Consider the following 288,358-nt stretch of genomic DNA (forward strand, 5'->3'; position numbering starts at 1 on the left):
GACAGCACAAGCATCAGCACTTAACTCTTCTAATAATATGCAGGTGTGTAGGCCTTTTTTCTGTATTTAAATGGAATCAGGATCTTAAAGACATTTCAGTCCACAAATGGAAGAAGAGCGAGAGATAGAGAGAGTGGAAAATGGAAAGGAGAGAGGAAGATGGAAAGGAGGGAGGAAGATGGAAAGGAGAGAGGAAGATGGAAAGTAGGGAGGAAGATGGAAAGGAGAGAGGAAGATGGAAAGGAGAGAGGAAGATGGAAAGGAGAGAGGAATATGGAAAGGAGAGAGGAAGATGGAAAGAAGAGAGGAAGACAGAAAGAAGAGAGGAAGATGGAAAGAAGAGAGGAAGACATAAAGAAGAGAGGAAGTATGAAAGGAGGGAGGAAGATGGAAAGGAGAGAGGAAGATGGAAAGGAGAGAGAAAGATGGAAAGAAGAGAGGAAGACGGAAAGAAGAGAGGAAGATGGAAAGGAGAGAGGAAGATGGAAAGGAGGGAGGAAGATGGAAAGGAGAGAGGAAGATGGAAAGGAGGGAGGAAGATGGAAAGGAGAGAGGAATATGGAAAGGAGGGAGGAAGATGGAAAGAAGAGAGGAAGATGGAAAGGAGGGAGGAAGATGGAAAGGAGAGAGGAAGATGGAAAGGAGAGAGGAAGATGGAAAGAAGAGAGGAAGACAGAAAGAAGAGAGGAAGATGGAAAGGAGAGAGGAAGATGGAAAGGAGGGAGGAAGATGGAAAGGAGAGAGGAAGATGGAAAGGAGGGAGGAAGATGGAAAGGAGAGAGGAATATGGAAAGGAGGGAGGAAGATGGAAAGAAGAGAGGAAGACAGAAAGAAGAGAGGAAGATGGAAAGGAGGGAGGAAGATGGAAAGGAGAGAGGAAGATGGAAAGGAGAGAGGAAGATGGAAAGAAGAGAGGAAGACGGAAAGAAGAGAGGAAGATTGAAAGAAGAGAGGAAGATGGAAAGAAGAGAGGAAGACAGAAAGAAGAGAGGAAGATGGAAAGAAGAGAGGAAGATGGAAAGGAGAGAGGAAGATGGAAAGAAGAGAGGAAGATGGAAAGGAGAGAGGAAGATGGAAAGAAGACAGGAAGATGGAAAGGAGAGAGGAAGATGGACAGGAGAGAGGAATTTGGGAGCACAACCCAACCGTATCCCAATGTGCTGTACACTTCTAATGAATGAGCCATTCGTTTATCAGTCTCCAGCTGGTGATGCCTCTTTTGAATAATTTCTCTGCTGTTTCCTCTTCTCCTCTATCAGTTCTTCCCGCTCTTATCCTCTAACCACCCTCCTCCCATCCCTCACTCAGTTTTACATTTGCTTTATTTCATCATGTTCTGGTTGTAGTGTGTTGTTCTCAGTCTGTACTGTGGTATTCAGTCTGTACTGTGTGTGTAAAGCCACTAGCATGTCTGATCTTTATCCCTGGCCTGGGTCAGTGCAGTGAGTTTATGTGATCTATGGTCATGAATGTAGTCCTACAACAATACTTATAATATACTTCAAAGATATCTGAACTGTTTACACTGCACGTACAACAACTCTGTGACAATGCCAGTAAAGATTTGTTTAAGCAACAGCAATACCTGTTCACGAATGGTTTCGTGAAAAACTATTCCATGGGCCTAAAGGACACTGTAATTGTGATCATTAACTTGGTTGGTTGATCCTTATACACTACATTGTACTATACCACAAATCAAATAAAGTAAGTTCTCTCATTGATGCAGGACAACAGAGGTTGCACAAATACAGGCATTTCCTCCTGACTCATCCAAAAACAGATCTAGCACCAGACTCCTCTCCCTTTGTTAGCGTGATTGATTTGGACCCCTGAAATGTGCCTGTCACATTGATCGATCTGCCCACCTGATTGGGAGTTTATCCCCGCGCCCGCTGCCACCGTGATGAATGGCGGGTAACGGGCGCTGACAGAGCTGCAGTTATGGCCTCTTTAATTTACCCTGCGCACCGCGCTGACAGAGACTCATAACAAGGTGGCACGTCACTGTAACGGTCACGTTCAGTCACCCCATGTCGGAGGGCTGGGGGGTGAGGCAGGATGGAGAAAGAGGATGTTTCCTCTCCTCCCTATGTTATTGAGAGTCTGGGTGTTATCGCTGTCCTTCTGGGCCTAGTGGGGGAGTGTTACGGCGTCTCCTAGGTTCGGTTTGCTCCTAGCAGAACTCGGCTAGGCGAAGTGAACGTCTGTGCCTTGCATACTCACTTAAAATACCTTTGCTTGAATGTTACTGTTTGTCCCTCGAGACACCGTAGCCATGTCCTCATGAATCTGTAAATATAATTCATTTTTTTGTACTTTAACTCCTTTTTCTCCCCAATTGGCAGTTACAGTCTTGTCCCATCGCTGCAACTCCCCTACAGCTTCGGGAGAGGTGAAGGTCCTCTGAAACATGACCCTGACAAGCCGCACTGCGTCTTGACACACTGCCTGCCCATCGCTAGAGCGCGAAGGGACAAGGAAATCGCAGCCGGCCAAACCCTCCCCTAACGACCAATTGTATGGGTCTCCCGGTCGGTGGTGACACAGCCTGGGATGAAACCCGGATCTATAGCGACGCCTTGAGCACTGCGATGCAGTGCCTTAGACCACTGCGATGCAGTGCCTTAGACCACTGCGATGCAGTGCCTTAGACCACTGCGATGCAGTGCCTTAGACCACTGCGCCACTCGGGAGGCCCTACCTGAAACTCATTTTGACATTTTTTTTTCTTCTAGGAGGTCTTAGCAATTTTACATCTAAGATATTTGGTGCAGTATTTCTCAAGCGGAAAGAATGTGTATGAAAACGAGTTGTCTCTCCTGTTCCTCTACTCGCTCTGTCTCAGGGAAGACATGTCTTTGTGCCCGGGTGTGTGTGAGTTAGAGCTGAATAAATAGGGGTGTCTGGTAATTCTCTGGGAATGTTTGTGTGTGTTGGTGTATGTGGATTATATGCGAGTAGGAATGAATCCTTATATGTGCTGGTATGTGTAGGGGTGTGTGTGTGAGAGTGTATTTACGTGTGTGTGCATCGTGTGTGTGTTGTATGCACACTGCAGTATGTGTGACTTTGTGATAGTCTGCATGTCCATGTATGGAGGTGTCATCTTCTAAGGTGTTATTGTCTAGAGTTTTTTGATCACACGAAGGGCATCGTTCCAGCTGCAGAGTCTCCATACCAGCTGCCCCCACCTCTACGCCCCCTCCGCTCAGTCCGCACCCTGTACACCGCCTCTCTCTGTCATCTCAGCCTATCAATCAAAAATGTATTAAGTCCAGAGTCGGGGCCGATCAAAGGCAGAATTCCTAGGAGGAGGGCAGATAAGGCCTATCTCATTAATAAGTGCTTTACCATCGGAGAGGCCCGCACAGCTCACCACACCCTGCCTGCCTCCCTTTGATATCTAATTATTGGAGTGTCATACCATACACAAAAACACACATGGACGGCTGCATGTCGTTGGCACGGGGGTACACTAACACATCACTGTGACATGCAGAACATCCAAATGTGCAGAGACTGGCACATACAAACAAATGAAAATGGAGGTTCTGGTAAAAGGAAGCATTACACCCCTCCTAAATACGCTGTAGACTGGGGGGAAACGATATTGGAACAGTTTGGATGTTGTGCTGTCAATTGCATCCTACCAAGCTTTAGAATCAAAGTGCTTACAGGCTGGACTGCAGAGCAGATGTCACTATTGTAAGGCAACTTGTGTTGATATACTGTAGATACTACTGGGCATACAGTGTACAAGACATTAGAACATTAATGTGAGATATTGAGAGGAGGAACAACAGGAGGAGTTTAACAGTTAAGAGGGTTTAGCGAGTCGCTAGCACGCTCTTAGAAAAAAAGGTTCCAAAAGGGTTTCTTCGGCTGTCCCCATAGGAGAACCCTTCTTGGTTCCAGGTAGAACTCGTTTGGGTTCCATGTACAGTAGAACCCTCTGTGGAAAGGGTTCTGTATGGCACCCAAAAGGGTTCTACCTGGAACAAAAAGGGTTCTACCTGGAACAAAAAGGGTTCTACCTGGAACGAAAAAGGGTTCTTCAAAGAGTTCTCCTATGGGGACAGCTGAAGAACCCTTATTGGTTCTAGAAAGCACCATTTTATGTCCTAAGAGTGTAGAAAGTGATGGACAGAAGACAGAGAATAAATTAATTAGGGGGACCGACCTGGAGAGAGGAGAAATTTAAGAAAAGGGGAAATAGGAGGGAGAGAAAGAGTGATGAATTATTTTTCCTTCTCTGCTCGGTTTTCTGTAATAGTATCTCAGCCAGAAAAGGATGAAAAGGCCATCAACCTTTTTCTCTCTCCCTCTTTCTCTCTCTCCCTCACACTCACTGCGATTTCCATTAATCCCCCCTCCAGAGTCCATCAATTTGACTTTATTGTGAGTGAACCAACATACAGCAATCCCACCGGTACACACTGTAATAACACATTAATGTACTTGATTGATATTCAGGAGGAACACACTAACCTTCTCCACAGAGCTGAAATAACATATTCACATGATGGTTCAACCTCTATTCCTTAATCGTTAAAAGCAGAGCCTTAAGACAAACACAAGCCAAGCAGGATTTAGAAGAACAAAACAGACTAAATAACACAATCCCACACAAAGACACCAAAGCCTGCTTCCCCAACTCATGTCCTCTTTAAAAGAGGCCTTCATCTCTCTGAGCTCCTGTCAGGAAGAGACTTCCTGTAAACGGAGGAAAGGGGGAGCGTCAAAGACTCGGGTCACCATGTTTACAAAGACCACTTTTAATCCAATCTCTGCTTTTAATTCTCTTTTCATGTGCTTAAATGAAATGTAATAAAAACAAATTAATTCATCCTTAAATATTGTTCTACATTTTAATGCGAAGGGATTGGTTAAAAGAAAGAACACATATGCAAATCAATTATTTCAAGTAACTTTAGAACAGAGAATTACTTTCTGTGGACTTTACGAAACATGTATTTTATTTCATTACAGTTTTTTATGCAAATCCACCAAACAAAACAAAAACATTATAACAAGCATCCAAGCTCAATACTGCAATGTGGCTCCAAAACCAATTACAAACACTCTACCTATCCCAAGAAGACACAGGGGCCCGAAATGATTGACACCCTTGATAAAGATGAGCAATAATATAATTGATTTTGTTTAACAAGTAATTTTTTTTTTTTTCACAAAAGGTAGGGGTTAAAATGATTGACACCACCCCTAAAGATTCTTAGAAATGAAGTAGTCAAAGATTTAGTACTTGGTCAGAAGGTCAAAGACATTCTAACCTACCCTGTTATTGGTAATAGTGAGAGGTTAGCATGTCTTGGGGGTATGACCTTTGGCCCTGTGTAACTTTCTCACTCATCATTATTCACAATTAATTCATGATTATTGTAGTCATTGCATGCTAGGAATATAATTTTGACCCCCTACCTTTTTAGAGAAAAAGAAACATTACAAAATCTCTTTATCGGAGCAATTGTATTTGCATAAAATAATAATTTCCCATTTTTTGGGCGCATACAATATAGCTCAATATTTGAATGATTTATTCTATACAATCATTATTGCTCATCTTAATCAAGGGAGTCAATAATTGTGGACCCCACTGTAGCGTGCTTCTGAACTTGTTAGTGAATTGAGACATTGCAGGCTACTTGTATGATGTACTGTACATCCTGCAATGAGTGACTGACTTTAACAAATAACAATAGCATCTGCTGACAAATCTCCATGCACTTCAAACTCAGAAAATGGACACAGATACCCTCTCTCTCTCTCTCTCTCTCTCTCTCTCTCTCTCTCTCTCTCTCTCTCTCTCTCTCTCTCTCTCTCTCTCTCTCTCTCTCTCTCACCTGTAGCTTGTTAGGGTGCCTGAGGGTTTGAATAACTGGCCGGTGCCAGGCTGCTCAGCCACAGGGGCTGTGGGAGACGAAGCAGAGGTCAGTGACGGAGGTGGGGGCAGGGGAAGGAGGGCGATGGAAGGATGGAAGGATGGAGGGATGGCAAGACAGAGGGATAGAAATCATTGGGCACAGTGGGTCAACCAGACCTCCACCTGACCTTGATCATGCCATCAGCATTTTCTCCACGAAAAAAAACAAAGAGCAAAATAATTAAAGAATGACAGAACTAACAGACATAACACCAAAATAAAAGGAATAGGCTAGATAGCATGGATAACAAACTAATTGCATATAAATCAAATGACTTCCTCGATAGCATCAAATACAAAGTTATATTTTTGAGCCTCTGTGATGTAAAACAAAACAAGATATCACTTAGATAAACTGAAATCTCATACAGTGGCTTCAGAAAGTGTTCACACCCATTGACATTTTCCACATTTTGTTGTGTTACAGCCTGAATTTAAAATGATGAATTTAAAAAATGTATAGCTGAAATGTCTTGAGTCAATAAGTGTTCAACCTTTTTGTTATGGAAAGCCTCAATAGGAGGAAACATTTGCTTAACAAGTCACATAATAAGCTGCATGGATTCTGTGTGCAATAATAGCGTTTAACAATGGCGTACCTAATCTCTGTACCCCACACATACAATTATCTGTAAGGAGCCTCAATCGAGCAGTGAATTCAAAACACAGACTTGCAAAGAAGGGCACCTATTGGTAGATGGGTAAAAAAATTAAAAGCACACATTGAATATCCCTTTGAGCATGGGGAAGTTATTAATTGGGTCGGCAGGGTAGCCTAGTGGTTAGAGAGTTGGACTAGTAACCGGAAGGTTGCAAGTTCAAACCCCGAGCTGACAAGGTACAAATCTGTTGTTCTGCCCCTGAACAGGCAGTTAACCCACTGTTCCTAGGCCGTCATTGAAAATAAGAATTTGTTATTAACTGCCTTGCCTAGTTAAATAAAGGTCAAATAAAAAATAAAATGACATTTGAATGGCGTATCAATACACTCAGTCACTACAAAGATACAGCCGTTCTTCTTAATTCAGTTGCTGGAGAGGAAGGAAAACGCTCAAGGATTGCACTATGAGGCCAATGGTGAATTTAATTCAAACTGAGTTGAATGGCTGTGAAAGAACAACACTGAGGATGGATCAACAACATAGTTACTCCACAATACTAACCTAAACGACAGAATGAAAAGAACGAAGCCTGTACAGAATAAAACTATTCCTAAACATGCATCCTCTTTGCAACAAGGCACTATAGTAAAACTGCAAAAACTATGTGGCAAAGAAATTAACTTTATGTCCTGATTACAAAGCGTCAAACAAATCACTGAGTACCATTTCATATTTTTAACCATAGTTGTGGCTGCATCATGTTATGGGTATGCTTGTCATCGGCAAGGACTAAGGAGTTTTTTTTAAATAAAAAGAAACATAATAGAGCTAAGCACAGTCAAAATCCTAAAGGAAAACCTGGTTCAGTTCGCTTTCCAAGATACACTGGGAGACAAATTCACCTTTCAGCAGGACAATAACCTAAAACACATGGCCAAATATACATAGTATACAAAACATTGACATAGACTAACCAGATAAAATCCAGGTGAAGGCTATTATCCCTTATTGATGTCACTTGTTAAATCCACTTCAATCAGTGTAGATGAAGGGCAGGAGACCGATTACAGAAGGATTTTTAAGCCTTGAGACAATTGAGACATGGATTGTGTATGTGTGCCATTTAGAGGGTGAATGGGCAAGACAAAATATTTAAGTGCCTTCGAATGGGGTATGGTAGCAGGTGCAGACGCACCGGTTTGAGTGTCAAGAACTGCAACGCTGCTTGGTTTTTCACACTCAGCAGTTTCCTGTGTTAATCAAGAATGCTCCACCACCAAAAAGACATCCAGCCAACTTTACACAACTGTGGGAAGCATTAGAGTCAACATGGGCCAGCATCAGAGGAGGCTGGTGGGAGGAGGTATAGGAGGATGGGCTCATTGGAATGGCTGGAATGGAATAAATGGAATGGTATCAAACACATGGAAACCACACGCATGACTCCATTCCATTTATTCCATTCTAGCCATTACAATGAGCCCGTCCTCCTATAGCTCCTCCCACCGGCCTCCACTGGCCAGCATCCCTGTGGAACGCTTTTGTCACCTTGAAGAGTCCATGCCCCGACGAATTGAGGCTGTTCAGAGGGCAAAAGGGGTGGGTGCAACTCAACATTAGAGTTAATATTAATGTTTTGAACACAGCGTAGATTTGCCATTTCCTCAGATCTTATGGGACAGTGCATCTGTATCACAGACCACAGAAATATGTACAGTTAAAAAAGGCTTCTGAAGTTTGTAATTTCCACTTTAAAATGTCAACCCCTATAAAAAAAAATGTCCTCTGGCTGGAGGGGGGCAACTCAATAGTAGGAAGGTGTTCCTAGTGTGTGGTATACTCAGTTGCTCACCAAGACGACGTTGAATGTTCCTGAGTGGCCTAGTTACAGTTTTGACTTAAATCGGCTTGAAAATCTCTGGCAAGACTTGAAAGTGCCTGGGTAGCAACGATCAACAACCAACTTGATAGAGCTTGAAGAATTTTATAAAGATTCATGTGTAAAGATTGTACACTCCAGGTATGCAAAGCTCTTAGAGACTTACCCAGAAAGACTCACAGGTGTGTAACTGCTGCCAAAGAAGATTCGAACATGTATTGACTTAGGGGTGTGAAAACATATGTAAATGACATATTTCTGTATTTAATTTTCAATACATTTGCAAAAATGTCTAAAAACAAGTTTTCACTAATGGGGTATTGTGTGTAGATGGGTGAGAGAGAAAAAATATTTTATCCATTTTGAACTCAGGCTGTAACACAAAATGTGAAATAAGTCAAATTGTATGAACACTTTCTGAGCCATGAGCCATGTTCACTGTCTAGTTGTGAGACCTTGCGCTTGTTTAAGCCAGTGTAGCTGTTGAGACCAAGCAGATGAAAGGGAAGTCCCCCCACTGGGATGAGCTCCTTATGGGGCTGAGAGGGCTGGAGGCTGCCTCTCTGGGTGGTTCTTCCTGGACCAAGGGTCTGGTTGTGATTTTATGTTGTGGACTGTAAGCCATGGCAGTCTCCTCTTTTTTTCCCAGGATGCCTTGGGTAATGTGGCCAGGGTGAGGAAGGGGTCATGGGGGCTCCAGTCGGCAGAATGTCCTGAGGGTGAATCCTGCTGCGGGATGGGGGTGGAGGGTGGAGGGGATCCCTCAAGACCTTAACCCCTCCCAAATCAAAACAAACAAACACAGCAGTCCTCTGATGTATTTGAGCCAGGCAAAACTCTATTCACGACACTCATCATCAGGGACACTAAAACATCCCAACCAAAAAGGGTCCAGACCATTTGATCTTACAGTATTTTATTGTCATATACAGTGGGGCAAAAAAGTATTTAGTCAGCCACCAATTGTGCAAGTTCTCCCACTTAAAAAGATGAGAGAGGCCTGTAATTTTCATCATAGGTACACTTCAACTATGACAGACAAAATGAGAAACAAAAATCCAGAAAATCACATTTTAGGATTTTTAATGAATTTATTTGGAAATTATGGTGGAAAATAAGTATTTGGTCACCTACAAACAAGCAAGATTTCTGGCTCTCACGGACGTGTAACTTATTCTTTAAGAGGCTCCTCTGTCCTCCACTTGTTACATGTATTAATGGCACAGTATAAAAGACACCTGTCCACAACCTCAAACAGTCACACTTCAAACTCCACTATGGCCAAGACCAAAGAGCTGTCAAAGGACACCAGAAACAAAATTGTAGACCTGCACCAGGCTGGGAAGACTGCATCTGCAATAGGTAAGCAGCTTGGTTTGAAGAAATCAACTGTGGGAGCAATTATTAGGAAATGGAAGACATACAAGACCACTGATAATCTCTAGGACTCCATGCAAGATCTCACCCCGTGGGGTCAAAATGATCACAAGAACGGTGAGCAAAAATCACAGAACCGCACGGGGGGACCTAGTGAATGACCTGCAGAGAGCTGGGACCAAAGTAACAAAGCCTACCATCAGTAACACACTACGCCGCCAGGGACTCAAATCCTGTAGTGCCAGACGTGTCCCCCTGCTTAAGCCAGTACATGTCCAGGCCCGTCTGAAGTTTGCTAGAGAGCATTTGGATGATCCAGAAGAAGATTGGGAGAATGTCATATGGTCAGATGAAATCAGAATATAACTTTTTGGTAAAGAATGCTGAGTTGCATCCAAAGAACACCATACCTACTGTGAAGCATGGGGGTGGAAACATCATGCTTTGGGGCTGTTCTACAACAAAATAGTAAAAACAATGAAATACCCTGTAATTAGTGGGTGTGTCCAAACTTTTGACTGGTATATATATATATATATATATGTATATATATATCTATATATGTACAGTGCCTTGCGAAAGTATTCGGCCCCCTTGAACTTTGCGACGTTTTGCCACATTTCAGGCTTCAAACATAAAGATATAAAACTGTATTTGTTTGTGAAGATTCAACAACAAGTGGGACACAATCATGAAGTGGAACGACATTTATTGGATATTTAAAACTTTTTTAACAAATCAAAAACTGAAAAATTGGGCGTGCAAAATTATTCAGCCCCTTTACTTTCACTGCAGCAAACTCTCTCCAGAAGTTCAGTGAGGATCTCTGAATGATCCAATGTTGACCTAAATGACTAATGATGATAAATACAATCCACCTGTGTGTAATCAAGTCTCCGTATCCACCTGCACTGTGATAGTCTCAGAGGTCCGTTAAAAGCGCAGAGAGCATCATGAAGAACAAGGAACACAGCAGGCAGGTCCGAGATACTGTTGTGAAGAAGTTTAAAGCCGGATTTGGATACAAAAAGATTTCCCAAGCTTTAAACATCCCAAGGAGCACTGTGCAAGCGATAATATTGAAATGGAAGGAGTATCAGACCACTGCAAATCTACCAAGACCTGGCCGTCCCTCTAAACTTTCAGCTCATACAAGGAGAAGACTGATCAGAGATGCAGCCAAGAGGCCCATGATCACTCTGGATGAACTGCAGAGATCTACAGCTGAGGTGGGAGACTCTGTCCATAGGACAACAATCAGTCGTATATTGCACAAATCTGGCCTTTATGGAAGAGTGGCAAGAAGAAAGACATTTCTTAAAAATATCCATAAAAAGTGTTGTTTAACGTTTGCCACAAGCCACCTGGGAGACACACCAAACATGTGGAAGAAGGTGCTCTGGTCAGATGAAACCAAAATTGAACTTTTTGGCAACAATGCAAAAATTTATGTTCGGCGTAAAAGCAACACAGCTCATCAACCCGAACACACCATCCCCACTGTCAAACATGGTGGTGGCAGCATCATGGTTTGGGCCTGCTTTTCTTCAGCAGGGACAGGGAAGATGGTTAAAATTGATGGGAAGATGGATGGAGCCAAATACAGGACCATTCTGGAAGAAAACCTGATGGAGTCTGCAAAAGACCTGAGACTGGGACGGAGATTTGTCTTCCAACAACACAATGATCCAAAACATAAAGCAAAATTAACAATGGAATGGTTAAAAAATAAACATATCCAGGTGTTAGAATGGCCAGGTCAAAGTCCAGACCTGAATCCAATCGAGAATCTGTGGACATAAGAACTGAAAACTGCTGTTCACAAATGCTCTCCATCCAACCTCACTGAGCTCGAGCTGTTTTGCAAGGAGGAATGGGAATAAATTTCAGTCTCTCGATGTGCAAAACTGATAGGGACATACCCCAAGTGACTTACAGCTGTAATCGCAGCAAAAGGTGGCGCTACAAAGTATTAACTTAAGGGGACAGAATAATTTTGCACCAAACTTTTCGCACCAAAGTACGTTCATCTCTAGGAGACAGAACGCGTCTCCTTCCTGAGCAGTATGACGGCTGTGTGGTCCCATGGTGTTTATACTTGCGTACTATTGTTTGTTCAGATGACTGTGGTACCTTCAGGCATTTGGAAATTGCCCACAAGGATGAACCAGAATTGTGGGGGTTTACAATTTCTTTCTGAGGTCTTGGCTGATTTCTTTATATTTTCCCATGATGTCAAGCAAAGAGGCACTGAGTTTGAAGGTAGGCCTTAAAATACATCCACAGGTACACCTCCAATTGACTCAAATTATGTCAATTAGCCTATCAGAAGCTTCAAAAGCCGTGACATCATTTTCTGGAATTTACCAAGCTGTTTAAAGGCACAGTCGAACTTAGTGTATGTACACTTCTGACCCACTGGAATTGTGATACAGTGAATTCTAAGTGAAATATTCTGTCTGTAAACAATTGTTGGAAAAATGACTTGTGTCATGCACAAAGTAGATGCCCTATCCGACTTCCAAAAACTATAGTTAGTTAACAAGAAATTTGTGGAGTGGTTGAAAAACGAGTTTTAATGACTCCAACCTAAGTGTATGTAAACTTCCGACTTCAACTGTATATATGACTGAGATAAACAAATAAATAGCCAATGTGGCATGAACAGATACCTTCATAAGTCAGAAGAAGTGACCTGTTCTCTGCTGATAACTCCAGTGGGTACATAGGGGCTAGAGAATCAGTGAGCTGCTTCTAACACCACACACTCAAGTAGTCCGTCTGTCTGCCTACCCCCAACATCATGTATTTACCCACGTTGTCCGTCAACCTGCACTATCTTTTACATTCAATCTATTTTTTCATTTTGTTTGCTTGTTTTCTGCCTTATCACTCCATCTGGAATTCAACTCCCTGATTCTGATAAACATGAGGCCCCACTCTGTCTCTATTTCTCTCTCTCTCTCTCTCTCTCTCTCTCTCTCTCTCTCTCTCTCTCTCTCTCTCTCTCTCTCTCTCTGTCTCTGTCTCTGTCTCTCTCTCTCTCTCTCTCTCTCTCTCTCTCTCTGTCTCTGTCTCTCTCTCTCTCTCTCTCTCTCTCTCTCTCTCTCTCTCTCTCTCTCTCTCTCTCTCTCTCTCTCTCTCTCTCTCTCTCTCTCTCTCTCTCTCTCTCTCTCTCTCTCTCTCTCTCTCTCTCTCTCTCTCTCTCTCTCTCTCTCTCTCTCTCTCTCTCTCTCTCTCTCTCTCTCTCTCTCTCTCTCTCTCTCTCTCTCTCTCAATTCAATTCAAGGGCTTTATTGGCATGGAAAACATGTGTTAACGTTGCCAAAGCAAGTGAGGTAGATAATATATAAAGTGAATATATAAAGTGAAATAAACAATAAAAATGAACAGTAAACATTACACATACAGAAGTTTCAAAACAATAAAGACATTACAAATGTAATATTATATATATATACAGTGTTTTAACAATGTACAAATGGTTAAAGGACACAAGATAAAATAAATAAGCATAAATATGGGTCTGTCTCTCTCTCTCTCTCTCTCTCTCTCTGTATGTATTTGTCTCTCTTTCTCTCTCTGTCTGTTCGTCTCTCTCTCTCTCTGTCTATTTGTCTCTCTCTCACTCTGTCTCTCTCCATGTCTGTCTCTCTCCATGTCAGTCTCTCTCCATGTCTGTCTGTCTGTCTGTCTGTCTGTCTGTCTGTCTGTCTGTCTGTCTGTCTGTCTGTCTGTCTGTCTGTCTGTCTGTCTGTCTGTCTGTCTGTCTGTCTGTCTGTCTGTCTGTCTGTCTGTCTGTCTGTCTGTCTGTCTAAGGACACAAGATAAAATAAATAAGCATAAATATGGGTCTGTCTCTCTCTCTGTCTATTTCTCTCTCTCTCTCTCTCTCTCTCTTTCTCTCTCTGTCTGTTCGTCTCTCTCTCTCTCTCTCTCTGTATGTATATGTATTTCTCTCTCTCTCTCTCTCTCTCTCTCTCTCTCTCTCTCCACCCAACTGGGCACAGATGTCATTTCATGTCATCTAGTTTTGATTTACTTTTGGTTGAGCTGTCAACTAACGTGAATTCAATCCATGTCATTGGATTTATGTTAAAAGTTGAGTAAAAAAAAAAAAAAAAAAATTCCCTGACATGGATGACTTTTTGTAAATCCAATCAGTTTTCCACAATGATTCAAAGTCATTACTTTGCACATATATTATTTTTAAATGACGTGGAAACAACGTTGATTCAACCAGTTTCTTCCCCAATGGGTCCTGTCATTACCTTCCCTTTTTTATTTTGATTTATTTCACCTTTATTTAACCAGGTAGGCTAGTTGAGAACAAGTTCTCATTTACAACTGTGACCTGGCCAAGATAAAGCAAAGCAGTGCGACACAAACAACAACACAGAGTTACACATGGAATAAACAAACATACAGTCAATAACACAATCGAAAAAAAGAAAGTCTATATACAGTGTGTGCAAATGGCGTAAAGAGGTAAGGCAATAAATAGGCCATGGTAGCAAGTAATTACAATTTAGCAGATTAACACTGGAGTGATAGATGTGCAGATGATGATGAGCAGAGGATGATGTGCAAGTAGTGAAACTGGTGTGCAAAAGAGCAGAAAAGTAAATAAAAACAAAATGGGGATGAGATAGGTCGATTGCGAGGGCAATATACAGATGGACTATGTACAGCTGCAACGATCGGTTAGCTGCTCAGAAAGCTTATGGTTAAATGTAGTGAGGGAAATGTACGTAGCCAGATGAGATGGAATTGTGATTTAACACAGGCGTGATAGTGAGGACACAAGACTTTCGTCATGAGGGGAAAAAAATAACAAATAAGATAACAGAGAGGTGGAAATATGTACAGCATGTTATCAGAGATGCTAATTGTTTCCACATGAGGATAAGTTAGACTTGAGAATATCCTCCCTGATCCCTTGGCTTGTTCCCTGGCCTGTTCATGACTCCAGAGTTAAGCCTCTCTCTGAGGTCAATAGCAGGTTCAACTTTTCACCTCCTCAGCCTGAACGGAGACACTAAATACCCAGCCCTCTCCACCACATAACATACATACGCTAGTCTACACAGCTAAACATACAGTACAATACCACACTAGTCTACACAGCATCACATACAGTACAATACCACACTAGTCCACACAGCATCACATATAGTACATTACAATACCACACTGGTCTAAACAGCATCACATATAGTACATTACAATACCACACTAGTCTACACAGCATCACATACAGTACATTCCAATACCACACTAGTCTACACAGCATCACATATAGTACATTCCAATACCACACTAGTTTACACAGCATCACATACAGTACAATACCACACTAGTCTACACAGCATCACATACAGTACAATACCACACTAGTCCACACAGCATCACATATAGTACATTCCAACACCACACTAGTCTACACAGCATCACATACAGTACATTCCAATACCACACTAGTCTACACAGCATCACATATAGTACATTACAATACCACACGAGTCTACACAGCATCACATACAGTACATTACAATACCACACTATTCTACACAGCACCACATACATTACAATACCACACTAGTCCACACAGCATCACATATAGTACATTACAATACCACACTAGTCTACACAGCATCACATACAGTACAATACCACACTAGTCTACACAGCATCACATACAGTACAATACCACACTAGTCCACACAGCATCACATATAGTACATTACAATACCACACTGGTCTAAACAGCATCACATATAGTACATTACAATACCACACTAGTCTACACAGCATCACATACAGTACATTCCAATACCACACTAGTCTACACAGCATCACATATAGTACATTCCAATACCACACTAGTCTACACAGCATCACATACAGTACAATACCACACTAGTCCACACAGCATCACATATAGTACATTCCAACACCACACTAGTCTACACAGCATCACATACAGTACATTCCAATACCACACTAGTCTACACAGCATCACATATAGTACATTACAATACCACACGAGTCTACACAGCATCACATACAGTACATTACAATACCACACTAGTCTACACAGCATCACCAACAGTACATTACAATACCACACTAGTCCACACAGCATCACATATAGTACATTACAATACCACACTATTCTACACAGCACCACATACATTACAATACCACACTAGTCCACACAGCATCACATATAGTACATTACAATACCACACTAGTCTACACAGCATCACATACAGTACATTACAATACCACACGAGTCTACACAGCATCACCAACAGTACATTACAATACCACACTAGTCTACACAGCACCACATACAGTACAGTACAATACCACACTATTCTACACAGCACCACATACATTACAATACCACACTAGTCCACACAGCATCACATATAGTACATTCCAACACCACACTAGTCTACACAGCATCACATACAGTACATTCCAATAGCACACTAGTCTACACAGCATCACATATAGTACATTACAATACCACACGAGTCTACACAGCATCACATACAGTACATTACAATACCACACTAGTCTACACAGCATCACCAACAGTACATTACAATACCACACTATTCTACACAGCACCACATACATTACAATACCACACTAGTCCACACAGCATCACATATAGTACATTACAATACCACACTAGTCTACACAGCATCACATATAGTACATTCCAATACCACACTAGTCTACACAGCATCACATACAGTACATTACAATACCACACTAGTCTACACAGCATCACATATAGTACATTACAATACCACACTAGTCTACACAGCATCACATACAGTACAATACCACACTAGTCCACACAGCATCACATACAGTACATTCCAATACCACACTAGTCTACACAGCATCACATATAGTACATTACAATACCACACGAGTCTACACAGCATCACATACAGTACATTACAATACCACACTAGTCTACACAGCATCACCAACAGTACATTACAATACCACACTAGTCCACACAGCATCACATATAGTACATTACAATACCACACTATTCTACACAGCACCACATACATTACAATACCACACTAGTCCACACAGCATCACATATAGTACATTACAATACCACACTAGTCTACACAGCATCACATACAGTACATTACAATACCACACGAGTCTACACAGCATCACCAACAGTACATTACAATACCACACTAGTCTACACAGCACCACATACAGTACAGTACAATACCACACTATTCTACACAGCACCACATACATTACAATACCACACTAGTCCACACAGCATCACATATAGTACATTCCAACACCACACTAGTCTACACAGCATCACATACAGTACATTCCAATACCACACTAGTCTACACAGCATCACATACAGTACATTACAATACCACACTAGTCTACACAGCATCACCAACAGTACATTACAATACCACACTATTCTACACAGCACCACATACATTACAATACCACACTAGTCCACACAGCATCACATATAGTACATTACAATACCACACTAGTCTACACAGCATCACATATAGTACATTCCAATACCACACTAGTCTACACAGCATCACATACAGTACATTACAATACCACACTAGTCTACACAGCATCACATATAGTACATTACAATACCACACTAGTCTACACAGCATCACATACAGTACAATACCACACTAGTCCACACAGCATCACATACAGTACATTACAATACCACACTAGTCTACACAGCACCACATACAGTACATTACAGTACCACACTAGTCTAAAGAGCACCACATACAGTACAATACCACACTAGTCTACACAGCATCACATACAGTACATTACAATACCACACTAGTCTAAAGAGCACCACATACAGTACATTACAATACCACACTAGTCTAAAGAGCACCACATACAGTACATTACAATACCACACTAGTCTAAAGAGCACCACATACAGTACATTACAATACCACACTAGTCTAAAGAGCACCACATACAGTACAATACCACACTAGTCTACACAGCATCACATACAGTACATTACAATACCACACTAGTCTACACAGCATCACATACAGTACATTACAATACCACACTAGTCTAAAGAGCACCACATACAGTACAATACCACACTAGTCTACACAGCATCACATACAGTACATTACAATACCACACTAGTCTAAAGAGCACCACAATGCACTGCGCAGCTCTTCGATATGCTTTTCTGGTTAAATCATTACTGTCTCCCCTGACACCAAACAACACTGATCTACTCTGGATCATCTAACACTTGACAACACCAAACTACACTGCAATGTCACAATGCTTCAGCCCCATTGTGCTGGGGTCTGTGTGGAGACCAACTGAGGAGGCTGGAGTTTTTGTCTCCTGTAGGGTGATAAGCATTGGGCACCAGGCCCTTGTGGGGGTGTTGTCAGCACCGGTCAGGTGTGTCCAAACACTGCCAACGTCAGACAGACAGGCGGGAAGGCGACAGCAGCCATACGCGTGTCATGGCACACTACACACCAAGGGCCTGCATACCGCAGTTCCCACATGCGTATGCACAAAGAGTGCTCAGTCCCGGCATCACGCACCAGCGGCAACAGCAATGTGAAAAATTCTAACGAGGACAAAGGTCCCCATGGGGGAGGGAGGTGGGAGATGAGTCCTGAGAGGTGAGGAAGGGGGTGAGGCAGAGCCGGGAGGCGGGTGGGAGATGAGTCCTGAGAGGTGAGGGAGGGGGTGAGGCAGAGTCGGGAGGTGGGTGGGAGATGAGTCCTGAGAGGTGAGGAAGGGGACGAGGCAGAGCCGGGAGGCGGGTGGGAGATGAGTCCTGAGAGGTGAGGAAGGGGGTGAGGCAGAGCCGGGAGGCGGGTGGGAGATGAGTCCTAAGAGGTGAGGAAGGGGGTGTCCCAATCAGACTGCTTCAATGAGACAGTCAGGGCTCTAAGTTAATATTTTTTGTCCCAATCAGACTGCTTCAATGAGACAGTCAGGGCTCTAAGTTAATATTTTTTGTCCCAATCAGACTGCTTCAATGAGACAGTCAGGGCTCTAAGTTAATATGTTTTGTCCCAATCAGACTGCTTGAATGAGACAGTCAGGGCTCTAAGTTAATATTTTTTGTCCCAATCAGACTGCTTGAATGAGACAGTCAGGGCTCTAAGTTAATATTTTTTGTCACAATCAGACTGCTTCAATGAGACAGTCAGGGCTCTAAGTTAATATGTTTTGTCCCAATCAGACTGCTTCAATGAGACAGTCAGGGCTCTAAGTTAATATTTTTTGTCACAATCAGACTGCTTCAATGAGACAGTCAGGGCTCTAAGTTAATATGTTTTGTCACAATCAGACTGCTTCAATGAGACAGTCAGGGCTCTAAGTTAATATGTTTTGTCCCAATCAGACTGCTTCAATGAGACAGTCAGGGCTCTAAGTTAATATGTTTTGTTGGTAGCACAACATAAAATCTAGGAGCACCGAAATATATATATTTTTATTTGATTGAGATATAAACCAGTGTTTTCCAACTCCTCTGGTCCAGACAGTAACACCCTCCAACGTTGATTTGTCATAGAGTCTGATTCAGCACTGATGTTTACAAATCAAGAGTATTATTTTAAGTATTGGAAAGTGAAATGTGTTTTTAAAGTGGGTTTGTTGTGTCCAGTGGTTGATTTTAGTAGTCCAAAATCCAAGTTGCCAATCATTGGCAGTGAGAGGCATTACAGTAATGGGATTACGACAGAGGTAGATAGTGGACTCTTCTTTGTATCAGCCATTATAGTGTCTGTGACAGCACAGACAGGGCAATTGAGGCTCCATTTTATTCTTCATGATTGGCTGATCTTTGCTGATGACCCGGTTGGACATGACTCCAACTGGGTCACCAGGAGAGATCAGCCAATAAAGTTGGAAGTCCCACCCAGTTGATTACATTAAAATGGTGGAAGCCCTCAATGGCGCCATCAATGCTATAGCCTTTTGGCCACTAGAGGCCTCTATCATTCTCTATGGATAATGACTGATGACCTGACAGCCCTTGATTAGAAACTACACTACAGTATTGTCACAGGTCTCTGCTGCTCTCCTGTGGTTAAAAAGGACACCTACACTCTGGCTATGGGCTGAGCTATCATAGCTTCAAGCCTTTAAAATGTATTTCAGGACTTAATTATCAAGACTCAAGAATGGAGTTGCTCCACTGGTCTTTGACAGACAGAAAGACAGACATCTAGGACAAGGGACAGAGAAAGAGAGAGACATTCAGACAAATCACACCAAGACATGCGTGAAAGTTGAGGTTGAGCACATACACTGAGTATACCAAACATTAGGAACACCTTCCTAATATCGAGTTGCAACCCCACCCTTTTGCACTCAGAATAGCCTCAATTCGTCGGGGCATGAACTCTACAAAGTGTCGAAAGCATTCCATAGGAATGCTGGCCCATGTTGACTCCAATGCGTGCAACAGTTGTGTCAAGTTGGTTGGATTTCCTTTTGGTGGTGGACCATTCTTGATACACATAGGAAACTGTTGAGCGTGAAAAACCAAGCAGCGTTGCAGTTCTTGACACAAACCAGTGCACCTGGAACCTACTACCATACTCTGTTCAAAGGCATTTCAATCTTTTGTCTTTCCCATTCACCCTCTGAATGGCACGCATACACTATCCATGGCTCAATTGTCTTCAGGCTTAAAATGCAATAAGGGATCATAGCCTTCACCTGGTCAGCCTATGTCATGGAAAGAGCATGTGTTCTTAATGTTTGTACACTCAGTGTATATCAAGTTTGGATTTGTCCCTCGGAGTACAGTGGGCTGGAGGCCTTCCAAACAATCCCCAACACCTCCCACATCTGGTGTTAATTAATGTCCCTCCTCCAAGTGCATGCATACCCCCTAAGACCCCCTTAAGAAAATCCCTCTCAACTCCTGAACTTCCGACATGACTTTGGTCAGCGCTCCTGCCCAGGACCCATTAGGAAACACACCCCAGCCATGTAATCAAAGCCGGGAGACAAAGCACACTGTTACAGTAAAGTTAGTGCACAGATTAACTGCACACACACACACACACACACACACACACAACATTTTACACTCCAAAAAGTGTGTTTCATCATTAAAAATCCTATTTTCCCTAACCCTAAACCTAGCCCTAACTCTTAACCTAACCCTAACCCCAACCCCCAAAAACCCTAACCCCAAAACATTAGGCTTAAAATGTCATTTGAACAAATTCAGGACCTGAACAATTTTCTTTCTTTCTGACTTTTCCAAAAAGTTCTAGTCTTCCTACAATTTCAGGACATTAGGAAAGGAAAACAAGTGCACACACACACACACACACACACACACACACACACACACACACACACACACACACACACACACACACACACACACACACACACACACACACACACACACACACACACACACACACACACACACACCCACCCTCCACGGGGCCTGTCACTATTCTTGTATCCCACTGAATCAAAGGTGTGGTTTCTAAATGACTGTAGAGGACCTACTGTATTAAAACAGAAACACTCTGTCTGGTTTATTAGCTCAGTCACTCTTCAAGCCTTTTAACAGAGACGCCTTGTGATGCTGTTGGGAAGTGACCTCATATCCGGATGAAGTAACTGGCATGAGCGCCTATGCCTAGTTAAACTGGGCAGAGCAAGAAACACACACATACCAAGGCTGAGGTCAGGTCTGACCAACGCCCCTACGTCAAGCACACAGGGGCGTTGATTTTTAATCACTCTGTATATCTTTCTCTCTCCGTGGCCATTCAACATGGGAAAAAATACACGCAAGTTAGGTGGAAGTGGGTCCATTTATTTCAACAGGTTTTGCTCATCACTATCTATATCAATATCTCTAAATGTCCCCTTTCTTGCCACTTATCTTTTAATTAAATGGACTCCAGTCAGATTTTATCTAACGTTACCCACAATTATTCTCATGTCATGATGGTATATCTTTAGCACATAGGGGGTGTTGAATCCATGTGAAATATGTGACTAATGTACTGTACAGTTTGAGGAGGTTGACTGCTAGTGTACCAGACTCAGACAGTCTTGAAGAGTCCAGACATGATGTAGTCTGTGTGGTTTCCATCGATGAGGCCGTTGCCGTTGCTATGGATGAACCAGCAGGGGATATTCTCTCCATTCTTCACATCCCAGCGGAAGTCCCTCTGCCAGCCCCTGTGGAAACACAGCAGGGAGGAGAGACAATGATGAGAAAAGTGTGTGTATGTACTGCATGTGTGTGTGTGTGTGTAGACATCTACCTAGTCACTGTAAGCTCCTGTCCCTTCACTAGCATGGTGGCATCTGGTTTCTCTGGCACCTCTCCTGGACGCATGTCTTTCACCTCAAACTGCACGCCATGGTAAAACTGACCTGTATGGGGACAATACAGTACATTTTAATTGATCAACCAAACAGACAATTGTCCAATATAATGCAGAGGCCGTAGATGCTGGGGGAGAGGAGGTGGCGGTCCTAAGAGGAGGTGGCTGTCCTACCTAGAAGGCCAGGGACTCTGGGGGAGAGGAGGTGGCGGTCCTAAGAGGAGGTGGCTGTCCTACCTAGAAGGCCAGGGACTCTGGGGGAGAGGAGGTGGCTGTCCTACCTAGAAGGCCAGGGACTCTGGGGGAGAAGAGGTGGCTGTCCTACCTAGAAGGCCAGGGACTCTGGGGGAGAGGAGGTGGCGGTCCTAAGAGCAGGTGGCTGTCCTACCTAGAAGGCCAGGGACTCTGGGGGAGAGGAGGTGGCGGTCCTAAGAGGAGGTGGCTGTCCTACCTAGAAGGCCAGGGACTCAGGGGGAGAGGAGGTGGCGGTCCTAAGAGCAGGTGGCTGTCCTACCTAGAAGGCCGTGGACGCTGGGGGATAAGAGGTGGCTGTCCAGGGTATAGAATCCCAGATAGTCCTGGTGGTAGGGGTGCTGCTTCCACACCTTGTGTAGGATGACCACAAACCGGACCGAGTCCCTGAGGGTGACAGTCAAGCTGCGGTCTTTGGTCACCTGCAGGTCCATACTGTAGGAGGGAGAGAGGCAGAGAGAGGTGGTTTAACCACGATCACAGATTAAACGTTGGATGCCCCTTCAACCTTATGTGGTAGAGGGGTTGCATTACAGATAGAAACTCTGGTCACTAATAACTTATAGGAGTTATATGGAAGCCAGAACGCCAAAATCAGAATGGGTAAGGGTGCTTACTTGGCTCCCTTGAGAGAGGCGGTGTCTGACCAGAAGAGCTTGGCCTGCTTGCCATCCTGGGACACAGTGATGTCATGAGTGGTCACCTCCAGTCTCACCCCCAGCCCCTGGTGAACGATGCCAAAGCGACCAAAGTAGGTGTTCACTTTGCCATCAGGGGCCACTTTCTTATCCCCAATGGTCTGGCCGTTGACCAAAATACCTGCAAGGCAGCATGGGATTGAGGCAAGCTGTTGATATAGATTTCATATGTGTTATTTATTTGATAAAACAAGTGTCATGTTTTGATTTCATGCCTTCAAAAGACGCATTACTGTCAACGGTTGGTCAAATAATGTCTACTTTCTCCATATTCACCTGCCAGTTGGTCTCTCACTAGGTTGAAGATGGTACCAGGCCTGTCGTCTATGTTGAAGCACAGTGCATCCTCCTGCTCTGGCAACTCAATCATGAAATGAGGGTCTCCATCCACTGCAGAGCCATCAACAGATGGATCCAGTTTTTACATTTGATTTGGTTGAGGCTAAGCCCATCCAAACTTTGGATCACTATATTATTGTCTGTGCGTGACAGCATGGTGGGCATTGAAAATACTAAATATAAATATAACATTTCTGTAGTCATTTTTGGGACAGTTTCACTACATAGAAAATCCTGAAGTAACCCATGTCTGACAAGAGTGTCACTCTGAAAGAAGAAGAAGGGGGACTCACCAAAGTTTGTAGGTGAGATCCTGCTGTGTGTCCAGGCGTTGCTCATCAGCTGGGGTACAAAATGACCTGAAAATCACGCCAAGATGTCAGATGGCAAATAAAGTTTTCCACATTTAAAGTGATGCATCTGATGGTGTCAGCTTTCCATGTCATTAATCCAGGTGACCCACTATAATGACATAGAAAGCCATTCCGTTGAAGGATCCAGTCATGTCCATTCATGTCAGGTGCTTACCAAATCTCTGGGCTTTCTGCCTTTCATCTGTCAAACAGTAGCAGGAGAAAAACAGTCAGACACACACATTTGACAATCGATGCAAGGATTTCCATAACCACTGAGATAAACATGTCAGATAAGACACGCCAGATGTACTGGTTGTCTCCTCCTGCCCCTGCCCCTGCCCCTCTCCCAACCCACTGGGTCACATACCCTCGGTCAGCTTGTCGGCGATGAGGGGACCCTCTGGCTCCTCGTCAGTCTCAGGTTTGGTGACCACCATGGAGGTAAGGGGGGTGACGAAGCTGTACTGCAGAGACATCTCCAGAGCCTGGGCAGTGGCATTTCCCTTCTCCTCCGCAGTACCAGTCTCTCTGACAATAGAAACATAGAACGAATGGTGTTATTGCATTAGGTTAGGATTAGAGGTTAGGTTCGGTTTAACTTGGGCTAGGTTTGGTTTAACTTACACCGCAGGGAAGAAAAGAATGGAATATTTACGAACTGAGTTCCTTTAATATACCCAGCTCCATTCATTAGATCCCAAAGCTAAGCTCTCATCCACCAGTGAGTTTTAGGCATTTGGATAATGCTAAGACACAATTCAGTTCATTCACCAGACATCAGTAATAGCAGTTAGCTGATCACACTGACCTCTTGCTTAACAGTTCTTGGATGGTGAGGTAAGCCCAAAGACGCTCAGTGTAGTCCCCAAATATGTACTCCTGCTCAGGGTACAGTATGTCCCACTCCTGGGCACTGGCCTGGCCTTTGACAATAAAGTCCTCCTCAAACTAAAAAGAGAGTGAGGGAGTGAGAGAAGAGAAAGAGGTATTAGACACAGAGAAGGAGTGAGAGAGAAGCATTAGTTGGGTTGAGCATTGTCCAATACTTGAGTCGCAATGCCCCTCAGGTGCAAAGAAAATATCATCTTTCTAAGCTTAGTATCCGGGTGGTGTGTTGTGTTGTGCCTGTCTGTTCCTCACCCCATGTGCAAACACCTCCACCAGGAAGTTATCCAGGCTATAGTCAGTGAGCCGGCCAGCTACCACGATCTCTGAGCCGTTGAACAGCTGCTTGTAGTGACTGGTAGTCAGAGAGTTCACCAGGTTGTCTGGGTAACGCAGGTCCACCTCGGAGAGGAGGGGGCTGGCTACTTCCTCATAGAAACCCTGGGACACAAATGCACACATCACCAAGTCATTTGTCTATTGCAATAATGCCGAAACGTAGGATCGATATAAGACCTCGACCTACATAGTTTCGTCTGTCCTGTGACACTCCTCATAAGTGATATGGTCAAACCAGAAAGACACAGAAAAGTGACTATTGTAAGATTTGGGAGAGAGCCCTGGTCCACACCTGAAGCTGGACTGTGGCATCAGAGCCCTCATAGATCCTTCGGGCCAGTCCCTTGTTCTGTCTAGACATCACATCCAGAAAGGAGTAGTCCACATCATCCCCAAAGCCCAGACAGAACAGAGTCATGTTCCCACCCATAGCAAGAAGGACATTCTCCTGAATCTGTGGTACAGAAGACTCTCCTGTACACAAACACACATGGCATGTACCATGACCTTACTGGCTGGATATAATATAGAGCAATAAATCAGATGGCTACTTCAACGTTAAAATGGCAGTCCCAACCAAATAAGTAAGATCAGAAGGGAAGGCAACCTGTACGCACCGGAGTTGGGCATTCCATCTGTCATTAAGATAACCATAGACACACTCCTCTCCGGGACCTTCTTGTCTCGTGTGCCTTTCATTATCATGTCCACAGCTTTCATCACAGCATCATTTATATTAGTGGCTAAAAGGAGAACACCAAAAATCAATCCAGGTGTAATCAAAAATAAATATTTGATAGACATAATTTTGTAACATAAATGCACCTCACTCAGTTTTATCATACTGCTTGCCCAAGTGTTGTACTGCCATAGTTTTACTACTAAAGTCCTAATGACAGAAACATAATTAATGATCTATCTCTGTATGTCACCCTGTTCCCATTAAACACATAATGACTCACTTCCCAAATCAGTTATTCCCTGGATAAATTGTTGGGCTTCAGACACATTTTCCTTGGTGGCCTTGGTAAGAGATTCCTTCCATGTTGAGATGCTAGAGTCAAATAGGACAATGCCGAAGTAGTCGTCCTCAGCCAGGTCATTCAGGATGGCCAGCATAGCTTCCTTTGTCTACGAGGGATCAAAGGCTCTCAGGTCAATCTGAACATGAACTACAAGTACAGCACTGCAACCAAGTGATATGTTTCCTGCATCCTTCTCTCTTTCATCTTCTCTGATCTTTCTTTCTTTCATTCTCTCAGACACACGGTTTCTCTCTTACCTGCTTCATTTTGATACCGTGCATTGACCCACTCCTATCGATCACAAACACCACATTTTTTGGAACTCGGGGTAAGTCCGAAGGCGCAAAGAAGTGCACAAAGTACCCATTCACTATCTAAAAAACACATACAATGAATATCATTATGACATGAACACCCTGAATTGATGGAATTGACCCCAATACTGATTCTATATTATATTCAACACAGCTGACTTGGATGTCACCGATGGTCTCAGCTCGGTTCACGTCATATTTGATGAAGAAATCCCCGTCAATCAGGGTGCCTTCACAACCCAGGCACTTCCTCTGCTGGTCCAGTGTTGGGCAGAATGAGATGTGTGCCTGAGTGAGTGAGGGCAATACAGTTAAACACAAAACAACACAGACAAATAGTATTCATCTCTTTCGGAGGATATGTTCCACATGCAGTTGTTTCATAGAACAGAACCGCATCATATACCTTTTTGTCGCTGACTGTTTTCTCCACCAGGGGGAGAAGCTCGTTTGAGATGAAGGTTCCATAGGCCTCCAGGAAGGCAATGCCCTGGGGTTCATAGATATCTGCCACAATCTGTCAAAGAGACATGAACAGGACTGATGAGACACAGGACTGATGATGACAAGGTGTTTTGGGGTATAGGGTGTAAACATCTACAGACCTCAAAGTGCTGAACCAGCTGCTTGGGTTTGACCCGGGTCATGATCTCGTATTGGCCCAGTTTACGCTTAAGCAACTCCTCGTGGGTCAAAATGAAGGTGACGTTACTATTGGCCGCGATGTTCACAGACACAGTGAACTTCTCCATCTTCCTCCCTGATGCCCTAGAGTACACAAACACGGGCCCAGTAGGGCAATCACATTTGAAACAAAACACACAAACACAGGCCCAGTAGGAGGGCAATCACATTTGAAACAAAACACACAAACACAGGCCCAGTAGGAGGGCAATCACATTTGAAACAAAACACACAAACACAGGCCCAGTAGGAGGGCAATCACATTTGAAACAAAACACACAAACACAGGCCCAGTAGGAGGGCAATCACATTTGAAACAAAACACACAAACACAGGCTGTGATGAAAGAGAATAGGAGTGCTTGGTGTAATGGAAACACATTTGTTCCTCATTGCCCTGGTCCACTCACTTGACCAGTCCTGCAGTCTGCCCTGTGGAAACAGCTTTCTGATACTGCTTCTTGGCTTTCTCCTTCTCCTTCACCTCGCCCGTGTACGTCTGACCCTCTATCTCCCTGAGATACACAAACACAGTCATTCAAACAAACACACAGAAACACATATATCTGCATACGTATATCTGCACTCACACGCACATATACACACATACAAACACACATCACACACAGCGCAGAGTAACAGTCCTATGGATTGGTGTGTTATCATTTCTAGACATAACGTGGCATCTACACATGCCATGGGTGCTGACTGACATGCTGAAGTTGGTGATGAAGGCGGTTTTGGGCAGATCCACCTCGAAGAACACTTCCTGAGAGGAGTTGGCCTTGTTCAGAGCACTGGAGGTTATGACCGTGTGAGCAAAACGAGAAGCGACCTTACAGTCCACCTTTACACTGTACACCTCCACCTGAGAGAGTAAGAGAGAAAGTAAGAGAGAGAGGGGAAGAGAGAGAGAGGATGACAGACAGGGAGAGAGTGAAAGAAAGAAGAAAAAACAGAAACAGAAGGCTTTTGAAATGTTTGCTTGACTGTCTAATCTGCCTATAAAACGTTCAAACTTTCTCAAAATGTATTTTCCTGTTACAGCTGAATAGTGTGAAGTAAAGCTGCATTGACTACAAGATTACTGCCAAAACAAATGATTACCGCTGTACTCTTGTGAAAAACATTAACTCAGTGTTTCCAGTAGAAAGACGAGATGAGTCAATCTGGGTGAGCAAAGGCATGTATTTCTAGTGTTGAATATAGTGGTGGCGATGCATGATCATCACAAATAGAATGTAAATATAGTGATTTCCTTACCTCCGCATTATCTGTACTTCTTTTCTGTAAAAAAAATAAATAATAACATTTAGACACAGTATTATAAAAAATATGTTTCTTACAGAGCACACTGTACGACTTAGACATGTTTTACTTTTCAAGTGGCTGAAACTTCTAGGTGCCAATGATACCGTTGTATTTACAGAAATAGAGAGTAGTTTAACCGTGGCAAAGAGCGAAGGATTTCCTCAAATATTTACTCAACCACGTTCTCAAAGATCTGTTTTTGGGAAAATACAAATAACAATGTATTCATAAGATATCACCAGATGCACCACTGGGTGGTCAAGAGTAGAAGTCTGACGGATTCTGCAACAGATTCCTGTTTTGGATTTGTGTCAGTACGGTTTATGTCGATGCTGAGCTACCGTGATACCTTAAGTAGCCGTGTAGCACCATCAGAGCCCTGGGATACAAAGCACAAGGGAGAAGTTTGAATTTAGGGTCAGAATGTCAAACTAATTTAACACCTCATAGTCTAATTCATTGTAAAGCATATACATATTGGCATGAATAGAAATGGATTAATGTACACAGACGCATGCAGACACCCACATACAGGAAAGCAGACCAGATATGAATCAAAGTAGAGATGTGTTGACAGAAAAGTAGAAACGGTACAGATACACATCAAGTAAATAGAGTAACAGTAGAGTATAGCAGGAGGGGAGAGATGTAGTAACAGTAGAGTACAGCAGGAGGGGAGAGATGTAGTAACAGTAGAGTACAGCAGGAGGGGAGAGATGTAGTAACAGTAGAGTACAGCAGGAGTGGAGAGATGTAGTAACAGTAGAGTACAGCAGGAGGGGAGAGATGTAGTAACAGTAGAGTACAGCAGGAGGGGAGAGATGTAGTAACAGTAGAGTACAGCAGGAGGGGAGAGATGTAGTAACAGTAGAGTACAGCAGGAGGGGAGAGATGTAGTAACAGTAGAGTACAGCAGGAGGGGAGAGATGTAGTAACAGTAGAGTACAGCAGGAGGGGAGATATGTAACAGTAGAGTACAGCAGGAGGGGAGAGATATGTAACAGTAGATTATAGAAGGAGGGGAGAGATGTAGTAACAGTAGAGTACAGCAGGAGGGGAGAGATGTAGTAACAGTAGAGTACAGCAGGAGGGGAGAGATGTAGTAACAGTAGAGTACAGCAGGAGGGGAGAGATGTAGTAACAGTAGAGTACAGCAGGAGGGGAGATATGTAACAGTAGAGTACAGCAGGAGGGGAGAGATATGTAACAGTAGATTATAGAAGGAGGGGAGAGATATGTAGTAACAGTAGAGTACAGCAGGAGGGGAGATATGTAACAGTAGAGTACAGCAGGAGGGGAGAGATATGTAACAGTAGATTATAGAAGGAGGGGAGATATGTAGTAACAGTAGAGTACAGCAGGAGGGGAGATATGTAACAGTAGAGTACAGCAGGAGGGGAGAGATATGTAACAGTAGATTATAGAAGGAGGGGAGATATGTAGTAACAGTAGAGTACAGCAGGAGGGGAGATATGTAACAGTAGAGTACAGCAGGAGGGGAGAGATATGTAACAGTAGAGTACAGCAGGAGGGGAGAGATATGTAACAGTAGAGTACAGCAGGAGGGGAGAGATATGTAACAGTAGAGTATAGCAGGAGGGGAGAGATATGTAACAGTAGAGTACAGCAGGAGGGGAGAGATATGTAACAGTAGAGTATAGCAGGAGGGGAGAGATATGTAACAGTAGAGTACAGCAGGAGGGGAGAGATATGTAACAGTAGAGTACAGCAGGAGGGGAGAGATATGTAACAGTAGAGTATAGCAGGAGGGGAGATATGTAACAGTAGAGTACAGCAGGAGGGGAGAGATGTAGTAACAGTAGAGTACAGCAGGAGGGGAGAGATGTAGTAACAGTAGAGTACAGCAGGAGGGGAGAGATATGTAACAGTATAGTACAGCAGGAGGGGAGAGATATGTAACAGTAGAGTACAGCAGGAGGGGAGAGATATGTAACAGTAGAGTATAGCAGGAGGGGAGAGATATGTAACAGTAGAGTACAGCAGGAGGGGAGAGATATGTAACAGTAGAGTATAGCAGGAGGGGAGATATGTAACAGTAGAGTACAGCAGGAGGGGAGAGATGTAGTAACAGTAGAGTACAGCAGGAGGGGAGAGATGTAGTAACAGTAGAGTACAGCAGGAGGGGAGAGATATGTAACAGTAGAGTACAGCAGGAGGGGAGATATGTAACAGTAGAGTACAGCAGGAGGGGAGAGATGTAGTAACAGTAGAGTACAGCAGGAGGGGAGAGATGTAGTAACAGTAGAGTACAGCAGGAGGGGAGAGATGTAGTAACAGTAGATTATAGCAGGAGGGGAGAGATGTAGTAACAGTAGAGTACAGCAGGAGGGGAGAGATGTAGTAACAGTAGATTATAGCAGGAGGGGAGAGATGTAGTAACAGTAGAGTATAGCAGGAGGGGAAAGATGTAGTAACAGTAGATTATAGCAGGAGGGGAGAGATGTAGTAACAGTAGAGTATAGCAGGAGGGGAGAGATGTAGTAACAGTAGAGTATAGCAGGAGGGGAGAGATGTAGTAACAGTAGATTATAGCAGGAGGGGAGAGATGTAGTAACAGTAGAGTATAGCAGGAGGGGAGAGATGTAGTAACAGTAGAGTATAGCAGGAGGGGAGAGATGTAGTAACAGTAGATTATAGCAGGAGGGGAGAGATGTAGTAACAGTAGATTATAGCAGGAGGGGAGAGATGTAGTAACAGTAGATTATAGCAGGAGGGGAGAGATGTAGTAACAGTAGAGTATAGCAGGAGGGGAGATATGTAGTAACAGTAGATTATAGCAGGAGGGGAGAGATGTAGTAACAGTAGAGTATAGCAGGAGGGGAGATATGTAACAGTAGAGTATAACAGGAGGGGAGAGATGTTGTAACAGTAGAGTATAGCAGGAGGGGAGAGATGTAGTAACAGTAGAGTATAGCAGGAGGGGAGATATGTAACAGTAGAGTATAGCAGGAGGGGAGAGATGTAGTAACAGTAGATTATAGCAGGAGGGGAGAGATGTAGTAACAGTAGATTATAGCAGGAGGGGAGATATGTAACAGTATAGTATAGCAGGAGGGGAGATATGTAACAGTAGAGTATAGCAGGAGGGGTGAGATGTAGTAACAGTAGAGTATAGCAGGAGGGGAGAGATGTAGTAACAGTAGAGTATAGCAGGAGGGGAGAGATGTAGTAACAGGACAGTATAGCAGGAGGGGAGAGATGTAGTAACAGGACAGTATAGCAGGAGGGGTGAGATGTAGTAACAGTAGATTATATCAGGAGGGGAGAGATGTAGTAACAGGACAGTATAGCAGGAGGGGAGAGATGTAGTAACAGTAGAGTATAGCAGGAGGGGAGAGATGTAGTAACAGGACAGTATAGCAGGAGGGGAGAGATGTAGTAACAGTAGGAGGGGAGAGATGTAGTAACAGGACAGTATAGCAGGATAGCAGGAGGGGAGGGGAGATGTAGTAACAGGACAGTATAGCAGGAGGGGAGAGATGTAGTAACAGGACAGTATAGCAGGAGGGAGAGATGTAGTAACAGGACAGTATAGCAGGAGGGGAGAGATGTAGTAACAGTAGAGTATAGCAGGAGGGGAGAGATGTAGTAACAGGACAGTATAGCAGGAGGGGAGAGATGTAGTAACAGGACAGTATAGCAGGAGGGGAGAGATGTAGTAACAGGACAGTATAGCAGGAGGGGAGAGATGTAGTAACAGGACAGTATAGCAGGAGGGGAGAGATGTAGTAACAGGACAGTATAGCAGGAGGGGAGAGATGTAGTAACAGGACAGTATAGCAGGAGGGGAGAGATGTAGTAACAGGACAGTATAGCAGGAGGGGAGAGATGTAGTAACAGGACAGTATAGCAGGAGGGGAGAGATGTAGTAACAGGACAGTATAGCAGGAGGGGAGAGATGTAGTAACAGGACAGTATAGCAGGAGGGGAGAGATGTAGTAACAGTAGATTATAGAAGGAGGGGAGAGATGTAGTAACAGTAGATTATAGCAGAAGGGGAGAGATGTATTAACAGTAGATTATAGCAGGAGGGGTGATATGTAGTAACAGTAGAGTATAGCAGGAGGGGAGATATGTAGTAACAGTAGAGTATAGCAGGAGGGGAGAGATGTAGTAACAGTAGATTATATCAGGAGGGGTGAGATGTAGTAACAGTAGAGTATAGCAGGAGGGGAGATATGTAGTAACAGTAGAGTATACAGTGCCTTGTGAAAGTATTCGGCCCCCTTGAACTTTGCGACCTTTTGCCACATTTCAGGCTTCAAACATAAAGATATAAAACTGTATTTTTTTGTGAAGAATCAACAACAAGTGGGACACAATCATGAAGTGGATATTGTATTGGATATTTCAAACTTTTTTAACATATCAAAAACTGAAAAATTGGGCGTGCAAAATTATTCAGCCCCTTTACTTTCAGTGCAGCAAACTCTCTCCAGAAGTTCAGTGAGCTTCTCTGAATTTGAGCCATATAGCTACAGCAGGAAAATAATCCCGCAGCAACAGGAAATGTGAATTATTATGTGGATTGTAATTCACAGATATTTTTTGTAGGAGTTGATCAATATTTCTTAAGGGAAAATCAAGTCTGACATTTCAAAGTGGAAATTGTAAACTTCCGAAGCCTTTTAAAACCTCACAAACAATACAAGTTTAACATGTCCTGAAGTGCAGTAAGTCCTCCTGCAACAGGGGGATCAAATTGAGAACCTGCATCTTTATAGTAACAATGGAGAGTCACCTGTGGTGTGGAATCATCCCGTGAGATAACCAGAGCTCCATGCGACAGAGCCGGGAGAAAGACACATCCCAATAGCAGCAGCACAGTCCACACTCCAGACATGACCAAACTGCAGCTGAACACCGACTTCACTGCTTAGAAAACTCAACCCTTTCCTACTGCCCAGCTCAAAGCAAAAGTGTCAGAGTGCGTGCGTTTGTCTGCTTTTATACTGGCGCAATGACCAGAAGACCTGACCTCAGTGTGGCAGGAGGCCCGGGGTGTGTAGGTCTGTGTTCTTGTATGCCTCTAGGGATTTGTCAGCATGTTTACATATATTTGTTTGTCTGTCCACATAGCCTACTCTCTCTACCTACTGTAGTAAAAAAAACACAAAAAAAAACATTTGAGGTTGCTTTTTATTCTGATTGCGTGGAATCTGGTAAGCACAAAAAGTAAATAAGTTAGTTTTTGTAGGAGCTGTTATTCAACAAGTATGGACTTAATTCTATCGGTCAATATAACACCAGGCTACTACAACCACTGCTTGTCCAATTTTTGTTAGTTCTGTTGCCAAACCAAGTTTCTGAGAAGGCTCTATCCTAACTGGTCAGTGGAATGGCCTTTGACCAGAGTAGTTTTTGCCTCTCCACTCTGTGCATATTCCTTTGCATGCCAATGGGCTATTCCCAGAATACATTGCAATTCAGCAAAACTAAAATCAATACACACCGAAGTCCTGTATTCACCACCCATTCCTGTCCTTCTCTTTGGCTCACACATTGCTCCCACTGGTACAGTATTGTATGTGTGTTCCTGTTCTCACTCATTACCAGAGAAGTCTGTACATACATGTACAGCAGGTATATGTTCCCTCACCGAGTGTTGATTGCAAAATGCTAAGAAAATTTGTCATTTTGCTGACTCATGGAGGGTAGAGCTGGAGATACATATATTTGGACCACCATATCAAGGAGGGCTCTGTGTGCCCAATACTGAAGCCTCATTCAGACCAGAGGGGTATACCAATAATCTTGCTAGATGTACTCAAGCTTTTCGGAATTGAGCTAGTTTCAGTTAGTTACACAATCCAGATCAGGCTTCATCCATGTTACGAAGGTAGATATTGATCGTGCACCCGCCACACTTGTAACTGTGTGTGCATGTCGCACATGGCTAATCGAATGCCAAACTCTTCATTGAGACAATGCTGAAACATACATTCCTGGCCGAGTCAGTGCCCCGTTTTTTATTGATGCTGAAATCAAAATGAAAGAATAACATGCAAATTCATCAGGCTTTGATGTGAAATGGCCTATTAGAAGTGCTGTCTTTCTTCACAAATTGTTAATTTGGTGTGCTTATCAATGCACAAGTCCCTTTTCTCACCCCACTACTCAGTGGCATGTATTCATGGGTGCCAAGAGAAACCAGTGTTCCGCAAAAAAACATAAAATAATGTATATTTTGTCTCTCAGTGTTTCATCATTTTCCTTCAATTCGAAAGCATCCGAGTGATCTAAACAGCACCCATCTGTCTCTCTACGTGTAGGCCATCTATCTGATGATGTCTGGTCTAAACGAGTGTGACGACCCTCCCACTCTGCCGAATTCTTTCTCTTTGCTCTTGTTTTCCTTATAAGGATGTCAGTGGGCGGAGCCAGGAGGGTCATCAGCAAAATGGGACATACCTGGGCCTTGTGTTTTGGGATAAATACACATTTTTCCTATTCATTGAGGAGACTCTCTCCCTGTAGAGTTTGATTTTGGTTTGTTTTCTTGGGCATCTATACACGCAACCACTCACTTACACACACCATTGTTAATTGTATATACAGTTGAAGTTGGAAGTTTACATACACTTAGGTTGGAGTCATTAAAACTAATTTTTCAACCACTCCACAAATTTCTTGTTAACAAACTATAGTTTTGGCAAGTCGGTTAGGACATCTACTTTGTGCATGACAAGTAATTTTTTCCAACAATTGTTTCACAAAGATTAATTCACTGTATCACAACTCCAGTCGGTCAGAAGTTTACGTACACTAAATTGACTGTGCCTTTAAACAGCTTGGAAAATCCCAAATAATATCATGGCTTTAGAAGCTTCCGATAGGCTAATTGACATCAATTGGAGGTGTACCTGTGGATGTATTTCAAGGCCTACCTTCAAACTCAGTGCCTCTTTACTCGACATCATGGGAAAATCAAAAGAAATCAGCCAAGACCTCCACAAGTCTGGTTCCTCATTGGGAGCAATTTCCAAATGCCAGAAGGTACCACGTTCATCTGTACAAACAATAGTACGCAGGTATAAACAACATAGGACCACGCAGCTGTCATACTGCTCAGGAAGAAGATGCGTTCTGTCTCCTAGAGATGAATGTACTTTGGTACGAAAAGTGCAGATCAATCTTGTGAAGATGTTGGAGGAAACAGGTACAAAAGTATATATCGACATAACCTGAAAGTCCACTCAGAAAGGAAGAAGCCACTGCTCCAAAGCCACCATAAAAAAGCCAGACTACGGTTTGCAACTGTATATGGGGACAAAGATTGTAGTTTTTGGAGAAATGTCCTCTGGTCTGATGAAACAAAAATATGGCCACAATGACCATCGTTATGTTTGGAGGAAAAAGGGGGAGGTTTGTGAGCTGAAGAACACCATCCCAACCGTGAAGCACAGGGGTGGCAGCATCATGTTATGGGGGTGCTTTGCTGCAGGATGGACTGGTGCACTTCATAAAATAGATGGCATCATGAGACAGGAAAATTATCTGGATATATTGAAGCAACATCTCAAGACATCAGTCAGGAAGTTAAAGCTTGTTCGCAAATGGGTCTTCCAAATGGACAATGACCCCAAGCATACTTCCAAAGTTGTGGCAAAATGGCTTAAGGACAACAAAGTCAAGGTATATTTTCTTTGACTTGCGGCAACTCTTGGTGGTTCTAAATCAATAGTTGTTTAAAGGCAAACATTAACTTGACTGACCACTCTGTAGGTCATGTCTGTTACTGTACATGCAATATGCTTTGTGGACTTCACAGGACAGAGGTTGCTATTCGGTTTTGTGATAAAACAAAGGTGTGGTTTTATTCTGCCACCGTTTTCTTGTCTCTGCCTTTAGGCCTTTTTATCACGGTCGCAAAGCATACGAATTAACAGGTTATAGAGCAAACAATGCAATTATCACAACACAATTGTAATATGGCTATCGATACAATTGTATTAAGTCATACAAAAGTTTCAAATGCATCCTGTAATATTGCATTTCAATACTATAATTTTTTAAAACTCACATTTGATTAATAAAATACTTAAAATGCCACAAAATATGTTTCAGGAGAATGAAGGGATGATGGCGCACTCTTTGCGGCAATTGCTGGAGGGAACCTAATTTGATTGGTCCTTAACTTACAGCTCAAACATGTCATGATAAATGAAGTTAGCCCCGAGTTAGACTGCTCTGGGGAAGGTTAGCTCTGAAGGATTCGTTCCCATATACATTTAGCAGGTTGGCATGTCATGAAACTTGTGCTGGAGGCAGCTCTGCAGAGTGGTCACTAGCTGGCACAGTCAGTCATAAATCCTGATTTTAAACCTCATATATACACACACACACACACACACACACACACACACACACACACACACACACACACAGAGCTAACCTTCACGCCTAACCATACATTTTTATGATAGACAATTTTGACTTTGCAGCTGGCCCATCTAGCAGAAATAATTTAGTTCTGCCTCCAGTGTAAGATTCATTACAATAAACATCAACCTGTAGAAATTTGCCTGGCTAAAAGGTGAGCCACTTTCATGTCACCGGATCGGTTATACCGAGTTGAACTTCGAGCTGACCAAAGTTCGCTCACTATCTCCTATGTCTAGATTCAAGCCAGATCCGGCCCGTATGTTTGACACCCCTACTATTACATGACTTTGTCCACGTGTTTAGATCTTGTTTAGAGCTTGTAGATCTTGTAGTAACAACATTGTAATGTAGTAATGGTGACACTGCAATCTTTTTTAACACTCCAAACAATAGGATACAGAATCAATAAGTAGGGAAGTCATTAATTTGTTTATAAAAACATAAGACAAATATTTCAGCATTTACAATTTGAGCAACTTCATAGTAAGGTCAACCCGAACATGAAAAACTAGCTTATTTCCTAATTAAACTTTCATATTTAGAGAAAATATTTACCATATTTTCGCTACACCCCCAATAACATCTGCAAAATATGTGACCAATAAAATTCTATTTGAATGTGTGTATTTTGAAGTAAAGACTACATTTGGCCTTTATATTTGCCAAATTTAATGTTACTACAAAGTAGGCTACAAAGTAGGCTACAAAGTCTCAAAATAAGTATTTTCAACCATATATTTCATAGCTTTTGGTAATGGCTCACAGAACTTGTTTTGGTACTAACATCTGTCCCTCTGTTTCTGACCAAGCCGGAAGGTTAATGAAACACATTTTTGTCCTTTGATTACTAGTATAGAATTCTACAGTCTAGTGAAGATAGAATGCTGATTTGGACAGGAAGTGTCACAACTAATATTTTTGAGGAAAGGTTGTTATTGTGGACATGTTTTGAGTATGATTTTCCACAAACTTTCTGTGCAAAGCCAACTTCATCAAGGGCTTATGTGATGTATAATTGGTTTCCTTCCTCTCTGTAGGTACTTGGTCACATTCGTTACGCTTAGAACGTTACAGACACGTCATAACATGATCAATGGCATGATCATAACATGATCAGTCAGCATTGCTGCGTAAGGCAATCATGATAGCACTTTCATTTTTACCTGATAAGTCAACTCTGTGACATTTTGTTTTTCATTGTGTGTGCAAATATCACATCCATGATGCTGGAATTTCCCTTCATTCTCAATCAATCATAAAAAGTCATCATACAGTATGAACAAACCCTACTATGAACAACCTGCTCAAAATGAGATGGGCCTATTTCCGTGCTGAAAATGGAAAAACAGGTATCAAACCATTCAATAACAGCAAGGTTTGGCTTCTTCATTGCCGTTTGTCCATTGATGCGTCTGTCCCGTCTCTCCTCTAGACTCTAGCGCAGTGATGATAGCCAACACTCCACACTGGACGGCTCTACTTGCCAAAGATGCTGGCTCCTGGGGCTTTAGGCTTCTCCAGTACAGTCTCTCCTCCAGACTTCACCCCACTGAACACTGAGGGAGCCACCTTTCCCATACGCTCTGTGGATGGACAGAGACAAGGCTGTGAGCGAAGATAGTGCTTGGAACGCCACACTACCACAGAAACATGACGCAACATACACACACACTGACAAATCTATATACTGAAATGTGTCTATAATCTTTAGAAGAAGTGCTGTAGTTGTTGTATTTTATCCTCCTTTCTAGTTATCTTGCCACCAACTATGTATACCCTTGGTCTTACAGACTGACTATACAAGATTCAGTCTCTATAGAAGGAGTGGAAACTTTGTCCCTACTTCAATCCGAGCTGGGCTCGGGCCAAATACATGCCAGAGTTCAGAGATAACATTCTAAAAAGTATATCCGAGCTCACGTCTCACTTGACTGTGTAACTTTACTCCCCCTGATATGTTCCCTACACTAGTGTCTACAACTAGTGAAAGTGATTCATTACTTATATTGGACACACAAATAGAAATAAATGTTATGCAAGCGACCGTACTATAGGTACTGAGTCTGTAGAGCCAGAATGGAAACTTACAATAATGCCAGTGTGTAAAACGCTGTTCCCGATGACACACTGTGGAGTGGTAAAGCTCCTACTCACCACACTCTACCATGACCTCATAGGTCTTACTCTTGGGCTCGCCCTTTAGCCCCAGTTTGCTGCGGGCTCCTTTCAAGTCCTCCTCCTTCATCACAGGACGCTTCTTCTTCTTCACCTCAACGGGCTATGGAGGGCAGGAGAGAGAATGGAGGTTAAAGACAGGACAAAATCTCACACCTTTCCCTGATCCTACAACACTCCCTCTGATTTGTCTCAATCTTTCTATTCTAAAAGTAAACATTGTGGGATCCTTAACATAGAAAATAATATGGAAATGTGGCTATCATCAAAAACGGTGACAAACAATTGATACAGTAGGTCGGTACAGTAGGATACAGGGAAGTTGGCTTACCTGAGACATGGTGTGTGGGTTGTGTCTTAATCCCAGAGTTCTGGTCAGTGGAGCTGTGTGCGCGCGTTGGTGTGTATGGACTGATCCTCTGTCCAGTCCATTATATTTATACCCTGAGATCCTCAGGGGGCTATTCTCTCTTATTGACCCTGGGAGTGAGTCAGTGGACCCCCACCCTCTTTCTATTCCTCTCTCGCTCTATGACCATTATCAGGGTGTATTATTAGGCCTGACGTGAGTGATTGTGCAGCTGGAACGGGTCTTCCTTCGTTTAGGATGTGGTTTCAACGAACAGCTGAGGGAACGAGACAACAAATAGCCCTTTCCCCATAACATTCTGCTGGGAGTGATTCCAAGGAACAGAAATAACTATGGGAAGCCACGCTAGTCCCTAGTAGTCAGGATTCAGGACTCTCACCACTGTGGCCTGGGTTTGATTCCCAGTCAGGGAATGTCCTTTTGGGCCTCATTGAATGCACTTCAGCTCAACTGGCAGAACACATTAGATAGATTCAACATGACATAAAGTAACAGGCCTACACCCAAACTGCACAAAAAAAATTATAATAATAATAACAACAAGGGCACTGCGTTCATCCACCTCTGGCCTGCTCGCCTCCCTACCACTGAGGAAGTACAGTTCCCGCTCAGCCCAGTCAAAACTGTTCGCTGCTCTGGCCCCCCAATGGTGGAACAAACTCACTCACGACGCCAGGACAGCGGAGTCAATCACCACCTTCCGGAGACACCTGAAACCCCACCTCTTTAAGGAATACCGAGGATAGGATAAGTAATCCTTCTCACCCCCCTAAAAGATTTAGATTCACTATTGTAAAGTGGCTGTTCTACTGGATGTCATAAGGTGAATGCACCAATTTGTAAGTCGCTCTGGATAAGAGCGTCTGCTAAATGACTTAGATGTAATGTAAATGTTTGTCGTCAGTCACATACACCAGACTGGTGCAGTAAAATGTGTTTTACAGGGTCAGTCATAGTATGGCACCCCTGGAGCAAATTAGGGTTAAGTGCCTTGCTCAAAAGCACATTGGCATATTTTTCACTCATTGTCAGCTCAACTATTCAAACCAGCGACCTTCCGGTTACTCTCTAACTGCTAGTCTACAGGCAGAGTTCTTCTTCCATCACATTAAACCTGAAAGGTGTAGAGATTTTGCAGACAACACTTGGTCATACAATTTCGACTTGACTCTGAGAGGGGGCAAGACCATACATATCACAGGGAGACTAGTGAGTCAACCTTTCTGTTTGGGAGAAAAGCCAACGCTTGCCTGTCAACATACGCCTGTGTGCAGTCAAATGGCAAGCGAGTCAGGACAGAATGCAAAAAGTGTTTGAGAGCCAGGCTTGTGTGTCAATAATAGTTTGAGTAATTTTAAATGCTAGAAAAGTCTGTGTGTAGTGAGGGGTCTATTTGTGGGTACTGAGACATTACTCTCGGAGTAAGTCTACTCTATGGGAAGAAATAGGTCCTCACTCAGTGGTGTACGTCTCACTGCACCTGTTACAGTTTACCGAGGGCCCACTCTGTCATTGTGAAAATGTGTACCCAGTTGGCAGTCTAGAGTATTATGAAGACCTATGATCTCAGAGACTCCTTCCCCTGTCTTATAACTCTCATTGTTCACCCCCTCCATTCCAAGAGACTTATTACTACAAATCATTCTATGCTCTGGCAGCTCCCTGGTGGTCTAGTGGTTAGGATTCGGCGCTCTCACCGCCGCGGCCCGGGTTCGATTCCCGGTCAGGGAACACATGTTTTTTAAACCCTACAGAAAGCGCTCTCTGTTCAGAGACAAAATCTGTTATTTCAGTGTTTTACAAACTTTATTGTAAAATCATTTTTAATGGTAATGTAAGTCGATCATTTGCCAGTCATTTTAGTTTTTACAATAAAATCCCTCTGTTGAACGGAGGACAACCTGCACCGCCGTTTACCAAACCCCAGTCAGTTATTCCTTTGCATCAGCCAACACTCAAACAGTTCATCATCACCACATTTACTGTATCGCCACTCCTTACTTACAGAAGCATTAAGACAGACACTCGGTGTTGTGTTCCTGGTCACCTAAAGCGAGACCGATTCAACACCTAGACCTGAGGAAGGGGGGGGCGACAAAGTCAAGAGCAGAAAAATGCGAGTCCAATAAAAGACCATGAATGTTATTGTCAAATCACCACCATAAGAGTTAAAAATGTCCAGTATTTCTGTGTTCATATTTCAGAATAACATATGGATATTTTAGATATTCATAATAGTGAATAAATGCATGCTGAGGGCAAATAGAGCCACTCTACAAGTTATTACTAACCCAAACACACTGGGGAACAATGGGCTGAGGAAAGAGCGAAGGATTTATAAAATAATTATAAATTATACTATTTTAAAATTATGTTCTGATTTAATCATCAGTTTTTGTTGGATGGAAAGGGTTAACAGTTTACAGGGCTACAGCAGGTGTTATCAAAAAGGATGTTGCTAATTTGTTAGCTTCTCCCATTTCAAGAATAACTTTTCAACAAGAAATTTCAAATGATCATCATCTGGTGAGTGGAACTTTTCTATTGCAGCGTGCTTGCTGTTAGCCATCAATCAATCAAATTTATTTATAACGCCATTTTTACATCAGCAGATGTCAAAGTGCTGTACAGACACTCAGGCTAAAACCCCAAAACGCAATGCAGATGTAGAAAGAAGCACGGAAATAACTTATTTGTGTGGAACACTGTTGCATTCAAAGTGGAACTGACCGCATTTTTCCAACATGAAATCTGTTCATATACACCCCCAGGAAGAATGACACTTTAAAAAATTATTCTGACAAGTGACAAATTAGATATGGTCATTTTCATGGTTTCCTAAATTCTTAGACTGTTTTGGAATGAAGTATTCTAAGGGATTTGTGAAAATAGAGAGTGGGAAAGCGGCCGAGCGTTTGGACAATCAATAGACACCGCTGTACAAAAAAAAACGAATAAAAACATTGGTCTTGTCCAGGACTGGAGTCGACACAGAACGGACCGCTATAGCTAATCAGAGCTATAGTAGACCTTCATACAAACAAGTCATTTGAAACACGTGCCTGCAATCATTCACTTTGAACTGGACTGTGTGTTTACAGGCAGTTGCAACAGTGCGACTTTAAATCATTATTACGCATTCGCCCCAAAAAAACACACAAAAAAAACACACCTGACTGGATTTCAGCAAAGATGTCAACACCAACCTAATCTCGGGAGTTGATAGGATTGAAGTCATAAACAACTCTATGCTTGAAGCACAGCGACGAGCTGCTGGCAAAATGCACGAAAGTGCTGTTTGAATGAATGCTTACACGCCTGCTGGTGCCTACCACCACTCAGTCAGAGTGCTCTATCAAATCATAGATTTAATTATAACATAATAAACACACAGAAATACGAGTCTTAGGTCATTAATATGGCACAAAAAATATAAATGGAAATCAAATTTATCAACCCATAGAGGTCTGGATTTGGAGTCACACTCCAAATTAAAGTGGAAAACCACACTACAGGCTGATCCAACTTTCATGTAATGTCCTTAAAACAAGTCAAAATGAGGCTCAGTAGTGTGTGTGGCCTCCATGTGCCTGCGTTTGACCTCCCTACAACGCATGGCCATGCTCCTGATGAGGTGGCTAGTCTCCTGAGGAATCTCCTCCCAGACCTCCCAGACCTGGACTAAAGCATCTGCCAACTCCTGGATGGAGCGAGACATTACATTTACATTTAAGTCATTTAGCAGACGCTCTTATCCAGAGCGACTTACAAATTGGTGCATTCACCTTAGGCAGTCCCAGATGTGCTCAATTGGATTCAGGTCTGGGGAACGGGCGGGCCAGTCCATAGCATCAATGCCTTCCTCTTGCAGGAATTGCTGACACACTCCAGCCACATGAGGTCTAGCATTGTCTTGCATTAGGAGGAACCCAGGGCCAACCGCACCAGTATATGGTCTCACAGGGGGTCTGAGGATCTCATCGCGGTACCTAATGGCAGTCAGGCTACCTCTGGCGAGCACAAGGAGGGCTGTGCAACCCACCAAAGAAATGCCACCCCACTTTCATCTGTGAAGAGCACAGGGTGCCAGTAGCGAATTTGCCAATCTTGGTGTTCTCTGGCAAATGAAAAACGTCCTGCACGGTCTTGGGCTGTAAGCACAACCCCCACCTGTGGACGTCGGGACCTCATGGAATCTGTTTCTGACCGTTTGAGCAGACACATGCACATTTGTGGACTGCTGGAGGTCATTTTGCAGGGCTCTGGCGGTAGCGGTCCTGCTGCTGGGTTGTTGCCCTCCTACGGCCTCCTCCACATCTCCTGATGTACTGGCCTGTCTCCTGGTAGCGCCTCCATGCTCTGGACACTACGCTGACAGACACAGCAAACAGTCTTACCACAGCTCGCATTGATGTGCCATCCTGGATCAGCTGCACTACCTGAGCCACTTGTGTGGGTTGTAGACTCTGTCTCATGCTACCACTAGAGTGAAAGCACCGCCAGCCTTCAAAGTGACTAAAACATCAGCCAGGAAGCATTGGAACTGAGAAGTGGTCCTCACCTGCAGAACCACTCCTTTATTGGGGGTGTCTTGCTAATTTCCTATAATTTCCACCTGTTGTCTATTCCATTTGCACAACAGTATGTGAAATTTATTGTCAGTGTTGCTTCCTAAGTGGACAGTTTGATTTCACAGAAGTGTGATTGACTTGGAGTTACATTGTATCATGTTGTTTAAGTGTTCCCTTTATTTTTTTGAGCAGTGTATTTCACAGGGTTTGCGATTGTGTAGGTGGCTTAGTGCATAATTTCTCTATTGTACTACATAATTGATAAGTCTTATACCTCCACAACACTGATACGCATCAGTAGGGATTAAGTTGTTGAGTATAAGCAATGCCCACTGAAAAGAAAGTGGGATATGGCTTATACCTGCGTATACCCTCCACTACACCACCGGCCCTTTGTGTTTTACAAATAGTGCACTCTCCTACATGAGTGCGCTGGTATTACGCTTGTTGTCCTTTCAGAATCACAAACATGTTACACACTGAACGCCTGCCTATAGGTTCGCCACTGCTCAAACGTCTATAATAGATAAAGGCTGTTAAGAAAAAAAGTATTCAGACCCCGTGACTATTTTCATATTAAGCAAAAACAGATTTAGACATTTCGCAAATTTATTTAAAATAAATATATATATAATTTACATAAGTATTCAGACCCATAACTCAGTACTTTGTTGAAGCACCTGTGGCAGCGATTACAGCCTCGAGTCTTCTTGGGTATGGTGCCAGGTTTCCTCCAGATGTGACGCTTGGTATTCATGCCAAAGAGTTCAATCTTGGTTTCAGATCAGAGAATTTTGTTTCACGTGTCAGAGTCATTTAGGTGCATTTTAGCAAACACCAAGCAGGCTGTCATGAGCCTTTTACTGAGGAATGGCTTCCTTCTGGCCACTACCAAAAAGGCCTGATTGGTGGAGTGCTGCAGAGATAGTTGTCCTTCTGGAAGGTTCTCCCACATCCACAGAGGGATGTCAGAGTGACCGTCGGGTTCTTGGTCACCTCCCTGACCAAGGCCCTTCTCCCCTGATTGCTGTTTGGCCAGGCAGCCAACTCTAGGAAGAGACTTGGTGGTTCCAAACTTCTTCCATTTAATAATGATTGAGGTCACAGTGTTCTTGGGGACCTTCAATGCGGCAGACATGTTTTGGTACCCTTCCCCAGATTTGTGCCACGACACCATCCTGTCTCGGAACTCTACGGACAATTCCTTGAACCTCATGGCTTGGTTTTGCTCTCACATGCACTATCAACTGTGGGACCTTATATAGACAGGTGTGTGCCTTTCTAAATCATGTCCAATCAATTTAATTTAACACAGGTGGACTCGAATCAAGTCATAGTAACATCTCAAGGATGATCAATGGAAACAGGATGCACCGGAGCTAAATTTAGAATATCATAGCAAAGGGTCTGAATACTTACCTGAATAAGTTATTTCAGTTTTTAGTCAGTATAAATTTGCAAAAATGTCTAAAATTGTTTTTTCTGATTTGTCATTATGGGGTAGTGTGTGTAGATTGAGGATTTAAAATAAGGCTATAGCGTAACAAAATGTGGAAAAAGTCAAGGGGTCTGAATACACTGTATATTTAGCCTGGCGAAGTGGTTTTATGTACTGACTGAATGGAAGTTGATAATTATGTTTTACTTTTACTCTGCTGGTATCGGGAAGAAATTACGAGTCGTCACTATTCTAGACCGAGTCAAGACAGAGTACAAATGTATCTGACACCAAGACACTCAATATGTGGTCTCGAGACCAGTCTCGAGTACTACAACACTGCACACACAAACATACAAACATACCCGCACTGCTCTCCACTGTACTGTAGGTTGTACACCGGCCCAAATGTCACTCCCAGTCTAGAGGTCTGTGCTTCTGTCAAGTTCTCAACATCTGAGCCAAACCAACTGAATGCTACTGCAAGTCTGAAGATCTGAGGCACAAGATGAACATCCACAAACACGGTAAATTCACACAGGCACATTGTCGAAAACAAGGAATGAACAAAACAAATACAAAAATACAAAACAAACAAAGAACATCCTTAGACCAGTGATGGGGGCAAGAGCAGAGAGTTTGAACATTGGTTGTGAGGACACACCCGTAGGTCCCATATCTACTCCGTCTCTGAATTAAGAACACATGGTATAGGTTCAGTCTCATGGTTTTAGTCCAAAATAACTTACTGTAAAAAGACTAGGAATAAAGAGGTAACAGAAGAGAACAGAAGAGATCCTAGCTAAGTCATATACACACACAGGGAGAGAAGGGGCCCGATCCAGGCCTGCAGACCTAAAAGCCTGGCTGTACCGTCAGTGGGATAGGGGTCTCAGTCCCTTAGGTTAAGGTTGGGTGGTGCATGGTTGAGACACACACAGCCAAGCTGCACTGTCCTGACCCGTCCTCCCTCAGCAGTCATGATATAGGCTTAGGAGTTAGAAATGTGAGTGTTATTATAAAACACTGCATGTTTACAGAGCAAAGCCTCCATAGGAGCATCATCCTAAACTTCCCGCACATGCATGAATGAGAAGTTCACACAGACAGACACACACCTCCACCAACTCTTATAACAGGCCATTGCAGTCAGCCTAGCTGAGGAAGAGACATACATTTTATATACGGAATCTAAATGAGGAATACAATCACTTTTAGATTCGGAAGATAAGTATCAAATGTATTAAAATGTTAAAATGACAGAGGTTTGCAAGGAAGGCAAGGGAAATACCGAGTGCAATCCCAGGTGCCTGTTCTCTCCCTCTACATCCAACAGGGGTCATCTGTTAAACCACAGAACAAGTAACAACCATTCACAGCTTAACCTGACGCAGTTAATATTATCCGTGGCCTCTTTAAGAGTCCGCGTGGAACCACAGTGAAGGGGTGCTAGCAATTATACTGCGTCACCCACTCAACCAGTCCCAAAATACACCAGTGTTAACGGTTTTCCACAATCATAACAATTCCTTTCTTCAATGAGTGTCACCACCATAAGTGATAGATCTATGGTGGAATCTCAGAAATGGTTAGCTGCAGCAAAATACTTTCCCGAGTGTTTCTATTCCCAGTGTAGAGGCTGCAGGAGTCCCATGCATATGTGTAGTAAAGGCAGTCCAATAGTCCCCATGATCTGCAGTTCTCCATGATCCCACCTCCCTACAGAGGCGCCCTACTCACAAAGAGACCAATGCTAGCCTGCTGTTAAGAGGAATCTAGACGATATGTTCCCAGGAGGCTCCAGTCCGGGCAGCAGGGCCTGGAGAGGGAGAGAGTTGGGACGTGAAGTGAGGCGAGTGGACACACGAGTGGGTTAGACCAAGTCAGCCTGGGTAGGCCCAGGTTAAACAGGGATCCCCATACGGTGCTTCTTTTTCTTGACCGTTTTGAGGCCGGTGAGCCGGCGCACATCCTCCTCCTCCGAGTCGTCCATCTCATCGTCAGCCGAGAACAGGATCTGAGAGAGAGAAAGAGAGAGATTGGAAATGAGACCAAAGGAAGTCACACTGCCTGGATGGCTGATATTCAAAGAACACTGCGATATGGGTCAAATGAGTTGAATCCCAGAGTTTAAAATGCTCACAGCAGCCAGCAAATCTCCCATGTCAGAAGAAACGCATCATTCTTCATCCATCTGTCTCAGAGGGGTGGAAAGATGGGGGTAGAGGCTGATTGCTTAGGGTAAAAAAAAAAGTGCTCACCCTGCTGGCAGCCTGGTAAATTACACCTTTTGGAGAGGTGCCTCCCTTTTGTCACGCATTCCATCTGACATAAATTCAGGCTCCACACAGAGCTCCCTGGTGGTCTAGTGGTTAGGATTCGGCGCTCTCACCGCCGCGGCCCGGGTTCGATTCCCGGTCAGGGAACACACGTTTTATTCTTTCCAAGAAGGCCCGACAACCGTAGCCCAGTCACCACAATCATTTTTTATTTACACTAGAGTACCTCTCCTTTTACCCATTCATTCAGATCTTAAAATACACATGCATACAGTGCATTGAGAATGCATTCAGACCTCTTGACTTTTTCCACTTTGTTACATTACAGCCTTAATCTAAAATGTATTCAAATTGGTTTTTGTCCCTCGTCAAACTACAAACAATACCCCAAAATGAAAGTGAAAACGGGTTTAGAAATTGTTGCAAATGTCTTAAAAATAAATACCTTATTTAGGTAAGTATCCAGCCCCTTTGCTATGAGACTCAAAATTGAGCTCAGGTGCATCCTGTTTCCATTGATCATCCTTGATGTTTCTACAACTTGATTGGAGTCTACCTGTGGTAAATTCAATAGATCGAACATGATTTGGAAAGGCACACATCTGCCTATATAAGGGCATTGTGTGGATTGATGAGGGAAACATCTATTTAATCCATTGTAGAATAAGGCTGTACAACAAAATATGGATAAAGTCAAGGGGTCTGAATACATTCTGAATGCACAGGTAAAATGAGAAGTACTCAAGTGTGTAAATAAAAAGTTGTGCTGACTTGTGTTGACGGGCATTCTTTCCAAAAAGCTTGTTCCCTGACCGGGAATCGAACCCGGGCCGCGGCGGTGAGAGCGCCGAATCCTAACCACTTGACCACCAGGGAGGTGTGAAAGTGGAAGGAACAAATGTCAGCATCTGGGTGTAGTAGAGGGTTGCCATCGGGGTTGTTTACAGCATTACCAATATGTCAGCATCTGGGTGTAGTATAGAGGGTTGCTATCGGGGTTGTTTACAGCATTACCAATATGTCAGCATCTGGGTGTAGTATAGAGGGTTGCTATCGGGGTTGTTTACAGCATAACCAATATGTCAGCATCTGGGTGTAGTATAGAGGGTTGCTATCGGGGTTGTTTACAGCATTACCAATATGTCAGCATCTGGGTGTAGTATAGAGGGTTGCTATCGGGGTTGTTTACAGCATTACCAATATGTCAGCATCTGGGTGTAGTATAGAGGGTTGCTATCGGGGTTGTTTACAGCATTACCAATATGTCAGCATCTGGGTGTAGTATAGAGGGTTGCTATCGGGGTTGTTTACAGCATTACCAATATGTCAGCATCTGGGTGTAGTATAGAGGGTTGCTATCGGGGTTGTTTACAGCATAACCAATATGTCAGCATCTGGGTGTAGTATAGAGGGTTGCTAACAGCATAAATATGTCAGCATCTGGGTGTAGTATAGAGGGTTGCTATCGGTGTTTACAGCATTACCAATATGTCAGCATCTGGGTGTAGTATAGAGGGTTGCTATCGGGGTTGTTTACAGCATTACCAATATGTCAGCATCTGGGTGTAGTATAGAGGGTTGCTATCGGGGTTGTTTACAGCATTACCAATATGTCAGCATCTGGGTGTAGTATAGAGGGTTGCTATCTGGGTTGTTTACAGCATTACCAATATGTCAGCATCTGGGTGTAGTATAGAGGGTTGCTATCGGGGTTGTTTACAGCATTACCAATATGTCAGCATCTGGGTGTAGTATAGAGGGTTGCTATCGGGGTTGTTTACAGCATTACCAATATGTCAGCATCTGGGTGTAGTATAGAGGGTTGCTATCGGGGTTGTTTACAGCATTACCAATATGTCAGCATCTGGGTGTAGTATAGAGGGTTGCTTTACAGCATAACAAATATGTCAGCATCTGGGTGTAGTATAGAGGGTTGCTAACAGCATAAATATGTCAGCATCTGGGTGTAGTAGAGGGTTGCCATCGGGGTTGTTTACAGCATTACCAATATGTCAGCATCTGGGTGTAGTATAGAGGGTTGCTATCGGGGTTGTTTACAGCATTACCAATATGTCAGCATCTGGGTGTAGTATAGAGGGTTGCTATCGGGGTTGTTTACAGCATTACCAATATGTCAGCATCTGGGTGTAGTATAGAGGGTTGCTATCGGGGTTGTTTACAGCATTACCAATATGTCAGCATCTGGGTGTAGTATAGAGGGTTGCTATCGGGGTTGTTTACAGCATTACCAATATGTCAGCATCTGTAACTTCAACAACTAGGTCCAAATCATCACTATAAAACAAGCCTGCTATTTCCCACCACCTATAAGATCACTGTTCTTAATCTCTATGTAGACACTGTTCATTTTCTTTTTAGCTTGAGGCAGATTACTAAAGCTATATATGCTCTGTGTACAGGAGGTTAATTTAATAGTGGGTTTGGGCCACACTGGTGGATTGCAGATGGTTCTTCTGATTGGAGGAAATGTGCAATGTTGTGGCAGTCTGCTACACTACATCCAGACGTCTATGAGAAACTACTCCCATCACACATGCCACGGCCAGTCGTGTGTAGTGCCACAAAGTCTATGTGAGAGTAATTCCATAGGACATGCATTCCTAATATTAGATACAGCTCCCTGGTGGTCTAGAAGTAAGGATTCGATGCCCTCACCGCTATATATACACATTCAAGTTATTTAGCAGATGCTATTATCCAGAGCGACTTTAGTCACCCAACAATGTCAATAGAGCTATTAGAGCTGGGTGATATCGACAAAAAGTAATAATATAAATTGACCCATTTTTCTTGATAACAATAAATACAACTAATATACACATACATACATAGTACCAGTCAAAAGTTTGAAAACACCTACTCATTCCAGGGTTATTTATTTATTTGTACTATTTTCTACATTGTAGAATAACAACTATGAAATAACACATGGAATTATGTAGTAACCAAGATGTGTTAAACAAATCAAATCAAATATTTAGCCAACCTTTGCATTCTCTTAACCAGCTTCAAGAGGTAGTCAACTAGAATACATTTAAAATTAACAGGTGTCCCGTGTTAAAATTTGTGCAATTCCTTTCCTTCTTTTGAGCCAATCAGTTGTATTGTGACAAGATAGGGGTGATATACACAAGATAGCCCCATTTGGTAAAAGACCAAGTCCATATTATGGCAAGAACAGCTCAAATAAGCAAAGAGAAACAACAGTCCATAATTATTTTAAGACATGAGTCAGTCAATGCAGATAATTTCACTAACTTTTCAAGTTTATTCAAGTGAAGTCACAAAAATCATGATGAAAACTGGCTCTCATGAGGATCGCCACAGGAAAGAAAGACCCAGAGTTACCTCTGCTTCAGAGGATACATTCATTAGAGTTAACTGCACCTCAGATTGCAGCCCAAATAAATGCTTCAGAGTTTCAGTAACAGATAACTCAACATCAACTGTTCAGAGGAGACTGTGTGAATCAGGCCTTCATGGTTGAATTGCTGAAAAGAAACCACTACTATAGGACACCAATAAGAAGAGACTTCCTTAGGTCAAGAAACACGAGCAATGGACGTTAGACCGGTAGAAATCTGTCCTTTGGTCTGATGAGTCCATATTTGAGATTTTTTTGCTTCCAACCGCCGTGTCTTTGTGAGATGCAGAGTAAGTGAACGGATGATCTCCACATGTGTGGTTCCCACCATGAAGCATGGAGGAGGAAGTGTGATGGTGCTATGCTGATGACACTGTCTGATTTATTTAGAATTCAGGGCACACTTAACCAGCATGGCTCCCACAGCATTAAGCAGCCATACGCCATCCCATCTGGTATGCGCTTAGTGGGACTATCATTTTTTCCCCCCAAACAGGACAACGAGGGCTATTGGACCAAGAATTAAAGTGATGGAATGCTGCATCAGATGACCTGTCCTCCACAATCATCCGACCTCAACCCAATTTAGATGGTTAGGGATGAGTTGGACCGCATAGTGAAGGAAAAGCAGCCAACAAGCGCTCAGCATGTGGGAACTCCTTCAAGACCGTTGGAAAAGCATTCCAGGTGAAGTTGGTTGAGAGAATGCCAAGAGTGTGCAAAGCTGTCATCAAGGCAAAGGGTGGCTACTTTGAAGAATCTCAAATATATTTTGATTTCTTAAACACTTTTTTTGGTTACTACATGATTCCATGTGTTATTTCATAGTTCATGTCTAATGTAGAAAATAGTCAAAATAAAGAAAGACCCTTGAATGAGTAGGTGTGTCCAAACTTGACTAGTACTGTATAATTTTTTTATACCTAAAGGGGTCCTCAAATTTGAAATCAAATAGCTAAATGATCCATGGTATTACTATCCAAAAACAATTCCATATGTTAGTTTAGTGGAACCCAGACTGAATAGTTAAACACAGATACCTGGACCAACTTTTTTTGACTGATCACATGCTGCGGTTTACTAATTGGTCACTTTATTCCTAGTTATATGTACATATATCCCTCAATTACCTCGGCAGTGGAACCCCTTGTAAATAAGAATTTGTTCTTAACTGACCTATTTAAATAAATAAACACAATTAGTAACAATTTATACAATGACAGCCTACCAAAAAGGCAAAAGGCCTCCTGAGGGGGCTGGGATAAAATAATAATAATTAAATAACAATATAGGACAAACACACATCACGACAAGAGACAACACTACATAAAGAGAGACCTAGGACAACGTGTATTATTATGCGTTTGACTATTTTATCATTTCTAAATGTTGTTTCTCTCTGTATCGTTGGGAAAGGCCTGTAAGTAAGAATTCAATGTTAATACACACCTTTTGCAACTTTGAAATTGGCTGCTAGTGGGAATTTACACATAACTGTCAATAACATTTGATTGGCTTGGAAGAAAAAAAACTTATGGATATAACAACCAGATGAATTGGTTAAAAACAGCAGAATTTGTTTAAGAAAAATATCTACATCCAAAGATAAGTGGGCTTAATAGGTCCACTTACCCTAACAGTAAGTGTTTAAAAAATAAATAAAAAATCCCCCCATAATTACATTTAAAATTGTTCCTCAACAGTCGTATGCTTGTGCTTATCAGGATGCATCTCTCCCTTTAATCTGTGTGGAAAGGGGGAGAGGGAGTGTGAGCTGGAACCCAAAAACAGGGACAGGGTAGATATTTTCATTGCAGGAAGCATGCAAATGAATATTAAATGCTAAACAAATAATTGTTTTGGAACCAAAAAAATATGCAGGATAGTTGTGTAGCCTAATCACCTAATATTACAGACGGAAGCAAATTTGCCTCAATAAGAGGGAAAGTTGGTGTCGGTAATCCTTGCCTAGTTAAATAAAGGTTAAATAAAAATTCTCTAAGTGCTATGGCTGAGTCATGAGTTACCCTCTTGTTACTGGAGAAACCAATCACCTAGGTTTCACAATAAACTCAACCTTTGATACCAAAGCAAGAACTCTGGACTCTAAAAAAAACTCCTAACGGATGAACAGTTTGTTTTTACAGTTTCTGATTCATAAGAATTCCCCCTGCTTGAGGCAGACTGTTAAATGACTTAATGTATGAATGTTTGTGAGTGTGGTGGTTGTCTCTGGTCTGTGGAGGAGATTACAGGCCTGTAAAGTGACTGACCATGGGCACCAGGTGGAATGATTTACAGCCCAGAGAGAGGCTCCTGCTGGTGCTGGGCAGAGTTTTGTCTACACAGCCAGTGGAGTTCAGGGAGGATGTCGCTTAGCACAGTGGCTACATCAGCCTGAGGCAATGGAGGAGAGCGAGAGGCCACACAGGGTTTGCAAGGTTTGCAAGGAGAGGGATTTTGGGGGTAAGGAGGAGAGGTGGACGAGGCTCAGAATCAAATCAAGGACTCAAATCAAGGAGCTCTTTCCAAAACCAGCTTGTGTGTGTAATGTATGTATGATTGTGTTTTTACCGTTTTTTTGTCCATGACTTTATAAATGGCCCTGTGTTAGTGGTGGGGTCCAGGTCTTACCTCAGACTCCGAGTCGTCGTGGGAGAGTGCCCGTCTGTAGCGCACCTTACGGTTGCCCCGCACATCCTCCCCCACCTCCCGCTCCTCCAGCTTGGCTTTTGTCCTCCCCTTCTTCATCAGGAAGTTATCTACCACCCAAAACATCAGGGCCTGAGGACAACATATGGTACACAGCCCATTGAGCAAGTACAACACCAGACACACATGACTGAGACAGTTTGATCACACAAACCACAAGCCTAACTGGCTAAAATCTGTCAACAAACATAACATCAAATACACATAGTTGTCGCAAACAACAACCTATGAAGTAATACCATTCCATATGATACCATGTTCTTCATAGAGCCCTGCCTCACGGAGGGCACTGCACACTTAACTTACATTAACGAAGAATGGGACGATGAGCATGACGATGGCCAGCTCCAACTGAGGATTGTTTATGGGGTTCAGGAGAGCCAGCTGTGATACACAGACACACGAATGAGCACAACAAACAAGACAGGAAATACAAACATTAACACAACTAAGTTAAAACAGACAGAGTTTACTTTACTGTTAGAATTCATACACTTCCCACAGGGATAATATAACTGAACTGATACGAAATGGTCTGAACTGAAATGGTCATAGGTCAGGACCCTACCCAATATGCCCCCCCTACTCACCTTCTTCCACTGGGGGATGAGTAGGACCAGGATGATGAGGACCTTCTCAAACATCATGATGAGGATGTAGAGAGCACACTGGCCCGCCCATGCAGTGCACTGCACAGGCTCTCCTACACACACACACACACACACACACACACACACACACACACACACACACACACACACACACACACACACACACACACACACACACACACTTACTATACTTGTGAGGACTTTTTTGGGAACAACAATTGAATCCCACTCCAAATACTGTTTTCCCTAACCCCTAACTCTAAACCTAAACCCAATTCTAACCCAAACCCCAAAGCCTAAAATAGTATTTTACAAGTGAGGACCGGCAAAAAATGTCCCAACTTCTCTGAATATTTGTTGAGTGGTTACATTTCTCCAGGCCCATCTCAGCCTTTTACCAAAACAGAAGCAGGGTGACTGGTTTGTAATTGTTTCAACTGCATATTGTGTCTTTAAATCAAAGAACCAGGGAAAGTTCATTGTAGCAAACATAAACTCTGCTTCAGTTGAACAAGTTAACAGTGGTCCACTGTTTGATCTGGATGACATTGCAGCACTGCAGTGCACGAGGTAGCCTCTGCCCTCTTCTGGACATCATGTGTACTACAGGGTGAAAGGATCTCATCCACACCAACAAACACACACTCTCCTGACCCTCACCGTATTCTCCGAAGCGTAGAGCATCCCACTGCCTCCACTCTACAATGGCACTGACAGTCCTCACCCCGGCATAGATAAGCAGCATGCCCAGAGACGCATCCAGGAGGAAGTTTATAAGGTAACTGAGGAAGAGAGAGGAGACATTATACACTTCAAGGTTGAGGTATTTTTATTTCATTTTTTTATTTCACCTTTATTTAACCAGATAGGCCAGTTGTCATTTACAACTGAGACCTGGCCAAGATAAAGCAAAGCAGTGCGACAAAAACAACAGTTACACATGGGATAAACAAACGTAGTCAATAACACAATAGAAAATCTGTATACAGTGTGTGCAAATGAAGTAAGGAGGTATGACAAATAGGCCATAGTGGCGAAGTAATTACAATTTAGAAATTTACACTGGAATGATAGATGTGCAGATGAGGATGTGCAAGTAGAAATACTGGTGTGCAAAAGAGTAGAAAAAAATAAAAATAAATATGGGGATGAGGTAGGTAGTTGGACGGGCTATTTACAGATGGGCTGTGTACAGCTGCAGCAATCCGTAAGCTGCTCTGACAGCCGATGCTTGAAGTTAGTGAGGGAGATAAGTCTCCAACTTCAGTGATTTTTGCAATTCGTTGGCAGCAGAGAACAACTGAAAGGAAAGGCAGCCAAAGCAGCTGTTGGCTTTGGGGATGACCAGTGAAATATACCTGCTGGAGCGCGTGCTCTGTTTGGGTATTGCTATGGTGACCAGTGAGCTGAGATAAGGCGGAGCTTTACCTAGCAAAGACTTTTCGATGACCTGGAGCCAGTGGGTTTGGCAACGAATATGTAGCAAGGACCAGCCAACGAGAGCATTCATGTCGCAACGGTGGGTAGTATATGGGGCTTTGGTGACAAAACGGATGGCACTGTGATAGACTGCATCCAATTTTCTGAGTAGAGTGTTGGAGGCTATTTTGTAAATGACATCGCCGAAGTCGAGGATCGGCAGGATAGTACGTTTTACGAGGGTATATTTGGCAGCATGAGTGAAGGAGGCTTTGTTGCGAAATAGGAAGCCAATTATATATTTAACTTTGAATTGGTGATGCTTAATGTGAGTCGAAGGAGAGTTTACAGTCTAACCAGATGCCTAGGTATTTATAGTTGTCCACATATTCTAAGTCAGAACCGTTCAGAGTAGTGATGCTAGGCGGGCGGGTAGCGATCGGTTGAAGAGCATGCATTTGGTTTTACTAGCGTTTAAGAGCAGTTGGAGGCCACGGAAAGTGTTGTATGGCATTGAAGCTTGTTTGGAGGTTCGTTAACACAGTGTCCAAAGAAGGGCCAGATGTATACAGAATGGTGTCATCTGTGTAGAGGTAGATCAAAGAATCACCTGCAGCACGAGCGACATCATTGATTTATACAGAGAAAAGAGTCGGCCCGAGGATTGGACCATGTGGCACCCCCATAGAGACTGCCAGAGGTCCGGACAACAGGCCCTCCGATTTGACACACTGAACTCTAAGAAGTAGTTAGTAAACCAGGCGAGGCAGTCATTAGAGAAACCAAAGCTGTTGAGTCCGCCGATAAGAATACGGTGATTGACAGAGTCGAAAGCCTTGGCCAGGTCGATGAAAACGGCTGCACAGTACTGTTTTTTTAATCAATGGTAGTTATGATATAGTTTAGGACCTTGAGAGTGGTTGAGGTTCACCCGTGACCAGCTCGAAAACCGGATTGCATAGTGGAGAAGGTACGGTGGGATTCGAGATGGTCGATGATCTGTTTGTTCACTTGGCTTTCAAAGACTTTAGAAAGGCTGGGCAGGATGGATATAGGTCTGTAACAGTTTGGATCTAGTGTCTCCCCCTTTGAAGAGTGGGATGACCGCAGCCGCTTTCCAATCTTTAAGACTCTCAGACGATACGAAAAAGAGGTTGAACAGACTAGTAATAGGGGTTGCGACAACGGCGGTGGAAAATTTTAGGAAGAGAGGGTCCAGATTGTCTAGCCCAGCTGATTTGTAGGGATCCAGATTCTGCAGCTCTTTCCGGACATCAGCTGTCTGGATTTGGGTGAAGGAGAAGGGGGGGGGGGGCTAGGTGGAAAGTGTGGCCAGCCGTAGTGAAATGCTTGTTGAAATTCTTGATTATCGTGGATTTATCAGTGGTGACAGTGTTTACTAGCCTCAGTGCAGTGGGCAGCTGCTCTTATTCTCCATTTACTTTATTACAGTATCCCAAAGATTTTTGGAGTTACTGCTGCAGGATGCAAATTTCTGTTTGAGAAAGCTAGCCTTTGCTTTCCTAACTGCCTGTGTATATTGGTTCCTGACTTCCCTGAAAAGTTGCATATCGCGGGAACTGTTCAAAGCTAGTGCAGTGCGCCAGATGATGTTTTTGTGCTGGTCAAGGGCAGTCAAGTGTGGAGTGAACCAAGGTCTATATCTGTTCTTAGTTCTACATTTTATGAAAGGGGCATGCTTATTTCAGATGGGGAGGAAGGTACTTTTGAAGAAGAGGTAGACAACGTTATAAAGAGACTTATCCTACATACAGTCATACGCACAGTCATACGCACAGTTAGACAAACACAATGACTGACGGACACATACAAATATACAGACACTCACAGTGAACAGGGGTCCTCCTCTGTGAGGTCAGACAGGTAGACATTGGCAAAGTGAATAAACAGCATCCCAATGGCTTGTTTGGAGGTGTCCAGGAACCTGAAAGTTGGCCAGGACAGGAGGATATTTTAAAAACTCTTAAAGCATTCAAGTTGTTTCAAAAGCTGAACATAACATTACAACATGCACCAGTCTTGTGTTTATCTTAGTTGCAATTCAGTATTCACATTGTAACTAGGTCATAAGCAATATTGAAGAGGATTAGCTTGAATACAATGGTTGGGAGTGGGTGTGAGATGGCTCCTGTCTTACCAGATCCTCCAGGGCCTTCTCTCATGCTTGGGCTCCCTGAAGCGCTTTACTGTGGACAGGAGACAGACAGAGAGTCACATATAGGACTGCTGCTCTCTTTCTCACACGGACACAAACGACGGCGGTGGGATGAATCAGTACCTCTGTCCTAATTATGTCAAGGAGCAGATTCAATCAGCCTATTCATGTAAATTCATTTAGGACCGCTCAAGTCTGAACTTAAATAGGCTTTACATTTTCATCATCAAGTTTAGTATGATGGTCAAAATATCAGCATGAAATGTAAGGGGCCTTTTTCTATGAGTATTGGCCAGTGTGATGGGAAATGCAGTTCAGTGTTCCCTTTTAACTAGGATACACCTGGCACCATAGCCTAACTAGTAGACTTAAGACTGAACCAAACAATGTTCATTAGGCTACATTCTCTTAACAAGTCAGCTATTGAGATGCCATGTTTACACAAGCTCAGACTATAGAGGAAGGGTGAATGGTAAGAGGAAGTGGCACACTACTGTACTAAAATTGTAGTCAAGCTGATGTTACTGTGCCTATCATTATCAGCCAAATCTCACTTGGCCTGTGAGCAGAGGAAAAACTTGGTTTGTTTCTTATGACCTTAAAGAAATATGCCTTTAGCACTGTAATCAAGAGGACCGGCTAGTGCTATGAGTATGTTACACCAGGCATGGTCATATTACATATCACACTGTCCTGACCACGTGACTGGTATATCAGTGACTTGAATCTTTCAGCATGATCACCTGGGTTACCAACCTGGCTATGCAAAAATGGGGATGAGATACTGTAGGTTGGGAGAATGTGTTCAAAGATTTTCCCCTACAGACAATAGCCTACATGAAAGAAACTGCCCCGACTGCTACTCTGGGGTTCAGGGCCCTATGTGTACGAGAGGCACAAGCCACTGGGTTATTTTAAAGTCTAGGCCTACACTTTAATTAATCCCTGTGTGAGCGTGTGTATTCTCCCAATGTGACGTAATGGCTGACAAATAAAGCTCTGGCTGTTCCCAACAATAGTAATCTTGTTTCCATGCCCCCCCTTTCTCCTAACATCATTACACATGATTGATTGCTGGGTGAGAAGTGGTTCAATGCTTTATGACTCAACTGGTCATTAATCTACTGGACATACGCTAATCCTCAATTTGTGTTTCAGCCATGGTACCACTAGACAACAGTCTCCTAGTGTGTGTTAAGTACTTTACTGTGTGCGTGCATGCCTGTGTGTAAAGTATGTGTCTATGTCACCTGTCAAAAGGGGAGCTTGTTTTCCTAGTGTGATGCCCAAACTAATGTTTACAGTGGCATTTTCATATGGTTGTGCTGTAACTTTAGGCTCCTTCATACTACTCTGTTATGTGTTGTGTATGCAACTACTGACACACCCTGCATGTAAGCTGTGGGCTGGGCTGTGACTGATGCAGACTCAGGCCCAGCCAATTCCTGCTTAGAAACCTGCATCAGGCATCATCGCTGCTCTGAGAGCTGAACATTCCTCACCTCTTGCTGATGTGACTGAAGTTCCTCTTTACCAGGGAAACACGGACACTGAATCAAAGGGGAGGACAAACTACATGACCGAAAAGGCACACTAAGGGGATGGGCCAACATAGATGTCTGTTGTGTCCAAAGTAACTCCGTCCAATCCAGTCTTTTGAGACACAGTGAATGCTATGACTGCCAGTGATTCTTGCCAATTCAAAACAGACAGACAATTCAAAACAAGTAGCCTAATTTTTTATTTTACCTTTATTTTACTAGGCAAGTCAGTTAAGAACAAATTCTTATTTTCAAAGACGGCCTAGGAACAGTGGGTTAACTGCCTGTTCAGGGGCAGAACGACAGATGTGTACCTTGTCAGCTCAGGGATTCGAACTTGCAACCTCTCAGTTACTAGTCCAACGCTCTAACCACTAGGCTACCCTAAGGCTAGCCTAAGCAGGTTATCCAATTTCAACAATAAGCCTATACTGAACAAACAAGTCAAATGTCCAGCCTGGGTGTGCTTCTGGCTGGCTGTACTCACACATCAGCGTACTGAAGGCCACCATCGCTAGCAGGCCTTGCAGGAAGATGCCGAAAGAGTCCATCAAGGCACCGTTCTCGCAGCCACGGGTGTCCGCATCTGGCGTGGGACTGGCGGACACTGACGTATTGGAAGAGGACATAGCGGCCGGAGCAGCCACGTCCCCGACTTGAGAAAGGAGACTCACCCCGCTAACCGCCATGGTTGACCAGATAAAAAATGGGTTGTTGGGGCGATGGCATATAGGTAGATAGCCAAGCAATAACGTCAATTTAAATGTCTCATCCACATAGAATGGGTGTCTTCGTCATCCAGCTAGCAATCGATTAGCTAGTTATGCAGACAATCTCGGGAAAACTGAGAACGATAACTAGACACTAGTAATGGAACATTCTCCCTTTTAACCGCGGATCCATATCTTTTCGTTTCCTACGTAGCCAGTGTCAGCAAACAAATGCCATTGTTGATAATATTATTCCAGAAAAGCCATAAAAGGATGAGATACATACCATGCGTCAGCATCTTCTTTTGACAAATCAAAACCCATCTTGGGTCCCTACCTAACGTGAACTAATTAGCTTAGCTAGATACACAGGCAAGCATGGACAAGGATACTTCACGCATATACCACACTTGCATGCAGCTACTCAATGTTTTACTAACGGAAACATTAACAACAAAGTTGCATTTAACATCAGTCGGGTAAAAGATGAGTCATCCCAAGGTATGTTCTTCATGTCATTTTAGCTTGCAAATTAAGCTAGCTGATTTAGGCTATTTCTGTACCACTTAACGTTAGCTAGCTATGCTATCAAGCGCCTTGAGTAAATACAAATGTGTTGCGCTAATATCGCGTCAGGTACAAACCACCAGTTATCATTTTAGCTAGCCTAACGCTACCAGCGTGAAGAAGGTAGTTGCTAACGTCGGTAATTTAGCTAGGCTAGCTAAATTAGCTACATAGTCTGGTCCAGTCCAAGTAACGTTATTTGCAATTGATCCCTCCTGCATGTATGAAATGCATTATATTGATATTCTCACGACTCCAGATTTCATTTGAAAAAGCTGTTTAGCATAAAAATCTATGAATAGTGACCAGAGTATCCAGTCCATACGTTGCAGCTAGCTAATTTACCACTTGAATTTCAAGCTACATCCCTTCGGAGTCTGTTCAGACTGCCCACTCATGTTGACAAGACGTGAAGGTTCACGTGCTCGACGTGACACAAATAACGGCATCATGGGAAGTGTAGGAAAGATCGTGAATCTCATGGGGAAGAGATTCAGGCTTTTATTCCATATTCACTTAAATATCATATTCCACAAACATATACAGTCAAATTAATCAATTGTATCTCCTGTGAAATATATTTGATCTCATTGGCAGAGCCGGGTAAACGAGAGAAACTAAAAACACAGCAAAGAGTTAGTTGGCTAACGAAAATAAAATACCACACAATACCCAGTAATCTACCGAGGGTTGTAGGAAAAAGGTAAAACTATAAAATGTATCTGATTTCTGCTCCAAAAACACCTCAATCCTAAATGCTTTTACCACAGGCCCTAATGTCTTCAATATGATTCAAATCATTTTCAGAGTAAACAAAAAGGCTGTTTTGAATGAAGGCCTTCACAAATACTTTCAAAGCAAATATGTTTTGTAGAAAATCAAGCTATAACCATTAATCACCCTGTTGTACTAGAATAACTTTTAAATATGTACACTATACACAAATACACCCTGTTAGATACACTTTGCATACCACAATATAGTACAGTGGTTTATTTGTCTTTTGTGCTTAGAACCTTGCATTGTCCATGCTTGCATGTTGCTCAAATGAAACCAGGAGTCATTTTGAGACTGTGGGTGACAAACCTGAATATGAATATCCATGTGAGATGTCTTTGCCTAGAATAAAGCGGGGTAAACCCCTCTCTGACCATACAGTAGATATTGCAAAGAAACAATGCAAGTCTTGAATCATCTGATATCCATGCCTGACTGCTGCTGCTGTTGTGCTGGGCCTGGGTGCAGAGTGCAAAGGATGTCCAGTGGTAGATCAGTTATGGAATCATTTCAGGTTACTGACTATGTAAAGTTTCTCTTATTTTAGAACCCTCAGCTACGTAGCAAATTGCTGGTAGAATGCCAGTTTGACCCTTTCGATATGGTGACACAGCTTTATGGCTGGTCCCAGTTTCAGGTCCATACACTCCTGCACCGTGGGCAGGTTGAGAAGGAGCAGAGCCTGTCCATCAATCTCCTGAAAACACAAGCACGGTCATGGGGTAAGACAACAATATTCATGGATGTAGGCCACAGTGTACACACAGTTATACAGTAAAGATACTTATCGTGTGTTTGTGTGTCTGTGTGTGTAATTATTACCTGATCCAGGAAAATACGAGCCAGAGGAGCACAGTCGGTGGTCCTGATGAAACGCACCACATCAGTCACACTCCACTCTAGGGGACTGGTGTCCAAACACAGCTTCTGGGGAGCCTCACTTCTTGAGCGCTGCAAAACAACATGCAAGACACAAAGATGCAGTTAATTATGTTTTTTTAACATGAAAAGGGACAATAAAGTCTGGACAATACAACGTACTGTATATACAGTGCCTTGCAAAAGTGTTCACCCCCCTTGGTGTTTTTCCTATTTTGTTGCATTAAAACATGTAATTTAAATGTTTTTTCTATTTGGATTTCACAAAATAGTGAAAAAATAACAGAAAAGTGGTGCGTGCATATGTATTCACCCCCTTTACTATGAAGCCCCTAAATAAGATCTGGTGCAACCAATTACCTTCAGAAGTCACATAATTAGTTAATAAAGTCCACCTGTGTGCAATCTAAGTGTCACATGATCCGAGTATATATATATATATATACACCTGTTCTGAAAAGCCTCAGAGTCTGCAACCCCACTAAGCAAGTGGCACCACCAAGCAAGTGGCACCATGAAGACCAAGGAGCTCTCCAAACAGGTCAGGGACAAAGTTGTGGAGAAGTACAGATCAGGTTTTTTTTTTTTTTTTAATATCAGAAACTTTGAACATCCCACGGAGCACCATTAAATCCATTACTAACAAGACCAGGCAAGGAGGGCATTAATCAGAGAGGCAAATAAAATACCAAAAATAACCCAGAAGGAGCTGCAAAGCTCCACAGCGGAGATTGGAGCATCTGTCCATAGGACCACTTTAAGCTGTACACTCCACAGAGCTGGGCTTTACGGAAGAGTGGCCAGAAAAAAATCCATTGCTTAAAGAAAAGAATAAGCAAACATGTTTGGTGTTTGCCAAAAGGCTTGTGGGAGACGCCCGAAACATATGGAAAGTACTCTGGCCAGATGAGACTAAAATGGTGCTTTGTGGCCATCAAGGAAAACACTGTCTGGCGCAAACCCAACACCTCATCACCCCGAGAGAACACCATCCCCACAGTGATGGTCATGGCAGCATCATGCTGTGGGGATCTTTTTCCATCGGCAGGGACTGGGAAACTGGTCAGAATTGAAGGAATTATGGATGGTGCTAAATACAGGGAAATCCTTGAGGGAAACCTGTTTCAGTCTTCCAGAGATTTGAGACTGGGATGGAGGTTCACCTTCCAGCAGGACAATGACCCTAAGCATACTGCTAAAGCAACACTCAAGTGGTTTAAGGGGAAACATTTAAATATCTTGGAATGGCCTAGTCAAAGCTCAGACCTCAATCCAAATGAGAATCTGTGGTTTGACTTAAAGATTGCTGTACACCAGTGGAATTCATCCAACTTGGAGCTGGTGTAGTTTTGCCTTAAATAATGGGCAAAAATCCCAGTGGCTAGATGTGCCAAACTTATAGAGACATACCCCAAGAGACTTGCAGCTGTAATTGCTGCAAAAGGTGGCTCTAGAAAGTATTGACTTTGGGGGGGGGTGAAGTTTTTTTTTTAAATTTCTTGTTCGTTTCACAATTATTATTTTTTTCATCTTCAAAGTGGTAGGCATGTTGTGTAAATCAAATGATACAAACCCCCCAAAAAGTCATTTTAATTCCAGGTAGTAAGGAAATAAAATAGGAAAAATGCCTAGGGGGGTGAATACTTTAGCAAGCCACTGTATTAACAGTGAACAAACAAAGTCAAGGCACAGTAGTTTACCTTTGGTGAAGGTGGGTGGTTCTCATCATCAGAGTAGGATGGGGAGTGAGGTTTCCTGCGCTTTCGAGTTGGCCTGGGCGTTGCAGGAGGAGAAGGGGACGGGGTGGGTGGCTGTGACTTCCCAATGGAATATTCTGAATCGTCCTGATCATCCTGGAGTTCAGAGCCAGTATCGTCACTCAGAGAGTCCTCATCATCCAGATCCTCCTCCTCTCCACTCCCCTGGGTTAGAGAAAGGGATGGTTCAGTTTAAAGATGTCTGGATATATAGAGGTGTGTGTGTGTGTGTGTTACCTGTGGTGAACCGGCAGGTGTGTTGTCCAGTGAGGCTGAGGAGCGTCTCTTCTTATGGACGAAGAGTTGCTTCCTCCTCTTCCTCCTCCTACCTCTCCTCTTCACCCCCCCTTCCAGGTTAGAGTGCCCTCCTGGTGGGCGGCCCACTCGCCTACTCTTCTTCTTACCATAGTAATAAGCTGTAGAAAAAAATCAATATTACAATCTTTGTCCTCCTGAGCATTATGAATCCAATACTTTACAATCAATATTGTTTATTCATCTAAGTACACATAAAAACAGACACTGGTTCCCTTAGATCCCCCCCCTGCATATCAGCTTGATCTCAATAACACCAGCTATTTTAATGCCTGTTTTCACAGATATGCATTAGATCTAGAGTGATTGATTAGGGCAGGGGCTCACCAGAGTACGGCACGTCAAATGTTCTACTGCTTGAGCTCATGTCCCTCTTATAGAATATTAACTCAAAAGTATTGTGGAGTGCCTGCATCTAAATATAAACAGTAAAAGCACCCAAAATGAGTACCGGCACCTATTACAGTTCAAGTCAAACACCGGTGACACGTACTGTATTTGGTCTTGGTGAGCACAGAACAGTTCTCTGAGCAGCGCTCCAGAACCATGCGAGGTCCAAACAGGTTTGGGCAACACTCCAGCTTCATGCAGGTCTTTCGACAAAACTCAGCCACGCAGTCTGTTGTACGCACTATCTCCACCGTAGCCCGGTAACTCTTTCCCTTGTACCTGCCGGACAAAAATAGATCCTCAGGTTTGCAACGCTAGGACTGCTTAGCCAGGTCCAGTACACACTTTAATAAAATCAACTCAAGCACAAATAGGAGCAGAAAAGTTACAAACGGAATGATGTTAATGACAGAGAATGCGTTCCTCACTTGGCTTTGAGCGTCTCTCCATGGCCGTGCCAGCGGTTCTCCTGGTCCAGCTGCAGCTCCCTGAGCACCCGGCTGGGCTTATAGGCAGAGTTGATCAGCAGAGTCAACACCTGGACACGTCACAGGGAGACGGAGAGAGACGTGAACGGATTAGCATAGATACTATTCAAAGTGGGAAGTGATCTTCAGGGATAGTACAATTCTGCTCTATTACTAACCGGTTTCGAGAAGAATTGAGTAGTTTACTTTTGAGTATATTGTAATATAGTTATAATATTGTGTAGTATGGTTTTCCGATCCCACTTGGGTGCTCCTCACCTCTTTGAGCACCAGGACACAGTTGCCAGGGCCGATACACTGGGGCAGCTCAGCGATGCGACCCTTGTTCAGGTAGGGGCCAGAAAAGCAGCGGTGGTTGAAGTAGATCTTAGGACAGCAGTACTTCCCGTTCCCCTGTCCTGTACAAAAAAACATCACACACACAATGTAATAGCTGTGCCTCACCTCAGAAACAATCCTAATGTATTTGTCTGGGATGTCTAGATGAGAAAGAGAACACTCACCAGTCTCTGATTGGCTGGTCATCTGCTGCTTGAGTGCATCAGGTGTTGCGGATTTGGGTGGAGCTCGGCTTTAGGGACAAAGATACAGGTTAGTGGTCAAAGTGCACGGGACTGGAATATTAACCAATCAAAAGTGGACAAACAGCCAATGATAAGAGTCCGTCCTTTCCCATAGGCCTACTTACTGTTTCTCAGGCTGCACCACAGCAATCCTCCTCTGCTTCTCAACTGTAAGACAATGTATAATCAACATGAAAACTACTGTAACTATACACAGTACTGTCAAATATTGTGACTGCAATATTAACAATTCCATGCATATTGTGGCATGGCACCCCTTCAGAAGAGAGAGAGGAACACAGAGGGATCCTATTTTGGGACGCCCACCTTCGGGCTTGATGGGGTACAGCAAAGGGTAACCGTTGGTCTCACACCAGCTGACAGGAAAGATGTCCAACGAGTCCACATGAGCTATAAGCTCTGGCATAGCCTGTTTCAGCCCTGGACACACAGGGACACAAATGATTTAATCACACAACTTATTAATGATCTAATATCAATACCATCATTGTGAACAAGCTCACACTTAAATGGTCTTAAACTAAGCTTTAAAAACGCAGGGCCCAGATATGAGGTGTAGCTACGGGTTCTCACCTTCCAGGCCAAGCCAGATATGTTGCCCTTTAACCTTGATTACTGATGCCACATGAATGTGCTCAGGTGAGAGTGGGTTGACCGCTTCCAGTTTCATGGCCTCTTTAAAGCTGTGATCAGACTGTTCCTGAGACAGACAGAGAGACTTCAGGAGAGAGAGATTATTCATTGCCCCTGTTCATCCATGCTATACACTCATGTTATAACATGCATTGTTCTATGAGGCCGTTTGTCAGACAGCGCATGACTCACTGTGGGGAAACAGTGTTGTGGTGCTGCCTCGGCCTCACTCTGTTTCAGGTAGTCTGCCCAGTCAAAGTCCTGCCCCTGGTACCCTACACAACCGGAGAGAGAGAACACAATACAATTAGCTTAACGTTTAAAAAAGAAAGTTGAGCACAGTTTTAAAAGTAGTTCTGTAAATGTTACTAGTGTTTCCCCACCTGGAGGGGGGCTGAGCGGGAGACCGTTCTTCAGGCTCCACTGGGCGGGAAAGATCCCAGGACTGTCCCTGTGACACAGGAAGGACTTCCCACTGCCTTCTGACACCAAATCATCACCACAGAGATTGTCTATCTTTACCAGGAAGTACTGGTCACTGAACACCTGAAGAGAAGAGGTAGGTTATGATATCATACTCATGTTGGCTCTATGCAGTGGTTACCCTACCCTTCCTCCATGACCATATCACACCCAAAGCTAGCCTCAAACACAACCATACTGTATCTCACTGACTACCCACTTCCGCATGGAGTGGATAGACTCCCAGAGTTTATATGGGTACTATGTCAGGATTCATCTTTACTCTCCTAGCCCTGAGGTGAACACTGATCTGAGCGGACTGAATAGGCAGCAACGATATGGTGGAAACTGTTGGGTGGAGTACCTTCATCACTGTACTGCCATCATCCAACCCAGTCATTCATTTTGGCCTGGGAAGGACGCATTCAGACAAATCCAGGAGCCTGAGGTGAGAGGGGGACAGTAAAGAGGTTGTTACCTTGGTAACGGTGGCAGGACTGATGCAGAATGGGGATGCAGGGTCAACGGCCTCCAGTTTCATCCCCTCAGTGAAGCAGTGGGCAGCGATGACAGGCCGGTCCTGATGCACGCACACACCACACAGTGATGGCTTATTATATTAATATTGCACAGAGCCTTGTAATGTTAGTAAATAATGCTTGGTAGTGCCATCACCTTATAGAACTCCTCAGAGAGGGCTTCATCATGAGGCTGATCAATCATCCTCTGTCTGACCTCCTCCCACTTCTCTTCTGTGTGCAGGGCGACCAGGGCTGAAACAAGCACACACACACACAAATTATCACGTTAAACAGTAAAAACCGCAACCTCCGATTTATTCATAAATTATGTTTGCATCTTAGCCCTTTGATGCATAAGATCACATATTTGTGATCATTGTTGAGTGGTCCCTGCAGCTTACCATCGCAAATAGCAAGTAGCAACAGAACGCAGGATGCAACCAACATGTCTAAACAGCAACCTAACTGCTAGACTTGTTTGCAATGTACCACATCTCTGGTGAGCACAAGGGAGAAATGTAATATTGTTTAGAAAAGACATGCATGTCAGCTAAGCTAACAGCAGGTAAATTCTTTATGATGGCAGCCATGTTTGTTTATGCTTGACAAGTGAAAACTCCCTAATCCCAGAATGACACTCACTATAAGACACAAATAAACTAAGTCAAAGTCAAAGATGGCTGCGTCCATTGTCTAAAAAACAATAACTTTGTTTGGCCACTTTTCAGCATATTACAAATCTTCGATGTACTTGTTACAGCGTTTACAAGAACCGGAGTACATGACTTGACAAGTCATTTACAGTGTTTGACAAATCACATAGCAAATCAAATGTTATCAACTCACAGATCACCACCACCAAATAAAAGCCTCCTGCCTAGCCATAGTGTGAAAGCTAAACAGGGTTGCCAGATTTAGTTAAAACCATTTTAGGATGTGTAATGGGAATTTTAATGTTTGTGCTTTTCTTATAACTCATTTGTGTGTTCTATTCATGTGCTGTTCGATAAGCCAATTTCTGTGTTCATGCAAGTGGCTGACTGTACAAATCCTCATTTATCAGTAGCTGCAATTTGGCAGTACGCCCAGATGTTGTTTTGAGAACGAACTAAAGATATCTCAGTTAAGGTCTCAGTTTAGAGAGAAGCCTTGTGAGGTATGGGTCTGTCACATGTTATGAAACAGTATTGGTTGGTCACATGAATGAAACAAAATGGTAATGATTAATTCATTATGCTAAATCTTGTAAATATAACTTGTCTGTGTATAGTCATATATAAAAGACAACTGCTGGGTCTGCAGAGCTCCTGATTGACATGTGTACTATGGTGCATTGAGTTGGTTGGAACCCCTCCAGCACGCTGACAAATAAACAATGATTCATTTATGATTGACTTCGAGTGCACCTGCATAAGAATTTCGACAACAGATGGTTTGTGTGTGTGTGGGGGGGGGTTAATTTAATTTGTGGGAGATTATGATGCAGGATTTATCAATATTCGGGGGGCAAAAACAGGAGACGATTATACGCTAAATTAAAAAGGTAAAACCCTGGAGGGGGGTCTGAGCTAGCAACCTGGAGTTAGTTACAATCGAAGTCAGTTGAGTGAACCATCCCTCTACCTTGTTTTGTTATAACATCTTTGGTCAGATAATTACGTGACAACCAGAAAGCTTTATATGATGTCAACAAACATGGCGCCACACATAGCTGGCATTCACTCATCATAATCTGTACAACTTTCCAAAAAGTATTTTACACGCCATACACTACATGACCAAAAGTAAGCGGACATCTGCTCATTAAACATCTCATTCCAAAATCATGGGCATTAATATGGAATTGGTCCCCCCTTTGCAGCCTCTACTCTTCTGGGAAGGCTTTCCACTAGATGTTGGAACATTGCTGCGGGGACTTGCTTCCATTCAGCCACAAGAGCATTAGTGAGGTCGAACACAGATGTTGGGCAATTAGGCTTGGCTCGCAGTCGGCGTTCCAATTCATCCCAAAGGTGTTCGATGGGGTTGAGGTCAGGGCCCTGTGCAGCCAGTCAAGTTCTTCCACACCTATCATCTCAATAAACCATTTCTGTATGGACCTCGCATTGCCATTCTGAAACAAGAAATGGCCTTCCTCAAACTGTTGCCACAAAGTTGGAAGCACAGAATCGTCTAGAATGTCATTGTATGCTGTAGCGTTAAGACTTCCCTTCACTGGAACTAAGGTGCCTAGCCCAAACCACGAAAAATTGCCCCAGACCATTATTCCTCCTCCATTATTCCTCCTCCACATTTTACAGTTGGCACTATGCATTAAGGGCAGGTAGCGTTCTCGGCATCTGCCAAACCCAGATTCATCCGTCGGACTGACAGATGGTGAAGTGAGATTCATCACTCCAGAGAATGCGTTTCCACTGCTCCAGACGCCAATGGCTACGAGCTTAACACCACTCCAGCCAACACTTGGCATTACGCAAGGTGAGCTTAGGCTTGGCCACGGAAACCCATTTAATGAAGCTCCCGACGAACGACAGACTATTTTTTCGCACTACGCGCTTCAGCACTCGGTGGTCCCGTTCTCTGTTGTTGTTGCTCCTAGACGTTTCCACTTCACAATAACAGGACTTACAGTTGACCGGGGCAACAATTTGACAAATTGATTTGTTAGAAAGGTGGCATCTTATGACGGTGCCATGTTGAATGTCAATGAGCTCTTTAGGAAGGTCATTCTACTGCCAATGTTTGTGTACGGAGATTGCATGGCTATATGCTCGATTTGGGACATCTGTCAGCAACGGGTGTGTTTGCAATAGCCAAATACACTTACTTGAAGGGGTGTCCATATGATTTTATAAATATAGTGTATGTGTCCATTATAATCTATGCAAGAATCGGAATGCATGATTTGTCAAAAGTACTTGAAAATGTGAATAAAACAGTAAATATATTATGCTCCATACATACAGTTGAAGTCGAAGTTTGCATACACTTAGGATGGAGTCATTAAAACTCGTTTATCCACCACTCCACAAAATTCTTGTGAACAAACTATAGTTTTGGCAAGTCGGTTAGGACATCTACTTTGTGCATGACACAAGTACTTTTTCCGACAATTGTTAACAGACAGATTTACTTAACTTATAATTCACTGTATCACAATTATAGTGGATTGGAAGTTTATATACACTAAGTTGACTGTGCCTTTAAACAGCTTGGAAATTTCCAGAAAATTATGTCATGGCTTTAGAAGCTTCTGATAGGCTAATTGACATCATTTGAATCAAAAAGAAATCAGCCAAGGCCTCAGAAAAAGAATTGGAGACCTCCACAAGTCTGGTTCATCCTTGGGACCAATTTCCAAATGCCTGAAGGAACCACGTTCATCTGTACAAACAATAATATGCAAGTATAAACAACATGGGACCACGTAGCCATCATACCGCTCAGGAAGGAGACACGTTCTGTCTCCAAGAGATACTTTGCAAAAAGTGCAAATCAATCCCAGAACAACAGCAAAGGACCTTGTGTAGATACTGGAGGAAACAGGTACAAAAGTATCTATATCAACAGTAAAACGATTCCTATATCGACATGACCTGAAAGGCCGCTCAGCAAGGAAGAAGCCACTTCTCAAAAACCGCTATAAAGCCAGACTACGGTTTGCAACTGCACATGGGGACAAAGATCGTACTTTTTGGAGAAATGTCCTCTGGTCTGATGAAACAAAAATATGGCCATAATGACCATCGTTATGTTTGGAGCAAAAAGGGGGAGGTTTGTGAGCTGAAGAACACCATCCCAACCGTGAAGCACAGGGGTGGCAGCATCATGTTGTGGGGGTGCTTTGCTGAAGGAGGGACTGGTGCACTTCACAAAATAGATGGCATCATGAGGTAGGAAAATTCTGTGGATATATTGAAGCAACATCTCAAGATATCAGTCAGGAAGTTAAAGCTTGGTCGCAAATGGTTCTTCCAAACAGCCAAAGACCCCAAGCATACTTCCAAAGTTGTGGCAAAATGGCTTAAGGACAACAAAGTCAATGTATTGGAGTGGCCATCACAAAGTCCTGACCTCAATCCTATTGAAAAGTTGTGGGCAGAACTGAAAAAGCATGTACGAGCAAGGAGGCCTACAAACCTGACTCAGTTACACCAGCTCTGTCAGGAGGAATGGGCCAAAATTCACCCAACTTATAGTGGTTTGTGGAAGGCTACCCAAAACATTTGACCCAAGTTAAACAATTTAAAGGCAATGCTACCAAATACTAATTGAGTATGTAATCTTCTGACCCACTGGGAATGTGATGAAATAAAGCACTCTCTCTCTACTATTATTCTGACATTTCACATTCTTAAAATAAAGTGGTGATCCTTACTGACCTAAGAAAGGGAATTTTTATTAGGATTAAATGTCAGGAATTGTGAAAAACTTAGTTTAAATGCATTTGGCTAAGGTGTACAGTCGTGGCCAAAAGTTTTGAGAATGACACAAATATTAATTTTCACAAAGTTTGCTGCTTCAGTGTCTTTAGATATTTTGTCAGACGTTACTATGGAATACTGAAGTATAATTACAAGAATTTCATAAGTGTCAAAGGCTTTTATTGACAATTACATGAAGTTGATGCAAAGAGTCAATATTTGCAATGTTGACCCTTCTTTTTCAAGACCTCTGCAATTCACCCTGGCATCCTGCCTGATTGGCAGTCCATTCTTGCAGAGTCAATGCTTGGAGTTTGTCAGAATTTGTGGGTTATTGTTTGTCCACCTGCCTCTTGAGGATTGACCACAAGTTCTCAATGGGATTAAGGTCTGGGGAGTTCAGTGGCCATGGACCCAAAATATTGAAGTTTTGTTCCCCGAGCCACTTAGTTATCACTTTTGCCTTATGGCAAGGTGCTCCATCATGCTGGAAAAGGCATTGTTCATCACCAAACTGTTCCTGGATGGTTGGGAGAAGTTGCTCTCGGAGGATGTGTTGGTACCATTCTTTATTCATGGCTGTGTTGTTAGGCAAAATTGTGAGTGAGCCCATTCCCTTGGCTGAGAAGCAATCCCACACATGAATGGTCTCAGGATGCTTTACTGTTGGCACGACACAGGACTGATGGTAGCGCTCACTTCGTCTTCTCCGGACAAGCTTTTTTCCGGATGCCCCAAACAATCGGAAAGGGGATTCATCAGAGAAAATGACTTTACCCCAGTCCTCAGCAATCCAATCCCTGTACCTTTTGCAGAATATCAGTCTGTCCCTGATGTTTTTCCTGGAGAGAAGTGGCTTCTTTGCTGCCCTTCTTGACACCAGGCCATCCTCCAAAAAGGTTTTCGCCTCACTCACTCACACCTGCCTGCTGCCATTCCTGAGCAAGCTCTGTACTGGTGGTGCCCCGATCCAGCAGCTGAATCAACTTTAGGAGACGGTCCTGGCGCTTGCTGGACTTTCTTGGGCGCCCTGAAGCCTTCTTCACAACAATTGAACCACTCTCCTTGAAGTTCTTGATGATCCGATAAATGGTTGATTTAGATGCAATCTTACTGGCAGCAATATCCTTGCCTGTGAAGCCCTTTTTTGTGCAAAGCAATGATGACGGCACATGTGTTATTGTTTGTCCACCTGCCTCTGGTTACCTCATGGTAACCATGGTTGACAGAGGAATAACAATGATTCCAAGCACCACCCTCCTTTGAAGATTCTAGTCTCTTATTCAAACTCAATCAGCATGACAGAGTGATCTCCAGCCTGGTCCTCGTCAACACTCATACCTGTGTTAACGAGAGAATCACTGACATGATGTCAGCTGGTCCATTTGTGGCAGGGCTGAAATGCAGTAGAAATGTTTTTTGGGATTCAGTTCATTTGCATGGCAAAGAGGGACTTTCAATTAATTTCAATTCATGTGATCACTCTTCATAACATTCTGGAGTACATGCAAATTGCAATCATACAAACTGAGGCAGCAGACTTTGTGAAAATGTATATTTGTGTCATTTCCAAAACTTTGTCACGACTATGTAAACTTCCAACTGTATGTACGGTGTGCTACAGTAGAAATGACATCACAATAAAGAAACTATAATGATAACGTAATAAGGCACTTACTTTGATAGGAACGCACACGTCCAAAGTTTTTATTAGTAAGGAAAACTAATATTAAGGCGATGTGGGCGCCAGCTGGATAACATGCCAGGGGAAAAAAAGTTTGTGCTCTGACTAGAGATATGCAAATGTCTTCATATTTGATCTGGGGAGACACTTGGGAAGTGTTTGGGATCTCCTCGAAGAGAGAAGTTTGTCCAGCTCAATAAAGCCTCAAATATAAAATTGTCCACAACAGTGAAATGGGCTACTTCTTATGTGAATTAACAAGGAGGCGGAACACACCTCAATTGAAACTGTTGATAGAAAATAAAACTTGTTTGAAAATAACTTGAAATTGACAAGTTAAAACATAGCCTATAGATAAATAGCAGGCAGTGTGCCTTGGTTTGAGGACAGTGTGGGTTCACTGTCCTGTTGTGTAACAATCCCATTTTGGAACAGTGAGTGCATTCTGACTTCACACATATAAAAGAAACGCTGGGGCGACCGTTAGAGATTTGTGGAACACACGTGAAAAGGTTCAAACTGAATTTCCCCAAGGTCTTTTTGAAAAGAGGATCAGCTTACCTAAAGGAGGCCTGAGGGTGCAGCCATGCTCCTTGGCCCAGCCAGGTGGGTGGAGGCGGGGGTGCAGGTAGTAGAGCCAGAGGGTGGAGTGTGTTTCAGGGAGCCCCTCTGTGCCTGCTAGGCGTAGTCTCAGCCTGCCACCCACATTCTCCTCCACCTCAGCGCCCCACGCCACCCCAGGGTCAAAACTGTCCTGCAGCTCCACACTGCAGCCTGGAGACATCAGGTCCACTGGGTCCTTACGACGCTGAGGCAACACACACACACACACACACACACACACACACACACACACACACACACACACACACACACACACACACACACACACACACACACACACACACACACACACACACACACACACACAGTTCAAAACCCTTGCCTATCTGTCATACATTCCCAGTTGTTCCAGTTTATAACTGAGCACCCCCTTACCCCTTCCAGCAGGTTGGCAGGTGCACTGCACTTCTCAGCCAGGGCTTTCTCCAGGATGCCCTCCCAGTCTGGCTGCTTCTCTCTCACACCTGAGGAGGGCGATGGAGAGGCACGATTACAGAATATGGAAAGAAACCTCAGAAATGTTTTTAGAAAACATCATTTTAGATTTTACTGTAATAACCCTTGTAAAACAACACCCGTCCAACTGAGTTTCATCCCCAGCCCTAGTTCTCTTACCCTCGGAGGGTCTCATGGGCTTGCCCTGCTGCCGGCTCCAGCCCAGGGGGTGGAGGTCCGCCGTCATGATGTCACACCAGAAGTCAGCACGGCGGTCATCGTGGTAACCCTCGTAGCGCAGGAGGAGCAGCTGGCCACAGGTGGTGATGATGGTGGCCACCCAGTAGGGTTGGTCAGGCTCTGAACGCACACACACCTCCAGCTTCATACCTGGAGTCAGCCCTGTCTGCAAGCCCTGGTCCACCTGGGGGATGTTTAAATATCTTGCAAGGTGGATTTGGGATCAAGAGTGTGTGAGTATTGTGTGGTTATGAGAGGATTGTGAGCAGTCTCAGTACTTACGTGTTTGAAGGCATGGTGGGGCACAGACAAGGTCCCGTTTTCCTCCAGATATTCATCCCAGTTAAAGTCAGACACGTGCTGACTTGAGTCCTCATCTGCAACACACACATACACCAGTTCAGTTCATTTTGTTACGTTAGAAAGCCCTCGTCACCAGTAACAAAGCTGGAGGTCCATGTAATTACTCACCAGACTCCAATGACTCGTGACTCATGTTAGCTCCTCCCACAGGCCAAGTCTAGAAGCTCTGGGGAAGAAAGGAGAGCTGGATTATTATTTGTGTTTGACAGCCAAAATCAGGAGAGCAAGTAAGAATATTAGGTGGTTGGTAAAAGTGGTACAGCTGGTGAAAGAGAGGTAATTTGTCCAGTGATTACATTTATTTTTGTGAAAGTTGATGTGGATTGCCAAACAAAAGCATAAACAAAGTTTAGTTAGTGTGTGTGAGAGAAGTGAAACTGAGAACATTTAGGTAAGGGTTTTGAAAATACAAATGAGCCTTCTAGCTAAGTTTCTAAAAGCATGAGTGAGGCCTCTTAAAGACACGATAACTTTGAACCAAAGTTGAGCTGTAGGCTTATAGCCAGTCTGTGACAACAAAGCATATTAAAGAATTGAACACAAAAGAGAAATGGCATTTATATACCGGGCATGAGCGAGCATTGGAAATGACAATAGCTGAGAGGTTTGTGTATAGGATGTAGAAGATAGCTGCTCGTTCACTGCTGCTCCATTCAGCAGGGCTGTCAGGCCCGTCTTTGTCAAGTCTGATGTCTCTATTAAAGTAGAGACAGCCATCAGACAGGATCCTTCTGACCACCGCACGGACACCGCGACCCAGGATCAGCCCATCCTTTCACCCACGACCCTGCCGCCCTCAGAGTACACACACAGAGCTATCCAACCAAGCCCGACTGAATTTTCGGACACACACAGGCAGTGTAAAGGGCCTCATTGTGCTGGAGGTCATACTGACGTCTCACACTAGGGAGGATAAAAAGAGCAGCAGAGCCATTTAGCCATTTGCAAACAGCCAAGCCTCACTGTTGAGGTGTATTCTAATATACCCGATGATCACAAAAAAAAGAATTCTAACAGTTGTTGATAAAGATGGAAAATGTCAGCAAGTTTATTGTAATATGATATAGACAAGTTAGAATGGAGCTGAGAAGGGAAGGATGAGGGGGTTGATAAAATATTATTTTATTATGCTGATATTTCTGGGAATTCACAGCTAATTCAGTTAAACAAACTCTCAGTTCATCACCAAAGTGAACGGGATGACTAACAACTTCCCCTATGGTTTGAAAGAGGCCTGCCCAGTATCCACACACACCACCAGGCTCGCTGTCAGTCTGACTCTCTCCACCAATAGATAGACCCAGCAGAAATACACTGACTCGCCCTGAAAGAGAAACTAGAATGCATACACAAAAACAAACATATTTTTAACATGCAGCTGACTGAATCAAGTCCTCTTAGTCACTGGGTGATCACTGGGCAGGAAATGCAAGCAAAATAAATGCATTGATTGAACACACAAGGGTTTGAGAAATGTACTTTAAATGAAAGTGAAGTCTTGATGACAAGGGTTTATGTCAAGAATAAAGTTAGACTTGGGAGTATTTTCATCAAGTGTAACACAATTACAATAATAGTAGCCTATTTGTTTACGAATCCTTTCTGTCAGCAATTTGCCTTCACATAGGCTACTTTTTCTTTGAGAGATTGTATTATTTCAGGGTTGCATGTTGCCAATGTCAAGTAGGGGCCTAATGTTAGTGGGGTGTTCGTGAGCCCCTTGCACGTCAGAGGGCAGTGTTGTTGTCCCACTGTTGTTGTTGTCACAGTGTTGTTACAGTGTTGTCGCAGTGTTGAAACTGTTCTTTGAACTGGATTTTTCGTGTAAATGGCCATAGGAGAGCCTGACCATAAATAGCTCCAACTTAATTAACCAATGGCAGAAGTAAATATAAACGTTTTGCCCAAAAAAAACCACTTCGCATTGCTATTTCATTGGCAAGTGGAATAAACAATGTTGCAGTTTATTAATGCCGCAGGTCATTTGAAAAAATGTTGCCGCGATCACTCAAGTTGCATAACTGGGAAGTTGGACCTGGAAAGAAATGGGCAGTTTAGTGCTTAGAGTAGCCTACGTGGAAATATCAATGTGTATAGCATAATTTAGGCCTGATCTGTTAGGCATATTCAATCAACTCCAATTTAATTTAAAACAAAATAAAAAATAAAAATGGCAAGGCTATTTGTAAAATAAAATACATCCGCAGACGTCCATCAAGCTTGTGCAACCGTTATTATATAGGAGCGATATCCAACGAAATAAATGGATTAAGTACATTAACAACATTTGTGGGAATTCCGATAGAAGGTTGCTTACCGCAATATGGATATTAATTTGAACGCACGAGCGCCGATGATCCAACTTTCACACTGGAACCGTGCACTAAAAGAGAATAACACCGAATGCAATAAAGAACATGTATTTCATAGCCTCTCTAGTGTTTATGCCATATAGGTCAGTTCAGAAGCCAACGGCACCGCAGTAGAATGCGGCTGATTCGGCACATGCTAAAAACGCCTGTGACCAAGTCAAGTTACTGAAACGTCATGGCTTGAGCGATAGGCTGTACTAAGCAATACGGGCGCTTGCACTCGACCGAGCCAGAGTCATCTTTTTCAGAGACGGGAAAAAAGACGCAGACAGCACCAAATTACATTATATCATATTAAGATCTTAATAAACAAAATATTGTATGTGAGTATTTGGTCACAAAATCTGATTCTTACCAGTAAATAGTTTTTCAAGTCGGTTTTAGATGCCGTCTCTTTCCGCCTAGTCGTTCACGACCTCATTCCAATATGGCACAAACTGCCACTGCGCATGTTCTGCCGCCTATATCTACGTTCTAAACCAGAGTAGTTGATATTGTCGGCGTTGAGAATAAAAATATGACTTCCACCTTCAAACACAATAAAAATCTAATATCCAAAAACCAGAATTAACAGATGCAAAGAAACAGAAAACAATGTTTTGTTTAACCTTGTTTAATAATGTTAATAATGTTAATCTTCTTTAACGTTGATTGAGAAAGAACCTTTTGCCTACGTTTGGCAAATTCCCTTATGGATTCAACACTTTGTTAATCGTTGAACTAGAATATGGATTGCATTGGCCTATATAATCGAGCCACTTTCGTTGAATGGCATTTCTTTCTCCACAAAACTGTCAAGGTGATATCGACTTTTGACTGAAACCGCATAAAATAACTCGATGTTGCTTAATTTTGCTCCATTGTTCGTCACATTAATTATCCCCCCCGCCCCCAGCTTTTTTTTTGGGGGGGCTGGGCCGTGATAAGGTGTTTATGAAATGTTTGGGTGTTGAGTTTTTTAGAAATATGCTTTCATGGCGAACCCAATGTGTTCTAGATTTGAAAATCGTTATAAAGAGACCCGTTTGTTTAAAGCAGGTTCCCACCAGGCTGTTGACTCTATAGGCTAAAGCTTAATCCCCACAAAGACCAATCCATTTGGTAACAAAAAAATGTCTGAGCTGTCCCACAGTCGTTGAGAATGGAAATGGCATAACTACAATTCAATAAATGTAGCATAACAATAATCCATTCGCTAGAATGAACATGTACGAATGGCTTGAACATTGAAACAACAGTTTATTAGCCTATTTCTTTCCAATTTTACAAACTCGATTTGATCTTTCTTAAATATTTTTTGCCAAAAAGAAGTAGCCGCAGATATGATAACCATCAATAAATCAAAGGGGAAATAGGTCTAGTGCCATTTTGAGACATGACAGGGGCCTATGTGGTTTTATTTTGGAGGGGGGAAAAGGATGTGGATTTATATTTCTAATATAAACCTCAAATGCCAATGGTGTCCGAGTTGCTAGGGATAGAATAATATGCAGCCATAACATGAGATAATCTTAATTTATACATGCTTTTATGAGCCTTCTTAAAGCTTGGCAGATGTCCCAATGATGCAACTTTTCAACCATTGTTGGTTAGTGCAGTGAGTTTATGTGATGCCAGGCAGAGAGGGAGGGAGCGGACTCAGAGGACAGTTGCCGTGCGCACTGCAGGAATGTCGTCGGCCTCCGAGGCTCAGACAATGAGATTCATAGTAATTGTAGAACCTGACCGCTAGATGGCAGGGTAGTCAACCTATTGTAACCTACAGTCAAATGCAGGGGCGTTACAACGATTTGATGACATTGGGGGCTTAGCCCAAAGCCAGAGGAGGAAACCTAGCAGGGGATTCTGGGGGTCTCCGCTGGAAGAAAAAAATAGAATTTTAACAGCTAAATGCATCAATATAGTGGACTTTGAAATTAACATTAAGAAGAAGAATCAACATGTAAATTCTATTCAAAAGCCAAAACAATATAAATACCATACAAGACATTCAGGTCACTTGCACCTTCCCACCTACCACAGCAGTGGTGTCAGTTCAGCCAAACCTAGGGTATGGCAAAGTGGCGTGGGGGGGGTGGTGGTGGATTTTTTTTGGAAGTTGAAGCTCATTTACTGCCTTTATTCACAATTTAAAATGCAAAAAAAATGTTATTTGGAGAACAGCAAAAATAAACAAAATGTATCATCACTGAAATATTAGGTTTAAAGGTCTGTGGAACAGCATATACCATGTCCACCACTAATCAACCTCATAAACTGACTAATTTACTTGTGGAACGGCACATATACAGTTCAACGTGAAATAGATGCATAAAACACGCTATCAAGTCAGAACAAGGCCGACTTCAAATGTCAATGTCCATGAGTTTCAAGTTTGAGGAAGCTATTTTTCTACCATAAAATTGCACCTTCATAATAATGGATTGCATGCATCTATCATCAAATTTGCAGACTAATGTAAGATAGGCTACTTTTCCTAATGTGATGAATAGATTGCATAGTCATAATTTAGGCTAATAATACAACTCAAATCACTGTAAGCTAAACAGACAGTTCTGAACACTGCATGCCTGAGTGCATAGTGACAGGGTAGGCCTAATCAGAGACATTTTTTCTGTTTTTGCACAGGGAAAATGTTACCTTTTATAAACATAGTTCATGCAATTCTATTACACTTTATATGACTGGAGACATAACCAACATCATTTTTAATATGACACAAATTAGTAGCCTACTCCGCTGAAGAAATTGCAGCCTACTCCTTCTAATCTAGCCCTACGAAAAGGGGAGACAAAAATTGTACAATATGATGACAATCTGGCCCGGAAGAGGAAATGATTGTCCCCCAAAATACGTTGAACTTTAAATGCCCGGATGTCATACTTATTTCGGCTTTGACAAAAGCTGATCTATTAGATGGGGACGCGCTACTGAAATCAACTAATAGCTGTGAAACAACACAATCGCGCATGACACATTCTCAGTATGCAAAAATAGAATGTATCATAGTATCTGAGTTTTCTCAAATCGAATATGGTTTAAATGCCAGGATGTTATACTAATTTTGGTTCTTCATTTAGTCGAATTCGATGCACACTTTTCCACAATGCATTGGAAGAGCTGGGCTGCGAGTGATAGGCCCTAGTTCTCTTCAAGTAGCTAAACAACAGCTAGGCCACTTCATTGGGAAGATTCCGAATAGAGAAGCTACGGCAGTGTTGTTCAAATGGAGGCTAAGTCGTTTTTGTTCTCCTAATACTTATCACGAGTATAGGCTACATCTTTGAGAAGAAAATTATTTTGATTTGTTTTACCCAAAGTGGATTTCTGTTTCCTCATTGAAAAGTGTTTATTGTTCTCTTGGACTTCATCAGAGCTTTTAAACTAAATTCTAAACTATCCTTTACGTTTCTGAATGTCTCGGCACCAGGAACTCGGGATGTGGCTGCGTTATTGATGTCACGTTAATCAGGCCTTTTAATTTGAAAATATGGATTGTTTAGTATTTAATTAATCGATTAAACCTTAGCAGTCATTCTCATCTCATTCCCAATCATCAGTGCATTAGTTTATTATGTTGCTGTCCAGCGGTTCTGAATTTGTGATTTGTGACTGTCCATATTTTTCTGTACAATAGCCTTTTGATTTGGTGTGTACTAGGCAATTTGATTTAATTTGTTACTGTACTTTGGTTATACTAATAAATATGTTGAAATGTAACCAAATGATCTGTTTCTCTCTTCAGTCCTTTTTAAATAAAATAGATGGGATTTATGGGCTATGGTACAGGTCGAGTGATAGTCTGCCTATAACCAGCCTGCGAAGACCTATAACTCCATTCCTATTCTATTCAGAGTTTTGATAAATTAATCAAATTGGAAAATAACATGTAAAGTGTAGGTCCCATGTTTCATGCGCCGAAATAAAAGATCCCAGACATTTTCCATACGCACAAAAAGCTTTTCTCTCTCTCAAATTTTGTGTACAAATTTGTTTATATCCAGGTTAGTGGGATTTTCTCCTTTGCCAAGATAATCCATCCACCTGACTGGTCTGGAATATCAAGAAACTGATTAAACGGCATGATCATTACACAAGTGCACCTTGTGCTGGGACAATAAATTGCCACTCTAAAATGTGCAGTTTTGTGACACAACACAATGCCATAGATTAATCTGCCGCCATCACGTTTCAGCGTGATAATGCATGGACCCATGTCGCAAAGATCTGTATACAATTCCTGGAGGTTGAAAATTGCCCCGTTCTTCCAAGGCCTCCATATTCACCAAACATGTCTCCCATTGAGAATGTTTGGGATGCTCTGGATCGATAGTGTGTTCCAATATTCAGCAACTTCGCACAGCCATTGAAGAGGAGTGGGACAACATTCCACAGGCCACAATCAAAAGCCTGATCAACTCTATGCAAAGGAGATGTGTTGTGCTGCATGAGGTACAGTGCCTTGCAAAACTATTCATCCTTGTTGGTGTTTGTCCTATTTCGTTGCATTACAACCTGTAATTTAAATTGATTTTTATTTGGATTTCATGTAATGGACACACACAAAATAGTCCAAATTGGTGAATTGAAACGAAAAAAATAACACAAAACAGAAAATTGGTGCATGCATATGTATTCACCCCTTTGCTATGAATCCCCAAAATATCTGGTGCAACCAATTACCTTCAGAAGTCACATAATTAGTTAAATAAAGTCCACCTGTGTGCAATCTAAGTGTCACATGATCTGTCACATCTCAGTATATTTACACCTGTTCTGAAAGACCCCAGAGTCTGCAACACCACTAAGCAAGCGGCACCATGAAGACCAAGGAGCTCTCCAAACAGGTCAGGGACAAAGTTGTGGAGAAGTACAGATCAGGGTTGGGTTAAAAAAAACATATCAGAAACTTTGAACATCCCACGGAGCACCATTAAATCCATTATTAAAAAACTGAAAGAATATGGCACCACAACAAACCTGCCAAGAGAAGGCCGCCCACCAAAACTCATGGACCAGGCAAGGAGGGCAATAATCAAAGGCAATAAAGAGACCAAAGGAAGGAGCTGCAAAGCTTCACAGCAGAGATTGGAGTGTCTGTCCATAGGACCACTTGAAGCAGTACACTCCACAGAGCTGGGCTTTACGGAAGAGTGGCCAGAAAAAAGCCATTGCTTAAAGAAAAATATAAGAAAACACATTTGGATGGCGGTAAATACAGGGAAATCCTTGAGGGAAACCTGTTTCAGTCTTCCAGAGATTTGAGACTGGGATGGAGGTTCACCTTCCAGCAGGACAATGACCCTAAGCATACTGCTAAAGCAACACTTGAGTGCTTTAAGGGGAAACATTTAAATGTATTGGAATGGCCTAGTCAAAGCCCATACCTCACTCCTATTGAGAATCTGTGGTATGACTTAAATATTTCTGTACACCAGCAGAAAACACATCCAACTTAAAGGAGCTGGAGCAGTTTTGCCTTGAAGAATAGGCAAAAATCCCAGTGGCTAGATGTGCCAAGCTTATAGAGACATACCCCAAGAGACTTGCAGCTGTAATTGCTGCAAAAGGTGGCTCTACAAAGTATTGACTTTGGGGGGTGAATAGTTATGCACGCTGTTTTTATGTGTTATTTCTTGTTTGTTTCACAATTTTTTTTATTTTGCATCTTCAAAGTGGTAGGCATGTTGTTTAAATCAAATGACACAACCCCCCCCAAAAAGAAATATATTTTAATTCCAGGTAGTAAGGCAACAAAACAGCGAAAATGCTTTTGCAAGCCACTGTACTTCTCCGTAAACAAATGAACAACAGACTTTCAGCATGCTTATAGAGAAGGGCACTCGACACAAATGACTGATGATTGGTTGAAAGAAATTGATAAGATTGTGTGCAGCCTTTGATATTATTGACCATAACCTGTTGAGAAAATGTACAGTACCAGTCAAAGGTTTGGACGCACCTACTTATGAGGGTTTTTCTTTATTTGGACTATTTCCTACATTGTAGAATAATTGTGAAGTATTATTCATATAGTGAATAGTGAAGACATCGAAACTATGAAATAACACATGGAATCATGTAGTAAACCATATAGTAAACCATATGATAACCAGATATCGTTACCCCATTGATTTTTCCTAAAAGATAGTGGAAGAACAAGCATGAGTCTCTTGAAGAAAGTAAAAGTCTGCCTTAAACCGTTTGCAATACAAGAAAATAGCCTTACGTTTGAGTAAATTACCCCTGACATTAATTGAACAAAGACATACAGACAAACTTCAACCAACAACCTTGTTATGCTATTATGGGCTTTTTCTAAGGATACATAACTCAAAAGGATTTCCATCCCATTATTAACCTCTCCAACAAAAACAAACAAATACTGGTCATAAAGTTACCAAAGTATTCTTACTCCCACAAGGGGGAGACATTGTGTAGACTTTACAATAAGCAGTTATTCACCTAGAGTTAGTGTTTAGTTTACCAGTTCTCAGGTCAGCCTTTTCTCCTTCAAGTGTTTGTGTACATTTTTTTCTATAATTGAAGGCTGCTTTTCACCTGGCACTTAGGCAGCTTTTTGGCCTGACAGTTCTGTCAGAGTTAGATTCTGTCGCTCTCTCAAATGTTCTGATTTGGCCGCATTTCTTTCCCATAGATGATCCCTCTTGCACCGACAAAAAAAATCAGTTTAACGTGCCTTTCGAGCTGCAGCCACCATCATCCACAGTTTCTCTCTTGTCACTTTGTCTGCTGAGGTCAGATCCTCTGTGAACCTCAATTTTTGCTTGATGAGGAATTCACAATTCTTCGCTCGCCTCCAGAGAAGATCCTGTGTAGATCTGTTGGTGAACCGGATGATGGTTGTCCTCGGACTCGTCTTGATCATTGACTCTTCCCAAACAATGAACGATGTCTACACTTTCCTGAAGTTTGGCTTTTGATTCAGGAATGACAGCTCCACAGATGTCAACAACTCTGCATTTGATGTCCTCACCCAACTGCTCTGATATCTCTCTGCCTCATTCACATTTTGCTCGAGATCAGCCACATTCTTAACATTTTCATGTCACTTTTGAGGGTTTTTTCACTTCTTGAAAGATAAAGTCAGATTTTTTCATGGCCTCAATTTTCATCGTATTCTCCCTCACCATGTCCTCCAAGCCATTTGCCTTTTCATCTATCTTTGCTGTCAAAAGCATTACAATATTGTTTTGCATCTCAAGAAGTGACATACCCTCTTGGCCTCATCTTTTTCCCCTGTGGCTTGACTGGAGTGCCGGGGTCGTAAGGTAACGAACGGCCTGAGCTGTGGACTGGAGGGGCGCGAGTTGTGAGCATTGGTGTCCGTGCTCACTACATTTTCATCACCCATTGCAGTATTTCCCCCCACAGTTACATTCTGAAGAGGAGTACCAAAATCATACCATCTTTTGTGGTTAATTGTCCATCTGACGATCTCTCCATTTATTTTATTTTGGTTCTGGAAGTGTCCATGTACGTTCGACAAATTAGATTTTGAGCTATCTATCTAGTGTTGTCGTAAACTAAACCATATTCATACGGCGTTTGACCGTAGAAATGACCAAATAGTCATATTTGGGTAAGGAAATCCAATAATTCCTTTAGCTACTAAAACAACTTATCTGCATTGACCTCCATCTAGCTCGTAAGTTGTATTTGGTCTGTAATGTTTTTTTGTTTGTTATGTCAGACCCCTGTAAGACTAGCCATTGGTATCAGCTAATGGTGATCCTAATAAATCGAATTAAATCAAGCCCAGCGATGGTCAAAAGATCATCTTGCTGTGAATGTGTCTCTTGAGGAGCGAAGTTGTGACAACACATTTATGAGTGTCACATTTTGCAAATATAGAGGCAATCAAAACGTAATGGAAAACACATCACCATAAATAAAAATGTGTTTATTTATAATCAGATGTAAAATATGAAGACAGTAAAAAAGTACATACAATATTTATAAAGTGTCTGTTTAGGGCAATCAACATTTTCATTTCATATCCAGCATATTATTATTTTATTGTTACAATACCAGGGGCCTCATGCACCCATTATTTTTAGAGGGGTGATATAGTACATGAAGATGGATGGTGGGAATTCTGAGAATTCTGACAAGTTGGAGAGTTTAGCATTTTTCAAACACCTGAAACTGCTTTTTCCTGCAATCTAGAGCAATAATTGTTATGCCTAATTCTATGTAAATATATTATATTTTTCTGCACCCCTAACCGGTTTAATTGTAATTTTAATTAATGATGCACATTGATTCTTTAAGAAATTTTATATTTTAAGAGTTTAGTACAAACTGCCACACTGGTATATATAGTCTCATAACCCAAGAATTAAAGCTATTTTTGTATTTTCTAAAGTCTAGCAACCTTGCCAGCAGACATGCCAGCTAAGATAGTTAGACAAGCTACTCTAACTTGACTGATAGCCTGAAATGGCTGGGAATCTATTTATGAGTCTGGGAGATTAGGAAACTATTCATAATAAAACACGCTTCACTGTCCCAATAATTACAAAGGGCACTGTAGCTGGCTAGCTAAAGTCAACTTCATAAAATTGCTGGTTGGCTAGTATTACAGAGAAACAACCAAACATGTGTTTTATTTACTTATCAAGAATGAATCAATTGGCTACATAGCGTGATCAAAATTAGTTTCAGACATAGCTCCTGTGAGACCTGCCGATAACCGGCAGTAAAAATCAACTGTGATTCACTCCATTACTCTCCTCCTCCACTGACGATACTCTCTGCACGCATATCTTTGGTCCGCGATGCACCTCGGAAGGAGCCACTTACTGGACCAGAATCTGTGGCCCCTCCGAAACATATAGCTGACAGATCTTTTTTTATAAATAATTATGAAAATATGTGGGCTCTTTAGGTTTCTTCCTAGGTTCCTGCCTTTCTATGGAGTTTTTCCTAGCCCCTGTGCTTCTACATCTGCATTGCTTGCTGTTTGGAGTTTTAGGCTGGGTTTCTGTATAGCTCTTCGTGACATCGGCTGATGTAAAAAAGGGCTTTATAAATACATTTGAATGATTGGCTTAAAAATGATATTTAGTAAATATTGTAACGTGAGGAGGCACGTGCCCTTGTGCCTCCGATGGGCATGATGCCTCTGACAATACTTTCAAGTAACACAAGACCCAATTATCCATCCTTTTTCCAATGGAATACCCCCCAACACACCCATATCCTTCAAAACGACACACCGTGTAGTACCATTAAACTTATTCCCTTCAGAAAGATGTTCCACTCTGTTTCACACTTACTCAGGTCTTAATCAGAGTAGCTGCAGTTGGTTCAGGAAAGTGGGGAAGTTGCAGTACTGGTTGCAAACCCTTAGTTTTATACCGTGTGGATGGGCAGCTAGATCCACACGGTGAGAGGGGAATGAGACTATCCATGCCACCATACATCTGTGCATTCTCTACTGGTCCTGTTTCTTGGGTATTATACAACAAGATTTTGTATGCAGCACCCTTTCATTTTGTACCTGAAAAAGTACAAACTTTTTCTTCATTATAGACCATTCAAAACTGGCACCAGCATGTGACTCCAAATCAGAGTAGCTGCTACAGCTAGGGGGAAATACTAGACATTCATGCTGTCACTCACAAAGACACATTCATTTATGCATTTACGCACAGCAAGTGCTGACACGCACAGACACACAAAGTATTATGTGAATGTTCAGGACAGGAAAGAGTGACAGACAGTAGGTAGGGCACACAGGGGTGTTATAATAGAGCCACATTTGATCCCCGACTTCCCAGCATGCAAAATATTAAACAACAATCTGAGTTATGGGGTGGTGCAAATGTTGTTGGGGGATAAAGTACAGTATATGGACTGATTCATATTGATTCAATATTTGATCACAAGGAAAAGAAAGACACCACTATTGATTGGACCCACCACAGTGATAAATGCTATACTGGTCTCTCCTTCCTTCCTTCCTTCCTTCCTTCCTTCCTTCCTTCCTTCCTTCCTTCCTTCCTTCCTTCCTTCCTATGTTTATAATGGATAGATGGAGGAATCATGTTGTGCCTTCAATTGACCATAATGCATTCCATCTTGGGGTTGATGAAAGAGAAGCCTGCAAAGGCCGCCTGGTCCATAGAGTCAATCAGGTTCTTGTCCGCGTGGGAGAGGCGGGGCTTCTCACGCAGGAACTCCCGGTCAAAGTTGCTGCAGTCATTGGGTGCTTTCTGTGCTCGGCAGAGAAGGGGTGTCAGTTCAACAAGTGACCAATAGAAACATTCACACCACAACTCCAAACAAGTCATTCACAATGGTGTAAACCAATCAAAAGCATCAGTGTGTGAGTTTCACTATCCACATCAAAGCCAGAGAACCAGATCGTACCACTTTAGGTTTGAAGGGGGGTTCCAGCTCTCTCTTCTCCAGGGCAGGCCAATTGAGGGTCTTGAAGAAGGAGTGTCCTTGGATGTTCCCCACCACCCCTAGTCTGTTACTAGGGTCTCGTTCAAACAGCTGGGGATCGAGCACAGAGACGCACAAGAGCTTAGAAACAGGCATCCCATCTGAGATGTAAGGTGTGTATGTGTGCAGAGCTTGAGCTTGTGAGTGTGTAGATGGGAGGGGTCGAGAGGGTTATACTGTAATCGCAACATTGTTTGCATATTTATGGAAAAATAACTTTTTTTCCCCCAGGGGCAACGTTGTGACATTCCAATGCCTGTCTTTCTCTGTATGTCTGGGTGTGACTAAACTCAGCAAAAAAAGAAACATCCTCTCACTGTCAACTGGGTTATTTTCAGCAAACTTAACATGCGTAAATATTTGTATGAACATAACAAGATTCAACAGCTGAGACAAATTGAACAAGTTCCACAGACATGTGACTAACAGAAATGGAATAATGTGTTCCTGAACAAAGGGGGGTCAAAATCAAAGTAACAGTCAGTATCTGGTGTGGCCACCAGCTGCATTAAGTACTGCAGTGCATCTCCTCCTCATGGACTGCATCAGATTTGCCAGTTCTTGCTGTGAGAAGTTACACCTGCAAGTTTCCGGACATTTCTGGGGGGAATGGTCCTAGCCCTCACCCTCCGATCTAAAAGGTTGCAGACGTGCTCAATGGGATTGCTGGCCATTGCAGAACACTGACATTCTTGTCTTGCAGGAAATCACGCACAGAACGAGCAGTGTGGCTGATGGCATTGTCGTGCTGGAGGGTCATGTCAGGATGAGCCTGCAAGAAGGGTACCACATGAGGGAGGAGGATGTTTTCCCTGTAACGCACAGCATTGAGATTGCCTGCAATGACAACAAGCTCAGTCCGATGATGCTGTGACACACCACCCCAGACCATGACGGATCCTCCACCTCCAAAATTGATCCCGAGTACAGGCCTGGGTGTAATGCTCATTCCTTCGACGATAAACTCAAATCCGATCATCAACGCTGGTGAGACAAAACCGCGACACGTCAGTGAAGAGCACATTTTGCCAGTCCTGTCTGGTCCAGCGACGGTGGGTTTGTGCCCATAGGCGACATTGTTGCCGGTGATGTCTGGTGAGGACCTGCCTTACAACAGGCCTACAAGCCCACAGTCCAGCCTCTCTCAGCCTATTGCGGACAGTCTGAGCACTGATGGAGGGATTGTGCATTGCTGGTGTAACTCGGGCAGTTGTTGTTGCCATCCTGTACCTGTCCCGCAGGTGTGATGTTTGGATGTACCGATCATGTGCAGCTGTTGTTACACGTGGCCTGCCAATGCGAGGACGATCAGCTGTCCGCTCCGTCTCCCTCTAGCGCTGTCTTACGCGTCTCACAGTACGGACATTGCAATTAATTGCCCTGGCCACATCTGCAGTCCTCATGCCTCCTTGCAGCATGCCTAAGGCACATTCACGCAGATGAGCAGAGACCCTGGGTATCTTTCTTTTGGTGTTTTTCAGAGTCAGTAGAAAGGCCTCTTTAGTGTTCAAAGTTTTCATAACTGTGACCTTAATTGCCTACCATATGTAAGCTGTTAGTGTCTTAACTTCTTATGGCTGGGGGCAGTATTGAGTAGCTTGGATGAATAAGGTGCCCAGAGGTGCCCAGAGTAAACTGCCTGCTACTCAGTCCCAGTTGCTAATATATGCATACTATTATTAGTATTTGATAGAAAACATTCTGAAGTTTCTAAAACTTTTTGAATGATGTCTGTGAGTATAACAGAACTCATATGGCAGGTAAAAACCTGAGAAAAAAATCCAACCAGGAAGTGGGAAATCTGAGGTTGGTCGTTTTTCAACTCATTCCCTATTGAAGATACAGTGGGATATTGGTCATGTTGCACTTACTAAGGCTTCCACTAGATGTCCACAGTCTTCAGAACCTTGTTTGATGCTTCTACTGTAAAGGAGGGGCTCATAAGGGCTCTTTGAGTCAGTGAGTCAGTGGTCTGGCAGAGTGCCACAAGCTCGTTCACGTGAGAGTTAGCTTGAGTTCCATTGCATATCTGAAGACAAAGGAGTTCTCCGGTTGAAACATTATTGAAGATTTATGTTAAAAACATCCCAAAAATGTATTCTATACATTGTTTGACATGTTTCTACGGACTGTAACGGAACTTTTTGACATTTCGTCTGCTCCTAGTGAACGTGCTTCGTGAGTTTGGATTTGTTTACAAAACGCACTAACAAAAGTAGCTCTATGGACATAAATGATGGACATTATCGAACAAAACAAACATTTTTTGTGGAACTGGGATTCCTGGGAGTGCATTCTGATGAAGATCATCAAAGGTAAGTGAATATTTATAATGTTATTTCTGATGACTGCACAATATGGTGGATATCTTTTTGGCTTGTTTGGTGACTGAACGCCGTACTCAGATTGCATGGTTTGCTTTTTCCGTAAAGCTTTTTTGAAATCTGACACAGCAGTTGCATTAAGAAGAAGTGTATCTAAAGTTCAATGCATAGCACTTGTATTTTCATCAACATTTATTATGAGTATTTCTGTAAATTGATGTGGCTCTCTGCAAAATCACCGGATGTTTTTGGAACTACTGAACATAAAGCGCCAATGTATTCTGAGATTTTTTTATATAAATATGAACTTTATCAAACAAAACATACATGTATTGTGTAACATGAAGTCCTATGAGTGTCATCTGATGAAGATCATCAAAGGTTAGTGATTCATTTGATCTCTATTTCTGATTTTTGTGACTCCTCTCTTTGGCTGGAAAAATGGCTGTGTTTTTCTGTGACTTGGCTCTGACCTAACATAATCGTTTGTGGTGCTTTCGCCGTAAAGCCGATTTGAAATTGGACACTGTGGTGGGATTAACAAGAAGTGTATCTTTAAAATGGTGTGAAATACTTCTATGTTTGAGGAATTTTAATTATGGGATTTCTGTTGTTTTGAATTTGGCGCCCTGCACTTTCACTGGCTGTTGTCATATCGATTCCGTTAGCGGGATCTCAGCCCTAAGAAGTTTTAACGACCATTCCACAGGTGCATGTTCATTAATTGTTTATGGTTCATTGAACAAGCATGGGAAACAATGTTTAAACCCTTTACAATGAAGATCTGTGAAGTTAATTGGATTTTTACAAATTATCTTTGAAAGTCAGGGTCCTGAAAAAGGGACGTTTCTTTTTTTTCTGAGTTTACGTTTGAATGTCTGTGTGTGCATGGTTAGTGTGGATGAAAGTTAGGGGAGAATGCAAGATTACATTGTTTACTAGTGGAGCCCCATCTGCCACCAACTGTCACAGACATACAACATTGTGAAAAGGAGGTCGGGGGTCAGTGAGAGAAGAGAATGAGCAGTAGCTTCACCCTCTCCAGCAGGTCCTTGGCCTCCTTGGTGAGCCAGCCAGGGTAGTGAGGCACGTCCATCCTGATGGACTCAAAGAGCTCTTCCTCGTCATCACCCTGGAATGGCGACTGGCCAATCAGCATCTCATACACCAGCACGCCAAACGACCACCAGTCCACGGAGAAGGTGTACTTCTGTCCCAGCAGGATCTGAGGATGGACAGACAGAGAGACACATGTTAAGAGTCAACTATGTTAGGAGTCAACTACAGTCAGGATCAAAACACAGGCTAACAAATGCAGGACAGAGAGTAAATTGCTTTCAACCGAATCCTACAAAACCCTATCCCGCATAGACACAGACAGTCACACAAACCTCTGGTGCGATGTAGTCTGGTGTCCCACAGAAAGTGGTGGCCCGATTCTCTCCAAACATGTTCTCCTTGCACATCCCAAAGTCAGCAATCTTAATGTGGCCATCCCTGTCCAGCATCACATTGTCCAGCTTCAGGTCCCTGTAGCAGGGAAGGGTTAAGGCAGGGGGGAGAGGGGTTCAATCCGCTCCCTGATTAAAGGGAATTAAGTTCATATATTAAGCATTAATACAGGGGTGAATCATGTGCACGACAAGATCAGGCCATCGCAGTTCATGGAGCTCACCTGTAAATAATTCCTTTGGAATGGAGGAACTGCAGTCCAATTACAATTTCTGCTGAGTAGAACCTGGGGGAGAACAATGGTAGAGGCCCAACTACTTCTGAGTGCATCATCATTATGAAAGGCCTACAGTCTGTCCTTAACCTGTTATCAAACCCTCTTGGATGAGTTTTAAAGTAACATAACTACTTAGTGGCTGGTGGATGGTGAGATAGTCTACATAACACTGCAGTCTGTCACTCACGTGGCTCTGTAGAGATCAAAGCGACCCTTATCTTGTATGTGGAACATCAGATCCCCTCCATTCAGGTACTCCATCACGAAAAACAGGTGTTCCTGGAAAAACACACACACGCACATAATCCTATCATTTACACAGATAAGTATAGTGACACAAATCAGTCTGAGGGAAAATAGTTCTCATAATAAAAGATGAAGCTTTGGAGAGGGGTCTCACCCTGGTCTGGAAGGTGGAGTAGAGGTGTGCGAGGAAGGGGTTGTCCCAGGCCAGGGCCAGGACTCTCTTCTCCACCATGGTACACTCCACATCATCATCCATCAGAACCACATCTTTCTTCAGGGCCTTCACAGCAAAGTACTGCCCTCGCCCCTTCAGCTCAGCCAGCAGGACCTGGAGCGCCAGACGGGAGAGATGATACTGTTAGGCTGCATACTCCCAGAGAGAAAACACATGTTGGACAACTATCAGACCAGAGCAGGCCACTGGGTTGCTATTGTCACTCTGACAACAGATAATAACATATAGTAACTAAACACCTAAAGTAGGTTAGTTTGCAGCAGTTGAAGAGTGCCTTGGAACCTTTTAGACAAAGCAGTATTAGCATGTGACACTGGTGGGAAGGCAATTGAGTGTGTATGCATGGGTGTCAGTGATGTGAGGGTAAATGTACCAGAGTGGTTGGCCTGGGGCCTACATTACCTTGCCAAAGCTGCCCTTGCCCAGCACCTTTTGGAACACAAAGTCATCGATGGTGAGGTGGATCGTGGGGGTGATGTTGGTGGGGGCAGGGACCTTACCACCCTCCCACAGCTTCTCATTGGATTCTGTTGAACACACACACACACACAAAAAGAGGGGCATAATTTCAATAGATACATTTACACATGTAAAGACACAACAACAACAAAATATGGATAAGAAAAACCAAAAGGTGTAGTTTACTTAAGCAATAAGGCTTGGGGGGGTTGTACATGGCCAATATACCACGACTAAGGGTTGTAATCACAAACCCCTAGGAGTCTTATTGCTATTATAAACTTGTTAAGAACGTAATTAAAACAGTAAAAATACATGTTTTGTCATATACCATATACGGCATGAGGAGTGGGTGTGGTATATGGCCAAAATACCACAGCTAAGGGCTGTTCTTATGCACGACACGGAGTGCCTGGATACAGCCCTTAACCGTGGTATATTGGTCATATACCACAAACCCCTGAGGTTCCTTATTGCTATCATAAACTGGTTACCAATGTAATTAGAGCAATAAAAATACATGTTGTCATACCCATTGTATATGGTCTGATATACCACGGCTGTCAGCCAATCAGCATTCATGACCCGAACCACCCAGTTTATAATGCAGAATACCTTGCTCTCAGCTGCAACAGTGACAGCTACTCACCACTAGGGTCCGCTCCTGGGCTTTTGTTGAAGTCCTGGTAGATTCCAATGTCCGTTGACTCGGATTTGTTGGATTCAGACCTACTTATGGATTTCTGAGGGGGTAAAAATGCCATTACAATAGGTTTATGAATGTGCATTAATGATTCTAAAAAACACATTCACATGTGTGAATGTGGGTATGACCAAGTGCATATCCCTGCCTTTCACACCTGGCTAACTTGGTTGAGGGCCTCAGACAGGAGTTTCTGGTTGATTCCACAGAGATTGCCCACTTTCTTCTGACACTTGTGATGGATGTTCATGGAACAATCTGGCAGGAGAAAGGAGAGAAGAGTAAGACACTGGTTGTGAAAGACGGAGAGAGAAAGTGATAGAGGGCCAGAGCTAACAGATTGCGTGTATTGAAGATAGATGGAAAGAGACAGAGGGAATGAGAGAGAAGGGGCATCACACCCACCTTCACACTTGATGCCCTGCTTGACCATTCCCCACAGCATACTGCCACAGTGGTCACAGAAGGTAGGGCTCATGTAGTTGTGGCTCTTGAAGCGATGCGGCATGTCGATCTTAAAGCGCTCCTTCTGGAACTGTGGACACAGAGCTACCGTCATCAAAGAGCCAGTCCATAGTACCAATGAGCACTGCCCAAAAACCTGGGAGTATGTGGGGCCTCACAGCCCTTCTGAAGCTCCTCATGGTTCCCCAAAGGGAGCAGGGGGCACACACCTACACCCTTAACTGGTGGACTGACTCCACCCTCACAGAACTGACTGGCCTATAAATCCACCTACACACCCAGGGGAGCTCCCATACAGGCTGCAGACAGGGGACTCTGCCCTCCAAGAGAAGGCAGATCTATCCTAGCTGCCTCAGGTGCTGAAGAGCTGATCCTACTGCTGCAGATACTATCAGCCTTACGATCTCCCTGGCTGTATACTTCATAAGCAACACTAGTTAAGTGCTCCACTACTGGTAACAATGGTCTTATACTGAAACCACTGGCACTATACTGGCTACTTTGGTCCTTTGCTAGCTAAATTACAACTGGAACGGAGCACCACTGTTCAGTTTTAAACACGAGCCCATTGATTTGCCTGGTCTCTGACGGCCGTTGGCCTCCCTGAATGGGACTCGTCTTGCCGTTAAAAGGATGCAGAGAAGCGTGACACAGTTCCCTCACAGCTGCATGACCGCGATGCAATCAGAGGAATTGTTGTGGGAAAATGACGATCCAAGTAAACATATTGATCAAGGGAAATGCTCCGTTGAAAACCGATCTTCTAACACCAACTACTATTTGCAATGTATTATGACGGGTGGTCATAATGCTTACCACAGTGTCTCTACTGTTCTCTGCTGTTCCGGTGCATCTCCCAATGATTTTGTCGATGCATTTCTTGTGGATAGCCGCGTTGCATTCTGAGGACAGAGATAAAGCCACATTAGGGCAAGCTCACAGTTGAGACATTCACCTATTGATATGAGAAATGTGTATATTTTTGGGAGTGAATGATTGCACAGCGAACGTTTAGGATGCCTCCAAGCTACAAAACAATGTCCATATAGTGGAAAAATCTAAACAGCAAGTGGTCAGAGAGACACTCACGTCGGCACTTGTAGCCTTGCTTGTTGAGTCCCCTGTTTGAAAAAAAAAACAGGGTGTAAGAGTCATACAATACATTTCTAATCTTTGTGCACTTTTCCCAGAAGGTGAGAAAACCTCATGAAAAGTATTGATGGTGACAATAAACAACGGTAGCTTAACAGAATGAAAGAGAGGAGAGACATTCATTCATCTTTTGCACAAACACCGTCCGCACACACTTCGAAGGCCAAAAGGGACATTGGTCATTCCTCAACCTGTCGCCATTAGGAACCAATAACAGTTTTCTTCTCTGGTCGGAAGGGGACAGCCCTGCCCTGGGGATTGTGCTGAGCTGCTGACCTTGTTGGAACACCCTGTGGGTTTTCCCAAGACAGTGTCTTACAGAGCTCACATTACAGGTCGCGCGATAGCCAGTCTTATTGTTATTATTGGCCTGGCTCCTCCAGTCAGGGAACAATTAGGGCTGCTAATGGGTCTACTTAGAGAACCCATAGGGGCTGGTTTTGGGGTAATCAGTCAACTCTCTCTGTACGCTGGTTTACTGCTAGGCCAAGGCATAATACCATTTGCCGTGTAAAACAAACAACTACACAAGTAAACCAGGTTGAAAGCCCACTCTTTGATGCAGTAATGACGTGTGAGAAAGTCATGCTCTTTTTCCATGGTCAGTATGGATGGTATTATACACCATCTTGCCTATGCTGCTCGGTCATCGCTTATCAACACATTTATATGTGCATATTCTTATTCCATCGCTTTACTTCGATTTGTGCGTATTAGGTAGTTGTTGTGGAATTGTTAGATTACTTGTTAGATATTACTGCACTGTCAGAACTAGAAGCATAAGCATTTCGCTACACTCGCATTAACATCTGCTAACCATGTATGTGCCCAATACACTTTGATTTGGTCATGGTGGTGTTAGGATAGGTATTCTCCGTCTCTCACCAGACAAACTCCCTGCAGACAGAGCAGAAGGTGGGCTGTCCGAAGAAGGTGGCGGTGAATTCATGGTTCTTGACGAAGTGCACCTTGGGCTGTTTAATGGCTCTCCTTCGGTTCAGTGTCTTCGGCTCGTCCTCCACTTCGCGCATCTTCACTGTCGATTTAAACGCTGCTGGGGACACATGAAAATGATCAAGCTAATGATTCTATGTTCTCAGTCATACCATTGTGTCTGTGGGTGATATTGAGACATTTTATTACAGTAGATATTATTACTGTCAAACGGCAGCCAAGCATCGATCACCATGTCACCTTCGATATTTATTGCAAAGGAGCATCAAAGCCTTGCACTCACCACCCTGTAAAGTTCTTCATAACTTATTTCATCTGTAGCCTAATAAACTGTATGGTTTCCCGAGTCATAGTGGGAAGACCAAGTTTACTCCAATATGATGCTTTTTAGTTCAATATTTGCACATAAAAATGGGTTTCCAATCACCATTTCTCGCATAATAGATTTTACAGAGACAAAAAGATCCCACCATGTCGAACGAATAAATTGTCTGTTGGCATTTCCATCAGCCTGGTCGTGACTTTTTTCATGTGTCAGGTAAATCATCATGAAATGGTGGAAAACTAGTGATGGAAACGTTGTTACAAATGGCACCTTGGTAAAAAAATTAAATAAATGGAATTGCAAAAATTCATGCACCTTGTATCTACATTGTTATATTCTAAACCTGCATAAGTTGAGTCTTAGAGTTAGAGATTATCTATTTGCTATAGAAATACCATTTACAAAACATGAACCATCAAATTGGGATAGATTAAGGAAAAGAGATCTACAGACTGAGGTCACACTAGTTTGACTTTCAGAGTAAACCGTGACGACCTTCTGGGAAATGTGGATGCAGCTGGAGGAAGCCAAGGGGGCTGGGTCAAAGGTCATGAAAAGAAAATGAGAGGGGCGTGAGAGAGGTAAACAAAGAAAATAAAAACTGATATGAGGACTGTGAGAAGACACAAAAGAGAGTGAGGGAGGACACAGACAGACGGGAAGATGAATAGATCGAGAAGAAGAAAAAAAGATCTCATTCCATTGACTGGTGTGTATGTTTAGAGAGGAGTTGCTCCTGCCTGCCAGCTCTGGATACAGGCTGGTGACAGAGTCAGGCAAAGGGGGCTACTCAGACACACAGGCCTAAATATACCACAGTCTGGGCTGCATTTCAGGAAACCTGCAGAGAGAGGGGGGTATGATGGATGCTTCTCCTGCATAGCCTAGCCCGGGCCAAGCTAGAGCAGTTTCAGCCTGAATGGGACACTCCCACATACAGTCCCTCCCTAGGCCTGGGTCATATGCCAGCTGTAGATACACACACTCCCCCTTTCAGGGCCTGCAGGGCTTCTGGGCTAGGCTGAGCTCAATGTGACGAGCTGGCATGGCAGACTTGTGCAGCAGCATATTTCTCTAAATCAAATCAAATATATTTCTCACATGCGCCGAATACAACGAGTGCAGACTTTACCATGAAATGCTTACTTACGAGCCCTTTTCCAACAATGCAGTTGCAATGTAATAACATTAACAAATAGACAGAAATAAAATATGAACATAATAAAATAACAATAACGAGGCTATATGTAAGGAGTACCTATAGAGTCAGTGTACTAGAGTTTGAGGGAGTTGGGTGAGTGATTGAGGTAGGGGGTGAAAAGCAGATTAAGTGTTCATCAGTTTATTGGCTTTGGGGTAGAAGCTGTTCAGGAGCCTTTTGGTCCCAGACTTGGCGCCCAAGTACCACTTGCCGTGCGGTCGCAGAGAGAACAGACTAAGTTGGGTGGCTGGAGTCTTTGACAATTTGTAGGGCCTTCTTCTGACACCACCTGGTATAGAAATCCTGGATGGCAGAGAGCCCCAGTGATGTACCGAGGTATACGCACTACACTCTGTAGAGCCTTGCGGTGATGCAGCCAGTCAAGCCTATCGCTGTTGCCTACCATCACCACCTGGGGGCATCCCGTCAGAAAGTCCAATATCCAATTGCAGAGGGAGGTGTTTAATCCCAGGATCCTTATCTTAGTGATGCGCTTGGAGGGCACTATGGTGTTGAATGCTGAGCTGTAGTCAATGAACCACATTCTAAGTGTTGCTTTTGTCCAGGTTGGTAAAAGGCGGTGTGGAGTGCAATAGTGGATCTGTTGGGGCGGTATGTGATTTGGAGTGGGTCCAGGGTAAGCATTTTCTTGTTTGCTTATGGCCTTATTCAGCTCGTTGAGTGCAGTTTTCGTGCCAGCATCGGTTTGTGGTGGTAAATAGACAACTATAAAAAAAAATAAAACTCTCTTGGTAAATAGTGTGGTCTACAGCTTATCTATAGCGCCTCCGAGTGACGGGGATTTGGGCCCGTTCTGGGATGAGCATTATGTCCTTTCCCTCTGATTTGTTGAAATAGAAGTCCTTATCCAAATCGAGGTTATTGATCCCTGTTATTGATCAATGCATCGCAGTGCGAGAGGCGTCACTACAGACGGTGATTGGGAGTCCCATAGGGCGGCGCACTGTTGGCCCAGTGTTGTCCGGGTTAGGGGAGGGTTTGGCCGGGTGGGGGTTTACTTGGCTTACTGCGCTCTAGCGACTCCCTGTGGCGAGCCGGGCACCTGCAGGCTGACCATGGTCGTCAGTTGAAAGACTATTTCCTCCCACACATTGGTGCGGCTGGCTTCTGCGTTAAGCGGATGGGTGTTAAGAAGCGCAGCTTGGTGGGTCATGTTTCGGAAGACACATAACTCGACCTTCACCACCCGAGCCAGTTGGGGAGTTGCAGCAATGAGACAAGATCGAAATTTTGGGAGATAAAAATATAAAAATCGAAATAATTATAATAATAAAAATGTTTAACTATTGTTCAGGAGCCTGTAAAACGGCGGCCATCCCCTCCAGCACAATTATCCATATACCACTAGAGGCCACTGTTTACTGTCTAACCAGTGTTTATGAGTGCTAGAGAGTACAGAGAGAGACAGAGAGATATACAGTAAGTGTCAGATTGAGAGCATGTATGTTTGGGCTACTACCTGTTGTGTCTGTGTCCTGCGTAAAGAACTGGATGGCCATTTGAACCTTCCCAGAAGGCTGCAGGTCTACCCAGAATTCAGCACAGCCATTGCCCTTCTTACAGCGCTCGGCCAGCACGGACACGCCCACCGTGGCCTCGGCCAATGGCTCCTCTGTGGTCTTCATCAGAATCACCTGCAGGACACGGCCCTCGTAGATGTGGGCGTCGAAACAGGACTTCCAGGCTGGGTACATAGTGGGTTTCCTCTGGACCAGGGTCTTCCCTCGCTCTGGAGAGTGAGAGGAGAGAGGGAGGGAGATGAGTTACACTACTACATACAGATTACACATGTGCTTGCCATAAAGTGTGGTTGTGTACATGTGAAAGGCAGGGAGAGAGAGAAAAAGGTGTGAGTGAGAGGTGTGTGTATGTACAGTTTGGTAGTACTCTATGGGTAGTGCTACTGACCAGTGCTGAGGGACTCCTTCATCTTAATGGCACAGAAGGGATTGTTAGTCGAGGGGGGCAGGACTCCCACATCAAACGCATTAAAGGCGATGCGCAGGAAGGGCTCCATGGTGACCACTCAGTCAGCAGCCTCCTGTAAAACATACGCAGTCAGGGTTACAATTATGAAAGACATAAGGCTGCACAGCACAAACAAACACTCATACTCAACACATATTCTAAAAACACAAAGTAAAAACACAAAAGGCACAGCTGTGGGCCACCAAAGAGACAGGAAATACAGAGGAAGTGGAAGCTACCCACTGTCACGTACCATGCTAAAATAACACCCTACATTGCGACATCAGAGGGGAGAGAGACCATTGTGAAAGTCTCAGGAGAAGAAGAAATTCCTCTCCTGTCCCAGGGACTATGTGAGAGAGTTGGAGAGAGAGAGCAATATAAGACAGCGGGAGAAGAAGAGAGAATCAGACAGAAAATCATTGGGATCAGAAACACACGCCACATTAAGTCACAGAGAGGGAGAGTGCTCTAAATTTGGTCCGCCGGCTTTTCCTTTCCCTCCGCCAATAGTTTTTTGTTGGCCGACTTAGACACGCCTTTGAGATGTAGTCATAGGGGTCCTTCCCTGGGTCATGAGGCCAACCAAATCCCTACACCTCCCTACACCTTATCGAAACCCAGAAAGGATGAGGTCGGTTTTGACGATATAGTGACTAAAACCTCTACCAAAGCGGAGACCAGGAGCTTAGAGGAAAGAGGAGACAAGGCTGTGAGACAGCTGACTGGATACACAGCACAGCAACACAAAAGATTGTGGCCAGCATGCCGCTTGTGGACTCCACAATCTTACAGACCACAAAAGGCCTGACAATGTTTTCCATACAGCTTCAAAGCTAAACAAACCACATTTTTTTCATGAAGGCTGCACTCACTGTCAAAGGATCCATGACGTTGGCTGGATAAATGTGAACTGGCAAGTCCAGTAAGACTGCTCACTCATCAGCTTACTGCTACCAACAATTTGAAAAGGTGACAGCAGTTTCCCGGATTAGGACACCTTTTGTTCCTACATGTCATTTCGGGGAATCAATGTCTTTCATAACCCAATGGGTCTAATTAGGGCTGGGAATTGTCAGGGACCTCACGATATAATACTATCACGATAGGTGCCGATACAATATGTATTGCAATTTGCACGATTGTCTATATATTGAGATTTCAATGTTCCAAATAAATTGCTCGATAAAAATAAAGAGAGTTGCACACTATATACAGTACGAGTCAATGGTTAGGACACACCTACTCAGTCAAGGGTTTTTCTTTATTTGTACTATTTTCTACATTGTAGAATAATATTGAAGACATCAAAACTACGATAACACATATGGAATCATGTAGTAACCAAAAAAAAAGTGTTAAACAAATCAAAATATATTTGATTTTAGATTCTTCAAAGTAGCCAGCCACCCTTTGCCTTGATAACAGCTTTGGACACTCTTGGCATTCTCGCAACCAGCTTCACCTGGAATGCTTTTTCCAAAAGACTGTGTAAAATCAGGCCTTCATGGTCAAATTGTTGCAAAGAAACCACTACTAAAAAAGGACACCGATAAGAAGAGGAGACTTGCTAGGGCCAAGAAACACGAGCAATGGACATTAGACCGGTGGAAATTTGAGATTTTTGGTTCCAAACGCTGTGTCTTTGTGAGACACAGAGTAGGTGAACGGATGATTGCCGCATGTGTGTTTCCCACCGTGAAGCATGGAGGAAGAGGAGGTGTGATGGTGCTTTGTGATTTTATTTAGAATTCTAGAATTCACACTTAACCGGAATGGCTACCACAGCATTCTGCAGCGATACGCCATCCCATCTGGGTTTGTGCTTAATGGGACTATCATTTGTTTTTCAAAAGGACAATGACCCAACATACCTCCATGCTGTGTAAGTGCTATTTGACCAAGAAGGAGAGTGATGGAGTGCTGTATCAGATGACCAGGTCTCCACAATCACCTGACCTCAACCCAATTGAGATGTTTGGGATGAGTTGGACCGCAGAGTGAAGGAAAAGCAGCCAACAAGTGCTCAGCACATGTGAGAACTCCTTCAAGGCTGTTGGAAAATCATTCCTCATGAAGCTGGTTGAAAGAATGCCAAAGAATGCAAAGCTGTCATGAAGGGAAAGGGTGGCTACTTTGAAGAATCTAAAATATTGGATTTGTTTAACACTTTTTTTGGTTACTACATGTTCTCATATGTGTTATTTCATAGTCGATGTCTTCACTATTATTCTACAATGTAGAAAATAGTCAAAATAAAGAAAAACCCTTGACTGAGTAGGTGTGCCCAAACTTTTGACTGGTACTCCATATATGAGTATGCAACAATTTTCTTTTATAGCTTACAGTTTATTCACTGTTAGTTAGCACCTCTAAACTAAATATTTTTTTCTCTGTGTGTGCACCAGCTCCTGCTTTACATTACCCAAATATATTGCTCATCCTGTCTGCTGCAGAGGGACAAGAGAGAGCCATGAGAAAACTGCTGAAAGTGTAGATCCCCCACCCCAATTAAAAAAAGATAAGAGGGTGCAGACAACTAGCGCAAAAATAATATTGCGAGATCGTCAAAACTATACGATATATCGTCAAAAATAATATGCAGCTGTATCCATTTCCCCCTCATCACTAAGGCTAATGGTAAGTGAGTGAATGGTGAACTACCTTCTTACATAAGGCTTCTTTAGAACAAAACATTTGAACAACAGAGCTACAGTTCGTCACAGAGCTAACGTTAGCATGCCAAAGAGGGAGGCGGCATTAGCCTACATCATAATTCCCCAAGCAGCCATGAAATCCTACAGAATTCCTTCAAGAATTTCCACACAGCCGTTTTCTTGTGAGCTTTGTGTTGTAGCTACTCCAATTTCCTCTTTTCAGTGTTTGTGGCAATACTCATGTGGATTAACAAACAGTGATTTCAGTGAAGTACTACCCCGTAACCCAACTAATGTGACATCTCGTGACTCCAGCCACTCAGAAGTCCTGTGGCTGTTCTTATCAAAGCGTTGTGTGTTGGTACAGTGTGGTATTAGCTAAGAATATGATAAGGTCTTATCCTTTAACTTCTCTGCAACATAACATACAGTATGTACTGCCAATGTAGTGGTACAAGTGTCCTTGTGTGTAAAAAGAGAAATCAGTCAGACACTGATTTGTGTTCGTGCTCATTTTTACATGATTGTATGTCAGTCATTATCTGGGTTAGTCATGTAGACTGGAACACCTTGTGGCATTGAGGAGCATTCAGCTCACAGTTACTGGTATTGTACATGTCTGAAGTCAGAACAGGTTCTGGTTTCATTAGGTTAACTAATGGTACTGCTCTCACTCACTCCCTCTCCGGGACTTAAAGTGAACTGTGAATCTGATCCCATTGAGGGATAGTAGTTAGTAGGGTTGGGTGATATCCTGATTTTCATACCGTTTCTGTACCATACCAGGGTATACAGTATTACCAAATGTGCACCCAAAACATGATAGGCAACAGGGATCTTGATCCAGGAGGGGATTGAATGCATCGGCTGTAACCAAGAAGCTTGACATCTAACCACTTAGCTAGCAAGTTAGCAAACCAAATGCCAAGCTGGAGCCCTGAGCTGGATAGAAGTTATTTGACACAGCTTAGATTTCTTATAGTTATAAGCAGTGACGCAGCACGTATTGAAAATCATACCATCGGTATTTTGAAATACCCCGGTATACAGTATATCACCCGAGCCTAATGGCCTGAGGTCAAGAGGGCTGAAACAGCTGTGAGTGAAACTCTCCCACTGTCTTTCTCCGCCCACGCGCTACCCATGTAGATAAACACAAAAGATATGGTTGCATGGGAAATTGGGAATCCCTGCTTCCGGAAGTAGACTTTGGAGTCGACTTGGAAATAAGCCCAAAAGCAACTAAAGACTGGATGCCAGCTGTCTGAAACAGCTACAGTACATTACATAACATTGATATAGACATAGTAAATACATTTGCGCTCTCTTGTAGACTGTCAGCCATATGCACACAACGTTGTAAAAGAGATCTGTTGTCTCCCCAGAGAGACTGGAAAAAGTGTGCACAAGCAGCCGGGGAGGGAGTGTGCAAAAATAACAGGAGAGGGGAAAGAGAGACGGAGGGAAACAGCGGAAGTGGGCAGCATACTGAAAGGCAGGGTACTGGACAGGAGTGAAAAATCAAACATTAGCGACATATACAGTCTTCAGACCTCTCGAGAGTGGAGTCAGAGAGACGTCCACTTGAAGAGGCTGTGGGTAGAATAGGTTTCTCTGTGTGAGTGTTTTCTTTAGGAAATATGACTTGGAGCCAGAGGGCCTCAACTGTGCTATTTAGATTAGGCACTCAAGTAACTATTTAGCTGTTGTGCTGAAATTAAAGGGCCAGAGTAACCATAAATATAAAACTAAAATATCACATTTAGGCACAGTATGTGTTAATATACACTGAGTGTACAAAACATTAAGAACACCTGCTCTTTCCATGACATACTAACTAGGTGAACCCAGGTTAATGTGATGATCCCTTATTGATGTCACTTAAATCGACTTCAAATCAGTATAGATTTAGAGACAGGTTAAGGAAGGATTTTTAATCATTGAGACAATTCAGATATGGATTGTGTATGTGTGCTATTCAGCGGGTGAATGGGCAAGACAAAAGATGTAAGTGCATTTAAACGGGGTATGGTAGTAGGTGCCAGGTGCACCGGTTTGACTGTATCAAGAACTGCAACGCTGCTGGGTTTTTCACACCTCAACAGTTTCCTGTGTGTATCAAGAATGGTCTACCACCCATAGGACACCAAGCCAACTTGACTCAACCGTGGGAAGTATTGGAGTCAACATTGGCCAGCATCCCTGAGGAAAGCTTGACACCTTTTAGAGTCCATGCCCCGACAAATTGAGCCTGTTCTTAGGGAAAAAAGGGAGGTGCAACTCAATATTAGGAAGGTGTACTCAATGTATATATCTTGAGGGAAGGAATATTCAGTGGAACAACACAGACCAGTGTACATTTGTAGAAAGGTTGGCATTGAAGAGAGATGTCATTAGAGAGGGAGGCAGTGGCCTCAGCACTAAGCACAGGGCTCTGCCCAAGCAGGACTGTCAGGTTTAGACTGGGAGCTTCTGTTTGGCTCAATCATCATTACTTTCAGCTGATCTGCTATCTACAGTATGGGACAGGGGCAATGGCAATGACTGTGCGTTTCCATCATGTCATCATGCAGTGTTTCAGTAGCTGTTGACTCCTGGCTGCTACCTACATACATGGATGAGTAAAGTAATCTTTGCCTGCTCATAGTTGGTTAAAGTCACATGATGCACAACAGATGTTATCAATGTCACCGGCTGATGTCCACTGAAACACTTATCGTCCATCTTTTAGACTACAAAAGCACAGATACATGTACCTGCAACTTTTACATGTTGATGTTAGGAGGGTGGCTGGAGATAATGAATTTGATGTTGAAAAATTGTGAAAATTCCCTTTAAAGCTGGAATCCTTCATGGTGAAACTGCCACGTCCATTTGCGATATTACATTAACAAAAAAAGTTACTGAAAACAAAGAAAACCCAATAACAATTACAATGTCTGTGGGGCGCCGTTTCCCTCTACTGTGGATGCCATATTTGGGGCGGCAGGTAGCCTAGTGGTTAGAGTGTTGGACTAGTGACTGAAAGGTTGCAAGATCAAATTTCCGAGCTGACAAGGTAAAAATCTGTCGTTCTGCCCCTGTTCCTAGGCCGCATTTGAAAATAAGAATTTGTTATTTACTGACTTGCCTAGTTAAATAATGAGTGGAGGAGGTTGAGGCTGATAAGGAGTTCCAGGAGAATACAGATGACTAGGTTTATAAAGGTGAACAACTGAGGGAATTTCCATATGTAAAATGTTTCAACCATTTTCCATCCTAAAAATTAGGACTAAGCTTAGATTTCTGGTCACACAAATGGAAACGAGGTTTTAGGAAACATCTAGCAGAAAAAGTAGTTTAAAATTATTAGAAATACATTAAAGCACAATAATGTTGAAGAACCCTGCCAACTATCAACATTTATATTTAGATTAGCAGAAATGATTTGCCTTCTGTAAATTGAAGAAATATTACCTAGTGTCTTGTCTTTCTGTTGCCAAAACAGCACATATCTTTAAGATATTTTCAAATACTGTCCTTCATGAGGAGGGAGGATAATGAGAGTTCACAGTGACTAAAATGTATCATTCTGTTACCAAAGCTGTCAACAAGGCAAAGGGCGACTACTTTGAAGAATCTCAAATATATTTTGATTTGTTTTAACACTTTTTTACTTATTACTACATGATTCCAATGTGTTATTTCATAGTGTTGACAATGTAGAAAATAGTCCAAATAAAGAAAAACCCTTGAATGAGTAGGTGTGTCCAAGCTTTTGACTGGTACTGTAGTTTTTAGCCTGAGCACTGCTGCGTGAGGGAGAGGCTGGCACTATATTGCTGCATCTGTGGAGGTTATACGGGGCAAGCAGACAACTCTGCTACAGCTAAGAGTAGCTTGAGGCCACATGCTGCACTTTCTCCCCAACCCCATTCCGTTAAAAGAACAGCTTGTTGTAGACTACTCCTTCTCATTTCGCTAAATGTTATATTGCATTAGTGAACTCTCACTCCACTTGCTACATACACATTGAGCCTCTCTTTGCCACTTTGACTGGCCAAGCAAAACAAGCTACACGTGTGAAGGATACATGTCTTTTTATGGGGGCACAACACACATCATAAAAAAGACATTGAAAAGTTGTACATTTTCTTAAATGTATTATTTGAAATGTCATGGTAAATCCTTGTATGTACCAATGTCACAAGGATATTTTCATTTCATTTAGAAATATAATTTTAAGGGTTAAAAATCAGGTCAAAATAGGCCTATATATATATATTAGACTATATATTTTTAGCTCGCAAAAATTAATACTAACAAAACTATTTGAATACTAACGTTCATTCAAAAATGTGAATAACAGTGCACATCCCTATGACAAACCAAAGTTGGGTTACCTGCTACTGTCCTCCCCTCCACTGGCATACTGTCATGTTCAGCTCCTAACTGTTTTCTTATCATAACTGTCATCTGGTGGTCAAAGCAAGACTGAAAACAGTCTGGACAACCCCACCCTCTCTCCTTCCACTCTCTCCATTTACTGTAAACAGCCCTCTCACCCACTGAGCACCAACCTTCCACTCTCTCCACTTACTGTAAACAGCCCTCTCACCCACTGAGCACCAACCTTCCACTCTCTCCACTTACTGTAAACAGCCCTCTCACCCACTGAGCACCAACCTTCCACTCTCTCCATTTACCTAAACAGCCCCCTCACCACTGAGCACCAACCTTCCACTCTCTCCACTTACTGTAAACAGCCCTCTCACCCACTGAGCACCAACCTTCCACTCTCTCCACTTACTGTAAACAGCCCTCTCACCCACTGAGCACCAACCTTCCACTCTCTCCATTTACTGTAAACAGCCCCCTCACCCACTGAGCACCAACCTTCCACTCTCTCCATTTACTCTAAACAGCCCTCTCACCCACTGAGCACCAACCTTCCACTCTCTCCACTTACTGTAAACAGCCCTCTCACCCACTGAGCACCAACCTTCCACTCTCTCCACTTACTGTAAACAGCCCTCTCACCCACTGAGCACCAACCTTCCACTCTCTCCATTTACTGTAAACAGCCCCCTCACCACTGAGCACCAACCTTCCACTCTCTCCACTTACTGTAAACAGCCCTCTCACCCACTGAGCACCAACCTTCCACTCTGCAAACACCATTGGAGCTTCTTTAAAAAACACCCTAAATCAAAGACTTAGTTTTCTGCTCTTATTATACAGATACAGGTGAAAGTTGGGACTAGGTGGGCGGAAAGACCTGCTTTGAAGGGGCAAGTCAGTTAAAATGTGGAGTTTTCTGTTTTATATACATGTCCACAATATGAGGTTGGAAAAATACTGTGAAATGGTGAACATTATGATAATGCCCCTTTAGTGTAAGAGCTGTTTGAAAACACCGGCTGAAATTTCAGCTTGTTTGGCTGGGTGAGGTTTTTGGACGTATAATTTAATAAACCAATAACAAAAGAGAGTTAGCCCTGCTCTCTGCCAATAACATCTAGTTAAGGTTACACATCCCTCCCATTAGGCCCCTCTCTCAGACCACTCCCACTGTCCGAGCAAAATTCTTGCTTGAGAAATTGCATTTTGCTATGAAATAATTTAAAAACAGTAAAGTCATTCATTGTTACCCAGAAATTATGTGACAGAGATAAAAACGGCTGCATTATACATTTGATTATTCAAAACCAAATGTTTATACACCTTTTCAAACCCCTTGCTGTTCTAATTTTACAGATGTGACAGGTTTTCCTGGTTCTCCAATCATGCCCCGTGGGTACCATGCTAAGATTTGTGGGAATCCTCTCTGACCACACATACAGCAGGCTGTTTTAGGACAAAATGGGTGGACCCAAACAGCTGACCTGATGGTCTGTTTACTGTAGACGAATAAACAGTCAGTCTCATCTTCTTTTTCATCGCTCTACCAAACACGCTCTCTCTCATAATGTACACTGTCTGCTGCTGGGCTGGCTCAGGGTCTGTGTTGGCCTGTCCATTAATCAAAGTGCCTTGATGTGAATTCTCTGTTCAACAACAGAATATGGATCCGTCAATCTGTCTGAGTTTACAGTGAGTGTGTAGAGTACATGCACAGGCCCCACCACAACCAAATGTTCACTCACCCGGGAAATATGACAAACACAGCTGGTGCACAATGTTAAGAATCAATCTTACACAAACCATTTCCCAAGCCGTGGGATTCCTCTAGCACCAGGATTATGAGATTAGAACCCAGGCTATTCCAGGCCAAGCTCAATTCAGTTCAAACAGCATTTTGTCACTCTGACTCCAAGACTGAGCAGCGAAGACTGTGTCCTCTGAACGGTAAAAGGCTCTCTGTGCTGTTGACAAAGTTCTACTTAGACCTAGATGGCCAGAGTGACTGGAACCTGAGATGTGAGAGAGAGGAGAGATGGGGGGGGAAACGTCTCCAACCAGAGGACAAGGAGGGTCTATTGAGCAGGGCCAGGCCCAGCCCTAGCAATTACAGTTAAGCAAACAGCCTCCACGCAATAATGAACCTGAACCTACGTCAGCCTGGATTAGATAATAGCTACTGTGTGTGTCAACTCAAAGAATAATGTTTTCTACTGAAGTTATTGCTCATTGTGACTGAAATTGCCATTTTGACTTTGGAAAAAAAGGGCGTCAGTGTAATTTACTACTCTATGTCTGTTAATACGTCATCTCTTTGTGTTAATATGGTTAAACTATATGGCAGCTGCTTGTGCAAGATAACCATGTCCTTACACACAACTAGAGCAATAGAGAAATCATAAATTAGGTAGGGAGGGGGGTAGTCTCATTTTGCCATACCTCCAAAATCACATTGTTGTTTGGAGAATTCTGTATTGTATTGAATTCTGTATTGAATGGTCCACTGGCTCCCAGATGCAAGATTTTGATTGGCTGTTACATTTCAAGAACCCTCCCTCTTCTGCTTGAACACTCTCAAAGAAAAGAGACATGTTGGTGAGTTTACCTACAGGCTATGGTAAAAGTTTAGTGTATCAAGTGTGGCCAACAGTCTGTGATTTATTGAAAGTGGATAAATGGATGGTAATAGTAGTTTCACATTAATCAACGATCAGGTTTGTATTCTGAAGGAATAGCAGGCACATCCACAGGTCAAAGTGTGAAGAAGGGTAAGAAAATTGCCGAGGGTGAATACACGATTGTCTTCTGGACTCCGGAAACTTTAATTGGCTCAGAGAAAAAATGGTGAGGCCTACCTCAAACGTCATTGTTCCACGAGCGTCTCATTGGATTGGCTGTCGATGAGGTCCACACAATGGTTCAATGGTGATTTGGGGGGAGGAGGGGGTGGAGGTATGGCTATGTGGTGAGAGAGGGAGTGCTGAGTGGATATGGTTGCAGCTATGTGGGGTGGGGGGCATACCATGCGTATGAGTATGTACCTATGATTTTATATGCCCTGGTATTATTTGACTTGTAAAATGAGTGTTATCTGCTAATTCTTGAATCAGTTGTGCATTTTAGTATACACACTACCGTTCAAAAGTTTAGGGTCACTTAGAAATGTCCTTGTTTTTGAAAGAAAAGCACATTTTCTGTCTGTTAAAATAACATCAAATTGATCAGAAATACAGTGCAGACATTGTTAATGTTGTAAATGACTATTGTAGCTGGAAACCGCTGATTTTTAATAGAATATCTACATAGACGTACTGAAGCCCATTATCAGCAACCATCACTCCTGTGTTCCAATGGCATGTTGTGTTAGCTAATCCAAGTTCATCATTTTAAAAAGGTTAATTGATCATTAGAAAACCCTTTTCCAATTATGTTAGCACAGCTGAAAAATGTTGTCCTGATTAAAGAAGCAATAAAACGGGAGCATCAGGTGTTCATGGGAGTGTCTCTGTTTATTGCACATCAGCCAATGAGGGTACCTGTGACAAAATTGTCAACTTTCTGAGCGCAATTATTTTAATTTTCTGAAATGAGGAAAAAAAATATCTGCTCTGCCCATTACTGAAATGAGACATGCAATAGCCTTACTGTCTATCACCACTGAGGTTTTGGAGGATGATGAACACTTAAGTGATGATGATTCATGACAATTTAGGGCTTTAGATTAATACTGTAGGCATTGTCTCATCTGCTTAACATTTCAAAAGCCTTACGGTATGTAGTCTAAGATATTCTTGTTGTGGAAACAGGCCCTTTTACCATTGAGCTGTATGGAAGAGTAGAATGTATGCCATACACACACTGTAAATAAATCATTTAGCTTACAGATTTGTCCTAATACTCATTTATCTAAAGCAGTGGTTCCCAACCTTTTTCAGTTACTGTACCACGAACTGAATTATGTGCATTTGACCTGTAAGCCTATGGTCTCATGAATCCACCGTACCCCCTGTGGATAAGCCAAGTACCCCCGGTTGGGAACCACTGATTTAAAGTATAGAGTGGGCCAAGATGTGACCTGTCACCCATAGTTACCTGTTCATAAAGTTATTTGTTTTAATCTTTCGCTTTTCACTTGACCAATAAAATCCAGATTTGGAAAGATCCATGTTCAGTGGATGTTATGACTCTATTGTAAATTAACTTGTAGTTGCCATTTCTGGATGAAACAAGTAAAGTGTACTACACAACTTTCAAAACAGAAAACGTGTGGGCTTTCCCCCCAGTGTTGGCCTAGAGAATTGTTAAAAGGCTATAGCCGTTGTGTTACTGCTTTTGCAGTGTACACATCACAGCCCATAAAACATATACCGATATACAGTTTCAGACAGCAACAACAGGAACAATGTTAACAGTACATCAAATTGTAAGTAAAAAATAATGACCAAAATAAACAGTAAGAAGGAACACAGAATATGTTCCATTCAAATAATTACACAACAAAGAATGTAACGTTATAAAAGTAAATACACGTGTTTTGTGAGTCTACATTGTCATTGGTTTCAGTACTACGTCTTATTTCCTCTTTCTTACATTACGTCTCTGTGGAATTGAAGATCATTTCCATTCTAGGGTCTCAGCACTACAGCTGAAATCAACCGTCAACGTTTGTGCCTCTTGTCTGCATGACAAACGAGCAGACCATTTCTTCTTCTCCCGGTGTAAGTTCAGTTTGTGGTTGCTGATCCACCACACTAGTTCCTCGTAGTTCAATTTGTGCAACAGATTTATTTGAAAGTTCTGGAAGCTTGGGTAGCACCTTCCAGGTGTCAAAGCAAACACCTTCTGATCAAGAAGCACACATACTATATGGTTGATGTCTCAGATCTACTTGAGGTTGAGTGCTTTCCAGACTCTGGCTTCAGCTAACAGTCTTCATCAAATCACTGCATGAGGTCTGTCTGCTCTGCAACGGTCCTGCTGTCTTTCTGTGCCATGTCAAACTGGACATGGACCCCTGGATGTTGGATGAGGTATTCTGTGAGGCGCACATGGTGTTTGCAGTTCTTGCATCAAATACTTTGGTATTGCTCTAGGCTGACTATGTTGAAGACATATACCACTGCATCATATGATCCAAAATACATCATGCTGGGATGATTTCTGTATTTTGAAAGTTACATATTTTGAAAACTTGATTGCTGACAAAACAAAACATTTTGGGACTACGTCAACAACGGACTAATGAAACAATTAAAACGGACAATTCCACCCAAAAACTGTGATCACTTTAGTTGTCACTTCAAGTCGAGGTTGCACCAAAAACGATGCTTGTAGCAGTTGAATTCCTATATCTGGCGGGTGGTCATCTGTCTCTGGGTCCCTGAATAGGCCTTGTCTCGCCAGACTCTCGGTGCTTTCCTGAACAGACAGTCTTTTGGTACTTCTGGCGTTTGAGACAGCTGCGACACATCTTTTCGTTCTCTAGAATTTGCACTTTCCCTCACAAAACATAAATTATTTCCATGTCATTGGCACATTTATGTATATTGCATTTGGAAAGTATTCGGACCCCTTGACTTAATCCCATTTAGTTTTGTTACAGCCTTATACTAAAATGGTTTAAATATTTTTCCTCCTCAATCTACACACAATACCCCATAATTACAAAGCAAAAACTGTTGTTTTTTCTCTCCAAATCTATTAGAAATAAACAGAAATACTTTATTTACATAAGTATTCAGACCCTTTGCTATGAGACTTGAAATTTAGCTCAGGTGCATCCTGTTTCCATTGATCATCCTTGAGATGTTTCTACAACTTGATTGGAGTCCACCTGTGGTAAATTCAATTGATTGGACATAATTTGGAAAGACAGACACCGGTCTATAAGGTCCCACATTTGGCAGTGCATGTCAGAGCAAAAACCATGCCATGAGGTCAAAGTAATTGTCCATAGAGATCCGAGACAGGATTGTGTCGAGACACATATGGGGAAGGGTACCAATTTTTTTTCAGCATTAAGGGTCCCCAAGAACACAGTGACCTCCATCATTCTTAAATGGAAGCAGTTAGGAATCACCAAGACTATTCTTAGAGCTGGCCGCTGGCCAAACTGAGCAACCGGGGGAGAAGGGCCTTGGTCAGGGAGGTGACCAAGAACCCGATGGTAACTCTGACAGAGCTCCAGAGTTCCTCTGTGGAGTTGGGAGAACCTTCCAGAAGGACAACCATCTCTGCAACATTCCACGACTCAGGCCTTTATGGTAGAGTGGCCAGACGGAAGCCACTCCTCAGTAAAAAGGCACATGACAGCCTGCTTGGACTCTGACCATGAGAAACAAGATTCTCTGGTCTGATGGAACCATCCCTACGGTGGTTGGGCTCCCGAGAGGCGCAGTGGTCTAAGGCACTGCATCTCAGTGCAAGAGGCGTCACTACAGTCCCTGGTTCGAATCCAGGCTGCATCACATCCGGCTCTGATTGGGAGTCCCATAGGGCGGCACACAATTGGCCCAGCGTCGTCCAGGTTCGGCCGGGGACTGGGAGACTAGTCAGGATCGAGGGCAAGATGAACGGAGCAAAGTACAGAGAGATACTTGATGAAAACCTGCTCCAGAGTGTTCAGGGGGTTCATCTTCCAATAGGACAGCGACCCTAAGCACACAGCCAAGACAACGCAGGAGAGGCTTCGGGACAAGTCTATGAATGTCCTTGAATGGCCCAGCCAGAGCCTGGATTTGAACCCGATTGAACATCTCTTAAGAGACCTAAAAAGATGTTGCGACACTCCCCATCCAACCTGACAGACCTTGATAGGATCTGCAGAGAGGAATGTGAGAAACTCCCCAAATACAGATGTGTCAAACTTAGCGTCATACCCCAAAAAACTTGAGGCTGTAATTGCTGCCTAAGGTGCTTCAACAAAGTACTGAGTAGAGGGTCTGAATACTTATGCACATTTTATATTTATTTTGAATTTTTTATACATTTGTTAAAATTTCAAAAAAATTGTTTTTGCTGTCATTATGGGATATTGTGTGTAGATTGAGGAGGGAAACAAATAATTTAATCAATTTTAGAACAAGGCTGTAATGTAACAAAACGTGGAAAATGTCAAGGGTTCTGAATACTTTCCCGAAAGCACTGTATATACACTTTTATATGAGTAGAAGATTGCGACAGGAGTCACATTCTGCTTTTGAAAACCCATCACTCAGCGTGACAGGTCCCATTAGCTCTTCTAAAGCCCGTGTGTAGTCAAGTCGCAATAAAGAAGATTTACTTTGCAAAAGGTTGTTTGCTCCTGTTACAGTCATACGGTTCACCACAAACAAGGTATAGGCCACATCAACATATTTTGATGGGGTCTTAATTTGCGATTTCACAGCCATACTCATGCACAATTGCACCTACGACACTAATCTATTGAGCTCCTCCGCTCCAAACAAGGCATTTGATTGGTTTGATGTGTTGCGAGGCACCACCGATTTAGACCAGGTTCCCACCATTTTTTTCAGCTGATTTTGTGCATTGGACTTCCCCCATGCTTCCCGTTTAGGGAGGGGGGTTACAATGATTAGTGAATATTTAAGGACACTTTTGTGATCAACTTGGAATATGATCATCCCCTAAAGTGTTCCACTTTCACCTAAGCTTTGACAAAATAAATAAAAACTACCATGACATGCTCTCTTTAATGGTGACTACTGCTGTGGCAAGAAAGTATTAAGATGATTTGATTGGACTAGATTTGATAGTGTTACTAGCATTTTGGCCTTTTGATTCTATCTGGACCTGTCTTACAACACACTCTGTAATATAATATGTAAACTAATTTCCACAGTTTTGCATAACACTTTAACACCCCTTATAACTTTGAGTGTGAGGAAGTATTCTACAGTAGAGACTATACTGAGTAAATGAAAACCTTCCTTTCCCGTCCATCAGTTGATAATGCATCACTCTACCTACACCACACACACTGACAGAGGTCATGACAGCAGACACAGCCTAGAGCGCACATGGGCAGACACCAACACACACAGGTCAATGAGACATTCCAACCAGACAGACAGAGAAAGTCAGAGGGAGAGGGGTGGAATAACAAGTTCAAGGTCAGAGCAGCGTGTCTGTGGTCATGGAGTGCTTTCGCATTCACTTTCCCCACCGTACTTACCCGACTCTCAAATCAATACAAACGCTTACACAATGTCCTTGTAATACATAAAGGGTTACACTAAATTGTTGCCATTATAATTTTTGAGCGACGGCCTTAAGCTTTTTGCCCGTGGCTATGGGTTCAAAAAGGTAATTTTTCGTTTTTTAAACAACTAATTGACCGACGTAGGTTCAATTATTTGAATTACATTTCATTCCGTTTTTTTCCCCTTCTGTGAACTCGATGCTCCGTTTCTGAAGAGATAAATCAGATCAAGCTGTGCTATGTAGTAGGGAGTTGAAGTTTCCAACAAGCCAACATTCTACATAATTACCACATTTCCAGTGCTAAACTAACTACAATGACCATAATCCATTGCACGTCCGCTTACTCGTCCGTGAGCAGACACCGAGACCCCGTTACCCGAGAGAAGAGAGAACGCACGAGAGGGATAGAAAGCAGTCACTTGCGAGGTATCTCTACCTGAAAATACATTATCTAAGTGATTGATAAAAGTATGCCTTATTTACTTGAAATAACTACTAAAATAGTGCTTTTTTTTCAGACAGCATAGGTAGCAGATTATTTATAATTAAATAAAGTCAAATATAATAAATATTTTATTAAAAGGAAATGAATGGGAATAAATGGTTAATAAAATAAGGAGTAATGAGAGGTCACTACCATCATGGGACTTTTATTATTTGTTCTATTCTGTGTTGTTACAGCATTCCACCCCCATAATGCATTTAAATGTAAAAAATATAAAAATCTAGTTTCTGCTGCATGCCTTAAACCTGCTCATTCACACTCAGTATAACAGGAATGCTGCTCATTAGTGCGTGTGGTCGTCTAGGCGCATTAAGGTATCCATTTCTGCTTTGCTCACAGTCGACACGGTCTTGATTACCACAAGCCGCAGACAGCCTCGTGCAATGGCCAGACAACAGAGAGCACAGTGGGGACTGAGGTAGACCGACAAACAATACACCACAGGGTGGGATGGAGACAAGCATGGTGCTGAGAGATGCTAAATGATGTAAGAAGGCAACATTGGGTGCTACTAGACTGCTGTCATCCAAGGTGGGTGACAGAGAGAACGTGTTTCGAGAGTGTCACTATAAGTAGCAGAACGTGTAAAAAAGGAAAAAAAGAAGCCAACTCATCACCTCTCTAACTGCTGGGATAAATAATGGAGTACGGGAGCGTGTTGTAGATTCAGCCCAATTACCCGTGTTTCTCTTCCACTCACTCTCGCTGTGTGTGATGTGCTGAGAGCCATGCCTGGGAGCAGTTCTGGTCAAAATGAATAAATAATACATCATTGTCATGTAGCCTAAACCACAACAGAGCAGACAACAAAAGGTCTGTGTTAGGGTGGCAAACAGGATTATAAAACAGTCTGTCATACAATGCCCACAAGCTACACACGACTCATTATAACAAGGTGGAGAGGACCAGACACTAACTAAATCCGAGTGTGTGGGGGGTTCATTACTGACGAAAAAAGTTTAGGAACCTCTGCTCTACCACCATCTCTCTCCTTCCAAAGATTGAGGACAAAAAGACAGCTGAGCTTCAAAAAGATGACTCACCCTCTTAAAAAGAGTTTGCCTTATTGGCTATGCTAGTGTAGAGTGTTATTAGTAGTCTTTAGCCTCAGCTTAACAATTTGAGAGAGAGAATCAAAGCAGAGTCAATTAAACCTACTTATAAATCACATGTACAAGCTCACACATTGTGCTCTAGCAGATCCATAGAGGGTAGCTGGCCATATTTGTTGTGCTTCCTTGTTTGGGAGCTCTTCACTGAGCAGCTGTCACAAAGGTAGTAGCAAGTAGACACACCTCTCCTGTCTCCTACTGTCTATAGGATTACCTTTACTGTGCTATTGTGGCCTGTCAAAGAGATAATGAAAAACTGTATCTGACAAAATATGTAGCCTGGGTGACACACTGTTTCTGCCTTAGTCGACTTGTTGTCTTGCCAAACAAGTCATTGACAAGGCAATGAAGTAGTATGGTCAAGTACAAAAACGGTCAGGTTAGGTATCAACGAAGGCTAACCGATAAGACAGCAAAGAAGGAACTTCTTTCCTGTACTCTCTAAATGATGTGGCACAGACAGGGGGGAGGGTCACACACCACAACATTCTTCACAGGGTCTTGAGGATTCTGGAACCCACGCTGTCTCGCAGAGTTTAAATATCTAGCCAATACATTTGGAATTGAATAACATTGTGTGTAAAGAGTTTGTCAGAGCTGTAAGATTTGACACTACGGCATAAATTACAAACGCATACTAGTAGCAGTCATTGCTCCTGCTCGAGAGTCTACACATTCTGGGTGACGCGATACAACAACATCATCTCACTGCCTTCTCCTATGACGAGCTCCCATTGGCTTTACTAATCACCGTTTTCAAATATTGTCATTACATCTCTCACTAAAAGAGCATAGCAGATATGACAGTAAGACATGCCTCATAATATAAAGTAAAACATCCAGGTTTCAAACAATTAAGCAATTAAGGAACAGGGAAAATATAGTGATGCTAATGATAGGCCGTACGGTCTTTTGACCCGTAGATGGAAAGGCTTTCCCAGAAACCTTCTCAATTAAATGTTAACTAGCTACAAAGTAGCCTATGCCTACCTGGTAGAATGATATCATGATACCTTGCATCAACCCAGTGGCCATCTGTTTTGCAAACTCCATCTCATGTGCATTACAGAAACACAGCTAGGTGGCTGCCACTTGAATTAAAGGGTAACTACACTCACAAATCCTAATTTCTTAGATTTTTCCCAGACATCAAAAGTGGACTTTTCCCAGACCCCATTGTTGTGGACTTAAAACATCCAATGTTGTTGTCAAGAAAAAAAAGAATCTGAAACTTGTGAATTTCTGACTCAGGTGACAGCCTCATTTATCAATTTCAATAGTATGCCTAATATTCATCTACCTGCACAATACATCTTAAGTTGGCCCGATATAGGATTTAGCCTTTTAGGTCTTTAAGAGTACATGTCACTGTTTCTCAAATCATTTGTCACACAGGGCATATTTCCTTCACCTGGCGTGCTGTTTTGGGAAACATTTTAGTATCTTAATTTCTCCAGACACCACTGAGTACAAGGAATTCAACCTCACCAAAATAATTAGTTGACCATCTTTCTGAAAATTTCCTCTCAGTAGGCAGCACAGACACATGTCTACAAATCTTTAATTTATAAATCACATACTGTATAAACGTACTGTACTATGTGGTGATTGGCACCATGGACAACAAATTACACAATTTGGGGTTGTGGACTTGTGCTGCAACATTCCTAGATCACAAGTGGCACTAGCAAACAGGAGTGACTCATATCTGTGGCAAACATGGTAATATATCATTCGAATATTGTGGTATGTGTGGAGAAAAATGTAAGTGAAATATCACACATCAAGGACTGGCGGTGGCTGAAATGAGCAAGATCCCTCCGCACAAATAACAATCCGTTCTAAATACCATGATAGCGTCAAGACCCATGGAAAGAAATACACTAGACAAGGATAAATTGCTTGATGTTTATTTTTGCTCAACTTCATTCTCACAGAAACTGAGCGTGAGTAATGCGTATTAAATGACTAACCAAAAAAACATTTGACAAGACAGTTAATCTACCAAGAGCAATCGAGAAAAGTTTGTGTAAGGATTCCTACAGACCATAGGTTACCTACATCAACAGAGATGGAGGGTTCTCGCAACGGTTTTTGTGCTTTGAAGCGCGCATAGGTTACCGAACACTTTACCGCAGTGATTATTTTGTAGCCAACTTGCTCATTTTCAACAATCAGCAGACGCGGTAGTGTCAAAGTCTCACTCAAACTTTAAAATACACTAAAATTAGTTTAATATATATATATAATGCACGTGTGCGAATATCGAAAGTAAGTCCTCCCCTGGTGCTGTCAATGTGCAGTTATACTGCCTGATTTGTCAAGTATCTTAATTCTGTCAACTATTGAAGATTTCCTCCAATACTGTTGCAATTATTTAAAAGTTAGGGAGTCGACTTACCTTCGTGTTCAAAGTGTTCCTGATCAAGTTTGCTTTCCCCTTGTGCTCGGCACCTAGACTGACAGGTATCTCACACTGGAAATCTAGAGTGTGTTTGAGGAAACATTCGACCGTTCGCTCACTCGCAGGCTTGTCATTGGTGACGTCGGGCAGGTGCATTCCCAAGAGAGTGTGAGAGAGAGAGGGGTTTCGTTTGAGTGGTGAGGCGAAAACAACCGACTGTAGACGAAAGTCGAGGAGTGAAGTCGGGGGAGGTGCATCTGCAACATCCGAAAGTCAAACATTAATGTGGTTTTCCAACAGAAAGACTCAGTGCAACATGGCAGTGTTGCAGTTGTTTATAGAAGTTGTTATTTATATTGTCAAAATAAACATGTCTCCAACCTCCATATCACACACCCACAAACTTTGGAAGTTTCTTCAAGTGCACTCGCAAAAACCATCAAGCGCTATGATGAAACTGGCTCTCATGAGGACCGCCACCGGAAAGGAAGACCCAGAGTTACCTCTGCTGCAGAGGATAAGTTCATTAGAGTTACCTGCCTCAGAAATTGATGCCCAAATAAATGCTTCGCAGAGTTTCCGTAACAGACACATCTCAACATCAACTGTTCAGTGGAGACTGCGTGAATCAGGCCTTCATGGTCGAATTGCTGCCAAGAAACCACAACTAAAGGACACCAATAATAAGAAGAGAATTGCTTGATGAGTCCAAAATTTTAGATTTTTTGGTTCGAACCGCTGTGTCTTTGTGAGACGCAGAGTAGGTGAACGGATGATCTTCGCATGTGTGGTTCCCACCATGAAGCATGGAGGAGGAGGTGTGATGGTGTGGGGGTGCATTGCTGATGACACTGTCACTGATTTATTTAGAATTCAAGGCACACTTAACCAGCATGGCTGCCACCACATTCTGCAGCGATATGCCATCCCATCCGGTTTGGGCTTAGTGGGACTGTCATTTGTTTTTCTACAGGACAATGACCCAACACACCTCCAGGCTGTGTAAGGGCTATTTGACCAAGAAGGAGAGCGATGGAGTGCTGCATCAGATGATCTGGCCTCCACAATTACCTGACCTGAAAAGCAGTCAACAAGTGCTCAGTATATGTGGGAACTCCTTCAAGGCTCTTGAAACACATTCCAGGTGATTCTGGTTGAGAGAATACTAAGTGTGTTCAAAGCTGTTGGCTACTTTGACGAATCTCAAATATAATATATACACTACTGTTCAAAGGTTTGGGGTCACTTAGAAATGTCCCTGTTTTTGAAAGACAATTACGTTTTTTTGTCCATTAAAATAACATTAAATTGATCAGAAATACAGTGTAGACATTGTTAATGTTGTAAATGACTATTGTAACTGGAAACGGCTGAATTTTAATGGAATATCTACATAGGCGTACAGGTGTCCATTATCAGCAATCATCACTCTCCTGTGTTCTAATGGCACGTTGTGTTAGGTTACTACATGATGTATTATTTTATAGTTGTGATGCCTTCACTATTATTCTACACTGTAGAAAGTAGTAAAAATAAAGAAAAACCCTAGAATGAGTAGGTGTGTCCAAAGTTTTCACTGGTACTGTATGTATGTATGTATGTATATTGTACAATCAATTGGAGATAGAGAGATTGTACATTTACCAGCACAGTACAATGCCCTTGAGGATCTAGTTTTACCACATATGTCATTTTCACTGCTTGGAGACATGCCTCGAAGAAGACATACAGGTTTCTATTGTTGTAACAAACAGTATCAACAATGGTACCTAAGATGCAGTCATTTAAATGTTTGCCACAGGTGGCCAGTGGCACCTCATTTGGGGAGGACGGGCTCCTGTGATTTGTCTGCCCTTGAGAATCTATTTTTACCACATTTGTCCTTTTCACTGCTTGGAGACATCCCTCCAAAGAATAATATTCAGGTTGATGTTTTTTTTTGTAACAAACAGTATCAACAAGATTCAGTCCTCTAAATGTTCCAATGGATTTTTAGCCAATGTTTATATGTTGAAAATAAAACCCAGTAAAGTTCATAAATAGGCCACAGAATTCAAGGCTGCGTCTGTAACTTTCTTTCCAGGAAAACATGTTTTTGGCAGAGGTCAGACACACACACACACACACACACACACACACACACACACACACACACACACACACACACACACACACACACACACACACACACACACACACACACACACACACACACACACACACACACACACACACACACACACACACACACACAGAGAGAGAGAGAGAAAATGTAGTCCCTCACTCCATAGGTTAGAGCAGGGATTTATTTTGCCCCCCAAGTTTTCTGAGCAATAAATACATATTAGGTTTTTTTAGGGGAATTTTTATTGTTGGATATAAAAAATCAGCTCTAAGTGATCTTCATTTAAGAAATCTGTTTCCAAGTATTCCCACATGTAATAGAAAGACAGGAAGTGATCGTATACAAATGCCAGCAAGGTTTGAAAATATTACGTTTTAGTCAAACATCTGTTTTGGCTTCTTGCTGTCAATTTGCATTCTATCAATTATTTATAATTATGTTCCGACCATCCGCTCAAGAAAGTGACGGCCCGCGGCTGAATCTAGTTGATGATCCCTGGGTTAGAGCAGCCAGAAACTGCCTTTGGAGGCTTGGTTAAACCAACCCAGTCCCACCTACATGCTCCCAGCCATCCATCCTCCTCACCCTTACAAGGCAGTGAATCAAGAGTCATCATACCCCACCCGCCCACCTCTCTGGCTATAAGAGACAAGAAGCTTCTAAATTTAGCCAAACTGTCCCAGCTTCAATAGGGCTATTTGTAGTCCCATTCAAAGTTTATTGGTGTCACACAGACTTGTATTTCTAATTGGAAGTGAATGCTGACACAGATTTGGTTTTTCATCAATCATATCCATAATCACCATGGTGTGGTGTTGTACTCCCAACTTTTAAATAAAAGACAGAGGTTTCTAATAAGAGGTGCCAGTGGTTGAGTAATCATATTCAACCTCCTAATGCTTATGTCGTACCTATGACCGTGGCACTGCTGTGAGAGAAGAAAGTAAAGTGTGTTATTAATGTGTTTGTGTACTGTCTTGTGTAAATGGTATAGACGTAGCACATTCCCTAGACAAGGTAAGGTCATGTAAATGTTATTGTACTATTTCACACACACAATATATTTTAGGTTGGTTATTTTCCTAAAGTATGCATGTGTTTGGCATGTACAGTGTACAGTCAACCTTAGTGTGAAAGAGATGCTTGGCTTTTGTTAACCTTACTTTTGTCAGATTGTTCTCCTGTGCTGTCATCACATTCCAGTGTTAAAACAGTGGTACGTTTGACTTGTCTTCTATACCATTCATTTAGCTCTGATTATGATGTGTGGGATACCACTGCTGTGCACTCTAAAAAATGAGGGGCTCAACAAGGGTTCTTCTAAGAGCCTCAAAGTTCTTTGAAGAACCTTACATGCTGACCACATGGCTCGCGTCTCGTGCGCGAGCGTTGCAAAATAAATGTACACATACATGTTATTCAATCATTGCACCCACACCAATCATGTACCTCTGCGACCGTCTGTGTGGCCAGGCGCTAAAATAGAAATGTGTTCTATTTGTGATGCTCAAAGCACTGCAAGTCCGGCATCCCATCTCCTCATTGGTTTTTAGGAGCATATGTGTGATTGAAAGATGAACTTAGGTCCACTCTTCGATCGGTTGTAGTAATGCTGTCATGTCACGTCCTGACCTTAGTTCCTTTTTTATGTCTCTATTTTAGTTTGGTCAGTGCGTGAGTTGGGGTGGGCATTCTATGTTTTGTTCTGTGTGTTAGATTTCTATGTCTTTGGCCTGGTATGGTTCCCAATCAGAGACAGCTGTCAATCGTTGTCTCTGATTGAGAACCATACTTAGGCAGCCTGTTTTCCCACTATGGGTTGTGGGTAGTTGTTTTCTGTCTTCGTATTAGTTACCAGACTGAACTGTTTTGGGTGTTCTTTTTGTTTACGTTGTATTTTAGTGTTCAGGGCATTTTAAATAGATGACGAACACTTACCAGGTTGCATATTGGTCCGATCCTTCCTACTCCTCCTCAGACGAAGAGGACTGCCGTTACACTTCAATTTAAGGTAAGGTTTGTCCCTTGCATGGTCTGAAGTTGATATTGTTTTATGATGATTCCATCTATCTTTTCATATAAGTGCAAATCTTTCTAAAACAGAAAATCAAGAGGTAAGAATATGTATGCTATAAGAATATGTTGAAGGCTAGTAGCTGAGGCGCATGTTTTGTTAAACATCTATATAACACATTTTTGGGGGATTCACAGACTTCACCTCTGATGAATATAACAGGAAACCTGTTTGATCACCATGAACAGCAAAATCATTCTGGGTATGGATACGTAGAACATGAACACATTAACATCAACACGCCAGAGGATATACCCATTGGACTTGGGCTCTGCTGGGAGTTTACCTCGTATTAAGATTTTTTATTCTGCTTAGGGGATCCATTAAAAGGGGTTCTTTGAAGAACTTATAGGTTCCCCCACAGTTTCAATTTGAAGAGCCCCTAAAGGATCCTCCAGGAATCTTTACTTTTTAGAGTGTGTGTCCTGCCCCAGACAGTGTGTAACTTTGTTTTCATATTGGCACTGGACATTAGGGCAGGGAACACAGACGTTTCCTGCGGTTATGCCTGCTGCTGTTGTCCCTATGGTGCCAGGGCAAACATCAGGGTGAGTAATGAGAGGAAGGGATAGATGGAGGGCAAAGCAAAAACACCTAAAAAATGAGAGAATTGTCCTTTCATCCTGACCTCTGCTAAAGAAGCAAACCTTTTTCTATATGTCCTTCCTCTCTTACTATTCCATCCATTCTCTCTTCTTCGTCTCCTCCTGTCATTTTTCACTTCCTCTTGTCTCCTTCCTTCACATGTCCTAAAGCCTGTCTTTATTCATGTGAGCTTCATCAAACCATAACATTGCTCTTAAACTGACACAGTGGCTTTCTGTACGAATAGGCTACTATTTGTGGTGCGAGTGTGCGCACACGCGGAGAGCAAGATATCAGCTTCCCGTTTAAATTGGCTTACACACAAGCATGTGATAAACCAATCCATTTTGCTCTGGCCAACACTGAGATGTTTTACACATACATGGAGACAGTGTGAGTGTCAAACATTGAAACACTTTATTGAACACTTATCGCTCTCGAAAAGCAGCAAAACCTTACTTTCCTATTTTAGCCACTGACAAACTGATTTTTTTTTATCTCTGAAAACTTTTGAAGAAATTACAAACACCTGGAGGCTTGTCCATCTGTTTGACATGCTTTACATGCCATGCTAGCCTATACTGTAGATGACATAGATGGCCTGATTATCGAATGGACACTAGTACATTCTGATCTGAAGCACAAAATATGTTCTGTACTAAATCTGAACTAGATGTTCTATTGGTAAACACATGATCCCTTCCTGTGTACTGTACTCTCCATTTCTTACTTTGGACTTTCACAGAAATCGAACGCCCTGCTTTAAAAAAAAATGACTTATTTATTTTCAAATAAACACCATGCTTCCTGATGATTAACTGACCCCTGATCCTGAAGCCTGGTCAGGTGTTTCCTGTCTGCAGTGTAGAGGATGGACCATCCCTGGAATGCTGACAAGGAGGAAAGGTCACACTGGAACCACTGGAGAGAAAAGCCCTTTTAATTAAAAAATGCCTCAATTAAACATAACCTTTCTCTGACTCTCTCTCTCTCTCTCTCTTTCTACATCCCTCCACCAGTCAATGAATCACTCTCTCCTGATTGTGGATCCAAAACTTTCCAAGGAGGGACAGAATTGTCATTGTATATCTTTTGAGCTCCACTCTCACCTCGAGGGCACTACAGAACACAGACAGACTCCATTGATCTGAGCATGTTCACAGTGACCCGTCTCTGATTCCTCTTTCCTTGGCTCCTGCAGAGAGAGAGAGAGAGAGAGAGAGAGAGAAACACTGAGAACAAGGGGAGACAGGCTCAGGTAGAGGGAGAGCACAACCCACTTGCAAAACAACTGGTTGAATCAATGTTGTTTCCAAACAATTTAGACAAAAAAAATGTGATTATGTTGGATCAACGTCGAAAACTAATAGTATTAGCAAAAAGTCATCAACATAAGTGCATCTCATATTTTTATTTCTTTCACCCAACTTTTAACCTAAAAGCAAAGACATGGTGACATTTAGTTGACAACTCAACTAAATGTAAATCAAAACTAGACGTTGAACTGATGATGTCTGTGCCCAGTGGGAAAGGACATGATGGATTAGCGAAAAGTAGAGCAAAATGTCTTTCAGGTTCTTTAGAGAGGGATTTTTTTCCGTAGTCTCTCTCTCTCTCTGTTTCTCTCCCTCTCTTTCCTTCTCAGCACTGACTTAGTATTGGGCCACAATGACTCCAGGGATGGTGGTAACTAGAGCAACCCCATTTCTTTCTTCATCCATCCTTCACTGCTTCCTCTAATCTCACTCACTCCATCTTTCTATCTTTATCTAACATATCCAAACATACTTCATACTTCCACATTACCCCTCAACCCCTGCACCGTACATCTTCCAGTCTTCTGTCCTCTCCCATACTGTCACTTTGTCAAGTTCCCCCCATTTCTCCTCTCCTCACTGACCTTAATAAGGTTCTGTTAGTCTGTGTACTCTTGGATCAAACCCAAGCTTTGAAATAGTTTCAGGGGACCTGGTTGGATCAGACATTAAAATGAAAACAAGGTCTTGTTTTGCTGGAAAGCTCTTGCCGTTGGCCTTCAGTGTTCTGTTTAACTTGTGGCCATTAATATTGCAGGCGTTGAAAAGAAGTAGGACAAAATGTTTTGTGCTTTTTCTTAACTTTAATTATTCATACCAGCTGCTGCATTCCTTTCCCTGGTCTGCTGGTTGGTTGGGGCTCAGTGGAACTCTTTGATATGGCTAATTAGCTTATCTTATTTGTGTCATATTACCATCAGTTCAGTCCTAGCAGGGAAGCAGGGTAGGCACAAAGACAGTATGGGATGAATGCACCTGTAGAGATAGAACCTGTAGACTTGAGGTAGAGTCCGTATCATAAACCCTTCACAGTTACTGTTCTCAAGACTCAACACAACACCCATGCACTTGGAATACTGCTCCCAAATGTCATCACACGGATATACTGTAAAAATACATAAAAATGAATCAGGAAACCCCACATGCTTTAGAATACTGCAGGTAGGCAGCATAGTTACACAGAAACAACAACCACAGGAGCCCAGAGACACACCTGTTTAGGTACATACCTGAGATATGAGTGTGTCAAAGGCTGATGACATGCCAATGCCTACTACAGCCATACCAGTAATATCGATCATCACCTCATAACATCATATAATACATCATAATACATATAATACAATGACAATAAGAGTCTGGAATCTTTCAATGTGTATCATGCGTATCATAAAGCAGCTTTAACCCATGTTATGTGGAGAGGGGAATTGAAGTAAAAGGCATCACATCGTGTATGTTTCTGATGTGTGTGTCTGAGGTTCTCTCAAAAACTGTATTGCATAGTCTTCAAAAGGGGAGAGCACACACAGAAACAATATGGTCCAATACTTATTCATTTGTATACTTTACATAGTGTAGGGGGGATAAGATAAGTGTAACTATGTCATTTCTTTGATGTACATACCATCAAAGAAAAGGCCACCTAATAGAACAATATAAAGTAATGCAGGTAGCCTATTGGCTAAGCGTGTTGGTCCAGTAACTGAAAGGTTGCTGGTTTGAATCCCTGAGCTGACTAGGTGAAAAATCTGTCGATGTGCCCTTTGAGCAAGGCACTTAACCCTAATTGCTTCTGTAAGTCGCACTGGATAGGAGTGTCTGCGAAAATAATAAAACATTCATAACAATTTTGGTTATGATAAGTTAAAACAGGTATTCTAATCTCAGTAAAGCAGGATACTTAAAAATAAAGTAAGTAGAATAAACAAATCAACAAAGCAATACCATTGGTCAAGCCTGTTACAAAAATTAAAACAGTCTCTCGTTTATAGTCCAATGGCATCTAGCACTAGCTTCGTACGAATCATCCTGATCTCGCATGTTTACATTCTGTTTAGCTTCATCATTTTCCTCATAGCGTTCTCCTCTTACAGGCGCCCCTGCATTTTGACTGTGTATAGCTGTAGACTCATCCGTAAGACTTTGATAGTTAATCAAGTGACCTTCCAAGGCGAGATGTTTTCTTCTTGATAGTTCCATTTTTAAATGTTTGGTAGCTTAGTCTGAGGCTATATCTCTAGGACAAGACCGGGCTCAAGCTTCAACAGTAACGCTAAACCACGGCTTGATCGACAAATACACCTGCACGACTTTTTAGCATTATACGGGTATCAGCCCCAGGCTCAAAGCTCGAGAGAAACAGAGGGCCATGATCTGCACGGGTATCAGTTTGTTTATGATGAGTTTGTCTGTTTGTGAAATGACCTTCACTATGATGTTCACCTGGAAATAACCCACTGACCATTTCGCTAAACCGGCAATGACATCTGCTAAATGTGTGTATGCGACCAATAACATTTGATTTGATTTACATACTCCTAGTAACTGTGCCATATCAACTGCACCAACATTGTTTCTGATGAAATGTACATTCCGTCCTCTGCTGGTCTTTATGGAAGCACGGAAGAAGCAACTTTTTCTGATGAGTTCATTTATTGTAATTGTTTAACTGTATACTGTACATCAACATTTAAATGGTGCTATATGCAACGCCATGTTAGAGGTACAATCTCATAATACTATTGGTATAACCCATAATCCCAGGTGTGAATACCAAACGTATCGACCGAGTGTAGATACATGTACTTATGATGTGCAGGACTGGTTGCATTTTTGACTAGAATGAAATGTAGTCTGACAAGTCTGACAGGGATAGTCTGTTAATATCTGATGTTCTCAAAGAAGGAGAATTAGAAAAGAGAGGAAAAAAAGAGTGACATCATCAGCATCAAAGAAAAGCGCTCAGTTGATGCTAAAACTGATATTTATTGATTTGTTTAACCATTTACTTTTCAGCCGTTCCCATAAAGACTATCATTTGATATATGCACATTTGTTGATCCAAAACACATGGCATGGCATTCAAATGGAAACGGTTGGCACTTCAAAAACGTAACCACCCTTTCAGAAAAAGTTCAGAAACTGTACATTCAGCAATGAAATATACTTCAAGATGATCTTTTGTTGAATAATACTAAAACTGCCTGTAACATTTCACATTCTGGCATTGTTATTACACACCTGTGGTGTAAAACAAGTATGTTCACAGAGAGTACATTGGACAAGATATGATGATTAAAATGGCTTTCGCTTGTAACATCATACAATAACATTGCTGTACAAATACTTATTATACCTCACTTCAAAATGTGAATGTTTGAATATTACACTATATTTGAAATACGATGCGTCTCTTACAGTACATAAACGTCTCCATACAATACCAAAGTTGTTAATACTGCCCGACAAATGCAAAACGCAGTAACTATGAATTCTGATCAAAAATATTTGCTCTGTTTTAATGGCCAGGTGTATTATCTGATTAATGTGTTATTTCTTTTCCTGACACAAGAACAAGCCAGTTGGTCAGAATATATCATGGAATATCCGAAATTGCAGTCTGTCTCGATATATATTTTTTTTGCATTTCAGAAAAATGACATAGTTACTGCGTTTTGCCATGGTAGGGCAACATTTTCATTTGGTACTGTTTGTACAGTGGTGTGCACTATCCAAAACAGAACCCATACAAAGTTGTTCCATGTACAAGTTCATAGTAGACAAAGAGCGTCAGAAAAGACAAGTGTGTGAATGTGCACTGGCACTGAAGGCTGTCAATCAAACATTTTGATACACATTGTCTAGGAGTTTTACAGTTGTGGCATGTTGTGACATGCAGTTGTGGTCTTTTGACACAGGGACCTGTGTGTGTTTGAGCTGGCTCTATGTATTTCCTCAGAAGATTTGTGTTCAAAGAAAGTCAAACACTTTAATTATGCTCCCAAACATTTAATGGGTCTAGCAACCAACGTTTCGTCCTTCTTCAGGGTCCTGTTCGCCACTGCTGACCCAAACAAAGTCCTGCACCGAGTTTGGAACTGACCCAGTCTGAGTATACACTGTACTCGACTGAGAGGTTTTTCACCTTAAAGAGGCTCACTCTTGGATGTTTTCCCCACACATAGTCTGCATGTATGCCCTTCTGCCTGTAGATGGCAGCCTTGTCAAGGATGGTTTTGCGCAGAAGACACCAGGAAAGAGAGAGTGGGTCGATAGGCGATGCACAGGCAGCGTTGGTCTGTGCAGACAGGCAGGTGTTATAACACTGTGGCCTCCTCCATGGCATTGACCCACCTGCAAAACAAAAGTGAATAACATGAACACGGTAGATGTGTATGTGTGTCTGCCTGTGTGCGTGTGTGTGTAGCCTGACCTGCGGGCAGTGTGCTGATCGTCTGCTCTAAAGGTGTAGTATAGTGTCTTCTTGTGGTAGAGCTGAAACATGTTGGAGCTCTCCTCTCCCTCCGGCCTCTCTGTCAGCTTCACTGTGAAACTCTGCAGGGGCAGAATCTCAGATGCCATCTTGTCCTGTGTTGAGAGTGAGGTAGGGACATTTATAAAGGACAAGTCACATACTCAGCTGTATATACCAATTAGGTTTTTACAGAATTTTGAGAAACAAGGAAACTAACACACACTTGTATTTGTGATTGAAGTTAACAACACTGCTTATTATAAATGGTAGCTACCTACAAAGCTTGTCAAAATAAACATACAATAAACAGTACAAATAAAGAGAGAGCACAGAATTTCTCCATATCAGGAGAGACTTTGTAGAAGCTTTAAAAAGAGTCCAGAATAATATGGGCATATTGTGAGTATATTGAGGGTGCATGCTCACTTGTGTGTACGTGTGTGTGTGTGTGTGTGTGTGTGTGTGTGTGTGTGTGTGTGTGTGTGTGTGTTTGGGGCTGGTGTGGGAGACTCTGTGCCCCCTCACCTCACGTGCTGTGAAGGTGTAGAGCACCTTGTCTTTGAGGAGGAACCACAGCCTCTTCCACTTCCTCTTGCTCTTCTTACGCCGCTGCAGGCTGCCACTCATGGCCGAGCCCTCAGCCCCCAACACCACCTGCAACATAGGTCAGAGGTCAACATCAGGAAGTTAGCAGGGCATACCACAGAATATTGCATCAGAGCAGAACTACAGAACTACACAGATAAAGGTCAAAGGTGATGAGGTATTGCAGACCTGGTTGAGAGAAGAGGTGCTCTTCCTGCTCCTCCACAGGCTTGGGGGCTGGAAGCTCTGGAACACAGCTGAGAGGGGCCGACTGGCCCGGTGGGTGCAGGGGCTGGAGTTACCACACGCCCCTGAGATACTGACACCTCTCTTCCTGAGCTCAGCGTAGCAGTGGTCACACACTTTGGCCACCCTGTCTTTGAGGTACTTCAGAGGATACTTGTTCCTGGAGCAGGCACGACACACCACCTGGGTGTAGAGAGAGAGAACAGGTGTGAAGGTGGAACGAGAGGACCTCTGATTTAAGGAGTGTTGGAGATCAATAAGTCAAGATACTAAAAGAGTCTGCCAGGATAATGTAAAACAGTGGGTTGGGGTCAGTATGAGTGAGAGTCTCCTATGACAGCAGTATGATTGACAGGCTCCTACAGTAAGGCCCGTGTGTGTCTCACCTTCCCACAGGCGTTGCAGTGGTGGCGTCTCAGGGTCATGCTGAAGTCGGAGGTACAGTTCATACACATCATCACATGAGTCACAGGCACCAGCACTGGAGCTGCCTCCCCCAGGGCCATCCACAGCTTCTCACGTGCCTGCATGGGGAAACAATGTTGCAGCAACGTTACAACAACATTACAAACCAATACATCAACGTTACAACGTTACAGCAGCATAACAACAATGTTACAACAACGTTAACAACCTTCTGTGCATTTTATAAATGTCACACGTTAAATTGGTTACAAGTGAGCTTTAATGGTATGTCCTGTCCTGAGTGTCATTCAGCGGTGAACTCATTACCTCACTGCAGAGGCCACCGAAAGTACACAGGCCTGCAGCATGATCTGCTATGGCCCGACTCAGCGTGTGGAACCAGTCCTCCCTCTCACCACAGGAACTAGGGACACAGAAACATATATGTGTTCAGGCTGTACACATAATTAGACATATACATGTGTACATACAGTATACATGCAGTATATGTATATATAAGTACATATATTATATACTGTATGTAACCAACGGACAAGACTGGTACAAAGCCCCAGACAGGTGTCCTCTGCTCTGACTTACCTGGCTGACAGGGTGATGCTGACGTCATTCACCTCGATCCTCAGGGCATTGAGCACGTTGTCTATGACGGGTATACTGACCTGGGAGAACAGTACACACAGCACAGCAGTCAGCACACAGACAGACAGAAAGACATGGTGACACAGCCATAGGTCAGGGGTGAGGCCTGAAGATCAGGGACGGTCATCTCAGTAGGCGGGGGTGGGACTCACCTTCATCCCAGACAGACAGAGAGTGTTCTTCAGCCGGTATTTACCATCCTGCTGAGGATAGGTGTACAGCATCACATCATTCATCTGGTGTAGACAGAAACAGAGGGACAGGGGTATGATTACTATCATGTGTGCAAACACAGCCTGACTGCCAGCCTGAAATGTATGGCTACATTCCGGTACTCTACCCTTCTCCTGAAGTGTGTGCTCGTATACGTTCCCTAATGGATTTAAAAGTAATGTGAGAAATACTCCCTCCAGCCATGCTTGCATCCAATCCAATGCTTTTAAATGCATGGGGGGAGTGAACAAGAACACACTTCTGGAGATTGGAAACACAACCCTTATCTCGTTCAAAGGGAATTTGCCACAGGGGGCACTATAAACTTGAAGACGTCCTCCAGTGATTTTTGAAAATTTCCTGTTGAAAAGTGGTATCCCAAGTATATAGTAAAGCACACACACTAAAGGGTGAAAATATATATGTTTTGAGCAAAATAATATTTTTTTTCCACACAACTGCAAACTTCAAAGAGTGAGGCATTCAAGGAGTTAGTCTGATGTCATTGATCCCCCGACTTGCTTGAGGAGCAATAGAGAACAAAAGAGGAAGCCCCCACCCCACCACCTGTGTCATGTCATGTCATACCTGGACCACCTATTGAGATGTGCCTTTTGTTTAGTAAATCAGGTGTTCAATGAGGTGAAAAGAAGACTGGAGGAGGACTTTAGAGCAATTAATATGGAACCTCCTTGGTCGCAATTTTTTTTTTTTTTGGGGGGGGGGGGATTTCCTTTCATATTATTCACACATTCAAACGTTAACGCCTCAAACCACACATTCCCATGTCACACACAACAAAGGCTATATGATAAAAAGGCACCAACGTTTATTTGCTTATTACACCCAACGTACTGTAATCCTCAGAACAAACTACAGCCTATTGTGTTGGAGGGCCTTATTTAGAGTGGGACAAAAGCAGTGACATCATTATTCACACATTTTGTGTGCTCTAAACATCCGCGGCCCATAAGGCAGCATCCAGGAATTCTCCACCGGTCCCTTCCAGCTCCCAGCTGCTCTGAGAAACTGCCTGGTCTGGGTGGAGGCCCTGGAACCAGCCACCACAACAACAACAAAACAAGCTCAAAAGGGACAAAACAGCATGTGACCCTCTAGTCCTGACTGTGGTGCCAGGAAAATACCTCTCCCTAAACGTCAACATAACTCAGGAGCTGATCGTGGATTTCAGGAGACAGTAGAGTGAGCACACCCCCATCCACATCGACGGGACCGCAGTGGAGAAGGTGAAAAGCTTTACATTCCTTGGAGTACACATCACTAACAATCTAAAATGGTCCACCCACACAGACATTGTGGTGAAGAAGGCGCAACAGCCTCAGGAGGCTGACGAAATTTGGCTTGGCACCCAATACCCTCACAAACTTTTCCAGATGCACAATTGAGAGCATCCTGTCAGGCTGTATCCCCGCCTGGTACGACAACTGTACCGCAAGCAAACACAGTGCTCTCCAGAGGGTGATGCTGTCTGCCCAATGCATCACCGGGGGCACATTGCCTGCCCTCCAGGACACCTACAGAGATGTGTACAAAGTACAACCTAGAAACTCCATTTTAATCATGCATTAGATGCTCAACTACTGCAAATTCACTTTCCCAACACGTTTCTCTTCCTCTCTTCTGCTTCAAGTACTTCACCTGTTTCTTCCCTTCTGTGACAGTCCCTCTCTCTTCTCACTCCTCCCCTAATCCTTTCCTTCACTCGTGGCTCTCTCCTCTCTAAAACTTTCCTCTGGTTGCCATGACAGTGACTTTCCTCTGGTTAGCATGACAGTGACTTTCCTCTGGTTAGCATGACAGTGACTTTCCTCTGGTTAGCATGACAGTGACTTTCCTCTGGTTAGCATGACAGTGACATTCTTTTAGTTGCCATGACAGGGACATTCCTTTGGTTGCCATGACAGTGCCTTAATGGCTGTTGAGTGCTGCTCCTCAGTGTCACTAAGTGAGTGATGGCTTTCATCATCTCTGTTTGGACTCGCTGGCCCATACATTACACCTGCTGCCCCTCTCCAGCCATCTACTCCAGAGGAGCTACCCAGTTACTCACACACATCAGTCTGTCAACCATCACTCTAGGACCAAAAGGCTCCTTAACAGCTTCTACCCCAAGCCATAAGACTGCTGAACAATTAATCAAATGGCCACCTGGACTATTTACATTGACACCGCTGCTACTTGCTGTTTATGATCTATGCATACTCACTTCCCCCATACCTACATGCACAAATGACCTCAACTTACCTGTACCCCCGCACATTGACTCTGTACCGGTACCGCCTGTATATAGTCTCGTTAATGTTCTTTTATTGTGTTACTTTTTTATATATATTTTTAAACTTTAGTTTCTTAACTCTATTTCTTGAACTGCATTGTTGTATTCGACGCATGTGACAAATACAAATGGATTTGATTTGATATACAACCCATTTGGGAGACACAGGGAGAGAGAGACATGAAGACAATAAGAAAGTGGTAGGAAAAGGAAGCAGAGAAAGAGAATGGCTCCTCAGAGAATGGCTCCCAGCTAGCACATAACGTTCTGAGAACCATATGTTTCTTAGAGCTCGGTGAGAGTGTGGTTGCCCTATGGTTATTTTGCATACAACTTTCCCACAATGTTCTGAGAATGGTGCAGGACAGTTGCTTGGCATTAGAACATTCTCAGCACATTTAAGGAACTTGACAAAATCATTTTATTTTCTTGGAATTTCATTACTTCAACATAATGTTTCCTAAAAGTTCAAACATGGTTACATTGAATGACATTTCTGGTAATGTTCTAGGAATGTTCTCCAACTAGTTTCACATTGGGAATGCTCTCAAAAAGATAACTTTAAGAAACAATGTTCTTCTGTGGGAATTTCAATACTTCAGCATTATGTTTCCTACATGTTTCCTCATGGTTCTATTTAAAGTCATGCTCTCAAATTGTTCCAAGAAACATACAGCGTTGTTCCCACAACCGATGTGAAACCAAAAACACACGTTCCCACAACTTCCAAGGAAACAACTGTGCTATTTGATTTAGTTCAATATAAAGTACATACTAGTAAATGTCACAATAGTATATGATACCCTTTTCTTTCTACCATTTACTTCCCTTAAGACTTTGTTTTATGTCACACCCCCAGTCTACAGAGTGTCTGGTCTTTGCAGCCCTGTCAGTCCCCTCACTGCACAGGAAGCCAGCATCCAGTGACCCACACCAAACATCCTGTGAGGAAGCAGGGCCCTCGAAAACAAGCCCTGAGAGAGGGAGGCACCTGGCTGGGTATGGTGGGGCTAGGGTTGTCAATTTCTGGGAACGTTCAACAAATTCCCTGGTTATCTCAACATCTCGGTTGGAGGGTTCCCGGAATCAGGAGGGAATAAGCAGGAAATCCGGAATCCTCCAACTGTTATTTTGGGAAAACCAGGGAATTTATTTCATGTTCCTGGAATTTTGCAACCCTAGGTGTGGCCCTGTGGCCTTGTCCTCCTTCCTCTGCCTGCTTCTACATTCTGCCTCCCTCTGTCTCCTCCCTTTGCCTCTCTGCCTCACCATGTTTTTAATTTTTTTATTTCACCTTTATTTAACCAGGTAGGCAAGTTGAGAACAAGTTCCCATTACAATTGCGACCTGACCAAGATAAAGCAAAGCAGTTCGACACATACAACAACACAGAGTTACACATGGAGTAAAACAAACATACAGTCAATAATACAGTATAAACAAGTCTATATACGATGTGAGCAAATGAGGTGAGATAAGGGAGGTAAAGGCAAAAAAAAGGCCATGGTGGCGAAGTAAATACAATATAGCAAGTAAAACACTGGAATGGTAGATTTGCAGTGGAAGAATGTGCAAAGTAGAGATAGAAATAATGGGGTGCAAAGGAGCAAAATAAATAAATACAGTAGGGGGAGAGGTAGTTGTTTGGGCTAAATTATAGATTGGCTATGTACAGGTGCAGTAATCTGTGAGCTGCTCTGACAGCTGGTGCTTAAATCTAGTGAGGGAGATAAGTGTTTCCAGTTTCAGATATTTTTGTAGTTCGTTCCAGTCAGTGGCAGCAGAGAACTCTAAGGAGAGGCGGCCAAAGGAAGAATTGGTTTTGGGGGTGACCAGAGAGATATACCTGTTGGAGCATGTGCTACAGGTGGGTGCTGCTATGGTGACCAGCGAGCTGAGATAAGGGGGGACTTTACCTGGCAGGGTCTTGTAGATGACCTGGAGCCAGTGGGTTTGGCGACGAGTATGAAGCGAGGGCCAGCCAACGAGAGCGTACAGGTCACAGTGGTGGGTAGTATATGGGGCTTTGGTGACAAAACGCATGGCACTGTGATAGACTGCATACAATTTATTGAGTAGGGTGTTGGAGGCTATTTTGTAAATGACATCGCCGAAGTCGAGGATCGGTAGGATGGTCAGTTTTACAAGGGTATGTTTGGCAGCACGAGTTAAGGATGCTTTGTTGCGAAATAGGAAGTCAATTCTAGATTTAACTTTGGATTGGAGATCTTTGATGTGAGTCTGGAAGGAGAGTTTACAGTTTAACCAGACACCTAGGTATTTGTATTTGTCCACATATTCTGTGTCAGAACCTGTCTCCCTCTACATCTGATTGCCTTTACCAGCCACAACAGTATCCAGAAAATTTGGATGAGACCCCACCCTTACATGATCCGAATGACCACCATGTGTGATTCTGAAATATTAGTGAGAGTTTTAATGGCACATGAAGAGGATAGTGGTTATAGTTACCAGAAATAGGTGTCTGGGCTGTCTGCTTTTCCTGGAAACTTTCATTAGAGTGCCTTCCTTCACAAACATCTGCAAACACACAGAAATAGAGAACATGTTAGCAAGAGGACTGCCTGTACTGCACTAGCAGTGGGCTTTTAGATCCCGAGTCGGATTTCTAGGCGGCCACGGTCTGAGATTGGTATTATTCACTGTTTATGTTATGTTTGTTGAACAGAGTAACACTGTTCAGAGAGAGAGAGAGAGAGAGAGAGAGAGGCAGTCTGATCTCACCCTTCCTGGCTTGAGTAGATCTCTCTTGCCTCTGACACTGTACTCAATGTGAACCAGCCGCAACAAATTCTCCTGTGTGTCAGAGAGAGAGAGGGACAAGAGAGGAGAGTGAGATAAGGAGGAATTTTCCTGTGAGAGATGGGTAAAGAGAGGAACTGTCCTTGTGAATGAGAGGGAGGGCAGTGGAAAGGGATGTGCTGCTGGAAACTGAATAGGAGTGGAAGAGATTGTGTGTGTGTGTGTGTGTGTGTGTGTGTGTGTGTGTGTGTGTGTGTGTGTGTGTGTGTGTGTGTGTGTGTGTGTGTGTGTGTGTGTGTGTGTGTGTGTGTGTGTGTGTGTGTGTGACACGCATACACTGTAAATGGGTTACCGTGAATTTGACAGTATAGCTTGCAGGCAGAAAAAAAGTAGCTTACAGGCAGCTCGGTGGCAAATAAAATTCTGTATTTTATATTACAGTAATATAAAAACGGTATCAAAGAAAGTACCGTATAGACACACAGTACAATACCAAACAATATACTGTATTATACTGTAAAAAAGCAAATGCTACCGTAATCGGAATTAATGGATAAATTAATTAAATTAATTGAGGCATTTGTATTTCACAGTATTTTTCTGTAATTACAAGAGATTGGTGCAAGCAGGTTGGATGCTAGGTAAAGTGTTTTCACATTACAGCATATTAATGAATAATTGGTGGCACTTCTAGAGGCCTTAACAAAGGCTTCCAAACTGTCAATGACTAATATATATGCCATTTAGCAGACGCTTTTATCCAAAGCGACTTACAGTCATGTGTGCATACATTCTACGTATGGGTGGTCCCGGGAATCAAACCCACTACCCTGGCGTTACAAGCGCCATGCTCTACCAACTGAGCTACAGAAGGACCACAGGACTACAGACCAAAACAGATAGGGAAAAATGCTCAACCATTTAAGGCTTAAGGCTTTCTGCCTTAAGGGGATATGTGATCTATCTTATGAGGATCTGTGTGGCTGTTTGAGAGACAGGGGATATATGATCTATCTTAGGAGGATCTGTGTGGCTGTTTGAGAGACTGGGGATATATGATCTATCCTAGGAGGATCTGCGTGAGGGTGTGTGTGTGCTCTACAATGTAAGTAATGTCCTTACTCATACTGCACCCTTTGTTACAAAGCACCTGGGATCTTTGATGATATCATCTTTCCTCGCCCTCACATTAATCAATAGGCAACCGAGCCCAGTGAGAGCAGAGAGACAGGCCTCTCCAAGATGACTGACGCGATTTCACTCACAATAGTGTTGCCATGCGGAACCAAGAAGGATTTACACAGGGAAAATGTGAGCTGTCTCCACACTTTCAAGTTCACACTCCAAGTTTGTACATTCTGTACATGCATCCCTCTAGCAAACACTTGCATGAGCACATGTACACAGTCGTCTGAAATAAATAGAGAAACACCCATACAGACACACCGATTTACCCCTTGCTTGAGGTTTTCATTAGCCTGGTCTGCCACCTCTGAAACGATGACTAAGGCAGCTGGAACAGAGGGAGAAACAGAAAGGGTTAATGTCCATTAATATGCAGGGAGTAAACAACTAACCTATGATATTGTGTGTGTGTGTGTGTGTGTGTGTGTGTGTGTGTGTGTGTGTGTGTGTGTGTGTGTGTGTGTGTGTGTGTGTGTGTGTGTGTGTGTGTGTGTGTGTGTCTGACCTCTGGCAAAAACATGTTTTTGGCAATTCTTAAAAAGCAGAGAATGACCATACCTTGTGTATCCTCATATTCTTTCGAATCAGGGGAGAGGTTGTTTAAGTAATCTACAAAACATAATGGCACAAACAAACACATTATTCAAAAACAGAAATGGATGAATAATGTGCAGAATGCCACATAACACTATTCAAGGTCGAGAGCCAAGATGGGGTACATAAATGGAACTTAGTATTACAATTTTGCAATAGTACATTATGAGGTGTGTGTCAAATACCTGTGAGCAGCATGCGGTACTGGAGGACTCTCACAATGACCTGCAGCAGCTGGTGCTTCAATTGGATCTGAGCTCCATCTGGACCTTGCTTCTGCACACATAAACACATTGCCAGGTTAACACACACCTGCATGCATGACTGTGGAACATACACACATGCATTACGCACAGACATGAAAACGTAACCTCGCACACGCAAATAAATAACACAATGCACAACACTACTCTCAACTTGGGTAACCGCTGTTAAAATGATGCAATCAAAGCTATAGATGACAGAAGGATGAATGAGATAATCTTGACAGAACGTTTGACCACCAACCTGACCACTCCAAATCTCCTCACCACACAAACCCTGTACTGTCTCTATTCTTCTGCCCTATGGAATCCCTTCAAAGGGGAGAATAAGCGAGATATCTAAAACAAATCTTTCAGAGGCTAATTGTGTCTGACGGACATGTATTCCCAGTCCCAGAGAGGGTCTATAATACAAAGGGCCCAGAGCAGATCCACACATCACCATTGACTGAGAAGTCTCCTAACCCAATAGAGCCCCGTTCCTCATTAGAGACGAAGAGATAACCCCCCTGCGGGACTGAGATAACCATCTCTTCATTTACACTGCGTGACTGTGGAAAGCGCACACACACACACACACACGCAAACACACACACACAACACGCACGCAAACACACACACACACGCAGGCCCGCAAACATGCACACATACACACACTCACATGTCAGCACAAACACACGTACGCATGCACGCACACACATGCAAATGCGCAAACAGGCACGCAAGCACACCCACAAATGTATGGACACACACACAAACACACACAGGGCTGGCGAGACAATATTGCTGGCCCTACAAAGGGGAGGATTAATAGCCACCACACACCAACCTTGGTCTTCATTATGAGAGATGGAGCATAGCAGAACGGAGTAAAAATAGAGCAACGATTTGGAACCAGGATTCTAGTGTCAAACCCCCACCTCTAATCAGCAAATCCACCTCCCTAAATTCTCTTTCTCTCTTTTTCTCTGTTTCAATCCCCTTTTCTCTTACTCCATTCCCTCCCCCTATGGAAAAACCACATGATTTCACATGTGGAAATGTCACATGATTTCACATGTGGAAATGTCTCATGATTTCACATGTGAAATTATGTGGTTTTGGAACCGTTCTCACATGACGATTTTCACATGTGATCACATAACCTTTCACATTACATTGTGCATGTTTATACGTATATACACAGTAACTATTATTTAACACGTCTCACGAACTGAACACACATAGATGACAGAAGGATGAATGAGATAATCTTGACATAACGTTTGACCACCAACCTGACCACTCCAAATCTCTTCACCACACAAACCCTGTACTGTCTCTATTCTTCTGCCCTATGGAATCCCTTCAAATGAGAATCTTCCTGCTATGCCACCATGTCTATGTCAATAACTGATTTCACTTGGGTTCCAACACGTTGGACTTCAAAGTAAATCATATTGAAAAGCCAGCACTAGGTGATAATATCAAACGTAATCACATAAAGACGTTTACACTATTTTAGCAGAGCAGCGTGACACTTACTTTAAAAACCCCATACTATTTATTACTTCCCTTACAAAAAAACACGTGAAATGTGTAGTTTCACATGTGTAATAGCTGTTTTCACATGTTGAGCTGAAATGTTCACATGTAAAAACAAAATAGACAGATGTGAGGTCAGCTGTTCACATGTATTACATTTAGAGTTCACCTGCACCACCTTTTCACATGAGGGACAATAACATATTTTCATCTCACATGTAAATTGCAGATTCACATGTGAATTTGCAGTTTCATATGTGAAAAATATTAACTTGTGAATATCTAACTCTCACATGTGGAATTGCATTTTGCACATCTAAAATACATTCACATGTAAAAATTGGACTTTCAGTTTTGTATGTGAAAAATGTATAATGTTGTCATGTGTAGTTTCATGGTATCATATGTTGAAATTTTGCAACCCCATGTTGTCACATTTATTTCACATGAGATGATTTGTATTTGTATTTATTAAGGATCCCCATTAGCTGCTGCAAAGCTAATCGAATTTAGTGTGTTCCCTCAGGCCATTACTCCACTATCACATATGTGACCCGTTTCAGAAAACTAGGCGCATGTCGTGGGTCACTACTTCACAGGAGAACCTTTGAACGTAAACTTTTTTTTTTTTAGCAGATAATGGGTGGGCTGGACATGCCAAGAGATGAATTTGGATTGGTCAGCCATATAGCATGCTTCTTCTGTCTGTTTGAGCTGGTCAGTCTGTCTAGGTAATCCTGTCTAACGCAGTTTTTAAAAATGTATTGTGTAGTAAAACTGCATAAGTGTTGCTCTCCACTTTCTGCAGTACAGAGTTTTGAAATCAGTGGAATTCCAGAATGTTGGAGATGGAGAAAACACCTGTCTCCAAATGACATCTTCAAACTAAGGGCAACCATGGCATCCGACAGGAGATGCGTCCATCCTTGATGTATATGTGTAAGATAGTCTAGCTAGCTCCATTTTCAGATATTACATGCTTCTAATGTTGACAGAAAGTGGTTTCATTTCAAGTTACGGCTGCTGTCCCTGTACAGGGACCAAATCAGCGGAAATTTCAGAGCGCCAACTAATAATACTCGATACAACTCAAACTTTCATTAAAACACACATGCAGGGTACTCAATTAAAGCTACACTCGTTGTGAATCTAGCCAACATGTCAGATTTGTAAAATGCTTTTCGGCGAAAGCATGAGAAGCTATTATCTGATAGCATGCAACCCCCGAAATAACCAAAGGGGACGTAAACAGAAATAATTAGCGTAGCCGGCGCTACACAAAACGCAGAAATAAAATATAAAACATTCATTACCTTTGACGAGCTTCTTTGTTGGCACTCCTATATGTCCCATAAACATCACAATTGGGTCTTTTTTTCTATTAAATCGGTCCATGTATACCTAAAAATGTCCATTTATGAAGCCCGTCTGATCCAGGAAAAAGCACATTTTCAAAACGCAACGTCATTTTTTTTTTATTAAAAAGGGTGCCTATAAACTTTGACAAAACACTTCAAACTACTTTTGTAAACCACCTTTAGGTATTAATAAACGTTAATAATTGATCAAATTGATCACGGGGCGATCTGTATTCGATAGCAGCAAGCCCTGAAATCATCGTCCATTTTCTCCCTTTCATAACTTCCTTCGGCGTACCCCAAGACAGGAAGTTCCTATTCGTCATCCCACCAAGGATAAACCAGAACTGAATTGCCAGTACTGGCGACATCGTGTGGAAGCTGTAGGCATTGTAAACGGGACTCCATCTATTTTCCCTGGCCATAGACAATTCAGAGACTGGCGGATGGATATTTTTTGTGTGTTTTTTGTGAACAGTTTTCCTTGGGATTTTGACTCCTAAACACGTTCTGTTATAGCCACAGACATGATTTAACCAGTTTTAGAGACTTCAGTGTTTTCTATCCACACATACTAATCATATGCATTTACTATATTCCTTGCATGAGTAGCAGGACGTTGAAATTTTGCGCGATTTTTAACAAAAAGCTGCGAAAATTCGCAGCCACCCTAACAGGTTTTAATGTGTACTGTTGGCTAGCTAGGTAATGTTAGCTGGCCGGCTCGCTAGCTAACGTTATGTGTATGTTCTTATTATTCATATCTCAGAGCCATTTGCTTGGCTAGCTATAGCCCAATGTCAGCTAGCTAACATTGAACCGGGTTGGTTAGCTTCCTGCAGATACATGCAGGGTAGTAATGTCATGAGATTGGATTATGTTTCATTGTTTACCTAGCTAGCTACATGTCTTAACAAAAGACTCCACTATGCAAGTAACCATTTTGGGTGCGTTCGTAAATTCAGTCTGGCTATCTTCTCCGATTTCAGAGCACTCTCGTCTGAGTGTGCCAGAGCACAGAATAAATTATGAATTTCCGAACGCTCAACATCAGTTGAATATGGCCCGTGTCAGTAAACATTGGTAAAAAAGCGTAATTACCCAGCTAGCAATGAGGAATCGGCCCAGAAGCGGCACTCTAATGGGGGGGGCGGAACTGATTGAATTGGCCTGGAATCGGGTGTCGGACTCGGCCCAGAATCAAAATGAATGACTGCCCAGAATGGGCCCAAGTACATCGGGCCGTTTCCATCTACCAGAATTCAGCCACTTTGCCGGCATCTTACCAGAATCCCCCCAGAAGCGTCCCTATGCAAATTTAAATAAATGTATACAAAATTACCCAATTTAGTGACTTAAAATATTACTATTATACATTTTATACATACAAATGCTTCCCATCCACAAAAAAGCATTTTGTCTCAGAGGAAACACCATACACCTGGTGACCGTGTCAGTGTGCATGCGCCTAGTCCGCCACAGGAGTCACGACAGCGCGATGGGACAATGACATCCCAGCTGGCCAAACCTTCCCCTAACTCAGACAACACAGGGCCAATTGTGCATCCCCTCATGGGTTTCCCGGTCAACACGGGTCTCGAACCAGCAATTGTAGAAACGCAGTTTGCACTGCAACGCAGTGTCTTAGACCGCTGCGCCACTCAGGAAGTTCCAGACACAATTTTTTTAATGCTTGCACAAAGTATCAAAATACTAAAATACTACACAGGACTCTGAAAGAATTTCATTGAAATGTTAATTGTATTTTTTTAAATCACAGAAACAATGAGAAAATATGGAAAAATACATTTAACATTTAAATGTTAATTATATAAAGCAGCCTGTGTAATCATCTGCCAGAGAGTAGCCCTAATCGGCCCGAGCCCCAAGTAATACATTTGGGCCAGATAACTCACACCGGAATCGGCACGAGCTCAATCCCGGCATCCGAGCCACAAGTAACACTGCCGAAGGCACATGACGTCGGCCAAGTCTGACTCTCAGCCGAGTGCCTCGACTCTCAGCCGGAATCAGTCCAGATCCACTGTGCTTGCTGTGTAAATTGTTACCAGCACCACAATTACAGTCACCAACACCCTGAAAAACATGAAAATAGCCTAACCAGCTCTGCCAGGGCGAGTAAAATGGTCAGAGTGGGGTGTTCTCTCATTTGTGTCTGGAAGTAGCTAGCAAGCTAGCCAATGTTAGCTAGTTAGCTTGGGTGCTTAACTGCCATTGTGAGGTCAGAACGTTCAGATCAACTCTACTCATTGGCCAGAGCGTCCAGTGTGCACTCTGGACGGTCTGAGAGCGAAACGCTCAGAATATATGAATGGACAATCTGACAGCACAGTTGCAGTCACCAACGCTCTGGATAACATAACAGCCTAACCAGCTCCGCTAGGGCGAGTAATGTTCTCTCATTTCTATCTGGAATTCACTAGCAAGTTAGCTTGGTGCCTGACTGCTATTGTTTGTACAGAACGCTCGGATCAACCCTTTAAAGAGATGGGTGGGGCTAAAGCTAAAGAGGGTGGAAACAATGCTGAATGGGTGTAGACAAAGAAGGGCTCTCCAATAGTAGTACCAAAACATTCAAAGGGAGTTTACACGTTTATTAACTTTCAAAGCAGAATTACTTTCCCATTGTTCCTCAACTGTAGTGTATGATATACAATTTTGTAGCTCTGAGTCTCTACTTTTATCCAATGTAAAAAACACAATTTTGAATTTTACTACATAAGACCGATTTGAGCCGGTATGTCACATATTTACAATACAACATCCACATGTACAATGTGTTTAGAGTGCGTGTCTTATCATGTTCATGTGTGTCTGTGCCTGTGTGTGTCTATTCACATCCTTTTTCATCTGTTTTCTTTTTATCCGATTCTGCTGCTTGCATAAGTTACCTGATGTGAAAATGAGTTCCATGTAGCCATGGCTCTATATAGTACTGTGCACCTCCCATTGTCTGTTCTTGACTTGGGGATTGTGAAGAGACTTTGGTGGCATGTCTTGTGGGGTATGCATGGGTATCTGAGTTGTGTGCTCATAGTTTAAACAGACACCTTGGTGCATTCAGCACATCAACACTTCTTACAAAAACAAGTAGTGATGAAGTCCATCTCTCCTCCACTTTGAGCCATGAGAGACTTACTTGCATGTTATTAATGTTAGCTCTCTGTGTACATTCAAGGGCCAGCCATGCTGCCCTGTTTTGAGCCAATTGTAATTGTCCAAGGTCCCTCTTTGTGGCACCTGACCACACGACTGAACAGTAGTCCAGGTGCGACAAAACTAGAGCCTGTAGGGCCTGCCTTGTTGATAGTGTTGTTTAAAAGGCAGAGTGCTTTATTATGGACAGACCTCTCCCCATCTTTACTACTATTGTATCAACATGTTTTCACCACAATTCAGGGTTACTCCAAGCAGTTTAGTCTCCTGAACTTGCTCAATTTCCACATTATTTACTACACGATTCAGTTGATGTTTAGGGTTTAGTGAAGGATTAGTCCCAAATACAATGCTCTTAGTTTTTGAAATATTTAGGACTAATTTATTCCTTATCACCCATTCTGAAACTAACTGCAGCTCTTTGTTGAGTGTTGCAATGATTTCACTCACTGTAGAAGTTGACGTGTATAGTATTGAGTCATCCGCATACATAGCTACACTGGCTTTACCCAAGGCCAGTGCCATGTCATTAGTAAAGATTGAAAAAAGTAAGGGGCCTAGACAGCTGCCCTGGGGAATTCTAGATTCTATCTGGATTATGTTGGATACTCTTTCACTAAAGAACACCCTCTGTGATATGCTAGACATGAAACTCATGCTTTCACATGTGCTCAAATGTTATCACATGTAGTTTCATGTTATCACATGTTACTTTTATATGACGTCACGTTATCACATTAACTTCACATAAGATCACATGTGATCACATGTGAAAGTCATGTGTTTTTCCATAAGGGTCTCTCTAAAGGCACCTTACATTAGCTCTGTGTGGTTTCCTCTCTCTCACTTTGGATTACCCTTCAGTTTCCCCCTCCCTTTTCAATAAAAACATCCCATCATTAAAACCTCTCCCTGACAGAACACCAGCACCGCAAGTGTCACTTGTTCATGTAAATTGTGATCCAGTTGACACTTGTACGGCTGAAATGGCTTCTGTGGCGAACCAAATATGCTAATTAGTGCGTGGTTGTTTGGGTGAGTGAGGCAAAAAGAGGCGGTGCCTACACACACACACACACACACACACACACACACACACACACACACACACACACACACACACACACACACACACACACACACACACACACACACACACACACACACACACACACACACACACACACACACACACACACACACACACACATACAGTCATGGCCATCGCTGGCTGCACACACAGCTGATCTAATTGGGGAGTTGTAAAGGAGGCTGCCTCTCTAATTAGCTTGTGTCTGCCTCATTACCCAGCTGCCTATACTGGGATGTATCACCATCACACTGTCTTTATCTCTCTCTGTGCACCTGCTGCATCTCACACACAAACACTCTCCTTCTCAAGGGAACACAAACACCTAGGCACAAACACCAACACAAGCATTCAATATCACATCAACATCACAGGCACACACACCATTGGCCGCTGTATAGAGCAGCACAGTAAACAACAAATTGGCTGAAGAGGGGCTTTTATCTTTTAAGGTCCTATGGTGATCTGATCACAACGCATAGCTACTTCATCACTGTCATCACCACATCCACAATTAAATTACACACCACAGCACTGCTGGACCAACGCTTGAAGAGTGAAGAGCTTACCCCTCCACTTACCAGAGAGAGAGAGAGAGAGAGAGAGAGAGAGAGATGTACGAGACCTTGGGACTATAAGTTCTATCTGAATTAGTTCTTCACATAGAGTTGCTCTTTAGGTGGTCCTTTACATGTGAGATATGTCAGTTTTTTTTTTAAAGTACATTTACGATTAAAAAAAAAAGAAACATTTGAAAGTTCTATCTGAGCAAAATCCTTTGAACTTGGTGCTATAAGGTTCATCTGCAGTCCAATCACACAATAAAATAACATATGTATGTAAGGTATTGTACTTAATGAGTCATGAAAGAGAAAGACATCACAAAACAGTTCTGAGATCTGGGATTTGAAAAATATGAATTCTCTCAAAACTATACATTTATCATATCCTTGATTATTCATGTCGGTTCTGATCCTCTTCTGCAATTTATTTTTTTCCACCACTTTTCAGAAGAATTGGCATAACGTATGGTAGAAACAAATAAATACAGGTGCCCTAAAGCATGTTTAGAGCCCACTGTAGAGACATAGCTGTTTTTGTCTTGTTCTATATCAATAAGAAAACCTCCATGGAAGTGGTATTTCACTACAATTACAAACTTACCACATTTTATTGATAACTAGTAAGTTGTTTACTGACTTTGAGTGTCAGAGACCAGAACAATATGTCCGTTTACTCATCCAGAGCTAAGCTTTAGCAATGTTGCTAGTTCTCCATAGGATATAGTGTATTTGTCTATCGCTTTAACAAATGTGTGATGAACATGAATTAATATATTTGATGATGTGATTAGAAAGAAGGAAGGGTATTCTCTTCATTGAATCATTAAATGTCTGCAAATTTCTATTGAAATTGAAATAAATGCAACATTCTGTGCCAGATAGAACCTTACGACTGAACCCAGATTGACAACCCCTAAAAAAACTGATTTACAAATGTCTTCAAATTTTGGGGTATCTCTAAGGTGAGGAACTTAATGGGTCATGAAAGAAGAATTCACTACAAAACCGTTCTGAGATCTTGGATGTGAAAACGTTGATGTCCAATATCTCAGAACTAGGAGCAGATAGAACCTGAATAGTCCCAAGGTCACAAAATCATCTAAATGATCACCTGACGTTATGGAAAATACTTTCTGCATTGATCGTTGGCTAAACTGCCATGGCAGGATAAACTACTGTACCTCTCAGCTGCGTGGCTGTGACTCTGGCTGTGACCTGTGACTTTCTACTGCTGTCCCAGAGAGCCCTGTGTGTCTCATTACACACAGAAGGAGTCCCCCTGGCAGTCCTCTCACACCACACAGCAGCCATCACACCTTTATTACCTCTTACTGTCTCTGATGTAACCACTACAAAGCCAGGACGAGGGGATGTTATGCATAGTTAAAAGCTTTTAACTAGAAGTAACGTTAATATTCATAACATTCCCCAAAGTGTTTAACTTTGAGATAAACACTGGATTTTTCTGACATACATTCAGTGATAATGCTTATTTTATCTATAGAGTGGTTGAAAAAAAGAGCTTATATAAGTCAAATGTTTCTCTTATCCTTCCTCTCCCGCTCTCGCTCTCTCTCTCTCTCCCTCCCTCTTTCTCTCTGCGATACCTACATTGCCAGTCCCGTAGAGCCACAGTATATCTGGTGAGGGCAGCTGCTCGTGAATATTCATAAGGTGAGACAGTTGCTTCCTTGTCTGGTTGCATTCCTAATCACTATTGAGATGCGTAGAATCATTGTCTACCAATCACTACGCATCAAAATACGGCTAGGAACCGCTAACTCATGACTATGCAAGAAACGGTACGCTATGCATATCTGTGGGTGGTCTTGGGTACAATCTTAGTAGCAGTGAGAGCCAAGACTCATTTCCAAAATTAACATAATTATAATGAAACTTGAGGTGCTTCAAAATATGTCTAGGAACCTCTAACTCATTTATATGCAAGAAACGGTATGTTATGCATATATGTGGGTGGTCTTGTGTACAATCATTGTATTAATGAGAGCTGAGACTAATTGGATTAGATTAATTGGAAAAACTTAACACAAAGGCCACTCCAATACTGAAATAGTGCGTTTATAGATCCTTCTCCAAGTCAAACTGCTAACTCTATCATAACCAATCAATAGGACTTAACACGGTAAAACCAAGGTGACCTGAAGCATGTGAGAAACTTCCACTATATGAGCACTGAATCAATGATACAAGCCACTCAAGCCTGGAGAGGAAATAAGAAATCCATGGCTGCATCCAGATGGTCTTATCTGGGAGCCTGTTTTACATCATCTGCCATGGTTAATAATGGTTCCTATCATCATCATTAGGGACCTTGATTACACATTCGCTACTCAACTGAGAATCCCTTTGCATACTATGGAGCTGTGCAAAGCAAGTTTGCGTGATGTATTCTTCCTGATGGATATGGTGATCACATGATCAATTCCAGTTAACCAGTGATGACATCCTCTCAGATAGTACTTCCTGTTGACAGCCAAGATAACGGGATGCACAGTACAAAAAAGGGTTGGTGTTCAGTCTTTGAGAGGTATAAAACATGAGAGTAGCACGTTGAAAAGGTCAGTCCCATAGAGCAGAGCAAAATAGAGAGGGTTTGGAAAGGCCATTGACTCCCAGTGGAGTCTGGTTGACAGACTAAAGCTGCTATATAAAGGGAATGGGGAACTCCTGGCTGAATAAAGACATTGTTACAGACTGGCAGGTACAGTGGCTATGACCTCAGAACTGATTCTTCTGGGCATGCATATCCAAAGGTTAGTTTAAATCAACACAAGATAAAGACTCACATTGGGGTTTTAGGTAAAGGACTTCCACTTTTATAAGTAGTCTCCAAGCTCAGACTAAGTATAGCCTCTTACCTCAAACTGCTTGACGATGTCATGGAAGGCAGGGTTGAGTTTGCAGCTCTCTGCCAGTAGGGACATGCTCCGGTCATACTCAGAGATGTAGGTAGCAAACCCAGCAAACTCCTCCCGTCGAGACAGGATCACATCCACCACCCTCTGGCTCTCCTCCCTGGTGATGGGGAATGGAATTATGTTGAGGTTTGGAGGATTGGATGAGTGTATGTTATTGAATAACAGTTGACAGGTAAGTTATTGAATTACGGACATAGAAACATGTCGATACCTCCTGAATAAGACTAAAAAAATATACAGTTGGATACTATTTACAATCATTCCACTTGATGCGTTTAAAATGCAGAACTGTCTATGCTCTTTCATTTCTATGGAGTTTACAAGTCTGTGTGTATTTATTTATGAGTGCATATAATAATAATATTAGCTAATTAAAATAATACATTAAACACATCTTTATAAAATGTATAAAATTGTGTCTTCAGCAGGGATATAAAAGAGGCACTGATTCTGCATATATAGATATCCCACTGTGTTTAACGTACTCAATGTCTCACCATTGTCTGATGCGTGAGTCCAGCTCAGTGAGGATGTTGCTGTGGAGTATGTAGACCTCAGGGAGTGTGCCCAGTATCTCCCCCAGCCTCTGTTCCTCCACCACAGGTTCCCCATCCTCCCCCACCGCCTCCGACACTGCTGCCCTGAAGTCCTGCAGGAGAGGGATGAAGAAGGGGAGAGAAGAGAGGGGGTAGAGGGAGAAGGGGAGAGGGATTGAGGCAGGAAGAAGGGGAGGAAAAGAATAAGGAGGGAAAGGGCAAAGGAGGGAGAGAGTTACAAAGGGAACGGGTCAGACCCTCCTAGAGCTTAACGTCCTTCCTGTTTCTCTAACCCAGTATCATCTCAGTCTGTCTTCCTCTTCCCCAGTCTCTGCCTGTCTAACCACTCAGGAAAAGGGGTTCTGGACCTGGGTTACCTACCAGCTGTTAGGTTGCATAATGACCTTGGTCACTGATACATTGTTGACCACAACCCTACCATGTATCAACATATTGACATGAACTATATGTTCTTATACAACGGATGGGTCTAATTCTGGATGCTGATTGGTTAAAACCACATTCCAACCGGTTTCTATTCCATAAGTTACACAAGTAAGGCTGTGACGTTGAAATGCCTATTTTACTGTTCCATCTCACTGCGCAATCCACTGTCTCACCAGCCCAACCAGGCAATTTATAAACTTGATTTCTACTGTAACATTATCTCCCCTTTCTTTCAGACTAACATTTGGTTTTCAACAATGGAGATTTGTATAAAACTTGTTGTCTGCCTCTTCGACATTTGCAACATTGTTTCAGTATTTAAATTCATTCTTCTGCTGTCCCATAGCAATGAATGTGCCGTGAGTTAGGACGGGAAAGACAGGCAGGCAACTTTTCTTAGCCAGTCAAAATCATGAATCAGAATAGTTTTTATGGATATATTCAAAGACATTTCTATAGAAAAGCAGGCCAAACAAAATGATTTTTTAAATGAAAATATGTCAATCATAATTTGAATTGGTTTCTTAATCTGTTCGAAGCCGGTGTTTGGAGGATATATTGGACTTCGTCTCGGGCCTAACAACCTTGCCAATATATCCTTCAAACACCGGCTTTGAGGGCATTGTCACTTAAACACTATTATTGCACACAGATTGAGTCCATGTAATTTATTATGTGACTTGTTAAGCACATTTTTACTTTTGAACTTATTTAGGCTTGAAGGAGTTGAATACTTATTGACTCAAGACGTTTCAGCTTTTAATTTATAAATATTTTGTAAAAATTCAAAAAACATAATTCCACTTTTACATTATGGTGAATAATGTTTGCACCAGTGACAAAATATCTCAATTTAATCCATTAGAAATTCAGGCTGTAACACAACAAAATGTGGAAAAATCTAACTCAGAAGCTGACGTTCGTTAGCGTTAGCATTCTCATAGAGAATGACTGGCGGTGTTAGCTAGTTAGCATTTTAGAATATCTGATGGCCGTGATTCATACCAGTTGTATCCCTTTTCAATCAAAGAACAATACTTGAAATGCCAATTTTGTTAGACACAGAATATCAATGACAAAATGTTTTATGTAGATATTTGCAATCTGTTGTGCCATAAAGATAACTAGCTAACACCACCAGTCATTCTCTATGAGACTGGCCACCCCTCAAAGACTGGTTTCTAGATTTATTCCCAGGTTCCTGCCTTTCTAGGGAGTTTTTCCTAGCCACTGTACTTCATCTGCATTGCTTGCTCTTTGAGGTTTTAGACTGGGTATCTGTATAGCACTTTGTGACAACTGCTGATGTAAAAAGGGCTTTATAAAATACAGTTGATTGATTCATTTATTAATGCTAATGAACATTGGCTTCTGAGTGCTTATGGAGGAAGACAAGTTTAAATGTTCGGACGCGCCCCCTGCCAACAGCTTCGGTACTACCCACAAGAGGTAAAGAAAAGTGAATCTCTCATTCAAGTGCATTCATTCATTTTAGTGCTGCATTAAATGGCTTAAAATATGATAATATATATTTTTAAATGTTGTATTGTATCTATAACTGAGTTGATGTCTGACTTGTGTTGTGCTAGCCATCAATTTGAATTAAAAAAAAAAAACTTTTACCACATATTTCAAGCTACGAATCCATGGTGGTGAAATGCTAATTCAATAGCCTACAACAGGGATGGGGAACTGGCCCCACTGCCTTTTTGTATGCCCGACAACCAATAATAATAATACCTCCAGCCTATGGCAAAATGTGTAGAATTGCATAAAATGAGTTATAAAATTGCTAAATCTTCTCTCCACCCCATGGCAAAATTTGTAGAATTGCAGCAAACTTGCTTTAGAACGGCAACATTTTATCTATGCCCCAATAATTTGCATCTCTGTAATTTATTTGAGATAGCTAAACTAAAAAGAGGATCTTGTGTGTAATGTATACCTAGCTAGCTATATCTAGCTTGAGTCAAAGCAGAAGCTGTCACTCTTCATCAGCATAAATCCCAAATATTGATGAGAAAATTATATCACCACTTTGTGCAATTCAAAGACCCAAGCCAGCTAGTTGTCGTGGATGACAGATCAAGTTTGTAAAACCTAAAATGTGTTTTATGGTCGGGACAAACTGCACACCCAAACTGCATACCCAAGCTATTGATCTAGCTGTTGAGCATTTTGAACATGACTTTAAAGCAAACCAAAGACAGGAAACTAGCTAGTTAGTGAACTATTTTCCAATAAGGCATTACTTTCATAACCCGTCTAGCTAAGATAATACTTTTCACCTTGTTTGTCGATCTGTAATGCTAGCTAGCTATGCAGTTCCAACCTATCTAGCTAGCTGCCCATACAACCAGCTAGCAATGGGCAGCTAGCCAGTTAAATATATCTAGTACAGAAGAGACATTCATCAATACGAAGTTGGATATTAGTAGCGTTGTAGCTAGTAAAAGATCTATTATACAGCCAGTTAAAGATGGAGAGCATACGATTTAAACCCCCAAAATAAACATGTTAATTTCAAGCAAAACACATGTACTGTAAGTGAATGAGTTTTCCAACATTCTGAAGCTTTCTTTACCCTTTGTGGTCGTTGCTAAACAATAGCCTCACATCATCGATGACACAAACCTGTCTTCCTCCATACTAAGTGAAAACAAATGTTTTCATTTTTTAAATAATTTTTCTCAAAATAGAACATATCTTTCAAATCCTGTGCACATGAATGAATAGTTTTTCATATTTAATTCATATTTAACAACGTTTTGCTTGTTTGTGAGTGGGCCGGAAAGAGAAAAACAATCACAACAAATTGGATGTGCTCTTGTTGTCAGGCGTCATAAGGCGAATAGGTTCCAGAAGCCATTGATGACATCACGTCCTGTGTGCCAGCTCCTTGGTTTGTGGTGGTTCTCTCCGGCCGCCAGCCAGCCCTGTGCTTAGGTTTATCAGTGTTGTTCCAGCTAGATTGACTACCTTGCCTTGACAATGTGGGCTCGTCAGCCCAGGGGTAGTCAGTCAGATGATTATGCAGAAACGTACGCACCAGGCGTTGTCTGAGGTGAATTTACACAAGCGCTGGAGCACATCGGTGCTCATTTGACGCCAGGGTACCTTCCACAGAGAAAAATCTAGAATAGGTCAATGTTACCTTCATTTAAGGTGTCCACCCCGAGATTGAAAGGTTGTGAGTTTGATCCCCGGGGAAGTCATACCAAAGACAGTGAAAATGGGACTTGATGCATCTCAGCATTAAGGGGAGAGATTGGGGGTAAGGGCCTGTGATAGACTAGCATCCTGTCCACGGGGTGTACTTGTACATCAAGCTGCTACACGGGATAGGCTCCTGCCATATGAGCTGTTCTGGCTTGCGCAAGGCTACTTACTTAGCTTTATTCAGCTATGTTCACTGTAACTTCACCTCTTCAAAAATAGGTAGAGTATAAGATAGCAATGGGGTTGGTTCTTTGTACCAGTTACCTTAGGCAGATAATACAGTAAAGCAGAATGGGACATTCTGAATGAGGGCAGTGAGGAGAACCAACTGTTGATTCCCAGAGGTCAGTGATGCATCAAATACAGCTGTTGTCATTCCTCTCCATGATTTCTCATTTACTGCCTGTCAGAGTAAGTGTACAGTCTAGATCCCAGCAGGTTTGGCTGAAAAATGGACATTTTCCAGTAAGGCACTGGAGCTCGACCTTCACATATAGAATAGATTGAATGCGGTACCATGAGTAATTCATTTGATCCCATTTTGATCTCAGAAGAATGTTGTTTGGGGAGCCAATGCATTTGAAGTAGGGAAACCATTAACCCAGAATGTTGTGGATTCAATTTCCAGATGCAACAAAAGCTAAATGAGACTCTTGCCTTGAAGGAGTCATTGAAAATAAGAATTTGTTCTTAATTGACCTGCTTGGTTAAATAAAGGTCAAATTAAAAAATAGTTTGCTGAATTGGTAAACTGTTGATATTTTGTCATGGAGCTAGTTTGTGTGGTTGCTTGGCTAGTTGGAACCTGACAGCTTGAATCCAGGGAACCTTATCATTCATACTGGATACCATTGAGCAAAGGGCACTACCTGAATTAGTTAGTTAGGTGTACACCCATGATTTATGATCGGTTCATTTGAATGTAAAAGCTGTAGTCTATGCACTTTGATCCCATTAAACAAACTGAGTAATGCAAATATCATACACAAGTCCACTCTAATGATTGTACAATACATCATCATTATACTAGGTTTCTTATGTAGATTCTGTAGACATATCGACGTCTTTTTGTTGCTTTGTTACTGAGTCTTTCATGTAAAGATCATGAACATTCTTATTCATTACCTTTTGTACAGTGTGTTCTTTCATGAATTCTCAATCCTGCACACTTGCCTAGGTTTTTTGAATACTGAATGCAGGTTGTTTCCCCCCCTTCTCAATAAGGTTATTATATCAGCTACATGTCCCTCATACGCACCTTCCAGGCATGATATTCAACAATATTTCATTATTCTGTTGCATAATGCATAAATGCAACACTCACCTCTTATGAATCTTAAAGCTATAACAGTAGAGGGATGTTCCTAAGTGGGTTCCCTCTCCAACAGACCTAACTCAGCAATCCATGCATGATTGGAACAGACCAGACATTCCTAGACGACCCCCCTCCTAGACGACCCACCCCACACACACCCCACACACTCCCTAGAGCTCTCTAACACTCACACTCAGCTGGGGGGAAAGACCACCGTCAGTGAGAGTTGGGAGAAAACACACAAGCTATTGTTCCATTGTTTGATAAGGAATAACAAAAAATGCAACACATTTCCAGACCCTGTCCCCAAATGGGAAGTGAAGTTCTTCTTCTGAGTTTTCTTCTCCAGGACTTTCCCAAATAACAGGCTGACGTTTGATCTGTTCATATATTTGTCTCTCAGGTTTGACGAGGCTTCCCTGTTCAACCAACTGTCTAATGTTGTCATTTGACCCTGTATGCTTTAATTCTATACACTGGGGGTGAGAGTAGATGAGATAAGTAGAGGGTAAAGCTGCTGTCCTGTGTAGGGGCTTAGTGAGCTGTGAGTAAGACAACTGTGTCTGTCCCAGGGGAGGGAGCAGCCAGGACATAAAGTAGCAGCCACGTCTCCTTCACAGCAGCAGTGATGAATGCTAACTCAGATGGGATCGATAGCACATGATGAACGGGAGGCGTTAAAACACACAGTGTCACAGTATTATCTCACTGTGGTGTGTATGTCTCGACTTGTTTTGTGTCTGCAGTGTTCTAAAACTGAAATTGATGAGGTCCAGACGCTTGTCCTTGTAGATACATGATGGATTTATATTATAGATGGTGTTAGCTACCAGACAGCCATACCAGGAGGGACAATTGATATTGTTGAAGCATTTTGACACCTTCAATCAATTAGTGAACTTTCATATGTTTTCCCCAATTCTTAGAATAGAGAAATTACCCTTCTCAAGAGCATTCCTTCCTAGAGAAGTGCCATGAAGCCACTGAAGATTTAGCCTGTGTGGTGACACTAACACAATCACGTTTTAATGTAGTGATATGCAGTTCGGGAATGATTTGTAACTTTTTTGAATGACTCTTTTTACTGCCTCGAGTCCTGATGATTTTTTCTGAGGGACTTTAGTCGTTCATTTGAACTTCTGGCTGGCCCGCAATGAATTCTACTGCAGGATTAATACGCAATACTCTGGCTCAGCGGCTCTGGAGACGTGCTCCGACCAACAGCTGTCTATGATACACTCACCGGACAGTTTATTATGTACAGCCGTTTAGCACCGGGTCGGACCCCTCCTTTGCCTCCAGAACAGCCTGTATTCCCTGGGGCATTCTACAAGGTGTCGTAAACGTTCCACAGGGATGTTGGTCCATGCTGACGCAATGACATAATGCAGTTGCTGTAAATTGGACGGTGGTACATTCATGCTGCAAACAGCCTGTTTTGTGTTGAGGTCTGGGTAGTACGCAGGCCACTCAAGTAAACTGAACTCGCTGTCATGTTCCAGGCAATGTTTTTCCACTCCTCAATTGTCCAGTGTTGGTGATCGCTTGCCTACTGAAGCCGCTTCTTCTTGTTTTTAGCTGATAGGAGTGGAACCCGGTGTGGTCGTCTGCTGTAATAGTCCATCGATGACAAGAATCGATAAGTTGTGCATTCCAAGATGCCGTTCTGCACACCACTGTTGTACTGCGCTGTTATTTGTGGCTGTTAGCTTGCACGATTCCTGTCATTCCCCTTCAACCTCTCTGATCAACAATATGTTTTCGCTCACATGACTGCCGGTGACTGGATGTTTTTTGTTTCGCCCCATTCTCGGTAAACCCTAGAGACCTTTATGCATGAAAAGTCAAGAAGTGAGGCCGTTTCTGAGATATTGGATCCGGCGTGCCTGGCACCACCGAAAATGCCACGCTCAAAGTTGTTTAGGTCACTTGTTTTGTCGATTCTAACGTTTAGTCGAACAGTAACTGACTGCCTCGATGCCTGTCTGCCTGCTTTATATTACAAGCCACGACCATGTGACTCACTGTCTGTAGTAGAAAAACATTTTTGTGAACGGGGTTGTGTACCTAATAAACTGGCCGGTGAGTGTATATACAAGCAGGAACATAAAGCATTCTGCAGGCAGCATAGAGAAGATACGGATAATTGAACTGATAATTGATTGCATGGTGCAAGAATTAAAGTAAGTAATTGATTATTGAACATTTTGATGGACACAGCTTTGTAGAACCAATACACAGCCTTTGCTCAACAAACTCAAACTCGAACGAATCGTTTGGGGGGGCTGCAGTTCACAAACGATATAGTGCTTTTCACCCTCATGACAGTCAACCAATGCATTTCGCTAAGAGTTGTTCACAATCTAGTCCAGTAGCGGCCACAACTAAACCTTCTTACAAATGCATCAAGAAATAATATTATTTGTATACCTAACAATGAACAAATGTACATCGTTTAAAGCTCACTTTTACAAGTCTCAGTCACAAATGACAGGTCCAATAAGCCCCTTTATAGTGAATGACATGTGAACAAGAGGCTTGTTGTCACGACTTCTGCCAAAGTCGATGCCTCTCCTTGTTCAGGCGGTGCTCACCGGTCTTCTAGCCATCATTGATCTATTTTTAATTTTCTATTGGTTTTGTCTTGTCTTCCTACACACCTGGTTCCAATCCCATTCATTACCTGTTGTGTATTAAATTTTTTTGTTTTGTGAATTTTACCACGTTTTCTCCCCAATTTTGTGGTATCCAATTGTTTAGTAGCTACTATCTTGTCTCATCGCTACAACTCCCGTACGGGCTCGGGAGAGACGAAGGTCGAAAGTCATGCGTCCTCCGATACACAACCCAACCAAGCTGCACTGCTTCGTAACACAGCGCTCATCCAACACGGAAGCCAGCCGCACCAATGTGTTGGAGGAAACACCGTGCACCTGGCAACCACCGTCGCTGGTGCGTGATGAGATAAGGATATCCCTACCGGCCAACCTCTCCCTAACCCGGACGACGCTAGGCCAATTGTGCGTCGCCCCACGGACCTCCCGGTCGTGGCCGGTTATGGCAGAGCCTGGGCGCGAACCCAGGGTCTCTGGTGGCACAGCTGGCACTGCAGTACAGCACTGCGCCACCCGGGAGGCACCTGTTGTGTATTTAACCCTCTGTTTCCCTCTGTTTCCCCTCATGTCCTTGTCAGAGATTGTTTGTTGTTCATTTATCATGTGGTTTGTATTGGTGCGCGACGGAGCCTCGTACCCACTTTGTTTTCATTATTGTCATGGTTTTGGAGCCATGTTTTTACGTTATTAAACTACTCCATTTTACCAAGTTCGATTCTCCTGTACCTGACTTCCCTGCCACCTATACACACTTTTATGACACTTGTAGAATCATGACTCTTTCATGTTTTCAGTTTATCGTTCACCAGTAGAGGTTCGTGTGTGCTCTGGGCATTACTGTCTCAAATTAACAAAATCAGTCGAAAGATTTGTTCTTTTGACTGAATGAGTCGAAAAACTCAGTCAGTAAAAAGAGCAGAACCTACCATCACTATTTTTAAAAGCCTACTATGGTTATTTTACATGATTTTTGAATGACTACCTCATCTCTGTACCCCACACATACAATTATCTGTAGGGTCTTTCAGTCATGCAGTTAACACAGGTTCAACCACAAAGACCAGGGAGATGTTCCATTGCCTCGCAAAGAAGGGCACCTATTGGCAGATGGGTAAAAATAAAAGCAGACATTGACTATCCCTTTGAGCATGGTGTTATTATTTAAACTGTGGATGGTGTATCAATACACCCTGTCACTACAAAGATACAGGCATCCTTCCTAACTCAGTTGCCAGAGAGGAAGGAAATCGCTCAGGGATTTCCCCATGAGGCCACTGGTGACTTTAAAACAGTAACAGAGTTTAAAGACTGTGATAGGAGAACACAGAGGATGGAGCAACATCATTGTAGTTACTCCACAATACTAACCTATTTGACATAGTGAAAAGAAGGAAGCCTGTAGGGAATAAAACATATTCTAAAACATTCTTCCTGTTGGCAACAACTCTAAAAATGTGGCATAACAATTCACTTTTTGTCCTGAATATAAAGTGTTATGTATGGGACAAATCCAATACAACCCATTACCGACTAACACTCTTCATATTTTGAAGCATAGTAGTGGCTGCATCATGTTATGGGTATGCTTGTAATCGTTAAGGATTGGGGAGTTTTCAGGATAATAAAGAGACTGAATGGAGCTGTAATTTTCCTCAACATAGAATGAACATATCTTTCAAATTTTGTGAACATTATGTAATAGTTTTGACAGTAGTTTGACTACTCTGTACAATGAGAGTGATGTCGCTCCATTTGTTTATCTTACCTCTTGAAGGAGCTTAAGGGCCTTTACATGTCTAAAAAAACAACAAGAGAGAGTGATAGGTTAGTGATATTGTCAGCTTAAATGGGAATCCATTCACACATACATTCAGAGAGGTAAATACTTTAGCAGATTATTACAAGATATAAAAGAACAAGATACAAAACGTGTGTCACATGATTTACATAGAGAAACATTCTCCAACAAGTCAAATGTACTCTCCGAAGTATATCAGAAGAACAGTTCACTGTCTGCTGAGGATGTGCTGATATTCAATAACTTACACCAGACACTCATTTAATTGGCTGTCAGTTTGGGATGCTGTGGATGCTACTCAATAAATTAGTGAAGACAGTGATGAATAGTACAGAGAGAGGGAGAGAGAGAGAGGAGAATGAGAGAGAGAGAGAGAGAGAGAGAGAGAGAGAGAGAGAGAGAGAGAGAGAGAGAGAGAGAGAGAGAGAGAGAGGAGAATGAGCGACAGAGAGAGAGAGAGAGAGAGAGAGAGAGAGAGAGCGAATGGCCTGACTAAAGCAGGGATGCTACTAAATCCATTAAAAGAGATACTCACAGTCTCTCAGAGTCCACCAGCTCTTTGGCGACGTAGAAGGCTCTGGATCGTCCATCAATCTGGGTGACAGAAGCGAAGGCAGCAAGAAGTGAATGAACAGAGCTAATGTTAAAATGCTCTCTTTAGGTACTTATTCCTGTGAAACACTGATAGCAACAGCGACACGGGAGAAGGAGATTGAGGAAAAGCTCATTTTGATTTACTTGATTATCCACTGTCAAAATAAGAGTGATTATTTGATTAGAGTGGAGCATAGATGTGAAAGCTTTTTAAAATACACAAATTTAAATTCAGATGCATTATGTATGAGAGGCTGGCTGGCTATTTCTGGGACTGGCGCAACTATTTTTCTCCTTATTGTGTTGTTCTTTTGAAGAAGAAGAAGAAGAAAGCAAGGAAGTGTGAGTCACGTGGCGGGAGCCCGGCTGATATTATTGTGGCAGTGGGATGGGGGTGGGGTCCATCTCTGGGCTACTGTAAAATGGCTGCTTGAAAAGAAAGACGTTTCAACAGAAAGTGATAGCCACCATTGAATGTGGTAGCCAAGTGAAATATTATATTGTGGATATTACAAGTAAAGGTCATCCATCTTAGATATACTTAATAATAAGCGTTTCATTCCCAAATCTTTCAAGATCTGTACAACCTGTGACTTAACACATGCCCACAGAGTTTCATCGTCTAATGTGTTTACTGCTCGCTGTGTGTATCACCTGTTTGTCAAAGCCGTGCTCCACTCCTCCCTCCTCCTCCTCTGAGGTGAGTCCATGGTCCTCTTCAGCTGAGAGCCCCGCTAGAGTATCGCTCATTGGGAAAGGCTCTGTGTAGGCACTGCAACATCAGGGAGAGGAGAGGGACATTACATTCACTGGCAAAGGTTTTACTATAGATGCTGCAAGAATGCAAAAAAGACACATTCATTTTTCAATTCACCTATCCCCTTGCGTGTATTATCCTCTCCGCTGTGTGTGTGTGTCCTACAGTAGTAACATGGATGACTGAAGCCAGATTGCCGGGACATTAACAGCATGAGTAGAAGCGTTTGTTTGGGGTCTTGCTGTGAACAGGTTCATCACAGCAAGACAGACCACACACACACACACACACACACACACACACACACACACACACACACACACACACACACACACACACACACACACACACACACACACACACACACACACACACACACACACACACACACACACACACTGTTAGAAGTACTGTGCTGTACCGATATACACACAGATACAGTGTGATGGAACCACACACACATTTCGGTAGAGGATATAATGAGTATGTTATATTTAAGCAATACAGCTCGAGGGGGTGTGGAATATGGCCAATATACCACAGCTACGGGCTGTTCTTTAGCACGATGCAACGCAGAGTTCCTGGATACTGCCCTTAGCCGTGGTATATTGGCCATATACCACATAACCCCGAGGGGCCTTATTGCTATTATATACTGGTTACCAACTTAATTAGAGCAGTAAAAATACATGTTTTATCATACCCCTGATATACGGTCTGATATACCTCGGCTGTCAGCCAATAAGCATTCAAGGCTCGAGCCACCCAGTTTATAATGACGACTATAACAGATCACCCTGTAGAGACAGAGGCTATTACAGGCCTGTACTGCATCTATACCCTCTCAGCCCCTGAGTACCAAAGGTTAAAAGAGTTTCTAGCTGGACTTCATATTCACCGAGACACAGTCATCCTTCATCTTGCCCTTACCACACTGTAGGGTCTCACACAGGACCCGGTGCTATTGGCTGGGCTGGAGGAGCATTACTCATCTGTGACCTCCCTTTATCCCCCCTGAGGGGCCAGATCACACTGGGGGTCCCTGTTGATGGTGATAGGGCTAGAGAGTGTCTGTGAACCTTTGAGTCCTAGGAGCTCATAGTTACTATATAGCTGGGCTATCTAAAATAGAGTTGTACATTTTCTTGCGATCAAAACCGTTTCAGCTTTTGCACTGTGCCATAGATCATCACCATCCTCAGCTTCTCCAATAATATAGTGCTGTTTAAATAGTAGGCCTAGGCTACTAAAGGCATACTCTCTATCCCCCAGTGTCTGGGCACAGGAGTCTTTTCTTGTGCAACCTCTGTTATAATGGGAAGCCCAAATGGTTTCCTTTCATAATCGAATTACACGTTTAGTGCAAATATGTTTAGTTGGTTCCATACAGTATGTGTTAGACATATACACTGAGTGTTAAAAACATAAGGAACTCTTTCCATAACATACACTGACCAGGTGAGTCCACTTGAAAGCTATGATCCCTCATTGATGTCACTTGTAAAATCCACTTCAATCAGTGTAGATGAAGGGGAGGAGACGGGTTAAAGAAGGATTTCTAAGCCTTGAGACAAATGAGACATGGATTGTGTATGTGTGCCATTCAGAGGGTGAATGGGCAAGACAAAGTATTGAAGTGTCTTTGAACGGGGCATGGTAGTAGGTGCACCAGTTTCTGTTTTCTTTTTCATGCTCAACAGTTTCCCATGTGTAGGCAACTTGTTTGCTGTTTGGTCCTTGGAGGACCTCTTGTCTGTTTCAAATCTCCAGTACCTGTCAAAAGTTATGGGAGCGGGCACATTCCTGTAGTCATGACATCATCCTGCACGGGCGCCAATATTAGAAAGGAGTCAACTGTGAATAGGGAATTAAATTACATTTATTTTATGAATGGGTTCCGATGAAGATGATGTCTACTTATTATTAAGGATTTTGAAATGAAGGATTTGGAAACATGCCTTTTACATTGATTACCAGTTATGTGATTCATTGTAATTTTGACAGTGGTATGTCCCAGGCAGGGATTAAGTGATTTTAAGCGTCTGTTTTGATCTCCGGCAGATTTGGTGTGGTAAACGTGAGGCGAGGCTGACGTGAGCATGGCATACCTCAACCTCAATGGGATAGACAGGTTTGCTTGCTCCAAGTCATTTCCTTTTCATTGAAGTATTATTGAAATATTTGTGATTATTTGTAAATATTGCCAATTGCACATGTGGACCATCATATTCAACTATAAGTAAAAGCTTAACTTCTGCACCTATATCCTGCATCACAATGCTCAGTTTGTCCTATAATGTCTCATAGTACTATCCTTTCTCTGCCAGCGTCTAGGCACAAGGGACATAATTGGTCTCATATAGCAATACAGCAGTAGAGAGCTACATTAGTGACAATATGTATAAACCATTACTGAACCGTTAGATTGAAATACTAGCATTTCAGAGCCCACTGAGGGTAATTTCTCACCAGAGTCACCAAGAGTGATTTCCTGCTCAACCTCTGTTATAATAGGAAGCCCAAATGTAATGGTTTATTATCCTGATTTATTCCACATTAAAAATTCAAAAATGTTTCCCTGGTTCCATATGTAATATATGTCCTCAATCACACTATATAATTTTGCTATCAGTAAAACTGCTTCCTACGAACAATACTTGAAAGACTTTAAAATGCTCATTACACGGCAATATAATTATGCCAGCAATCTCTTTGCCTTTGCAACCAGTGTCTTCTTTAATACCTGGGAGTTAAATCTAATGTGACAAATTCAAAAGTGATTTTCTATTAAAAGACCTATATGTCCTTTTCCAAGGATTAGATGGGGCATGTAATATGTAAAAAAAATGGAGCATTCAAATATGTATTAGATGCAATCAGAAGGGTATTTTCTGTCTTCGTAATAATACTATTAAAGAAAATAGGAATACGGTCATTAGTCGACTCGACATGGGAGATGTAAACGCAGATGTGGATTTAAAAACATAACCGTTTGAAATTGTTTTGAGCTGCTTATGTTGATCATTATGTGTGATCTAAGGCTGTTGTGCTGCTAGTTGTCTGACAGTGTTGTATGAGGTAGCATGCTTAGAGCCTGTCCCCTGACTGTGACTGCCATGATAAGGCATCAACGCAAACAACAGGAGAGCATCTGACAGGCTATTTCTCTATTGAGTGGGACCTGGTGTTGTCATACTGTGAGAACCCTGCTTAAATGGTCCAGACTGAGTCCCGCTGACTCTTTTACAGTAACCCCTCCTCTGTTCTACCAGTGAAGACAACAACAGCACATTGTAGTTGTAGGTCGGACCTGACATTCCTGACAACACCACACCTCGTCTTGTTGTTCCAGTCCTGGGGGAGTCTGGGAACATACACCCTGCCTCGCCCTCACACCCCACCCCGCCATGGTGGCCCCCATCGCCTCCGTCTTCCCCCTACCCCTCAGTCCTGTCTCCCTCGCTCCCTCTGCCCTTGTCTTGCATTTCCTGTAAACAGCAGGGTGGAGTGTAAGCCTATAAGGCAGGACTCTTCCTCCCTGGGGATTACCTGGCAATGACCTCAGAGGGCCTGGCTCCAGGCCTGCTGTAGCCCACGCCCTGCCCTGCCGCACCAGAGACCGCCCAGCCACCACGGTAACAGTGGACAGCCACCACCCTCTACAACAATGCACTCAGGACGTCTCTCTGAGCAGAACTAACACAGCACAGAGGCAGAGAAGAACTACAAAGGAGAGGATACACTAGAGGCTGCACTAGGGAATTGCCAATCATACTGCTGTATCCCAAGGTCCACTTTAAGCCTTTTACCATAACAGAAAATAATTCTCTCTCTCTCTTTCTCTTGACATGAATCAAACCTGGTGTAAAATGTTGTATGCTGTAGTAACTTTCTGACTTTGTGGTAACTATTTGCCTTATTTTGTGGGTATATCCCCTTGTCTCATTTCCGCCCACTGTCCCTTGGTCCCTCTGCCCTCAACAGTCCCGATCCTCTCTGTTGGGCGGCGAGAGAAGAGTGTTAAGTTAACTTCTGAATATGCTCAATAAATCACTCTGCCATCATTGGCCCGCAGGGCTAGGACAGTAGCAATGTCAACCCCTCAGCAAGAGCTTAGCAGGAAAACAAACACACGAATGCACACACACAAACACATATGCACGCACGCACGCAGGCAGGCAGGCAGGCACACACACACACACACACACACACACACACACACACACACACACACACACACGCACACGCACACGCACACGCACACGCACACAGACACACACAGACACAAAACAGACACAGCATCCCTGGCAACAGAAGTCTATCCAGGGAGAATGCAGCCGAGGCGACAGGACAGATAGGCCCCTTTAGATCAGTTAGGTTTCAGACTTCTAGCAAACAATGAGCCCAATCGATAACGTCACCAGCTCTGGGGGACTATTGTCTGAGAAATGGAGGAGATTCTAACGTGTGGCACATTGGTTTCCAACAAACTCCAGATAAACAGTGAGGTCATTGATCATGATAGGGAATGGTATTCATCCACGGAGACTCGCAGTGCCTATGAAGTCGACAATAAGCCTGGTTTTGTGAGAAAGGCTTCCCTCTGAGAAGACATGCAGGCTTTTAGCCTCTTCTAAAATAGAACTTGCATGGAAATATGGGTCAAATATGCATTGGAAATAAGCAACATAATAAACTGTGAATCAAAATATACAATAATTGCATAATTGCATCTCGATCTAAAATGTCTAAATAAAAATAATGAATTTAAATGATCAATATACTGTAAGTGTGAAATAAGCATAAATAACCATAAATGGCAGCTGTGGCAATTTCCAAGGAACTGGTGTGAAAATGCTTTTTAAATGTTTTTATGTTAAGAGGCCTGTAGTAATGGCCAGTCCCTATAAATGCATACCAGCCATCAAACAGGTGTCTAATTGTGACTGTGGGTGGCCTGGGCTGGCTGTAGAGAGTGGTGGCAGAGACCAACGAGAGGGACATTTAGTCCTACAGTAGCAGGTCCCAGTGATTGATCCTCCTATCTCTATCTCTCTCTGCTTTAAATCTCTCCATCCCTCCAGGGCTCAATCAAAGAGAGGCACTCAGGGAAACCGCCTTTAATAAAAGCGATCCTAAACTTAACCACAAATGTCAGGGACAAGAGAGCAATTAAACCAACCCACTCTTACTCCTCCTCCTTCTTTCTCGTTTTCTTCCATCACTTTGTCTTATTTCCATGGCTCTCCCTCTCTTTCTTCCTCCACTTTCTGTTCCTCATCACGCCTTTCCCTCCCTCTCTTTCTAGCACCCACTTTCTCTCTCATCTTTTGTAATCCAAATCCCCTTGTCCTGCTTTCTACAGTACCTCTCTCTCTCCCTCTCTTTCTCCCTCTCTCCCACCCGTCCACCCACCCACACACTCTCTCTCTCTCTCTCTCTTTTAATTTTAACCCATAATTACTTCTATTGTGAATAAACCTGAGCTCTGTCTACGGTGTTCAGTCTGTGAGCTATTCCATCCCCTCAGACACACTATGAAGCGAACACCAGATGCGACCCTGAAATCCAGGAAATGAGAAAGTGGGATAAGCTCTCCCACAAGCATTGTCCATCTTCCCAAACTGAACGAGCCTCGTCAAATCAGGCTGCTCATCTCTCACAGAACATAACACTCTCCAAGAAATCTGGTCAGCCAGGAGCTGATGTTCATTTGAGCTACAGTTATCTTGAAGCTGGTCTAGAGTTTGCAATGTTGAAGTGATGCAGCCTGGCCAAACCAGTCCACTGGACGACAGGGGAGAGTGGTTATGGGGAAGAGCCCTCTCTGCCGACTAGGGTTGCAAAATGCTGGTAACTTAAAACAATTCCAAGTTTTTCAGAAATCACAGTAGGATTTCAGGATTTCATGCTTATTCCCTCCTGATTCCCTCCTGATTCTAGGAATCATCCAACTGTGACTTCCAGTGAATTTTGGGAATTTTGCAACCCTACTGCAGACTGTACACTATCTTTTTCAGTTCAGACGACCCCCAGTTCAGACGACCACTGAAGAGGCCCAACATCCGTGGTTGTGAATTTGTTTTACTGTATTACTGTACCTCTCAGGCTCCTGCTCAGGTGACTGGGGTTTGCTGTCGATCCCAGGGAAGCTGTTCATATCCACATAACCATCGTTGTCATTAGAGGGGGCCACTATGCGTTTGGGGTCCTCAAAGAAATCTGTGACTTTCATGGATCTGGTAGGTCTCCCGCCAGGGCGGATCTGGATGTTCTCATAGTCAGAGCTCATAGCTGGGATGTTCTCATATTCAGACGTGTCTGCACTGGGGAAGGAGATAGAGCGGGGTTTGGTCAGGGGGAGGGGCATGAGGGGGCGGCGGGAGCGCTCCTCGAAGGACTCCACCCTGGACACGCCCCTGCTACCATAGGCTTTAGGGTCTTCTTTCCTGAGGTCTTTGTAGAGCAGAAAGGTGGAGGGAAGGTCTGGAGGGCGCTGCTGGGGCTTCACCATACGAGACTGGGACTGAGGGGAGCCAGTGCTCCTGCGCTCCAGTTCCAGGAGTCTTGTTGGGCCATGGTGGCTGGACTCAGAGGAGGAGCGCGAGGAGCGTATGCTCCCGTCACCAAAGCCTTTAGTGTCCGTTTTCCTCTTGAACTTCAGGGTCAGGAAGCGCTTGAATGAGGACTTCTTCTTCTTGGGCTTGTTGTCTGTGGACTCAGGAGAGACGCTGATCAGGAGGGATGGGGAGCTCTTAGTGACCGGTCTCTTGGTGATGATAGCCAGCTCAAAGGGAGGTGGGATGTCCACCAGAGAGGTTGGCATGGAGACATCGCTGGACGACTGGTGGCTCCGCTGAGAGAAGCTTCCGGAAGAAGTGCTAAAACATGGCAGAGAGAGGGTGTCATCTGTCCTTTTCATCCTGCCATCATCCTTCAGGGATTGGTCGGCCTCTATGTGAGCTCCCAATGACAGTTCTCGACCCTCTGCGGAGTATGAGTTTGGGTATAGTAAGAAGGGGCGTGGCTTCAGAGAGGGGATGAGTCTGTTGACCTCCGGCTGCTCAGGACGTCGCAGAGGTTCTCCGTTCTGGTCTAAGGCCACAGTACAGTAGTCATAAGTACTCTGGTACTCTGATGTCTCCTCAGGAACTGTCTCAGGGACATAACCCGAAACCTTCCCAGAGTAGGAGCGCGACCGCGTCACAATGCTCTTCCGGTCCAGAGACATAAAGTTCTCCCCCTCAGAGTCAAAGCCGGCCTCCTCATAGATGTGCTCCTCGCTGTCTGACTCTGAGTCATCATGATAAGGTACGATGTGGCAGTCTAGCTCCTCTATGTCCTCCTCGAAGGCCTCTGTGGTGTGGGCGAACACCACCCTGTTGGTGAGCTCTGGGGTCCGTGTCCGGTCCAGGTCTGCTGGCACTGTGATGTTACACAGCCTGAGACGGGGCTGGCAGCTGTTCCGCTGGCTGGAGAAAGCCTGCTCACGCTTGGCTGTTCTCTCTCTCACACTCCTCCCTCTGATCTGCTTCCTCTCCGTGTCATCCGTCTCATCATCGTCCCCAATCTCCACATAGTCCTCTGATGAGGCACCGTCCAGCTGCTGAAAGTCATGTGCCTCAGGGCAGAGGGAGTCATCGATATCTGCGTATTCATCCACATCCTCTATGGCTGTTTCTATGTGTTGGGAGGATTGTTCAGGAGTGTCCTGGACCTCACCCTCTCTCCGTTTAACCTCTAGCTCTTCCACATCGTCTGATGACAAATAATAAGGCTCTTGGTTAGAGGTGCCTGCTGTGTCCATCTCCTTTGCAGTGTGTGGTTTGTCACCACAGAATGTATCATCGTGATTCACCTCAGGGTAGGTGGCGCTCATCCTGTCAGCAGGCACTGCCTCGATGACGGAGTAAGGCCCAAACACATCCTCAGTGCTGCCAGAGAAACGGAAATGGCCAGAGGGGTCCTTGGTGGCGCGCTCAGGCTGCCACACACCTGTGTCACCGGGCTCACCAGTGTCACATGTGTAAACAGGCTCATCTGAGGGGCCAATCACATCGTAGGGATACTCCTCGCCGACGGGTGGGAGTGTACAGCAGTGTGCTCCCAGTAAGAGATCCTCTGCTTCCTCTTCAGCCTCATCAGTGGGTACCTTACACTTTAAATATTCACCACCAGGTGAGCTGACTTCCTCTTCAAGCCCAATGTCAGTATCTGCAGCAGGCTGACTAGGGGTGGTCCCATGATCATGATCTTCGGTGTCTGGTTCTTCAACATCTTCTTCTGGGTACCCTATAGGTTTATCAGATGTTTCAGTCTCCTCAGCTAAACTCTGATTATCTTCCTCCTCCGCTTTGATTCCCCCCCTTTCCTCATCTCCTCTCTCACACAGAAACACATTGTCACTCTCATGTAGGTTCAAGTCATCTGCTGCATTACAGTCTATCTCCTCTGCAGCAATGTGAGTGTCAGACGAACCAGTGTTTTCCATTTCAGATGCATTGTTCTCTCTCTCTATCTCATCCCCCTCCTGCTCATTCTCCTTCTCACCATAATCTGTGATGCCATTGTCATTAAGGATTTCCTCTGGTGCTGCTTCCTCCTGGTTGTGATCTGTGGAGTGGGGTATGAGGTCCTCTGACCCTTCCTGGTGGTCCTTAGGTTCCCCCTCTGAGGAGGTCAAGTCTCCATTGCTCAAACCGTGAGGGGGGCATTGCTCTTCCTCTGCCTCTGTCTCAGATGAGGAGGGTCTGGCCATTGCAGCGGTGGGAGGTTTGGGACCCCAGGTAGAGGGACAAGGCTTTGACATCAGTTTGGACTGCACCTTGATCGTGAGGTGACTCCGGATCTTTGGTCGGGGAACTTGGAGTCTCTTCTGTAAATCTGGAAAGGAAATGACAGAAAGTGTGGTTCATTGCAGTTCAAATACAATGTTCAACCTCAATAGTAGTTGAAGTAGTAGTTGAAGGTGCAATATCCTACCTAGAATCATCTTTCATTAACCTTTTATACATTTGGTTGGCTTTTGGATGTATGGATATAAAACAAGCAACCCCTTAGCCTTGTCTTTATTTGGTAAGAGAAAGGCTGCAGATATGTCTCAAACTCTGTGACATGCAGATGGCTAGAGGGGACGCATCTACAGGAAAAACAACACACCCATAGGGAACATACTGTAGGAACAATAACATCTACCTGAGTGGAATACAGAGATGTATTGCATGCTCTACACTTTTCAGCTTATAGGGCATGATCATAATGAAATGACATGCGGAGACAGACATAAACAAACTTTCATTGTCTTTTACCTCTATGTCAAAGTCCCCTGTTTAGAAAATCAGATACTGTATGCAGCATGTACCTCACAGTCAAGTCCAGTGTTTTCTACCAACTTGCTTTGAAGGGTGGAAAACCTGTCAAAGATAGCTGACTGGTTGATACGTCTTTTGGTGAAACACACCCTTACTTAACAAAACTTATACACCCCTGGTCTCTTCCTGTTATTTAGTACCTGCCCTGACGCACATCCTATTAAACTTTGTGTGCACTCTGTACTCTACCTCCTTGTCCATCTGTCTGCCTCTCTGTCTCTGTGTGCATGTCTGGCTGTCTGTCTTGTCTGTCTGCCTGTCTTATCCCTCTCTCTCTCTCTCTCTCTCTCTCTCTCTCTCTCTCTCTCTCTCTCCCTGTTGTTTTCCAACACTGCTAATGAACTATTCCAGCAGACTCCCATTGAAGAACTTGACGCAGGAAGTCCACGAAGGAAGGACATTAACAGCGTGCCCTCACTCCTCCATGAACCCTTCTAGGAGTACAAATTCTAACAACACAAATGGACTTCCTTTTTGTCATTCTTCCCCTGACACACACACACACACACACACACACACACACACACACACACACACACACACACACACACACACACACACACACACACACACACACACACACACACACACACACACACACACACACACACACACACACACACACACACACACAAACACACACGCACACTTTTTCTGAAAAGGTCCTTTCAGTGGGAAAAATAACAATAAAACAGAGAAAAAACAAACTTCCAGTCCCACAAAGTCCTTCTGCAAACAACAGGATATGAATTACGCAACAAGAATTCAATTAAAACAAACGGTTGAAAAACAAAGGAAAAATAGAAAAATAGGACCATGACTGTGCCAAACTTACAGGATAATCATGAAATATCCCGCATCACATAATAACAACAATTCTATAAAATACTCTGTGAATAGGCCAATCACCACAGTGCAGTGGAAATGCAGTAGAGCTACCTTTGGCTTCACCTCTAAACTGGCATAAATAATCCCATCATACTGTATCTCATACAGTATAACCGATATAGGATTTTCGGATCCGATTTTAGAGTGGAAATATACACCGATATATCGCCCAATATTTTCATAATTATAGCTGCAATTCAAAATATACATTTTTTTCTGTATGGATTGTGCTTAATAATATGCCACATGAATCGCCCGAACAGCCCAAGGACAGAACTACACAAACTGGTTCACCTATTATGGTTAATTGACTTTAATTCTGCAATAGCTGTTATCTCACCCAAAGTGAGATTTGACCTCCTATTAGTAGTTGATCTATCAAAGAAAAGGAAAGTCCTTTTAAAAAATAACAACTAATCGAAACAATAACCTGTTTGGTCTCTGATCCTGTAGTGATTTTAGTTATTCAATTTGTTCTCCAATGCTATTTCAAGTGGTGTAGGGAAAAAATACATTTGTTTAACACAAAATTGAGAAATGCTAAATCTCTTTTGCTCTCTCTCTCTCTCTCTCGCTCACACACATACACCCACACTTGGAGTATCCTTTATGTAAACACAGTAAGTAGATGAGTATGCTATATCAGGCTCCCAATTAATTTTCTTGAATATGCATCGTCACTTGAATTTTAGCCTACATACCTGTGTTCATTTTGGGACATCATCCGCTATAGCAACCGAGAGTTATCCACGTGTTTTCTTTTTCAAACGCAGGAATCAACCGCCACAATATGTCCACAGGTTCTGTGAATTTATCCCAAATTCATGTTGAAAGTATTCAAGTGGTCTAAATTCAACATTTCACAATTTTCTCTGGTTGTTTTTCCAAGTACTGGCTACTACTCTGTCAAGGTAGTAGCTGTTTGCCTACAGAGCATCCCTTTTCTTTAGCTGATGCGCGACTGGTGCGCTCGCGAAGTATACCGGAGGCGCTCTGTCGCGCATCCTGAGAAGGAAGGTCTATTTCGCAGACATGGAACACTGACCAAACCCACTTCATCCACATTCAACTCAATAAAAGTGTTGCATTTCGAATTACAATAGCTATACATGTACACCATAAATGCATTTATTTCAAATGAGCAAATCGTTTTTTATAAATTGCAAATTATTTGTGACCTATTTGCCTACCTGAAATTGATTTATTTGGATTTGCTAGAACTTTCATGTATTTGACACGTCAGTACATAGTTGGATGCATTGAATGTGTAAGTATCCCAGGCTATAAGCTTAATGAGACAATGTTCATATTAACAGGGTCGTTTTTAAGCATCTGGTTTCAGTGTCTCAAATGATTCACATATGACTAAAACAAATGTGCATTTAAATAAGAACAGTAGCTTTCCTTTTCATTATTGATATCTTTATTGACTTAGAATGAACATAATTTGAATCTGAGATAGGACTGAGTACTCTGTCAGCATAATCAGTTTGAGTCATGATAAACTTGTGTTGTAATACCTAATATTCCAGAACATATTTGTCCCTAAAACATTTTCAGAATGCTATGAACTCTGAAGTTCCCCAAAACAATTTCTAAAAACAGTTTCTAAAAACAGTTTCTCAAAACAGTTCCCCAAAACAGTTTCTAAAAACAGTTTCTAAAACAGTTTCTAAAAACAGTTCCCCAAAAGAGTTTCTGAAAACAGTTTCTAAAAACAGTTCCTCAAAAACAGTTTCTAAAACAGTTTCTAAAAACAGTTCCCCAAAAGAGTTTCTAAAAACAGTTTCTAAAAACAGTTCCCTAAAAGAGTTTCTAAAAACAGTTTCTAAAAACAGTTTCTTTGGGACACCAAAAGCGTTTGCTATTGGCCCGACTTCCTGGCTCAGCATCTGTTGTATGATTGAAGGAAAGCAACCCTTTAAAAACCTCTCTTCATAACAGGAAACCTCTCTCCCTGTTTCCTGTACAACAGGCAACACTTCCTTAGCAACAGATGGACAAGGTTGGCAACATTAACCCCTTGGGTAGGCTAATGTGGGATGATTGAGTGGTGCTGTGGCTCAAGGAAAGCCAAACTTACAGTAATCTCCAACTGAGACTCAGACTCGGGCTGTTCAAGGACACAGAGACGTCCTGTAACACAGGGAGAGACTGGGATAGTCAACCACCTGGGGCCTCTTTTTTGGCAGCTCGCATCGCTGGTTAAACGGCCACACGTTGGGAAGGGACAATCTTACCTCTCTATTCTTTTCTTCTTCACACTTGAATGTCAGACACTGCATCTGATCCTCCTGGGGATAAAACAGAAGTGGATGGAGAAAAGTACAATAGAATAATCACCTTGAATCGCCCGCGGGCACATGGCCTGTGGACTGCAGAGGTATGCTATGTGTTACACGTAGCATGCTCCCCAGTCCAGATGGCTTGGTGCAGAAAGCACTGTGTGTTGCAGATCTATTAGGTCACAGTAGGTGATCCAGGTCCTTGAGACTGTATCTGAAATATGTTTTGCACCTGCTACTGTATGTGGAGTTTGTATTATGTTAAACAGGCTGATTAACTTGTGCAAAGCCTCAAATGATAACAGAGTGGAGTTTTGCTTGTTGTTGTCATGGAATATTCACGGCATATTAGCCTACTATTCAAGCCAGCCAGATCAATGTTATATGTCAGTAGCTCAGTTGCAGTGCCTGCCCTTTTGTTATCCAGATGGAAAAGTAACTCTAAAGATAGCTCTGGCCTGGCACTGCCAGTTGTATTTCTCTTTGGATTGTGCTGTATTCAGTGTAGCTAAATCTGACCTTTTTTGGTTTCACTATTATTTCACAAATATGATTTGCAACTGGAGGACAGGTCTTGTGTAATGTGTCACGATAGATGTGGACAGAAAAGAGAATGGGTTCAGGGGTAAATATCCCTACAGACGTAGTACAGACCATAAAACAACATGTTTTGAACTCAGGACGCACATTTCCTGGACTACGAGGGTCTGTGCAGCGCTCTATTCCACCACCTGGAACACACACACACACACACAGAAAGACAGAGACAGAGACAGAGACAGAGACACAGAGACACAGAGACACAGAGACACAGAGACACAGAGACACAGAGACAGAGAGAGAGAGAGAGAGAGAGAGAGAGAGAGAGAGAGAGAGAGAGGAAAAACATGTCAAAGAACGAGAGAATAACCCGACCCCCCCCCCCCATTCCCTCTGCTGCCCCAAACAGGAAAGAGATCAGGGAAAGAGGTCAGCAACTTGTTCCCAGTCCTCTAGACATATCGAGATGTTTCGTAACACCTGCTCTGCTACACACTGGACATGGACGTGCTCAATGTTTTTGTCCCCAGTTTAAGTTGTCAGACATTATTTCTGTAATGCAGCCAATTACTGGAAACCACCGTTTTAGTTGGTATGAATTCTCACTGCCAAACATTGCACAATGTGTCCTTACTGTGTGTCCTTGATGTATTACATGTAAAGTTCAATTCAATGGAATTATTAGCCTTGATTACACTTTAGTTGGAAAGGGTTGTAGTGTACTGATGAGTGTGATTTCAGAAAGCAATCAAGGAGAAATTATTATCTCCTTAAAATGACCTCAACACCTTTGTAATTAATGGATGGTAAAGTGTGACACGTCTGAAACACTGAAAGAGTATTGGCACATTTTATTGATCACAAACCTAGACAACCAATAAATCCTTTAGAGACTTGCTTGTTTGACCTGAGGTTTATACCCAAATTAAGTAACTTGAGTATTGAAGCATGGAAATAAAATTAAAATACAATCAAATTAAGACAAACCACTTCAATGAATTCAGTTGATTGCGTGTAAATTGACCTGCGTCGGATGAATATCGTGACCCAAATCCACATAGGTATTGCATAGGTACTGTTCTCCATACCAAAAGTAAAATAAAAAAAACCCTGGTGTCAGAAATGTGCGTATACTACAGTATGCTCTCACAACAGCATAAACTAAGGACCACTACTCACACCTCCCCCAGTGACACAGCCTGGAGCACAGTATTGCAGTAAACAGGTAGACCTGGGACGTCAGCGCTTTATCAAAAAACAGCAAATACAGGCTTTATTCCCCACAGGCCCAGGACCCTCCAACCAATCAATACAGCAAGCTTGTATCACCACAGCCACCGAAACCAACCCAGATTCCATAATACATATTGCAACAGCCTCATGTCTGGTTATTTTATTTACTGCACTGTAACTGTCACACCCTGACCATAGTTTGCTTTGTATGTTTCTATGTTTTGGTTGGTCAGGATGTGATCTGAGTGGGCATTCTATGTTGGATGTCTTGTTTGTCTATTTCTATGTCTGGCCTGATATGGTTCTCAATCAGAGGCAGGTGTTAGTCATTGTCTCTGATTGGGAACCATATTTAGGTAGCCTGGGTTTCACTGTGTGTTTGTGGGTGATTGTTCCTGTCTCTGTGTTTTGCACCAGATAGGACTGTTTTAGGTTTTTGCACGTTTGTTGTTTTGTTAGTTTATTCATGTACAGTTTCTTTATTAAAGTACAATGAATAACCACCACGCTGCATTTTGGTCCGCCTCTACTTCACCTAAAGAAAACCGTTACAGTAACCTTTGTGTTAGTACTGGGTATAATAATTGTAGAGTTTCTCCTCAGATGTGCGGTGCTTGAGGGATTTGTGCATTATGTCTCATTATATGGCACTTCTCTGGATTCTCTGTAATGATCTTTGTGTACATTGAAAAAGGTAAACGCCTACATACGAATTAAATGCCTCTAGCTGTGTTTCCCCAGTTAATAACAAGGTATTATTCCTGTCTGTCTAAAGGACAGTGCCACTGTACAATGGCTTTCGAATCCCTTTGAATTAGCCGAGAGCCTGGAGAATAAGAGGTCAGCTTCTGATAACAGACCACTTTGTTATTAGACTTTCTCTATTCATAGAGAGACAGTCCTCCAAGCTTGACTGTAAAAACAGCTCAAAATACAACCCCTCAAGAAGCATAGTAAAAAGAGTTGTGTGTGGCCTTTAAAATAAAGCTCTATGGCACAATCAAAACATTAGCCGATGGCCTTTAGCCCGATAGATTTATGAGCACTGTAAAGATCTATCCTATTGAGAGTGTTTGTGCACATACTGTATATGGCTTTATATTTTCCTCATTCTCTGCAACGTGTTTCTGTTTTTCAGCGTAATAGGACTGAACAGTTACGGTTATGTCTCATGGTTCTGCCCATGATATCATGTGAAATCCCTAGTTGTGTTATCAGGCTCAGTATAGCCTGTGGTACTAAGGGGCGGGTCTTTGTCTGAAGGAAATATTAGGATAAGCAAACAATTCCTTAGCCTGGATTTGCTCCTCCTGGACTGTGATCTTTCAACCAAAGGAGACTGGGAAGATGTAGATACTACTGTAGCCCCAAAAATATATTTGGCAATGCTTTGCATTGATTGGTCATTATTCCAGTGTAACTATATGGAAATAAGTTATGTAATTACACTGCACAAGGATTTAACAAAGAAATGACCACATCAGTAGATATTTTTGCTCAAGAAGTGGAAAGTCCATTTAAACGTTTATGCAAAATGAATAATAACTTCAACACAAACTATAACTAAGTGGTCGTTTTGTAAGCCGAGGCTATGTCGTCTAACCTTTACGGTGGGGGACAAAATGGAGTGCATTTACACAGGCACCACCATAAGAAAGAAAACATGTAGGGGGTTTCACATTGCATTGACAATGCATCTTTCGTCACTCTGCCTGTGTGTATATATGAGTGAGTAATGTGACATCTGGGTGCTGGTTTGCTCAGCGATAGCCCACTACAGAAGTAAGGAAAACACAGAAGGTTGTTGTTTTTGGTTCTTCCGCCAGACCTGTGTGACTTCTACACAAAGATGACAGGGTGGTCTCTTATCCCCACCACCCTCCCCAAAACACTGCTTCTTGGCAGCTCAGAGCACTTCCTTCTTGCTCAGGGCTGTCTGTTGGGACAATATCAGTAGCTCCACCTTTTTTTCTCTGCCTTTGATTAATTACGTATTTTCTATTTACTGACAGACAGGAAATTAGAAATCTAGGTCAAAATAACATTGTTATTTAGTAATATGGGAGCGCCGGTCTACGAGGGATGCATATTCAGCATTCACAGCTGACACTCAAAAGTGTCATTCTAAACTCATTTTTTAATTAATGCCATGCAGAGTATTTGAACTGAGTTTTGACAAAAGTATACTGTCCAAACTTCACCTATCGGGTGTAAACTGAATGTACTGTATGTGTATGTGAGTTCTCCTGCCCTTCAGAGGAGGAGATATGGGACCAGTAAGACCACTGGACTGTTAAACTGCTCTGCGTGTTGTTCACTAGGAGTCTAAATGGGGCGTCATGAATCAGTCTTGTTCTATACCAGCAGTCAGTGGTACACATCAAAATATAATGAAAGTGTAATTGTCACATGTTTCATAAACAACAGATGTCAACTGTAAGTAAAATGCTTACTTACTGGCCCTTCCCAACAATGCAGAGAGACAAATATATACAAATAATATCTCTAGGATTAAATACGCAATGAATAAAGATAACACGGGGCGATAGATATGTACTGTACATATACACTAGATAAGGTAAAAGTGACTAGACAACAGGATATAAAATAAACCGTAGCAACAGCGTATGTGAGGAGTCAAAAGAGTTGTATCCTCCACACGCACAAACCCACACATACCTTTTGTGAGGGTTGTTTGTGGTCAGGGTTTTGCTGCGGTGGTCTTAGCAGGAGCTCACATGCACAAGAATCCCCAGGAGATGGAGGGAGGATGCTCCGTGCACTGGCTATTGCCTTTCTCACCAGATCAGCATAAATGGCAAAGTCAATTTTCATTTATGGCAGTACAATAGCAATGTTATTAAGTGCAAATATATTTATATATTTATTTATGTTTTGGAGGGTTTGTGCATGCTTAAATCAGCATGTCCCAAATAAACGTAGCTGTGTGGGGCATCAGTAAAAGGACATTCGATGAAAGGGGGACTTTTCAATGGGATATGTTTGGTGACATTATTTTTCTGTATCTTTGCATTTTTGTCCTGCCAACCTCCATATCAACTGATGTCTATCACTCTGGGCACCTGCATTGTGATGGATTTGCTGTTGCCATGGCAACATGGGGGTCAAAGAGGTCTGTTTTTGATACAACGATCCCCCCTCTGAATGTCACTAATCACTGTCTTGTGCAAACAGTTGACGACGGATATTGTTTGTCCCTTTATTATCAGGTTTCAAATAAAACCACCATCTCTCCTTTTCTCCAGGGTTAAACTCCCCCCCTTCACCTGTCTTTTGTGATTCCAGTCATTATTGCCCAGACAGGGGCTCGCCTCTTGACAAGGATTAGGGATATGTTGTGTCATTCGTCGTCATTATATGGATCCACTGTTGAGGCACCATTGCAGTAAATGAGAGATTAAACCTCAAATAACCGGGGCACTTTACCCTAAGTGGGCAGTAAAAAGGAATAGCTCTTGATAAAGTGTTGTGGAAAGTGCAAAGCGTGTATAGTCTGTGTGTGTGTGTGTGTGTGTGTGTTTTGAGTAGCGTTTCATTTCCCTGTAACGAGGTTGTGGCACATAAAGGTGAGACCCAGCTGGGGTCGGAGCTGGAGCAGCAGACAGCTGCCTTTATCCGTTAACGTCTTAAACTCATACACAGCCTTAAACGGCCTTTACAACCTATTTCCTTCAGACCTCATTTGTCACTCCTCCAGTAAAACCCAATTTCCCTCCGACCACTGAGCACTGTCGAAATGTATCTGACTGTTAATGAGTAATAGATGTGGTGATAACTCGAGAACAGTTCACTCAATCATAATCAAATACAATTGATTAGATAGACGAGATTTCTCAAATTGCATCCCGATTCATGAGCTGTGGTATTAAGTAGCGCAGTTGTTATGGCAGCCGCCTCTCTCTTTTGGAGTGGCATTCGCGGTCTTGATAAAGCCATGGTGGATTGACCTTGACATTGTTAGCATATGATCTCAACGTTGTGGCAAGACAAACACAGATTCTCAGATTCCACTGAAGCGGAGCAGACAGATTGACAAGGCAGACTGAACAGACACACGCTCACACAAGCTGCACACGAGCACACACGCCATGTGAGGGCGGAGTCGAGTGTACGCCATTTTCAAACATTTACTCTGTTTCTGAGTGTCACGCATAGGTGTAATAGGTGGCAGGGAAGTCAGGCGCAGGAGAGTCAAATGGAGTGTAAATATGGAGTCTTTTAATAAAGTTCCAAGAGTATGCTCCATAACAATAAATGTACAAACAAACAAAACATGGGTACGAGGACCCGGCGCGCACCTATACAAACAATCACACTACACTGACAACAAATCAATCTCTGACAAAGACATGAGGGGAAACAGAGGGTTAAATACACAACAGGTAATGAATGGGATAGAAAACAGGTGTGTGGGAAGACAAGACAAAACCAATGGAAAATGAAAAAAGGATCAATGATGGCTAGAAGACCGGTGACGTCGAACGCCGAGCACCGCCCGAACAAGGAGAGGCAACGACTTCGGCAGAAGTCGTGACACTGAGGGCTCTTGGGAAATTGTATAAAGAGCAGGTACACATTTGAAATGTTTCAGTAGCTTGCTGCATTGGATGGAACACTATCATTTCTTAACCTCTCCACCAGAATGTCTGCTTGTGATTTATGTGGCACTTATAACAACCACTGACCGCTTATGTTGAAGGTGCAGTGTGAGGATGTAGAGATCTCGATGCTATGAGTGATACTAAAACAAAGAGCAGGCACAGACAAGCTTCAGCGATTGTGCTACTGCAGCTGATACAGGTTCTCACAGGAGGGAATGCTGTCCTTTCTACTACAACAGATTTGATGAGTTTGTGCTAACACAGACATGAATGGGTCATAAAATGGAAAACATCATCCTCAGGGCAAACTCACTATTGAAATCATATTATCTTCAGGTTGGACATAATATGATATGTGCTTATTCTGCAGAATAAACACTTGCTCTGTTTATTATATCAGTTTCAGAATTTCCCACCTCCTGCCAATGGGGAGGGGGTGGCCTGTGCTTATGCTCAACTGCACTTTTCATTACCTTACTAAGGTAAGGTGAGGAGGTTAGGAGTAACAGAGGTGAGGGACCACACTTCCACGTTGCTTCTATAGCTGAGGAGAAATGAGAAGAAACGTTCGGAGTCGTTTTTTATTAAAGTGTCAGCAGACAGTGAGATGTGACAGGCAGGGAAATGAAGCGCTGGTGGACGGTGAGGTGGAACAGGAGATGTCTGACTCAGATACTACGGTAGGGGACTAATTAAGGCCTCCACGGGCAACAGCATAGTACACTCCACAGTACAAGTAGGTGGGACTAGAATAGCATTTAAATGCGCAATATGCCTGGTTGCTAACATTCTAATGGTTTGCCTAATTTCATTTTACGTGACAAAGCAAGCAATGTATCGAGTAGAGAATCATTGTAGCATCTAAACCACTAAATGTATTGCAGAGCTTTGATAGGAATCCCAATCAAGGCTATATTATTCATCAATCATATTACAAAACATAGCGACAGTCTGATTAGACATGATGAAGACCACATTTCTGAGATGTCTGATAAAAGAACCTCCAGTCCAGACGGATCCTGACCTGTAGGCCTAGACCTTCTCACCAATCAAACCTGCTTTTTCTCTCTTAGAGGACAGAGCCACCTCAGTCGCCTCGCCTCGTCTGATATGTGCATCACTTACTGCAAGGAATAATGGGAGAGATCAGCCACCACAAAGGCACCCGCAGAAACATCTCCAGCTCAACCTGATTACTGCGTTGTTGGAGCGGGAAGCATAAGCATTTCTCTGCACTGGTGATAACATCTGCAAAATATGTGTACACAACCAATAAAATTTGATTTGATTTCATAATGACAGCTAATACACCTTCCATAGCATGATCAATTGACGCAACTTTCTCAACACGCCAAACAACTCAGCAATAAAAATGAATAGAAATCATAACGTTCACTTATACTCACTGGAAGGAACAGATGTGTTGACTGTGTTGGTATAAAAGGTCCATCCTCTGATTCGTAGTGTATGTGTACACTTATAGACACCCTACTTATTCTCCCTCAGCGTTTTTCTTGTAAACCAATGTAATTAACAGAACGTTTAGCTAAACATCGACCATCGACATATTTTACACGTCATTCTCCAGGCAGGTTCATTTAATTGTACCGCCATTCAAAGTGACACCAGCGTCTCCCTGAACACCACTTAGTAAATAGAGTAATACCGTGATTAAAATGTTTCACTGCCTCAGTACGGCTAATATCTGTTTTCTACTTAAAACACTCTCTTATTACATTATACCTTATCCCTTTGAGCTCTCTCTTTCCCTGATGATATCACTTCCTGAAATAATACTTGTTTATTACAAAGACCCTGGTATGTACTGTATTATTCATATAAAGTAATGAAGTTTTACGGTCAGCCACGATGGTAATAAAGGCAGCGTGTTGAGAGAAGCAGGATGAATGAGGGAAGCTATATTATAAAGAAGGGCTGTTTGGCATCCTATTGAAGGCCATTAAATGTGATCGTGTCCTTTAATGCTGAACACAGCACCAGGCTGCCAGCCACACCAGGCATAAATCCCAGCCTCTTCTTTGAGTCATCAGGTTTTCATGTGAACATCCAGTCTCAGCACATATAGGCTAAGTGATCTAACGTGTGTGTGTGATCAGCGGAGCATACGTTCAGTGGTACAGTGTCCTCAGAGACTTAATGTATCCCTCTGTGGCGGAGCGCGGACAAAAGATTTGATTTACGTTCTGCCCTGATTAGCAACGCTCTCTCTACCGCTCTCTCCTCCCATCTCTTGCTACTCTTTCATCCTATTCTTCCCCCTATCTACAGTATAGGCCCATCTACCTCTTTAAACACCTACCATGCCTTCTCTGAAATAACATTTTAAAAAACAGTGGAAGAGCTGCACAGTAGCTACCACATCTCACATAGGTTCTGTATTAGTGTACAGCTCACTGGAAGTGTAGTGCATTGTACCTTCCTGCGGAGCACTGTGGAGCTGAATTTGTACTGTAGCTGTGGAAGAGCAGTATTTGTACTGTAGCTGTGGAAGAGCAGTATTTGTACTGTAGCTGTGGAAGAGCAGTATTTGTACTGTAGCTGTGGAAGAGCAGTATTTGTACTGTAGCTGTGGAAGAGCAGTATTTGTACTGTAGCTGTGGAAGAGCAGTATTTGTGGTGTTGTGATGGACTGGTGCAGGGATTGAAACAGGCGGGAAGGAGTAGATTTCGCCTGTCTGGTTCTAATCTACCAGCGGGTGGGACCTACAGGCAGACAGGGTCACTCTGAAAAAAATAAAAACACTGGGTTAAATTCACCAAATCTAGAGTGGGTCACAGGAGAGTCTATTGTATGAACTACCTCATCTCCACTGCCTTGGGGACCAATACTTATAGTACAGAATGGGCTTTGACGAGATGAAGATTTCAAAAAAGATAATGTTATTTTTATGTACATCAATTGTTGCTATTTATCATTTGTTCATGACATATTACAAAACTGTTCAGCTGAAGTATCACCAAGGGAATCAAATGTCTGTGGAAAAGATGTTGTTGATATCAAACAATATATTCAGGGTTTTGGTAGATGTCTGCCCCCTTTGCAGTACAGGGAGAAGAGATGTGGAGATGAGAATATTGAGTAAATATAGCCCGTCTTTTGATGAATCCCAAAGGGTTCATGCTCTTACTTGGATTGATTGGTTGCGATACAACACATGGAGGAGCATCTAGTACCTAGTTGGATATGATGCAACATTATTGGAATGTTATAGAGCTCTACAGGTTTACTACCATAGCGGTTATGTTTAAGTAGCAGTAAATCAGTAGTGTACCGCCTTTAGAGGATTTAAAATGAGTGGCTGTACAGATGGAACCTCCCTAGCTCTAGTCAAGTTAATATGGTAATATCAGGCCCAGCACCGCCCACCTCCTCAGTAGACACAGGCTCAGGATTTACTCTTGTTGTTACCTCAACAGAGCGTTTCATTTCCTGGCCATTTGGGTCTGTTAATGGTACAAGCAGGCGTGTGTCAGTACTGGCAATCACTCAGGGTGACGCTGGGAGACAGTGACACACATCAGCATCATTACCACAGGCAGAAGACAGACTGCCCCTCCCGCCTCATGGCTACACATGATCAGGACCAGGCTGAATTGGCTGGGGTGGAGAGAGGATACTAGTGTGTGTGTGTGTGTGTGTGTGTGTGTGTGTGTGTGTGTGTGTGTGTGTGTGTGTGTGTGTGTGTGTGTGTGTGCTATGATGAACACATTGTTACAGAACTGGTTTTTAATCAAGAGCCCATCTCAGTTGTGAACACAACACAATATCGTAGGTTATGGAAAATACTGAGCATACTTAACAATAAATGTCTTCTTGCGTTCTTGTGGGTCGTGTGTTCCTGTGACTCCCCATTTGGTCAAGTACAACGGGATCATTCTAAATAAGCACGTGAGTGACACTTATTGTCTTCTCTCTGGGTGCCTGAAGGATGAGGAGAGTCATTCTAAGTCACTGTCATGGAACTCTGTCCCCACTGCCCTTGTGTTTACCATACAATAAAAAAAATGCACTGACTTTTCTGATAACTACTTTATTGCGAAAACATGTACTTACGATGACGGTGATATGTGGTTGTCTCACCTCGCTATCTTCTGAATGAATCAACTGTACGTCGCTCTGGATGAAAGTGTCTGCTAAATGACTCAAAGGTAAATGTCATTGTACGACTAGAAAGAAATAATATGGCCTATTTATTTAGTTACATACTGTATTTTAGAAAACAAGAACCACAGAGTAGCCACAGGTGAACAATCTTATGATTCGTTAATGCTCAAATGAATGCTCATTATGAACGAAACAGCTCATATTGTACTCTCAACTACTGGCAAGAGTCGTAACAATTATATGATTATGGGGTGCTGCTGTTAAATTGAGTGATAATGGCAGGACATTAAATCCCTTTTTATTACTGTGCATATTGGGGATTCCATTCCATTATATGTGCATATAAAATGACTAATTATCTCAGAATGGGAGATCTACAGCTACAGTACCTCTGTGCCAATCTGCTTGTGGGGCGAAATGGGCTATTAGAAACATACATTTGAAGATACAAAACCCACAATTCACAAGTTTTCCTTTAAAAGTGAATTGGCCAAGTCTGTGGTTTATGAAGTGTTTAATAAAGGCATATTGTCAGAGAAGAGAGACAGGCTGAGGGCCCCACACTGTATCTGTATCTGTATCCCTATCGCCAGCACAGGGCCTGCAGCACTCCCTCCACTCAGCCACCCCCTCCTCAGTAATGTCCTCAGCGGAGAGGAAGGATATACCCCACTTCCTAGGGCTCCACCCTGCCCAAGCCCAGTGTACCGAGAGAAAAGAGGAGGGTATACAAATGTGGGCCTGAAAGACTCTCCAGGGGATGAACCTGAGGGTGGGAACAGACACACATGAAGCACCAGTCCAAAGCCTCTCCACTACAAACACACGTTCACCCATTGGAAAATGTTGGAGGAATGAAGCATCTGTCTGTTAAGCTCCATCATATAAGCTTGTTCCAAAATGGCTCCCCTTTGTCCAGCATTGCAGTGGTAGGCCTGCCTGACAATGTTATATGTGTTATGCCTTGTACATGTATGCCCTGTGACGTCAATACGTATGCTGGATCCTGTGTACCATAGGGCACTGAGGTTTGTCACTCATTCTAAAGCTCTCACTCATTACTGTACCCTCTATACAAGAGTGGGCTGGCAATCCTTAGCTCTTTGGAGATGAAATCCTTGGCACGTTTTTATTTATACTTGTGTAACTACATTGCCCAGCAGACAAATTAAAACTATCGCCTACACTCACATGACTGACTATGTTTTGTTGATTGTGCCTTAGGCCTATACAGAGCTAGGGGGAAAATATTTCCAGTTCTCCGCCCCCTCCGCTTAGAACAAGCTTCTAAGGTGTCCTGAAATTACAGGAGCTTGTCTTTTTAAATTAGTTTAAGTTAAATAATATAATGGAAAATGAAGTGGGGGGCTGTCAATGTTTTGACACCTAGTTGCACCACATTTTCCCAAACCATTTTGCAGTTTTTTCATTTTTGAACCGTTTCCCTCTTGAGTTCCAAATATCCATAACGGGTGCCACAGCATAAGTTTTTTATGAGAGTGATGTCAGAATGCACAAACTGTTCCAAAATGTGATGTTATGCAGCAAGACAGTCAACCTACGCCGCCCTCAAACCAATGCACACTGCCTGCTAATTATCTGTAGGCTATGTTACAACTTGTCGATTTGTAACTATTTTCTAACAAGTTTGAATTGAGGTGTGTTCTGCCTCCTCATTAATTCACATAAGAAGTAGCCCATTTCATTGTTGCGGACAATTTATGTTTGAGGATTTACTGAGCTGGACAAACTGCTCTCTTTAACAAGAGCCCAAGCACTTCCCCAGTGTTTCCTAGATCAAGTATGAAGACATTGTGCATCTCTAGTCAGAACAGAACATGCACAAACTTTTCCCCCTGGCTCATTATCCAGCTGGCGCCCTCATTGCCTTCATTGTTGTTTTACTTACAAATAATAACTTTGGACATGTGTACATCGAAGATGTGTAATACGCTGGTAAGTGGCCAAAGTAAGCTAATATTTTTCCAGTGGGCGCAGCAGTCTTTGACTTTGACTTTGTTTATTTGCGTCTATAGTGAATGGCATTCGGACGTTTTTGCTTGTCAAACATAAACAAACATGGCTCCTATCATAAAGAATTTAGCTGCTGTTAACTGCTGTGACCCGCATCTCTTTTCTAAACAATATTAAATGTTTCCCTTGTGCTCGCTCACCATAGATGTGGTACCTTGCAAACAAGTCTAGCTGTTAGGTCGCTAAATCGTGTTTTTTTTTGTCAACTACATAATGTACAAAAGTCAACAAGAAGCAGCAGCAAATAAATTATTTTGATGAAACACTCATCAATGTCATGCCAATATTTAAATGAGGGGCTGTTCATTTTTCTGGTAACCTGTTATTTAGACTGGTTTATGGAATGAATTTGGCTGTGGATGTGTTCGCATTTATCTTTTACAATAAAGGGTGAAATTTAGGAATAAAGTTGAGTACCTTTTATTTCCCATCATTACAAAACATTGTTTTGATGCTTTTCAAACAACTGTTCAGATGCATTTGTTGCATCATACGTTCTGTTGCTACTGTTCCAATGACATATTTGCGATGGTACGCTGCAGGGACCACTCAACAATGATCACAAATATGTGTCAATTAAGCTGTGCTTTGTGTTTTATGTTGTAAATGTGTCTGCAACTTTGTCTGCTGCTATTTAGGCCAGGTCTCTCTTGTAAAAGATATTTGTTAATCTCAGTGAGACAAAACTGGTCAAATAAAGGTAAAAAATGTATAATAAATAAACTGTCCATAGTCAAATAAATAATTCCAGGTTCTTTGTTTTGTTCAGCAGATGAAATTCTGCAGGACTGGGGATAGGTTCTTATCTTTCCAACGTAATCTCATTCAGCATGGGGAGCCAATGCTATTGGAGGAACACAAGACATGGAATGACAGGAAGTATACTGAGGAGGACAGGAAATAAGAAGCACAAGCAGGAATAAACGGGGTTGAAATAGCCGGAGAGGAAATTTCCGTTCCTCTGTTTGAAGGCTTTCTTGTAGTTATATTCCTGTTCTGTGTTTGAAAGACACAGCCGGTGCTTCCCTGTCAGATGCAGGTACTGATAGGAAGATCACATTCAAACATCCAATACAATGATACAGATCAGCACTGAGGAGACACCAAACCACTTCTCCCTGTCTAGAGGCACATTAGGACTGATAAACCTTTTTAGTGTGAAAATAATATACAATGCCTTCAGAAAGTATTCACACCCCTTGACTCTTTCCACATTTAGTTGTGTTACAGCTTGAATTTTTACAAATTAATTTAAAATGAAAAGCTGAAATGTCTTGAGTCAATAAGTTTTCAACCCCTTTGTTATGACAAGCCTAAATAAGTTCAGGAGTAAAAATATAATAAGTTGCATGGACAGTGTTTAAAAATATATTTTTTAATCTATTAAAAGTAAAGTCCCTATTATATATATTTTTATTCAATTCAGTCTTTTATGAGAACTGTAGCCCCTATTTGCAAACCAGTGGTGGCAAAAGTACCCAATTGTCATACTTGAGTAAAAGTAAGGATACCTTAAAAGAAAATGACTCAAGTAAAAGTGAAAGTCACCCAGTAAAATACTACTTTAGTAAAAGTCTAAAAATACTTGGTTTTAAATGTACTTAAGTATCAAAAGTAAAAGTATAAATAATTTAAAATGTCTCATATTAAGTAAACCAGACAACACAATGGTCTTGTTTTAAAAAAAAACTTACAGATAGCCAGGGGCACAGTTCAACTCTCAGACAAAATTCACAAATGAAGCATTTGTGTTTTGCGAGTCTGCCAGATCAGAGCCATTAGGAATGACCAGGGATGTTTTCTTGATAAGTCCATGATATGAATTATACAATTGTCCTGTCCTTGCAAAGCATTCAAAATGTAACGAGTACTTTTGAGTGTCAGGGAAAATGTAAGGAGTAAAAAGTACATTATTTTCTTTAAGAATGTAATGGAGTAAAAGTAAAAGTTGTCAAAAATATAAATAGTAAAGTAAAGTACTTATACCCCAAAAAACTATTTAAAAGTATTTTTTACTCAAGTACTTTACACCACTGCCGCAAACGCAGGGTGTCTGCGGAAAGCTGAGTATCTTGGCTATTGATCAGTTCCTTGAAAATCATTGGTGTGAATTACTACCATATATGGAGATACGAATATTTAAGGGAAGGTCGAGCAGATAACCTAATTTCAAGATGGCTGCTACCTACATTTCAGACAGCGGTGTGAAGCATAAACAAAATAAACACAGAATACATGATACACACTGAAAGCCAGGACTCCATGGATCATGAGGATATATTAATTGTCTGCCTGGGACCTACCATTATTGATCACCAGCCCCGAGAGTCAAAATGTTTATTTTACACAATATTTTCACCAAACAGCAAACATCTTACAAGGTAAGCTTCGATTTGGTCTGTGTTTGAGCTATAGGTATCAAATGAATCCTTAGGTTGTTAGGAACAAATCTAGCCTATTGCCATTGTTATCTGATGAAGTATGTCTTTATGAAAACATTGAATGTCCACGAGTGACTATATCTTTGCGCATCAAAAATATGATGTCGCCTGCTTACGTGCTGTAGGCATCCATTACACAGAGGAATGGCTACTAAAAAAGACAACTATGAATAAGTATACCGAAATATAATCTTTGAATAAAATACCGGAGTCAGACTCGAGAATCAGGGGAGCGATTTGGACAACGAGGTTTTCGACTCGGCTGACGAAGATTGCTTTCTAGAAGGATTGGATCCACTTTTAGATCTGTAAGTAAATTATTTTCATGACTTTATATTTCTAATTTACTATATGTATTTTTAGTTTTTTACAAGTTGTCTGCTCTTAGTGCTTTGGATTTAGTTCACATAGGCCTATTTAACAAATAATTTAAATGTTATGTAATTCCAAAGTAGTTACTGTCTATGTTTCATATTAGTTCACTGTTTGCTGTTCTAAGTTTCATCCTTGTAACTTTGGAGAGGCTAGTAAACTCTCATGGCCATTGTTTATTTGTGGTTCTCACCTTTGTCTCTGAAGTATTACTGTTTGCATTGTGTGTGTGTGCTTCACACCTTCTATGTGAGTCACTGTACAGACAAAGTTAAGGTTTGGTGTTTTTACATTACAGTAATATTGTTTTGTAGATTTTGTCAAATGTAATTCTATGTGTCTTACAACAATATATCCCTTTATTTTATTCACCACAGACTGGAGGTTGCAGAAGATTTGGATGTTGACGTTTGGGAGCCACCCTTCCCCAGCAAGCGCCCCCGCCGGTCAAGGTCTTCACCCCCCACTGCTATATCAATCAGCCCGTCTAATGGTTCTACATCCATTTGTTTTTCATAGACCTCTTGAAAAAGAAAATAGGGGCTTGTGGCACCATTTGTCTTAACAGAACCAGTTTCCCCGAGACCAAGGTAAACATCATGACAAAGACAGCGGAGAGGGGGACCATACGTTGGATCAGGACTAACAAGCTGCTTTTTGTGAAATGGAAGGACACTAGGGAAATAACCATGCTCACCACACAGCATAAGGCATTCAATAACAACCATGTCTCAAGGAGGGTGAAAAATGCGAATGGGCATGGGTGAGGAAGAACATCCCCATTCCTGTTTTTGTGAAGGACTACAATGACAGCATGCTCTGATAGGCTACAATCTGGTCCCCCACAAGACCAGGAAGTGGTATAAGGGTCCTTCTAGGGTCCTTCTGTAGCTCAGTTGGTAGAGCACGGCGCTTGTAACGCCAGGGTAGTGGGTTCAATCCCCGGGATCTCCCATACGTAGAATGTATGCACACATGACTGTAAGTTGCTTTGGATAAAAGCGTCTGCTAAATGGCATATATTATTATATTATTATTATTATATTATAAGACTATGTTTTTTACCACTTTTTGGACATTGCTACAGTAAATGCTTTCTTTCATTCTCCACAAGCAGATGGTCAAAGCAAAAGGTCAAACCCCTCTCTCCCAGTTGGCCTTCAGAGAGCAGCTGGTGTTGGAAATGGCTGAATTGGGGGCCCAAAGCAACTTCACAACCCTCACAAGACCCACTCAAGGTGAGCTCCACTATCCAACACACATGCAAAAAGACAAAAGGAAGAACTGCAAGCATTGCACAAAACACAGGTGGGGGGGAAAAGGGTGAAATGCCAGATCTTCTGTCTGAAATGCCAGTTCACTTTTTGTTTCCTGGCAGAGGGGGACTGCTTCAAAGACTATCAGGACGTGCACAAGCCATGGTGAAAGTGAAATCTAATCATCTACACAACGGATGTAAAACAAACACGAACGCAATTGGTAAATAGTTAGCTAGTTTTTATAGTTTTTGCACCTTTTTTAGTGAAGGACACGTGTGTAACCAAGTTTGTGTTTGATAAGACATTTTATATACATTTTTTTTAATGTATATATGTTGCTTTTATATTATTTTTGTAAACAGTTCATTTTTATTTAGGACCAATACATTGGATATGCCTAAGCTAAATGTTAAGGCACTTTGGAGAGGTTGAAAAAAATTGGATATCCCCTGTTTGGCACCTAAAACCACCACAATGGTTTGAAAGAGTTGGGTGTTGTATACATTTATTTTTTTATAGTGAACAATACCTTTTCGGCACATCCAGTGTGCTGAAACAGTGCAATTACCACATTCGGACAATTTGGAGAGGTTGAAAGGACAAACATGTAATAGCATTGGAATTATCTAATTTACAGACATATACCACTTTGGAGAGGTTTAGGGACACTTGGAAATGTCCCGTGACCACACCTGACAGCACTTATTAAAAGATCTTCCCATTTCTAGTTGTTAGGTCTATAAATCCCATTTTTTTCTGATATTCTTCACATGTTATGGATGCTATCTGATGTGTTTTCAGCTCTGGATTATCAATGACTTTCAAGATGACTTTCAAAATTGAACAAGGTTATTTTGTGTGTGCTTGACCTTGTGTATTCTGAGCTATGTAACTCCTATCTGTCTTCTGATCATTTCCTCATAATCTCCCAGATGTCTTCTTTCCAAATATACCAAGGATTTGCATGTCAGAATCATGTAATTACACATGAATAGCAGATACTTTTGGGTATGTCTACTTAGACGGAAATCTTAATTTTGCCATTACATGTAAGAGGTTAATAACTACCTCATCTCTGTACCCCACACATACATATGTAAGGTCCCTCGGTCGAGCAGTGAATTTCAAACACAGATTCAACCACAAAGACCAGGGAGGTTTTTCCAATGCATCGCAAGAAAGGGTACCTTATTGGTAGAGGGGTCAAAATAAAAAAAAGCAGCCATTGAATATCCCTTTGAGGATGGTGACATTACTAATTACCCTTTGGATGGTGTATCAATACACCCAGTCATTATAAAGATATGAGCGTCCTTCCTAACTCAGTTGCCGATAGATCAATAGTGACTTTAAAACAGTTAAAGAGTTTAATGGCTGTGATAGGAGAAAACTGAGGTTCGATCAACAACAATACAAACCTAATTGACTGAGTGAAAAGAAGGAAGCCTGGACAAAAAAATGTGGCAAAGAAATTAGCTTTTTGTCCTGAATACAAAGAGTTATTTTGGGGGAAAATCCAATACAACACATTACTGAGTACCACTCCATATTTTCAAGAATAGTGGTGGCTGCATCATGTTATGGGTATGTTTGTAATCTTTAAGGATTGGGGAGTTTGTCAGGATAAAAAAGAAACCGAATAGAGCTAAGCACATGCAAAATCCTATTAAGCACAGGCAAAAACCTGGTTCAGTCTGCTTTCCACCTGACACTGGGAGATGAACAATGACTTACAGTTTTGGATTAAATCTGCATAAACATCTATGGCAATACTTTAAAATGGTTGTCTAGCAATGATCAATTAACCAACTTGACAGAGCATGAAGAATTTTGAAAATAATGTGCAAATATTGCACAATCCAGGTGTGCAAAGCTCTTAGAAACGTACCCAAAAAGACTCTCAGCTGTAATCGCTGCCAAAGGTGATTCTAACATGCATTGACTCAGGGGTGTGAATACATGTAAATGAGCTATTTCTGTATTTCCTTTTCAATCAATTTGCAGAAATGTCTAAAAAAATGTTTTCACTATGTCATTATGGGGTGTTGTGTGTAGATGGGTGAGAAAAAACACATATTTAATCCATTTTAAATGTATGCTGTAACACAACTACATGTGAAATAAGTCAAGTGGTATGAATACATTCTGAAGGTGCTGTATAATGTGTGCAGTAATATTAGCACTATTACAGGTCCCAAAAACAGATTTCAACTCAATTTGTTTAATATGCTTGGTGACTACTATAGTAAGCCTATACCAAGTGTAAACATTGTTATATGACAGAAGAAACGGCCTTGCATTCTTAAAACAAAACATCTAAGACTGTCCTTTTGTCCAATGCATATTCAACGTGTGTGTAAATGTTACTTTTGGGCCATTATAAACACTGGGATCAATGTGAATTCCACTATAGATGCGTCTCTGACTTAGCCTACTTCAGATCCAGCCAACATCACAGAGGCAGGGCCTTTCCTCCGTCTTAGAAAAGCTCTTGGGGACAACAGTGGGAAAGAACATGCGAAACAAGGTCAGTGCTAGCCCTCCACCCCTCCTGGCAGGAACTGCCGAGCACAAACTGCCTGTATGTGGGGATCTGCCCATTAGAAACAGGAAGTACAAAGTGCAAACCAGCAATAACGCCCCACCCACCCCTCACACCAGGAAGACAGCAGAATCCAGAAGATGGACTACTGAACTCCCTGGTTGTTTTTTAAAGACTGATTTAGACTGGTCTATGTATTACAGCTTCACTGATACTATTATGATTAAGACTATTCCAATGCAGGCCCTGGGTCAGTTGTTAAAGGGAGGAAGTGGGGGTCATCAAAACATTTTCGAGGTGAAAAGGTACACGTTGTACAGGTTGAAAGATGGAGATCTGAAAATCCCTAAAATCAATTGATATGTAGCCAAAGTTCTTGAAAGTATATGCAGCATCTACACTCATTTGACATTAAATCATCCCCTAGTAGATTATGTATGTATTTACTTCCACCTTTCCATTCATGTCTAGGGACTCTATGCATTTGCTGCTATCTTGCTTCCTCCACTCTGTCAACCTGATGACATGAAGACAAACTGAAGCTCACAGATCTGAACCATTAAACGCACAACATGCATTTGCACAGCAGATAAGACATATTTACTACGCTTCTGGCACAATGACTACACCCAGGCAATTTCAGCTGAAAGTAAACACATCCATCACATTTTAAATAATTTAATAAGTGTGTAATGCGCATCAGGGGATGTTGTAACTTCTCAAAGGATATGTTCTGTGTTGGACTGTGATGTCATGCCTTTCATAGACTCCTGCTATGTCTGCACCCTAACAAAGGCCATTGTGTTCTGGAACTGTTGCTTGTATAAAAGAACTTATGTAAATCAAATTTTATTTGTCACATGAGCCAAATACAACAAGTGTAGACCGTACAGGGAAATGCTTACTGACAAGCCCTTAACCAACAACGCTTCAAGAAGTTTTAATGGAAAAAAGTGTTATAAAAGTAACAAATAATTAAACAGCAGCAGTAAAATAACAAGTGAGGCGATATACAGGGGGGTACCGGTACAGATGATAAACAGAGAGTAGCAGCAGTGTAAAAGAGGGGTCAGGGTAGCCAATTGAATAGCTGTTCAGTAGTCATGGCTTGGTGGTAGAAGCTGTTAAGAAGATTTTTGACCTAGACTTGGCGCTCCAGTACTGCTTGCCATGCGGTAGCAGAGAGAACAGTCCGTGACTAGGGTGGCTGGAGTCTTTGACAATTTTTACGGCCTTCCTCTGACACCGCCTGGTATAGAGGTCCTAGATGGCAGGAAGCTTGGCCCCAGTGATGTACTGGGCCGTTCGCACTACCCTCTGGAATGCCTAGCGGTAGGAGGCCGAGCAGTTGCCATACCAGGCAGTGATGCAACCATGATGTTCTCGATGGTGCAGCTGTAGAACCTTTTGAGGATCTGAGGACCCATGCTAAATATTTTCAGTCTCCTGAGGGGGAATAGGCTTTGTTGTGGCCTCTTCACGACTGTCTTAGTGTGTTTGGACCATAATAGTTTGTTGATGTGGACACCAAGGAACTTGAAGCTCTCAACCTGCTCCACTGCAGCCCCATCGATGAGAATGGGGGCGTGCTCGGTCCTCCTTTTCCTGTAGTCCACAATCATCTCCTTTGTCTTGATCACGTTGAGGGAGAGGTTGTTGTCCTGCCAGCTCTCTGACCTCCTCCCTATAGGCTGTCTCATCATTGTCAGTGATCAGGCCAACCACTGTTGTGTCATCTGCAAACTTAATGATGGTGTTGGAGTCGTGCCTGGCCATGCAGTCATGGGTGAACAGGGAGTTCAGGAGGGGACTGAGCACACACCCCTGAGGGGCCCCTGTGTTGAGAACCAGCGTGGCAGATGTGTTGCTACCTACCCTTACCACCCGGAGGCGGCACATCAGGAAGCCCAGGATCCAGTTGCAGAGGGAGGTGTTTAGTCCCAGGGTCATTAGCTTAGTCATGAGATTTGTGGGCGGTGTGGAGTGTAATAGAGATTGTATCATCTGTGGATCTGTTGGTGCCGTATTAAAATTGGAGTGGGTCTAGGGTTTCTGGGATAATGGTGATGATGTGAGCCATGACCAGCCATTCAAAGCATTTCATGGCTACAGACGTGAGTGCTACGGGTCGGTAGTCATTTAGGCAGGTTACCTTAGTGTTCTTGAGCACAGGGACTATGGTGGTCTGCTTGAAACATATTGGTATTACAGACTCAGTAATAGTTTGCAAGCCCTGCCACATCCGATGAGCGTCGGAGCCAGTGTAGTATGATTCAATCTTAGTCCTGTATTGATGCTTTGCCTGTTTGATGGTTTGTCAGAGGGCAATAATCATTGTATTTTTACCTCCCACTATATAAGGGCCATTTTACTCTTGAACTTATTCTCTGTGAAATCAGAGATAGATCTCCCTCACAGCTGCTTGATTAAATATTTTTATATTATACAATTAAGTAGTCTCTGCCTTAGTCTTTGGTTAGAGTTTTCCACAATACTGCTTTAATGCGCAATTGTTGGAGGGAGCACATTTCCTAATTTATTCAGACGCACTTGGCAAGCTACAAGATTTATATTATAGCAAGGAGATTCACACACACGCACATGCACCCACGTGCACAAGCCAGTCTACACTGTGTCTTTGTTGAGTGCGTATATGGATGGTATAATAATGTTCTGAATAACATAGATAAATCACAGGAGCCTTAATCAAACCACTAAGGCGGAGAGAGTAATGAATCACTCACGGCGCAATAACAATCTGGGTAGTGTCCCTCTATCCTCTCCTCGCCCTGACAGCACCGCTCACTGCCCTCCATGGAAGACAATGGTGAAACATCATCATTACTACTATCACCACTGTAGACTTAGTATACTCTAAATGTCCAGTATGGCAATGGGACTCATGTTAGAATAACCTTTCCCCCCACAAAATACAATCTATATCAAATGAATGGACACAAATGCTAATGTGTTTGATTGACTTTAAAATGGTACATTTCAGTGCCAAAAACTGATGCCAGGTTCTAGTGAGAGTCCCCACGCTCACTAACAAAGAGAGGCTGCTGCTTACATACACACTTCAAATCATTGGCCACTTCAATAAATGGATCACTAGTCACTTTAATAATGCCACTTTAATAATGTTTACATATCTTGCATTACTCATATGATATGTATGTACTGTATTCTATACCATTTATTGCATCTTGCCTATGTCCTGCAAGACAGGAATGTCAGTGTTCTGCCATGGCCAGCGAAGAGCCCAGATCTCAATCCCATTGAGCACGTCTGGGACCTGTTTGAACGGAGGGTCAGGGCTAGGGCCCTACCCCCCCAGAAATATCTGGGAACTTGCAGGTGCCTTGGTGGAAGCGTGGGGTAACATCTCACAACAAGACCTGGCAAATCTGGTGCAGTCCATGAGGAGGAGATGCACTTCAGTACTTAATGCAGCTGGTGGCCACACCGGATACTGACTTTAATTTTGATTTTGCCGACTCCCCCTGTTCAGTTTATGTCTCAGTTGTTGAATCTTGTAATGTTCATACAAATATTTACACAAGTTAAGTTTAAAGAAAATAAACGCAGTTGACAGTGAGATGACGTTTTCTTTTTTTGCTGAGTATATAAGCACAAGCATTTTGCTCCACTCGCAATAACATCTGCAAACCATGTGTATGTGACAAATAAAATGTGATTTGATTTGACCACAGACTGACTATCCCATAATGATTGAGTGTTGGGCTAGGATTCCTCTGGTCACTACAGTCCCTCCCTGGTTACAACAGTAACTGTACTATGATGGATAACAGAAAGTTCCAACAGGACAAAGGAGAACCTGTGACATTCAGAATGTTCTTGAAAAGGGAGAATTGACAGATGACGTGGTGTTCTCACTTCCTCAAAGCGCCTCAAGTATCCCCAACTCGAGAGGAATCTCACACGAGAGGGCAGGAATGGATACCTGAGGAGTGTTTTTCACTGCAATGTGTAGCTAGGCTATCACTGCCTTATGTAAGCTGTAGCCTACTATGTGGCATGTTATTACACTAATATGAGAAAATCTCTCTTCTATTATGAAGACATCTGCTCATTTCTTCAATTAGACTACACACAGTATCTTATCACAGTTGTATTGACCATCAGGACTTGATTAGGAAAATCCTGAATGATGGTGCACTTTGATCAATATCCATAGGAGTCAGATAACTTCTTCAACAGATACGAAGACGATGAGGGATTCTTTATAAAACCCAGACAAATGAAGACCATGATTCTCAAGAAATGCAGTTCATAGAATAGTCCTTTGGAGGAAGGATTATTGTCATTTATATCTAAAAGCATAATTGAGAAATTATGTATTACATTTTGGCCTTACCCAGGTCTCCTTTAAGACTTCACAGGGTTTCATCCGTAGGTGCTACAAAGCAAACAGTGGTGTCAGTCAATCACTCCTAAAAGATGAAGACTTTGTTATAAAAAACTACTAATTTTGTTTGATTGTTGATCTTCCTTCAACATAATGTGGGATCTACTGATGCTCAGGTTGTCTGGGACACTTTCAAAAATGTGTGCAGACACCATTCAGTCAAGCGCTCATCATGGGGGGGTGGATATACAGTATGTTAGGAGGGAAAATGAATTAACTGAGGATATAAACGACTAATGGTATTACTTACAGATCAAACGCAACTTGGATGGAAAAAGTGGAAAAGTGGCACATGCTTTTTTTTTGTAGGTTGAACCAAAGGAATCAACATAAGAAAACTGTCATAAAACTGCTTTCCTCTGAAGGGCTTAATTTATTATCACCCAACCAGATAATACAGGAGAAAGTACAATATTTCAGTCACATTTCTTCTTTCAAGGAGCAGCTAACCTTCCCTGAAGACGATGGGTACCAGTTAATGGAAATACAAAAAGCATCCTGTGAGGGGTTGATTGCTGACGATGAACTACTAATGTAAATTAACCCTTTCAAAACTGGTGTACAGGGTCTTTTTTTTACACTGTTTAAAATTTTCCTTTGAACGGGGAGAACTATCAACAACCCAATGAGAGAGACTGATTACATTTCTATTGAGGCAGGAGGTAAATGGCCAGCATAAAATCCCTGTACACCTCAAACACTAGAGACCCACTGTGACACCCGCATTGTATTAAAATGTTTATCATTGGAATAAAGAAAGTAATAAGCAAAATGACTCAGTGAGCAATGTGGCTTTATTGAGGGTCACTACATTGGTGACAATATTCATTATTTTCTGTAAACGATTTAACATTATGTAAAAGAAGAAAAGATGGGTTTGGTGTTCATTGCAGATTTTTTAGCAGGATTTTGATAAGAAAAGATGGGATTTCATTCATACGTGCCTTCAGTATTTACATTTTGTTAAGTTGTTTATTCAGTGGTTTAAATGTTATATCAGAAAGCAGAGAGTAAAGTAGGGAATAATGGGTATTTATCGGAGAACATTGAGCTATTTAGAGAGGTCTGACACAGGGATCCAGTTTCGCCTAATTTATTCTTATTGGCTGTTGAGATGCTGGCCATCAGAATCAGGAACAATTCCAATATAGTCGGTCTGAGTATCAATGGTTTTGAAACCAATATGTCCTTATCCAGAGGATACAACATTTCCCATTCAGCTTATAAAGTCTTAAACCAAATGATGAGACATTGACCATTTTGAGAGTGGGTTCCTTAAAAAGGTCCAACTATCCTTTGCCATGTTGCGTACTAACTAAGTGGAGAAATGGCCCAGTGGACATGCTTGGCATACACAAGAATGAAGGATCTTGTAAAGGAGAACTTTGATTTGAAACTAGCCAAAATTGGCAAAATACTATTGCCGGGGAAATGTAAAGCTTTGTCTTTATATGGCCGAGTGACATTGATAAACACCTTCATTGTCTCTGTTTATCTATCTTTTCCTGTCATGTCCATCCCCAGATTAGGTTTTCTTTAATCAGTTTGAAGCCAAGATCATTCCGTTTATATATAATAGTAAACCAGAAAAGGTCAAATGGAATTTTATCTATATTACGTATGACAATGGAGGGCTGTACTTAAAGAATATTGAAGCCTTAAATCAATTTCTGAAAGCCTCATGGATTCAAAAACTATTTGTAAAATATGAGTTGGATCTCAAGTCAAATCTGAGAAAAGACAAACCCACATTTCAATTCCAAAACATACATTTTTATACAAATGAAGTCTTTGCACTTTACTTGGTTCCTGCAGGATTTCTTAATGGAGATGTGAGATTTAATATAAGGTCTGCAAACAAACAGTTTATTCTTCTTCAAAGAATCAATAAAAGCTTGGTTGCATTTTCAATATTTTCCCCTGGAAAAAATTACAGATATTCTGAGCCAAATCATATAGTTGAATTCAAATATACTGATAAAAAAAGTGTTTCTGGAAAATGGGATCTTATTTTTTAAAAGATATCATTGATAGTAATGGGAATTGTATTGTATTTGAAACACTATCCCCAATGTATGTAAACATATCGTATGTACAAATCATAATTACAATCAGTTATTGGCAGCAGTTCCAACAGATTGGAAGAAAAAGATGCTAATTAGAGATAAAATCAATAAAGACATGTACCATTTTCATTTGGAAAACAAATCTTCTTACTGGAAAGAGCAGTTTGATACTCCCAACCCTCGGAAATAGGTTTTTGGTTTGATTTATAAAACAACAGACACATTTCGGGCTACTAACAAGATGCTACAAAATGGGGCATCGAAGAATTCCCTTTGTGCTGTTTTTATTGTTTGGAAGTGGAGGATTTGTTACATATTTTCTGGCATTGCCCCGTAGTTTCTAACTTTTGGGCAAAAGTACAAGAGTGGTCACTTCCTGTTTTACAAGATTTTGTTATCTCTCCACAAACAGTTAAATTGTATGGCTTAGGGGACAGATGCAACAAGATATACAATCTCTTGACTCTGCTGGGGAAGGTTCTCACTTTTAAAAAATCTGAAAACAAATATGTTAGTATTGGATTCTTTCAATATTAAAGAAAAACACTATTATACACTAGAAGGTTTGAAAGTGGGAGGTCCCAAGATTTGACTGATAAGTGGGACCAAATAACATGTCAAGAGGGATGGGCCTAATTTCATATACAAAGGGAAGGTGCTCCAGTCTTATGACAATTCTAGTTGTTTCTTGTTTATGTTTCTTGAGGTGCATGTATTGTTTTATTTTGTTGTATGTAATTCCTGTTTATGTCCTTTTGTAGCTTGTTAGGGTAATTGCTTGTTTGTTTGTTTTTTGTGTGTCCACCTCATCAAGGTAGTGGGCTGAATAGGGTGGGGGTGTTCTGGGGGAGTTGTGGGTGGTAGTCTGGGGGACCATGAACCTTAAGCCCACACTTCCCTATTGTGCCATTGTAAAAACATATATTTTATAATAAAGAAGCAATTTTATAATACATTAAGTGTCCTACAAGTGTCCTACAAATGTGTGGGGGAAGAAATAAGGGGGGAAAATTGTCATATGAAGCATTGCCGCTTGATCTGTAATATGAATAGTATTTTGATTGCAATAATGATTTTTACATTAGTTTATGAATATTGAACAGTATAATCATTAATATTGAAAATATCAAAACAATTATCTGGCAAATGTTTCACATTATTGTTGAACATAAAATACTCTCTCGGCAAATCAAAGTTCCTGAGTGGGATCTCTGCTACTATTGGAGTTATGATCATATTTGAAGCATTACCAACTGAGAGAATGTGAAAATGAATTCAAAATGTTTGCCCTCTGCTGGTCATTTGCAGGATGTGCAATGATAGAAGTAAAAGGAGGACTGTGATCTGTTACAGTTGAAGTCGGAAGTTCACATACACTTAGGTTGGAGTGATTAAAACTCATTTTTCAACCACACGCCACAAATGTCTTTTTAACAAACTATAGTTTTGGCAAGTCGGTTAGGACATCTACTTTGTGCACAACACAAGTCATTTTTCCAACAATTGTTTACAGACAGATTATTTCACTGTATCACAATTCCAGAGGGTCAAAAGTTTACATAAATAAAGTTGACTGTGCCTCCACACACAAGTCTGGTTCATCCTTGGGAGTAATTTCCAAATGCCTGAAGGTACCACGTTCATCTGTACAAACAATAGTACGCAAGTATAAACACCATGGGACCACGCAGCCGTCATATCGCTTAGGAAGGAGACGCATTCTGTCTCCTAGAGATGAGCGTACTTTGGTGTGAAAAGTGCAAATCAATCCCAGAATAACAGCAAAGGACCTTATGAAGGTGCTGGAGGAAACAGGTACAAAAGTATCTATATCCACAGTAAAACGAGTCCTATATCGATATAAGCTGAAAGGCTGCTCAGCAAGGAAGAAGCCACTGCTCCAAAACCGTCATAAAAAGCCAGACTACGGTTTGCAACGGCACATGGGGACAAAGATTGTATTTTTGGGAGAAGTGTCCTCTGGTCTGATGAAACAAAAATATAACTGTTTGGTCATAATGACCATCGTTATGTTTGGAGGAAAAAGGGGGAGGTTTGCATGCCAAAGAACACCATCCCAACTGTGAAGCATGGGGGTGGCAGCATTATGTTGTGGGGGTGCTTTACTGCAGGAGGGACTGGTGCACTTCACAAAATAGATGGCTTCATGAGGGGGGAAAATTATGTGGATAAATTGAAGCAACATCTTAAGACATCTGTCAGGAAGTTAAAGCTTGCTCGCAAATGGGTCTTCCAAATGGACAATAACCCCAAGGATACTTTCAAAGTTGTGGCAAATGGCTTAAGGACTTTGTTGTCCTTGGCATAGCCATCACAAAGCCCTGACCTCATCCTATAGAAAATGTGTGGGCAGAACTGAAAAAAATGTGTGCTAGCAAGGCCTACAAACCTGACTCAGTTACACCAGCTCTGTCAGGAGGATTGGGCCAAAATTCACCCAACTTATTATGGGAAGCTTGTGGAAGGATACCTGAAACGTTTGACCCAAGTTAAACAATTTAAAGGCAATGCTACCAGATACTAATTGAGTGTATGTAAACTTCTGACCCACTGGGAATGTGATGAAATAAATCAAATCTGAAATAAATAATTCTCTCTGCTATTATTCTGACATTTCACATTCTTAAAATAAAGTGGTGATCATAACTGACCTAATTATTACTTGGATTAAATGTCAGGAATTGTGAAAAACTGAGTTTAAATATATTTGGCTAAGGTGTACGTAAACATCCGACTTCAACTGTACTTTGCCTATTATGCCAATTTATCTGTCTAACATGGACCTTACCTTCAAAACTAGCAGAGATCCCACTTTGGAACTTTGATATGCCCATAGAGTATATTATATTCCACAATATAATAAAACATTTGCCAAATCAAAAATGTTAAGTTTTCAATATTCATGTTTATATTTTTCAATGTTCGTAAATACTTTATTGAGATCAAAATACTACTCATAGTACAGAGCAAGTGCTAAAGCCACCAATTTTATCTCCAGATAAAACATTATGGAGTCTTAAAGACATTCTACGGAACTTTGGCGACTACTAAGTATTGGGCTGGAAGTGTTAATATGTAGTTCATACATAATCTATGAGCAAAATTACTGTTTTACATCAATTGGCCACAAAATCCCTAGTTTGAAAGCGACTGTTTTTCTGGAAGGTGTGCTGCACCATTTTCCCTGCATCTTCCCCGACATGGGCCAGGCCTCTTAGCAATTTGAGTTCTAGCCAATGAGCTTCAGCCCCCCGTCATTTGAGTGACAGCTAGCAAGATACACACACAGCAGAACGAGAGAGCAATGACGTGGTGCACATATCTGCACATATGTGACATAGTATGCAATTCTGAGGGACCACTTTTGGCTTGTGAGTGCTACTTTAAGAACTACTGGCTCAAAAGTATACAAAAGTACTGGGGAATCACTCCAATGTCAAAAACCTTCTACCAATGATATCACAATAAGAGATCAAATTGCATATTCCACATGGAACTTTTTAATGTTTTCAAATTAGATTCTTTCACGGTGATTAAGCTCTTTTGATAGAATTCTGATCGGATTGCTCTGTTGTCTGCCTTGTTGACATCATTGATGAGAGAGAGAGAGAGAGAGAGGGAGGTTATAATAATGTCAGTTAGTCAGCTATGAAGGACATCTCTGGGTTAACATGATTATTAGTCATCAGATGTCAGAGGCTGTCGCATGGAACAAAAATCTCATTATGAAAAAAACTTGAATGTTCTCTTCAGATAGAACCCAGAGAGCACTTTATATTGCATGAATACACATGATTTGCATACACAAACACAGAGAGACTCACACACCAATGCTGATGTTTTTAACAAATCCCAGAATTATATCTGCATCAAACTGCAGGGAGCTCCATGATGTAATGGCATACATTAGGCAGATTTTGGTGACCTCCGCGGAAGGTAATGGTTGCAAATGTGCTTTAATGTGGGTGGGTGAGGGTTGGGCAGATGTATTAATGACATTAATGTGCTCCTAGGCATGTATCTTAAAATACGTTGAGGCACATCTAAGGTTTATTAATCATTCTGTGATGAGATTAACCTCCCAGTGTCATTAGTGTAATCTGGGTAGATTTACTGGTGAGAAGCAGAGGAGTAGACTGAAAGTCATATCCAATGGAGTCATATCATGTGTCTCTCTACACCCACCCTGCTATAGCATGATCTTAAAAGTAGGGTAAATCTACAGGCTATGCCTAGTATGTAAAGCGCAAACATTACTCCAAGTCAAGTTTATAAAGTGTCAAGAAAAATTGTGAACCCTTTGGAATTACAGGGATTTCTGCATAATTTGGTCATCAAAATTGATCTGATCTTAATCTATGTCACAACAATAGACAAACATTGTGTGCTTAAGCTAATAACACACAACGTATTGTATTTTTCTTGTCTATATTGAATACATCATTTAAACATTCACAGTTTAGGTTGGGGAAAGTATGTGAACCCCTAGGCTAATGACTTTTTCAAAAACAAATTGGAGTCAGCTAACCTGGAGTCCAATCAATGAGACGAGATTGGAGATGTTGGTTAGGGCTGCCTTGCCCTATAAAAACACACAAATAATGAGTTTGTTATTCACAAGAAGCATTGCCTGATGTGAAACATGCCTAGAACAAAATACATCTCAGAAGACCTACGATTAAGAACTGTTGACTTGCATAAAGCTGGAAAGGGTTACAAAAGTATCTCTTAAAGCCTTGATGTTCATCAGTCCACAGTAAGACAAATGATCTATAAATGGAGAAAGTTCAGCACTGTTTCTACTCTCCCGAGGAGTGGCCGTTCAGCAAAGATGACTGCAAGAGCACAGCGCAGAACTCTCAATGAGGTTAAGAAGAATCCTAGAGTGTCAGCTAAAGACTTACAGAAATCTCTGGAACATGCTAACATCTTTGTTGACGAGTTTACGATATGTAAAACACTAAACAAGAATGGTGTTCATGTGAGGACACCACGGAAGAAGCCACTGCTGTCCAAAAAAACATTGCTGAATGTCTGAAGTTTGTAAAAGTGCACCTGGATATTCCACAGCGCTACTGGCAAAATATTCTGTGGACAGATGAAACTACGGGTGAGTTGTTTTGAAGGAACACTCAACACCATGTGTGGTGAAAAAAAGACAGCACACCTACATCAAAACCTCATCCCAACTGTAAAGTATGGTGGAGGGAATGTCATGGTTTAGGGCTGCTTTGATACCTCAGGGCCTGGGCAGCTTGTTATCATCAACGGAAAAATGAATTCCCATGTATATCAAGACATTTTGCAGGAGAATATAAGGCTATCTGTCCTCCATTTGAAGTGAAACAGAAGTTTGGTGAAGCAACAGGACAACGACTCAAACACAGAAGGAAATCAACAACAGAATGGCTTCAACAGAAGAAAATACACCTTCTGAAGTGGCCTAGTCAGAGTCCTGACCACAACCCAATTGAGATGCTGCAGCATGACCTCAATAGAGCACGTCACACCAGACATCCCAAGAATATTGCTGATCTGAAACAGTTTTGTAAAGAGGAATGGTCCAAAATGATTGTGCAGATCTGATCCACAACTACAGGAAAAGTTTGGTTGAGGTTATTGCTGCCAAAGGAGGGTCAACCAGTTATTAAATCCGAGGGTTCACATACTTTTCCTACCCTGTACTGTGACTGTATACATGGGATGTTCAATAAAGACATGAAAACGTATAACTGTTTGTGTGTTATTAGTTTAAACAGACTGGGTTTGTCTATTGTTGTGACCAAGATGAAGATCAGATCAAATTTTATGACCAATTTATGCAGAAATCCAGGTATTTCCAAAGGGTTTCCATACTTTTTCTTTCCACTGTATATTCTTAATTCCATTCCTTTACTTAGATTTGTGTGTATTAGGTATTTGTTGTGAAATTGTTAGATATTACTTAATAGATATTGCTGCACTGTCGGACCAAGAAGCACAAGCATTTTTTCTCCACCCGCAATTACATCTGCTAAACGTGCATGTGACCAATAACATTTGATTTGATTTGACATATGCTGAGCACTTGTTGGCTGCTTTTCCTTTACTCTGCGGTCCAACTCATCCCAAACCATCTCAATTGGGTTGAGGTCGGGTGATTGTGAAGGCCAGGTCATCTGATGCAGCACTCCATCACTCTCCGTCTTGGTCAAATAGCCCTTACACAGCCTGGAGGTGTGTTCTGGATCATTGTCCTGTTGAAAAACAAATGATTGTCCCACTAAGCGCAAACCAGATGGGATGGGGTATTGCTACAGAATGTTGTGGTAGACAAGCTGGTTAAGTGTGCCTTGAATTCTAAATAAATCACAGACAGTGCCACCAGCATAGCACCCCCACACCACCTCCTCCATGCTTCATAGTGGGAACCACATATGCGGAGATCATCCGTTCACCATGTCTGCATCTCACAAAGACGCGACGGTTGGCAAAAATCGCAAATTTGGACTCATCAGACAAAAGGACAGATTTCCACCAGTCTAATGTCCATTGCTCGTGTTTCTTGGATCAAGCAAGTCTCTTCTTTGCAGCAATTTGACGATGAAGGCCTGATTCACACAGTCTCCTCTGAACAGTTGATGTTGAGATGTGTCTGTTACTTGAACTCTGTGAAGCATTTATTTGGGCTGCAATTTCTGAGGTTGGTAACTCTAATAAACGTATCCTCTGCAGCAGAGGTAACTCTGGGTCTTCTTTTCCGTTGGCTATCCTCATGAGAGCCAGTTTCATCATAGCGCTTGATGGTTTTTGCGAGTGCACTCCAATAAATTTTTTAAAATTACATTTAGATTTGTTTAACACTTTTTTGGTAACTACATGATTCCATATGTGTTATTTCATAGTTTTCGATGTCTTCACTTTTATTATACAATGTAGAAAATATTAAAAATAAAGAAAAACTCTTGAATGAGTCAGTGTGTCCAAACTTTTGACTGGTACTGTATATCATTTTTTTTTTGTGGATTTTGGAAATTCTCCCAAGATCCCATTTTCTTATCAGGTGAAACCATGTGGGGCCGTGAACCCTAGTTTGGGAACCATTGGTGTAAATAGATAGCCCTACATCTAAAAATAACACCCAAGAGAAGAGTGATGTAAATATATGCCAAGGCATCCCTGAATAATTGATTGTGCTACAGATTGCATCCAGGCCAATAAGGACAACTGACATTAATTGCCACTCTCAAGGACTATTTCTTCTTGAACAGAAATGTACTTCAGACAGGCCATTTCCCCATCCCCTCTGAGACTGTTAACTGGTTTTATGGGTAATTGCTAATCTTAAAGAGCTGTTCCTTCAGCAGTGTAATTATCAAGTAATTACCAATGAGTCACATTCACCTTCTTTGCCATTATTAAAGCACCATCCATCCAACACGTGGGACCAAAGAAACGTAGTTACAAAAGAACCACAATTAGAAGTAAAACGTTACATAGAACATGTGAAAGAGAACGACAAACAGGGTACTTGAAATACACTGCATGTTTGCTTTTTGTGTACTCGGCCTACCCTTATTCAATATGTTTGATCTTCCACGAGTTTCTCTCTGTCATTTCATAGTATATACTACCACCTACTGGTATCATGGTGAATAAAGGCTTTCCCAAGGGGTTCCAGTCTCGATCTCGGTTTCCAAATCTCGGTCTTGGGCGCCGCCTCCACCCTTGGTACACGTTTTAGTTTTACACAGATGAAAGGCCTACTATTGGTTTCTCAATACTGATGACCAGACTTTACATAACAGGTTAGGAGAACTAACGCAGTAGGTTTGAATAATTAAAGTAGCAGGTTAGGAGAATTAACGTTGAATGTAGGTTAAGGGTTAGGTTTAGCTACAATGCTACAGTTGTCCCTGACGCAACTCGAACGTGCACGTTTTGGTCCGTAGTCAATTTTCTAGCCAGTAGCCACAAACGTAGAAGCCAATCAAGCAGTGGTGGAAAAAGTACCCAATTTTCATACTTTAGTAAAAGTAATGATACCTTTTAAAGAAAATTACTCAAAGTGAAAGTCACCCAGTAAAATACTACTTGAGTAACAGTCTAAACGTAGTTGGTTTTAAATGTACTTAAATAAAAAGCACAAGTATAAATCCTTTAGAATTTCTTATATTAAGGTTAGGGTTTTATGGTAGGGACGTCCCAAGGATCTGGCATTGCATTGTCCATTCCACACCGGTGTCCGTGCAATGCATTGTGGGTGCATTGGTCTTCCTGGGCACGAAAATGGCGGATACTGACGAGCCGTAAGTAGCTGTAGAAGTAAACAAGCAAGACATAGCCGTTAACTGCCCGAACGATGCTTTCACATCCCATTAACTGGTTACCTGCTGAAAGCAAAGCATGTATGAACCTTCTTTTATTCTCTCTTTTTAGGGAGAAGAAAAGAAGGAGAGTAGTGGAGCTGACTGAGAAGTTAGTAATGAATTGCTAGAACTGGCAGCAGGTTTGAGAGGGTGAATAGAGCAGGGATTAAAACGCTGTCTCGAATAACTCAGACGGCAGCTAAATCCAAATAAATATATAGCTACGCTAGCTAGTTCTAACTAGCCTACAGTAAATATTCCCTGTTATTTGTCTATAATATAGTATCCCTACAAATGGCTGCTTTGAAACCGATTCAATCATTGAATGGGCTCCCGAGTGGCCCAGCTATCTAAGGCACTGCATCTCAGTGCTAGAGGCGCTGAGACAGTTACCGTAGTGTATGTAGGCTTGTTGGCTAGCTAGCTATCCACTTACTGGCTGTCAATAAGGTACTGGGCTTCTTCCATAGCATGGCACCCTAGGTGCAGCGATACACATTTAAACCATCACAGAGTTATAAACAAAAAACATATGAGACAATAAGATATGTCATAAGTTTGCTGCTAGGTAATCATGACTGTACTTTCTACATATGATTGTTTATAAAATAACAATGTGCTTCTCTGCTATTTGCATGTCTGCTATAAACATGTATGGCAGCTATTTCTAATTGATAAAACATTTATGAGATAATGAAGTTTTATATTCCTCAAATGTCTCCCCACTGACATATTTAGCTGGACTCCTGTCCTGTGTTCTCTCCAGGATGGTGGTGGATGGGGGCAGCAGAGACGGGGGCGAATGGGACGGACGATGGAACCACATCAATACATTTCTGGAAAGACCAGGACCTTTCACTCACCCTGACTTTGAGCCGAGCACAGAGGTAATCATCACAGTGCATACTCAACGTTTGTAAATAAAACAAGGAACAGCACTGAATGGGTTGCAAATAATTTCATACTAAAAGCCATACCAGAGCTCAGTTGCACATCTGAATACTTTTGATTGTGCTGTGATGGCTTCCTTTATTACTGATTAACCTAACCCTAATGGAACTGCTGCTTATTTCCTTACAGTCGCTCCAGTTTTTGTTAGACACCTGCAAAATACTTGTTATTGGAGCAGGTGGCCTTGGATGTGAACTTCTCAAAGATCTGGTATGATTTCATCTCTTGAATGCACATGCTACTCTACAACATATTTTCCCTTTGCAATGAGTGGCAATGTGAGAGATAGACCTGCACACACTGTTCTGCTAGTAACCGTCAGTTTGCGTATCATATCTTTAATGGAAATGTTGAATAGCCTATTTCTTGAGGAGAAAGATACCCAGTGTAGTCTTACTTAAGTAGTTTAATTAGGACACTTATAACAACATTGGTTCTGATAGATATTCACTCTGTCGTTTTCCCATCTTTTGGGGATGCTGTGGACCAGGCCTTGTCAGGTTTTCGTCACATACACGTTGTTGACATGGATACCATTGACGTTTCCAACCTCAACAGACAGTTCCTCTTTAGGTCAGATCATTTGCCTTTCACTTTTTTCTACTCATCCCTTGTCATTATTGGTGTTGTTGATTTTGTGCATACAATGCATTCGGAAAGTATTCAGACCACTTGACTTTTTCCACATTTTGTTACGTTACACCATTATTCTATTTTTTTTTTTTTATATCTCAATCTACACACAATACCCCTTAATGACAAAGTGGAAACAGGTTTTTAGAAATGTTTTAAAAACGGGAAATACCCTATTTACATGAGTATTCAGACCCTTTGCAATGAGACTCGAAATTGAACTCAGGTGCATCCTGTTTCCATGAATCATCCTTAAGATGTTTCTACAACTTGATTGGAGTCGACATGTGGTAAATTCAATTGATTGGACATGATTTGGTAAGGCAAACACCTGTCTATATAAGCAAAATCCAAGCCATGAGGTCAAAGGAATTGTCTGTAGTGCTCAAAGGCAGGATTGTGTCAAGGCACAGATCTGGGGAAGGGTACCAAAACATTTCTGCAGCATTGAAGGTCCCCAAGAACACAGTGGCCTCTATCATTCTTAAATGGAATACGTTTGGAACCACCAAGACTTCCTAAAGCTGGCTGCCTGGCTAAACTGAGCAATCGGGGGAGAAGGGCCTTGGTCAGGGAGGTGACCTAGAACCTGATGGTAACTCTGAAAGAGCTCCAGAGTTCCTCTGTGGGAATGGTAGAACCCTTCAGGAGGGCAACCATCTCTGCAGCACTCAATCAGTCCAGATGGAAGCTACTCCTCAGTAAAATGGCACATGACAACCCGCTTGGAGTTTTCCAAAAGGCACCTAAAGGACTCTCAGACCATGAGAAACAACATTGGTACACAAACGGGTCTGATGAAACCAAGATTGAACTCTTTAGCCTGAATGCCAAGCTTCATGTCTGGAGGAAACCTGGCACCAGCAGGTTTGGAAGCATGGTGGTGGTAGCAGCATCATGCTGTGGGGTTGTTTTTCAGCGGCAGGGACTAGGAGACTTGTCAAGATCGAGGGAAAGATGAACGGAGCAAAGTACAGAGAGATACTTGATGAAAACCTGCTCCAGAGTGTTCAGGACCTCAGACTGGAGTGATGGTTCACCTTCCAACATGACAATGACCCTAAGCACACAGCCAAGACAACGCAGGAGTGGCTTCGGGACAAGTCTCTGAATGTCCTTGAGTGGCCCAGCCAGAGCCCGGACTTGAACCTGATCAAACATCTCTTGAGAGACCTGAAAATAGCTGTGCAGCAACACTCCCCATCCAACCTGACAGCACTTGAGAGGATCTGCAGAGAAGAATGGGAGAAACTCCCGAAATACAGGTATGACAAGCTTTTAGCATCTAAGGTGCGTCAACAAAGTACTAAGGGTCTGAATACTTATGTAAATGCTATATTTCCGTTTTTATTTTTTATACATTTGCAAACATTTCTAAAAACCTGTTTTTGCTTTGTCATTGTGGGGTATTATGTGTAGATTGATGAAAAAACTTGAGGGAAAAAACTATTTAATCATTTTTAGATTAAGGCTGTAATGTAACAAAATGTGGAAAAAGTCAAGGGGTCTGAATACTTTCCGAATGCACTGTACTTTTTCTAATGGATGGTATGTGTATCTCTGAAGGCTAAAGGATGTGGGTCGGCCAAAGGCAGACATTGCAGCGGATTTTATCAATGGACGCATTCCAGGATGCAACGTGGTCCCGTATCCTTTGGAGATGAAGTAAAATGGATGATTTGGGAGTTGATTTATAATAATGATAATAATAATAATATATAATACATTATTATTATAGCCCAGGTTAATAAAAAAAAAAGTTTAATTGTCACATACACCCGGATAGGTGTTGTTTTACAGGATCAGCCATAGTACTGCGCCCCTGGAGCAAATTAGGTTTAAGTGCCTTGCTCAAGGGTACATTGACAGATTTTTTACCTTTTCGGCTCGGGTATTCAAATCAGGACGCTTTCGGTTCCTGGCCCAACACTGTAACCGCTAGGCTTCCTGCTTCCCTAATCTACTGATATCCTTATAAAATTGCACAGCCATTTCAAGAAAATACAAGACTTTGATGAGTCGTTTTATAGACGTAAGTAATGGGATTCGTCTATCCTCGTCCTCTTTCAGATTACTCATTATAGGAAATATCAAATTAGCTGTATGTTTTGTTTCATTTTAAATAATTACAGCTTTGTCTCCCTCACACAGAATTCCACATAATAGTTTGTGGACTCGACTCCATAATCGCCAGGAGATGGATGAATGGCATGTTGGTATGTTATTACAAAATGTATTTAAGTGAAATATAGATCAAGTGGAATGCAATCTAGTGCTCCCTTGTTCGAGTACCCTTATGTCCTGCACAGATTTCCATGATCAATCTATAAAAAGCCAGTCCATTACATATAAAAAAAACTGATTGTTAAACAGAGATCAGTTGGTCTGCCTTTTTCACAATTTACCCTGTGTGATTTTCCATTCCTCTCTAGCTGTCTCTGCTGGTTTATGAAGACGGGGTGCTGGACCCCAGCTCCATCATCCCGCTGATTGACGGGGGGACAGAGGGCTTCAAGGGAAACGCTCGGGTCATCTTCCCTGGCATGACTGCCTGCATCGACTGCACCCTGGAGCTCTACCCACCACAGGTGTGCTAGCTTTTGTTTTACGTCCAGATGTATCAGGATGGCTATTATTTTTATTCCGGGATCTAATGTGTTGCTTCCTCTAAATATGTTTATTTTCTCAGATTAACTTCCCCATGTGTACGATAGCCTCCATGCCCCGGTTACCAGAACATTGTGTTGAGTATGTCCGCATGCTGCTGTGGCCTAAAGAGAAACCCTTCGGAGGTATGTACCCAATCAGCTTGTTAACATGCTTATTTGACCAGATATTACTGCGCCTTCGTTTTCTCACAGATTATTTTTTGATTCAAATATGTTCATGCTCCATAAGGAGTGACAGATTTATTTCAATAGTAGTACCAGCCATAGGTACAGTGGCAAGAAAAAGTATGTGAACCCTTTGGAATTACCTGGAGTTCTACATAAATTGGTCATAAAATTTGATCTGATCTTCATCTAAGTCACAACAATAGACAAATACAGTCTTCTTAAACTAATAACACACAAACAATTACACGTTTTCATATCTTTATTGAACACAACGTGTAAACATTCATAGTGCAGGTTGGAAAAAGTATGTGAACCCTCGGATTTAATAACTGGTTGACACTCCTTTGGCAGCAATAACCTCAACCAAACGTTTTCTGTAGTTGCGTCTCAGACCTGCACAACGGTCAGGAGGAATTTTGGACCCTTCCTCTTTACAAAACTGTTTCAGTTCAGCAATATTCTTAGGATGTCGCAGTTATGCCACAACATCTCAATCGGGTTGTGGTCAGGACTCTGACTGGGCCATTCCAGAAGGTGTATTTTCTTCTGTTGAAGCCATTCTGTTGTTGATTTACTTCTGTGTTTTGGGTTGTTGTCCTGTTGTATCACCCAACCTCTGTTGAGCTTCAATTGGTGGACAGATATAAAAAAATAATATATATATTTAACCTTTATTTAACTAGGCAAGTCAGTTAAGAACAGTGTAACAGTATAGCTTCCGTCCCTCTCGGCTCGAACCAGCAACACGACGACAACAGCCACCACATCGAAGCAGCGTTACCCATGCAGAGCAAGGGAAACAACCACCCCAAGGCTCAGAGCGTGTGAAGTTTGAAACACTATTAGCAAGCGCTAACTAGCCAGCCATTTCACTTCGGTCACACCAGCCTCATCTCGGGAGTTGATAGGTTTGAAGTCATAAACAGCGCAATGCTTGACGCACAACGAGGAGCTGCTGGCAAAACGCACGAAAGTGCTGTTTGAATGAATGTTTACGCGCCTGCTTCTGCCTACCACCGCTCAGTCAGATACTTAGATACTTGTATGCTTGGATGCTCAGTCAGATTATATGCAACACAGGAGACGCTAGATAATATCTAGTAATATCATCGACCATGTGTAGTTAACTAGTGATTATGATTGATTGTTTTTTATAAGATAAGTTTAATGCTAGCTAGCAACTTACCTTGGCTTACTGCATTTGCGTAACAGGCAGTCAGTCTCCTTGTGGAGTGCAACGAGAGAGAGGCAGGTCGTTATTGCGTTGGACTAGTTGGACTAGACTGCAAGAATTGGATCCCCCGATCTGACAAGGTGAAAATCTGTCTTTCTGCGCCTGAACGAGGCAGTTAACCCACTGTTCCTAGGCCGTCGTTGAAAATAAGAATGTGTTCTTAACTGACTTGCCTAGTTAAATAAAGATTAAATAAAGGTGTAAAAAATAAATAAAATGAACATCAAGGCTTTCATAGATACTTTTGTAACCCTTAACCCAATTCTTAATCTTAGGTCTTCTGAGATCTCTTTTGTGCGAGGCATGGTTCACATCAGGCAATGCTTCAAACTCACATTTTTGTGAGTGTTTTTTATATTGCAGGGCAGCTCTAACCAACATCTCCAATCTCTTCTCATTGATTGGACTCCAGGTTATCGGATTCCTGGCTCCAATTAGCTTTTGGAGAAGTCATTAGCCTAGGGGTTCACATACGTTTACCAACCTACACTCTGAATGTTTAAATGATGTATTCAATATAGACAAGAAAAATACAATAATTTGTGTGTTATTAGTTTAAGCACACTATGTTTGTCTATTGTCTATTGTTGTGACTTAGAGGAAGATCAGATCACATTTTGATGACCAATTTATGTAGAAATGCAGGTAATTCCAAAGGGTTCACATACTTTTTTTTGCAACTGTACATGAAGATCCCTTAACATTTCTATCCTGATTGTGTGTTGTATTGTCAGATGGTGTGGGGCTGGACGCAGATGACCCGGAGCACATCCAGTGGGTGTACCAGAAGTCTCAGGAGCGGGCAGCAGAGTTCAGCATCACAGGAGTCACCTACAGACTCACCCAGGGTGAGAACACACATTCTGCAATACTGAATTGTGCTCCTATTCTTGGACCTCCATAAGGATCTGTCTAGGGTTGAATACCGGGAAACGGGTTACTGAGATTTCATGCTTAAACCCACTCCATATCTTTCTCTTAATCAATTCCATTCAAATTGCATTCAAAATAGATCATCCTGTTCAAGATGGTTATATATCTCTCAATGTCCTAGCCTACCTCTTTCAGGTAATAAAGTCAATAGAGTATTAGCTGTATATTTAGCTAAGGAATGATGGGTTATGCATGAGCTTCAAACTTATAGCCTCTGTCTCTTGCACAATACTCACCTGTGCTCCCTTGGCCTCTCCTTTAAAAAACACCCCTTAGCTCTTGGAGTCCCACGAAAAGCTTAATCGGTGGAGGGTGGGCATTTCTTATACTAATAGCTTTTTCAAAGACTTGAACATGTAATGCTAAATAAAGCAGCCAATTGAATGCACAGGGAGTTTGAATCAAGAGAGAACGCACGATGGCGGTAGGCTATAACATGTTTTTCTTTACTCAGACCTGTACACCCATATCCATTCAATCTTCATGAAGTGAAAGATGTCTGCATCTTATTTTAGTCCTATATTATTCAAGCATTCCATAACAAAGATTAAGATAAGAAAAACAGAACGTTTCATTTCAGAAAGAAAACGCTGCGTAGAAATATGCTCATCCATTCATTTAGCAATGAATAATGCATGTCTTGGCGATATAGGCTCTGCTCCTTCAGGGTAACTCACTGCCCGAGTAAAGCAGCCATATAAAATATAGCCTACGAGCAGTGAGTGCGGTAAGCTATACCAATCCCCCTAACAAGAACAGGGAACCTAACAGGTGGAGGCTGGGGTGGGAGCAAGAATACTGCACTATCCCTCAGTGCTGACGAAGGAACCAGAACCGTGATGAGTTCCAGTATCTTGTCATTGGTTGCCATCATCAATGTTGAACAGAGGTTCGCCAGGTGCTGCCTGTGCTCAGCATGCAGGCAGCACAACATGAGAGGACAAAGCAGTGTTAGTTCTGATGATGACGACAATGTTCCACATATGAGACTCCGTAATGCAAACAGAACTTAAGAGATCATGCAAGATTGAAGGGAAGGAACATTTAGTGTAATCATACTGAAGTACCCCTAATGCCATCATACGGACCGCCACTGGAACAGCATAATGTAAACCCAACACCGTTGCCTTAATGTGAACTCAAAGTTGTGCTACTGAGAGAGAGGAGCGATACTGATATGCATGTTTGTTGCCTCTCCGTAGGCCATGAAGAGTAGGCAGACAGATGGATTCTTGAGCAGACTGCATGCTGAAAGGTCCTAACTGAGCACAGCTCAGCCATGACATACAGTACCATTACATAGCATAACATACAGTATTACTAACGAACCCCCAAAACCACAACTAACATTGGCGACGTACCCACCTTTTCTAAATAGCCTAATGTCCTACTGAAATTGTTCAGCAGTAGTTGATGCATCTGCAGCATGCACAGTGAGACTGACCTGATAATCAAAACCTAGACCTACAAATAGTCTACTTGAGCTGAAAGCTAATTGTCTAACGGTATATTCTGGTAAACCAAAGACCTAATAACAAGAGAAATAGATTACTAGATAATAAGCCTATATATTCAGTGCATTCGGAAAGTATTCAAACCCCTTGACCTTTTCCACATTTTGTTACGCTACAGCCTTTTTCTAAAATACCTTAATTTATTTTCCCCCCTCAATCTACACACAATACCCCATAATGACAAAACAAAAACAACCTTTATTCAGTACTTTGTTGAAGCACCTTTGGAAGAGATTACAGCCTCGAGTCTTCTTTGGTGTGACGCTAAAAGCTTGGCACACCTGTATTTGGGGAGTTTCTCCCATTCTTCTCTGCAGATCATCTCAAGGGCTGTCAGGTTGGATTGGGAGCGTCGCTGCACAGTCCGGGCTCTGTCTGGGCCTCTTAAGGACATTCAGAGACTTGTCCTGAGGCCACTCCTGCGTTGTATTGACTGTGTGCTTAGTGTTGTTGTCCTTTTGGAAGGTGAACCTTTGCCCCAGTCTGAGGTCCTGAGCGCTCTGGAGCAGGTTTTCATCAAGGATCTCTCTGTACTTTGCTCCGTTAATCTTTCCCTCAATCCTGACTAGTCTCCCTGTCCCTGCTGCTGAAAAACATCCCCACAGCATGATGCTGACACCACCATGCTTCACCGTAGGGATGGTGCCAGGTTTCCTCCAGATGTGACGCTTGGCATTCAGACCAAAGAGTTCCATCTTGGTTTCATCAGACCAGAGAATCTTGTTTCTCATGGTCTGAGAGTCCTTTAGGAGCCTTTTGGCAGACTCCAAGTGGGCTGTCATGTGTCTTTTACTGAGAAGTGGCTTCTGTCTGGCCACTCTACCAAAAGGCCTGATTGGTAGAGTGCTGCATAGATGGTTGTCCTTCTGGAAGGTTCTCCCATCTCCACAGAGAAACTCTGGTCCCGTACCCCTTCATAGTCCCGTACCCCTTCAAACATTCAACCTCCAGCTGCGTACCCCTTCTAGCACCAGGGTCAGCGCACTCTCATGTTGTTTTTTGCCATCGTTGTAAGCCTGCCACACACACACACACACTATATGATACATTTGTTAAACATAAGAATGAGTGTGAGTTTTTGTCAGAACAGTGACAAAGAGCTCTTATAGGACCAATATATTTTGATTTGTTTACCATTTCATGGTTTTGATGTTTTCACTGTTATTCTACAATGTAGAAAATAGTAAATACATTAAGAAAAACCCTTGAATGAGTAGGTGTTCTAACAATGTTGACAGGTAGTATTGTCACAGTGAATGTTTTATTTTTGTTCTCGTGCTACAGGTGTTGTAAAGAGGATCATCCCGGCTGTGGCGTCCACAAATGCAGTCATTGCTGGTAAATGAGTACACACTAAAGGAAATGTCAACGTTTTATTTGGCTAGTTTTATTTGTGCATAAAGGGTTTTACGAGCTAGATTAAACATTAGGCAGCATTGTGATAGGACTTTCTGTATTTACTATTAGTAAATAGAAATGTCTTTAGCTAATTACTTTTTGACCCCATTTTAGCTGCTTGTGCCACGGAGGTCTTCAAAATAGCATCAAGGTGAGTTTTCAATTGCTGATTTACTACTAAAACCAGTCCATAAGTACATGGAAGTGCATATGCATTTCACAACAGCTTCATGACTTTCCGCTTTGTCTGCAGTGCCTACATTCCTCTGAACAACTACATGGTGTTCAATGACGTTGATGGTCTGTATACCTATACGTTTGAGGCAGAGCGAAAGGTGGGTTTTCTGTGTACTGGGATTTCTGTGTACAGCTCTCAGGTTAACAATGGTATGATGAAAGGTAACTGGTAATACATCTAATACTTCTATATTTGTTTGAAATGTCAGGAGAACTGTTCATCCTGCAGCCAAGTCCCCCAGGACCTGCATTTCTCTCCCTCAGCCAAGCTCCAGGAGGTGCTCAATTACCTGACTGAAAACGCTTCTCTGTAAGTTCACCTGCCACGTAGGTGTCATGTTTCCTGAATTCTGTGACCCCCAATGTGATATTACACAGTAGTTTGGAATGCGTCTTGGTCATAATGACACTTACAACTGTACATTTTTCAGACAAATGAAATCTCCAGCCATCACTGCGACATTGGAAGGAAAAAATAAAACATTGTATTTGCAGGTGAATTTTCACATTTTGATATGCAATATGTAAAGTTTTTTTGTTCTGATCATGGTGAAAATAATAGTCTTGAGCAGGCATACAAGTAGTTGGCTGGCTATTGACTCATATTTTGTTTTGACAGACTGTCGCGTCAATTGAACAGAGGACACGCCCCAATCTGAGCAAGTCACTGAAAGGTGAGGTCCCTAATTGTAATATATGCCATGTAGGTTTGATACAGGTTTAATAGTGTTTCATATTGATGACATTATGCTTACCCAGCCTTCATTACTGTCTATAGTGTGTGCTTCTAGTCCTCTTTGTGGTTGGACTCATTCTTGTAATTAAACATTTTTCCCCAGAGCTGGGTCTGTTAGATGGGCAGGAGCTGGCCGTAGCTGATGTCACCACTCCCCAGACTCTGCTCTTCAAACTCAACTTTACCTCTTAGGACCAGCATGTTCTCCCCAACATCAAACACCAGACGTCTTTGTTATTACTTTTCTAACAGAGTACTGGGCATTTGAAACGGCAAATAAACTAGAAGTTTTACAGTGTATTTAAGTGAATATGTAAATAAATGTATTTCATATCCAGTTCTCTGACATACTTGTAGACTCAAGTCTATGAATGCATTTGGTTGTGGAAAGCCAAACTACTCCCCTGTCATATTTGGTCATATCTGCAACTGTTTGTGATGCATTTGCGTTATATGCACTGCAACCTCTCAAGCTCTCTTACACTGGAGAAAAAAACAGTACCATATTTAAATTGATTTCTCTTACAGTTTCTTGTGAGTTTAATTTATTTTCATTTTGTTGCAGTAACTCCTTCATGGGGTTTTGCACACCCAGACACAACCGGAATAAATGTTTTCCTGTACAATACATGTCTTCTGTGTTAGTTATGACTGAGACTTCAGGCTGAGTGGGCAAATTGTTTTCCTTGTTGTATATCCATTATGTTATTGTGCAAATATTGTAGTGTTAATGAATATGCTGACTGCAATTTATACAGAACATTTTTTGTTAACATCCAAATTGATGTCTGTACCCAGTAATAATTATACTTCCAAGTTGTTTAATTGGTGCATGCACAGTTTTGAGCTTTAATGTGAAGAAGGTACTACTCCAATAAATATACATGTATTTTCTGAGTATTTGCCAGTCCTCCCAGACTCAAAGGTCAACTCCAGACGCTCAAGCGTGTCATCTGTCAAGAGACAAGAGGCTGCGGCGGAAGTTGCTGCTAACCAAGCAGCTTTATAAGTAATGGTTAAGCAAGAACGCCAACTAGAAGAGCTTCAGAGACTTGAAGATGAAGTTAAGAAGAGGACAGTGGAGCAAGAAGCTGAGGCTGTGAAACGCAGCTTAGAGCAAGCTGGAGGAAGAGGAAGAAAATGCTGCCAGGCGAAGACGCTAGAAGACAAGCGTAGAGAGTTAGAGAGCCTAGAAGTGCTCAAGAAACTAAATGCTGCCAATGCGCGGATGCAAGTGTATGAGCAAGATAAACTCAGAGGACGAGAAGAGAGAACTACTCTCTTAACTGCAAATCTGTGAAAAAAGTAATACACAGAAGTGGCTCATTTCACAGTCTCACCACAACATGTTGTGACAAGCACACAACAAGAAGATGGCACCAAGACCATGTTCAGGTTACAAACGGAATCAATCAGTGAAAGCCGTCTCCCCATACCAGAACCAGTAACATTCAATGGAGAACCTCTCTCGTACACTGACTGGAAGGTCTCTTCAGACTCTGATAGACAGGAAGAACATACCAGCAACTGAGAAGATATATTACTTAAGATAATATGTCGGTGGGACTGCCAAGAAAGCCATCGAAAGATACTTTATGTTAGGAACAGAGTCAGCCTACCATGCTGCGTGGACCATTCTTGAAGAAAGGTACGAAAACAAATTCCTCATCGCCAAGTCCTTCAGAGATCAGCTCAATGCATGGCCTAAGATAGGATCCAAGGACCGTCTTGAACTTAGAGACCTTGTAGACTTTCTTCGCAGCTGTGAGGCTGCTATGTCTCAGAATAAGGGCCTGGATCTGTTTAATGACTGTAATGAAAACCAAAAGATACTCGCTAAATGCCCAGATTGGCTAACTTCAAGATGGAATAGAAAGGTTATAGACATCTTAGAAGAAACTGAGACCTTTCCAAGTTTCCGTCAGTTTGTGAAGTTTCTCACGAGAGAAGCAAAGATCGCTTGCAATCCTGTAACATCCCTTCATGCTTTGAAACCAAGCGAAGATGGAAAACCTAAGACGCCAAGGATTCAAAGCCCCGGAGCAAGGGTATTAGCAATAATATGAGAAAGAGAAAGATACTGTTACTAGTTGTGTCTTCTGTGAGAAGTCAGTGTCTTCTGTGAGAAGTCAGGTCACAGTCTCCACAAATGCTGGAAATTCATGGATAAGCCCACCGCAGAGCGACATAAGTTTGTTAAAGAGAATAAATTGTGCTTTGGCCGTTTAACCTGTCTGGGAATGGAACCCCTCGCCAACAGCCAATGAAATTGCAGGGCACCAAATACAAATCAACAGAAATCTCATAAATCAAATTTCTCAAACATACAAGTATAAGGCACCATTTTAAAGATACAATTCTCGTTAATCCACAGTGTCTGATTTCAAAAATGCTTTGCAGCGAAAGCTCCACAAACAATTATGTTAGGTCACCACCAAGTCACAGAAAAACCCATCCATTTTTCCAGCCAATGAGAGGAGTCACAAAAAGCACAAATAGAGATAAAATGAATCACTAACCTTTGATGATCTTCATCAGATGACACTCATAGGACTTCATGTTACACAATACATGTATGTTTTGTTTGATAAAGTGCATATTTATATCCAAAAATCTCATTTTACATTGGCGTGTTATGTTCAGTAGTTTCAAAACATGCAGTGATTTTGCAGAGAGCCACATCAATTCACAGAAATACTCATGATAAATGTTGATGAAAATTCAAGTGTTATGCATGGAACTTTAGATAAACTGCTCCTTCATGCAACCGCTGTGTCAGAAACTTTACGGAAAAAGCATAATCTGAGTACGGCGCCCAAAACAGCCAAAATAAATATGCCATGTTGCGCAGTCAACATTAGTCAGAAATAGCATTGTAAATATTCACTTACCTTTGGTAATCTTCATCAGAATATACTCCCAGGAATCCCAGTCCCACAATAAATGTTTGATTTGTTCGATAAAGTTCATAATTTATGTCCATATACCTCCTTTTGTTAGGGTGTTTGGTAAACAAATCGAAACGAGCGTGCAACTTCCAGCGGAAAGGTCAGGCGAAAATTCCAAAAAGTTATATTACTGGTCGTAGAAACATATCAAACTATTTATAGAATCAATCTTTAGGATGTTTTTATCATAAATGTTAAATAATGTTCCAACCAGAGAATTCCATTGCCTGTAGAAAAGCAATGGAACGAGAGCTACCTCTCATGTGAATGCGCGTGACTGAGCTCGAGGCTGCTGCCAGACCTCTGACTCATTCCCCTCTCATTCGGCCCCACTTCACAATAGAAGCTTCAAACAAGTTTATAAAAACGGTTGACATCTAGTGGAAGCCTTAGGAAGTGCAACATAACCAATATCCCACTGTAACTTCAATAGGGGCTGAGTTTAAAAACTACAAACCTCAGATTTCCCACTTCCTGTTTGGATTTTTTCTCAGGTTTTTGCCTGCCATATGAGTTATGTTATACTCACAGACATCATTCAAACAGTTTTGGAAACTTCGGAGTGTTTTCTATCCAATACTACTAATAATGTGCATATATTAGCATCTGGGACTGAGTAGAAAGCAGTTTACATTTACATTACATTTACATTTAAGTCATTTAGCAGACGCTCTTATCCAGAGCGACTTACAAATTGGTGCATTCACCTTATGACATACAGTGGAACAGCCACTTTACAATAGTGCATCTACTAGTTACTATAGTTTACTCTGGGCACGCTTTTCATCCAAAAGTGAAAATGCTGCCCCCTATTCCAAAGAAATTAAGGCCTGGGCATCGCTTGAAAGATTGTGATAACAGGAACACCCACGACACATGTCAGAGGAGGCATCCATCCTGCCTGCAGAGAAGATCGTACTAAAGAAAGGTTAAGGGATAGGAAGACAGAGCCCCCTCAAGGTAAGGGGACAAGAGTGTCAAGTGAGGCCATATCTAACAGAGTCGTAAGGGACATTAACAATACACCTCCACAATCATTCCAGTATGGGTGTCAACCACAAGCGAGCCAGATCGTGAAGTTCTTGTACATGCATTTCTTGACACCCAGAGCGACACCACTTTTATCCTTGAAGAGACAACAAAAGCTCTCAACACAATGAAGGAGCCAGTCCAACTGAAACTCTCTACAATGGCTTCAAGGAATACCATCGTGCCCTGCCAGAAGCTGTCTGGTTTGCAGGTTAGAGGGTTTTATTTGGAGAAGAACATCCCTCTGCCAACGACCTACTCGAGAGAGTTTATTCCTGCAAACAGAGATCATATTCCTACTCCAGAGACTGCAAGAGCATGGTCACATCTTGAACACATTGCAGAGGAGATTGCTCCTCAACAGAGCTGTGATGTCGGTCTCTTAATTGGCTACAACTGCTCCCAGGCTCTTCTTCCAAGAGAAATGGTGTCTGGTAAGGGAAATCAGCCTTTTGCTCAGAGAACAGACCTTGGCTGGAGCATAGTCGGCTATGGAAACCCATGTATGGCGACCCTATTGGAGTGAGTCATCGGGTTATCGTTAGACAGGTGATGCCAAGCCTTCAATCTTCTTCCAACCTCACAAATCAAGTACACTATGTTTGTAGAACACGCGTAAGGGAGGTAATCACAGCACTGGACATTATCAAGACGCTTGAATCCGACTTCAACGAGAGAGCTGCAGAAGAGGACCTCATATCTCAAGATGATATCCTGTTCCTGAAAAAAATGAGAGCGGGCATAAGACGCAAGGACAATGTACATTACGAGATGCGGCTGCCATTTAAGGAAGAAAGATCCAACCCGCCGAACAATAAAACATGTGCAGTTCACCGTCTCAAGTGCCTGGAAAGTTGAGATAAGTTTCGAAAGACGTCCTTGAATGACCATCTCCTTACCGGTCCAGAGTTGACAAACAAATTGCTGGGCGTCCTTTGTCGTTTTCGTACGGGTCCAGTTGCAATCATATGTGACGTAGAGCGCATGTTCCACCACTTTCATGTGAAAGCAGAAGACCAAGATTATCCTTTGGTGGGAGAACGAAGATCTAGAGTCTCAACCCTCAGTGTATCGTATGAAGGTCCAGTTTTTCGGCGCAGCTTCATCTCCTGGTTGCGCCAACTATGGTCTCAAACATATTGCTGCCGAAGGACGAGGAAGCTTCAGCGAGAAGTCTATCCAGTTCATAGAAAGGAACTTTTAAGTTTGTCTGAAGCTGAAGCGGCCCAGCTGGTGACAGAAGCAAGAGAGCTTTGCAACATCGGCAATCTTCGGTTGCACAAGTTTATCTCTAACAGCAGGAAGTTATAGCCACAATTCCCAAGGAAGAACGTGCCGAGGGTGCCAAAGACCTGGATATGGCTCTGTTATGTTGGTGATTTGTATGATTCCCAATTAGAGGCAGCTGGTAGTTGTTGTCTCTAATTGGGGATCATATTTAAGTAGCTGTTTTTCCCTCCTGTGTTTGTGGTATATTGTTTATGTGTAGTTGCATGTTAGCACTCCATTGTCGTCATGTTTCATTTAGTCTTTATTGTTTTGTTGTGTGTTTCACTTGTTTCTAAATAAAGATGTGGAACCCAGATCACACTGCATGTTGGTCTGAGTATGATTCCAACGATCGTGACATAACCTTATCAGGAGCACATGTACAGTAGTGATGCACGGCATGCAACATCTTTGTGTTGATTGAAAAAATGACCTTGGTACTGCAATGTCTCTCTCTCTCTCACTCACTCGCTTCTCGGGTAATGGCCTGACTTGCACTGGCAGACTATAGCCATTAGGCCAAAAATATAGATCTTTGTTATTTAAAAGATTGATATGAACATTATCCCTCTGGTGTGTTTCTTTATTTTTTAATATATTTTTTATTAGGATCCCCATTAGCTATTGTGAAAGCAGCAGCTACTCTACCTGGGGTCCACACAAAACATGACATAATACAGAACAACCTCTTAAGGATCGAACCCTTAAAAAAAAACACCTAAAATGACATACCCAAGTCTAACTGCCTGTAGCTCAGGACCTGAAGCAAGGATGTGCATATTCTTGATACCATTTGAAAGGGAACACTTTGAGGTTTGTGGTAAAAGATAATACAAAGAAAAAAACGTGTTTATTTTTTCTTCCACATCATCTTTTCTTTTTTTGTACCATAATCTTTGAAATGCAAGAGAAAGGCCATAATGTATTATCCCTGCCCAGGCATAATTTAGATTTTGGCCACTAGATGGTAGCAGTGTATGTGCAAAGTTTTAGACTGATCCAATGAGCCATTGCATTTCTGTTCAAAATAGTGTATCAAGAGTGCCCAAGTTGGTTTATTAATACATTTTCAAGTTCATAACTGTGCACTCTCCTCAAACAATAGCATGGTATTTTATCACCTTAATAGCTACTGTAAATTGGACAGTGCAGTTAGATTAACAAGAATTTAAGATTTCTGACCATAACAGATATGTCTATGTCCTGGGAAATGTTCTTGTTACTTACAACCTCATGCTAATTGCATTAGCGCACGTTATCTCAAACATCCCACGGGGGGGGACAGGACACAAATCCTGTAGAGGTTTTAAAACAAATCCTGCAGTCAATTTTTATACCAAGTGCATTAATTCCATTACCTGGGAAATACACATATATTTAATTGTAATTGAGATCCAAAGATGTTTGTGTTTATGATTCAGATAGCCTAATTCCAATTCATTTTCATTTGGATTCAATTTAACATAAATTCTCCACTTCATGAGTGAATATAAGAATTTAATTGGAATTTCAAAATTAAATTGGAATTGACCCCAACCCTGCAAATTACACTACCCAAAAGGTACCCTATTGGTGAAACGGCATGCCTATTGTGATACTGGCTTGTGTTTTAGAGATTGTGGTCCTTCTGTAAGAGGTGACTGGGGATCTAGCTGTTGCTGGGGGTGGTGGTCAGTGGTCAGTTAGAGGAAGGGATATTTCTATATAGAAAACTTTTGAACAGTGTTTTTTCAGGCTGCCTGAGTCCAAACAGTGTAAAATAAATGTATAGTTTTTTTCTTCCATAGCTTTCTTATAGAGATCAGCATGTATTGATTATCAGTCCTGCATCACATTCGGAATGGAGAGGTTGGGAACAGGTTGGAGAGAGCCGAAAACATTCATGTTTCAATTGCATCCCATGGATTCTTTACTGTTAACAAACAGTTGAAGTGTACTTCAATACTGTTCTATTTGGGAAACTGTTGAGTCATTATAAACAGACAGAAAAAAACTATGACTAACATGTGACTCTCCCTTAAGACCTGACACAAAGGGAGTAAAGACAAGATTTCTGTTCTCAAAGACTGAAAACCCCCTTAGAGATCTATTGGTGTCTTCCTCATTCCTTTGTCCACGATCAAGTTCTGTCTATGGAGGAAAATTGGCTTTTTAGAGGTGTGTCAATAACAACAGACTGACTGAAACTACTCTAAACTAAACGTTCATAAGCAATGTTTGATTTCTGTACACCCTCCTTGCACCTTAGACATTAGTCTAAATGCCAAGAGTGCTTGTTTTGGGTGTTGTACATCTTTCTGGCACATTTTATATCACTGTAATGCCAAACATGACCAAACAGAGAAGAAAGGGGGAGGGAGGGAGTCAGGTAGACTGTCCATGCCCAGACTTGGAACAGCTAACACAAACCGTTTTCCTCATTCCTGCTGATAGCAACTGTTCATGCTAACAGAAAATGCCTTCTTTATCCTCGATCGACTTGTTTGTGGTATCACATTGAAGGGAGGAAGGAAATTGTATCGGCTGCCTTCGATACTGTGAACCATCAGATCCTCCTCTCCACCCTCTCCGAGTTGGGCATCTCCGGCGTGGCCCACGCTTGGATTGCGTCCTACCTGACAGGTCGCTCCTACCAGGTGGCGTGGCGAGAATCTGTCTCCTCACCACGCGCTCTCACCACTGGTGTCCCCCAGGGCTCTGTTCTAGGCCCTCTCCTATTCTCGCTATACACCAAGTCTCTTGGCTCTGTCATAACCTCACATGGTCTCTCCTATCATTGCTATGCAGACGACACACAATTAATCTTCTCCTTTCCCCCTTCTGATGACCAGGTGGCGAATCGCATCTCTGCATGTCTGGCAGACATATCAGTGTGGATGACGGATCACCACCTCAAGCTGAACCTCGGCAAGACGGAGCTGCTCTTCCTCCCGGGAAGGACTGCCCGTTCCATGATCTCGCCATCACGGTTGACAACTCCACTGTGTCCTCCTCCCAGAGCGCTAAGAACCTTGGCGTGATCCTGGACAACACCCTGTCGTTCTCAACTAACATCAAGGCGGTGGCCCGTTCCTGTAGGTTCATGCTCTACAACATCCGCAGAGTACGACCCTGCCTCACACAGGAAGCGGCGCAGGTCCTAATCCAGGCACTTGTCATCTCCCATCTGGACTACTGCAACTCGCTGTTGGCTGGGCTCCCTGCCTGTGCCATTAAACCCCTACAACTCATCCAGAACGCCGCAGCCCGTCTGGTGTTCAACCTTCCCAAGTTCTCTCACGTCACCCCGCTCCTCCGCTCTCTCTACTGGCTTCCAGTTGAAGCTCGCATCCGCTACAAGACCATGGTGCTTGCCTACGGAGCTGTGAGGGGAACAGCACCTCAGTACCTCCAGGCTCTGATCAGGCCCTACACCCAAACAAGGGCACTGCGTTCATCCACCTCTGGCCTGCTCGCCTCCCTACCACTGAGGAAGTACAGTTCCCGCTCAGCCCAGTCAAAACTGTTCGCTGCTCTGGCCCCCCAATGGTGGAACAAACTCCCTCACGACGCCAGGACAGCGGAGTCAATCACCACCTTCCGGAGACACCTGAAACCCCACCTCTTTAAGGAATAAGTAATCCTTCTCACCCCCCTTTTAAGATTTAGATGCACTATTGTAAAGTGACTGTTCCACTGGATGTCATAAGGTGAATGCACCAATTTGTAAGTCGCTCTGGATAAGAGCGTCCGCTAAATGACTTAAATGTAAATGTATGTATAAGAGCAGACACAGTCATCTCATTGTCTGCCTGCATTACCAAGTCACATCAACAGAAGCTCCTCTTGATTTTGTTGTTTGTTTAAACATTTAAATGTGTAGTAGGTTGCAGGAGTTTTTTTTTTTAAACGTTTGACATTTTAGTCATTTAGCAGACGCTCTTATCCTGCTTCTGGATAAATTGTGTCTAATAAATCAACTACTGGTGATGCAATGCACATTGTGACTTAACCATAAATGATGAATGATCTGTCATGCAGGTTGGTTAATTGGCACGCTACAGATCCACAGATTATAAGACTGTAGTTAAATTAATGGAAATTAAGCATATCAAAATAATATGCACAAATATTGATAAATTAAACAAATAAAATGCTCTGTATGACACAGAAAATCAGCCAAATAATTTTTATCGAAATGTCACTGTCACAGTGAAAGACAAAACCACTCAGACTTCATTAAATATTACCCGCAAAACACCAGTCTCAATGTCAACAGTGAAGAGGCGACTCAGGGATGCTGGCCTTCTAGGCAGTTCCTCTATCCAGTGTCTGTGTTCTTTTGCCCATCTTAATCTTTTCTTTTTATTGGCCAGTCTGAGATATGGCTTTTTCTTTGCAAATCTGCCTAGAAGGCCAGCATCCCGGCGTCACCTCTTCACTGTTGACGTTGAGACTGGTGTTTTGTGAGTACTATTGAATGAAGCTGCCAGTTGAGGACTTGTGAGGCGTCTGTTTCTCAAACTTGACACTAATGTACTTGTCCTCTTGCTCAGTTGTGCACCGGGGCCTCCCACTCCTCTTTCTATTCTGATTACAGCCAGTTTGTGCTGTTCTGTGAAGGGATTAGTACACAGCGTTGTACGAGATCTTCAGTTTCTTGGCAATTTCTCACATGGAATAGCCTTCATTTCTCAAAACAAGAATAGACTGACGAGTTTCAGTAGAAACTGCTTTGTTTCTGGCCATTTTGAGCCTGTAATCAAACCCACAAATGCTGATGCTCCAGATCCTCAACTAGTCTAAAGAAGGCCAGTTTTATTACTTCTTTAATTAGAACAACACTTTTCAGCTGTGCTAACATAATTGCAAAAGGGTTTTCTAATGATTAATTAGCTAATCCAAGTTAATAATTTTAAAAGGCTAACACAACGTGCCTTTGGAACACAGGAGTGATAGTTGATGATAATGGGCCTCTGTACGCCTCTGTAGATATTCCATAAAAAAGCTACAATAGTCATTTATAACATTAACAATGTCTACACTGTATTTCTGATCAATTTGATATTATTTTAATGGACCAAAAATGTGCTTTTCTTTAAAAAACAAGGACATTTCTAAGTGACCCCAAACTTTTGAACAGTAGTTTATATATTTTTTTTAATATATTTTCCTTTATTATTTTACCCTAACTCTACCACTCTTCCCCTAATGGGAGTAAACTAATGGACATCAACATTTAGGCTTCTACTTTCAGCTTATACATACTATATACATTTTATGGACACAGTATATTTTACAATAGTTATCTTTAGTTTGTTTTTAGTCATTCTTCAGCTACACACAACCCCTCCCATCTATCTCTGAAGACCATCCAGTTTGATTTCTATTTGCCTTACAACAGGCCTACAAGCCCTCAGTCCAGCCTCTCAGCCTATTGTGGACAGTCTGAGCACTGATGGAGGGATTGTGCGTTCCTGGTGTAACTTGTTCAGTTTATGTCTCGGTTGTTGAATCTTGTTATGTTCATACAGATATTTACACATGTTAAGTTTGCTGAAAATAAACGCAGTTGACAGTGAGAAGACATTTCTTTTTGAGTTTACAAGGTAAAAGAATGGTGTTTACATATCAAACATTGCTTATGAAAGTTTAGTTTATAGAGGTTTCAGTCAATCTGCTTTTATTGACACCTCTAAAAAGCCCATTTCTTCTGTAGACAGAGCATATTAATGATCATGGACAAAGTAATGAGGAAGATACCAATGGATCTCTCTTCTCTAAGGGGGGTTTCAGTCTTTGAGAACAGAAATCCTGTCTTTACTCCCTTTGTGTCAGGTCTTAAGGGAGAGTCACATGTTAATCATGTTTTTTTCCTGTCTGTTTATAATGACTCAACCGTTTCCCAAAAAGAACAGACTTTTGTCAGACACTTCAACTGTTTGTTAACAGTAGAGAATCCATGGGATGCAATTGAAACATGAATGTTTTCGGCTCTCTCCAACCTGTTCCCAACCTCTCCATTGTGGTCATGTCAGTGCATACAGTACATTCCGAATGTGATGCAGGACTGATAATCATGGTACCTCCAGGCTCTGATCAGGCCCTACACCCAAACAAGGGCACTGCGTTCATCCACCTCTGGCCTGCTCGCCTCCGTACCACTGAGGAAGTACAGTTCCCGCTCAGCCCAGTCAAAACTGTTCGCTGCTCTGGCCCCCCAATGGTGGAACAAACTCCCTCACGACGCCAGGACAGCGGAGTCAATCACCACCTTCCGGAGACACCTGAAACCCCACCTCTTCAAGGAATACCTAGGATAGGGTAAGTAAGGGTAAGTAATCCTTCTCACCCCCCTTCTTCTCCCCCAAAAAAAAAAAAAAATATTTAGATGCAAGTGGCTGTTCCACTGGATGTCATAAGGTGTATGCACCAATTTGTAAGTCGCTCTGGATAAGAGCGTCTGCTAAATGACTTAAATGATAATCAATACATGCTGATCTCTAGAAGAAAACTATGGAAGAAAAAACCTATACATTTATTTTACACTGTTTGGACTCAGGCAGCCTGAAAAAACACTGTTCAAAAGTTTTCTATATAGAAATATCCCTTCCTCTAACTGACCACTGACCACCACCCCCAGCAACAGCTAGATCCCCAGTCACCTCTTACAGAAGGACCACAATCTCTAAAACACAAGCCAGTATCACAATAGGCATGCCGTTTCACCAATAGGGTACCTTTTGGGTAGTGTAATTTGCAGGGTTGGGGTCAATTCCAATTTAATTTTGAAATTCCAATTAAATTCTTATATTCACTCATGAAGTGGAGAATTTACGTTAAATTGAATTAAAATGGAATTGGAAATGAATTGGAATTAGGCTAACTGAATTATAAAGACAAAAAATATTTGGAATTGAATGATAATGAAATATTTGTGTATTTCTCAGCTAATATAATTAATGCACTTAAGTATAAAAAATGAACTGCAGGATTTGTTTTAAATAATTTCAAGTTGTATTTCTAGTCTGTCTAAATAGTGACATTATCAGCTTCAAAGCCTGTGGGAATTGAATTTGAATTTGTAGAATTATTCAGAACAATATTGAATTGAGAATTGAATTCTTAGAATTGACCTAACATTGGAATTGGGATGACTTGAATCATCTCTGAATTCAAAGACTGGTGTGGAATTTTATTTGAATTACATGGAATATACATGGTAATGGAATGTAACTATATCTGACATATCTCAACATCAACTGTTCAGAGGAGTGTGTGAATCAGGCCTTCATGGTCGAATTGCTGCAAAGAAACCACTACTAAAGGACACCAATAATAAGAGGAGACTTGCTTTGGCCAAGAAACACTAGCAATGGACATTAGACTGGTGGAAATCTGTCCTGTGGTCTTGAGTCCAAAATTGAGATTTTGGTTCCAACCACCGTGTCTTTGTGAGATGCAGAGTAGGTGAACAGATGATCTCTGCATGTGTGGTTCCCACCATCAAGCATGGAGGAGGAGGTGTGATGGTGTTGGGGTGCTTTGCTGGTGACACTGTCAGTGAATTATTTAGAATTCAAGGCACACTACAGCATTCTGCAGCAATACGCCATCCCGTCTGGTTTGCGCTTAGTGGGACTATCGTTTTTTTCCCAACAGGACAATGACGCAACACACCTCCAGGCTAGTTATGGGCTATTTGACCAAGGAGAGTAATAGAGTGCTGCTTCAGATGACCTGGCCTCCACAAACACACAACCTCAACCCAATTGAGATGGTTTGGTATGAGTTGGATCGCTGAGTGGCGTAAAAGCAGCCAACAAGTGCTCAGCATATTTGGGAACTCCTTCAAGATTGTTGAAAGGCATTCCAGGTGAAGCTGGTTGAGAGAATGCCTAGGGTGTGCAAAGCTGTCATCAAGGAAAATGGTGGCTACTTTGAGGATCTAAAATATATTTGTATTGGTTTAACACTTTTTTGATTAATACATGATTCCATATGTGTTATTTCATAGTTTTGATGTCTTGGAGTGCTGCATCATTTTTGCCTTAAGTAACCATCTGTCTTATGTAACCATACGAAACCTAACATACACTAAATGGAGTGTCTCAGATTTTCATAAACAATAATTTGACATGCTCTGAGACCAGGCTGCTTCCTGAGGTATCCTCTGTCCTGCTGTCCTCTTCTGGGGCCTCACTTATAAACAAGTACATTTTACATTAAATATCTGTGTGCACCATTGCACAAAAGTATTGAGATCAGACCTGTCATAAAACTGTGCTTGCGTGAATGAGCATTGTAACCTGAAAAATGTCCATCATTCATCTTTTATGGTGACAATAACGCCCTTATTTGCTTTATACTTTGGAAGTATTGGAATTAGGCCAAGACCGTATCTAAAGGAAATAGCAATGGTGAACTTGATGAAATGTCTTTGAAGGTGTCGGCAGAATGTTTTTTTGAGATGGAGATGGATGAGTTGGACCGCATAGTGATGGAAAAGCAGACAACAAGTGCTCAGCATATGTGGGAAATCCTTCAAGATTGTTGAATAGCATTCCAGATGAAGCTGGTTGAGATAATGCCTAGAGTGTGCAAAGCTGTCATCAAGGAAAATGGTGGCCTCTTTGAAGAATCTAAAATATATTTGTATTTGTTTTACACTTTTTTGGTTAATACATGATTCCATGTGTGTTATTTCATAGTTTTGATGTTGTCACTATTATTCTACAATGTAGAAAATAGTAAAAATAAAGAGCAATCCTTGAATGAGTAGGTGTTTCCAAACTTTGACTGGTACTGTAAGTATTCACACTTTTTAACTATGACACTCCAAATTGAGCTCAGGTCTATTAAATTTCCTTTGATCATCCTTGAGATGACACTCAGATGATCATCCTAGAGTCCACCTGTGGCCAAGTCAATTGTTTGGACATGATTTGAAAAGAAACACACCTGTCTATATAAGGTCCCACAGTTGCCAGTGCATCAGAGCAGAAACTATACCATGAAGTCATGAAGGAGCTGTGCATAGATCTCTGAGATAGAATTGTGATGAGACATATCTCTGGGAAGGGTAGAAAACAATTTCTATGCTGTTGGTAAGTTTCCAAGAGCACAGTGGTCTCCATCATTGGGAAATTGAAAAAATATGCATCTACTGAGACTCTGCCTAGAGCTGGCTGTCCGACCAAACTGAGCGACTGGGCAAGAAGGACTTCTGTTAGGAAGGTGACCAAAAACCCAATGACAACTCTGACAGAACTACAGAGTTAATTGGCTGAGATGGGAGAACCTGCCGGAACATATTTAGATTTGTTTAACACCTTATTGGTTATTACATGATTCCATATGTGTTATTTCATAGTTTTGATGTCTTCACCATTATTCTACAATGTAGAAAATAGTACAAAAATAAAGAAAACCCCCTGAATGAGTAGGTGTGTGGTAACCTTTGACTGGTACTGTATATATACATTTCACTGGCCTGAACTACAATACAATGGATTTTGTAACAAGTTACACACTTTCAAAATGCAAAATACCTTTCTATACCATTTTTATTTATAGCGATTCACAATTTTGTGGCCTCTTATCAACACAAATGTACTGCATTGTAGATGAGGCTGGTGGGAGGGACTATAGGAGGATGGGCTCATTGTATAAACTGGAGTGGAATAAATGGAATAGTATCAAACACATGGAAACCACGTTTGACTCAGTTCCATTTATGTCAATCCAGCCATTACAACAAGCCCATCCTTATGTAACTCCTCCTACCATCCTCTGCTGCATTCCTGTCAAAAGTATAATGGCACCATGGTGTAATAAAAACGTCTGCTAAATGACCAAAATGTAACTGTGAAAATGCACACTGGGTATTATTCTGCTCCCAAACAAGACCACATTTGATTAAAATACAAATAATTTGGGGTGGAACTCATTAGAAAAATACCCAATGTTCTTTGCAAGTGTTCATTTTTACATTTACAGTACGTGTTGGTGATTTAAAACAACCACATATCACAGACATAGCAAGTAAAATGCTTCTGAAAACGTTTGTGGTGAATATGCACCATAGGCGCGTCTCTCTACTGTGCTCTCTTCAAACTCCCGCCATTGGAGAGCTCTTTGTTCTCTTGTTGAAATGTTTGCTGTTGCTTTCACATGTTTAAATGCGTACGTTGTAAATCAATATTCCATATTATACTGCAATAGTTGCTAGCGTTTTACTATTCCATTCCCCTACCGTTTATTTAAGATATTTCTGATTCATGTTTGATACAGACTACAAGTTTTCATTTGCCTTTTCTTACCCTCTTATAGTGCACATGAGTGTTCACAACACTCATGAGTCAAAAGTTATGGTCATTTTTATTTTGGTAACATGTAGATCTATTTGTGTGCTGTTTTGTCCTGAGAGCTTCTCAGTCTCCTTATTGTCATTGTGAATGCACGCGCAGGGCCGATTCCAGGCCTAGGCACTGTATCTCAGTGAAAGAAGTGTCACTACAATCCCTGGTTCAAATCAAGGCTGTGTCACATCCGGCACTGCATCTCAGTGCAAAAGGCGTCACTACAGTCCCTGGTTTCAAATCCAGGCTGTATCACATGATTGGGAGTCCCATAGGGCGGCGCACAATTTGCCCAGTGTTGTCCGGGGTAGGCCATCATTGTTAATAAGAATGTGTTCTTAGCTGACTTGCCTAGTTAAATAAAGTTTTCCTTTTTTTTTTTTTTTTTTTTACTATATAAGCGGTTGCTAAGGTTCCCCGGGCTGCTAGGGGTCGGGGTCTCAACTTACTCTTGAGAGTAAGAATAGTAGAATACACCAGGTGCGATTTAGAAATTTGGTTGCGCATTGGCAATTTTACACCAACTCATCCACCCCAACCAACCAGCCTCCTTTAAATTTTGCCTTAAGTAACCATCTGTCTTATGTAACCATACGAAACCTAACATACACTAAATGGAGTGTCTCGGATTTACATAAACAATAATACAAAATGCTCTGAGACCAGGCTGCTGCCTGAGGTATCCCCTGTCCTGCTGTCCTCTTCTGGGGCCTCATTTATAAACAAGTCAATTTTACATTAAATACCTGTGTGCACCATTTCTGAAAAGACTGAGTACGCACACAAATATTGAGATCAGACCTGTCATAAAACTGTGCTTGCTTGAATGAGCATTGTAACCTGAAAAATGTCCATCATTCTGTTATGGTGACAATAACGCCCTTATTTACTTTATACTTTGGAAGTATTGGAATTAGGCCAAGACCGTATCTAAAGGAAATAGCGATGGTGAACTTGATGAAATGTCTTTGAAGGTGTTGGCAGAATGTTTTCTTTTGCAGTGACATTTGCTTTATCTGACCGTTTCTGAAAGACAAAATAATTGCAAATGGTTGTGGATCTGTAAACAGATCTTTTGAATTCAATAATGTTTCGCATGTAATTTTTCTCTAACCTAAATAGGCTGCACTGCCCTCGAATTCTAAAACATTGTCTACTCGGGGAAAAATGAAAGCTATAGTTATGGTTATACTCAACATGACCCTCAGTCATAAGAACCAACAATACACTGTCATGACATAGCAGATCAACTGTGCTAGTGTAAAGTTGTATTTAGCAGATTTGGACTGTTAGGTGACCTTTTGATGACGGACTTATTTGGGTGTTTTGACATGAAAGCTGAGGGGAACTTTCATTGAGTCCGGCAAGTTGTGAGGTAGTGGAGGACTTAGTGGACTGAATTTGAACAGTTGGTCATGTAATTTGTGCATAGGCAGATATCAGATATGGCGTTTCAGCTTCAAAAGGTTAGTAGTTAAAGGTAATGGAGCATCCACCATGTTATGTTTAGGTCGTGTTTGTTGTGGTGACATGGTGGTGACATGGTGGTCATTAGCATTGTGAGTGTACAATACACACAATTGAGAGGTGACATTGACACTGTGTGTGTTCGTGTAAATGTGCCTATACTGTGTATATGTCACAGCCTACTAGGAGTGGTGGGTTGGAATCAGGCGCAGAGAGCAGGGTTCAGTAAATTGTTATTTATTCTCCGTCACGCCAACATACAGGGCGCATAAAACAGACCAGCCCAAACCCAGGACCAAACAGTCCGGAGAATACAAACATGAAACCACAATCAACAGAGTAACAAAAAAACAATCCCGCACAAAACAAGGGCAGGTCAAACTACTACATATAGGGAAGCTAGTAGCGGCTAGCTAGTAGGGGCTAGTATGACGGTGACGACGACCGCCGAGCAGGAAGTCGTGACAGTACAAGAACATATAGTTATGGTACTGTACATGTGGGAGTGTGTTTTCAATGCATATGTTGGAGAAAATGCATAGCATTCGTGAGTGTTGCAGGCAGAATTAGACTTCCATATGTACTGAAAATAAATATAAACGCAACATGTGACGTGTTGTTCCAATGTTTCATGAGCTGAAATAAATGTACAAAAAGCTTATTTCTCTCAGATTTTGTGCACAAATTTGTTCACATCCTTGTTAGTGAGCATTTCTTCTTTGCCAATATAATACATCCACCTGACAGGTGTGGCATATCAAGAAGCTGATTAAACAGCATGATCATTACCCCTTGTGTTGGGGACAATAAAAGGCCACCGTTTTGTACACAACACATTACCAAGTATTATCTCAAATTTTGAGGGAGCTTGTAATTGGCATGCTGACTGCAGGAATGTCCACCAGAGCTGTTGCCAAGGAATTTAATGTTAATTTCTCTACCATAAGCCACTTTCAATATCATTTTAGAGAATTCGGTATTACGTCCAACCGGCCTCACAACCGCAGACCATGTGTAACCACACAAGCCCAGGATCTCCACATCCGGCTTTGTCACCCGCGGGATCGTCAGAGACCAGCCAACCGGTCAGCTGAGGAAACTGTGGGTTTGCACAACCAAAGAATTTCTGCACAAACTGTCAGAAACCGTCTCAGGGAAGCTCAACTGCGTGCTCATCGTCCTCACCAGAGTCTTGAGCTGACTGCAGTTCTGCGACGTAACTGACTTCAGTGGGCAAATTCTCACCTTCGATGGTCACTGGCATGCTGGAGAAGTGTGCTCTTCACGGATGAATCTTGGTTTCAACTGTCCCTGGCAGATGGCGGACCGCATGTATGGTGTTGTGTGGGCGAGTGATTTGCCGATGACAATGTTGTGAACAGAGTGCCCTATGGTGGTGGTGGTGTTGTGGTATGGGCAGGCATAAGCTACGGACAACAAAACAGATTTGCATTTTATCGATGGCAATTTGAATGTAGAGATACCGTGACGAGATCCTGAGGCCCATTGTCGTGCCATTCCTCTTTAGAAAAACGTTTCTGCAGCATTGAATGTCCCCAAGAACAAAGTGGCCTCCATCATTCTTAAATGATCATTCTATCTCTCTCAGAATGACCTTCTTGATCCAAATCAGTCAGGTTTCAAGACTAGTCATTCAACTGAGACTGCTCTTCTCTGTATCACGGAGGCGCTCCGCACTGCTAAAGCTAACTCTCTCTCCTCTGCTCTCATCCTTCTAGACCTATCGGCTGCCTTCGATACTGTGAACCATCAGATCCTCCTCTCCACCCTCTCCGAGTTGGGCATCTCCGGCGCGGCCCACGCTTGGATTGCGTCCTACCTGACAGGTCGCTCCTACCAGGTGGCGTGGCGAGAATCTGTCTCCTCACCACGCGCTCTCACCACTGGTGTCCCCCAGGGCTCTGTTCTAGGCCCTCTCCTATTCTCGCTATACACCAAGTCACTTGGCTCTGTCATAACCTCACATGGTCTCTCCTATCATTGCTATGCAGACGACACACAATTAATCTTCTCCTTTCCCCCTTCTGATGACCAGGTGGCGAATCGCATCTCTGCATGTCTGGCAGACATATCAGTGTGGATGACGGATCACCACCTCAAGCTGAACCTCGGCAAGACGGAGCTGCTCTTCCTCCCGGGGAAGGACTGCCCGTTCCATGATCTCGCCATCACGGTTGACAACTCCATTGTGTCCTCCTCCCAGAGCGCTAAGAACCTTGGCGTGATCCTGGACAACACCCTGTCGTTCTCAACTAACATCAAGGCGGTGGCCCGTTCCTGTAGGTTCATGCTCTACAACATCCGCAGAGTACGACCCTGCCTCACACAGGAAGCGGCGCAGGTCCTAATCCAGGCACTTGTCATCTCCCGTCTGGATTACTGCAACTCGCTGTTGGCTGGGCTCCCTGCCTGTGCCATTAAACCCCTACAACTCATCCAGAACGCCACAGCCCGTCTGGTGTTCAACCTTCCCAAGTTCTCTCACGTCACCCCGCTCCTCCGCTCTCTCCACTGGCTTCCAGTTGAAGCTCGCATCCGCTACAAGACCATGGTGCTTGCCTACGGAGCTGTGAGGGGAACGGAACCTCAGTACCTCCAGGCTCTGATCAGGCCCTACACCCAAACAAGGGCACTGCGTTCATCCACCTCTGGCCTGCTCGCCTCCCTACCACTGAGGAAGTACAGTTCCCGCTCAGCCCAGTCAAAACTGTTCGCTGCTCTGGCCCCCCAATGGTGGAACAAACTCCCTCACGACGCCAGGACAGCGGAGTCAATCACCACCTTCCGGAGACACCTGAAACCCCACCTCTTTAAGGAATACCTAGGATAGGATAAAGTAATCCTTCTCACCCCCCCCCCCCTTAAAATATTTAAATGCACTATTGTAAAGTGGCTCTTCCACTGGATGTCATAAGGTGAATGCACCAATTTGTAAGTCGCTCTGGATAAGAGCGTCTGCTAAATGACTTAAATGTAAATGTAAATGTAAATGGAAGAAGTTCTTGAACCACCAAGACTCTTCCTAGAGCTGAACCAAACAATCGGGGGAGAAGGGCCTTGGTCAGGGAGGTGACCAAGAACCCGATGGTTACTCTGATAGAGCTCCAGAGTTCCTCTGTGGAGATGGGAGAAGGTTCCAGAAGGACAACCATCTCTGCAGCGCTCTACCAATCAGGCCTTTATGGTAGAGTGGTCAGACGGATGCCACTCCTCGGTAATAGGCACATGACAGCCTGATTGGAGTTTGACAAAAGGCACCTAAATGACTCTGACCATGAGAAGCAAGATTCTCTGGTCTGATGAATCCAAGATCGAACTCTTTGGCCTGAATGCCAAGTGTCACATTTCGAGGAAACCTGGCAACATCTTTACAGTAAAGCTTAGCGGTGCCAGCATCATGCTGTAGGGATGTTTTTCAGCGGCAGGGACTGGGAGACTAGTCAGGATCAAGGAAAAGATGAATGGAACAAAGTACTTTGATCACCTACCAACCAGTAAGATTTCCGGCTCTCACAGACCTGTTCGTTTTTCTTTAAGAAGCCCTCCTGTTCTCCACTCATTACCTGTATTAACTGCATCTGTTTGAACTCGTTACCTGTATAAAAGAAACCTGTCCACACACTCAATCAAACAGACTCCAACCTCTCCACAATGGCCAAGATCAGAGAGCTGTGTAAGGACATCAGGGATAAAATTGTAGACCTGCACACGGCTGGGATGGGCTACAGGACAATAGGACAACAGGACAATAGGCAAGCAGCTTGGTGAGAAGGCAACAACTGTTGGCGCAATTATTAGAAAATTGAAGAAGTTCAAGATGACGGTCAATCCCTCGGTCTGGGGCTCCATGCAAGATCTCACCTCGTGGGGCAACAATGATCATGAGGAAGGTGAGGGATCAGCCCAGAACTACACGGCAGGACCTGGTCAATGACCTGAAGAGAGCTGGGACCACAGTCTCAAAGAAAACCATAAGTAACACACTACCCCGTCATGGATTAAAATCCTGCAGTGCACGCCAATGAACATCTGGATGATCTGATCCAGAGGAGGAATGGGAGAAGGTCATGTGGTCTGGTGAGACAAAAATATAGCTTTTTGGTCTAAACTCCACTCGCCGTGTTTGGAGGAAGAAGAAGGATGAGTACAACCCCAAGAACACCATCCCAACTGTGAAGCATGGAGGTGGAAACATCATTCTTTGGGGATGCTTTTCTGCAAAGGGGACAGGACGACTGCACCGTATTGAGGGGAGGATGGATGGGGCCATGTATCGCGAGATCTTGGCCAACAACCTCCTTCCCTCAGTAAGAGCATTGAAGATGGGTCGTGGCTGTATCTTCCAGCATGACAACGACCCGAAACACACAGCCAGGGCAACAAAGGAGTGGCTCCGTAAGAAGCATTTCAAGGTCCTGGAGTGGCCTAGCCTGAACCCAATAGAAGATCTTTGGAGGGAGCTGAAAGTCCGTATTGCCCAGCGACAGCCCCGAAACCTGAAGGATCTGGAGAAGGTCTGTATGGAGGAGTGGGCCAAAATCTCTGCTGCAGTGTGTGCAAACCTGGTCAAGAACTACAGGAAATGTATGATCTCTGTAATTGCAAACAAAGGTTTCTGTACCAAATATTAAGTTCTGCTTTTCTAATGTATCAAATACTTATGTCATGCAATAAAATGCAAATGAATTACTTAAAAATCATATAATGTTATTTTCTGGATTTTTGTTTTAGATTCCGTCTCTCACAGTTGAAGTGTACCTATGATAAAAAAATGACAGACCTCTACATGCTTTGTAAGTAGGAAAACCTGCAAAATCGGCAGTCTATCAAATACTTGTTCTCCCCACTGTATGTCTCTGCTTGCAGATTACCTGAAATATTGTCTTGTCATTAGTCTCTTCAATTTAACCATTGGTGACATCTGTGAAACAGCCCCTCAAAACGTAACCATAGTATTTGCACTGGTGACTCTGAGGAGTGCTTATCAAACAGAAATAATGTGATGTAAGTCTCAGATAGACTCTAAGATTGTGTTGTGTCAGGCCTTGTCCCTATTAGTTACATTTTTTATTTTAATTTTACCAGGCAAGCCAGTTAAGAACAATTTTTTATTTACAATGACGGCCTACCGGAGACAGTGAGTTAACTGCCTTGTTCAGGAGCTGTACAACAGATTTTTACCTTGTCAGCTCGGGGATTAGATGTAGCAACCTTCGGTTACTGGCCCAACGCTCTAACCACCTGCCGCCCCCCACAAAGTCTATAGAGAACTCAAACATGCTTAAATTCAATAATAATTCAAATTCAATCAATGGCTTTAGCCCTGGTACAAGCCTTTTTCATTGCACTGGAGCCTTTTTAAGAATATTGCACAAGAGTTGTGGTCTACTGTAAACAATGTTGTGTTTTCTCCAGAATGGAAAAAGGTGTGGCATTACAATGTTTGCTTTGTTCGATCCTTTTCCCCTGCCAGCATTCTCAGTACATTTATTCTGCTTGATGTTGATTGTGGACAATGGACAATGAACATGTCTTGTTGGTGTGCTGTGCTCTTTGGGTGCTGGGAATCGGCAGTCATACCTGTTCCAATCAGTATGAAGTAGGCACTGTAAAATGAGCTGTAGGAACTTCAGAACTTTTGACGAAATTATATTGACCTGTTGCATACTTCACATAACCTCCTGTGAACATCTACATGCATGATCATGTACCCACATTTAGTACTAATTAACTGTTGAATGTGCCCTGTGTTTTGCTTTCAACCTCTGTCACCAGTCTAAACAAAACACAACCAGACCAAATTGCATACTATACTATCTGAAAATGCCCTTTGTCTAACCTTTCCCTCTTGCCAAGACTTGACCTTTCTATTCAGGTGTTAAAAAGTGCATACTTATACATGCTTGGAGGAACATGGGCCTCAAGGCATTAGTCCGGGCACTGGTTAAAATGATACATTGGGACATTAGTTAGTTAATATGGCTAATAATGTGAAATGATGCATGACGTCTTTTTCCACCCTACTTAGCCTTGGGGTTAAACTTTTGCCATAATGTATCATGATAAACCCACCTCCTCTGTATGTTAAAATAATATGCTACTCATAATCTATTATGTGTGAAAATAGATTAGCTTACTCATAGGGTATGTCACGCAAATGCAACCTCAGGTTAATGGCTGCAGTGTCAAAACACTTCCAGCAGAATGCCAATGTGAAAATGTACACAATACAATAGGCCTACGTAAGCACTTGTGATGTGCTACAATGACGACTGCTGAATAAGTCAGGTCTTAGTATATGTGTTGACAAACTATTATATTAGCAAACCCAAATAATTCCACATCCAAAAAGAAAAGTTCAGTTGGATTAAGGCCTCATATTTTTTACATTGATTGAGTACAGTACAGTAAACAACCAATAAGTGACAGATAGTATAGCAAGTGCTGTAAGAAACATCTTATTATGTAATTTCATGATGCCTCTGGACACAGCCCCTGAACAAAACAACATCGTAACTATGGAGAATGGCAACAGTGTTTACATCACAAATACAGTGCTTTCGGAAAGTATTCAGACCCCTTGACATTTTTCACATTTTGCTACATTACAGCTTATTCTAAAATGTATTAAATTCCCCAAAATGACAAAGCAAAAACAGGTTTAGACATTTATGCTAATTTATTCCAAATAGAAAAAACGTAAATATAACATTTACATAAGTATTCAGACCATTTACTCAGTACTTTGTTGAAGCACCTTTGGCAGTGATTACAGCCTCGAGTCTTCTTGGGTATGACGCTACAAACTTGGCACACCAGTATTTGGGGAGTTTCCCTCATTCTTCTCTGCAGATCCTCTCAAGTACTGTCAGGTTGGATGGGCAGCGTAGCTGCACAGCTATTTTCAAGTCTCTCCAGAGATATTTGATCGGGTTCAAGTCCGGCCCCTGGCTGGGCCACTCAAGGAAATTCAGAGACTTGTCCCAAAGCCACTCCTGCATTGTCTTGGCTGTGTGCATAGGGTCGTTGTCCTGTTGGAAGGTGAACCTTCACCCCAGTCCGAGGTCCTGGGCGTTCTGGAGCAGGTTTTCATCGAGGATCTCTCTTTACTTTGCTCCGTTAATCCAATGTACAGTATCTATTACAGTGAAAGAATACCATGCTACTGTTTGAGGAGAGTGCATAATTTTGAAAATGAAAAGTTCTTAATGAACAGATTTGGCACATTTGGGCAGTCTTGATACAACATTTTAAACAGAAATAATTCAATGGTTCATTGGATCAGTCTAAAACGTTGCGCATACACTGCTGCCATCTAGTGGCCAAAATCTAAATTGCACCTGGGTAGGGATAATACATTATGGCCTTTCTCTTGCATTTCAAAGATTATGGTACAAAAAAATACAAAAGAACGGTTGTTTTTTTCTTTGTATTATCTTTTACCAGATCTATTGTGTTATATTCTCCTACATTCCTTTCACATTTCCACATACTTCAAAGTGTTCCCTTTCAAATGGTACCAAGAATATGCATATCATTGGTTCAGGGCCTGAGCTACAGGCAGTTAGATTTGGGTGTGTCATTTTAGGCAAAAATTGAAAAATAAGACTGTAATGTAACATGTAATGTAACAAATGTGGAAAAAGTCAAGGGGTCTAAATACTTTCTGAAGGCACTGTACATGATGCCATTGTTTCATACTTAACATGTTTTTGTTGTATATCAAAGTATAAATATAATATAATAATAAAGTGGGCATGAAACAGCCCTCTGAGGCCAGGTAGTTTACTGTTTGCTTAGTTTTCTATCATCAATGGGTGCATTGTGCGGCGTGTTTCACTAATTGGACACGGCATAATTCCACAGAAAACATCCAGTCAGTGGAAAAATATTTGGGAAATGATTTTATGGCTGTTTAAAAATGAATTTCCTGCAATTTTACATAGTAATGATTAACTACTCCGTCAATCGATTTGATGATTAAATCTATGCAAAGACATATTATGAACTGACCGTTCAACTCTCTGTATTATTTTATTCTGTAATAGGGTAACCATAAGTTGAAGCTAAACAAATCAAAGTTTATTTAGCGCTGTCCTTGTAGAACCGTGAAGGGCGCTCATCAATAAAACAACACTCATCTATATCTGTTGCCTACGTCTAATAGTCCTGCTCATCACTTATTATCTTTATTAGGAATAGAAGAAGTTCACTTCTCACAATTGTGCTCCTTTAGTAAAGTTAGATCAAAGCTGAATCAATGCCTCGCAAGAGTAATGAACGTAATGATAAATTATTATTTTACATAACAGAATATAATAGCATAGTAGGCCTATACTGTTAGTGTTACACCAAAAACACCACCTTGTTTCTAATGACATTTTAGGATGATTAGCTGAAGCTGAATAGTAAAACTAAAATTCTCATGCACCAAAACTCAGAGCCACGAGGCAGGATATACCGGTGAAGTAGGAAGTCTACATACACCTCAGCCAAATACATTTAGACTCAGTTTTTCACAATTCCTGACATTTAATCACAGTAAAAAATTCCCTGTCTTAGGTCAGTTAGGATCACCACTTTATTTAAAAAATGTGAAATTTCAGAATAATAGTAGAGAGAATTATTTATTTCAGCTTTTATTTCTTTCCTCACATTCCCAGTGGGTCAGAAGTTTACATACACTCAATTAGTATTTGGTAGCATTGCCTTCAAAATGTTTACCTTGGGTCAAACGTTTCGGGTAGCCTTCCACAAGCTTCCCACAATAAGTTGGGTCAATTTTGGCACATTCCTCCTGACAGAGCTGGTGTAACTGAGTCAGGTTTGTAGGCCTCCTTGCTCACACACGCTTTTTCAGTTTTGCCCACACACATTTACTATAGGATTGAGGTCAGGGATTTTTAATGGCCACTCCAAAACCTTGACTTTGTTGTCTTTAAGCCATTTGCCACAACTTTGGAAGTATTCTTGGGGTCATTGTCCATTTGGAAGACCCATTTGAGACCAAACTTTAACTTCCTGACTGATGTCGTGAGATGTTGCTTCAATATATCCACATAATATTCCTCCCTCATAATGCCATCTATTTTGTGAAGTGCACCAGTCCCTCCTGCAACAAAGCACCCACACAACATGATGCTGCCACCCCCACAACATGATGCTGCCACCCCCGTGCTTCACGTTTGGGATGTGTTCTTCGGCTTGCAAGCCTCCCCCTTTTTCCTCCAAACATAACGATGGTCATTATGGAAAAACAGTTATATCTTTGTTTCATCAGACCTGAGGACATTTCTCCAAAAAGTACAATCTTTGTCCCCATGTGCAGTAGCAAACCGTAGTCTGGCTTTTTATGGCAGTTTTGGAGCAGTGGCTTCTTCCTTGCTGAGCGGCCTTAAGGTTATGTCGATATATGACTTGTTTTACTATGGATATAGATACTTTTGTACCTGTTTCCTCCAGCATCTTCACAAAGTATTTTGCTGTTGTTCTGGGATTGATTTACACTTTTCGCACCAAAGTATGTTAATCTCTAAGAGATAGACTGGAATTGTGAAACAGTGAATTATAAGTGAAATAATCTGTTTGTTAACAATTGTTGGAAACATTACTTGTGTCATGCAGAAAGTAGATGTCCTAACCAACTTGCCAAAACTATAGTTTGTTAACAAGTAGTTTGTGGAGTGGTTGAAAAACAAGTTTTAATGACTCCAATCTAAGTGTATGTAAACTTCCAACTTCAACTGTATGCTTTGATTGAAAGAAAATACAAGGAAGGCTAATTGTTTGTTAACATCATCTGCTCAGATTCTTTCACAAACAGTCATTCAAGAAGATAGAAATGCATAGTCTATTTCCATTAAATTGATTGAGATCAACCAAATGATTGGCAGGCACATGCATTTTCACCAGTAAAACATTAATAATTATCCTTCACAATTGACGTGATAATGGCCTGTTTTGAAATGAGGTATTCCTAACTTGGTGTTTGCGGTTATGAGCCATCATTGCAATCCAATGCATGTACGATTTATGCAATAAACTGAGATATATTGCGGCGCTGTACATTTTCTTTTTGGGGGGTGCACTACAGAAGGCCTGGTACAGGACTGGTAAAGGCCCAGTGCACTATAGTGAAACAAAAGATTTTGCCTGCACTATAGACACTATATTGATCTGCTAATACAGGACTAGTAAAGGCCCAGTGCACTACATTTGTGGAGAATTTTTTAAATAAAAATATATAATTTTTTTTATTCATATTTTTCAGGGGGTGCTGCAGCACCCTCTGCTCCTCTACTTCCCGCCGCTATGCCCTCTGTAGCACCTTGCGGTCAGATGATGATCAGTTGCCAAAAACAGGAGGGGACTGCGCATTCATCCTTGAGGGGCCCCTGTGTTGAGGTTCAGCATGGCAGATGTGTTGTTGCCTACCCTCACCACCTAGATGCAGTCAATACATTGTATCATGTTTGAAACAAATGGAGAATTTAATTAATGTATTGCCAAATCCCCAATATTTATAATATTCCTGAAAGAAAGTGCATTCTAATTCCCACAAGAGTACATTAACAAATATTGTGAAATATACACATCTATCATTAAGACATGCTATCAGGCATTACTTAGCAGGTGTATGCTACTCAATTTGCAGAACAGTTTAATTATTTTAACTTAATCCAAAATACATAATCAAAGTTAACCTTGGCTCAGCACAATGCACAACCAGGCATGCAAATAATGAACTGAAATTCCACACTGAAAACCGGTCCTATAAATACCCACAGATCAAATGTAACAACTTTGTATCCGGCATGAAAGCACACTTTTGGAATGACATTTCCTCCTTGAGAGTGGCATAGTAATCTCTGCCCTTGATTGAGTACAGTAGACAGAGGAACCGAAACAATGCGGACACTGCTCAACGTGACTGAGTAACCAGGAGCAGTGGCCCTACAGAGGAGGTACTTTACCCCCCGAGAAGACATATAAACGGCTGAGCCTGTGAGTCCGTACACCTCTGCCCTCACTGCACCACCGCCCTCAGGCACCCGCCCTCAGGCACCCGCCTGGCCCACACCACTGTGACCCGATCAAGTCTTCAGAGAGTGAGAAAGACAGAGGACTACTCAAAGAACTTTGAGAACAAGTTTTTCTGCATTTTATTTATTTATCGATCTACTTAGTTGGTGAAATGGCATGCAGAACTTGCCTCTGGCTACTAGGGACAACATTTTTTACTTGCACAGTCCGCCTGGTTGTTGAGGGTACGGAGGTGGGAGCAACCCAGGGGTCGCACCCAGAGCCAGGGGTGGTGGGATCAAACCACAGCCAGGCTGGAGGGGGCCATGGGTCCAGCATCTCAGGGATACAAATCGTGAGCTTTAAGTGGCACCATGTGGAAGCCCCCTACCTCATCGCCTTATGGATACTTGTGGCTGGGGTATCAAAGATGGGTATGTATACAGAGAGGGATGCGATCAGCTCCAATGGCCTATCTATTTGACATTGGTGTCTAATTTCAATTCAGTCCTAATGAAAATTATGCAAAATTATTGTTTTAATTCAGTGTTTTAAACCTTTAGGAAGAGCAGTTAAGTTCTTCAACAGGAGACCCAGACTGTACTCAGGCTCCACTTTGGAAAGTTATTTCATAATTTAGAATATTGTTAGACACAAACTGCTATGTCAGAGAATATACTGTGGAGTTAGTATCAGACAAAAATATGCTGGCAGACAGATATTCCCCAATTGAGTGTTATGTACCATTTACAATATTGACTTTTTGTACATTTGAAAAAAGTACAGACTCCGAGCATCAAAATTGTATATCATACACTGCAGTTGGCGGAATATGGGAAAGTTATGCCTATTTGAAATGTGATTAACTTGTTATTCCAGAAAATCCACTTGAAAGTTTCCCACTTGCTGGAGAGCTCTTTTTTGAGTATTCAGCATCGTTCACACCCTTTTCAGCTTTAGCCCCAACCATCTCCCCCATTTGAGTCTTCACGTGAGGCCATGTGCTAAACCGAGTGATTAAGGTAGTGTAGAAAACAAGTGGTGAAAGTAGTAGCCTATAAAAAGGACATTCTCTAGGTAAAAATACACTTTATCTTTTTATTTTATTTCACCTTTATTTAACCAGGTAGGCTAGTTGAGAACAAGTTCTCATTTGCAACTGCGACCTGGCCAAGATAAAGCATAGCAGTGTGAACAGACAACACAGAGTTACACATGGAGTAAACAATTAGCAAGTCAATAACACAGTAGAAAAAAATGGGCAGTCTATATACAATGTGTGCAAAAGGCATGAGGAGGTAGGCGAATAATACAATTTTGCAGATTAACACTGGAGTGATAAATGATCAGATGGGCATGTACAGGTAGAGATATTGGTGTGCAAAAGAGCAGAAAAGTAAATAAATAAAAACAGTATAAAAACAGTATGGGAATGAGGTAGGTGAAAAAGGGTGAGCTATTTACCTATAGACTATGTACAGCTGCAGCGATCGGTTAGCTGCTCGGATAGCTGATGTTTGAAGTTGGAGAGGGAGATAAAAGTCTCCAACTTCAGCGATTTTTGCAATTCGTTCCAGTCACAGGCAGCAGAGTACTGGAACGAAAGGCGGCCAAATGAGGTGTTGGCTTTAGGCATGATCAGTGAGATACACCTGCTGGAGCGCGTGCTAGTGGATGGGTGTTGCATCGTGACCAGTGAACTGAGATAAGGCGGAGCTTTACCTAGCATGGACTTGTAGATGACCTGGAGCCAGTGGGTCTGGCGACTCATCTAGAGCATACAAGTTGGTGGGTGATATAAGGTGCTTTAGTGACAAAACGGATGGCACTGTGGTAGACTGCATCCAGTTTGCTGAGTAGAGTGTTGGAAGCCATTTTGTAGATGACATCGCAAGTCGAGGATCGGTAGGATAGTCAGTTTTACTAGGGTAAGCTTGGCAGCGTGAGTGAAGGAGGCTTTGTTGCGGAATAGAAAGCCGACTCTGGATTTGATTTTTGATTGGAGATGTTTGATGTGAGTCTGGAAGGAGAGTTTGCAGTCTAGCCAGACACCTAGGTACTTATAGATGTCCACATATTCAAGGTTGGAACCATCCAGGGTGGTGATGCTAGTCGGGCATGCGGGTGCAGGCAGCGATCGGTTGAAAAGCATGCATTTGGTTTTACTCGCGTTTAAGAGCAGTTGGAGGCCACGGAAGGAGTGCTGTATGGCATTGAAGCTCGTTTGGAGGTTGGATAGCACAGTGTCCAATGACGGGCCTATATAGAATGGTGTCATCAGGGAATCGCCCGCAGCAAGAGCAACATCATTGATATATACAGAGAAAAGAGTCGGCCCGAGAATTTAACCCTGTGGCACCCCCATAGAGACTGCCAGAGGACCGGACAGCATGCCCTCTGATTTGACACACTGAACTCTGTCTGCAAAGTGGTGAACCAGGCAAGGCAGTCATCCGAAAAACCGAGGCTGTTGAGTCTGCCGATAAGAATTTGGTGATTGACAGAGTCGAAAGCCTTGGCGAGGTCGATGAAGACGGCTGCACAGTACTGTCTTTTATCGATGGCGGTTATGATATCATTTAGTACCTTGAGTGTGGCTGAGGTGCACCCGTGACCGGCTCGGAAACCAGATTGCACAGCGGAGAAGGTACGGTGGGATTCGAGATGGTGTGACCTGTTTGTTGACTTGGCTTTCGAAGGATGGATATAGGTCTATAGCAGTTTGGGTCCAGGGTGTCTCCCCCTTTGAAGAGGGGGATGACTGCGGCAGCTTTCAATCCTTGGGGATCTCAGACGATATGAAAGAGAGGTTGAACAGGCTGGTAATAGGGGTTGCCACAATGGCGGCAGATAGTTTCAGAAATAGCGGGTCCAGATTGTCAAGCCCAGCTGATTTGTACGGGTCCAGGTTTTGCAGCTCTTTCAGAACATCTGCTATCTGGATCTGGGTAAAGGAGAACCTGGAGAGGCTTGGGTGAGGAACTACGGGGGCGGAGCTGTTGGCCGAGGTTGGAGTAGCCAGGCGGAAGGCATGGCCAGCCGTTGAGAAGTGCTTATTGAAGTTTTCGATAATCATGGATTTATCGGTGGAGACCGTGTTTCCTAGCCTCAGTGCAGTGGGCAGCTGGGAGGAGGTGCTCTTGTTCTCCATGGACTTCACAGTGTCCCAGAACTTTTTGGAGTTGGAGCTACAGGATGCAAACTTCTGCCTGAAGAAGCTGGCCTTAGCTTTCCTGACTGACTGCGTGTATTGGTTCCTGACTTCCCTGAACAGTTGCATATCACGGGGGCTATTCGATGCTACAGTCCGCCACAGGATGTTTTTGTGCTGGTCGAGGGCAGTCAGGTCTGGAGTGAACCAAGGGCTGTATCTGTTCTTGGTTCTGCATTTTTTGAACGGAGCATGCTTATCTAAAATGGTGAGGAAGTTACTTTTAAAGAATGACCAGGCATCCTCAACTGACGGGATGAGGTCAATGTCCTTCCAGGATACACGGGCCAGGTCGATTAGAAAGGCCTGCTCACAGAAGTGTTTTAGGGAGCGTTTGACAGTGATGAGGGGTGGTCGTTTGACTGCGGCTCCGTGGCGGATACAGGCGATGAGGCAGTGATCGCTGAGATCCTGGTTGAAGACAGCGGAGGTATATTTGGAGGGCCAGTTGGTCAGGATGACGTCTATGAGGGTGCCCTTGTTTACAGAGTTAGGGTTGTACCTGGTGGGTTCCTTGATGATTTGAGTGAGATTGAGGGCATCTAGCTTAGATTGTAGGACTGCCGGGGTGTTAAGCATATCCCAGTTTAGGTCACCTAACAGAACAAACTCTGAAGCTAGATGGGGGCGATCAATTCACAAATGGTGTCCAGGGCGCAGCTGGGAGCTGACGGGGTCGGTAGCAGGCGGCAACAGTGATAGACTTGTTTCTGGAGAGAGTAATTTTCAAAATTAGTAGTTCAAACTGTTTGGGTATGGACCTGGAAAGTATGACATTACTTTGCAGGCTATCTCTGCAGTAGACTGCGACTCCGCCCCCTTTGGCAGTTCTATCTTGACGGAAGATGTTATAGTTGGGTATGGAAATCTCTGAATTTTTTGGTGGCCTTCCTGAGCCAGGATTCAGACACGGCAAGGACATCAGGGTTAGCAGAGTGTGCTAAAGCAGTGAAAAACAAACTTAGGGAGGAGGCTTCTGATGTTGACATGCATAAAACCAAGACTTTTCGATCACAGAAGTCAACAAATGAGGGTACCTGGGGGCATGCAGGGCCTGGGTTTACCTCCACATCACCCGCAGAACAGAGTAGTCCTTGGCCTATATCCAAACACTTTGTTCTTCATATTGTCTCTAGTAAACACAATGTATATCCAATCAAACCACCCCCCAGACTCATCTACCATAGATAAGTGGATGGTTCTCTATTGTCTAGACTTGTTCACATGTTCATGAAACACAATAGATGGCCATATCACCCCCAAACACATCTGGCTAAGTTTATGGGTCATGTTATTTTTTTATTTATTTTATTTGACCAGTCAAGTCAGTTAAGAACATATTCTTATTTTCAATGACGGCCTGGGAACAGTGGGTTAACTGACTGTTCAGGGGCAGAACATCAGCTTGGGGGTTTGAACTCGCAACCTTCCGGTTACTAGTCCAACGCTCTAACCACTAGGCTACGCTGACGCCCCGGACTGGACTCTTTTGTTTAGACATGTAGCAAGCTACTTAGCTAAACATATAAATGTACCATAATCCCAACCCATACAGTTTAGTAATACAAACAGATTGTCATACACGTAGCCAGCCACCATGCATGAAATGGTACAGCATTAATCTGCAGGTAAAGCTAACCAATCATCCAGCTAACAGTAGGCTACTGTATAACTAGCGATGCAAACAGATTTCTGACTAAATGAGATACGATTTATAATGTTAGCTGGCATTAGCTACCAAGCAACTAGTTAGCTAGGTTTAATGTTGACTAGCTAGCTAGCAAACAGTATTAAACAATGTTCAATATTCCCTTTATTTGTAGATGTAATCCAGTGAGAGTTGTTTTTTACAAGAACCTTCTGAGTTATCTTTTCGTCTCTCTCATTTGCAATCAAACTTCCACATTTTGTCCATCTTCTTCTCATACTCTGCTTCTACTGGGCATTACACTGAGTTCAAAATTTGGTCCACTTCTTCTGTGACAACAACACTGTTGATGTGTCATCACAAAACTCTGCAATGTCTGGTGCAATGACAATGTTGTTATTTGTTCTCACCCAAGTCAAAGATTTCTTAATCATCTGATTCCATCACAACATTCTCCCACTGAGCTTTGTCGATAGAGTCTGCTAAATTCAGGGAAGCAATGTTGTTGAGAGCTGTAGCAACACATTTGCAGTTGTCCATTGCTATTATCTTTTTAAAAAATCAGCGTAGACTACTGACAGTCGTGAAGAGAGCACGACTACCTATTTTCCCCCTCAGTAGAATGAAAAGATTTGGCATGGGTCCCCAGATCCTCAAAAGGTTACACAGCTGCACCATCGAGAGCGTCCTGACCGGTTGCATCACCTCCTGGTATGGCAACTGCTCGGGCATCCGACCGTAAGGTGCTACAGAAGGTAGTGTGTACGGCCCAGTACATCACTGGGGCCAAGCTCCCTGCCATCCAGGACCTATATACTAGGATATACTTAGTTTATTTAGTAAATATTTTCTTAACTCTATTTCTTGAACTGCATTGTTGGATAAGGGCTTGTAAGTAAGCATTTCACGGTAAGGTTTACAACTGCACAAGTGACTAATAAAATTTGATTTGATCAGGGAAGCCTACGTTGCCTTCAGACTTTTTCTACATTTTGTTCCATTACAGCCTTATTCTAAAATAGATTAAATAAATAAAAATACTCAGCAATCTACTCACAATACCCCATGAAGACAAAGTAAACACAGGTTTTTAGAAATGTTTGCAAATGTATTAAAAATAAAAAACAGAAATACCTTATTGACATAAGTATTCAGATCCTTTGCTATGAGACTCAAAATTGAGCTCAGGTGCATCCTGTTTCCATTGATCATCCTTGAGATGTTTCTGCAACTTGATTGGAGTCTACCTGTGGTAAATTCAATGGATTGGACATGATTTTGAAAGGCACAGAACTCTCTATATAAGGTCTGACAGTTGACAGTGCATTTCAGAGCAAAAACCAAGCCAAGAGGTCGAGTGAACTGTCGGTAGAGCTCCGAGACAGGATTGGGTCAAGGCACAGATCTGGGGAAGCGTACCAAAACATTTCTGCAGCATAGAAGGTCCCCAAAAATGCTGTGGCCTCGATCATTCTTAAATGGAAGAAGTTTGGAAACACCAAGACTCTTCCTAGAGCTGCGCGGGCAAACTTTGCAATCGGGGGACAAGGGCCTTGGTCAGGGAAATGATCACGAGCCCGATGGTCACTCTGACAGAGCTCTAGAGTTCCTCTGTGGAGATGGGAGAACCTTCCAGAAGGACAACCATCTCTGCAGCACTCCACCATTCAGACCATTATGTTAGTGGCAAGAGGGAAGCCACTCTTCAGTAAAAGGCACATGACAGCCCACTTGGAGTTTGCCAAAAGGCACATGCAGACTCACAGACTATGAGAAACAAGATTATCTGGTCTGATGAAACCAAGATTTCACTCTTTGTCCTGAATTCCAAGCGTCACGTCTGGAGGAAACCTGGCACCATCCCTACATTACATTACATTACATTTAAGTCATTTAGCAGACGCTCTTATCCAGAGCGACTTACAAATTGGTGCATTCACCTTATGACATCCAGTAGAACAGTCACTTTACAATCAGGTGAAGCATGGTGGTGGCAGCATCATGCTGTGGGGATGTTTTTCAGCGGCAGGGACCGGGAGACTAGTCAGGACCGGAAAAAAATAAATGAATTCCCATGTTTATCATTTTGCAGGAGAATATCAGAATATCTGTCCGACAATTGAAGCTCAACAGAAGTTGGGTGACGCAACAGGACAACGACCCAAAACACAGAAGTAAATCAACAACAGAATGGCTTCAACAGAAGAAAATACGCCTACTGGAGTGGCCCAGTCAGAGTTCTGACCTCAACCCGATTTAAAATGCTGCGGCATGACCTCGAGTGGTTCACCAGACATCCTAAGAATATTGCTGAACTGAAACAGTTTTGTAAAGATGAATGGTCCAAAACTCCTTCTGACCGTTGTGCAGGTCTGATCTGCAACTACAGAAAACGTTGAGTTTATTGCTGCCAAAAGAGGGTCAACCAGTTATTAAATCCAAGGGTTCACATATTTTCCCACCGTACACTGTGAATATTTACACAGTGTATTCAATAAATACATGAAAATGTATAATTGTTTGTGTGTTATTAGTTTAAGCAGACTGTATTTGTATATTTTTGTGACATAGATGTAATTCCAAAGGTAATTCCAAAGGGTTCACATACTTTTTCTTGCCACTGTATACTGTGTATGTATGTAAGACCGTAGGACCTAGAGGGGAAGAATAGGATTTGAGGTCAATTTTAAACACCAGACTGATCAAAGGTAGCAGGCAATACCATCCCTCCAGTGAGAACAAAATCTGTCTTTTGTGTAGCATTTGTGCCATAAATAGGCCCAGCATACCGCTACTACTGTCTGGTAACTGTAGCTTTTGTCAGTGTTATCAAGGCAACACACTGTTCTCCCGACCAAGTGCTTTTAGCGTTTTACCCAAGTTCATGGGATATATTAAGACATTCCATAGATAACTGTTCAGAAATGTTGACAATGGTTTTTGAGTAGGTGTGAAATAAGTGTGAATATGGCATCTTCTTACATACAGTACTTTATATTCTCAAGGCCAATCACTGTGCTTCAGACAGGAACAGTGCTTATGTCCAAAACAGTGGCAAAAAAGTAGAACATTTAGAAGGGAAGAAAAAGCTGAGCAAATGAGGAACAAAAATGCATGTTTTATTAAAGTTAAAGTTTATGTTTTGTTAAAATGTTCTCCAAACAAGTGAAGAATAATTTACTCAAAGATACTTTTCTAAGAGTTAGTCTGGAGTGGTCTCAATCCGTGTAACTAACCAATAACCATACATGTCACAAAGGAAAAATCCTTTGAACAACAGCTTATCTATTTGTTTACTTAACATTTAACTAATTTATCCCAGATCCGGAGTGTTGGGTATACATCACTTGAGTATAAGTAACACATAAAATGGATTATAACTCTCTCAACAGCTTTTGCAACTTGCTAAATATTTTCTTTTCGCAGCCAAGGTCCTCGAGGATAAATAAACAGAATAGTAAAGGAGAATCTAAACTTAATCTTTAATTGAGCTTCCGGCAGTCAAGAGCAACCTGTAGCCTGAAACACCTCAGCAGAATATACAACCCTGAGGTACCAGAAAGATACAACCCTCAGCACTGTGGGTGGATGACAAATCCAGGTGTTGCTGTGCAGTGTCAGTGAATATCTCCACATTAAGATAGAGAAGAGGTCATCTGAATAAGTAGAATCTGATAAAACATGTATGACTTATGAGAAATCCCTGCCTCATGCCACTTATTCAGAGTGTGAGTGAGTGATGAACACATTTATAATGGTACGCTGCCAATGAATCGTACTCCAGGGTTCAAAAGACTTTCTCAGTCTTCCGAAATGGTTGATCATTTACAGACGTCATATCCTCACACATTTTAATCTCTTTGCTTTACCGTTTAGTTAGGGATTTGAGTTTCAGCACCTTCCTGTGTGTGAAGCCCAATAAAGTTGTCAAGAAGGAACAGATGTCAATGTCTGACTTCCTAGTATCCTGTGGGCATCTTGATCCCGTTATTGCCCAAGGATCAACAAAGTGTAGGGAGGCCAGACCCTGTATTCATAAAGCGTCTCAGAGAATGAGTTCTGATCTAGGATCAGGTCCTCCCAGTTCATGTATGCATATTCAGTGGGATCTTAAAGGCAAAACAAAACTGAGCCTAAATCAGCACTTCAACTCTGAGATGCTTTATGAACACAACTCCAGGGATCAAGAACATGTAAGGTTGACTGAACTCATTACCCAATTACGCTCAAATAGTGCCAGCGACTCAGCCCTGAAAAGTTGATGTTGACTTCAGAGGTTTGCCAGACAGTGAGCAGAGCACAAGCGCCATGAACTCTCTCTGAGGCATCATTGGAGTAATGAAGCAGAAATAATTGACTGGGTTGGTACCTGAGACAGTTTATGGTTTAGGTCTGTTTGACTTGGCTCGTCTGCACCTGAATCTATCAAAATGATCCCTGTAATCTTTTCTACTCGCTGACACTCTTTGGCTCTCATTTCCTCTACGTATCACGGACTTTGTCTCTTGTCTCTCTCTGTTCCCCAACAGTGGTCGAGCTGAACCACAGCCTGACCAGTGTGATCCCGGAGAGCGCCCTCCTCATCATCATCGGTTGGATCCTGGGCGGCATCATCTACGGGGCAGACAAGATGCAGACCTTCACCCTGACACCCACCGTCTTCTTCTTCTACCTGCTGCCCCAAGTCATCCTGGATGCAGGCTACTTCATGCCCAACAAGCTGTTCTTCAGCAACATGGGCGCCATCCTGGTTTACGCTGTGATTGGCACCTGCTGGAACGCTGCCACTGTGGGTCTCGGCCTCTGGGGGTGCTGGTTGGGCGGGGCCATGGGTAAGGCAGCCAACATGTTTGTCCCAAATGGCACCCCATTCACTATACAGTGGTACACTTCTTTTGACCAGGGGGTCCTGGTAAAAAGTAGTGACTATACAAGTAATAGGCTGTCATTTGGAACTGGCCCGACCAAAGCTTGAACTGATGATTGAAACTGGCATCTGTGAGGTCCTCAATCAGCAAGTTAACGGGTAATGTAGTTTAAAGGTCTGAGATCATTATACCTTTCACTCTGGGCCTCTGCAGGTGATATGGACATTGGTCTCCTTCAGTTCCTGTTGTTTGGGAGTCTAATTGCTGCTGTGGACCCTGTGGCTGTAATTGCCGTGTTTGAGGAGGTCCATGTCAACGAGGTCCTGTTCATCATGGTGTTTGGGGAGTCCCTCCTCAATGATGGTGTCACAGTGGTTTGTCTCACATTTTCATCCTCATTCAGCATTATTAGGCCATGTCCCAAATGACACCCAAATGGTGTGTCTCTGGTCAGAAGAAGTTCAATATGTAGACTAAGAATAGGCCGCTGAATTAATGTTTACACTATAGTTTTTTTGCCCACAAAATGTACTCAACTTTTGAAATGTGTTGCTTTAGTGAACTTCATCATTGCAAAGATATACCCAATGAGTGAAGTACAAAGGCAATACACAAACTGCATTCCAAGACAGGGCTCCTTGGCTGAACTGCATGCATCAGTCATGTGCTTCACTCTGAGACTGCTGTCCGTTTGTACATAACAACATAAATCACATACAAATAGACCAGGAATAATTATGTTTGTCCAATGGATAGACTACACCATGTATTCCATTGATTGTAACACAATAAAGCTGGGACCCCATTTTTTGGCCATAATTTCTGGGGATGCTCATTTTTTGGCCATAATTTCTGGGGATGCTCATTATTTGGCCATAATTTCTTGGGATGCTTATTTTTTGGCCATAATTTCTGGGGATACTCATTTTTTTCTGGCGACACAACCCCACCCAAAATCTAATTACACAACGTTACATTCAGTCAATTTAGATTTTCAAATAACGTGAACTAATAACCTTCAATCCACTGCATTTTCAGCTTTCTAGGAGAATCAATACATACATTTACTCAATACAATTACATTTTTCAAATGATCTTTCTATATACCGTTTGTATATTCTCCCATATATATTATATAGTTCCCCCCCTCCAAAATAAAATATAAAGTTGCAATTTTTATAAATGTAAATTCCCACCCCACTGCAATTCCACGACACAGACGTTAAACACCACTGCATTAAAAAACATACTGTTCTATTGATTTGGTTGCATTTGGTTCCCTAACCTCCCCACCTCCTCAGTGACCAGTCATCTTTATGTCCATGTTCCCTCAGGTGCTGTTCAATGTGTTTGATGCATTCGTGTCGCTGGGAGGGGCAGAAATTGATGCTGTAGAGATCATTAAAGGCATAAGTATGTAAGATCCACACACTTTTTGCATCCCCACTGACTGTTTCCCTATTAAGTGCACTATATAGGGAATAGTGTGACATTTGGTATGCACATTTTCAGCGTTGGATTCTCAGGCCAAATGCCAAGCCATTAACAACCCTGTCGTGTAATCAATAGTGACAACTTCTTGTGCCATCTTGAAGCAAACTGAAAGGGGAATGCAACAAGCAGTAGATTATGTAATCTGTTTAACTAAAATGTTATGTATTCATGAAATAATCAATATCTTTGTTCACTGTTTGCCTCTCCATATGTCCGTCTTCCTCTTTCTCACTCCTCTTTCGCACTCTCATTCTTTCCCTCTACCATGTGTAGTCTCGTTCTTCGTGGTGGCATTCGGAGGCTCCTTGGTTGGTATTATCTTCGCTCTGCTGATCTCGCTCCTGACCAGATGCACAAAGAACATCCAGATCATCGAGCCAGGCTTCATCTTCATCCTGGGCTACCTCTCCTACCTGACAGCTGAGATGCTCTCGCTATCCGCTATCCTGTCGTAAGTGCTTCTGAGTGTTATGTTGATTTATTAGGCCAACAATAGCCTTTCCGTAAAGGGAGGTTCTATTCAAAACACAACCTAACATGATTTTTCCACTTGGCTGTAATCGATTTGGATATGTATTTCAGTTACTTAGTACAGTGCATCCAGAAAGTATTCAGACCCCTTTACCTTTTCCACCTTTTTTAATGTTACAGCGTATTCTAAAATGGATAAAAACATTTTTTTTGTATCAATCGACACACCCTATAATGACAAAAAGAAAACTGGCTTGTAGAAATCTTTTGCACATCCATTAAGAATAAAAAACAGAAATACCTTATTTACATAAGTATTCAGACCCTTTGCCATGAAACTCGAAATTGAGCTCAGTTTCATCCTGTTTCCATTGATCATCCTTGAGATGTTTCTGGAACTTGATTGGAGTCTACCTGTGGTAAATTCAATTGATTGGACATGCTTTGGAAAGGCACACACCTGTCTATATATGGTCCCCCAGGTGACAGACCCATGACAGACCAAAAACCAAGCCATAGTGTCGAAGGAATTATCCGTGGAGCTCCGAGACAGGATTGTGTCGAGGCACAGATCTGGGGAAGGGTACCAAAACATTACTGCAGCATTGAAGGCCTTAAGAACACAGTGGCCTCCATCATTCTTAAATTGAAGAATTGTCAAAGCATCAAGACTCTTCCTAGAGCTGGCTGCCCGGCCAAACTCGGCATTCGGGGGAGAAGGGCTTTGGTCAGGGAGGTGACAAAGAACCCGATGGTCACTCTGACAGAGCTCCAGAATTCCTCTGTGGAGATGGGAGAAACTTCCAGAAGGACAACCATCTCTGCAGCACTCCACCAATCATTCCTTTATGGTAGAGTGGCCAGACAGATGCCACTCCTCAGTAAAAGGCAAATGACAGCCCGCTTGGAGTTGCCAAAAGGCACCTAAAGACTCTGACCATGAGAAACAAGATTCTCTGGTCTTATGAAACCAAGATTGCACTCTTTGGCTTGAATAACAAGAGGAAACCTGGCACCATCCCAAAGATGAAGCATGGTGGTGGCAGCATCATGCTATGGGGATGTTTTTCAGAGGCAGGGACTGGGTGACTAGTCAGAATTGAGGGAAAGATGAATGGAGCAAAGTACAGAGCGATCCTTGATGAAAACCTGCTCCAGAGTGGGTTCATGATCTAACAGGACAACGACCCTAAGCACCAAGCCAGGACAACACAGGAGTGGCATCAGGACTCTGAATGCCCTTGAGTGGCCCAGCGAGAGCCTGGACTTGAACTTGATCGAACATTTCTGGGAGAGACCTGAAAATAGCTGTACAGCTACGCTCCCCATCCAACCTGACAAAGCTTTAGAGGATCTGCAGAGAAGAAGGGGAGAAACTCCCTAACTACAGGTGTGCCAAGCTTGTAGCATCATACCCAAGAAGACTCAAGGTTGAAATCGCTGTCAAAGGTGCTTCAACAAATTCCTGAGTAAATGGTCTGAATACATACGCTACCGTTCAAAAGTTTTAGAACACCTACTTATTCAAGGGTTTTTCTTTAATTTGACTATTTTCTACTTTGTAGAATAAGACATTAAAACTATGAAATTAACACATATGGAATCATGTAGTAACCAAAGTGTTAAACAAATCAAAATATATTTGAGATTCTTCAAAGAGCCACCATTTGCCTTGATGACAGCTTTGCACACTCTTGGCACCCTCTCAAACTGCTTCACCTGGAATGCTTTTCCAACAGTCTTGAAGGAGTTCCCACATATGCTGAGCACTTGTTGGCTGCTTGTCCTTCACTCTGCGGTCCGACTCATCCCAAACCATCTCAATTTGGTTGAGGTCGGGGAATTGTGGAGTCCAGGACATCTGATGCATCTGACGTTTTTAAATTTTTTAAATACATTTGCAAACATTTCTAAAAACCTATTTTGGCTTTGTCATCATGAGGTATGGTGTGTAGATTTATGATGGGAAAAAAACTATTTAATCCATTCTAGAATAAGGCTGTAATTTAATGTGGAAAGAGTCAAGTGGTCTGAATGCACTGTATGTACAGTATGAGCCTTATAGAAGATTATGGTCCATAATCTTTGGGCCCTCTACTCACCATGAAATACGATCCATTTGCCTGCTGTGCCATAGGATCGTGTTTTGTGGCATCTGCTGTCAGAAGTATATCAATGCCAACATGGATGAGAGGTCGGTCACCACAGTACGATACGTCATGAAGGTGTTAGCCAATGGCTCAGAGACCATCATCTTCGTCTTCCTCGGCATCTCGGCCATAGATCCAGCTGTATGGGTTTGGAACACAGGCTTCATCCTCCTCACACTCCTCTTCATCTTTGTGTTCAGGTTCATAGGTCAGTTTTGATCTTTAGTATGATTTTGTGAAATCACTGCTGACTCCATTTCACTCTTCATAGGATGAACAATATTGTAGTTTGGAAGCTTAGGGCTGATTATAAACTTGCAATCCCTGTGTATGTAGCTCAGTATTTTACTCAAAGATCCTCATTCAAGGCTTCACATTACCAGCACTAACACTCTGTGTGTCTATGTATGTTTGTGTGTTTATATCACAGGGGTCTTTCTCCTTACCTGGATTCTGAACAAGTACCGACTGGTTCCCTTGGAGTTCATTGATCAGGTGGTGATGAGCTACGGTGGCCTGCGAGGGGCAGTTGCTTACGGCCTTGTGGCCATGCTGGATGAGAATAAGTTCAAAGAGAAGAATTTGATGGTCAGCACCACCCTTATAGTGGTGTACTTCACTGTCATGCTGCAGGTAAAATGGCTAATTTAAATGTAAAACTTCAGTCCATTGCGATTTCATTAGTTGTGGAAATGTTTTTCTTCCATAGTGTAATATGTCTTGACTTGAATAGACTGGCATATGTTAGTTACCAGTTTACTATATATTCTTCTTCTTTGGTGCAGGGAATAACCATGAAACCACTGGTCACCTGGCTGAAAGTGAAGAGAGCAGCCGTGACAGAACTCACACTAGCTGAAAAAATACAGAATAGGGTAAATATTTGGTTAGAAGTCTTTGTTGTTCATCAGCCTGAGAATCAGATAACTAACCATACATCTCTTTTATAAATCCACAATGTAAAGTTTCACCTTTTGTTGTGACAGATCTTCAGGGTCAGACCACAAAAGTCAAAACCCACCTCCAATATAGCTGAACCCTTATTTTACAAGGCATAAACCATTTAATCTAACAGTGTTGAAATTGGTTGACCTAAATATATTCTTGACAAGATAAATCCATGACTCACCATTCATTTTTATTTGTTCAGACCTTTGACCACATGCTTGTCGCCATAGAGGACATTTCTGGACAAATAGGACATAACTACATGAGAGACAAGTATTTGGACACTAACATCACATTATCAACTTCAATAAGTTATTATCATATTATAAGTACAGTTTGAATTAATATATCACATACCATACCTTGAAAGACAGAACGTTAGCACAGATTTTTAGAATTGTATCCTTTTCCTATCTTCTCGTATCCTTCTAAGGTGGCATAACTTTGAGGAGAGGTGGTTGTGCTGGTTCTTGATGAAGCCCTCTGCCAGGAAATCCCGTGACTACATATTCAACATCTTCCACCAGCTCAACCTCAAGGATGCCATGAGCTATGTAAAGGAGGTAAGAGCTACTCACAAGGTCAGGGAAAGCCATTACAACTTAATACTGTATATACAAACGCAATATATTGACCACCAAGATCACTGATCTACAGTAACATGAACAAATAAAGAAATTGGATGGCAGACCATGAAGTCTTCTTATGCTCCCACCATAGGGAGAACGCAGAGGCTCATTGGCGTTCGTTCGGAATGAGACCAAGGCCGATGTGGATTTCAATAAGAAGTTTCGTGCCAGTTTCTCTGAGATTATGCCTGACATCATGGCAGATAATATGGGACCGGATCATGTTCCACTCTCCTCTATCTTGTAAGCAACATTTCCTGACTTTAGGGTTCTGGTCATGTACTAAATAGGGACTAGAGTGTCATTTGGGATGCTGTCTAAAACACATGCATCATTAACTTGGGTTGGCGGACATATAAACGTAAACTCTTTTTTCATTCTATGGCAACTATAAATGCATACCATCACAGGGAAGTGTTTCATTGGAAGATGCAGGATGATTAGCATAAACATGACTTATTTATGAGAAACATTACATCAGGAAGCAGAGAAGGGAAATGTCCCTTTAAATGTAATCCAAGGGATTTACCATCAGTTTTCTAAATGTTCTTTGACAGAGAGGAACACACGTTCACAAAAATGTTATTAACTAACATCAGGATCACTCTAGGTCTTATTTCCAACAAAGGATTGACTAGTTGTAGATGTCTTTATCTTATCCAACAGTTGATCTATGATTTTCCAAGTTTACTTTATATTATTGAAGAATTCTTGGAATTTGTTAGTAAAAATATATTTTGGGGGGTATCCGAAGTAGGTGAGTAGATTTGTTCTTGTACTTTTTATAATTTGCAGAATTCAGGGGAGAGGGATTTGTGATTTGTCATCTTTATCTGGATCCCAATTCGCTGATGCCATGATGACATATAATCTTTCTTTCTAATAGATTTAAGTAAATACTATTATTATACCACCAAATATGATGATTCAAAATAGAAACAAAAGCATACAGTAGCAAAAGCATGGTTAGTAGACACTAACTTTTTGTAGAGTAAGATCCTTCTCCTTGCTCCTCAATCAATGTACTGTAACACTTGAAATACTGTAGGTCTGGTACGTTTTCAGTGTCTGCCCTCCAGTGGCCAGCTAAACAACAACAGTGTACATTTATATTTCTTCCCTTCTAGACAGGACATTGTGCCCTCTGTCTGCCTAGACATGCATGAGCAGGACCTGACAATGAGGGAGTCAGAGGACTTTAATGCACACCATCTACTGCAGCAGCACTTGTACAGAGGCAGGAAACAGGTAATAGAGCACTCAAAACTCTCAGGGGCGGTTTCCCGGACATCGATTAATAAGCCTTGCCCTGGATTTAAAAACAAACTCAAAGGAGAATCTCAGGATTAGGCTTAATCTGTGTCTTAAACACCCCTCAATGTTGAGCAATTATCTTAGCACCAAATCACTTATCATTAGTTTTCCACTGTCACTGGTTGCTTGTTTCATCGTATTAGTTTGTGTGCTAACAGGCCAGTTGTAATCCTTTTACCTTTTCTTTTTGTTGATACTGTACTCAAAGGGAAATCCCAATCTTCAGGAGCAAATGTATGGGGATTCTGTCTCCTCAAGCATCTCCTGCATCTTGTCAATCCACAATCAGCCATATCACAGATTAAGATGGTCAGTTACCCTGTTCTCTTCCTCTCATTCCCTCAACAGCACAGACACAGGTACAGTCGGAGCCACCTCGAAACCAACAGGGATGAGAATGAGGTGCAAGAGATCTTCCAGAGAACAATGAGAAGCCGTCTAGAGTCATTCAAGTCAGCCAAAATGGGTGTCGCCCCTGCCAAGAAGATCCAAACCAAGCATCAAAAGAAAGATAAACCACAAAAGGTCAGGGGTGAAGGCACTTTTTCCCCCTTCCTCCGTGTCCGACCTCATAGCCATCCTCTTATAGGCAATGTAATGTGTATGTTGTGTAATTTCATGTTATGTCATTTTTAGATGCCAAATGGAAACTCTTCGGATAAAAGTAAAAACCATCCTTATGGGGATAAAGGTACTTGCTCTTTGCTTTTCACTTCTCTTTTGCATTATATGAAATGGTTAAGGGGGGAAAAGATGATTACTGATTACATTAGCTTTCTGCCATTTGGGCTTAGATACCTCTGCATTAACCTAACGTAACAGGCGTGAAAGAAATGGCTCAAACTAGATCCCCCACGTCTTGATGAGAATAAAACCTTTTAGGGGGAAGGTTCTCTTCTGCACTGTTCATCCAATCCAGTAAATGTGGAGGAGTTAAGATGGAGTGTCACCTTGTTAACATCCAAAAACAGAAGTCGCGTCTAGGTCTGTGGCAGTCATGAACGTTTTTCAGACGGTTATTTTCATACAAAAGACTGCTGCTGATGCCCACCTTTGGAACATCTACATTTAAATAAGGCGAATAAATCAATGTAATGTACACCATCACAATGAATCCATTATTTATTTTAGGTCGGTCTAAAGAAACATTATGATATGATGAAAATGTATGGAAACCATGTGTTTGATACCATTCCACTGATACCGGTCCAGCCATTACCACAAGCCCGTCCTCCCCAATTAAGGGGCCACCAACCTCCTGTGGTATGCATAATAATACAGTCCCACTCAAAGGCGATTAGTAGAATTTGTTTAATTTTGGAGAATAGGCTAGTCTAATTATTTACCATAGACATCATTAATCAGTTTTTTATTTAAAAAATTCTGCCCTGTGTAATATGCGGTAGGCTATGTATTGTATAACGGCCCAATAATTATTTAAACAAAATCATTTGGGCTGGGCTCATATTGGCCTATGCGTATGGATAAGCTCTAATATGCGGATGCGTGTTTTGAATTAATCATCACCTTAGAAAGCGCTGTCGACTTCGTTGTTAAGCTTTGAAACAACATCCACTGCGACCATTTTTCCACTCAGTTTCAACCTGTTGTTGAACTTATTTCTTCAAATTGATCAATCACATTGAGGTGAGTGTTTTAAAAGCACAACACTATTTTGATAAGTGTTTGATGTGATTTTCAATTGCATTTGCATTGATGTCAGGGTGGTTAGAGCACGTGTTAAACTCATTCCATGGAGCGTCGAGTGTCTGCAGGTTTTCACATCTCCCTTGGACTTGATGAATTAAGGTCACTGATTAGTAAGGAAATCTCTTCACCTGGTTGTCTAGGTCTTAATTGAAAGGAAAAAACAAAAACCCACAAACACTAGGCTCTCTATGGAATGAGTTTGACACCCATGGGTTATATGGACATGAGAGTCCTGCGTGCCAGGCCGTTAGCGACCTGATGGTCGTTAGCGAGTTGGGTACTACTAAGCATGTCCAGAGTGCATAAGAGGAAATTACCCCTATTCAACAGTCAAGTGTAATTTTACTGCAGTCATGACTCATTACCGCCGGTGTGGTGGTAATACTGTCACTGCAACAGCCCTAGTCTCATCACAGGCTCTCACTTCCATTTCCCCTGAAAAACCAGAACATACGGTTGTTGACAACCCCGCAGAGGCTACCCCTGCATAAATGAACAACATAATTTCATTGTTTTCTGATTGGCTGTTTCGCTCTGCCTCCAGATTTTGAGTTTTCTGAAGGAGACTGTGGCTCTGGTGACGAGGCTGCTGGCGATTTATTCCCCATGAGGGCCTATAGAGTAAAAGGTAAGAGTCTTCTTCACATCAACTCAAGACTAATGAAACCAACCAATTTAAACATGCCAAAGCCACACTAAAACCATTGAGTTACTAACACTAATCTCACCTCAGAGACCTTTCAGTCAGTTAAATCAATTCCATTAATTCTATCCCTTCTGGTGTAGCTGGAATAGTGAACCCAGCCTTCATGGCAGAGATGGACCCCATGGACAACATGCAACAGATCCCACATGTAGCACTTCTTCCACAAACTTTGAACTCCTTTGACACCTAACCCTGGGTCCTGGTCGTGACCCCAGTTGCCAAAGAATCAAACATTGCACCTGCTCTTTGACAAAACATTTACTAGGGCATGTTTTCTTTGCTGTGCAGTTGTTTAACCATAGTTCTGTATCCCCAGACAAAACACTCCAGGTCCAGTAACCCTTGTGCTCTCCAAAAAAGGCTTTCAGTCTTGACTGAGCTCTTCCCTCTTCTTAGTGTATGTTTGGTTGTAGGTTAGGTTTTTTTTTAAGTAAAGGGAACTGTGTATTTATATAACTCCATTGTAACACATGAAGATCATCATGAGTCCAACACCAAATAAGAATGTTTGACATTTGACCTTGCCATCCAAATCCATGGTAAATTCTGACCCGGTTTACCTGACAAAACCAATCCCTCAAACAATCCAGGCTTTGCCTGGCTTGCTCACATCCCATGTAGGCTGACAGTAAAAGAAAGTTCAGTCACACTTGATTTGGATAGTCCCATATAGATCATCTACGGCTGGTCATATTATTTACATTTGAGTCATTTAGCAGACGCTCTTATCCAGAGCAAGTTACAGAGTTACAGTGCATTCATCTTCAAAACGCTAGGAGGGACAAGCACATATCACAGGCATAGCAAGTACATTTTTACTCAGTAAAGTAGGGTGGGTGTCAGAAGGGGGGAACGAGAAAAGTATCTAAGTGCCATCTGCATAGCAATGATAGGAGAGACCATGTGAGGATATGAAGGAGCTCCTCCTGACCAGCTTAGCTGTCCACAGCCCTGTTCTGTAAACTTGCAATGATTCACTCAGCCACGGAGCAGGAGGGGCTGGGAGGAAAGGGGACAGTGCGAGTCATAAGATGCGGAAAGGGAGGAGGGTAAGGCCGATGAGGCAGAATCAGGAGACAGGAGAGAGAAGGATTTAGCAGAAGGGAGAGATGGTAGAATAGCAGAGGAGAGAGTAGTGGGAGAGAGAGAGCGAAGACCATGACCATTTGGGTAGGGGCTGAATGGCTAGGTTTGGAGAAGAGTGAGACAGAAAAGGAAACAAAGAAGTGATCAGATACCTGGAGGGGGGGTTACAGTGAGATTAGTAGAAACATGAGGTCAAGCATATTGCCTGCCTTGTGAGTGAGAGGGGACTGGGAAAGGCTGAGGTCAAAAGAGGCAAGGAGGGGAAAGAAAGAAATCGAAGGCAGATGTCGGGAGGGGGAAGTCGTCAAGTATGAAGAGCGGTGAGTCATCACCAAGAAAACACCATATCAAGGTGTCAAGCTCATTGAGGAACTCTCCAAGGGCACCTGCAGGGGATAGATGACAACAATGTTAAGCTTGAGTGGACAAGTGACAGTGACAGCATGGAATTCAAATGAGAACAGGTGAGTGAGGGAGAAAATAGAACATTTCCACTTAGGAGAAACGAGTAGCCCTGTGCCACCACCGCGACGACCAGATGCTCTCAGACTTTGAGAGAAAACATAGTCAGATGAAGAGAGAGCTGCTGGAGTAGCAGTGTTCTCTGGGGTGATCCATGTCTCCGTCAGGGCCGAAAAGTCAACGGACTGAAGTGTACCATAAGCTGAAATAAACTTGCCGTTCTTGACTGCAGATCGGCAGTTCCAAAAGCTGCCAGAGACCAGGAATTGCACATGGATTGCGCGCGCAAGGTACACTAAATTAGAATGGTTGCAACCAAGGGGTGGGGAGAGTCCTTGAAGCCTACAGGGAGAGGAGTGGACAGGTATAGAAAACACACAGTTTCCAAAGCCACAAAAGAGCAAAATGAGATCTGAAAATAACTAGGTAAGATACTGAAGTGAGAGTGTGGTGTGGAGCCTTCCTATCTTTCCTTCCTCTAATAACTATGCAGAACAACAAGGCAGAACAGTCTTAGTTTTGAGACGAGACCACCACTGACACGACCACAGCTTATAGCTGCCACTGAGAAAACAGAGGAGATTGAACAAACTATATTGTATGTTGATAAGCAACTGCTTGCTAAGGTTACAGTTAGGGTTAGGTTTGGAATAACCGTTAGGGTAAGGGTTAAGGTAAAGATTTGGGTTAGGATAAGGTTAGAGCTAGGGTTAATGGATAGTTGAAATGTTGTTGATACTTATTGAATATCTACTTGGGACAATCCAAATAAAGTGTTACCAAAAGTGTAACGACACACCACATTTAAGTTCATAGAATGAGACCAAACAAGCAAGTTTATTCAGACTGTCATTTTTGTGACCACCTCATGTCCTCACTCTTTAATGTGATCAAATTATGTCGATTTTTTTGATGATAAAGAATATAAAGCACTTTATATGACAGTAATTTATTGAGAGGATGACATAATCTAATGCAATTTTAACAATTGAAATGCTGTCAATCACTTTGTGTTTTTTTCCATTTGTTTGAGAGATTTGTAGCCATTTTTGGGGTCAAGATGTAGTTGGTGTTGAAAAATTGAATTTTACAGATGTAAATGTCACTTGTATAGTAAAGAAATAACCTATTTATTCACCAATAAAGTTTATTGGTTACCTGTATCGTGTATCAGTCTGTTCAGCTTTGCATTAGACTAATCTAAGCAGACTATTGTTTCATGGGAGACATATCATTCAATAATTAACTTACAATGGTGTCACTCATCATAGCCAGGAGTTGTACCACAATGACTCTGTTACAGTAAACGTGTGAAAACTGTAAATCTACAGATTGTCAGTCGCAGTGGTAAATCAGGAAATCTTTTAGGTTTACCAGTGAGACAGAGAATTGAGACATTTACCGGGGAATCTATAGATTTTCAATTTTTATACCTTTACTATAACATCCCCATTGAGAGATGCCCTAACAATAGCCTCTAGAATAAACCTGTTACACTCGCACCTCCCTCAAACTTACAGGTTAGCTGCAGTGAATAAACAATGATTTGAAATGTTCCCCTTTTGAATATATTTGGCAATACACATCATGAATTAGTTCCTATGAATAAACAGATCTAAAATGTACAAGGGTCCAAGGAATGCGCAACAAAATACAGCAGCAATTAATTACTTTCATTTTGAACTTGAGGATCAGAACAAAGAAGTGACAGAGATGAACAGATGGTACTGAAACTGGCACAGATGTTGACCAACTTTCAGGGAAATCAGGCTCAGCAGAATGTCATTGGTATAATACAGTAATGGTAACATGGGCCCTGGTCAAAAGTAGTAAACTATAAAGGGAATAGGTGTCACACCCTGGCCATAGAGAGGCTTTTATTCTCTATTTTGGGTAGGCCAGGGTGTGACTAGGTTGGGCATTCTAGTTTCTTTATTTCTATGTTTTCTGTTTCTATATTTTGGCCAGGTATGGTTCTCAATCATCGACAGCTGTCTATCGTTGTCGCTGATTGGGAATCATACTTAGGCAGCCTTTTATCCTTTGTATTTTGTGGGTAATTTACTTTGTTAGTGGCACTATAGCCGTAGTAAGCTTTACGGTTGTTTCTTTGTTTCTTGTTTTGTTGGCGACATTTACATAAATAAAGGAAAATGTACGCTCACCACTCTGCACCTTGGTCCGGTCATTTCCACAACGACGTCCGTGACAATAGGGTGCAATTTGGGATGCAGCCATTGGTCTACATAGAGGACCAGTCAGTCAATCCGCCTGGATAACATTTCAAGCCGCAATGTACAAATTACATCACTGTTAAAATCCTAAAACACACTGACTAGATTCACATTCATTCATTTTCAACAAACCCTATTTCCATCATTTGCATTAGTGCTCATAGGGATAGAAAAGGGAAAGATATTTTGAGGATCCATAGGCAGGAATGCACAGCGGTCCACCCATTAAGAAGTTAGAAAAAAAAACAATAATAATAATATACACTACCGTTCAAACGTATGGGGTCACTTAGAAATGTCCTTATTTTTTAAAGAAAAGCACATTTTTCATCCATTAAATAACATTGAATTGATCTACCTAGGATAGGATAAAGTAATCCTTCTCACCCCCCCCCCCCTTAAAAGATTTAGATGCACTATTGTAAAGTGGCTGTTCCACTGGATGTCATAAGGTGAATGCACCAATTTGTAAGTCGCTCTGGATAAGAGCGTCTGCTAAATGACTTAAATGTAAATGTAAATGTAATGCAAAGAAAAAGCCATATCTCAGACTGGCCAATAAAAATAAAACAATTAAGATGGGCAAAAGAACACAGACACTGGATAGAGGAAATCTGCCTAGAAGACCAGCATCCCGATTTGCCTCTTCACTGTTGACGTTTGGACTGGTGTTTTGCTATGTAGATATTCCATTTAAAAAATAAAATGTTTAAAAAAAAGCCATTTCCAGCTACAATAGTAGTACATTTACATTTACAATAATAGTACATTTACATTTACAATAATAGTACATTTACAACATTACCAATGTCTACACTGTATTTCTGATCATTTTGATGTTATTTTAAAATGGACACAAAAAAAAAAAAAATTCTTACAAAAACAAGGACATTTTTAAGTGACCCCAAACTTTTGAACAGTAGTGTGTGTCTAGATCTTCTCTCAGGTGACATTTCTAATGGTGGCCCTAGTAAAAATATCTGTCTTGAGTCAATCATGTACTAAGTGTGTGTGTGTGTCTTACATTCTGTTTGGAGACATTCTTCTCAAAGACAGATTTGATTCACCTTCAACCCTGTACTTGAATCTCCTGGAATTGCATTTAGTATTACAATGATGGTGGTGTTGGTGGTGATGATGATTACAATGACGAAGAAAACCATTTTTCCCTTCTCTAAACCTTGGCACAAACAGAAGGGTAGTATTACATGACAGCTACTCTCCTCTGAAGCTATTGTACATCATAGTATCTTAATGTGTGAAGATGTTTTACTTGATAGTCTGTAAAGAGTATTATTTTTGATTCTGAATGGATATGTTGTTATTAATATATAATTATTATTTAACTTGTATGTATAAGATGAAATACCCTATGAACATGTATGTATTACAGAGTATGTTTGTAATATAACATGTGGGTGGCAGGTGTGCTAGCGGTTAAGAGCATTGGGCCAGTAACCAAAGGCCGCTGATTCGAATGCCCGAGCTGACTACGTGAAAAATCTACCAATGTGCCCTTGAGCAAGACACTTAACCCTAATTGTTCCTGTAAGTCGCTCTGGATAAGAGTGTCTGCTAAAATGTCAAAATGTGAGATGAGTTCGTGACCCTTTAGGTCAGAGTTCAGTCTGTAGCGTCATTCCAAACCAGTACATCACCTCCGACCCTTTGATGTCACTGGTATTTATTCACAATATGTACCGTATAGCAATTTTTGTCAGAGTTGATATGTATTATGCATATTTTGTGGGATCTGTCTGTGAATGGGAGGTGAATTGCATTGGGCAGGCTTTTGTTCCAGCCTAGCACTAAACACACCCGATTTAACATATCAACCTCTCATCAAGGCTTTAATAAGCTGTATCAGGTATACTAATGCTGATATGTAACTTACTAAGCATGCACACCCTATGGCTCTCCAGGACCAGGATTGACCACCCCTGGCTTGGGGAGTGTGTGGGGGACTAGGTTAAACCAAGTATGGCTCTCTGTTTTTAAGGTTTATGACTGCTTGCATGTATTACATTCCTATGACCCAGATGCTATTGTAGCAGTTGTTGCACTTTGACTATATTACGTTAAGAGACTCCCGACTGCAAGTCATAATGTCATCACAGTAAAAGGGAACGGCAATGGTAGTCTATTTGTCTCCCTTCCTGCTCTCTTCCTCTGATTCTCTCCCTCTATCTGTGAGGATGGGATACTGATCCAAGCACAATGAAACTGACATGTCTATGGGAACTGAAAGAATGAAAGATCGTAATACAGTTTGACGTGATTTGACTGAAGCAATACATTTGGCTACTTTGGGTGTTAAAGTGACTTTGGTAGACTTTGGGGGCCTTGAAAAGCACTTATAATAAAATGTATTATGTGTTTGTTTCTGATGACACTGGAGAGCTTTGTGCATTAGAGCTAATAATGTACCATGCCAGGTAGGGGAGTGCATTTCACTGCTCCCCGCGTCACCACAAATTTCTGTTTTAACTAGTCATAAATGTTTATATACAACATATTCATACAGTAGAGATCATGTTTGAGCCAGAAATTCAAACACAGTCTAATTTTAGTCATTGGTAATATTTGACATTTGAGTCATTTAGCATACACTCTTATCAAAAGCAACTTACAGGAGCAATTAAGGTTAAGTGCCTTGCTCCAGGGCACATTTAAAAATGATTCACCTTATCAGCTTTGAACCAGCGACCTTTAGGTTTCTGGCCCAACGCTCTAACCACTAACCACCACGCTCTAACCACCCAACTTTCTCCAATTTGAACTTTTTCAATAATTAATAATAGTTATTGATAATTAATTCTATGATGACTGAAAACACAACCGTGGTTGGAAAGCATCCATTGTAAACAAAGCGACATGGCAGGCTGTTTAGCTCTTGCATTTGCTTTCTTTGGATTTGTGGCTACATCTCATTATTTTAATCCTTATTGGAATATTTGATGCGGGTTGTTGCGGTAAACTGAGTGTATTAATTGAAGAGAGTTTCTATGCACCTTAGCCTCATTCTATGCATGCACATAGGATGTCATAAGGTGAATGCATCAATTTGTAAGTCGCTCTGGATAAGAGCGTCTGCTAAATGACTTAAATGTAAATGTAAATATCCAGACAACTCCGATATTAAGTTTTTTCTCAAAGTTGCCGGATGTCACATGACCTACTTATGTCAGTGCACTCGTAACAACTTAAGCATTAGGAAACTTCTATTTGATTAAATAAACCTCACCTTGCAAATAAGCTATTAATTTAGTTGTTTACCAAGTTAGACACTCTTATTGACCTTCATACAAAAAGTAATTGCTTAGTAGGCGAAACAACGAAAAATACGACACTTGCTGGATGGCTTGCTGGATGTGCTGGATGGCTTGCTGGATGTGCTGGATGGCTTGCTGGATGGTGACTGAGTTTCCGCTGAGTTGGGCCTCCCTCTTCCGGTGCAATCGGGTGCACCCTCTGACACAATCTAATATCGTCTCTATGGCAGGAACTGATCAATGGACTGACCCATGGCAGGCACTAATGGGCGTTTCCTGATATCAAGGAACGCCCATATGAAGAAACTCAGAGAATTACGCCATATTTCAAAAATACCAAAACATATCAACAATGAAAGGGAAAGGCGATTAACGAAACAGAATAATAATAACGTTTAAAGAGCCATGTCCCGGTTGAGGCAGAGATTTTCATTCCACTGTATGGATGTACTAGCTAGCTAACGTTATATTTCTGAAGTATTATTTGACTTGTATCGAGGTCGAGGAAGGGTTTGCCTGATTGATGCTTATCTAGCTAGCTAGCCAACTCGCTTATTTGCTTCGACAGAGATTGTTGTTAAAACATATGGCTCATTGCGTGGAATTGGCATATTATTCCAAGCTGACAAGTTAACTCTTTGTCTTGTTAGTAAACCTCATGTGGATGTTCATACTCCTAGCTAAGTTGGCTGGCTAGCTAGAGAGTCTGTTCACTAACGTTAGCGCTCGCTAGCAAGAGACCGCTATCATGAGTTGGTTCAGATCTACCCAGCTGTCAAGCTTTGCTAAACAATCTTTGACAACAGCTCAGCAATCCATCGACCGAGTTCTTGACATTAAAGAAGACGAACGGGGCGACACAGTGATAATGCCTTATGGCGGTAGGTGAAGTAACGTTAGCTAATGTTATAGTATAACTGTGTACTGCTGTCATTGGTTGTTTTGTGATTTAATACACAACCATTTGCGTCTGAGCATTATTCCTGAATTTATGTGATTACCAATGAAAGTGAAACACTAGCTAGTCTTCGTGATAAGGAAACTATGATGAGCCGGTGTCTAATTTACCCAATAAAATAAATATTAAATATGCTTTGGTGTCTGACTGCTATATGCCCTTATCTTCTGGCCATTTACCAACAAGGGCTACAACCTGTTTTTCCATTAGATCTACAAGGGAAGTCACCATTGAACGGTGGATGGGGGTTGACACAATGGGAATCTCCTCCAGAGGAGTGAGTAACAACTCTCCCTCTGTCATCAGAGGCCATCACGACCGCTGTCCCCCGCGCGGTTGTGGATGAAACAGAAAACTTCTTCAATGCTTTTCTGCCCCCAGGAGAACTGCAGGGTGTCATGAATATCCAGATTGTATCTGTGCCACCCACAGGTGGCTACAGGAGAAGGATGATGAGAAAAGGGAGACTATGGTTAAGGACCATGTGGACCCTCACAAGACAGGGATGAAGGAGACCAACAGACTTGAAGAACAGGAAGCTGATGAGAACCTGACAGAGTCCAAAAGTCAATGGTCTTCCTCAGAAATCGTCCTCGTTCAGACACCAGACCCTCCAGTCTTGGCTACATAATTAGTAACCAAGATGGCATAGCAGTTCAGACGTATTTTGTCCTCGTCTTGTCGTGTCCTGTATATATATATATTTACAACTTTTTTCACATACATTTTATTTTTATTTTCCATCAACTCATCTTCAAAACACTCTCCTGCAAAACCGCCTCACCAATTTATATTTATAAAAAAGTATTATTTACCTCAAATCTGTAATCCTCCAAGAAGCTAGCCAGAAATTCCAAGAAGCTAGCCAGAAACTAGCCAGAAACTAGCCAGGAGCTAGCCAGAAGCTAGCCCAGACGCTATTCGAGAAGCTAATCAGAAGCTAGTTAGATTCTTTACTGGCAAATCGTCAGTATTCAGCTAACCACGGTTTGTGGTCATCAGCTATCCTTTAGCTCGAAAATCTATCGCCAGTTTTGTACGGCGCAGCGCGGCTCGGAACGGTACATACCGGACCAATTTTTCTCTCCATGTCCCTGGATTTCAACTGCTCTCTGGACATTCATACCCGGATCTCACAGCTAGCTAGCTGCTATCCCTGTGACTATCGGCTTTCGTCGATTCTGGAGCAAACATCAATTATTCCGGAGCTAGCCAGCTCCGTCAATCACTCCTGAGTTCCATCAATCACTCCGGGGCTGCAGTCACCTATCCGGACCCGTTTTACTGCCTATGCGGAGCCCCACCGGGCCTTCACAACTGGACTGCCGACGTTATCTACCCGAAGGAGATCCGGCTGGCTCCTCCGTCGCGATATTACCTGAACGCCCATCTGCGGCCTGCTAACCGCTGTCTTACCGGCTGCTATCTGAATAGACAATCGGACAATTTGTTTATTTTTATTATTATTATGTTTTCTTCTTGGGCCTCTATAACTATATCTATTGTTTTTATTTTTGTTGTTGTTGTGTGATTTGGATTAATCCCCTCTACCACACGGAACCCCACTAATCTACTGACGGAACGCAAGAGGTGGCTAACAACAGACCTCCATCCTATGCTAGCTTGCTACCGATGGCCTGGCTAGCTGTCTAAATCGCCGTGACCCCCAACCAACCTCTCCACTCACTGGACCCTTTTGATCACTTGACTAAGGATGCCTCTCCTTAATGTCAATATGTCTTGTCCATTGCTGTTCTGGTTAGTGTTTATTGGCTTATTTCACTGTAGAGCCTCTAGTCCTGCTCACTATACCTTATCCAACCTATTAGTTCCACCACCCACACATGCAATGACATCTCCTGGTTTCAATGATGTTTCTAGAGACAATATCTCTCTCTTCATCACTCAATACCTAGGTTTACTCAACTGTATTCACATCCTACCATACCTTTGTCTGTACATTATACCTTGATGCTATTTTATCGCCCCCAGAAACCTCCTTTTACTCTCTGTTCCAGACGTTCTAGATGACCAATTCTTATTGCTTTCAGCCGCACCCTTATTCTACTCCTCCTATGTTCCTCTGGCGATGTAGAGGTGAATCCAGGCCCTGCAGTGACTAGCTCCACTCCTATTCCCCAGGCGCTCTCTTTTGACGACTTCTGTAACCGTAATAGCCTTGGTTTCATGCATGTTAACATTAGAAGCCTCCTCTCTAAGTTTGTTCTATTCACTGCTTTAGCACACTCTGCCAACCCGGATGTTCTAGCTGTGTCTGAATCCTGGCTTAGGAAGACCACCAAAAATTCCGAAATTTTAATTCCAAACTACAACATTTTCAGACAAGATAGAACTGCCAAAGGGGGCGGTGTTGCAATCTACTGCAAAGATAGCCTGCAGAGTTCTGTCCTACTATCCAGGTCTGTACCCAAACAATTTGAACTTCTACTTTTAAAAATCCACCTCTCTAAAAACAAGTCTCTCACCGTTGCCGCCTGCTATAGACCACCCTCTGCCCCCAGCTGTGCTCTGGACACCATATGTGAACTGATTGCCCCCCATCTATCTTCAGAGCTCGTGCTGCTAGGCGACCTAAACTGGAACATGCTTAACACCCCAGCCATCCTACAATCTAAACTTGATGCCCTCAATCTCACACAAATTATCAATGAACCTACCAGGTACCTCCCCAAAGCCTTAAACACGGGCACCCTCATCGATATCATCCTAACCAAATAAGTTCTCAGCGATCACTGCCTCATTGCCTGCATCCGTAATGGGTCAGCGGTCAAACGACCTCCACTCATCACTGTAAAACGCTCCCTGAAACACTTCAGCGAGCAGGCCTTTCTAATCGACCTGGCCGGGGTATCCTGGAAGGATATTGATCTCATCCCGTCAGTAGAGGATGCCTGGATATATTTTTTAAATGCCTTCCTAACCATCTTAAATAAACATGCCCCATTCAAGAAATTTAGAACCAGGAACAGATATAGCCCTTGGTTCTCCCCAGACCTGACTGCCCTTAACCAACACAAAAACATCCTATGGCGTTCTGCATTAGCATCGAACAGCCCCCGTGATATGCAGCTGTTCAGGGAAGCTAGAAACCATTATACACAGGCAGTTAGAAAAGCCAAGGCTAGCTTTTTCAAGCAGAAAGTTGCTTCCTGCATCACTAACTCAAAAAAGTTCTGGGACACTGTAAAGTCCATGGAGAATAAGAACACCTCCTCCCAGCTGCCCACTGCACTGAAGATAGGAAACACTGTCACCACTGATAAATCCACCATAATTGAGAATTTCAATAAGCATTTTTCTACGGCTGGCCATGCTTTCCACCTGGCTACTCCTACCCCGGTCAACAGCACTGCACCCCCAACAGCAACTCTCCCAAGCCTTCCCCATTTCTCCTTCTCCCAAATCCATTCAGCTGATGTTCTGAAAGAGCTGCAAAATCTGGACCCCTACAAATCAGCCGGGCTAGACAATCTGGACCCTTTCTTTCTAAAATTATCTGCCGAAATTGTGGCCACCCCTATTACTAGCCTGTTCAGCCTCTCTTTCGTGTCGTCTGAGATTCCCAAAGATTGGAAAGCAGCTGCGGTCATCCCCCTCTTCAAAGGGGGGGACACTCTTGACCCAAACTGCTACAGACCTATATCTATCCTACCATGCCTTTCTAAGGTCTTCCAAAGCCAAGTCAACAAACAGATTACCGACCATTTCGAATCTCACCATACCTTCTCTGCTATGCAATCTGGTTTCAGAGCTGGTCATGGGTGCACCTCAGCCACGCTCAAGGTCCTAAACGATATCTTAACCGCCATCGATAAGAAACATTACTGTGCAGCCGTATTCATTGATCTGGTCAAGGCTTTCGACTCTGTCAATCACCACATCCTCATCGGCAGACTCGACAGCCTTGGTTTCTCAAATGATTGCCTCGCCTGGTTCACCAACTACTTCTCTGATAGAGTTCAGTGTGTCAAATCGGAGGGTCTGCTGTCCGGACCTCTGGCAGTCTCTATGGGGGTGCCACAGGGTTCAATTCTTGGACCGACTCTCTTCTCTGTATACATCAATGAGGTCGCTCTTGCTGCTGGTGAGTCTCTGATCCACCTCTACGCAGACGACACCATTCTGTATACTTCCAGCCCTTCTTTGGACACTGTGTTAACAACCCTCCAGGCAAGCTTCAATTCCATACAACTCTCCTTCCGTGGCCTCCAATTGCTCTTAAATACAAGTAAAACTAAATGAATGCTCTTCAACCGATCGCTACCTGCACCTACCCGCCTGTCCAACATCACTACTCTGGACGGCTCTGACTTAGAATATGTGGACAACTACAAATACTTAGGTGTCTGGTTAGACTGTAAACTCTCCTTCCAGACCCATATCAAACATCTCCAATCCAAAGTTAAATCTAGAATTGGCTTCCTATTTCGCAGCAAAGCATCCTTCACTCATGCTGCCAAACATACCCTTGTAAAACTGGCCATCCTACCAATCCTCGACTTTGGCGATGTCATTTACAAAATAGCCTCCAATACCCTACTCAACAAATTGGATGCAGTCTATCACAGTGCAATCCGTTTTGTCACCAAAGCCCCATATACTACCCACCATTGCGACCTGTACGCTCTCGTTGGCTGGCCCTCGCTTCATACTCGTCGCCAAACCCACTGGCTCCATGTCATCTGCAAGACCCTGCTAGGTAAAGTCCCCCCTTATCTCAGCTCGCTGGTCACTATAGCATCTCCCACCTGTAGCACACGCTCCAGCAGGTATATCTCTCTAGTCACCCCCAAAAGCAATTCTTTCTTTGGCCGCCTCTCCTTCCAGTTCTCTGCTGCCAATGACTGGAACGAACTACAAAAATCTCTGAAACTGGAAACACTTATCTCTCTCACTAGCTTTAAGCACCAACTGTCAGAGCAGCTCACAGATTACTGCACCTGTACATAGCCCACCTATAATTTAGCTCAATCAACTACCTATTTCCCAACTGTATTTAATTAATTAATTTATTTTGCTCCTTTGCACCCCATTATTTTTATTTCTACTTTGCACATTCTTCCATTGCAAAACTACCATTCCAGTGTTTTACTTGCTATATTGTATTTACTTTGCCACCATGGCCTTTTTTGCCTTTACATCCCTTCTCAACTCATTTGCTCACATTGTATATAGACTTGTTTATACTGTATTATTGACTGTATGTTTGTTTTACTCCATGTGTAACTCTGTGTCGTTGTATCTATCGAACTGCTTTGCTTTATCTTGGCCAGGTCGCAATTGTAAATGAGAACTTGTTCTCAACTTGCCTACCTGGTTAAATAAAGGTGAAATAAAAATAAATAAATAAATAAATAAATAAATAAAAGGGTGATGCTCATAATGACACTGACAGTCCACTAATCAGTGAGAGTTAGGTAGAATCAACTGTAGAGGATACAACTGCTGTTCCTGAGGATGCACAAACAGAACAACCATTTACTCCCTCAGACAGCCAACCTGATGATGATGTTGTTGACACTTCTGAACCCCCCAGCAACACTGAACTGGAGTCCCCCTTCGACTTTTTCCCTACCACACCCCTAAGGAAATCCTATCGGAGCCCAAAGACCACAAAATGGAGGACAAGCAGAGAAAAGCACCCTCCCTGAAATCAGAGGACAGACAGAGCAACACCCCCTCCCCTCCTGTCAGCACATTCTCCTCAGGCACCTCCACCACTAGTGACATAGAGGTTTTGGACCATGAAAGTGTGCAGAGTGAGAGCTCGGCCAGTTCCAGGCAAGAGACTGCAGAGGCCAAGGCAGGCCACCTGATGCAGGGCTCTTTCCAGCTGCTCTCAACATCTGCCTGTGGAGACTTCTCCTGCCTGGAGGACTACGCCAAGCTGACCGAGTGCTGCGGCTCCTCCTCCGATGTCTTTGAGTGCATCGACTCGTTCAGCATGCAGTCTTTGGACAGCCGCAGTGTCAGTGAAGTCAACTCTGACGATGAGATCCCAGGGAACCGGACGCTGGCGTCTGTCACCACAGGACCCATGCCCTCACCTCCTGTCATAGTTGCGACCCCCACACAGGTACGGAAGGAGGAGAAACAGGAAGAGGAAGAATAGGAGGTGCTAACAGAAGCAATGAAGGATCAGTCTCTGGATAAGAATGAGATGGAGGAGAGTGGTCGCAGTGCCACACCTGTTAATGGTGAGAATCCTGAGGACGTAGAGGAACAGCAGCCCCCCACCAATTACAGAGGAGAAAAGAGGAGTGTCAACTTGTCAGATTCTAGGGCTTCAAAAGGTAATACAGCGGTCCACAACATGACCTTTGCAACTTGAAACACCACTTTTTAAAAACAGTGTGTGGTGTGTCAATGTGCATGGGTTTGTGTGACTTTAAATACCAAATCATAGAGAGCAGAATCGTGGCACTGTTGGGCAGTCATGTTCATATACCAAAGTACAGTGCATTTGGAAAGTATTCAGACCCCTTTCCTTTTTCTACATGTTACGTTACAGCCCTGGTCCAAATTGGATTAAATAAAATAAAAAGAGCTGGCTGCCAGGCCAAACTGAACAATCGGGGGAGAAAGACCTTGGTCAGGGAGGCGACAAAGAACCCGATGGTCACTCAGATAGAGCTCCAGAATTCCTCTGTGCCTTGAGAAGAGGGAGTTACAGCTGCTGACAATCAGCGAAGACAAGGCAAGGCTAGAGGAAGAGTGTGACAACCTTAAACAGTGTGTATCCACATCTTGACATTGGGCAAAATCCAGGTTTGAAAATGTCATGTAAGAGCAGAAAGGAGCATTCTCTAAACGAACCAATGGAAATATACTGAACAAAAATATAAACACAACATGTAAAAGAAAGTGTTGGTCCCATGTTTCCTGAGCTGAAATTAAAGATCACAGATCACAAGTTGTCAGAAACGATCTCAGGAAAAGTCATCTGCGTGCTTGTCGTCTTGGCCTGACTGTAGTTCGGCGTCGTTACCGACTTCCGTGGGCAAATGCTTACAGACATCTCCAACATGGCCACTGGCATTTCAACTGTACCAGACAGATTGCGTGTGTGGCGTTGTGTGAGCAAGCAGTTTGCTGATGTTAACGTTGTGAACAGCGTGCTGCATGGTGGCAGACAACGAACCCAATTGCATTTTAGTTATGGCAATTAGAATACCGCGTGATGAGATCCCGAGGCCCATTTTCGTGCCATTCATCCGCCACCATCACCTCATGTTTGCATGGCCTGCATACTCACCAGACATGTCACCCATTGAGCATGTTTGGGATGCTCTGGATCGACCTTTACGACAGCGTGTTCCAGATCCCGCCAATATCCAACAACTTTGCACAGCCATTGAAGAAGAGTGGAACAACAGCAACAGTCTGATCAACTCTTTGCGAAGGAGATATGTTCCATGGCCCTGCATGAGGCAAGTAGTTGACAGACCAAATACTGTTTTTCAGATCCATTCCCCTACTTTTTAAAAAGATATCTGTCATCAACAGATGTGTATCTGTCAGTCATGTGAAACCTATAGATTAGAGCCTAGTTATTTTATTTCCATTGACTGATATCCTTATATGAACTGTAACTCGTCAAATCTTTGAAATAGTTGCATTTTGTGTTTTATATTTTTGTTCAGTTGCATGGTCTATATTAGAATAGCCTAAAGAAACTAATTGTTTGTCGGTGAGTATATGTCCTCTTGGTTTTGTCAATGGGAGGGTATGTATGGTGTTTGGATAAGGATGGTCCTTTGTGAGACTGAGGAGTCTCTGTGTGTGTCGCAGTGAGGTGATTGGTCTTACGGAGGAGAGTTCTAGTGTTCAGTCTCTGAAGGAAGAGTTCACACAGAGCATCGCAGACACCGAGAGGAAAGCCCAGCTAGCATGCAAGGAGAGAGACATTGCCAACAAGGTAAAACAAACTAAGAACTAACACACTGCCTAAGAACTCATTTAAGATTTTGTCATATATCTAACTGAACATTAGTGACAATGATAGTCACAATGCAAAAAAAACCTTCTTCAAGCATCGTCTCAAGTCTTTTTACTCTTATGTTTACTCCATAGGAGATTAAGGGGATGAGGGAAGAGCTGTCCACCAGACTATGGAGATCCTCAGAGAGAAGGAGAAGCAGATCCGCGGACTGCTTGAGGAGGGTGAGAAGCTGTCCAAGCAGCAGCTGCAACACTCCAACATCATGAAGAAGCTGCGTGTGAAGGAGAGTGAGACTAAAATCACCAAACAGAACAAGATGCTTAAATAGCAGGAGGAAGAGCTCGAACACCTACAGCAGGTCAGGGGAAATATATTTCAAAATGTTGAATTTTATAGAAAAGTCGCAATACTTTGTGGTCATCAGAAGTGTGTCCTGATCCTGAATGCCCATTAGTATCTAACCATGCCTGGTCGTGTGTGTGTGTCTCCAGCTTTTGATGGGAAGGAGGAGGTGGAGAAGCAGCACAGGGACAACATTAACAAGCTGAACATAGTGGTGGAGCGCCAGGAGAAGGACATGACTAATCTCCAGTATGACTCAGAGGAACACCAGGAAAACAATAAGAGCCTGCAGGCTGCCCTCAACAACTCCTACAAGTAAGAATACATACTTCACACAAATAATAACTCTACTTTTCCAACTCCTGCTTCGGATGTGCTTGTCATTTAGAAATCCCACAAAGACACAACATTCTGATGGGTAAAGATGGTCACAGAAGCACCAACTCATATTTCCAAGCCATGTAGTGACATGGTGGGGTGTATGTGATCTCAGGGAACTGGCAGGGCTGCACAAAGCCAAGGCCAGCCTTGCCAGCGAGGCACAGGAAGCTGTTTTGAGCAGGGAAACCCAGGTCAAGGAGGAGCTGGTTCTGACCCTGGTGGAGGCCCACATTCAGCAGGATGCTTTGGTCAACCAGGTGGCTGATCTGCAGCTGGCTCTGCAGAGGGCTGAACAGCAGCAGGCCAGGAAAGAAGACTACCTGAGGGAGGAGATCAGTAACCTGCAGCAGATACTCACACAGGCCTGTTTTCCTCATTACTTCTTTGGAGTTGACTGTAAGGCGCAGCCATGCTTGTATGTTAGGGGTCAAAGGTTACACACTGATGTGTTTACCGGTGGTCTTTAGAGACTGCAGGGGGCGGAGACCAGGACCCAGGAGCTGAGTCAGAGTGTTACCTCAGCAACACAGCCCTTGCTCAGACAGATTGACAACCTGCAGGCCTCGCTGGTTGGCCAGACGGCATCATGGGAGAAACTGGAGAAGAGCATTTCAGATCGAGTAGGTGAGAACAGAACCTTTACTTTAGTTTGTAACAGGAGCTTTCTACATCTTGTCAGGACCACAGTTTGCTCCTGGAGCAAGAAAGGAAAAAACGCTACCTATAGCACAAGAGACCCTCAAGGGAAAGGTAGATATCTATCGATTTCTGTTTGATATGAATGACCAACCTTTTGTGTCTGTTCTTAAATCAGTCTGTGTGGAGGGAAAATGACATGCTGTTTCTGTCATTAGGAGTGGAAGTCATTGGTTCAGTCTGTGGGTGAGCCCCCAGCCTCATCTACCCCCTCCCAGTCCCGTTCCAGCTCCATCAGTGCAGTAGACCACACAGGCCTGCACTCCTCTTCCTCCCAGGTACTCGCCACAGGCACACAATTTACCCTTTCACACCCAGCCAACCTCCATTTGTTTGCCCAGTATTAGGGATGGTTACCTCAGTAAAAGGAATAGGGAACTTATGGCAAAGGGACAAATCTGAGCTAGTTTGCATATTTGGCTCGCTTGAGGTTGGATGGTTAACAAGAGAGACCTGTTTTGTATTTCATCAGGAGTACTCTCTGGATCAGTCGTTGGGGACGATGACCATGTCTATGTCTTTGAGTGGGACCAACTTGTTTGAGGCGGCTTGGCTCAGTGGAGGCTCCAGCATCATAGAGAACCTGCAGTCCCATCTGAAACTCAGAGGGAGAGAGAGCAGCTACAGGTACCAACTGCCTGCCTGACACTGCTTCTACATTGCTTTGAGGACTACCACTGCAAGAGTACCACTGTCCTACATGCATTTCTTCAAATGCCTTCTAGTTTTCCATGAAGTGTCTGATTTTCAAATATACTTTCTGAAGGTTGCTGAAAAACTGCTTGCCAGGATCTTTCTTACCTCTTTCTTTCCTCTTTCATTCTTCCCTCTTTTGCTCTCTTGCCTGCCCCCTTAGCTGGAGATCTCTAGTCTGGAGACGACTCGCTTTTCCATGGCGGAGGAGATGGTCAGATTGACCAATCAGAATGAGGAGATGGAGGACAGTGTGAAGGAGATCTCCACACTGAAAGTGCAACTTCAGGTGAGGAGAGGATTCATTCATAGAAGTACCACTAAGACAGTTTAATCATATTAGGGTAAATCGCTGTTGTGATTATTTAGCTTAAATACAAGATGTTAGTTGTGAAAACTAACATCTCGTAAGATGAGTTGCTGGACAGAGCTTTATAAGCAGCTAGTCACAGATAACGAAAAGTCCAATAGAGTTAGCCCTCTTGAGACTATAGATCTAGTGTTATCCTCTGAGCCCGCGTTGTGTGACTGACTGTGTTGTAGTAGCTGGAGCTAAGACGCTACACCATCCTCCAGATGTATGGAGAGAAGACTGAGGAGGCAGAGGAGCTGAGACGCTACACCATCCTCCAGATGTATGTAGAGAAGACTGAGGAGGCAGAGGAGCTGAAACGCTACACCATCCTCCAGATGTATGTAGAGAAGACTGAGGAGGCAGAGGAGCTGAGACGCTACACCATCCTCCAGATGTATGGAGAGAAGACTGAGGAGGCAGAGGAGCTGAGACGCTACACCATCCTCCAGATGTATGTAGAGAAGACTGAGGAGGCAGAGGAGCTGAGACGCTACACCATCCTCCAGATGTATGGAGAGAAGACTGAGGAGGCAGAGGAGCTGAGACGCTACACCATCCTCCAGATGTATGGAGAGAAGACTGAGGAGGCAGAGGAGCTGAGACGCTACACCATCCTCCAGATGTATGGAGAGAAGACTGAGGAGGCAGAGGAGCTGAGACGCTACACCATCCTCCAGATGTATGTAGAGAAGACTGAGGAGGCAGAGGAGCTGAGACGCTACACCATCCTCCAGATGTATGGAGAGAAGACTGAGGAGGCAGAGGAGCTGAGACGCTACACCATCCTCCAGATGTATGTAGAGAAGACTGAGGAGGCAGAGGAGCTGAGACGCTACACCATCCTCCAGATGTATGTAGAGAAGACTGAGGAGGCAGAGGAGCTGAGACGCTACACCATCCTCCAGATGTATGTAGAGAAGACTGAGGAGGCAGAGGAGCTGAGACGCTACACCATCCTCCAGATGTATGGAGAGAAGACTGAGGAGGCAGAGGAGCTGAGACGCTACACCATCCTCCAGATGTATGTAGAGAAGACTGAGGAGGCAGAGGAGCTGAGACGCTACACCATCCTCCAGATGTATGTAGAGAAGACTGAGGAGGCAGAGGAGCTGAGACGCTACACCATCCTCCAGATGTATGTAGAGAAGACTGAGGAGGCAGAGGAGCTGAGACGCTACACCATCCTCCAGATGTATGGAGAGAAGACTGAGGAGGCAGAGGAGCTGAGACGCTACACCATCCTCCAGATGTATGTAGAGAAGACTGAGGAGGCAGAGGAGCTGAGACGCTACACCATCCTCCAGATGTATGGAGAGAAGACTGAGGAGGCAGAGGAGCTGAGACGTCAAGAACATGTACAAAACCCAACTACATCCTACATCTCCACCTTGTGACTAATAGTACACTGCGTGCCGGTGGTGTTATGGCGACCTGGAGTTTCAACATTTTAGTTTGCAGAAGGTAAGCGCCAGGTTTAATACATGTGTAGTTTAGTCTTCTGATCGACCACATAAACTTTATTTTATTCACGAGAAGTTGTTTTTGGAAGTTTGCAGGTTCTATCACTTTTCACTCTGGAATCTATTTAGCTGTGTACCAGCCATAGCAGTGCCACCAAAACGTTCCAAATTGATGACATCAGTGTAGCGGGCCGGGATGATTTATCGAGCAAAGTGAAACTACTAATCCAGACGTTTCATTAGGGGCGTTTTGTAATGGTCATGGAATAATATTGCTGCAACTTGGTAAGGAGCTCTGGAGCAGTGATAGAACCCCGTAACCTACAGATAATTATATATTGGTGAACAAATTGTGAAAATAGGATAATACGTCAGTCACTGTGCGTGTATGGTTCAGAGCGTGTGTTCCATTGTAGCAATCAATATAACGATTGTGTTGTGGAAGCAACAATTGATTAATTTGATACAGTAGGCGGCCTGTGACACTCCCAGAGAAAAGTCTAGACGGCTTTAATTTAAGGGAGCAACACTTTACACCATAAACATGCCATAATTATGTGATTCGACATTTAGCCTATTGGTGTTATTATTAAAGACTCTGAATGTACATATTCTAACAACTTCAGCATATTTTTGAAGCCTCGTGGTGTTTCCCCACGGGCTCAAAAGCATCAGATTGAGACGAAAAAATGGTCAAACAACATAGCAGCCAAGAGGCCTAAAACGGTGGTGAAACGGACAGCACCCTCCACGGTGCTAATTAATTCAAAGCATTTTACGTTACTTCAGTATGCCCACGTACTTGAGTATAGCTGCGGTGTTTACACAGGTCTACATTTCTTATAGCCTACTTGTCTAGACATCATTGTCCAGCAACATTTTTAGAGGACACTGCAGAACACCCAAAATGTTTTTATCTGAGTATGTGCTTCATATTATCACATAGGTAGGAGGCCAATATATTCTCATGTTCTGCTGTAGCCTACATTGATTTATTTTCTACATTTTTAGCTGACACTGCAGAACACCCACGCACACATACTGTACCCAGCTGTAGGGCTTCCAAGACCCGAATTCCATATCATTTTCAAGACATCAATGTAGCAGTAGAACAAATATCACAATATCGGAATAGAATTTCAAATAAAATAAATCAATGTAGGCTACAGCAGAACATGCATGAGAATATACAAGGCCTCCTACCTATGTGATAATATGAAGCACATACTCAGATAAAAACATTTTTTAGCCTCCCACAATGACTCTCCATTTGACTCCTGAGAGTCAACTTCTTTAATACTGATCGCTTTTATTCGAATGTCTAAAGTGTGAACAGTGGAATAATTAATTAATCATGCCGCGAGAGGTACCAGATCTGGGCAAATAGGTGCCGGAACAAACCAAGTCAAATCTGAGAGGTGCAGGATCCTGTTCCTGGTCATGTCACGTTTTATCAAGGTGGGTGGAATCAGGCGCAGAGAGCAGGTTTCAGATATTTGACAGTTTATTCTCCGGTGCACAAAAAACACGGTCAACCCAACACACAGGGCGAATAATCCAACACAGGATCAAAAATCACAAATCACAAACCACCACTCCACTGCAGCAGCCTTGCGCTGCCACGGCACCACATCTACTTCCCCCGCAATAACAAGAGAGTGGCCAGGCTCTGTGGAGAGGACCCGCTCTGCCCCTTTAAAGTAATAACTGTACTGTCATAGTTTTAAAAAAAATAATACAGGGTGAGCTACTGTGTTATTATTACGGTGTTATTATTCATTGGACTCGCCTGCCTGTCAGACCTGCTCTCCTCCTATGAACCTCCACACACCTTATGTTCAAGCCACTCCAAACTTCTCCATGGGGGACTGTGCCTTTTCCTCCCATGCACCACACCAATGGAACTCTCTTCCTGATAATCTCAGCGCTGTTCAGACCATTGTTTTTAAAAAAAAAAGCTCATCTCCATTGGCGGAACCTACCATTATGTCCTTACCTCAAATACTTTGATTGTTGCTTTCCTGATATGGTTAGATATACAGTATTTGTTTTTTTTAAACTATTTTTATGTTTATTTGATTTTATGCACATTGAAATTATTCTTGTATAATGAAGAGCAAATTTGCAAATGTAATTGATTATTATTATTGTCAGTAATAGGGCCCTATGACTACCATGTTTGTTATCATCATACACATGGTGGAGGGGGATTAGCTCATTTTAAGTCTCTTGTCTAAGCAGCTATAGTCTTGTGAACAGGAAGTAAGTTTAGAGCTCAAGCCTAAAACAATTGAAAGCTTACAGTGTTTGACAGTGACCACGTACTGATGTTTTGTGTATCACGGTGGTACAAGTAGGCTGTTTTTAGTGGGGTCTTTTTAGTTCCATCCAAGTGTTTAGCACGTCTTTTAGTTTATGCCTCCCCCTTCCCCACCCTTTAATGTTTTATAACAGGATGCTCTGCTGGATGTGTCGGCCTGCTGGGGCTATGAGAAGAACTGTGCCCCAGAGAACTGCTTTGGCTATCCTGTCTGCACCAGGGTTGACTCCAGATGGTACAATACAATCCCACTCTCTCCATTCACGAACAAGAATATTGTTTCATTTTATTAATTAGCATATTGTGTCAAGCTCTTGTCATACATGTGGATGTGCATAATTTATTTCTGCCACTGGTTTGACCTTACAGAGCTCTTTGTCCTCCCTAGGGCCAGCTCATTGGAGGCAGCCCAGGAGCTGTTCTGGAAACAGGCAGACTTTGGTTACGTCAGGGAGCGCCTCAGTGAGATGACGACTCTCTGCAAGGCCACCAATCCTGTAAACCCTTCCTCCTCTAGTGCAGCTGCACACAGGACTCAGGAATCCACACTGATAAACAGAAAATACGTTTGCTAAATGTTCACATTTTATTTCTAGGGAGACTCGTCTCTGAAATGCATCCGCCACACTCGCTTCTGCAGGGCAACCAATCTGTACTTGGACCTGCGGAACCCTCGTAGGGGTCATGAGAGGTCAGTGTACCCTTGGGGACACGTCTTATCTAGAGTCCCATCTGGATTCCTTGTTTTACTGTGTGCGAAGAATCCTAGTAGTTCCGTTTTTATTTCTTACATTTGCTTGTCTCTTCATCGTCAAGGCAGGATAGGTGAAAGCAGTATGACTGACCCTCCTCTTGGCCTAATGAAAGAAA

The 288,358-nt window shown here is 42.3% G+C and overlaps 8 protein-coding genes, 1 long non-coding RNA gene, 3 other non-coding genes and 2 pseudogenes across 22 annotated transcripts; 7 read left to right on the plus strand and 7 right to left on the minus strand.

Moving 5' to 3' along the window:
• Positions 1–21,572: 21,572 nt before the first annotated feature.
• LOC118400152 (inter-alpha-trypsin inhibitor heavy chain H3-like) lies at positions 21,573–33,420 on the minus strand. Of its 2 annotated transcripts, XM_035796695.1 has the most exons (22): positions 33,189–33,420; positions 28,776–28,805; positions 28,379–28,402; positions 27,829–27,983; positions 27,526–27,630; positions 27,038–27,200; positions 26,839–26,949; positions 26,592–26,720; positions 26,376–26,492; positions 26,056–26,224; positions 25,711–25,836; positions 25,386–25,567; positions 25,010–25,195; positions 24,678–24,817; positions 24,237–24,397; positions 24,042–24,068; positions 23,807–23,872; positions 23,451–23,564; positions 23,094–23,295; positions 22,739–22,911; positions 22,162–22,273; positions 21,573–22,075 (listed from the first exon to the last, which is right to left on the minus strand). In XM_035796695.1, exons 1-22 carry the CDS (start codon positions 33,288–33,290, stop codon positions 21,937–21,939), a joined length of 2,733 nt encoding a protein of 910 aa, XP_035652588.1. In that variant the 5' UTR covers positions 33,291–33,420; the 3' UTR covers positions 21,573–21,936. The 2 variants fall into 2 exon arrangements, with proteins under 2 accessions (XP_035652588.1, XP_035652589.1); XM_035796696.1 differs by lacking the exon at positions 28,776–28,805.
• Positions 33,421–37,242: 3,822 nt separating this feature from the next.
• mustn1b (musculoskeletal, embryonic nuclear protein 1b) lies at positions 37,243–40,038 on the minus strand. The gene is made up of 3 exons (XM_035796704.2): positions 39,339–40,038; positions 38,987–39,110; positions 37,243–38,415 (listed from the first exon to the last, which is right to left on the minus strand). The coding sequence occupies exons 1-3, from the start codon at positions 39,345–39,347 to the stop codon at positions 38,309–38,311; spliced, it is 240 nt and encodes a 79-aa protein (XP_035652597.1). The 5' UTR covers positions 39,348–40,038; the 3' UTR covers positions 37,243–38,308.
• Positions 40,039–41,036: 998 nt separating this feature from the next.
• On the plus strand, positions 41,037–41,108 carry trnae-cuc (transfer RNA glutamic acid (anticodon CUC)). The gene has a single exon. It is a non-coding gene; the product is annotated as a tRNA-Glu (tRNA).
• Positions 41,109–46,605: 5,497 nt separating this feature from the next.
• LOC118400154 (store-operated calcium entry regulator STIMATE-like) lies at positions 46,606–61,227 on the minus strand. Of its 3 annotated transcripts, XM_035796700.2 has the most exons (9): positions 59,997–61,227; positions 57,951–57,999; positions 57,642–57,737; positions 55,034–55,155; positions 54,353–54,465; positions 54,069–54,146; positions 53,685–53,834; positions 47,310–47,403; positions 46,606–47,205 (listed from the first exon to the last, which is right to left on the minus strand). In XM_035796700.2, exons 1-9 carry the CDS (start codon positions 60,196–60,198, stop codon positions 47,162–47,164), a joined length of 948 nt encoding a protein of 315 aa, XP_035652593.1. In that variant the 5' UTR covers positions 60,199–61,227; the 3' UTR covers positions 46,606–47,161. The 3 variants fall into 3 exon arrangements, with proteins under 3 accessions (XP_035652593.1, XP_035652594.1, XP_035652596.1); XM_035796701.2 differs by having other exon boundaries at positions 46,606–47,403; positions 59,997–61,217; XM_035796703.2 differs by lacking the exons at positions 46,606–47,205; positions 47,310–47,403 and adding an exon at positions 51,910–52,794.
• On the plus strand, positions 47,741–47,812 carry trnae-cuc (transfer RNA glutamic acid (anticodon CUC)). The gene has a single exon. It is a non-coding gene; the product is annotated as a tRNA-Glu (tRNA).
• Positions 48,470–48,541, minus strand: trnae-cuc (transfer RNA glutamic acid (anticodon CUC)). The gene has a single exon. It is a non-coding gene; the product is annotated as a tRNA-Glu (tRNA).
• Positions 61,228–61,244: 17 nt separating the features above from the next.
• Positions 61,245–78,191, minus strand: LOC118400153 (scm-like with four MBT domains protein 1). Of its 3 annotated transcripts, XM_035796698.2 has the most exons (22): positions 78,090–78,186; positions 77,680–77,745; positions 75,471–75,528; positions 75,282–75,376; positions 74,940–75,183; positions 74,700–74,788; positions 74,262–74,508; positions 67,747–67,844; positions 67,550–67,651; positions 66,993–67,155; positions 66,802–66,884; positions 66,550–66,694; positions 66,283–66,396; positions 66,081–66,123; positions 65,896–65,963; positions 65,651–65,790; positions 65,333–65,442; positions 65,008–65,183; positions 64,437–64,615; positions 64,143–64,364; positions 62,386–62,514; positions 61,245–62,260 (listed from the first exon to the last, which is right to left on the minus strand). In XM_035796698.2, exons 3-22 carry the CDS (start codon positions 75,493–75,495, stop codon positions 62,120–62,122), a joined length of 2,613 nt encoding a protein of 870 aa, XP_035652591.1. In that variant the 5' UTR covers positions 75,496–75,528; positions 77,680–77,745; positions 78,090–78,186; the 3' UTR covers positions 61,245–62,119. The 3 variants fall into 3 exon arrangements, with proteins under 3 accessions (XP_035652591.1, XP_035652592.1, XP_035652590.1); XM_035796699.1 differs by lacking the exon at positions 77,680–77,745 and having other exon boundaries at positions 66,550–66,676; positions 78,090–78,191; XM_035796697.1 differs by lacking the exon at positions 77,680–77,745 and having other exon boundaries at positions 78,090–78,191.
• Positions 78,192–85,637: 7,446 nt separating this feature from the next.
• On the minus strand, positions 85,638–119,445 carry LOC118399847 (protein kinase C delta type-like). Of its 3 annotated transcripts, XM_052473352.1 has the most exons (18): positions 119,253–119,445; positions 100,246–100,341; positions 99,933–100,065; positions 99,484–99,753; positions 96,409–96,577; positions 95,461–95,492; positions 95,188–95,273; positions 94,312–94,441; positions 94,064–94,164; positions 93,853–93,946; positions 93,147–93,271; positions 92,664–92,837; positions 92,451–92,542; positions 92,210–92,272; positions 91,926–92,064; positions 91,571–91,759; positions 88,133–88,261; positions 85,638–87,975 (listed from the first exon to the last, which is right to left on the minus strand). In XM_052473352.1, exons 3-18 carry the CDS (start codon positions 100,039–100,041, stop codon positions 87,817–87,819), a joined length of 2,061 nt encoding a protein of 686 aa, XP_052329312.1. In that variant the 5' UTR covers positions 100,042–100,065; positions 100,246–100,341; positions 119,253–119,445; the 3' UTR covers positions 85,638–87,816. The 3 variants fall into 3 exon arrangements, with proteins under 3 accessions (XP_052329312.1, XP_052329311.1, XP_052329313.1); XM_052473351.1 differs by lacking the exon at positions 100,246–100,341 and having other exon boundaries at positions 119,253–119,444; XM_052473353.1 differs by lacking the exon at positions 100,246–100,341 and having other exon boundaries at positions 96,409–96,574; positions 119,253–119,443.
• A 3,764-nt stretch (positions 119,446–123,209) lies between these two features.
• On the plus strand, positions 123,210–124,993 carry LOC118399750 (uncharacterized). Its single transcript, XR_004828895.2, has 3 exons — positions 123,210–123,391; positions 123,930–124,002; positions 124,903–124,993. It is a non-coding gene; the product is annotated as an uncharacterized LOC118399750 (long non-coding RNA).
• A 3,327-nt stretch (positions 124,994–128,320) lies between these two features.
• Positions 128,321–172,209, minus strand: LOC118400156 (FYVE, RhoGEF and PH domain-containing protein 5-like). Of its 2 annotated transcripts, none has more exons than XM_035796706.2 (20): positions 171,932–172,209; positions 167,073–169,854; positions 160,869–160,986; positions 160,156–160,214; positions 159,588–159,618; positions 150,188–150,339; positions 149,631–149,787; positions 138,962–139,052; positions 138,741–138,791; positions 138,452–138,510; positions 136,980–137,051; positions 136,707–136,775; positions 131,878–131,961; positions 131,666–131,745; positions 131,393–131,489; positions 131,047–131,184; positions 130,604–130,843; positions 130,382–130,483; positions 129,788–129,942; positions 128,321–129,708 (listed from the first exon to the last, which is right to left on the minus strand). In XM_035796706.2, the coding sequence occupies exons 1-20, from the start codon at positions 171,939–171,941 to the stop codon at positions 129,672–129,674; spliced, it is 4,584 nt and encodes a 1,527-aa protein (XP_035652599.1). In that variant the 5' UTR covers positions 171,942–172,209; the 3' UTR covers positions 128,321–129,671. The 2 variants fall into 2 exon arrangements, with proteins under 2 accessions (XP_035652599.1, XP_035652598.1); XM_035796705.2 differs by having other exon boundaries at positions 130,355–130,483.
• A 35,115-nt stretch (positions 172,210–207,324) lies between these two features.
• On the plus strand, positions 207,325–218,647 carry LOC118400157 (NEDD8-activating enzyme E1 catalytic subunit). Of its 3 annotated transcripts, XM_035796707.2 has the most exons (18): positions 207,325–207,488; positions 207,619–207,657; positions 208,315–208,435; positions 208,629–208,709; positions 208,990–209,072; positions 210,699–210,779; positions 211,121–211,164; positions 211,284–211,348; positions 211,565–211,720; positions 211,822–211,924; positions 213,938–214,051; positions 216,935–216,988; positions 217,163–217,199; positions 217,302–217,383; positions 217,495–217,595; positions 217,717–217,780; positions 217,905–217,959; positions 218,125–218,647. In XM_035796707.2, exons 1-18 carry the CDS (start codon positions 207,469–207,471, stop codon positions 218,211–218,213), a joined length of 1,389 nt encoding a protein of 462 aa, XP_035652600.1. In that variant the 5' UTR covers positions 207,325–207,468; the 3' UTR covers positions 218,214–218,647. The 3 variants fall into 3 exon arrangements, with proteins under 3 accessions (XP_035652600.1, XP_035652601.1, XP_035652602.1); XM_035796708.2 differs by lacking the exon at positions 207,619–207,657 and having other exon boundaries at positions 207,350–207,488; XM_035796709.2 differs by lacking the exons at positions 207,325–207,488; positions 207,619–207,657 and adding an exon at positions 207,489–207,587.
• A 27,471-nt stretch (positions 218,648–246,118) lies between these two features.
• On the plus strand, positions 246,119–267,977 carry LOC118400158 (sodium/hydrogen exchanger 3). Its single transcript, XM_035796710.2, has 16 exons — positions 246,119–246,551; positions 255,506–255,808; positions 256,058–256,218; positions 257,179–257,257; positions 257,612–257,789; positions 259,947–260,167; positions 260,390–260,592; positions 260,745–260,834; positions 261,110–261,180; positions 261,341–261,470; positions 261,628–261,779; positions 262,664–262,784; positions 263,199–263,375; positions 263,487–263,541; positions 265,105–265,188; positions 265,347–267,977. Exons 1-16 carry the CDS (start codon positions 246,290–246,292, stop codon positions 265,454–265,456), a joined length of 2,397 nt encoding a protein of 798 aa, XP_035652603.1. The 5' UTR covers positions 246,119–246,289; the 3' UTR covers positions 265,457–267,977.
• A 10,939-nt stretch (positions 267,978–278,916) lies between these two features.
• On the plus strand, positions 278,917–285,102 carry LOC118399848 (TATA element modulatory factor-like; annotated as a pseudogene).
• A 29-nt stretch (positions 285,103–285,131) lies between these two features.
• LOC118399849 (EGF domain-specific O-linked N-acetylglucosamine transferase-like) overlaps positions 285,132–288,358 on the plus strand; it is a 13,663-nt pseudogene continuing 10,436 nt past the window's right edge.

The sequence above is a fragment of the Oncorhynchus keta genome, chromosome 21 (genome assembly GCF_023373465.1).
Source record: "Oncorhynchus keta strain PuntledgeMale-10-30-2019 chromosome 21, Oket_V2, whole genome shotgun sequence".
Taxonomy (NCBI): Eukaryota; Metazoa; Chordata; class Actinopteri; order Salmoniformes; family Salmonidae; genus Oncorhynchus; species Oncorhynchus keta.

Excerpts from the sequence above, each read along its gene's own strand:
- LOC118400152 (XM_035796695.1), bottom strand. The coding sequence starts at position 33,290 with ATGTCTGGAGTGTGGACTGTGCTGCTGCTATTGGGATGTGTCTTTCTC. Across the intron at positions 27,631-27,828 it reads TTCATCACCAACTTCAGCAT|GGAGATAGAGGGTCAGACGT; the intron begins GTCAGTCAGCAC and ends TGTGTATCTCAG. Across the intron at positions 26,950-27,037 it reads AGCTGGTTCAGCACTTTGAG|ATTGTGGCAGATATCTATGA; the intron begins GTCTGTAGATGT and ends TCTCTTTGACAG.
- mustn1b (XM_035796704.2), bottom strand. Across the intron at positions 38,416-38,986 it reads TGAGGTCATGGTAGAGTGTG|AGCGTATGGGAAAGGTGGCT; the intron begins GTGAGTAGGAGC and ends GTCCATCCACAG.
- LOC118400154 (XM_035796700.2), bottom strand. The coding sequence starts at position 60,198 with ATGGCGGTTAGCGGGGTGAGTCTCCTTTCTCAAGTCGGGGACGTGGCT. Across the intron at positions 54,147-54,352 it reads TCATCCCCCAGTGGAAGAAG|CTGGCTCTCCTGAACCCCAT; the intron begins GTGAGTAGGGGG and ends TGTGTATCACAG. Across the intron at positions 47,206-47,309 it reads GGTCAAGAAAAAGAAGCACC|GCCCTGCTGCCCGGACTGGA; the intron begins GTATGGGGATCC and ends CTCCCTCTCCAG.
- LOC118400153 (XM_035796697.1), bottom strand. The coding sequence starts at position 75,495 with ATGAGTCACGAGTCATTGGAGTCTG. Across the intron at positions 75,377-75,470 it reads TCACGAGTCATTGGAGTCTG|ATGAGGACTCAAGTCAGCAC; the intron begins GTGAGTAATTAC and ends TGTGTGTTGCAG. Across the intron at positions 62,515-64,142 it reads ACCACCCACCTTCACCAAAG|CGCTCAAGAAGTGAGGCTCC; the intron begins GTAAACTACTGT and ends GTTGTTTTGCAG.
- LOC118399847 (XM_052473352.1), bottom strand. The coding sequence starts at position 100,041 with ATGGAGCCCTTCCTGCGCATCGCCTTTAATGCGTTTGATGTGGGAGTC. Across the intron at positions 96,578-99,483 it reads GCAGGACACAGACACAACAG|CAGCGTTTAAATCGACAGTG; the intron begins GTAGTAGCCCAA and ends ATGTGTCCCCAG. Across the intron at positions 92,273-92,450 it reads TTTGATCTCTACAGAGCCAC|GTTCTACTCAGCAGAAATTG; the intron begins GTGAGTGACAGA and ends GTTCTCCCCCAG.
- LOC118400156 (XM_035796705.2), bottom strand. Across the intron at positions 160,987-167,072 it reads CCTGAGCAGGAGCCTGAGAG|TGCCTACACAGAGCCTTTCC; the intron begins GTACAGTAATAC and ends CTGATGTTGCAG. Across the intron at positions 138,511-138,740 it reads AGAATATGAGGATACACAAG|CTGCCTTAGTCATCGTTTCA; the intron begins GTATGGTCATTC and ends CCTCTGTTCCAG.
- LOC118400157 (XM_035796707.2), top strand. The coding sequence starts at position 207,469 with ATGGCGGATACTGACGAGCC. Across the intron at positions 216,989-217,162 it reads CACAAATGCAGTCATTGCTG|CTGCTTGTGCCACGGAGGTC; the intron begins GTAAATGAGTAC and ends ACCCCATTTTAG. Across the intron at positions 217,200-217,301 it reads GTCTTCAAAATAGCATCAAG|TGCCTACATTCCTCTGAACA; the intron begins GTGAGTTTTCAA and ends CTTTGTCTGCAG.
- LOC118400158 (XM_035796710.2), top strand. The coding sequence starts at position 246,290 with ATGGCATGCAGAACTTGCCTCTGGCTACTAGGGACAACATTTTTTACT. Across the intron at positions 257,258-257,611 it reads AGAGATCATTAAAGGCATAA|TCTCGTTCTTCGTGGTGGCA; the intron begins GTATGTAAGATC and ends TACCATGTGTAG. Across the intron at positions 260,593-260,744 it reads ACTTCACTGTCATGCTGCAG|GGAATAACCATGAAACCACT; the intron begins GTAAAATGGCTA and ends TCTTTGGTGCAG.